General features: G+C 42.6%; 2 protein-coding genes and 1 long non-coding RNA gene across 9 annotated transcripts; 1 reads left to right on the forward strand and 2 right to left on the reverse strand.

Annotated features, from left to right (window-relative positions):
• Positions 1 to 20,142: 20,142 nt before the first annotated feature.
• TEX29 (testis expressed 29) lies at positions 20,143 to 65,801 on the reverse strand (the record flags this gene model as incomplete). The annotated part of the gene is made up of 6 exons (XM_081127718.1): positions 20,143 to 20,232; positions 21,226 to 21,353; positions 59,397 to 59,554; positions 60,372 to 60,441; positions 63,097 to 63,207; positions 65,744 to 65,801. The coding sequence occupies 6 exons, from the start codon at positions 65,799 to 65,801 to the stop codon at positions 20,143 to 20,145; spliced, it is 615 nt and encodes a 204-aa protein (XP_080983844.1).
• Positions 65,802 to 72,321: 6,520 nt separating this feature from the next.
• ARHGEF7 (Rho guanine nucleotide exchange factor 7) lies at positions 72,322 to 196,238 on the reverse strand. 7 transcript variants are annotated; one of them, XM_081129389.1, is made up of 22 exons: positions 195,804 to 196,196; positions 166,535 to 166,621; positions 142,515 to 142,599; positions 140,479 to 140,609; positions 134,917 to 135,118; positions 128,710 to 128,798; positions 119,601 to 119,695; positions 119,273 to 119,368; positions 110,845 to 110,967; positions 104,977 to 105,115; positions 104,189 to 104,248; positions 103,343 to 103,489; positions 100,762 to 100,848; positions 97,664 to 97,742; positions 97,328 to 97,467; positions 96,293 to 96,517; positions 93,176 to 93,269; positions 88,554 to 88,643; positions 85,354 to 85,530; positions 76,967 to 77,066; positions 76,558 to 76,612; positions 72,343 to 75,050 (listed from the first exon to the last, which is right to left on the reverse strand). In XM_081129389.1, exons 1-22 carry the CDS (start codon positions 195,966 to 195,968, stop codon positions 74,928 to 74,930), a joined length of 2,589 nt encoding a protein of 862 aa, XP_080985515.1. In that variant the 5' UTR covers positions 195,969 to 196,196; the 3' UTR covers positions 72,343 to 74,927. The 7 variants fall into 7 exon arrangements, with proteins under 7 accessions (XP_080985512.1, XP_080985514.1, XP_080985513.1 ...); XM_081129386.1 differs by lacking the exon at positions 85,354 to 85,530 and having other exon boundaries at positions 72,322 to 75,050; positions 195,804 to 196,238; XM_081129388.1 differs by lacking the exons at positions 85,354 to 85,530; positions 195,804 to 196,196 and adding an exon at positions 166,800 to 166,864 and having other exon boundaries at positions 72,322 to 75,050.
• On the forward strand, positions 166,910 to 172,749 carry LOC308553434. The gene is made up of 3 exons (XR_013998247.1): positions 166,910 to 167,171; positions 167,359 to 167,511; positions 170,299 to 172,749. It is a non-coding gene; the product is annotated as an uncharacterized lncRNA (long non-coding RNA).
• Positions 196,239 to 263,432: the final 67,194 nt, after the last annotated feature.

Consider the following 263,432-nt stretch of genomic DNA (forward strand, 5'->3'; position numbering starts at 1 on the left):
AATCCACTCTTCTATCCAATGCAATGATACTTAAAACAGAAATAAGAATTATCCATGTTAAAAAGTGAAAATCATATTATGATTAATATAATTATATGCTTTAAAAATTCAAGAAAATCAACACTAACAGCAACCACCACAACAAAGCCACCTTAACTAATGAGGAATTAATAAAGTACCCAGACTCAAAATAAACCAAAATTATAAGCATCCTAAAGCCACTTTGTGTCACACTTTTAATTGTCCAATGTTTCTGTGTTCTCTTGTTACCTCTTTTGAATTTCCTAATCAGCTCTATGGTGTAATGATTATGATAAATAACAGTGATAACTATCATTTATCAAGTGCTTACTATGTTCTAGGAACTGAGCCACATGACTTATTCATCACATAAACATTAATAACTTTCAATATGGCATTATCTTCAGTTTGTAGATGGGAATACTAACGTTCAGCAAAGCTGAGTGTTTCCCACCCCATTGCATTTGTCGTGAGTGGAAAACCTGGATTTTCAGCCCATCTTTCTCTGGGTACAAAGTCCGTTCCCCTTACTGCACACACCTCTCCTAGGTATGTGTACATGTGAATGTCGCATTGATGGCGACCTGGGGCTTCTGCCCAGCCTTCTCACCTTATATCAGTAATTATTAGCAGAAAGTATATTTGTGGGAAAGGGGACTTTACAAAAAGGATGCCACCTACACAAAAGATTAAATACTTGCCACCTATACAGGACCCTGGGCATCTGCGGCTGCAGATGCAGGAAGCTCAGCTCCAAGTAGGGATGATGTCTTCCTCTCCCAGAATAAATTTCTCCCGCACCTGTTCCATACTTTCAAAAGCCTGCAATGCATGCTGCTGCTTCAGAGAGCTCTAATTCAATGTCTTTCTGACGATGATCAGCAGTATTTACTCAGAATGTTTTTTCCAGGCCTTTTATTTTTGTCCTAACCCAGCTGACATCCTATTTTTCACTCATTTTATTTAGTTTCTTTCACATTTTGTATTGTTCTTCTCTGAGTTCTTATTTTTATTCTAATTTTTATACTCATTTTAGCAGGGTGGAGATGTTCTTCCCTTTGCTCCTTTTAGACACAGCTCCCTGTCCTCACGGGGTTTGGTTTAAGATTAGGTTTAATATCTACCATCACTACTGACTGTGGGAATGTCAGCAGGGAGCTGTCAGTTTCCAGGCCCGAGTCCCTCATGGCTCATGACATAAGCTCACGTAGAGGGCAGAGCTCACAGGCACAGCAGAAGATATAGGGGTGGGAAGCTCAGTAAGCAGTGCTTGGGGACCAGGGCCTTCATTTTCTCTAAATTTAAAAAAGAGAGTAGATAATCAGGGGGGAAAGTGAAGAGAAAAATCTCTAAATTTCCTCCAGGAGGTCACCTATACAGACAGCTGCACATTTTCAAGTTACTTTTAAAATAGTGATTGTGTACACCTAGAAAGTTCTGTCTACTCCCATTCATCAAAAAAGGTAAATTTATATTCTTTAAAAAGGAGGTGTGCACATAAAAAATCTCAACACCACTAATCATTAAGGAAATGCAAATTAAAATTGCATTCACACTCATTAGGATGGCCATGTCAAAAAAAAAAAAAACAGAAAATTTCAAGTGTTGGTGATGACGTCGAGAAGCGTGAACACACACATTGCAAATGCAGCCGCTGTGAAAAACTGTATGGTGGTTCCTCAAACACTTAAACGGGATTCCCACAGGATCCAGCAAGCCCAGTTCTGAGTATATATACAAAGGAATTGAAAGCAAGGTTTCAAATAGGTATCTGCACACCCATATTCACAGCTGCATGTGCACATTAATCAAAGGTGGAAATCACCCACTTCCACTGGCAAATGAATGGGCACATTCCTACAACTGGACCTGGGACTTGCAGCCTCCACAACTGTGAGAAGTAAATGTCTGTTGTTTGTAAGCCATCCAGCCTTTGGTACTTTGTTTAAGGAGCCTGCGCTGGCTGAGACAGTGACCATTTTAAGGGTGTGGTTTCTGCTCTAAATGCAAACAGGAGGGGGGGGCTCTGGTGAATTTTAGGTATAGGGGAGCCGTGATCTGAGCGACATTTAAACAGATCTCTCTAGCTTTGTTGGTAATAAAAACTGCAGGAGGAAGAGGCAAGGAAGAAAGCAGAAAGAACAGTGGCTTAGGGCAGGGTGGCGGCGCTGGTGTGGAGGTGAAAAGTGGGGAGGTTCTAAATATTTCTGCAGGTGTAGATGACAAGAATTCTTGATGGATTAGCAGGGGGTCTGAGAAGAATTTTGTCTGAGCGACAGGGAGAATGGAGTTGCCTTCAGCATAGTCAGGGAGATCTGCAGGGGGCAGGTTGGGGGAGGAATTCGTGTGTTTTGTTTGTTCAAATGGAGCTGAGATGTTAATAAACATCCAAGCAAAGCTGACATCCAGGCAACTGGTTGTACTTGCCTTGGTTCAGGAAAGGGCAGGGCTGGAGATCCAGGTTTGTGAGCCATAGCAGGGAGGTGGTCGGTCTCTAACACTGCAGAGAGGATCCCCAAGGGAGCAAGGGCAGGTGGAGAAGCCCCAGGGCACCCAGCTGTAGGAACACTCAGTGAAGGGCAGTGCACAGGTCAGGGCGGGCAGGCTGCCATAACGAACAGTGCCCAATGTTCACGGCTTAACACAGTGGCTTACGTCCCACTTACATGACCTGAGTTGTGAGATTTCTCAGCCCTCCTGGCCAGGGGGCTCCCTGGCTACAGGAATTGCTCCCTGCGACACGCCTTGACATCCTTTGGCTCAGCTCTCCCACCCTGACTGTGTGCCTCAAGGTAGTCTGCAGACACCAACCTCAGGTACAGGCTGGGGCTTTGAAGACCATTCCCTGTTCCTCAACTCTCTTGTCACCTTAATGCCGCCCCCTTCCCTTCAGCCCTACTCAAGAGAGCCACAGGATCCCACCAGCCTCAAATGTGTGCTACTGTCCACGGTAGGGTTTTGAAGGAAGAGAGAAGGAAGGAAACTGCCATCAATCCCCTCTGGAACCCCCAAACAAAAGGTGCCTGTCTGACTTGGGGATCTGCCTTTGTGTATGTGACTGGCGCCTCCTACAGAAGCTGGGGGAAAGAGGTTGCCCAGTAGATTAACTAAATTCACATATATTCTCTCCTTCAACGCACTCACTGTACTGGACCCAAAAGCCAAGTCAGAATGAAGGGAGGCAGCCGGGCCTCTCACCCCTGGGGCAGATGGTAGGAGAGGAAAAGTGCCTCAGAAAACCCATTCCTCACAAAACCCAGCACCACACATAGTGGGCCCCAGAAAATGCCTTTTTCATAACATAAGCCAGAGCTAAGTCATGCATCTCCCCCAGGGTCCTCTTGTGAAATGTCAAATCTTCAGAAACACAGAATCGCATAATCTCTAAGCACAGGGGAAAAGAGTCAGAAATCCAGCAAAGTGCCCTCCCCCAGGTGGGAAGTAGATTGAATATCAGAGGAAAGAGGAAAACAGAAATATGTGTAAAGAGAACAGTTTTCCTGAGAATAACCTCTCATGGACAGGGGAAGTACAATTTAGAGAAATATGAACAAATGGAGGATTTGTTTATAATTGGCAATTAACACAGGCTCATTATGCTAATCCAAGAGTTAGGAGAAGGCCAGGATTGCCTTTAATGACTTTTAATTTGAGGCTGCTAGCTCATTTCCCACAGAGCGCACTGCTGTTGGGGGCATATATTGCACGAATCCCTGTGGGGTGGGAAAGCACTGTCCCTGTGACTTCAGCCAATACCCCAGGCCCTCCAGAGCCTATGCTCGCCCAGGGCAGAGGGGTCCATGACTCTGCTTATGGCCACAGCCCCACGGACCCCAACACAACAACACTGCATGATGGAGGCAAGGAATCAAGGAGTCGGTACAGCCCGGCCGGGCGTGGCTCAGCAGTTAAGCGTCAACCTAGGATCCAGGCGATCAGGGTTCGATTCCCGGTCAGGGCACATGCCCGAGTTGTGGGCTGCAGCCGATCAATGACTCTCTCATCATTGATGTTTCTAGCTCTCTCTCTCCCTCTCCTTTCCTCTCTCTGAAATCAATAAAGATATATTTAAAAAAAAAAAAAAAAAGGAGTCGGTACAAACAAGACCCTGCCCAGGCTTCCCCCCACGGGGTCATGAAGCAAAAGGCACTTGAGTTTGCATGTGAACTTTGTCATTCTCTGGGAACTGCCTCTCACAGTGTCAGGTTTATTAAAATCACTTATTCAATTGACTAAAATTTGCAGGTCTCCCTAGCATGCCATTTTATCAGTATCTGCACAGGCCCATCCGCACTGAGTGGAGCGTTGCTGAAGTCAGACTCTGGGCCACCGTCTCCGCTGCCACCTTACATATCCATTTTACCATCCCCACCACAGCCACATGCCGATTACCATTTGAAAGATGAGAGAAATGCGGTTCAGCCAGTTTCAAAGCTGGTCAGTGTCTGAGCCAGGATGATCGGCCCCCTTGGCCACTAAGCCTAGAGAGTGACCACCTTACTCCTAAGCCCTGAGAGGTTCCTGTCACCTTGTTTCCTTGACCCAGGCACTTCCTGCTTGGCCCTAATCTGTCCCCTAAATCAAGGAACTGGGAGTATGGAATGAGGCTCCAACTGCACCCCAGAGCCATCCTGTTCCCAGAGACAGACTGGTTGCAGCAATGATAACAGGTTTTCCTTCCATGGGAAACAGGAGTGCACGGGCTTGGTGACTGGAGATACTGGGAGGAGAGAGAAGGCTGAGAGGGATCGAGGAGGGTGCATCCCAGCACCTTCTATTCATGTTTTGAGAACCGGCTTGGGAGGAACTGGAGCATCAAAGAAATGAAGGCCAGTTTGGACATGCTTAGTTTGGACTGCCCAAGTTTCAGAACCTTCAGCTAAATGCATCCAGTAGACAGCAGAAATATAGAGCTGAAGCTTAGCGAAGAGGTGAGTCTAATACTAAAGATTCAGGGTGAACTTAGGTGCAAATCATAGTTGAAGGCATGGGAATGTAAAGCAAAAAATAAAGAAGGCCAAGGATGGAAACTGGGGAAGGAGCCATTCAAATGTTTGCCAAACACCTGCCTTGGAAGCCAACTAGTCCCTAAATAACCTAAATAACCTAACGTTGGCCTTTGCTCTTCATTGCTAATATAGATTCTTACAGTAATAATAAGTAACCTTTTTCCTACTCAAATCCCAGATTTTGAAAAGAATATTCATAGGAGCAAGGAAAATTGTCATCTTTAAAATGAGAACATTTAAAATCTGGGATTTCATTAAATAAGAAGACAATGGTATGTAATGATCATACTATCCTCTCTCAAATCCTTAGAAAAGATAAAATAAAGACTTCCAAGCAAACAGAAAGAAGGCACCAACGCCACCACTACTCTTACCTCCCATTGGAGCAGAAGCGACACCAACCTACATGCCATCTCCACATGGTAATCAGCAGTTAACATGTGCTGGGAGTTAGGGAAACAGTCTGAGTTTGAAAATGAAGTAACAGCTCCTCAGTAATAAATTAAAAAAAAGAGGAAGAACTCTAGCTTGTTAATTCCCATGCCACAAATACTAGACATTTCATAAAAGTCATGGCTAGGGTCACCAATAGTCACTTTGCTTCTACATCCAGTGTCCTCTTTGCATACCCTGACCTGATTCCCAACATTTCACACAACAGACAGTCCCTCCTGCTCTCTGGGTGTCTCTTCTTTGTGACTTTGGTCAGTTTCTTCCTACCACCTACTGCCTTCATGTTGGTGTCCTCAGAGCTTTTCCCAGGTCTGCTTTTGTTTTCATACTTCCTGCTCTCCCTGGCTAAGGAAGTAATTCTTGACTCTCCCTCAATCACTCAGTCTCTCCCTACACTCAATCAATCACCAGGCCCTGTCAATTATAGTTCCTAAACATTCCTCAAATCTGATCACTTCTCGCCATCAAAGCTGTTGCCTTACATTAGATCACAAACACCTCATCTGTTTCTGTGGCAGACGTTTCATTCATCTTTGTCTCCAGCCTGACAGCTCCATTTCACAGCTCCTTTTCCATCCATTCATGTATGCATGTATGCATCTCTCCATTCATTCTTCTACCTAACCACCCACCTATGTACTCATTCATCCATCTACCCATTTATTCACCACCCATCTACCCATCCATTCACCCACCCATCTACCCATCCACCCATTCACTCACCCATCCACCCACTCATCACCCATCCACTCACTCATCACCCGTCCACCCACCCAACCATCCATCCACCCACCTGTCCCCACCCACCCATCCACCCACACATTCACCAATCCATTCCCCCGTCTATTCACCCATCCATCATACATACATATACCCATCTATCCACCCATCCATCTACCCCCCACCCATCTGCAAGCCAAGGGAAAACCACTGGATTAATAATATAACTGGTTCACCTTGGGCAGTGTGGCTCAGTAGGTTGGAGCGTCATACTGTAGAAGAAAAGGTCACGGGTTTAAGGTCAAGGATTTGAACCCTGATTAGACTGGGCGCATGCAGAAGGCAACTGGTTGATGTTTTTCTCTCAAATCAATAAACATATAAAAATAATAGTAATATAACTGGGTCAATGTTAAATCTCCCAATCTTGATAACTAAACTGTACATATGTGAAAGAATGTCTTGCTTTTAGTAAACATATACTGGGGTAGAAGGACTTGACTTAATCTCAAATTAATTTTGCATGGTTTGAAACACTGTGTGCTTGTGTGTGTGTGTGTGTATGTGTGTGTGAAGAGAAAAAACGATAAACAGATGGTGCAAAATGTAAATAATTGATAACTACATGGAATTTAATTAAACTATTCTCGCAGCTTTTCTTTTTTTTAATCCTCACCAGAGGATATTTTTTCCATTGCTTTTTAGAAAGAGTGGAAGGGAGGGGGAGGGAGAGAGAAAATCAGTGTGAGAGAGACACACTGATTGGTTGCCTCCCGCCCAGGGGCAGAGCCTGTAACGGAGATACGTGCCCTAGGCCAGAATTGAACCCGGGGCGCTTCAGTCTGCGGGTCAACACTCTAACCACTGAGCCAAACTGGCTAGGGTGCAGCTTTTCTTTAAGATTGAAATAACATCAAAATTAAAATTTGCCAAAAATATTTTTAAATAAAACATCATCCCTTCTGCAGTTCTTAGCAGTGCTGAAGCTGATTGCCATCCCACTCCACTAACATGGAATCAGATGCCTGCAAGGGAGGTAACAATTTTTTGTCTATCCCAGCACTGCAGATAAAGTGCTCCGTGAAACGTGAGAACTTCAGCAAGTCTATAAACCCTTCCATTTGTAAGCAAAATTGGGTGTGTAAATACGTTTTCCTGGAGAGAGGGACATTAGCTTTTGAATTAAGAATACACACTACAGTATATTTTTTAAAATAATAATAATTACTGAGCTACAGAAAATATATAAAGTCTTAACAAAAATAAAGCCTTCTTGCCCCCTTAACTCAGGAAGACCTGGCTGGAAGGGCTCACAATGATCTGAGAAGCTGGGGGTCCCATGCTCGTTGCGGTCACCCTTTCTGGCTAGTGGGTGCCCAGGCCCTACTGGTTGCTAAATATTTAGAATACCACCCTGGCATGTAGGGTGCCAATTGTCCACCCAAGGGAAAAAGCAAAGGACTTCCTTTCCATACATAAAAGTCCAAATAGGCAAGCAAAGCTTTAGTTAATGACAAGTGTGCAAGACACGGTGAGTCTGCGGCCCGAAGTGGAGTCAGATAGCTCACAGGATCTGAACGCAACAATGTTTGCCAAAGTCCTCTGCAGCTATCTCGGTCATTCCTTAAAAGGTACAGGAAGGGATAAACCTGTCATTAGTGCCTCTGCATTCATGTATCTTTAGGTTGATGCACAGGCCAGACTGCTCTGTAATTACTTGGGAAAGAAAGGGAATTCGACTGCCTAAAAGATTCCATTTCTCCAACAACTCCTCTAACACTCCCAGTGCAGAACATTACAAAGGTGCTTGCAAAACACAAAGCATTTCTATAACCATTTAATAAAGCATATTACATATCACAATAGCCGCCTTTCCTGACGTGGTACCTGCGGGTGCCAGGCAGGCAGAGCCAGCTTGGAGAGCTCCGCTTCCATAATCAGAGGCTGCTTTGTGCCTTGAGAGCCTGGCTGTTTTAAAACAGTTGGAGGGGACACTTGGGAGTACAACTTCTTAGTCTAGAGTCAATTTCTATTTCACCTCCCTCCCCCCCAAATAATTATGTAACACCATTAATTACCCGCCCTGTTATTTTGCTGGCAATAAGTGAAAAGCAAAATCCTGCTATTTTTATATGAACAAACTACCTGGTCCCCATTCCCTGCGGTGGCGTAAATTCCACCACCTTCTCTCCACTACTGATATTACAGAGGGGCTGAGCGGCTGAGATGGCTTTTTTATTAAACGGTGGCATATTAAAAAGTTGATGTTAGCATTGGGTGGATTAAAAGATGTCGGAGAGAGTCCATGGCTGCAAGCCTGGGCCCAGATATTCAAATGCTTATCTTGTAGGGTCACTTAGCTTCCCAGGAGAGGCTTGTGTAGGGTTCCAGACATCATATCTTACTTGGCCTTCTCCATCACGAGCAACTTTGCCCTTCAACAATTTAAAGACATCGTTCAACATGTTATTTAAGCCCCATTTTTTATAACCATCCCTCACACAGCTTATATCAACTTTCAAGGTTTGGGATGAGTTAATGGAATCCACGACACACACTAATCACAGAACACTCGCTAAGGACCAGACCTGAGAGGTCTGCACTGTTCAATATGGTAGCTGCCAGCCACATTGGGCCGATTAAATTTGAATTAATTAAAATTAAGGACTCAGTTCCTCAGACACACCAGCCACATTTTAAAGTGCTCCAGAGCCACATGTCGCTGGTGGCTGTTGCAGTGGACAGCAATGTGAGAGCATTTCCATTATCACAGAGAGTTCTATTATTGCACAGCACTGATACTGATCCACAAAATTACACAAAATAACATTTGAAACATTGCCCAGCTGGAGTGATGGGGGCCGGTAACGGATGAAGCACAGAGCTATGACAAGCAGAATAAGGGTTTATTTAGACTTTTTCTTTCTTCTTCTCCCAGTTCTTCCCTCAGTATTTAATTAGACTTTGTGCACAATTTATTTCTCAGAAAAATAAAGGACTATAAAGGAATCTTTTGAGGGTCTACTACAGATCAGGTGCTTTTGTTTACAGGTGATTCTTGTTACTTGTGGTAGTTGTGTTGTATGAAGCTGCCTTGAAAACCGAATTAGTGAAGACCATTAATCCCTGACCCTTGGGGTCCCGGTGTTTGAACTGTGCGGCCGAAGGCCCTCACGCTCCTCAAACCTTCAGCAGTGTCCACAGCCTGAGTGCAGTGTAAGCACTTTGTTTCACAGCCTTTATGGAAGTGAGCTGGTTCTCCTGCTGGGCCCACGAGCACCGGGTCTGGGACAAGGCATGAGAGGCCCTGAGAGTAACTAGACAGACCTCTGCAGGCTGGGAACCCACAGTGGAGACCTGGCAGTGGGTGGGATGGGATAACTTTGTAGTTCTGAAGGGGCAGAGACCATGCTGGCTTCTGAGTCTTAACAAAAATAAAGCCTTCTTGCCCTCTTAACTCAGGAGGACCTGGATGGAAAGGCTCACAATGATCTGAGAAGCTGCTGGTCCCGTGCTCATTGCAGTCACCCTTTCTGGGCAGTGGGTGCCCAGGCCCTACTGGTTGCTAAATGTTTAGAATATCACCCTGGCATGTAGGGTGCCAATTGTATACCCAAGGGAAAAAGCAAAGGACTTCCTTTCCATACGTAAAAGTCCAAATAGGCATTTGAATGTGTTCAGCAGAGTTCCTGGAACAAATTAGGTAGACAACCTGTTTTATTTGGATTGACTTGAGCAAAGCAAACTCCTAGAAGATCCTCACTGCCTCCAGCTACACATGTGCCACCACAATCCAGGTCTATACTGATCCCCATTGAACTAGCTCCCTCACCAAGTAGTGCAGACCCCATCTCCAGCCCTATGCCCCCAGTCCTATTCAGGCTGTGGATACATGAAATACTGGGAGAGCACCTTTGCCAAAAGGATATGTGACAAAGTTTAATTAGTTATAAGAAAGGCCTTTGACGCACGAACCCAACAATGAGGAGTCACAGGCATCCCTGAGAAGCAGCGCTATCTCTGGCAGTCCATACCTGCTCCCCTCCACATCCCAGGGTTTCTTTCTCTCCTTTGCCTGGGCACCTGACAACTCAGCGTGTCCAGCCTCCTGAACTTCCAAGCACTCCAGCCTTGCCAGGCATCGTGGAATGCTGCCAGTGGGGCCCCCAGCTCTGCCTCAGTCTCCCCTCCTCACTGCCCGAGCAGCCACACTTGGGCACAAGGACCACAGTCCCCCCTTCCCTTGCAATTTTCCTCTTGTCTTTGTTCTTTGCCCTTGGCTTTCAGAGTCCTTTCCCCAGCACATCCCCTCCTTAATCCCTCCCTGCATCACAGAAGTATTACTCAAGGCTAAGGCCAAGTCCGGAGTCCCGAAGTGAAGGGAAGAAGGGCTAGAACTTGTCCGAAGTTCTAGAGCACCTCCCTGCGGGTGCTGCTGCCACCCGACCCCATGCCTCACCCTCACCCTGCTTTCTCCCAGTCAGGCTGGGTCTCATGAGAAAGACTGAGGAATTCTTTACTCCACTGGCCATTGCAGAGCTCCCATTATGAAAGCTGAGTCAGAAATACAAACTACATTATACGCACCTCGAGTGAATCTCATGATGAGCCTTTGCCAAGTGGAGCTCATGGAGGTATTTGGGCCAGGGCTGGTGGTAACTGCTGTGTGTTGTTCCCTTCGGCGCAGAGGCACACAGGAGAGTGACCACACTCACCCAGGGTCAGGCCATCACCTGGCACCGCTCAGGTGCAAGGACACAGAACCCCGGGCAAGGAGTCCCTGCCCCTCCTTCCTAGTGACACTTCAGAGCAAAGGGACCGGCCCTCGGAGAAACTCACCCCCATGGAGTGCAGGGAGATGATACAACTGATCCCAGCTATTGTTTTGCAAGTACTAACGTGTAACTACACAAAAGTAACAGTACAATGGAGACAGGAAATGAAGAATCTCAGTCCCATTCGCATTCCTCAGAGGACCTGAATAGGAACAGAAGCAAATTGTGACACAGACCACGCCGCTGTTCGGACTGGCTTCCGAGCACAGCACAGCTGTGCCGGGCTCCAGGGGCACCGCCTAGAACACAAGCCAGCCCGTGGTGACGTCCAGGCTCACAGAGGCCCATGCTCTCCTGTGCCTCCCTCCTCCGTCGGCGCTGGATGGCAAACCGGCCCCCATGCAAGGAGGGCAACAGGAGCCAGAAGAGGCAGGTCACTCCAGATGGGTAGGTGGCAGGTTTAATAAGCAGGGGACTCTACCTACGAGGCCTGTCAAGGGCAGCCACGAAACAAGGAGATTTCCACATCAGAATCTTAAAAGATGACAGAGAGACCTTAACTGGCTTCAGCCGTGGTGCCTTCCCGGTGGTCTCAGCAACACAATTACTCTCTCAAGGCTGAATCCTTGAACTGGCGTCCCCTGCAGGCACGGTGGGCAGAACGCACATTCCTAGGACAGAAGGGGGTGAGGAAACTGAGTGCCCAGGTCCAGCTCACGGGATGGTGGCGTCCTCTTGATGATTTCCAAAAGTCATTCACAACATCTCTTACTTTTTCCATCCATTCGCTGTGACTTCACTCTCCCCTTAGGCAGAAGCAGCTCTTCTTGCAAAGGTGTGGCATACTCGTGGCACACATGTGCAAGGGGCTGGCAAGGCTGATGCCAAGTGGCAGTGTGCCAGAGCAGTAAAGCTCAAAGGGTGGAATTTCAGTTCTCACAGAAAGGTGAGAGGGATGCTCTCCTCCTGGCTGGGGTGAGGAGGGCTTGTCCCATTCTTAAACCTGGCCACACAGGGAAGCAGTCTCTGACCCAAAAGCACACATCGGGGACAGTCAGCAGGCACGGGGCAGCTCTTTGCACTCACACACCAGGAGTTCAAAAATTCCTGGCAAAAGGTGAGCCAGGATCTGCTTATTGATATTCTGATAGATTTGGGGATTTTTCTTATTTTTCTCATGTGAAAGCAAGAAGATTTCAAGTCAAAAATTCCTTCTAGACCTGATAGGCTATATGCAGAAAGAAAAAAGACTAGAAGAGTCACTCCAGAGATTAAGAACAGTTGCCTTTGGGTAATTTTTATTATTTTGCTATTATTTTTTCATTTGCTCGAGTTTATCTTACTTTAAAAAAATAAACTTCTGAAATTTAATGATTACAGGGTGGATTTCATATGGGCTTCAAAAGAATTGTAATGGCAATTTCAAAGCATATAGAAACTGTAAGGAAATGTCTTGACTTAAAATAAAAAAGACAATAAAAGTGTGCAGATTTTATTTTTGTCTCTCAGGTTCCAACCTACATTGTTTCTTGTGCTATGTTACTAATCCCACTTGAGCAAATAAACAAATACCCTATGCTGTAGGGATAAATTAATTATATATTTGAAAAGATATGACAGGGCCTTTTCAAAATGCCATCAGCTCCAGGTAACGGACTATGTCTACATTTGATTTTGGATAGAGTAACCAGGTTTGGGGAGGGGTCTCAGAACCTTCCAAGCCCCCCCACATGTACCCCATTCTCTCTATATATCCCCCGAGTGCCCCGAGGTACAGAGAGAGAATCAGGGGCCTGGCCCTTTCTCTGCTTCCTAGGCTGACATCAGGCGTGGGTTTATAAAGCCCTGAGCCTACTCTATTTGAATTCATTTCATTTCATCTTTCTTTAACTATCAGGTTTGAAGGCTTTTTCCTAACGAATCTGTGCTGGGTATTCTCAGCCTGTGCCTCCCCCTGCACTCCCATCCTCTCCATCTGCCTGGGACTCGGAGACATCACCCAGTTCTCTTGCTTCTGATTGATTCTTGCCAATGGGAGACATTTGTAGAAAATAAGAGTATTACAAGAAAGAGAGAGCCTGGGCTGTATTTATTAAGCTGGGCTGAGGTTTAGCAGTGTCTGCCCTCCTCCCTCTAAGATCACAGGGTCAAGAGGGCAGCACAGCTGCAGGCCTGGGGAGCAGAAGAGGCGGGGGCTTCCCCATTGCTCCAGACCCCTCATCTCTGCCTACTTCTTTTCAGAAAATTCTTTTCCTCAATCTCTCTCATTTGCGCCCCCCTTTTTTCAATCTTCTCCAGAAGACATTTTCATTGATTTTTAGAGAGTGGGGAAAGAAGAGAGAGAAACATCTATGTGAGAGAGAAACATTGATTGGTTGCCTCCCGCATTCGCTCCGACCTGGAATCAAACCTGCAGCCTGGGTATGTGCCCTGATGGGGAATTAAACCCGTGACCTTTCATTGTACAAGGACAATGCTCCTACCAACTGAGCCACACTGGCCAGGGTTCTCATTTACCCCTTTTGAAGGTGCCATGAGTTTCCTGGTGCAAACCTGTCCTGTAAATGGGCATAATCTGTTAGAACAGCAATACCGAAGCTATTTATAAGAATAAATAGACATATGTTGGGAGAGTATACAAAGCTTTTTGCATACAGAGACCACAGCTCTAGATTGCCCCTTCTCAATCGGTACTAATGTAAGTGCTCCTCTAAGGACTCCTTTCCTATCCAGGTGACCATGAAAGTGTCTAAATATTTACAGGTGAGAGTTTAGAAAGGGAGCCAGATGGAGAACCTGGCACACAGGAAAGAGTTGGAGGAGATCTGGCTTCCCCGTGCCCTCCAGGTGACCTTCCCAGCATCTGAGAGACTCTGGGCCTCTTCAACCTCCACCCTTCGCATCCAGCACCACCCCAGTGAGGACAAGCCCCTGCAGTCTGTCCAGCATCTCAGGCCACCCACAGAGTCTTGCTCAAAATTAATAAAGCGGAGCCATCCTCTCCTCGGGTACTGGTCACAGAGCCCCTGTTCTCGTTTTCTGCAGAAAGCATTTTTTGGAGCCCCCGCAGTCACAGAGCCTGGGGCTTCGGGGAGATGGAACCAGGTTCTCTGACGGTGCCAGGGCAGCAGGAGCAGGACCCAGGCAAGCTTTGCAAAGTGTGACCGCCCGGTGGGAAGAGCGCGCAGGTCCTGAGGGCCTGCTTTGAAGGGGTTTAGCACGTGGGTGAGTGCAGTCAGTAACACTCCAGAGCACTGCACCCTAAAATAAGACGAGGTGGACACGAGGAGCCACCCTGAGGTCTGGCTTGAGCTGTCTGTGTTTTTGGAAGTGACACAGGCCCTTTACAAAACTAAGGGGAAAGATGGTGGTTGGGAGAGAACTTTTGTTTTGTGTGAAAGCTACACCCTGAAAATCGTTGATCTCCAAGGGAAGGGCGAGAGATTTCAAGTCAGTTGCTTTCGGTTTATAAAGTCTATTCGTGCCCAGGATAAAAGACAAAATGTTCTGTCCCTTTCAAAACAGAGCAGTGTGTGTCTTCTTAAACATGAAGTGCTTCGGTGTGATTGTGCGGCTCACTGCTTCAAGATGCTATTTGTTCTCTTCTCAGTTTTAATGATTTGACCATCGTAAAGCTAAGCAGTCGCTCTATGGTTTCTCTTTTACCTTAGATTACAGGGAAATGGGTTTTGGAAGACAAATTTTCAACAATAATCAATTCAGATACCTTTCCCTTCTCAGAAATCTAACAAATTCTCAGATTAAGGAATCCATTCATTGTTGAAGAGTTAATCTGATTGATTACCGTATTTCAGCAAATCCAAGCTATTACAATAGAAACAGTCTGATTTCAAAAATATTAAAATATTAAAAAGTTCATGTTAGAATCGACGAGATACAGCAATAACAATAGTCAACATTAATTGAGAGCTTATCATGTGCTAACTGTAATTCTAAGCACTTTGGCTGTATTAGCTCATTTAAACCTCAGTACAAGCCTATGAGTTAGATCTTATGACCTTCCCCATTTCATAGATGTGTAAAGCCAGGCTCAGAGAGGGAAGATGGCAGAGCCAGGACGTACCCAGACAGTTGGACTCCAGGGTCTCGGGCCTACTGTTCCCCTGTCAATTATTCCTGGTACCAACTGAAGGGATGTCCACTCTCTATGAGCAGTGTTATGCTTAAATTCCAGCATCTAGTTAATGTTCAACAAAGTTCGATTGTTTGCTAAATGAAACAAATACCATTTCAAAGATGAATAGCCTTTAATGAGAACAGTTACTTACCAAGAGTTGCGTAAATAACCGTAATATTAAGACTTCATAGACCAAGAGAGACACAGCCAATAATTCTATAATCTGACCCATTTTCCACAGAATTGCACAGCCAGGGAGCTCACTGACTACTCTCTCCTTAGACCAAGAACAGCGGGCAGTTCCTGCTCTGGCCATCCCCTGTCAACCTGACTGCCCACCGGACAGTGGGTGACCAAGGGAACATGCTCACTCAGATTGCACCCTCATACCACACTAGGGCTGCCAGATCCTCAGCATTCCCTGTGCAAATGCACACAAGCCCCCTTCCTAGGCCTGCATGGGCCATTTCCTCGACTCATTTTACGAAAGAGAGATTAAGACAAAGCTGCTTGTGGGGTAGACAGGGCTGAGATTTGCAGGGCAGGAATGAGGCGGTTGGCTATGGCACTGCAGCCAATTTGCCTGACTGAACCTACTAGGTTTCTGTGTCAAGTCCACAAAGGTGTGAATTCTGCTTTCAAATGAGACCTTAGGGTTATCACAAAGGCTATTTTGCCAAGGTAGGAGGCAGAACCTACATTTGTTAGCTTTATTTGTAATTGAAACATCAAGACATGTAATATGTGGGCCTCCATTTGTACTCTAGCCCACAAGTATTAGGGCTGAGAATGCAACTCTGCATGCTTTGAAGTGTGGCTGCTTGAGTGCTGGGTATGTGTTTCCAGAAAACTGGAATTGTGAGAATTTAAATGACCCCAGGGACCAGTACAAGTAACTCCTTTATTTTCAGCTAAAGGACTTAAGGCCCAGAAAAGTAGCTAATGTCAGGAATGGAAAAGATGGGTGGTTTCAAATAATAAACAAATCCAAAAGAAGGAAAATTATATATTTATATGCAAAGGTAATGAACTATTTTTATCTGTTTTTTAATTGATTTTAGAAAGAGAGAGAAGAAAGGAGAGAGAGCGAAACAGAGAAACATCCATTGCTGCCTCCTACAGGACCCCTGTGGGGATAAAGCCTGAAGCCTGGGCATATGCCCCCACCAGGAATTGAACCATCGACCTCTCAGTGCATGGGACAACACTCACCCAACTGAGCCATCCCAGCCAGGGCAAATAAACTATTTATAAAGAATAAAAATGGCCCAGGCTGAAGGGACAATCATACTGCCAGGTTTCATACTAAATACTTAGTGTTGTTCATTGAGGGCACTGTTAGAGTTTCCTTAACTAATTATTTTTCTTTTAAAGTTATGTTTTCAAATCTTTACTTAAAATGTAGATTCCTAGCAAAAATGTTTTGTAGCAGAACTCAACTACAATTATTTAAATAAAACCAATAAATCCAATTGTATAGATGATTGATGCATGTTAAAAAATGTACTCTTATACACGTTTTTTAAAATCAAAGATGCCTGCAAGATAATACTGAGAAAAGAATAAAAATTAACTCTAATAATAACAAACATTGTCTCCATAAATAAGCACACTTGTAAGTGCTTAAACATCAATTGTAAAGACACCAAAACCATGATGTAGGAAATAAATGTTCATGTTGGAAATATACACTAGATATTTTTAGAGTGATTTTTTAAGAAAAATTCTCTAACTAAATGTTTCACACCCAGCACCAGAAATTTTGATATAACAATCACATCCTAAAACATTATTTTAGCTTTTAAAAAAAAAGAATATAATATTTGGAGAATTTAATCCAGTACCTACCAAAGAATCACTTATCCAATGCCTACCAAAGAGTCAATTTTTTTCACTTTTGAGATAAAACATCGCAGATATCTGTTGGATGCCACTTCTAGTGGCATCCATCAATAGATGATTACATATTTTTAGGTTTGTCTCAGTAACCTGTAATTTTTCAGAAATAGCTGGACAAAGATTCAGCCATTAGGTTCATGAAATGTGTGCTGGGGGTGAGAACACAACCTAAAGTGAGATTTGTAAATCTTATGTGTTTGCTGTGCACAGGAAGCAATCATCTGTAAATAAGCTCTTATTTTTCAATAGCACAAGGAAATCTTCCAAGTCGTGACAGGCTTTGTACCAGATCTTTGACCTTTGAAGACATGATTTGCATAAAGCAGTAGAAAAGCATTTAACCTAAGACCTCAAAGTTTCAGGAGGGGGAAGTCAAGTAGTGCAGATGAAAACATTAAAAAAAAATAGAAACACCGCAATGCAACTTTGACAGATAATTATCTGCAAAATGTCCTTTGAAATTGTTGACATTGACTGTTAACGTTTTGAAAGCTGCCTATTTTGTAACCAGTTTTTATATCTAACCTTTTCCTAATGATCAAAAGTCATCATTAATTTTAATCTACATTTGGATTCCTTAAAAAAAAATTTTTTAATGCATTCAAACATCCCTCTTACATACTTACTACACTTCTTTGCCTTGTAGAAAAGCTAGTCCGGCCAAGGTAACCAAAAATCAGTGATAATCAAGGATTAAAAGATTTAAATGATGTTAATGGGAGAATAAAGGCCCATAATAATAAATAATGAAACGCTTTTAGAATTCATTGACATTCACCTTAATGCAAATTCACATCATTTGCCTTCACATTTACAGGCTCAGTCCACCTTATATTAGGCAACATCACTGAGATAAGTCACAGTGGAACATTTCAGTGTTTTCCTCTGTGGATTTTTACCCCTTTTTCTTTATTCCTCGCTCCTGCACCTTGATTGTCAATTCTATGTTTAAAAAAAGATCATTAGAGAAAACTAAGTCAGTCAATCTCACATCTGTCAGAAACTGTCATGATCTGATCCACTAAGTATGGTTTCACATGCCAGGGGAAGCACTTACTCAGATCCCTGGGTGCTGATCTAGGTCATCTGTGTGAGAGGTGAGTGACTGCCTGTGTTCCGTGGAGTAAGCTCACTATGGGGGGGGGGGGGGTCAGCCTCCCTCTCTTCATGGAAACCAAAGAAGCTGCTGCCACCCATACTGGTCTCAACAGCAGGTGGCCCCAGAGTGTGAGACAGGAGCCTTGAGGTGGCGGTGGACACTCAGCCCTGATGGGCCTCCAGGTTGGAGACCAAAGACCTGGTGTCACCACACACGGCGAGATGAACGTGCTGTTGCTGTGATGCATGAGCTGGGGCAGTTCTAGAGGAGTTGGCAGAATCTAGAGCAGGGACCCCAACCAGCACTTGGAGGGTTTATCAAGACAGGTTCCTGTGCCTCCCTGAGAAATCTCTAGATTAGAACCCTGCCTTGTTGGTGTGTCTGTCCTCCCAAGTCCTTGAGTCACTCATTTTCCTTACCCCATCCACCCTGGGAGACCCAAATCCTCAGGGGGGAAAAAGAAGAGCTCCTCTTCCAACAGTGATGGACACTCATCTCTTGGGCGTGGGACAGCATGGGGGCCTGAGTAGGAAGGACAAGAGGTTCCTTGTCACCAGGCTGAGGCTGAAACCAGAGCAAGGATAGGACTGTGAGTGCGGCACACAGCTGGGGAGCGAAGAACTGCCCTCGGCGGTCTGTGGAGAGGGGAGAGGACGCCTTTACATTCTGCCCTCTGCTGTTACAAATTTCATAGAGAACACTATGCACCCAACTTGTCCAGTAGAAGACTCGCCCTCCATGGCGACCCCTAGTCTTTGATTCCAGTCTGAAGGCTGTGGGTGGAATGGTCACCATGCTCCTCAATGCAGCCTGTCCCTCGCGCCTGGGGCAGATGTAAGGGGCTGTGTTAGGACCAGTAGCGCATGTGGACACTATTGCCTGTAACAGCTTATGTCATGACATCATTCACTACTGAGAGGGGAAGGCAGGAAAAAATGCACTTGGCCATCCAAAATAGGGGTCAATAAGTATAACCCCCTTTTCTCTTTTTTAAATAACTGGAGAGAAAATTCAGGCACAAGACCAGAGTCTCAAGCACCAACGTTCTCCTTTCCAAACACCTGCCCACTGACTGGGCTCCCCTCCTGGGATCACTGGATCTCCATAACCACCCAACAGAAGCCCTTTACCCTTCCCCTCTCTTTACCACACGTGTTGGGTGTGAAAGAGCAAAGCCACTGCATGTTACAGCAGGAATTCATTGTTAAAAGGAGAACTTTCCATCAAGACCACCAAATAGTTAAAATGAAGAAAATTATAATTTTCAGGTTGAAAACGGGCTATGATACTTGATCAGTCATTTCCATAATGAATAAACTCTATTTCTTTATCATTTCTCCCACAGTGAAAATACTCTGTGAACTTTTCTTTGTCGTTTCCTTTACTTGAAGTTGAAAGCTAATTCTTTGACAATTAGCAATCTTTTCTTTCACACCGATTCAACTTTAGCGTAACAATAAAGCCGCCAAGCAAAGCAGCTCCGTCAGTGGGAGAAAGTAAGGAACTTGTCAGGGCATTTCTGATGTATAATGAAAGCTAAAAGAATCCTGGCTTTTTTCCCCCAAAAAGAATGAGAAATAGATCTAAAAATCAAAATTTATTAAGGTGCTCAAGATACTGAAAAGCACAGAAGACTAACTGCCGCTGAGTATAATATATACAATTAGAATCCTCATCTTGAAAGGCTTCAATGAAAGTCATATTTGTTAGAGTTGAAAACACACTGAGGTATGTTAAGTAAAGCATAAAAACATAGTCATGTAAACTAATTGGATAATGGCATATATTACCACAACTGTCAGCTTCCACTGTGCCTTTAAAAGTTCCTTTTGTTAAGCACACGATTTCATTGTTAAAACCAAAACAACACAAAAAATACCTGTTAGCCAGCATTCAACCTAGCACGCATTCTGGACACATCTGAGAGCAAATAAACACTCTGCTGTTCTCTCATTTTCTGTTTTCTGATTGTTTCCGTGGGGTAGGCTCACGGTTTATTGATTCAGCTCCTCTGAAACTGTCAAAGTTTCATAGTTTAAAACTGCACACTGTGGTATTCCTTTCAATTTCTCCATTCTCCAGGTCTGAGCCAAGAATGGACTTTGCAGAGCCCTGAGGCTAAACCAGAAAAACACCCATAATTTCGTAGGATTATCACCCAAAAAAAGATAACCCAGAGTGAAACTATCCGTGGACATAAAAGGACCATTGTCTGACAAACAATCAAAATTCAGCGAAAATGACATTATTCTGACCTGTGTTAACCTTCCCACACCACCCAGTATAATTCTCAGCATTCAAAAGGCTTTTTCCTCTCTTTCCTTTTCTGTTAGTCCATTGAACTATTTGCAGATCCAAGAAATTGGAATTTAAAAGGTGACCAAAAATGATTCCCAAACGAATAGCTAAAGCTATACCAGAAGGAACCTCAATGGTCCAGTTAACGCTTCATTATTCTTACAGCTCTGTGCTAAATAAATAGTAACAGCAGATGACCTCCAAGGAACATCCCCTTTATCTGGCTGGCCCAGTCCTCTGGACCTGGGTCCAGGAACACCATGGCTATTTTCATAGTCTAACATACACATGGGGCTGGCACTCATTTTTGCAATCCTCAGAACATAACTTTTCACCAACTTGAGAGAGAGAACAAAAGTCACTGTTGCCCAAGTAGCAACAGTCAGCGATGAATCTGTATGTGGCAGTTCCAGCCCCACCTAAATCCCAATAGCAGGTTCCTCCCGCACAGGGGGCTTCCAAACTGAGTTCAGCAAACACACATCTCACCAGGAGAAACAGTGGTTCTGCCCGCGGGCCACACGGTGCCCTGCACCCAGGTTCCACCAGGTCCTCAGGGACTCCGATCCCGATGACCGTCCCAGTGGCCAGCACACATGCCCCCAGGCTCCCTCAGAATGTCCTGCACCATCTCAGAAACAGAGCCTCCCTGGCTCCACCTGTGACCCAGTTGGAAGTCACCACGGTTCAGACAACCAGACACCCTCTCCCTCCACACCCCCCAACACTCAGGGAAAAGGCACAGCAAATTGTCCCCCCAACATTCACCCCTCTTCCCATGGAGCCCGAGGATGCCCTCCTCCGGCAGCCTACCTCCCGTGCCCACGTCCAGCCGCCTGCCCGGTCCCGGGCTGGGGACTCCAGTCGTCCTGCGAGCTGCGAGCGTCCGGTGGCAGCAGCCTGGGGCTCCAGCCGCCGCAGCGTGGCCGCGATGAGCACAGCTGGGGACCAATTAACCAGACATTGTATGGCAGCAACAAATCAACAACGAAAAACCTGCACGCGAATCAAGCAAAGGGCCATTTCAGAGGGATGCTGAAAGCTGAAGTCACCAAGCGCTACATCTCTTCTTCAAGATCATTCCAGCCAGCTCCTTCTGCTATTTTTACTGTACCATAATGCACTAGGTCTGGCTTTTACCCTATTGAAAGAACATGAATATATTATTATCCACACAAAAGAGCAGGTTATTGTTTATGAATTACCAGCCTTCCCAGCAACAAAGGCTATTTTCATAAGAAAACTCAATTTCATTTTAGCTCCAATTTGATTACCAGCTGAAGAAAAGAAGCTCTGCTCCTAACCCTCAAAGGATTTTTATTCATACCATTGAATGGGCTTTATTGCTTCCTTTTCAAAACTGACGTAGAAAGCTTTTAGAGTAAAACATTGACAAAAAATTATTGCGCTGCTATTTTGTGCAATAACAGAGCTGAAGAGGGCAATGATTTCTCAGCCATCCTTCACTGTACTTCAGAATAGCAAAGGCTGGAATTAATGACAGACCAGAGAGAGGAGGCAAGCTCAGGTCTCACAATGCACGTCAAATCTAAATGATCACTATACATTGAAAAGCCCCCAAAAAAGCCCACAGCTGATTGATTCATGGCTTTCACAAGAAAGACAGGCTTGAAGAGTTTATTGCACCACAATTTACTCGGAATTATCATAAAAATAAATGTAGAGGCTGAATGTCACCCTGGCACACTACAAAAACACACACCCAGGGACAAAGTTCACGCAGGCATTATCTCGTGCACACTCTCGCAGCCAGAGCTAAGGCTGTCAGGGTGTCTGTGATCGGGGCTTAACTCGCTGTTCACATGTTGGGCCAGGCTTGACTTGGGCTCCATGGAGGAGAATTCCCCCCACACTGGAATATTTTTCCATCTTCACAATTTAAATAGAAAAAATCTGCAGCTGAGAATAATAGCCTAGTGTCCCAGAGGCCAGATCTTGCTTCACACCTGGACTGTCCTGGGGCTGCCCTGGAGGGTGTCTGTCGGCTTGTTTGTTTTCATTCCCCAAGGAAACTGTAAGTTTGCAAGGACTCAACTGCCCACAAGAACAGTTTGGGGTAAATGTTTAAATGATATAGGTAGTTGTTGATAAAATGGCTCTCTCCATATGCTCGGCACTTCCATTTTCATTAATATTTGACCAATAATGGCTAAGCTAGTGGGGGTGCCAAAGAAACCTGCACTTGAGATTATGCAAATAGAGTCTACTGTGTATTAAGTTGTGTTCCAGGTGCCCCAGCCAATCACATAGATGCTTCAGGGAAGAAAGAACCAACCAAAACTGAAAGGATGTTCTTAAAATCTATTTATTGGCCAGGAAGGCAATCCTCCTACTTGATTATATATACGGCACAATGGGATGTAGAACTGAAGAACGTGCAGTTCGATGCTATGTTGGCAAAGCAACATTTATATTTAAAAACAAACCAACCAATGAAGGCAAACTACCCCAGTTGGCCATGACTTTCTTTTAAAGGGTATTGAATTCAAAAGTCACATGCTGGTGTTTTGCCCTTCCCTGTCAGTCGGGTGATCTGAGCTTCACGGTTTAGTAGGAAACAGGAAGATTTCCAGTTGTCATAAGTCGTTTTCAGTGACTCCCACCACCCCACCCTTTTCATTGCTCCCTGTGGCCACTAGGTTGTAACCACTAGCACTGTATGTCCACAATGTCAAAGATGATATTTTAAAAGCCAAACTTCCATCAAGAGTTCATGTGCTTACAGATAGTTAAATGCTCAGCATTGGGTTAACAACAAATAACTAATGCACATTGCACCTTTCTTTGGGTTCCTAGGCATTCTGCATACAGAGCCTGTTCAATTAATAAAATATAATCAATTCTACAGTCAAATATTCACGGCAGTTATGTTCTTTAAAGCCAGTGTAATCACTGAATTAGCAAATACTGACCATGGCCCCTGGGGAAACAGGGTTAGGTTCCTGTGAACCTCTGGTCACAACTTATTCGTCAACCAATCACATTCTAACCTTGTTTTACATGTTTCTATTTAAAGACATTTTAATATACTGTGTTGATTCATTAACATCGAACTCACAGCCAACAGCGCTAGAACTCATGCCTGAAGGAAGCTCATCTAACACAACACATTTTCTCCAGGAGACACACCACAGCTTCTTGACTTGGGAACACCGGACAGCACTTTAGCGCTGCGCTTGGGGGCCAGTTTAAACAGCAAAATCACCCATTAAAAAGCACAAACATTTGAACATGGCACTAAGACTGTGAAAATGACACATGTTTATAGTACTAGAACTGAAACAAAAAGGGAAGGTATCATCTTGCTCCACCTCAGCCGGGGACTTTCAAGGTGGTTGACTCAGCCCAGCCAGCATGGCCCAGTGGTTGAGCATCAACCTATGAACCAGGAGGCCAAGGTTTGATTCCCGGCCAAGGCACATGCCCAGGTTGCTGGATCCATCCCCTAGTTAGGGGACACACAGGAGGCAGCTAATCAATGACTCTCATCGTTGATGTTTCTATCTCTCTCTCCCTCTCCCTTCCTCTCTCTGAAATCAATAAAAACTTTTTTTTTTAAAAAAAAAGATGGTCAACTCAGGTTTTTTGCCGCACACACTGTACACGTCCATGAGTGACCTCGAGGGCTCAGCAACTCTCGACACGGGTTGCAAATCAACTTTAGTAAGTAGGTGAACTTGCAGACACAGAAACCATGGATAATGAGGGTAAACTTTATTCTTTTCTTTTTCTTAAGGCCATTTGCTATTGTGTCCAGAAAGCTGCTATAAATTGAACTGTGTCCCCCAAAATGCATACGTTGAAGCCCTAACCCGAAATGTGGCTGCACTTGAAGATGGGTCCTTCAGGAGCTATTTAAGGTAAAATGAGGTCATAAGGGAAAGGCCCTGATTGGATAGAATTGGTGTTTCTATAAGAGGACGAAAAGAAAGCTCTCGTTCTCTTTGTGTGAATGTGCTGAGAAAAGGCAGTGTGAGGACACAGCAAGACAGCTACAAGCAAGGAGAGAGCCCTCACTAGACACCAACCCTGCCAGCACCTTGATCTTGGAAGTCCAGCCTCCAGAATTATGATAAATAAATGTCTGTTGTTTAAGCCTCCCAGTCCATGGTATTTTGTTATGGCAGCCCTAGCTGACTAGGACAAAAGCAAAAAGTGGAGAGAGATGTGGCACTATCAATCAATCAATAATCACTAGTTGAACTACTGGTTATTGTCCACAATGAGCAGGACAGGAGCTGGCTGATTGAAGGGATATAGAGACATGTAAAGTGTACCTTAGGGAACCCCGAGCCTGCATTTGGAGGAAAGGTGACACTTGAGGCTGGCATGAAGGAGTGACAGCTCTGAGAAAAGAGCATCAGTTCCCCAGGTCAGGGGGTAGGTCTGGCTAGAGCAGGGAGCTAGGAAACAAAGCTGCAGATAAGGAGCCACTGGGAGCTAGCCAGTGGCTCCTGGGTACCCACCCAACAGAGGGGCAATTTTTCCAAATATGGGCCTTTGACCCCTGACATCACAATCACCTGGGAGTTTAAGAGAAATAGAAGTTTCTGGATCTCCCTTGTTGTAGGGCCCTGGGAATCTGCTCTTCTAACTCACCATCCAGGTGACCCCTAATCCTCCTTAAATTAGAAAAGTGCCACTACCAGCTGAACAGATAAGAAGAGTCAACCTACCTGGAGAAGGTGAGTGCTATTGAACGAACCCGCACAACCTCTAAATTACAGGGTCTTGAAGTGAGCCCCATCTCAGCGTCAGCAGCTCATCCCTCACCTGACCCAGCCCCACTAACAATCTGCAAACCCTCAGCCAGGTACCCATCCTCACCTCAGGAAAGTGTCCTCACATGTGCTTACTGAGGCTGAACCGAGAAGCCAGGATGTTCTTAGTCTTTCACAGGGTTAACTTCTGAGAGGCAAAGGAATGCACTAAACAGATGGGCAAAACACTCCCCAATCAGTGACTTAATGCTTAAAAGAAACACTAAGGAAACACTGAAAATGGAAGGAAACTGTTTTCCAAGTTGTGGTTTCCAGAGAGCCAAAAAAGATCCGATTTTATCATCAGACAGACCTGCTTTTGCTTGTGGGCCAATTTGCTCAGCCTCTTCTTCTTAAACTATGAATTCTTCAAACATCAGGAGCCCCTCTCATTTGTCTTTGATTTGCAGAACCTGGCTCACAATTGGTGTCCAATGAAAGTATTAAAATGAAATGCCTTTAGGCAATGTGGCTCAGCTGGAGATATAATAAAGACAAAACCCTGAGCATCCCATCTTACGTTGACTAAGGCCAAATGCCAAAAATTAATATAATTAGAGATGACCGTGAGTAAAAATATTTTTAGTTTACCTTAAAAAAGAGAGATTTAAAATTATGAGGTCCCACTTACATTTTCACACAACTTAGAACTCCTTTCAGTCCCTTTGAGTTGGTTTCTTTCCTCCCTTCTCGTCATCTATACATATGTAAGTCCCATTCAACTGGAAACTTTCGTCTGACTTCTAGAATTTGGAAGCAAAGAGATAGAACCACTGATCAACAAGAAAAAGCCCTATCCTGTAAGCAGTTCAACTATTTGAAATCAATAACCACATAATTTGGCTTCCAGAAGGGAGAGGTTCAGAATGTCCTGCTGCTCTCTATCCTAACATTTCACCCCTTTAAGCAGTTGACTCCCCTAAGAAGCCAACCTCTGCCACAGGTTATAAGTAAGGAAGTTAAAGCAATGAAAACCATATTATCGCAAGCGATAAAGTCCCTGTGAACCGATCCCCTGAGGGGCCCCCTTCATCCTAGCTGACAGTGACATGCATTAATGGCATTATTGGGACACAGCAAATCTCACCATTTCCTCCAACCTCCAAGCTTCCTTGGGAAGACATTTTCTATCAGTCTGATGACATCATAGGAGACATTCAATAGTCAAGACGTTGAAGAAGGTGACACTGTTGTAAAACTTGTTACTTACTCACTGCTTAAAAAAATATCTAAAAATTACACCAGGATAAAATCACTTTCAATTCCTTTATTGATTGTCCAGGTTTTATGTTATTACACTTTATGTTTCAAAATTACGTTCTAGATGTGAAGCCTGTGATGTGATTGTATACTTACCCCTATCTGCTCCTCTCTTTCTCTCTCCTCCTACTATCCAAAGATAGAGAACATGGCCTCGTGTAGTTGGCTCACGAGCTCTTACCATAAACACACACCTGCAAATTAGAATCCAGATGGATATGAGCCACTTTGGCCTCTGTGTACATATATAAAACAGTAAGAAAATAAGCCAGACTCAACCCCGAATATAAATTTAGAAAATATCAATTCAAAATCCTTCTGAGTTTGGACAAGAATCTTTTGAACATAGTCCAGTGCTGTTGTTCCATTGATGGGCTAAGTAATAGGCTCCAAGGCTCCTCAGTTGGTCCTTGGGAACAGGTAAGGCCATCTTGAGATGCTCTTCCGATAAAGTACACCTACTGGCTGTACATAGCTGCAACCTGAGGGGAGCACCATGCCCACAGTGTGCACTGGCTCTTTCTCAGGGGAGAGGTCTACTCAAGGTGCTCCGTGGGCCCTGCTGGGGTGGCCACCCAGGTCAGGGGGTGAGCTCGCCAACCTAGGAGGAAAAGGGTGCTTGGTCAGGAGAGAGGAAAGGAGGCTGTGATGGCTGAGAGGCAAGAGAGCAGCCTGGGTCAGGTCAAGGTGTTCAGAGATGCCCATGGGCTTTGGGGGGATGAGACACAGGCCAGTAGCTCTGATTGTGGCATCTGGTTTGTGCTTCAATCCAGGGTCATCTGCTTCACCTGTGTAAACAGGCCCAGGGCTGGCCAGTCGGGGGCACTCTTCCCAGAGTGTGGTGGGTGGGGGCAGAGGCATTGGGCACGGACACAAGTGGCCTTGAATCTGGCTCAGTGGCCTTTGCATATCCGCAAGCCAGGTGTCCTCAACAATGAAATGATCTGCTGGGTCCCCTCGTGGCTCACCAGGTTTCCCTGTCCCAGGGATGGAGTCCCATGAATATTACTCAGCATGTTATCTATTTTCCTCACCTATTTCAAGAAGAGTGATTTGAGTGCAGAATCTACTCATCCTCAAGCCTTCCACATGGAAGAAGCAGTGTGTGGTCCATATTATCAGCAGAACACCCCCATCCTCCAGAAATTCAGAACGCAATAGAGGTACAAATGTGACCTCATCTTGGATACCCTGGTCACATCTGAGTTCAGATTCTCCTTATATCTGAACACAAGTTCAGTGTGAAAATAATCAGCCAGTACATCAAGAACAGCTATGGATCATTTTATTTTACTAAGAAAAATAGATAAATAAAGATTGAAAAATCTAGAGAAGGTATAAAAACCAGGGAAACAGAAGACTAAGGATTTGGAAAGAAGAGACAAAGGGTCAGATAGAATAAAACACTGGTGTGGGACAAGAACACAGGGGAAATATGTGAGGGGTGAAGGACCAGAGAAAGATTAGGGAGCTCGTGAAGACAGAGCCAAGGAGAAGGTCAGACAGAAGAGAACGCGGTATGGTGATCACTTAACGGAGATAGTATATGTATATTCCACTAAGCATAGGAGAAGGCAGCCCTTGAAAATAAAACCATCTATTTTCTTAGAGAAATAAAAATATTACTGCAGCCCTGGCCGGTGTTGCTCACTGGTAGAGTGTCGGCCCACACACCAAAGGGTTGCAGGTTTGATTCACGGTCAAGGGCACGTACCTGGGTTGCAGGTTCAATCTTTGGCCCGGTCAGGGAGCTTTCAGGAGGTAACCAATTGATGTGTCTCTCTCATATCAATGTCTCTCTCTCTCTCCCCCCCTTCCCTCCTTTCCACTCTCTAAAAATCAATGGAAAAAATATCCTCAGGTGTAGATTAAAAAACAAAAAGCAAAATAGTAATACAAAAGTCAAAACCACCCTTGTAAGCCTGGCTTACAATAAGAAAAAAACATGACTTGGTGGTTAGCTAGTATAGAAATAACTAAACAATATGTCGATGCCAAGTTCATTTACATCACACACACACACAGCTTAGAAAGAAAGTACTGGAATTGCTCCTGTGTATCCAAATCAAAGAAAGGAAATAAATATTGCTGAGGGTTTTTAAATGGGGAGGCAAAGCTGTTCGTGAGAGAAATGGCAGAAGCACAAAGCCTCCTCACAATGTAGAAAAAGAGTAGCTGTCAATGGGAGGAATATTCTAGAGAAAGAAAGGGGGGGGAGGCAAAGGGGCGGTTGGTTCAAAAGAGGGCCGTAGTAAGTGATGGTCTGAAACAGATGTGCATTGTGGAAAGTGTCTTCAAGAATAACAGAAAAGATCTGGCTTCTACAGAGGCCTGAAGCAGAGTTAGAGAGACACATAGCTGAGCCCCACCTGCAGAGCTGTTCCAAGATAATTTGGACAAAATTGGTCATAGTGACTGGGAACCCAGTGAAAGCTGAATGAACGACAATCGAGCAACTTAAATTTCACCTGATAATCCATCGCCAAATGAACCAGCCACCTTGCCTCATTGCCTACCCATCAACTGAGACATTAAAGCCTGACCCCACATTCAAGGTCAGGCTTCCCTCTGTACCATTTGTTCAGTCAGCAGCAATCGAGCAGCTACTACGGGAGACCGTCACCCAATCTACAAGGCACTGAAGCGTCGGCCCTGCTTACAGGTGAGGAATCCAAGGGCTCCTACCCCAATCCAATAGCGTGATTCCAACTTGGATCTCCAAAGTGCAGGCCCTCCACATGAAACCTCCCAAAGGAGTCCTGCCCCCCACCTTCTTCTGGCCTCACTGGATTTGAGGGGCTTTCTCTAGAGCTATGGTGACCATGTCCTTTGTCTCCCAAGTGGGACAACTTTAGAGAATATACAGGGGATACTAACGATCACACCAGGCGATAGGCTAGCGCTAGGACTGGCCTGGGAGACAGAAGGTGCAGTGACGTCACCCACAGGCCAGCTGCCTCAGCCTAAACAGAAATGAGCATTTCCCTTGCTGGCCTCTGCAAGTTCTCAGCACATGTGCCATTTTGCTTGTGGGTCAGAGTGACCAGAAACGGAAGAGATGGAGGCTTGGGAAAGAGCAGAGCTGAGGGCCAGCCCAAGCCTGGACACAGCCAGCTGCCTTGCTGACACCATCTCAGCCCAACAGTTGCTAATGGCAGGGGTGACAATCAAAATACTTAACAACCGTTGGTATGGGCACTGACCAATCAAATAAAGGAGACATTGTACAAAGACAGAGGCCTGAGAGCCCTGATTTGCTAGCTATCACTCCTGCCCGGGGAGGTCCCAAGTGGTGCGGTGGCTGAGGAGTGGGTGGGGGTGGGGGAGGCTCAGGAGGCCTGAGGGAGTATCTGTCACCACCATTGTAGGGGCATTTCAATTTCTAACAACCAGTATAGCTGTACCTCAGTCACTGAACTGAAATAAACCAGAAAAACACAGAGAACAACTTGTAATGGTCAGTTTTTGCTGCATAAGAAACCACCCCAAACTTAGTGGCTAACACAACACCTGTTGATTTAGATTAGATTATGGTTCAGGGTGTCAGCAACTTGGGCAAGGCTAAGCCAGGTGGCACACCTTGTCCACCTGGACTCTGTCACACAGCTGTGGTCAGCAGTCAGCAGCTAGTACTCCTGCAGGTTGGCCAGCTAGTGGCTGGGTGAGGGGTGGCTGAGCTCCACGTCCTCAGTCTCCATCAGGAGAGCCTGGAGGTGTTCACAGGGTGGGAGCTGCCTTCCTGGAGGGGAGGGAGACTCAAGACTCTGGAGGACTGGGCTCAGGACAGGGGACAGGATAATCCGAACACATTCTGTTAGCCACAGTAAACCACAGGGTCAGCTCAGATGCAAGGGATGAAGAAACAGACCCTGCTTCTGTAGGAGCAGCGTTGGCGAGGGAGGACAAGAACCATCTTTTCAATCTACCACAAAGTTCTAGAAACAAATGATGTCCCTAGACTTAGCGAGGCCACAGAGAGGGTAGCAGGCAGGGTCCGATCTAGAGAGCAATTCAATTTTCAATGTAAAACGTTAGATGGAGCTGGGAAGAGGTGGTTCTTCTGGATATTTTTGCCTGGAGACTAAGGATAAAACCTTAAGCCAGTGAAGTCAATTTTTGTTTAATGTATTTTCTTTTACTTATTTATGAAATCAACTGAGTCCAGGAGTAATTTTCCTCTGTGATTTCAAATAAGGCTTAAAAGGTTGTGTCCCAGGCTTTGCATTTCCTTGGCAGAGACGCTGAACACAGCTTTGCAGACAATTGAGGGAGGACATATTTATATTTAATGCAGTCGCATTTGATGAGTATTTGGGCGAGGGTTTTTGAAATAGGAAAAAGGACTGGGTGTACAAAAGATCAGAAAGGACACGCGTAGCAAAGGCTGAGAGAGGCCCAGAGGCGGCCTGGGACTCCGAGCTTGTTCTTCAAGTGCATTAAGCCCATTATGACAAAAGCCAGTTTTATTGCTCTCTGTCCGACCTAATGAAACCAGAAACTCTCGACAGTGGACAAAGCTATTTTTTCATAGATAAAACAAAATTCTTCTATCGATTTGTTTTGCATTTAATCTGAATAAATCAGATTTTTAAAAATGGATTTAGTATGATGAAAGATTCACCATTTCGTGTAGAAAATAGTTGCAAGCAGCTGGGATCTGGTTGGCATACCTGGGAAGCAGTTTTGTATTAGTGTTTTAATGACACTCTCCCCGCCACCACCACCCCCATCCAGTTAAAAGACCACGGCACCTCCAGATTGCAGACCAGGATGCCAAAGACCAGAGATGTCCCAAAGTCCCAGAAAATGCACCTGCTGCTGGTGGGTGCAGGCAGGGTGTGTGTGTGTGTGTGTGTGTGTGTGTGTGTGTGTGTGTGTGCTTTCTTCCCATCACTGCTCTGCCTGCTTCCCTAAAATGACCTCAGACTTAGGATCCATGACCACCAGCCCATGACAGTTCAGCAAAATGTCCCCAACCAGCATTTGTTTTTTCTTTCAGTTTGGTTCCGTGAAGTGATCATCAAACAACTTTTCTCCATGATGTCATCCGTTTATTCTTCAGGGCTCATCACACCCTATTCAGTTTCTGCTGCACCCAGGGGACTGTGGATGACACATTGTCCACCCAGATTCTGGACACCCCGTTTCCAATTTCAATTCTGCCACAGGGATAGGCAGAATTCATCCTCACTTCTTTATGTCCCAGATTTTCCATCTGTGAAAGAAACGTCATTCCTGCCAAATACCTGTCCTCCCAGAGATGAGGCCAGAATGAAACGTGTCTGCTCAACAGCTTGACATTTGGGAACAAAAGGAGCCACAGAAGCAGAAAGTATTGTTTGTATGTGCGATGGGTTTGGGCTTTTTGTTTTTAGCAGGATGGATGTACCCTGCAGAAGCAATGAGGACGGCAGTCTTTTTACTACCATCTCACCCCCACGGGAGCGCCCTGGTCCAATCCTAGCCTCTCTCCTCACGAACCCTCCGTGACTTGGGCTGAGGCAGGCCTTCTGTGCCACCGGCTGGACGCCGACCCTGCCAGCTACTCTCATCAGTCTTGGCCACGAGACGACACTGATGATACAAAGAATGCGGGTGAAAGTGCCTGTGCTACTGTCAGCAGTAGTTGGTGTCACCTTCACCCGTCCTTCTACACTATGGCGACATTTCAAGACCTTACATTGTGACATCTCACACAGCATGGGTTCCACCTGGACATTCCGAAGCTCTAACACTACTAATCTTTTCTGTTACAAGTTCAGTGCTAAGCATATTGCGTATTTCTATTCCTGACCTGGGAAAATTCAGGGTGGGTAAGTAACCTTGGCTCTGCAGAGGAGAGGAGCGGGGGCCTGACCTCACGAGCCCTGGGTCACATTCTCCACGGTCTAAAATCTACCGGCCAATCTCTCCTCTGATTGGCTGGAGGTCAGAGAAGAAACATTCAAAACCTACCTGGTTTTTTAAGCAGTCGGCCAAAGTCATTGACTGTCACCCTGACCTCTGCCCCTGAAGAGCTCTCACACACCTATGCCTCTTCCTGTCACTTCACACTGTGAATCTAACTTTAAAAAAACAACACAGGACCCCGAAATCTTTATTTTTCAAAAACACATTTCTGTACCTTGGAGGGGCAGGTCTAGTTCACATAAGCAATCCCCGCTTCTGTCCGGAAAGCGTCGCGTTCTTTCAGGCCCCTGCGGGGCTCCCCGCCACGTGGCTGAGTAACGGTGGGTGCCAGCCCGGGTTAATCCCGCGCCGGAAAGGGCACAGCCGCCTTCGCCCAGCGGGTGTCTGGGCTGCCGCACTTCTGCTTCTAGGAGGTGAGGTTCGGCCGACTTCAGGAGCAGAGTGAGCGGGAGGTTTGCAGTTGACGATTGTTCTAGAAATCACTTAAGAAGATAAAGCAGCACTTACGGAAAAAGCAGAGGTTTGCTCCAGCCACACCGCTCACATCGCGCAGGCATCCTCCAGTGTGTATCCGGAGTTTACACGGCTGATCTGGTTTCCCACAGACGCGTGCCCACTGGTGACCACAGAGCTGGACTGAACGGACGAGAGAAAATAATAAATGAAATGAGGAACAAAGGGGGACAAAGGAAAGGAGATACCCAGTGGGCGAAGAGTAGGAAATGGGAAGGAATGAGACGTGTATCCTCCTTTTGCTATAGCCTATAAAATGTATTCCGTCTAAGAACTTAAATCTGGGGCCCGCACTGAAATCTGAGGAGGGCCCCCGGCTCTGTGCTCGCAGCAGACAGCAGCTCTCCTGGAAGCGGCTGGGGTTCCTCGCCCCACAGTGCTTCCATGCCTACCTTTCCAGTTTCCTGTCACCCTTTTTATGCCTCTTAGTCACAAAAGCAGGCAGTTGGGTAATGGTGGAAAATAAATCTATCAATGGACTAGGAATTGAGAGGGTATTTAGTTCCAACCCTCTAAAAATCAATACAGGGAATTTAGCAATATTTATTAATGTAATTCATGGTGTATTAAGAGTAGCCAATTTTCTTTCTTTTTTTTCCCTTTTTTGGGAGGTCAGAAGCCCTGTGTTTTATGAGACCTCATTTGGGTTCCCTTACCTGCAAATTAGAGATTTATTAATTTTTTATTTTCACCTAATACAGCATTCTACACGATGCTAGGGGCTGGGGGTGAGAACAAACCGCAGTTCCTGATCCCAACCAGCTTGGAGATTAGGTGCTTGGAAGTTTAGGTCCAGGGCATATTTTTCACACATAATATTGCCCGAGAATATAGATAAACAAGAAAGAGTATGAAAGTGGAGCTGCTCTGCTGAAGCAGGGAACCCTCGACCTACGACTCTGGCAGTGAGAGTCTCCCTCCCCTGATCTAAGAACCCTTAGGCTTCCTAGGAGCACAATTTGCAAAACCTCCAGTCAGCTCACTACAGCGCTTTGTTAGGAACCTCAGCCCTGCCCTCACCAGGCCTGTGCTGTCAGGAACGCATTCATCCTCACTGCCCTGGTGTGTAGAATAGCGTTGGATTAAGCATTCTCCAAGATCACGTATCTTTCATTTGCAAGTGACTGAAACTCCCTGAACCCCAATACTTACACCAAGAGACCCTCACTCACCACCTTGGCCCCAATCTCAATATTAACCCTCCAGGGCAGGTCCCCAGAGGCCATCTGGGGTGAGCATATTCATGTCCAGGCACTCAGCACAGGAGTTTTTGCATAGACAACTGCCAGGCAGTACAGGACAGAAGGAAAAGCCTCACTCTGGCTGCCCACAGCCTGGCCATTGTCACCCACCCATGAGGTCAGACCCTGCTCCAGCGTTGGGGACACAGAAACAGGGAGGTCGGACCTGAGTGGCAAACCCACCCTCCTGCTAATGTGCTGTGCTCTCGGGAATTCAATCCTTTGTTAATGTGAGTCATGAATTCTTCCTTAGACAGTTGTCCTAAGGATACGGAAGAGTGTGTGTAGTGTGTTTGGCACACATCACACTCAACACTTGATGGTACATGGGGTAAAGGAGCCCTTTCCTGCTACTTCCAGGAACATGTCTGCTGTTTTGAAACCTACCTCTACAGTGGATCTCGGCTCAGCCCAAAGTACTTCCCTAATCCAGTGGGTGCCTGGATCAGCAGCATCAGGACTACCTGGGATCCTGTTAGAAATGCAGATTCTGGGGGCCCTCCCCTGACCTGCTGAGTGGGTGGGGCCCAGCCATCAGGTTTTAACAAGGTCAAGGCAATCTCAAGTTTGAGAACCTCTTCCCTAACCCAAGCACCCTCTTATAATTCATACAAATTTTACAATCAAAGACACCTTTCCAAAGACACCTGCTCTGCTTGTCTTTGGGCACCTGTCGTTTCTTTCTCCATCTTCCTGCAGAAACCACAGGAGGCAGCTGTTGTCACCAGGACACAAACAGGATGTACAAGGCTCCAAAAGCAAGGTTTCTTCACTTTTCATCAGCATGGACCACCCTGGGCAGGGCCTTGTATCCAAGGAAAGTTTAAACCATTCATTTACATTTATAAAGCATTCATCCCAGCAACACAATCATACTTGAACGAAAATCTATTTGTCAATGTTTTAAGCCTCCCTAGGAGCTGGGTTGGCATTATTTTATAAATACAAGATTAAAATGCTTTCCAGACACCCTCCCAAGAATAGTCACAGAGCTGAAATAAGTATACCTAGGTTTCTGGATCCACAGCGTCAGCCCTTCTGGGTGGTGCCCCAGCAGATAGTATGAGGTCAGAAGTCTGCCAGGAACCTTGTCCTTCCATTAGCTTGTGCAGTGCTGTCTACCAGCAAGGAACCAGTCATCTGCACTCCTGTAGGGAATGTTAAACTGCATCCCTGAACGTAATATGACAAGGGAGGGAGCAGACAGGAGAAGGCTTCTCCCTGTACCTGCAGCCGGAGGTTCTTAATCTGAGCACTGACATGTTCCCATCTCACTGCAAAGCAGCTGCTCTGTCCCCAGGAAGCTACCTGGGCTCCAACACCACCACTGAGCATTTCTGCCTGGCAGTCACTGTCCCTCAGAAGAGAGGGGCCCTCCCTGCCTTGCGAGGCCCCAGCCTGACCCCCTGGTGTGGCCACCCCAGGGAGCTCACCGCAGGGGGGCCATGATAACTGTTTCCATAGCTGTTCTGTCTGCTCATCTCCACGGGGCTGACGCCCACCCCCTTTACTGTACTAGAATTGCACCCTAACAAGGTGGCAGCATTGAGCACAGCGGCGCTGGAGCAGCCCCCCAGAATCCCAAAGTGGCCATCTATCCTTTTTGCAGGTGCTGAGCCCCCCACCTCCTATAGACTGCTCCCACAGAGAGAACACTGCTGCTCAGGGCCCGAGGACCCCCACTCCGGGCCCCGTGACGGCCTGTCAGCCTCAGCCCGCACACCCCCTGCTCTTCAAGGAACACGTCACAGAAGATGACCCTTGCTCCCCTCCAGACAGGATGTCCCAACAGTGCCAGGACCGAGGCAGAAGACGAGAGACCAACGCCCCGTGGGTTCTGGAGGCCTCGGTGTGCTGCAGGCCTATGACAATGCCGCCTGAATGGCCCCTTGAGCACTGGGTCCCTGGTTCTCCTCATCGCTCTCCCCACGCCTCCCCTGGAAATGAGGACCGAGCACCATCGTCACCACAGATCCTTCCTCTGCTCTCCTCCAGGTTGGGAACCCGGTGCCCGGTGAGGCTGCCCGGGGTCTGGGCTGAGGCTCCCCCCAGGGCCTGGCATTAGGGTCAGCAGCACAGCAGCAGCAGACACCAGGCCTGGTCCCGCTTGCTTCGCTTCCTGAAAGTAAGTCCAGTTTTTTCATCTGGGAAAATCTTTTGAAAACAGAATAGCTCCTCTTAGCTACAGCACGCAGTGAACCGTGCCAGGGTCACTAGGTCATCCAGCTAACAGCAGGTCTCCCAACCATGCTCCCCACAACTGAACTGTAGAATCATAATGTTTGAGACATGGAACACCATCCAGCAGTGGTTTTCCACCCAACTGACCAAATGCCCCGTTTTTCATGACAATATTTGGTAACAGCCTCTTTATTGTCTTGAAATGAAAGTTAAAAATATAGTATCTTCCTACAGCTATAGTTTCAGAAATACATAATACTGTAACTATAATATAAATAAGAAATAAAAGTAATTCACAGTAATATAACATGTGTACCAGACCCGGTGTGTCACTGTGCACGCACTGACATGGCCTGGAAGCAGCTCTGCTCGAGGGGACATTCTGCGGTGCTGAGTGACTCCCAGTCAATCCCGAACAAAGTATATCTCCATTTCACTGTAGCAGCATTCTTAGGAAAGAAAATAGTGTACGCTAAAAGTGTACAAAAATGCTTTGTGTGCATGTGTAAGATGGGGCTAAGTTTTAAGTTCAGCAAACGAGCACCTGTTTCTTACCTACATGAATGCCTGGCATGATATTCAAAAGTCACGTGGGACACAGGACAAATATGTTCTTCCACACTGCTTCACGGGTTACCGGACGTCTGGCACCGCTGAACTCAACCCACTATATGCCATTACAGCTCACCCCACATCATTAGAACCCCCAAAGGGCTCCCTCCAGTAAGAACTACTAGTGTAGCCCAAGCCTGTCACTGACATGTGAGGACGTGAATGCCCAGAGAGTGATTTGTCCAGTGTCATGCAGCTGTTCAGTGGCAGCGCTGAGACTACAACACAGATCTGCCCTCCCTCCCAGCACCTCCCGTGGACCTTCCAGTTCCTCCGTGCTGAGGTCTCCAGCGGACACATTGGGCAGCGGAGGAGCACCAATGGTGGAGAGACAAATGTCAAGCACTCAAATGTATCACTGTTGAACACGATCCTGCAAATACCAAGAGTCAAATAGATTTCACCCAGGAGAATTCGGACTCAAGATTTCTTAAAAATATGTGTTTTATTGAAGTGTTTCTCATTACAAAATAAAATGTGTTCATTGCAAAAACAATTAGAAAATGCAAATGGACCAAAAAAAATCACACGAGGTAAGCACTCTGATGTATTTTCATATGCATATTATTGTGATGGTTAATTTTATGTGTCGACTTGGCTAGGCCATGCTGCCCATGTGTTAGGTCAAAACAGTCAGATTTAGACATTTCTATGAAGGTATTTCTTAACTGTGATTAAAATTTAAATCAGTAGACTTTGAGTAAAGCAGATCACCTTCCATAATGCCAATGGCCCTCATGCAATCCGCTGAAGGTCTTCAGAGAAAAAGACTGAGGTTGGCAAGGAAAGGGGAATTCTGCCCCCAGACAGACAGGGGGACTGCAATCATGTGAGCCACTTCTGTAAAAGAAATCTGTCCCTCTGTCTAATATATGTAATATATATAATATAAAAACTGAATCTTATTGTTCCTATTGAAGTAAGACTTGTTTTATTCATTTGAGAGTAATGCAGATACATTTGTTCATCACGAAATCTTATCCTCACCTCGCTCATTTCCAACAGTTGCATAGAATTCAGTTGCCCGGAGAGGCCAGAGTTCCTTAACCAAGGTTCTACTGATTTTCCCAGTGACTCCGCTTGCCTGCTTTTCTCCAGTGCTCCTTACAAACTCCCTTACAAAGGTGACAAAGGGAAAGCCATCCAGGGCCCAGTGGGAATCAGCCTCCATCCAGGCTCCTCCCTGCCTAGTGTGGAGAGTTTGTGGCTCTCCTGCCCTTCATTGGCTTTGGGGGTCCAGGACAGGGAGGAGTCTGAGGAGACCAGTCTCTTCCATTGGGACCCAACCTACCCTTCATGAAGCACCTGGACCTGCTGCTTGACAGGCCTTCCCAGGTAAGTGGTGAGCACCCCGACGACAGCCTACACCCAGGCTGCACCCTCATTGATAATGTAATTATCAGGAGAGTCATATTGCTGCACACACAGCATTTTCAACCATTTATCACAATGTTGATCTTTATTTTAAATATAAATCAGGCAATCATTTATGTCTTTTATGTTCTTTGTATTTATTCAAGAATATTTAACTCTAGACAAAAGGTGACTTATTCATTATTCATCCTGAACAAGGCAAGTATGGCAATTTGAAAAGGCTGACATTTGAGCTTTTTGCCAACACTAGCAAAATTATATCCTTCCCATTGTAAATCAATGAAGTAGAATCATTGTGCACAAAGGAATTAAATTGCCTTGTCACTTTAATAAGGCCACCTTGCATACAGCCTTCAACCAATGCCACTGTGCAGAGAAAGGGTGCGCCCTTGTCCTCGGCTGCCTCCCATCTCAGCTGGCTTTCCAGTTGCACAGGCCCCCTCTGAGGCCTTCTCTTTCCTAAGAGACCATGTCAGGATGTCACAGGCACAACTTGCTATCAGTGACATGCACACACGGGAGCAAATTAGCATCCCAGCCATAGCCTTGCTTGGCATTTTGTAAACTTGTTCGTTAGGCCTCCCGCGACTTGGACCCCTGTTCTATCATTCTGTCTCTCGCTTCTCCCACCCGTGAGCGCATCTCTCTCTCCCTCTCTCTCTCTTTCTCTCTCTTTCTTTCTCTCTCTCTCTCTCACACACATACACCTTGAAAAATAATTCTATTAACTCATTTTTGCTTTCATTGAGAAAGGTCCAAATTTTCCAGGCAGGAAGCATTTTGGTAACAAAATGGCAACCCCCCCAAATTTAAACATCTTAGGTAGACAGTCCAAAAACGGGGGGTTGGTTTGAGGAGCAAGGCAAAACTATAGAAAAGAAAATTTGACAGCAGCCCAGAAAGCAGCTTCCCCTTTAAGACAGCAGCTGAACATCCTTCCTCTCCTCCACCTTAAATTCATCACAACAGAAGGGAAAGGTGGGCACAGCAAGGACAGACGGCACAGAAAAGGCCCTGATAGCAGATACACAGGGTCTATGCGTTTTTGGAAAATGGAAATCAGGTAGACAGTGGCAGCTGACACTGAAAAATAGATAACGGTGAAATCTGAGAGCCTACGGGGTGCAAAACAAAAGCTAGCTGAGTCACCCCACAGGACCCCAAAAGGCTCAGGAAATTACAAACAACTGTAACATTTAATAATATAATAGAGTTGAGATAAAAAACCCAGCCCTATATATATATGAGACATGTCTACACAAATAGAGGAAAAGAAAGGTAAAAAGTCCAATAGAAAAATGGACAAAACACATAAACAGTTCAGAGGAAACAACATACGAAAGGTTGTTAGCAGTATGAAAAGATGCTTGACTTCATCCAGAAATACAGATTAAAACTACACTGGGATACTATGTCTCGCTTATCATGTTGGCAAGAATTCAGGAGTGTGACCATGCACCCTGTTGGCAAGACTGTGGGAGAAGCAGGTACTTGGACACATTGCTGGTGAGAATGCAAAATGGTACCTCACCCATGGAGGGGAATTTGGCAACAACTGAGAAAACTATGCATTGACCCTTTGAAATCTCACTTGTTAGAACTAGTCCTGAAAAACACATCTTCACAAATGCATGCCCAGTGTTATTCACTACGGCATTATTTGTAATGGCAATATTGAACAGGCTAAGTGCCTATCTATAAGCAACAAGTTACATAAACTAAAGTATAGCCACATAATGTATAATGCAGCTCTAAACTGAAAAATATTATAAACTAATGCAGAGTGATTTCCAGGGTATATTTTAAGTTAAAAAATACAAGAGCGTATATAGTATACTGCCTTTCGTGTACAAAAGAAAGTTAAATAAGAAATCTACAGGCTGGAGCAAATGTAGGCTTACAGTAGTGAGTACACAAAACATAGTGTTTATTCTTGTATTATTATTTATTAATTAGGGTATTATTTTCTATATCAACAACTGTAAACCTACTTTTGCCCCACCCTGTATATAATACATACATATAATATGCACATATGTACATATACATACATATACACATATTTACACAGAAGGATTAACCAGAAACTAATAAAAACTATTACCCTAGAGGCTGGTGGATGGGAAATAAATGGAAGGGATCTAGATGGGAATTAGAGTTCTCTGACTACACTCTTTTATATAGTTTTGTATTTTGAGCATGTAAGAGCTTAACATGTTCAAAAAGTCAGTCAAATATGATGATAAGTGGCATACTTTAAAACTGTAAACCCATAGAAACAAATGATCTTAATGGCATATCAAACTGACAACACAAACCACACCAAAAGAAGAATTAATGCAAGTAGGTTTTCAACACAGTTCACACCTTGTGTTATATACTCCAAGGACAAAAATTATTTCAAAGAAATGTGGAATTTTTCTTTACAAGTTTGTTGTTAGTATGGTGTTGGTGTAGTAATTCTGAAATGAATTTGTGCATGCTAGAGCAAATAGGTGAAATATATTAAGCTTTCAGAAACCCAGGGTCTTAAGAGAAGGGAAATATAGATATGGAACAAGAGGCAGCCTGTGGTATTGGTCTTGAATTGGGGTGTCAGTGTAGATATAGAACTTCTAGCTCTGTCCATCTAAAGGGCCAAAAGCAATGGCATCCCAGTCCCAATTAGCATACCTAGTACTGAGGCCTTTATTTATAAAGCCACTCCCCACACAAAATAACCAAGGGTCCTTAGAAAATTAACTCATTCCAGGTCTTATGCAGAGAAAGCAAAGTGAGTTTGAATCATCTTTTATGTCAGAAAGCAAAAAAGCATTTAAAGATGAATGGGGCATGTCAAAAAGATACAAGAACCTGATTGAAGAGGCTCCTGCTGGCCAAACTTGGAACAATTTGATAAAAGAGAATAATGACTGTAATCGATTATAATACAGTGAATTTAAACAGAATAATTGAGTCTATCGTGAATTATTTTTTAAAAAAGACTAGAGAGATAAAGTTATTCTTTACAGAAGAAAGCCAGTTAATAAATGTGGGAGGAATGATAGAATTAGAATATCACCATTCTGCAACCATAATTGATATAAGCAAAAATCATTGAGTAAAAGGTTATTGGGGAACAGAATATTCATACAGCTTCAATTTATCATCCCACAAATTTCTTACCAATTACAAATAGAAATAGGTTTTTACACTAGAGCAATCTAGTAGTCATCTGAAATAAATGATTAAATTTAACAAATTGTTAGCCCCTAATGCAATGAAACAGGAAGCACACAGTATCACCTATGTAGCAGTCTTGCCACAATATTTGAACTCAATCAAATTATGAGGATACAGCCTGGCAGGCGTGGCTCAGCGGTTGAGCATCGACCTAGGACCCAGGAGATCGAAGTTCTATTCCAGGTCAGGGCACATGCCTGGGTTGCAGGCTCGATACCCAGTCAGGGGTGTACAGGAGGCAGCCGATCAATGACTTGCTTATTATTGATGTTTCTATCTCTCTCTCTCTCCCTTCCTCTCTCTGAAATCAATAAAAACATATTTTTTAAAAAACTATAAGGATACAGCCCGGCCGGGCATGGCTCAGCGGTTGAGTGTCGACCTAGTTTTCAGGCGATCAGGGTTCGATTCCCAGTCAGGGCACATGCCCGGGTTGTGGGCTGCAGCCGATCAATGACTCATCATTGATGTTTCTATCTCTCTCTCTCCCTCTCCTTTCCTCTCTCTGAAATCAATAAAGATATAGTAAAAAAAAACTATAAGGATACAACCAAATAATCCATTTTGTGAATATTAATCAAGACAACTCACCTGGACTCCATGGCCTTGATGTCTTGAAAGGGAAGGGGCGTGGGTATTATTCTAGATTAAAGGAATTATAGAGACATTCATTATAAACAACTGTTATGTGTGATCTTAAATTTTACCTAGATTGAAAAAAATATGTAGAAGACATTTGGGGACCAACTGGGTAAACTGGAATATGGACTGTCTATGATTTGTTGGGGATGACAATAGCACTGTCAGGTTGGAAAATATCATCGTTCCTAGGAGACATGTGCTGAAGGACTTTCAAATGATTCAAGAATTGTGTGTGTGCACCCGTGCACAAGTGTGAGACACAGAGACAGAGAGAGATAGAAATACCGAGAAGGTACACGAAAATGCACCCATTGGTGTTCTAGATAGGATGGAGTGAAGGAAAAATTATGAGCATGGAGGATATGAGAGTGATCTAGACCTCCCATGATAGTAAGTCTATTAGGATACACAACACTGATAAATCAAAAACCCTGGCACCAGAATGTCAGAGTTCAAAGCCCCACCTTCCCCTCTTACTGTGTGTTTGTGCCACCTACTTAACCTCTCTGTGCCTCAGTTTTATCATGAAGCCAATGATAGTACCTGCCTAATTGGGCTATTGAGAAAATTAATAGTTAGAACATGGAAAGCACTTTAGAGAGCACCTGGCACAAAGTAAGCACTGGTGAAACAGCTACTTAAGTAGATCTAAGCAGCTCTTCAAGGAGATGGCTTGGACATATGGAGACAAATACTAGAAGTCACCATTGAAACAAGGAGCAGTGGCTGCCCCTGGGGAGCAGGCCCTGGGGGGAAGGAAAGAGTCAGGGGACTGCCATTTCTCATTATGAACCACATAGGAGTATTTGCCTGTTAAATTGTGCTCATGTATCAATCTGATGGAGAATAATTCTTAAGAAAGTAGCAACACAAGAGTAGAGGTGCAGCTTTCAATACCATCTGGGTAGAAATTAGGTCTGAGGCTGAGGAACCTCTGTACTTCCATTTCTTCCCCTGGGAAATAAAAGGGTGAAAGATCTGAGCACCCAGAACACAGCCTAAATGATTTTTATTCTGAGAAATAAAACCCCACAGCCAATGAAATATTATATAAAATCTTGAGGTTAAAGGGAAAAACGACAACAAAAATATATTCTATTGTCTGACCCGCTGTGGGCTCTATTATAACGCTGAAAGTTCACTGGTCTGCCTCAGCCTCACCTATGGGTGCAGCTCTGTGGAAGTCGGCGCCTCTGGAAGCCACTCTGCCTGCAGGGTCATCTTTCCCATTAATTGGCTCCAGGCACCTTTCAGGTCTGACAAGAGCAGGGAGCCTCTCTCAATCTCAACCCACACTGGGATCAAGGAAACTGCAAATGTCATTATCAAGAGCCAATAAAGCTTCCCTGCCACCACAAGACACAAAATAAGTATAGTTTTCCAAATTTAGAAACACACATACACATATGTTGTAGCATTAGAGCTCTTTCTACTCTCAATATTTAGTCCTGTTTTGAGAGTTTCCTGAAATTACATGACTCAAAACATAGTCCCACAGAAGAACAGCGTGTGGTGACAATGTTCTTAGCACTACTTACACTGCCAGTTTCAGCTGGAAAATGTTAATACCAAATGACCTTTTTCTGAAGGGTATTTTCAGGAGACAAAGCAATTTTTTGTAATACGGTTACCATAGTGATTGGCCCTTTAAAAAGGCTGGGAGAGAAATGACGTACGTCTGTAATCAACAGCCACTGAAACAACAAATGGTTTGATAAAGCAACATTTGGGGATTAATTTGAAGCAGAATAGATAAGTGGGGTTTTTAAAAGTCAACAACAACAACAAACAACAACAACAAAAGGACTCTGCCGTGCTGCACAAGCGGGGCTTTTGGTAGCCCGCAGTGACCTCTGCTCCCGCAGAAAGGGTAACCAACTGCTCAGGGGCCCAGGAAGGGCTCACTGATGCACAGAGGCCCGTGGGTTCCCAGCGGTGACAAGTCAGCAGCTCCTCCCTGGGGAGTGAGGAAAGACCCTCCTGCCCCTCTCATAGTTGAGTTTGGCTAGAGCTGGCATAGAATAAAGGAGGCACCACTGAAAGGAACCAGGGCTTCTTGGAGAAATAGCTGACCCCAGGGCTGGGGAAGGGAAGGTATAAGAGGAGCCTGAAATATTGTGTTGTGTCAGGAAGCAGGAAAATTCTCAAGGAATGATGCCAAAGAGGCACAGGAGCCAGTTCATAGGGGCTTCCTTTGGCCAAACTTGAGAGGATTTAAGCATCAAAATAAGTAATGATAGTAACAGATTATAGTCCATTAAACCATTGCACCATGAGTCAATACAGATATGGGTGAGTGGATGAATGAATGAATGAATGAATATGCAAATAGGAAATTAAATGAGGATACTTACACAATTTCAAGGTACCTGCACGCAAAATACTAATTAAGAAGGAGATATGAGTAACATGTAATGGATAAGCCTTGCAGATGCCATCTTGATCTAGTGATTTAAATGACAAATACCATATGATTTCACTTATATGTGGAATCTAAAGAATGATATAAATGAACAAACTAAACAGAAACTGACTCATAGATACAGAGAACAGTGATGGTTGCCAGAGGGGAGGGCTTTTGGGGGGCTGGGTGAAAAAGGTAAAGGGATTGAGAAATATAGATTTGTAGATACCAAATAGTCACAGGGATATAAAGTACATCATAGGGAATATAGTAAATAATATTGTAATAATTATACATGGTGCCAGGTAGGTACTGAAAATAGCAGGGGGAAATATTGTAAAGTATATGATTGTCTAACCACTATGCTGTATACCTGAAACTAATACAAAATAATATTGAATGTAAACTGTTATTAAAAATAAAATAAAATAAAATGGCCATTACCAGCAATGGAGCTATTTAAAAGTGGTACTTTATAGATGCAATGATTAGACACAGCATCTCTCCTGTGATATTCACTATGAAGATGCATCGCCTAAATGTATTCATGAGGGAAAGATCAGACAAGTCCAAAGCAAGGAGTCCTAAGTAATTCATCTATAATTTTCAAAAGTGACTTTTCCACAATAGTTCACAAGCCTGAGGAATGCTCCAGACTGAAGAAGACTAAAGGGTAAATGTAAGCTGTACTGAACCCAACCCTTTTGATGTAAAGGGCATTTTGATTGGGAGAATCAACAATATTTGAATGGGGTCCAAGAACTAAATGGTAGTAAATATCAGTGTTAATTTCCTGATATTGATAGCTGAATTATTGTTATATAAAAGAATTTCTTTGTTTATTAGAAATACATATTAGAATATTTGGGAGAAGGATATTATTCCAGCAATTCTGAAATGGTTCAGTGGAGAAAAAAGTTTTGTACTGTAACTTGCAACTTTTCTGTAAGTTTGAGAGTGTTTCAAAAAATAGATTTAAGAAAGAAGGCAAAATGCTAATATCAAAAATGAAAGGACATCATTACAGACCTCATGGACTTTGAAAGGATAATAAAGGAATAGTATTAAAAACTTCATGCCCACAAATTTAATAACTCAGATGAAATACACCAATTCCCTGAAAGAAAATCTAAAAGAATTTTCACAACCACTCTTGGAACTAATAAGCAATTATTCCAAGATTGCAGGGTACAAAGTCAATATACAAAATCCATATCTTATATACCAACAATGAACAAATGGAATTTGAAATTAAAAACATAATACCATTTCATTAGTACCTCCCAAATGAAATACTTAGGTATAAATCTAACAAAATATGTACAAAACTATATGAGGAAAACTATAAAACTCTGATGAACAAAATCAAACTAAATAAATGGAAAGCTATTCCATGTTCATGGATGAGAAGTCTCAATATTGTCAAGATGTCAGTTCTTCCCAAATTGACTTACAGATTCAGTGTAATCACAGTCCAAATCCCATTGAGTTATTTTGTGAAGATGGACAAAATGATTGTAAAGTTTATATAGAGGCAAAAGACCCAGCCTAGCCAACACAATGTTGAAGGAGAAGAGCAAAGCTGGAGGACTGACACTACCTGACTTCAAGACTTAACTATAAAACTACAGTAATCGAGACAGTGTTTTATAATGAGGGTGATCACTTTATAAGTTACATAAATGTCTAATCACTATGTTGTATACCTGAAACCAATATAATACTTATTGTATATCAACTGTAATATTTTTTAAAATTTAAAAATAGTAATTAAAAAATTTAAAAGACAGTATGGTATTGCCAAATAACTAGATAAATAGATCGATGGAACAGAATAGAAAGCCCAGAAATAGACCCACATAATGATTTGACACAGATTTTACACCCCTCACAATTAACTCAAAATGGATTACAGACCTAAATGTAAAATGCAAAACTATAAAATTATTATTTTCCAAGGTCATTTATTAGAATTTCCTCTATGCATCCTTAACCCTCCACCCCTTCCCTCCTATCACCATACTTGATTGGCTACACTACAACCCTACTTAATCTGGTTGTCCATCACATCCACACTCACACCTACAAGGCTGATTTGATACAACCTGCAACTGTTCTAATGGGTCTCACCTTAAATTCACAACCACTTGGGTGCTCAGAGGTGCTTGCAGGTCCTACCTGTCTCTATCTACCCAGTCCCTACTTCCCTGGCCCAAACAGGCAGTTGCTGGGAACACTTTTAAATGCATGTTCTGACCTCATTTGTCTGGTATGGGCATGGAGGCCTGCATTTCTAACAAGCTCCCAGATGATGTTGATGCAGCTGGGCCCAGGAGCACGCTTGGTACCCAAGGTTCTAGGTGGAGACTTTGTAGTGGCCCCTCTCTCCTCAAACCTCCAACATCACTGTCTTAGTTTTCTATTGTTGCCATAACCAATTACCAAAGATTTAGTGGAACAATACAAACGTGTTATCTTACAGTTCTGCAGGTCAGGAGTCCAGTGCAGTCTCACTGAACCAAAGTCAAGGTGTGGGCATAGCTACTTTCCTTCCAAAGACTCTGGGGAGCATGCTTCTTGCCTTTCTCCAGCTCCTAGAGGTACCTGCATCCTTGGCTCCTGGCTCTTCCTCCATACTCAAAGTCTGCAAGAAGGCATCCCTCTGCCACCCTTCCTTGGTCACTTCTCCCTCTGATCCCTGCCAGGAGAACCCTCCACTTTTCAGAACACTTGTCATTAGTTGGGTTCTACTTGGATGATCCCAGATTATCTCCCCACCTCAAGGTCACTAACCACCCTCATATCTGTGAAGTGATTCACATATTCACTGGTTCCAGGGATTAGGACGGTGTCATCTGGGGGGCGGGGGGCAGTTGTTCTGCCTCTTTCCTGTCCTCTCTCCCAGCTGAGGACAATGTTTTATCCTCGGGATGTAGGCAGCTTCACTCTCACCCTTGCGTACCTGGGCATGCTCTGTGTTTTCCATGGATCTCCCCCAGAACCTGGCTCATGCAGACACTTCATCAAAGCTGGTCCCCTCTTTCATTCGAAAGTGTTGATGGCAGGCTGCTCTCAGTCAAGACGGAACCCTCTACTCTCAGTGACTCGGCCAGAGAAAAGGCTCCACTCCACCTTGCCCCACATCCCCCATGGCCTTGTTCACTCCCTCCTATGATGCCACAAACACCGTCCCAGACCAGGAGGTTCCACACTGAGCATCCTGACGACCCACCCTTGTCCTACAACCTCAGCCATAGGGTCTCTGTTTCTATTTAAAGATATATCCACAGACATGACACAAAATGTGCTCATCCCACATTCCAGCCACTCTCCAGAAAGAAAAAAGCGTCCAGGAGGAGGGAAGACAAAACCTGCGGAGCAGAGGGACTTCTGGTGACCTTTATTCTAAGCATCCGCGTTTAATTTGTAAACTCTATGAAGGCAAGAGACTGAGATTCATATTTTTCAATCCAAAAATTTTGCTTGTTTTGCAAGCCAAAAACAAGCAAAAAGAAAGGCTCTGGAAATCGTCATGGGAGGGAAAAGAGGGTTTGGAGCCAAAGAAAATGCTCCGACTTTATTTTTCTTCTTTGTGAAGAATCAATAGTAGCCTGTGTGTGGATTAGACCCGGAAAGGGCCCTGTCCCCACAGGGTGACATGTCAATACACATGTACACACAGAGAATGGGGGAACTCGCTGAACCGCCTCAGGCAGTTAAATGCACTGGGTCCAAATTAAGACTTATCAGCAAGTTCATTATCTAAAAATAAATCAGCTTTTCTTTGCTTCATCAAAAGATCAGATTATAGTGTATGCAGCCTTACTTTCAGAATAAAATGTTTTTATTCTTAGACAAGTGAGGACAATGAAAATTATTACATAATGTGTCAGGTACTGTACAGGCCGATCCTGAAAGGGTATTGTTCCTCTGAGATGAAGGTTAGCTGGTGGTTTCTCCCATTGTAAAAGCACAACAGATTTCAACAGTTAAGAACAAAAACAATCCTCAAATTCAGCATGTAAAGCAGAAAACGTCCATTGCAACCATTTCATATGGGATGCTCTCAGCTAGGATCTCAGGTTTCCTCCAGGCACAGAGGGCCCTGGCACCCAAAGGTCAGAGTTTGGTTCTCTCCCATGTTCTGCATGATCTTGGCTAAATCTCTTTTTGTGTACATTTACAAACCTGAGATGAGTACCAAACCTGCCCCTTATAGTGTGATGAGAGTAAAGAAGAAGGTGGGTCTAATGTCCCCCACTCTGAGCACCAGAGCCCATCTTTGCAAAAACCTGTAAGTCCACCTCTCACCCCAACCAGTGGGTGGGGCCAGGCAGCAAAATTTCTGCAGTGACAGGGGGTACAAGGGACTTTTGTCCAACTGCACAATCTGAGGTACTAATTTCCACAAGACTGCTCTTACTTCAGGTGCCAGTCACAAAGTCAGGGGGTCCTCAGACCACCTGCACACTTCAGACCAGCTGGTTGCAAATTCGGGGGCTTCATCATCACACTCATGTTCCATACTTTGCTAGAACAACTCACAAAACTCAGGAAAGTGCTATAATTATTTCAGTTTTATCATAGCAAAAGGATGCAAATTGCAACCAGCAAAAGGAAGAATGAGGTGGGAGGATCCCACAGGTAAAGCTTTCATGCTCAGGACACATCTCCTGGCACATCGATGTAGGTCAGCAACCAGGGATGCTCAGTCTCAGTGTCCAGAGTGTTTACTGGGGCTTCATTCTGAGACGTGATTGAGTGGATTGATGCCCATGTGGTTGAACTCAATCACCAGCCCTCTTCCTTCCCAGAGATGGGATTGATATCACCTAGTTGGTCTTTCTGGTGTGACCAGTCCCCATCCTGTGTCATCTCATTAGCATAAACTATCTAGGGACCCGCTATGAGTCACAAAGATACTCCTCTCACATGGGAAAATCCAAGGGCTTACCGCCCAGACATGGGGGACAAAAGCCAAACCTCTTTTTGTGCTGAGGCCAACTTTTTTATTACACAGGGAGTGTATTGGCCAGGGTTCTCCAGATCAAGAGAACCAACAGGAGACTTACTTATCTATTTACTTATTTAGTATAACAAATGGGCTCACACAACTATGGAGGCTGCCAAGTCCCAAGGCCTGTAGTCAGCACCCTGGAGACCTAAGTAGCTGATGGTATAAGGTTCCAATCTGTAGGTTGGCAGGCTCAAGACCTAAAAAAGCCCATGTTTCAGTTCAAATCCAAAGGCAAGAAAATATTGATCACCCAGTTCAAAGGCCATCAGGCAGGAGAATTGCCCTCTTATTTGTAAGAGGGTCAGCTTTTTTGTTCTATTCAGTCCTTCAGCAGATTGACTAAGGCCCACCCACATTGAGTAGGACAATCTGCTTTACTCAGTTTACCAATTTAAATGTTAAGCTCAACCCAAAATGTCTTCATAGAAATGCCCAGAATTATGTTCAGCTAAGTTTCTGGGCACCCCCTGGACCAGTCAAGTTGACAGGTAAAACTATCACAGGGGACAAAGACAAGTGCCTATTATTGTCCCAGAGGGCAGGATGGACTCAAAATACTGTGCAGTTAGGAAAAGAATGAGAAAGAAATACCTATAATCAAATATCAATTATTACAATTTGGGATCATGGGAAAAATTTATTTTTTATCTTCTTTTCTGGATTTTTCATATTACTTTTCTTCTTGAGGGCATCGTGCTAAGTGAAATAAGTCAGACAGAAAAAGATAAATACCATATGGTCTCATTTATTTCTGGAATCTAAAACCAAAAAAAACAACAAGAGCTCATGAATATAGAGAACAGATTGGTGGTTGCCTGAGGCAAAAAGGGGGGGGGTGCAGAGGAGGTCAAAAGGTACAAATTTCCAGTTACAAAATGAATAAGTCATTGAAATGTAAAAAATATTCTTTTGTTCTCTTCCCTAGGTTATAAGTTCAAAAGGGAAAGACCTTTGTCTTCATTTTATCCTGTCCATAACGGCATTTTCCATTCACTCCATCCCACCTCCTACTGCCAATTTGAATATAAGCTTATTCAATTTTATGTAGCCTTACTAATAATTTAAACTTAATTTAAAAATTAAATTTGACTTTCAAATCATGGAAAATATTCCAAATCAAAAGACATTGCCATTTTTCTATATCAGAAACATCTTTTCCACTGAGAATATACTGGCCACACGATATTGTATAAAGTGTGAAATTGCTTTACAGACTTTGAGTTTTTTAAGGCCAACAATGTAATCCAATCCTGACACCGCTCAGATCTCTGGTGTTCATGCTATGGAAAGCGTATATTAAGTTCCTGGAGGTGGCCTGTGAGAGCTCACATCACATTCTAGAATTAAACCAACCTTTTTTCCATCCCTTGCATCAAAGGAAGACAAGAGGGCTAGGCTACTGTTTTCCAAAAGACTCACCCTCTTCAACAAGCCACTCCATTCTTCAGGCAGCTGTCATCTGTCGAGTTTATTTGAGTGCATTCCAAGCAAAGCAATCTCAGAATAAAACATTGCAAGATATTTTCCACCTTTGAGAGGAATCACTGTGGTTCCTAATCCTAGAGGAAATCGGAAACAACCCTTGGGGCTCCTGCCAACATTCAATGCTCCAGAATCCAATGTGATTAAGGCCCTGGTCAATCTGGAGACCTATGAGTTCAGCTTCATAGCCACGTCGCCATCAAGAAAACATTATCTTGCCAACTTCCCTCTTCTGTTCTGAATATTTGCAAAATTTTCAGAGTCTCGCTCCCCAAACACCCAGAAACTCTGTCATGCACAGTATTTCTCTGTGGTAACTTCCTCCAATCATGGATATCTCTTAAGCATGATGAAGTTCCAATTATTTGTGACTCCTTGGGAAGTGTCTTCCACTTTCTCAGGTTTTGGGGGGTATTAAGTGTGCAGGCTGCTTGCACATTTCCTTGTTAATGATTTTTTTTTATCCTTACTGCATAAGTTTCCACATTGCCAGCATCTATATCAGTGTGTCCACCTGATCAAATGTAATTGCAAAATCTCTGACCTCCACATTTATCAACATTTTCTTCCCTTAAGATGACATTTTACAGACTACTTTTTTGGATAAGCAAATATGTTTTGTTTTTTTACCATCACTTAGTTTACAAAGTTAAAATATCTAAAGCAATTTCTTCACAAAGCATTTACCATAAAGGTCTATTTATTCTGAGGAGTTTGAGAATAATTTTGGAAACTGGGAAATGTAAACCACCTGTGTGGGGTTAGAGTGAATATTGCTCTAGATGTATTAAAGAGAGAGGATCAGTCCAGAGAGTAACCCGTTGTGATGAACTCACAGTTCACAGTCTAAGAAAAAAGAAAGAAGCAGTGTTCAATGCACAAGGCCAAATTTCATATTTTAATCAGAAACTGAGTAACAAAACAGAGTCAAGGCAAGGACACAGAGGTACATTATCACAGAGGTGACAGAGAATGAAATAGAGAAAGCATAGGCAAGATTTTTCTGTATTTGAGAGAAAATGTATGTACAGTCTGGGTTAATGGGCACATAAAAAAGAAAGACCCTGGGACAAAAGAATTTTTTACACAGGAAGTCTGAAATCTTTTATAAAATAATATTTTAAAACTTTCTCTTCTTAATCAGTCTTGTCAATATGAAAAGATGCTCTAGTATAACGTACAACAGCAGTCTAAATAGGAAAGACTTTTTACTATTTTTTCCCTTTTTTTGTGAAAAATTATATCATACTGAAAAGAAAACACAGAAGAAAAGATGCAAGATAATTAAGGAACCGTGAACTATTATTGCAGGGAGCTCAGTGTCAAAGATTCATTGTTGACTTAAAAAAAATAGTAAAGGATTGCCCTAGCTGAGAAGCTCAGTTAGTGAGAGCATCATCCCAATACACCTAGATTGCAGGTTTAATCCCTGATAAGAGCACAATCAAGAAACAACCAATGAATGCATAAATAAGTGTTACAACAAATTGATCTCTCTCTCTCTCAAATTAATAAAAAAACTTTTAAAAAATAAAAAATAAATCTTTAAAAAACTAAATAAAAATAAATTAAGGAATTTGCGAATAGGTAAAAATCAGAACTTGGCTCCAGGGAACACAAAAGACATATGGCAACTATCACATGTGTGTTGTGTGACTTATTAGAATTATAGTGCAGGCCTGTGTTTCATAATAGTTTAATTCTCCTCTGATTTGGATCTCTCAAACTACACAGTAATCAAAACTCTCTTTTGCTATTAAGATGAACATCACACCCATGTTTGCAATCTCTACAGACTAGGTTCATGCTGATTGACTTTTTAGAGCACCATGGCAATTTCACTGGCCTGTTTTCTATGTCAGAAAGACTTCTTTGAACATTTTATAACTTTTTATTTTGAAATAATCATAGCTCACAGGAAGTTTCATAAGTAGTACAGAAGGGTTCTGTGCATCCTTCACTCATATTCTCCTAATGCTTACATCTTATATGGCTACGGTACAAAGTCAGGAAAGTAATTCTGGTCCAGTGTGTGTGTGTGGAATGGAATACCATGTTATCACATGTGCAGATTCATGGGACCACCACTAAAATCAAGACACAGGTCATTTGAGCACACAAAGACCTCCTTTGTACAGCCTCTGTACAGCACACGCACACCTTTCCACCACCAACCCACAACATTCCTAACCATCTCTACAGTTTTGTCATTTCAATAATGTTATCATCTGAATGAAATCATACAGTATGTGACTTTTTGAGATTGGTTTCTCAACATAATGTCTTTGAGATCCATCCAAATTATTGCATGTATCATTAATTTTTCCTTTTTATTGCTGCATAGTATTCCCTGATATCAATATACTAGTTTTTTTAACTGTTCACTTGCTATAGAGCCATGTTTCTAAATTTGGGGCAGTTACAAATAAAGTTGCCAGGAACATTCATGTAAAGATTTTTGTATAAACATTATATGAAGTTTTTATTTCTCTGCAATAAATGCCCAGGAGCACACTTGCTAATTGTATGATATATGCATGTTTGAATTTTTAAGAAACTGACAAACTATTTTCCAGAGTAACTATACTAGTTTGAGTGAGGAATAGAAACTGTATTCCCTTTTCATCACTTTGCTTTCACCCATTTATAATATGCTGGTCTTAGATCACCTACATTGAAAACCACATTATAACAGTTATAATTATTACTTCAAATATCAAACATAATTGAGAAAATTCAAGAGAAGAAAAATCTCTCTCATTTCCCTTTGTTTTATTTACATTGTTCTTTCTTTCTCCCTGTTGTTTTAAGATTCCTTCTTTTACAACTTTCTTTCTGTTTCCAGAACTTCCTTCATCCATTCTTTTAGGGTAGGTCTGCTACAAACAAATTCTCTTTGTTTTTCTTCCTCTGAGAATGTCTTACCCTTTCATTCCTGAAGGATATTCTCACTGGGTATAAAACTCTGGGATGGTTCCTTTTCTTTCGGCACTTGGAAAATGCTGTGTCCCTTCCTTATGACCACCATGGTCAGATGAATAATCTGCTGTAATTAGAATCATCTTTCCTCTATAGGTAAGGTGGCATTTCTCTCTCACTGCTTTCAAAATGTGTTGGGTTTTTTAATCTTTCGTTTTCAGAAATATGAGGTTCACTAGGCTTCTTAAATCTCAAGGTTTATATCTTCTGCTGAACTTAGGAAAATTTAAAGCATTATTTTTTCAATTGCTTTTCAATCTCACTCTCTTTCTCCTCTTTGTGGGACATCAATGGCATGGGTGTTAGATCTTTTGTTATGTCTTACAGATTGCTGATATTCATTTTTTTTACTCTATTTTCTTACTCTTGTTCATGTTGGATCATTTTTATCTTCAAGTTCACTGATTCTTTTCTCTGTCCTTTCCATTCAGATGCTGAGCGCATCCATTAAATGTTTCATTTTGGTTATTATATTTTTCAGTTCTAAACTCTTTACTGAGATTTTCTATCTTTCATGTGTTTTGACACATAATTTCTTATTAAAGGGTTTTGCACGATGGATGCTTTTAATCCTTGACCGACAGTCCCAGTATCTGTATCATGTCCACAATGGTATCCATTGATTGTCTTTTCTCATTCAAGGGGAGATTTTCCTGGTTCTTGGTATGATGAGTGATTTTCAATTGAACCTTGAATGTCTTGGCTATTATGTTATGAGACTCTGGATTTTATTTAAGTCATATGTTTTAGCACCTTCCTCTGACACTGTGCTGGTGGGAGTTGGGGGGCATCACCTTGTCATTGCCAGATGGGGGTAGAAATCCAGTTTCCTGTCTCAATTTCCATGACACCGTGAAATGGGAGATCTTGGGGGCTTGTTATTATTGGCCTAGAGTAGAAATCCAGTTTCCCTTCTTAATCTCTGTTGATACTACACTGGCTGGGAGGGACAGAGGTGCCTTGTCACTGCTCCTCATGTGGCCTCCACTGACTCTGTGTGTGTGGGGTGTGTGTATGTGTGTGTGTGTGTGTGTGTGTGGTGGGAAGCACTGGGTGGCAGTGAAAGTCCAGCCAAATGGGGTAGAAATGGGGCTTTCCATGTGATCTCCATTGACACCACAGTGGTAGGAGAGGAGCTCATGACCTCCCAAGGGGCTGAAAGTCCTGATTCCCCACTTGGCCTTCTCCAAACCATCCTCCAGCCCCCAGCCCCCAGCAAGGGCACCTTGTTAAGGCCTGGTGGGGTGGAAGTCAACTTTGTTCATCCTTATTGCTCATGGTGAAATAGTAGATAAAAGAGAAATAGTTGAAATAAAAAGCTAAAATGTTCTGTGGAAATCTCTGAGAGTATTAATTATATATACTAATGGTTTTCAGAAGTTAGAGTGGGGAGTGACTTTGATATGTACCTAGTGGGCGGTTTGGTATACTCCTCAACTGTTGTACAAATACAGACAGAAGCTACATCCAGCCTATGTTACCATGGCAAAATAATAATATGCAGTATTAATTAGCTTTTGGTACTTAAGAGAATTTTTGTACCTGTATAGTAAAAATAAGTAATATTTAAAGTACTACTTCTGAATTCTGATAGTTTTTCCTCAAGAATCTTAAATCATTCTCTAAGCATTATCACTGCACTTTAGCTCACAATGACATGAAATGTGACGTAAGGATCAAATATTTGGTTGAAAATAGGAAACATAAGTGAAGAAAGTAAAAGACTTGGACAATACAGCAGTGGGTTGTACTAAGCCGTGTGCCTGGGAACTGGAAGTGGTCATCATTCTCTTCTTCCCTGATGGTCCCAAACAACACCAGACCCATGACTAACCATCCTCCGAGATGAGCCCCATCCCAGGAATCAGCTCAGCTCCTCTCCAGTGAAAACTGAGTTCACTTAAGGCATTTTGTTTACAGTTCCTCCATTGAAGAGGAGAGCTGAAACCACAGGCTGGATCAGAATGGTGTGAGAAATGATGCTTGAGGTTACCATTCATCTGAAATCCTACTCCTATCCCTTTCTCAACTATGGGCAGTCCAGAATATTTCCCCCCTCTTCTTCTCTGTATGTACCCTAGGTGACGTGCCTGGCTAGAAATAATAACTGATTCAAACATTAAAAACATGTGTTTAGATATTTTGACTTTTTTAAAGTATAACTACTCTTTATAAAAATATTGCTTTTGTTACCTGAATACCTGTCAGATCACTATACAACATTAAAACAGCTGGATAATTCTCTGTTGTGGGCTGTCCTGTGCACTGTAGGATGTTTAGCACCTACTAGATGCCAGCAGTACCTTCCCCCAGTTTTGACAACCAAAAATGACCCCAGACATTGCCAAATATCCACTTGGAGCAAAATTGCTCAGGGTCGAGATCCACTGGTATAGAGGAAGGTGAACAAAAATGGGGATGCTGATGGATCTTTTATGAGCCACTGGTTCAACCATACCTCTGGAGGAGAGCCAAGGGCACACTCCATTCACACCAGCATGAAAAATGCATCCTTGTAAAGCCATCTGAAGGCTGCCCTGTGCAGGATGTAGATGAATTAATGACACCTGATCTTAGAATAATGGGATTCGAGCGTGGGAAAGCAGGTATTGGCTGTTAACAGAGTCAGTTTGGGCACAATTACAATAAGCTATAGGAATAAATTGAGCATCAGAGGCTCTTGATCTATAGGGGTCACAGAAATGGCCAATTGTGGAATCCCTAGAAAAAGATGGGCAAAAAAATAGGGGTTGACTAACCACAGCTTGCAGGCCAAATCCAGCCCATCACTTGATTTTATACAGTGGTACCTCGGTTTTCTAAGGTAATGTGTTCCGGAAGACCGTTCAAATTCTGAAACGTTCCAAAACTGAGGGATCAACAGCCAACAGCTAGGCCTCAGGATCTTGCCCTCAGTGGAAGCCATGTGGCATGTTCAACTTCCGAGGCATGTTCGAAAACCAAAGCATTTACTTCCATGTTTATGGCGTTTGTAAACCAAAATATTCGTCAACAGAGACGTTCGAAAACAGAGGTACCACTGTATAAAGTTTTATTGGAACCTGCCACATCCATGCATTTCCATTGTCTGTGGCCACCTTAGTGCTACACCAGCAGAGTTGAAGAACTGTCAGAGCTTATGGTCCATGGAGCCTAAAATAGTTGTTGCCTGGTCCCTTAAAAAAGTGTGCTGGTGCCTGATCCAGACCAACATAAGGGCCAATGACCAAGGTCAGCAGGACTATGAGAAGAAAAGGGCTGGCCTCTATCCTTCTTCCTCCATCTTCCCTTCTCCAAGAAGCCTGGGCAGTGAGACCTTGACCAAACCTCTGTTGCTCACATGCATAGAATTTACCAGCTAGAAAGTAAATGAGGGCTTCTGGGGCTCCTACATATATATATACACACACACGTACACATATACACATATACACATTACACATGTACACATACACATACACATACACATATACATAATGCCTGCAATGTATGGATACATAAATCACAGCTGCTCTGGAGAATGCACGTTTCCAAGGTGAAAGCCAGACTCTCCCTGGGCTGGCTTGCGTCACCCACGGTCAGCACTGTCAGTCTCTCTGGAACATACGTGCATCCTGCCCTGGATGAGGCTTTGAGGAAGCTGCACTGAATGGCTCTGGGCCTCTCAGAAACTGATGCTGCTCTTCTCGTTAGCACAGCTTACTGCTGGGCAAGTCCAGAATGTCGTGCAAGTCCGAGTGACAATTCCACCCTGCGGAAGTGTAGCCTGTCTTCTGAAAAGGGGGCCTCAGTGGCATCGCCTTGTATCAATGCGATAAGCTGCCTTGATTTTGGTATCAGTAACAAATAGTGTCACTTAAAAAATCAAAGCTTCTGGTAATGTTCTCAGCTTCCAAAGGCTTTCTCTCTCCTAAGAGAAAACTACAGCACTGACTAAGATAACATGGAGCAAAAGCATTTAAAATACCTTTATTTTCTTTCCAAAATGGGTGGTCATTCCATCACGTGTTTTAACAGTGGTTCACCAGCAGTACCATTTCATTTGTACATTTCTGCCAATCTTCACATAAGCTTCATCATGATTTCAATCCTCAGTTTCTTCATTATTCATTATTGTCACTGTTGCTGAATTTAAAACAAAAATAAGTGGTTTTTGTTTTTTTAAGAATGATTTTTAAATTGATTTGAAAGAGAGAGAGGGGAAGGGAGAGGGAGAGAGTGAAACATCTGTGTGAAAGTAAAACATGGATCTGCTGACTCCTGCATGCACCCTACTGGGGATTGAGCCAGCAACCTGGGCATGTGCCCTGACCGGGAATTGAACCTGCAGCGTCTTAGTGTATGCAACTATGCTCAACCACCCAAGCCACACCAGCCAGGGCTAAGTGTTTTTTTAAAAATGGGGTAGTCAGCAATGCCAAGGAAATTTCATCAAGGTCTGTGAACACATCTATATGGCCCACAATTGGCCATGGTGTACTCAGTTATGTTTGGTTGGTGGGTTTCTGTTGCCCTGTCTCTCCACTCATTCCTGGTCTCCAGATTATAGCCTCCACCTCTCGCGGCCTCACTCTGCAGAAAGCACCGAGGAGGCGACGTCACACCCTGTGCACAGACACAGCCGTGGTTAGGGGCAAGCATCGGGATCCTCGGAGACGTTTGGGCAGGCTACTTCTTCCTTTTCCCATTTGCTCCAGTAAAAACAAGACTTTGTGACTAATGGATAAAGAGACCCAGACAGTGTTCCCATACAAACATCACCTAAGATTGAGCTGATCATTTGTGATGTTTCTTTATCTACCTGGAAAGTTGCTGACTGTGAAAAGCATCCAGCAACTGCCAAGGCCTCCTAAGAGCTAATAACATACAAGCAACTTTGCTTCCTGAAAGACTTAGCTGTTGGTAGACTTAGCTGTTGCTCACATCTCTTCAGCCAGGACCACCAAGCTGCTGGGAGCCACAGAAGAAGCAGTGCTGTCAGGCACTACTGCCAGGAAGCACCCTGATTAAATCTGCCAGGGTCACAGGTACACCCCAACACCACCCCCGCCCCTGACCCACTGCCCACCCAAGCAGCTGGCCCAGCTAAAGGGGGTAGGGTGGCAGAGGCAGAGAGAGAGAGGAAAGAAAAGGTCGGAGACAATATTGAGGGAAGGAGACGCGCCTTTACAGCAGGAAACCCATGCTCAGGGCAGACTCCACCTTACAAACTAGACCCTCCTCATTGGAAAAGGTAGATTACAATTAGTCCAAACTAAAAAACAAGCACAACTTTTGTTGAAGGGCCAATATAGCTACTGTCTTTCACAGATAAGATCCCTTGAGGGAATAAAGCTATGCCCTGTGCCCGACACCTTACCACCTACCATCCTTCGCTGTACATCCGTCACACTGCGATGCTTTGCCAGCCTGAGCCTTCAGCGCTGCCCACTTAACGGAGGGGGCTGCCTCCGCTTTATCTCGGAACTCCAGTGACAAAGGTAATTCTATAGAGACTTCCTTTTCTCTCTTCTCTTGAATAACTCTGAGGGGAAGAGAGTTTTTACACAATCAGAGAAATTAAAGACGGAAAACTATGGGCTGCCATCCAGTCCTCCACCAGGATATCCCCCTAAAAATATAGGGTTCATGATCATGCATGTAGAACATGTGTCAAGGTAAATGCTTTGCTTTAATAGTTCTGGTTTTAGTTTCTTATACCTGCCTCAAACAGATGGTCTGTAAATGGCATCCAGACTCCCAAAGACAAAAGCAGGAGTGGGGAAGGTGTGTGTTGTGTGCAATTTACAGCCAGGTCAGTTACTCAAGACACCACCTAGCACCACTCAGGGTAGGAAAACAGTTCTTGTTACTGGACAAAGTGACTCAACTAATCTCCAGGGCTTTTGCTCAGTCACAGGGAGAGACTTGTGGTGGAAGTCCCCGGAGTGAGAAAGTCCTGCCTGGGGCAGCATCCAGCTTGACCACCCTCACCATTGAAACGAGAGGGGGAGAGTCGTGTTTGAGAGCATGGCCACGACATGTCTCTGTCACAGGATGAAGGGGCATGGTCAGCCTGGGCTGGGAACAGCAGCCAGCCAGGGCTCTGCAGACACAGCCGGGGCAGGAGCCCCCACCTGCTGGTTGTAGGAGGCTGTGGGATGACATGTGAGGTGCTCCTTAAATGCTGGCTGGTATTATTATCAAGTTCTGGAAAGAAAGGTGGATCTTTAGGCTTCACATCCATGGCAGGCTGTTCACGTGGCTCCAACAGCACTGAGCCAAGAAGGGGAGTCCCCCCTTTACCAGCCCCTCTCCCACCAAAGTTCTACGTGTGAGTCTGAAAGAACAAAGTGACTGACCTGTAAACAGTGGTGATGATAAAGGCCCCGGCAATGATCAAGATCAAGGCAAAAAACACTTGCACATAAACTGAAAAACAATTTCCGTCGATCATCATTTGGGTTAATTGCAAAAAGGCATCTTCCTCCCCCGAGATGGGCCGCGGCCTCCACCCTGCTGCCCTTCTCGGCCCAGCTCAGCCCTGACCACTGGCCTCTCCACTATCACTCCCCTCCTGAAACACCGCCAAAGGGTCAAGGTCACCCACTGACATATGAAGGCTCCACATGAAAGGTACTCAGGGTGGCGGCCGGTGGCTCCCCCGACGACAACGGAGGGCAGTCCACCGAGGGAGCAATGCCTAGATGGCTCCCTTGTCTGTTCCCTAGGAAACAGTGGCATTGGGCCCCCTGCGATCTAGCACCTCTACCCTGCCCCCAACTCCCTAAAAAAGATTCCTCTGTACTCAGGTAGTTATCCTCAAAGTGAATGTAAGGAAAATAAACACTTTTTGGATGATAAATTCCACTGGTCTGATTTCAAATTTTATTAACTGAGTTTTTCTGTATTAACAAGGGGCAATTGCTCACAGCTTCTCTAAAGCCACCCTCAAGAGAAGAACCAGAGCCTTCAAAGTGACTCTTAGGGGGTGGCCTCTATTCCCATGTTCCCCTGCGTAGGAGCATTATTTGGTCTAAATTATCTGCCTCTCTCCACTCCCAGGGAAGGAGAACTGGGCATGGCCCATCCACCTGAGCTTTCTCTAGGGGTGTAGCATAGGGCACAGAGAAAGTGCACTTTAAACAATGTTGAATGAAATAAACTGAAATGAACTAATAAAGTTCATTTTATTTGAAAGAATGAAATGAGAGGCTTTTACAGGACAACAAGGTAAACCTCAAATTCTTGAATTCCAGGGAATGTGTATGCCTTAGTGTGATCTCATGTCTTGGTTCATGAAATAAATTCAGAATTAATATGTGAGTGAAGTCCTGTTAGAAGAGACACATATTAAGACGATGTTTCAGCATTCAATCGTCGGCATATCTTCTATATCTTTATATGCGCAAGTATTTGTGGTCCTTGAGGTCAAGCTCCTGGAGGCAGAGGCTGAGCCTCTGTGATTGCATCTGAACAGTGTCTGGCCAGCACACTATTTGTTATAGACAATATGTATAGTTTTTAATAAACTATATACAATAATTGATCATTCAGAAATAGCAGCAATTGAAGAAAGCATTATTTTCTTTAAGAAATATCTTGGGAAGTTCTGCCCCATATACAGTTAGTTAAACAAAAGTTTTTAAATCATCTCAGCAAGTGTCATGAAGAAACTGAAGTCAGACACTTCGGAGAAACGACACGTTACATAATGTGCCCTAAGTCGAGACTGAAGCGTGAAGGCAAGTCACTCTCTTTGAATCCCTGATTCTTTCTCAAAGATCTAATGCTAATTCCCCAAGTTCATATTCTTAATAATACAGATTATGCCATAACACAATGTGCACTTCAAACCAGCCAATTTAAGAAGTGGGTGAAGCTTTTCATAACATGGAATTATGTGCACAAAGAACTCCTAATAGCGTCACCAAATACTACAACTTACACAGCACAAAGGTTCACCGCCGTCCCGAAGGAGGAGACGTCAAAGAAATGAAAAGGAATTTGGGGGCACAGTGAGAACCCACATGTAGGGCTCACTGCCCGGACCCTTCTCACAGATGGCCCAACCCCTCAAACTTGAAAGAAGTCAGAAGGTAAGAAAGAGCCTAGCCCACACAACTCAGTTATTAAAATTGAAAGGATGCAAAAGGTTTAATACAGGGCTCTGTGCAAAAACGACAGGCCCACTTGCAAAACAGTGGGCTCTCTTCAAGTAGAAAAAAGTTATTGAGAGTTTGTGGGAGTCAGGAGGGGGAGGCAGTCCTTAGAGACACTGATAATTAAGGTGCTGTAAGGAATAAGTCTCGTATGTCAAATGAATGACAGGCCCAAGGTGGTTATACTGATTTAAACAATGTTTGCAATACATACTAACATTTAGGAAAGGGCCAACTCCCACAGGAAATTCGGATGGGAAGATGCTCAGGGGGTGGGCAGCTGGGGAACGAATGCAGCAGCAGCTTGGATTTTGCTCCCGGCTAGCTGCAGCCCTCCTTGAATGACCGCTTACACCACTTCAAGCTGTTGAGGCTCTGTTTCACTGGGATATGAGAAAACTGGGATAATTAATGGCCAAAGACGATGACCAGTTCTGTGGCTTGACTGGGACTTGAATGTCTTCTACATCTTTATAAGTTAAAGAGTGAAAGAACAAACTCAAATACCCTTTGGCTGGGAATGCTTCCTGCTTTTAGGAGCCCAATGGTAAAAGTCTCTGAAAAACTAAGTTGCATAAGTGCCTAGGACATGGGAGTCCTCTACGAAGCAAAACCCTGTGATGGAAATTAAGTGAGCTGTGTCCTCAACTCCAGCCTTTTATATCCCCCAGCTCTTCCAAGGAGGCGGGATCTCAATCATTCTTCTTCCATAGCAAGTCTACCCATCTGGGAGTGGACTTTCTCTGGTGGCCTAAGTCCCAGTCGCAGACCCTCAAAGCCCTCTGCTCTCACTACTGCAGAGAGATGCGACCGGGGAACAAGACAAGAGGCTTGTCCAGCACTGGAGACCTGGGGAAGGAAAGCAGCCCCCTCCTGGGCCTCCGGGGCTTTGTCCATGTGGAGTGGGCCTGGCCCGGATACTTACTGGAAACTGATTTTTCATAGCAGACGCCTTTATGAAAGCAGCACCCGAGGCCCTTACACCAATCTCTGCTGACATTGTAGTCATTTATGTGGTCCAGAGGAATGTCACACACTGCAGAGCACAGACACACAGACTGGTTATCGCCCAGAACATGGCCACCACTCGCAATTCTAAACACCACGGGGCTTGGAGGGGAAACTTAGGGGTTTGTACAGTGGGTTTTGTTATGTTTTTAATTATGCATCATACAAATCTCACTTTGAAACTAAGATCTGGAATAAATTGGATTGCTGAACAAAATAATGTCAAAGTTAATTACACAGAATAATGCAGGGTCCTCTAATGATGGAGATAATACATCTCCGCGGAGCACTCGCCAGGCTCTGCGCGCCACAAAGAAAACGGGAAACAAAGATCTAATACAAAGGATATTTCGGAGCTCGGGTTATAATGTGTAATTACTTCGCTTGTAAGCAGACGGTGAATTAAAATTATTACTATGGGCTGAGGATTATTTCAGAATTTAAAAGTTGAATCAAAAGGACAGAAAGTTTAATGCCAGTTTTGACAAAAAAGAAAAAAAAGATAATGACTGTGGCCAGTTTCAGCCCAGCTCAGCTCCCCAACACCTAACACACTTCCAGCTTTGAGGACACGTGGTTCCTCTAACTGGCAGCAAGTAATGTCTGTCCCAACCCTGCCGGGGGTGTGTGTCACAAGGGGAAGGGGAGGCGGGGAGCCCAGCTACCTCTTGACTTTCTGGTGACCTAGAAGCATTTTCCTAGGGTTCATTTAGACTTTCAGGCTAAGGGATTCCAGAGAAACCGCCGTCCCTCCGGCCCTTCCCTCCCTTTCCCATGACACCCCCCACTCCAGGTTTACTAAAGACTGTCACCATGGCCGCCCACGCCTGGCAGAGATGGGATGGGATGGTGATGGCCCTCTGAATGCCACTGCAGCCACAGGGGCACACAGCTGGACGCTCTGGCATGGTCGGAGGATGCGAGAAATCCAGCTGCTAACCTCCCGCAGCGCCCTCTCCTAAAGCTGGGTCCTGGTGGCCAGTGCACAGCTTGCTGACCAGGATGGGTAGAGGGAGCCCGGGCAGTCAGAAGGGCCTGTCCTTGGTACAGCTGGACTAGAGCGGCTAAGAGGCTGTCCCAGGAGGGCCATGGTCTGCTGGCCTCCCCTGGTGCCCTGTGGTCACTGAGCTCTCAGTCGCTCTGCAGAGTGGCCATCAGTTTAAGGGAATGAGAGCTGTGCTGGGTTTCGCTTCCAGGGTGGTCCAGGCTGCAGGGAGCCCCACCTAAGGCCCTCGGGGCAGTGATGACTCGGGGACACAGCACAAGGAGCACCACCATGCCTGCCTGAGGCTCCCACAGGGTTTCGCTGGAGCTGTTGACAGTCTGGTGGCAGCAATCACTGGCTCCTGTGTGCTTAGGGTCCTCGACCTCATCCAGAAATATCCTGGAGACCCAAGACCACACAGCTGGTGGGAAAGCTGGGTTCCCTGTCACCTCCACTCCCCCCGCATGGGGTGGAAACACCTCATACAGTCCCTCCACTCATAGCCAAAGGGACAAGGGTTCCAGGCTTGCTCCAGGTGACAGCGGATGTTTATTTCAGTGAACACCACCGGCAGGAGAAAATCACTGACTGAAGCATAATTTGTGTTCATACTGATTGTTCTCCTGTCATCACCACACAGGTGAGAGTGGCCTGGTACCTATTCCCCATTTTGGTGCCTTAATGGACTATTTTGGAATAGCAGCTGTTCCCTAGCCCCCAGCTTGATGAAAGCTCAGTCTCCCCATCACATCTGAGACCCCTGGGGCCTCCCTTGCCTTCCCCCTTCCCCTCCTCCTCCCGGCAGTGTTTTATCTGCCTGGACCCCCCATGATGTCTCAATGCATTTCTTTAAAGTCCCCACGCAGGAGACTCTCGCATCGCCATCCCTGGCCATCCCAGAACCTCCCTAGTCAATCCCTTTTCCAAGCCAAACAAGCCAAAAAGGAAAACCAAACTTCTTCTCCTTCTGTTTCTTTCTCTCTTATTACTATAGACATGCATGAAGAAAAGCTCAGCTGAGAAAAAAATTCAAAAAACACATGCACAGTGGAGGTGACACTTCCCTCTTCTCACCCATGCCCCAGTGGTCTCACTTCCAGAATTTTCCTCCGGTAATTTTAAGTGACCCGATCACACTGTATATACACACCAACCATGTGCCTTGGAGAAAGTCACATTTACATAAAGTTTCCTTCAACACCCAGGCACAAGTGTCCAACTTCACATCCTAGGCACCCAGGATGGGGGTGGGGAAGGTGAACTGTACTGTTAAGAAACATTGATTCTTTAAAAAATCACTCTTGCCATAAAAATTATGAAGTAGCTTTAGTACGTTTGGCACAGCATACAAAAACATCTTTAACCCTTTAGACCCCAGGGGAATAGTTAAATATATTTCTTATGCTGAAAACCTCAGGTTCAGGGGTTTTTGCAATGAAATTTTAAGAAAATGAAAACTTGACAGTATTTTCCTACATTACTTTAAAAAGCAAGTTTCTTTGCCTTCCCTTCTCAACCTGGTGACTAACCATCAACACCTTGGGTTGAAACAGGCCCCAGAGTGGTCTTTTCTCATTACCTGCAAAATTCTTCAGGAGATGCGAGGGGGGCTTGTTGAATTCTGACACGTATCTCATTGTAACAGCTGAAGGATGGGTGAGGGTTCAAGGGGACCTGGGGGAGAGAGAAGTCAGCACAGGCCAGACAGCAACGCAGCCAGGCTGGCGTGGGTCCGGGTCTCACCTGCCCATCATGTCCCAGTTGAGCCCCCAAGCCACGCGTCTCCCAGTTACACTCCAAGGGGACTTGTGAATCCAACAGGAAACTGGCCACCTCCTCCCTCCCGCTGCTACTGCTGAGTCAAGTGTGGAGTGAGTGGCTGGTCTGCCGCTTGCTGTGATGTCACACAGCCCCGTGACATCACAGAGAGGGCAGGACTATGACGCTGGCCGCTATAGGGCAGACAGGACACTGAGGAGGGCGGGCGAGCCTTAAGGGCAGGCATGGCATCAGAAACCCTGCCCTCCTCCAGACCCTGCACCTGGCTCTTTTCTGTGGGACACCCGCCCCCACTGCCCAACTAGACCTGGCTTTGGAACCAGTGTTTGAGTCCTGCCACGTCCACCCTCACTTCACTGTTCTCCTTCCCTGCTGGGACACAACAGTGAGCAAAACAGGCAAAAGTCCCCACCCTTAGGGACGTGTATTCCCGTGGAAGGAGACAGACAGACATGTCAGGTCAGACACATGCTGTGGAGAACAGGAAAGCAGAGCACACAGATTAGGCAGCTCCCGGAGCGGGGAGTGGCTGTTTTACAGGGGTGAGCAGGCAGCTCTGAACTAAATGGCACCTGAGCAGGTTTGGAAGGCAGTGAGGAAAGGCACTATGTGGGCAGCCTAGCACGTGCAAGGCTGAAAGGAGCAAGTGCAAAGGCCCTGGGGTGAGGCAGGCCTGGTGAACCTGAGAAGCAGGGAGGCCAGTCCGGCTTGAAGTCAGAGACGGCAGAGGGACTGAATCATAAGCAAGGTGGGGGTTACTATTCAAACTTCGGCCTTCACACTAAGTGAAATAGGGCGCTAAGACAGGATTTTGTGCAGACGAGAAAGTGGGTTGTATTTTAACTGCATCACTCTGGCTGTGCTGAAAATAGTAAGGAGGCCAGAGTGGGGAATGACAGAATCATCCGGGAGAAAAATAAGGGTGGGACCGGGGTAGCAACTGCTTGAATGTTTTTGTGTGTTGTTTTAGAGTCAATGAGATTGGCTGACAGATTTGTGAGAGGGAACAGATCCTGATGAACCCAAGGATTTTGCCTGAGAGGCTGGAGCGGCAGGCCTGCCACGTGTAAGATGGACATGAGAATCCAAGAGGGGGGCCAAGCAGATACTGTGCCCGCGTCTGGTCAGGGCTGCGGTCCCGGGGGGCCTGCGCGGTGGGCAGCTGGCATGGAGAGCCATCTGCACCGGGAGAGCACCCTGGGCTGGTGGGGCAGAGAACCTGCAAACTGGAAGTGGCAGGGAGCCTAGGTGGTGGGAGGCACAGCGTGGCATGGTGTTGAGACGAGAGAAGAAAGTGTTAATCTGCAGAAGAGGAGGGAAGAGCACCCCCGGACCAGATGAGAGCGAGGCAGCTAGGCGAAGAGGCGCCATCCCCACCCAGGGGAGCAGCCTGGCCGCTGGGCCGTGTGTCCCCCTCGCCAGGTGGCACGGTGAGGAGCGGGGGACACTGCACTCCGCCAGGGTTGAGGTTTCTGCAGGATGGGGTGGCTGTACTGGCAGGAATGACGCAGGGAAGGAGACGTGAGGGCGAAACCAGAGGGGAAGGTGTCTGGGAAGGGCCGCAGGGGGAGGAGAAACTACCCAGCCCCCCTCACCATCCAACCATCCGAAGGGGCTGCACCCTCTCTGGTTCCCAAACTGAGGCAGGCAGGCTCTCCCTCCTGGGACAAACCCTGGCACGTTGGTTCAGGTTCATTTCTTGACAAGCTTCCAGGGAATTCATGGAGACACTGAGTGTGGTCATTTAAGGCTGAGGTTCACACTGGGAGCTGAGGAAGCTCTTGGCTGCAAGGAGGATGCTCACAGGATTCCAGAAAGAGGCGAAAGAGGGCCTGAATCCCAGAGGATTGACTCAACTGCAGACAGACAAGACGTGGCAGCTCGTGGACAGGGTGCAGCCTGCACTGGGCACGGGCAGGCAGCCTCCCAGCGCAGGCACAGCTCCAGCGGTGTGGGTAGGACCGAGAGAAGAAACAGAATCCACTTGGGGGCACAGGACAAGGAGATGCCACTTCATCCCCACCTGGGCGGCCAGGATCTGCAGAGTGCCACTGTTCGGGGAGACCCACCCCCTACCCCAGGCATGTCAGAGGGATGGCCAGCACCGCCAGAAGCCGCTGTCCACTTTGCTGACCGGCCAGGCCAGGCCTACGGAGGACAGGAAGGGGAGCCAGAGCGGCCAAGGTTCGTCTCCGCCTTTATTAGCCCTGAGTCCTGTTCCCGTCATAACCAGCGACTGCACTTGACTTAATTTCAGCTGAGAGCAGACCATTGCTGTCCCTGGCTGTGCCATCTTCCCAGGGCCGAGTGCAGGCACTGTTGTGGGTTTCCTGAAATAGGAAAAGTACCCTTGGGATCCTTTACAACCTCTGCAGACTCCCAACTACTAACCCTTTATTAACACTGTAATAGGGTTTAAATAACAACTGTAGCAACACTTGGCCTAACTTCTGGAAGGGCAGGTACTGGGTTCAAGTCAGGGGTTCAGGCCAATGCCTAGATATGAGTCCACTTTCCCTACTGTTACGGGTTGAATTATGTGTGCCCCCCCCCCCCATAAAGGCATGTTGAAGTCCCAATCCCCAATACCTGTGCACATGACCTTAACTGGAAATAGGGCCTTTGCAGATACAATCAAGTCAAGATGAGATCATACTCAGGGTGGACCCTAATCCAATGACTGGTGTCCTACTGGGAAGAAAAAATGGACACATACAGGAGATGGCCTTGTGAAGACACACACAGACGGAAGATGACCATTTGTGACAGAGGCAGAAACTGGAGCCATGAGGCCACAGGTAGGGACCACCAGGGACCACTGTAACCACCAGAAGTCCTCCCCTGGAGCCTTCAGAGGGAGCGCGGCCCTGCCAAGGCCTTGGTCTCAGACTTCAGGCCTCGGAACTGTGAAAGAATGAAGGTGGGCTGTTAGAGCCCACCCAGTTCGTGGTACTCCTCACAGCAGCCTTGGGACACTCATACACCCACGCTAATGGCAATAACCAGAGAAGAAAGTCTCTTGAAAATCGTAAGAAGCACCTGTGTAATATGGCTCTTAGAAAAGACAAGCAGCCCAACCCATGTGGATTCAAGGTGGGCCTGGGCCCAGGTCAGGCCTGGGTCTTTCATTCCTGGGCCCCCTTGGCACTATGGGCATCTCAGACCAGCTCCCACAGGCCAGGGTGGTCTTAGGCCCAGTTACCCCCACTCTCTGCCCCCCACCCCAGTGCCTCTGTCAACTACACAGTCCAATCCATCAGCTGTACAGTGACAGCTGGTCACCACGCACCATCACAGAGCAGACTCCCTGAATAATTAATTCCCTCATGTTATGCAGCCGCCAGCTTTTAGTTTTGCAGTTGCAATATTCAGAAGAGCTGCCACTTGCCTACCTCCTTTCAGTTATTAAATATCAACCCCTCTTGTTTACAAATAAAATCTTTAATTAAATATTGCATCTAAGGAAGAAATTAAAACAGCATCCATTTCATCCAGGCAGAACCCAGATGATCAGCATCTGGCACTGTTACGGAAAAGGCGTCCCTACGTAATCATGTAGAAGGTAACATTTTAGAGGGGCAACATGTTTTGTTCCGTGCCACCATCAGAGCAGTGTTCAGAGACGGTGTAGTGGGGCAGCATTTGGCTCCTCAGACAGCTGTAAGGCTGACAAGCTGGGCCTGGCTTAGGAGCTGCCATCCCACAGATTTGCTAACCCCCCTCCCTGGTGTGGACAGAGCCACGTGGGCTTCCTGGCCAGCCTGCCATCTGCCAGTTGGAGCCCCTGCCCTCACGGGAAGGACAACATTCCTGCTCATTCTATGTGTGCACATTCCAGCATCACAGAGATGACAATTGTAAAGACAAAAAAAGCTCAAACGAGAAGAATGAACCCTATGGCAACAGAGAATGTGCGCGTTTGCAGGTACGTAGACTCTCCCGGGGACCTGCCTTTAGCTCACTCAGTCATCAGGCAGCTGCAAAGCAACCACCGAGGCATGGCAAGCAGGGGATGGGACTACAATGGGGAGAGAAGCAGATGCCACCCGCACTTCAGGGGTAAGGGGAATCCTTGGAGTCACAGGCAGGTGTATGTAACCACATGGAAGGAGGGAGAGGAGGACTGAGCTGGGATATAAAGGAACTCGAGTCCACCAGGCATCGGGGACTTCCAGACTGTCCCAAGGGCAGGGAGGAGCCAGGCAGGCTCAGGGACCGCACTAGGAGCAGTTGGGCGGCAGAGCCAACCAGGAAGAGGGAGGAGTGGCTGCGTACACAAATCTGTGCCTTTCCTAAGCACAAGCAAGGCCACCTGGTGAGCACCAGACATCAGCATGTCTTCTCAGGCAGGTGGGGGGGCAGGAGCTGAAAACTGTACACAACTCTTCTGAGAGGTCTAGCTATAGAGGGGAAAGAAGTAATTTGGTGGCCAAGGGAAAAATGTGAAATTTAAGCAGCTTTGTAAAAACATGTTTAAAAGCCAGTAGATGCAACTTGTTTACAAAAAGACCACCAGCCTGCAGTAACAGGGCCAGGACTGCAACGTAAACCACTTCTTCTAGGACAGACCTGGAGGCGGCCTGGATGTTGACTCTTGCAGAGTAATGACCATTATTACATTTTTATATATGCTTGGTATTAATCATACAGCTACACTCGATGGCTGCACAGTCATAGACTAGCATATGCAGTGGAGTATTTCTGCAATAGGAATGGCCCTTCTGCCAAATACCTAAGTGACCAAAATAAACTGTCATCCATTCAATCAACAAGTATCTATGTAGCTATCAAAACAATGGGTCAACCTACATGTGCTTATATGGAAAGAGAGCTAAGACATAGTAAAAACAAAAAGCAATCTTAGCAAAAGGTCATAAAAATTCTGTATCTTCTAAGATTTTCAAGTTTTGTTTTTCATATGTAGGTCTTTGATACACCTGGAATTTTTGTTTTTTGATGTAGTATAGGGATCTACTATTTTTCCCACATGGGTTTTTTAAAAAGGCAAGTTTGAGAAGTAGACCTCATTTGTGGGGAATGATATTGTAGACACGAATACATATGTTTGCATTTGCCCAAATGAACAAAGAATAGATAAGACACATCACACTGGTTACTTTTGTGGAAGGAGAGGATATTGGGAGGGAAATACCGCTTTTCACTTCATATCCTTGTGTAACTTGTATCTTCCCTATGAGCAGGTTATCTTATAACTAAAGGCTAGCAAAAAAAAATAAATGCCTAAACTGCTCCCCATAAGACAAACAATTCAAATTAGAAGTGTCCAATGTACCATGAATTCTATTCACAATGCAATTCAACACAAGTGATTTTTTTAATGCCTACTCATTTTAGCTGGAAATGGGAATCCTCTAAACTCTGGATACCAGCTGCATTTGGGTTCTCGGCAGCCAGGCACGCCCCTCGGCCTACAGTCACTCTACCCTGTATGGCTGAGAGCAGAGCCAGGTGCATGGACATACTGGGCAGAGGCTGCTTCATCTTGAACTCAGAAAGCCCTTCCAGAGACACCCCATCACCCCACACCCAGCGGGGACCCAGGCTTCCAGCCTCAGGCTCCCTTGTCCCAGGCAGAGCTCTCAACTGGGAAGCACTGTCCTTCACAGCTGCAGGGTGGCCTGGCTATCCGTCCTCACCACCTTGGCAGGCCTGCCTTCTGGAGGGTTAGAGGGAATATTAGAGGGCTGTGAAAAATGTGAACCACCACACAGATGCAAGTTATACCAGCATGAGGACAGACCGGCTTTTCTGCAAGATACACAAACCATTTACCTCCTGAAAACCTGGTACAAAGAGGACAGACAGTGGTTACTAAGTTATCTGATGGAAACCACAGTGACTGAGATGGCAGTGCTACAGCTCCACTCCCGAGGCTGAAGGGCAGAAACTCTGAGAGGGAAGGAGAACTTTCTATGCACTCCCAGCTTGGCAGTTTAACTCGTGGCTGTTTCCTTCCCTGACCACTGTTTTCCAGTCCTCCTAGCTGGCCAGGGAGGCCCTGCCTGGAGGGAGTCGGAAAAGGCTGGTAACAGACACGCAACTTTCTGTTGTCACGACATTCCTGTAAGGGCCTCCGAAATCTTGAAAAATGCTGTCACTCGTTCAACCCCACAACATGGTTTACTGAGCATCTCCCCAGACGAAAGTCATTATTCTACTACAAAGTGGAGGCCACACCTAACAGTGTCAGTTCAATTTCCTAATCTTGTATCTTCAAATACTCCCAAACTCTAGATTTTAAAGGCAAACGTCATATTTTCCAATGTCAAAAATTCACCCCAGAATTTAAAAATATAAAAAACTGTCAAAAAAGTGTAAAGGCCACGCGCGCGCGCACACACACACAAAACACCTCATAGAAAATAAAGTGACATATTTGTAACATAAGAAAAATAATCAGTTTAATAATTACAACAATGTAGCGTGAGTAGTCAGCGCCAGGACAGTCTGCGGCATTTGTGTGAAGTGTCCCCACTGCTGTAAACGGGGACCCCATGTGTCCTGGAGAAATGAAGTGAGGGACAGCAGGAAGTCCACACAAAGCCGGGAGGTTTTCGACGCTCGGATGCCCTGGCACACTTCGACAGGCACACTCCACAAGCACAGTGGACAGAGCTTCCGATGCCACATCTCAGTATCGTGGGGAAATAAAAGTGCTTCACATGTTAGGACAGGAATGGCTTCGTCTCCTTGACCATGAAAGGTGAGAGTGGAGAAGTAACCCTTCGGGTAAACAGTGCCACTTTCTACCGTTCCCATCAACTCCCAGCCCCTCAGAAGGTCACATGGAGAAACGTATCAGTCTGTTTATAAAATAGGGCAGGTTTGTAGAAAGAATTGCTCTCAGATGCATTTTCTCTGCTCCCTAAAATGTTTAGTAAAATATTGGATCCTAGGGAAGAAAGGTAACGCATCACATGGGCATTTCAACCATCACCCCATCAGGGGAAAAGACAGGGAAAACACAAGTGGTCGCAACACAAGTGGTCGCACTTGTCGCTTTAATCAACAGTTAAGGCAGGTTCTGTAAGAGACCCATCCGGGATGCTGACAGCAATGTTGCTCATCGCGAAGTGGTGGAGAGATCAGGTGATGAATGTTGTTCCTGAGTTAAAATTTGCTTAAAGACAGCAAACTCCGGTACACTCAAATTTAATTATTTTTCACTGCAATGTCTTATGCATCACCAAAAAAATACTACTGTAAAAATAGGGCTTGCAAAAAAAAAAAAAAGACAATCTTTTCTAGTCCTAGCACTAATGAACAAATGCTAAGTACAGAAAATTGGCAATTCTAGTTGAAAGGTCAAGTGTGGGCAGGTCAATGCTGGGCCCAGGACACACCTGCTGAGCTTGCAGCCCGGAGGGGGCCGGCTCAAGTAACTGCCCTCCAGGGGAAGATGGGCGGGCATAGGGACTGATTAGCAAGGGCATGGAACAAGAACCATGGACAACCAGAAAACCAACTAGTTCCAAAGTTGCCCGGTTCACAGGCATCAAAGATTCTGATGCAATTACAGGGTCACTTGACCAATAAATAGATAGAAAATCACAAAAGGTCACAGCTGATGCCCAATGGGTATTTCTGAGAAGTCTCAATGCACAGTGCTGTGATTTTGCTTTTTAAAGATTAACACTTGTTCCATGAAGAAGTCATCTCACTTTAAAACAACCTCTTTAGAAGAAGGAAACGGAAAGCACGGTCCCTGTGACACTGTGATCCTATCTCCAAGGCTGGGGCTTCCTGCCCAGGGGCTGCTGAGGCTCCGAGAGGCCCTGGCCCAGATGTCAGTGGAGCCAGGCGAGGACCGGCTTCCCCCTCCATCTGCTCTGCAGTCTGGAGACGGAAGGAATGGGCCCACACCAAAACTGTCCTTCCTCAGGTGGAATTTAAGGTGGATATTGCTTATTCCTCTCCCAGTGAGCACTGCCGTAATGCTTGCTGCACCCTGATGGTAGCACAGAGCTCAGGGCGCACGCTGGCCTGACACAGAAATCCTGCCCATCCACGGCAGCCCCCAGCACCACCTTGACTCGCCCTCACGGCTGCAGATACATAACAAGACATTTTATTTACAGGTTCTAGGGAAGCTGTCTCTTGAGGGAGAACGAAACAGTGCACTTTGTCAAGTTATTAAACTAGCCCACATATAAGTCTGAATGATGTCGCCAGGTCAGTGAAGACTGATGATCACAGGATTCACACGAAGCAGAAAAGAGGGTGCGCCTGCAGCTGGACGTGGTGGTGCGTGTGGGATTTCCTTGGAGTCCTGGCTGAGGCCAGACCCTCAATCAGCCAGAGTGTGGCATCAGAGCCACCCACGTTGGTGACATCAATACTGCTTTAACAGAAGACTTTCAAATGGCATTCAAGTGTCTTTGCAGCTATAAATAAGGTTAAATTATTAGGCAACCAAAGTGGGAAGTACTTTCAGAGCACTGTGGAGACTACGGTGGTGGAGAAACAGGCATCTACCAAAAGCCGCCCTGGCCCCTCTGGGTCTCTGTTTTCCTGCGAGCCGAAACACGACTTCTAGGTCAGGGGACCAGAAAGGTTAGTGGGAAGAAGTCCTAGCACAGGTATCAGCCCAGAAACAACAATCATGGGTATGCATTCAAAATGGGGTATTTACAAGGAACACGTATATATACTTATATAGATTCAACAAGGGCCTAAAAGACCAGGATTTGTAGTGAGTCACTGCACTTATTGCAAAATGAGGTAATTGAGATGTTACCAGAGTAAGATTAATGCAGTATGCCCTCAGTGTCTATACCTCATGTTTGGATTCTTCAGAAACAATGTGACTGTTGCTATTCTCGTAAACTCCAGCTTTTGTATGCACAGGAAGCAAGAGGATCTCCATCAGCCCTCCCCCTGGTCCTGAATGTCACACCGGCTGGGTCATGGGGTTCCTAGCTTGGTCTCGTAACTGGTCTTCAAGATAGAGCCAAGGACATTCCTTAGAGGTTGGTCTCGTCCCAGGCAGGGTCGTTCATGTTCTTTAGAACTCTTCTCACCAGCTTTTCCAGGTCTTTGCGGGCTCTCTGCTCTTCCTCCAGAGATTTCTTCATCTTCTTGTTATCCTGTAAATGAAGCAGACAGGATACTAACTGTGCAGAGCTCTGGAGAGGACTTTATTCTACCCAGGAGACTTGGGGGCCTCGCCAACTGAAATCCTGGGCTAGCCCTGGCAGGCGTGGCTCAATTAGTTGAGTGTAGTCCCATGAACCAAAAGGCTGCCAGTTGAATTCCCGGTCAGGGCACATATCCGGGTTGTGGGCACAATCCCCAGCAGGAGGCGTGCAGGAGGCAGCTGATCGATGTTCTGCTCTTACATTGATGTTTCTCTTTCTCTCTCCCTATCCCTTTCTCTCTCTCTAAAAATCAATCAAAATATTTTTTTTTAAAAGAAAAATCCCAGGCCGAAATCTGCCCTGTGCTGTGGTCATGGTAGTATTCAAGAGGACTGCCCAAATGTGCAAATAGACACTTGGGGCTCCTTACCACACAGGTGCTCCTGGGGGCCAAGACAAATCACAAATGAAGATAACAGTCCCATTGTCTCCTACAATTTAAGTTCCTACTATTGGAGAGAATCTCTATGATATAACTCTAAGAAAAAGGCTGCAAATAGCAAAAGCAACAACTCGCATCCCCCCTACTTTTCACATCTTGTAAAGATCTTAGAGAGTTATGTAGGGATGGAAGTAACAGCAACCAAATGAATATAAGCACCTACTTCCATCCAGTTTGCACCCAGTCACACCTCTGCACAGGGAAGGTGCACACACAAAGATACATCCCACTGCCAAGGGTGAGGCACAAATCCAAAGCCCTCAGAGGAAGAAAAGGACTTGGAAGCTGCCTGAGACACTGCTGATGGTGGCTGAGAGGCAGCTCTGAGCACGTGCCCAACCCCAGACCACACTGCGCTCCCACTTCTCCTCGGCCTCCCCTCTAACCTCCTGGCTTGTGAGGCAGCACTTACTACTCCCTCCTTGGAGACCGAAGCCATTTGTATAAATAATATACATACACAAAATACACTTCGTCTAACTGACTTGTTTTGGTTTCTCAAGAACAAGATCCATGTGTTACACTAAAAAGAGAATAGTCACAGTCGATAGTTAATAAAACTTTTAATTAGATGGTACTTTAGATATTTGAAACGATGAGGATACCCTTACGGAGAGGAATGGCGGGGGGGGGGAGCACATCGATGTGAGAGAGAAATATTGATCAGTTGCCTTCTGTATGTGCCCCAAACAGGGGATTGAACCAACAACCTTTAGGTGCATGGGATGACACTCAACCATTCAGGCCAGGATCTTTTCTGTATTATTTTGCTTAAGGACATCTGGCTTCATTTTCAATATAGTGTTTTCCTCTTTTCCCCCATTAAAAAAAAAAAAGATTAAAAAACTGATTATGCCTGGGTTGGCTCGATCCCCAGCGGGGGGTGCACAGGAGGCAGCTGGTGGACGATTCTCTCATCATTGATGTTTCTCTCTCTCTCTCCCCCTCTCAAGTTCCTTTATCTGAAATCAATAAAAACATATTTAAAAGAAACAGAAACTGATGATGACTCACCTGTCTTAATTCTTGGACTTCGTCCTTCAATGCATAGACCGTATCAACAAGACTCCTAGGAGAGAAAATGGAATGAAGCGCTCCGCCCGGAGACACGCGGCGGCAGGCGAAATAAACGGCTGCTCTGCCGCCCTCCCTGAGCACCTAAACTCACGGACCTCAGAGCATGCAACTCCTTCCGACGGGAAGTTAGAGCCTAGTCAATGTTAACTCCGGTCCATGAGGACACAAAGCAGTAGCTTCTGAAGTCATACCCAGCCCTCCTGGCATTTCCTGAGGCCAGTACTCCACTCTTCCCCTCCCCACCGACCCTCACCCTCTGCTCCACACAACCATCCACGCCCCTCCACACACCCCCCCTCCTGCGCACACCCGCATGCCTGCTTTAAGATACTGGAATACGTCTTACTTTTCTTCTATCACTGTCTGACCATTGCTTTTAGTTTCTTCAACTATAATTTTTTCTTCTTCTGGAAGCAAAACTTGTGGTGCAGATTCTTTACGTGAACCTATCATCATTAAAAAAACACAAAAAAATCCCACAGGTTAATACCACAGCAAAACTAAAAAGAATCTCACTATACAACACTATTTAAATATTAACATTAAATTCCAGAGATTATACATTAAAAAAATTAGTTTCTGGATAAAAGAGGGAAAGGCAACTTTTGCCAGTTTTCTTTACCTCAGTCTACTGAACCCAGTCTTCTTCATACCTAAAGCATCATAGACGAAAGGAAACAGCCTTTTTCTAATTTATTCAGCTTCAGTTTCTAAATCTGCATTATGGATCAATTAAACCCGGTAGTAAGTTAAAGGTTTTGCCCATAGTGTCCTGGGTATTTTGGAATAAATATCCCAATCAACAAAACCTTAAGACATATTCCAGGAATCTCAGAAAGATGTGTCAGTCTATATAGTACATAATGCTGAGTGTTTATGAATGTTTAAAAAACTGGCAATTAAAACACTTAACTCTACAGTGGCAGTTAAAGATAAAAGATATTATGGCACATAACTTAGAAAAAGTGAAATTTATCACTTGGTTCTTTTATGAAAACTTTATTCTACATTCCCTGGAATATACACATTTTTTTCCAAATGGAGTTAAACGGTTCATAATGTCAGAGAAGTTTATGCCATTTAACCAACTCCCAAGCACAACAGGGTGCCTAGGACAGTATCTCAATGAATGTTTGCCACAAAATAGGTACTTTAAAAATTAAATGAGAAACCCAAATATTTATTTTAAAAGATGAGAAAGGAAAATCAAATCTTACTTAAGGATACAAGGGAAAAAAATCTTAAAGAAAATACTAAAGGCTATCTAACACTATAACACATATCATTTATATTTTTGAAAAATTACATGAGATGCAAATTTGAGGAAGGATATAGTCTACAAGAGAACAAATACCTGCAAGTGGTACTGTGATAAAGTAAACATTTCTCCATTAAAAAATACATTTGATGTCGATATATGCTAATTACACAGATGGTGGCTTAACTTGCTTGATTTTGTTTTTTCTGGTTTATCTTTAACTTGCCTTCCTAAAAGTTCAACAAATTATAAGATGGCACTTATTGTACATCCTTGTATCCTGGGAACGTTCAGAACAAGACCAATGCTTTAACAGCTTGATTTTAAAGAACAGTTTCACCAGCATTGTGCTGTAAGCTTTTACTCCTCTGAATGGAACATGATTAACAATCGCTATCAAGGCTGGATGAGAGGGGGGCTCATAAAATGTTACTGACATCCAGAGAGTGCCTCTATCATTCCCACGGCGGCACACCACGGGTAAAAGGACTCAGGGCTTTGGCCAAGTCTCTCCCTGCTGCCATCTGTACATCTGCAAAGCTTTCCCTGTCCCAGTCTCACAGATTGGGAGGGGTATCAAATACAAGCACGCTGGGAAACTGTAACGTTCAGAACAGAACAAAATCGAGATGCTGGCCTCCTCCTTTGTTATCTCAAGTATAAGAAAACTAAGCTCTGGGTAAGCAAATACAATTTTATGTTACACAGCACAAGCTTCTATACATGCATTTTTTTACACCAATAAAGGGAAGGGTCTTTATGTGTACTAAGAATATCTTTACTATTACAATCAAATGCAGTACTTAGAATTTTGTCACAAGCCTTAAAAAGCTGGTATATGGGAGTATGTCTGTACATAGGTTGTCAAATACTATTTCAAAGGCATTCCCACCACGCTGCAAATCCTGGACCAGCAGATCTTGTCGCTGTCAGGCAGTGGGAGGCGTGGCTTCGCTCATACCCCTCAAGGCCACACTCTACCCTTCACACAGTGACCTGCACAGCCAGGAAATTACTTTTTAGACAGAGTGTAATGTCCTTCAAGACATGGTCTCAGAAAGGAACACATCTCTAAAGACATTATGATGCTGGCAATAACCCGCCTCCCGGGGTACTGCCTGCTGCAGGTGCCATGGCGCCATGAAAGGCTGTGGCCTCTCTTCTCCTTCGCCTTCTGGATTAATGGGGAATGCTGTTGGGACATCTGGGCTACTTGGGGAAATACTGCTTAAGAAGGAAACCGGTATGTGAGACAAATTACTGAGAAAATACAGGAATACCAGCCAGCTTAAAAATTCTGAAGGCTGAGGAAAATCCTGCGCTTCTGATACAAATGTAAATGTTACCCGCGTTTTTATAAGGAAGTTAATTCATGTGCTATTTTCCTAGAAAAAGAGAAAAGGATTCATAGATTCAGATATGTAGAAAATAAATTTAATTTGCACTGTGGAGAGAAGCAAACTGATGACATCAGACAATTTAAATGGCTCATAAATTTTTCAACTGGTACCTGCTTTGAGTCCAAACAGTTGTTGACTGTGTTACAGTCAAATCAAAAAAGTTATCAATTATGTATCTGTCACATTCAGTTTGTAATACAACATTTCTTCAAATGGATTAAGGAGACAAGAGGTTGAAAATGTTCTGTATAACAGCACTTGAGGGAATATTAAATTCTACACATTTCAATTATTTTTGCATCTTCTAGCTTCCTAGGCAACCTATTTACACTATATTTGCAGTATTAAAATGTTCAAATAACATAAAATAGAATCATAAGGGGTATCCACTTTGTAAAGAGGGTCAGACAGCAGTCAGCTGTCCTGCAGAGGGGTTGGGATTACCTGAACTCACACTCACACCCCATCTGTGGGAGTCGTCAATAAACTCAGGCCCCTCACTTAACCACTGAGCTGCAATTCCATTATTGGTAAAATACAAGAACAAAACTAACCACCTCTATACAGCTGTTCTGAGGATTAATTTAAAAATTACATTTTATAAATATTTTGCCAGATGAATCTATAAAGATAAAAGCCTTAAATTCTGTTATGTAACATAACTAAATCAGAGAAACTAAAATCTGTAAGAACTGGTATAACAGTTGTATACATGCGTGACATGGTTCTTATTTTAAATACACTTAAAAGCACACAAGAAGAATTCAACTATATATTACAAAAATGTTAAGTCTGAGCCCTGACCAGCGTACTTCAGTTGGTTGGCATCATCCTGTGCATCAAAAGGTTGCCAGTTCGATTCCCCGCTGGGGCACATGCCTGGTTTATGGGCTTGATTCCCGGTGTGGGGTGTGCAGGAGGCAGCCAATCAATGTTCCCCTCTCACTCACATCAATGTTTTTCTCTCTCCCTCTCCTTTCCTCTCTCTCTAAAAGGCAATAAAAAATATCTAAGAAAGACAAAAGAAAGTTAAGTTGAAAATACTATAGACAGATGTACTAAACTGCTTGATTCCTGAGATGTGCCAATATAAAAAAATGTCATTTATGGATTTGATGGTGAGCTAGAAGGCTTGTTAATGAAGATTATTTATTTCCGGCATAGAAACCCATAGGAGCCTAATAACCTGCCTAGTTACAATATAACATATTTTTTAAAAATGACTGAAAAAATGTTAGGTCTTTCAACAAAACCACTAAGCGATAGATATTCTCCAGCCAGGTTTATAAGGTGACTATTTCTTTAAGAACAAAGTTTTAGAAAGTAAACAGATTTAACACGTTACCTCAAAGATTACTGAAGTATTTTCAGAGGTATCATCGCAGCATGTTTTGCCTGAATTACTTAGGTTGGAAAAACAATTTAACAGCAAAACTACCAAAAATGTTCTATCGCTTTATTTAAAAATCCTCTAAAAGGTCTGAGACACAGATGAACAAGTTCATGATGGTTCTAGTACACTCAAGATCTGTGTTTCCCAAAATCTGTGTTTTACAGGAGATAATGGGTTTCTGCAACACATCATTTTGGAAAATGCTGAATGCTATACAGCCACTTCTTAGAGATTCACAGGGCACATGTAACATTGTTAAGGTTTTCAGGAGGTTTGCAGTAGAAATACCTGTTGAAGTTTAATTCAGCAATTCCTAAATCTGTCTGAGTGCTGAACTCTTTTTCTTCAGCATTAACATTTTGCAGTTTTCCGGGTAACAATCTGACGAGTCCTCGACTAACCTCAAATCCTGTCTATAAACACACACACACACAAATGCTGGTTGGTTTTGTTGTTCAATATGGGAGTAAATATAAAGAAACAATAATTTATACTTAGCACCAATCCAGCTTTTCCCAAACTTGAGGGCTCCAAGAACAGGTCTGTACATGCTTGGGATCCAGCCGCCAATGGCTGCAGACAAACAGGTAATGACAGTTCCCCACAGTCACCAGCAGGGGTCACTCTGCACCACACAGCTGGAGAGACAGTAGGCACTGGGGCCCCTGGGGGGAACTCAGAGGTGTGATCCAGAAGCTGGAGACACACTTAGAACCCTGCTCTCTAAAGTTGTCACAGAACCCCAGAGCTTAAAAACCTGCCCCCTAAAACATTCAGAGAACCCCAGAGAACTATGGGCTTTTATTTGAGAAACACAGATTGATTGAATACTTCCATTTTATAGACAGATGACTTGCCCCAGGCACGCTTGTCTTGGTTGTCAGAACACTACTTTGGTGCCTGATCTGACTTAGTTGTTAGAACACAATTTCTGTGTCTAATCTAACAACACACGACTGTGAAATCCAAGGCATGAGCACGGTGTGTGTGTGTGTACAAATGAGAGTTGGCCTCCACCAAAAGCCTAGAAATAGTTTATCAGAAAAGACCATCTGCCTATCTGGCCAGCAATCTAGTATATTTGTAGCAAAACTCACTTCTTAAACTCTTAGTATTTCTAATATCTGCATCTATTTACACTCAATTGAAATTGAGATAAATTTCAGAATGAAGCAAAATATTACACTTTAAAAAATCTACTTAATAAAATCTCTCCAAAAGGCTGCTTTGCTATTTATGGCTATAAGTCTAATTTATTTTTCTTAGGAAACGGAAATACGAGGATTCTCTTTAGAGAATGATTTGCGTTTGTTCATAGTTTGCGCCTTGTCCTAGCGCCACGCTGGCACAGGTATTTCTTTTCCTTTCCTCTTATTCTGCTTTTCCTAGTAAACTGGGCATGCACTTTAAAAAACAAAAATAAAAACTGACCTTAGTCTAAATAAGAAAACATTAAAGTTGGGGTTTTTATCTATTTATGTGCGCGCGCACACACACCCCCCAAAAAACAAAAACGAGATGCTTCATTCTGAAGACATACCTTCTAGTGATTGAAAGCTTGTTAAAAAAAATTAAAGGAAAATAGATGAAATAAAAATGTACAAGGAGTAACCTTGTATTGTTTAGAACATATTTAACCTAAGAAAGTGCAAGCTTCTCTATCAAGGCAGATAGAAAGTGTTCTATTGCCTGGCCTGCCTTCATGAGAACAGCCAAATCATATTAAACTGCAAACTATGCTACTCCCCCTCCCCCCGTAACAAATATTAAAAGCCACAGGCTAGCAAATGCAAAATTTATTTCAACTGTACATAACAGATGTCTTTTTTTATAAAACAAACACTTCATTGCCATATGCAACCACAAACAATAATATGATACTGTACAATACAATGCAACATTCAGGTATACATCCAACTGAGTCTTCAAAGGGCAGTCACCCACTAAAAATGGCTTTCCCATTCACAGATAAAAAGCACAATATATAAATTTTTCCAGTTCTTATACCACTATATACACATTACTGTGTTTTGGCAATTTTATGCAAAACACAATTAATATAGCTTATATATTTGTGGCAAGTGTTAATTCAATGGGAACACCATTTAGGCCATTTGCAAAGGGCCTGATAATGGCTTAAACCTACCTTCTAGTTCAGATTCTTCATCCTTTCATTATAATACTAACTGTACACATAGATATTACAGAATTGTATAAACATAAAATACTATTTCAGCATGACTAAAGTTCCACAGAAGTAGAAACACGGCCCTTTGGACGCCTTATCACCACTGCCACACAAGAACTGTTTTCAGGTCTGTGGCACTAATACTTCCAACCAGATCACAAGAGCTAATGGTGCCAGACATTCCAAACAAATCCAAACAAACAAAAAGCCAGGTTGTTATTGTGCAATGATCTTAGCATCAACAAAAATCATCGTCAAAATGGCTTTAAACTAGTACAAAAGGAATGATGGGAAAGTGTCAAAACTTCGGTGTATAGAAAATGAAAATGTCTCATTAAGACAACCCAAATGATACTTAGTGTTGCAGAAAAATCCAAGTGCAGCAACTGTACTTCAATGCTGTGGTATATTCAGCACATGACATAGGCAACCCAAGTTTACTAAGGCATGGCAAAGGCATTGAGGCCAATGCACCAATTATTATAGTCTCAAAGCAAACAAAGAGATGTTCTATTAATATCAGAAAAGGTGACTACTCTATGTAATATAAAACAAAATTGCTTCTAAACTCCTTGCATGATATTGAGTGAGCGTATGAACTTTGTAGTATAGCTTTCCAAAAATTCCATTTGCTATTTGGCCTAACATATATAAACCCCATCTCTATTGTGAGTTAATACTGGGCTTTAATTTTAAAAGATTGCTCCTCAAATTTCTTATTTATATTAATTGATATAAAAATATGAAATCTCCAGATGTCATAAGCTTGAAAACAGACAGATATGTGGAATTATCAGTTTTCCCAATGACCCCATTGCATGCAGTACTGAAGCTGTCCGACTTTCTAAGCAATATGCTACTGCCGGGAGTTCACTAGCACCTCTGGGCTTGTGAGCAACAGGACCCAGCTCCCAGGAAACAATGACATAGTGCATCAGAGTTGTCTCTGTGCAAACAAGATCAGAACACTGAATACATGGGTTGGGGAAGGAGGTATGGTGAGGGAAGAGAGAATTCACAGCCACCTGGAATTACAGCCACCCTGAAGAAAGGAAAACATGTTATTCCCAGTTTGTTATGGCATCTTGTTTTCTGAAGCTGGTTTCAATGAGTACTTAAAACACAACCTTAAGGTTCCATTTTAACATCAGATATAGCGTGCATGCATAGGAAAGAACACAGTTCTTCCCCTCTAGCCATGACCAGATGTGGATTTGGATGCTACAACTGAATGCAACATGTCACATTCAGTTCTTTTTGAAGCAGAAATTAGTCTTGAGTGAGGCCAGTGAAATCTCCTTACAACAAATCCCAGGAAAGTGGGGGAGTCCTCCCCAAACTGAGATTTCCTAGTAAGTGAGTTACATGGCAACTCGTAAGTCTTCAACAGACTCAGATACCCCATTACAATCAAGGATGAGGGTTACATAGGACAGAGTTGCTGTAAATGGAGTTTCACTGAAGCTAAGTGCTGAAAACAAACAATGTGTCCATCACAGGCAGTATAAGTATGGATGTCAGGGTGAAGCCAGGCTGTGACTGAAGCCAAAGCACTAGCCTTTTTAAGTATACAAAATGCCTCTCTGAAAGCAGTCTAATCTACACTTTCAGAGGCTCAATGCTTCAGAGTTTGGACTTTAAACCTTCGGTAGAGTGGTACAGGCTTGCTAAGTGCCATTTAAGAGAAATTACTCCAATTAAGGAAAGTTTGGTGTGATAATGACAGTGTCTGAACTCTGGCAATAATTTGGCCTTTGGAGAGGAAAACTCCCACCCACGGGCAAATGGGGAGCACAGAGAAGAGCATATGTGGCACACTGACAAGCACAGAGCTGGGTGTGCGGACAAGCTCTTCTGTGCTTCCAAGGCCCAAAGACCACACCAACACATGGCTCTTCATGGTTACCAAGTGCCCTGAGGAGTCCTCAGAACACACTGTCTGAGCTGCACTCAGAGTAATTGTGTTGCATGCTTTTTTCTTCTTCCCTCTCCACAATGACTTGATCAGTGTGTCTATTGTACATAAAAAATTTAGATCACTATATATAAGGCCAGAGTCTCCTCCATGTTACTGGCACTTAGATCACAAACCTGTATGGTTTCAGTATAAAATATAAAAGTGTTCATATAGCTGTATCCAAAAAGAAATGAGACAGTTGCTACACTGAGAATTAAAAAAAACAAACCGTTTAGGGCTATAAAACCACCACTACCCACTGAGAAAGGAACCTTAGGTATATTGGCTGTGTGAATTCACCATCTCCTTCAACAGTGAGTAACTTCAAATGGATACTCGAATTGGCAATTAAGCCTCCACAAAGTACAATGGGAAATATCAGAAATGCTCTCAAAAGTTGTTAAAATATCACATAAAAGAGACAAGGAACAGCAAGAAAACATCTAAGAAAAGCAGGCTGCGATACAACAAGCATTTGTTAAGAAAGCTCAGAAGTGCATTAGTTCTGGTGAGAGATATATGAGCAACAGCTCTTACGAGATGTAGAACCCATTCTGTAACTATGGGCTGTCCATATACTGTCATAGTCAGAGTCTTCCGAGAGGTCTGAAGGCTCCAAACGAGAAAGGCTACTGCGACGACCCAAGGAGTCTAGACTTGATTGGTCATCATCAGCCAAGACGTGATTATGCATCAGGTCAGTGCCTTGCCATGCTAAGACGGGGGTGGGATGGAGTGACAGGTGTGACAGGCAAAGGTGGGATGAGGAGGACGGACAGGAAGAGCCACAACCAAAAACATGAGAACAAAAGCAAAAGGTGATGGGAAAGAAGGAAGAGAGAAAATATTGTTAAAAAATGGCAACAATGTTCATTTCTCCTTATTTATGGCTGGATTTTAATAACAAAGTTAGCACAGCCTTTAGAATAAAACAGATCAATTATTATTTAAATAAACCTAAAGCACGATATTGTTTCCAAATTGTTCCTTTATAAAAATACTGCTATTAAGTCCTCAGTTAAATCTTTTTCAAATTAAGCCCAGGTCCACAAATGCTTCCATAGGCATTTAACAAGTAACCAATTCTATTCCACATTCTTTTAACAAATAATCTCATTTAGGACATTATTTGTAAAAGGAACCATTTATGTAGTTAAAAACTATTTCCTGTTCATTAAGTGGATATTGATGCAAAATAGTTTCAAAGGATTTTTGACTTACTTCTTCAGCTATCTCTTTCCCAGACTATAAATCACCAGAAGTCATCTTAATGATGGGGGTCTAAAACTTACCTTATCAACTATAACCTCTGTAAAAATTTCAGAATGGAGAAAGGAATTAAATAGGGTCCAGTTCCCACTCAAGGCCCCTTCCCATCGCCCCACATCTCTACCCGAGAGCACACAGCCAGTGGATATGGGAAGCCATGTTGGCTCAAATGTTATCAACCCCAATGCAGACCCTTTTGCTGGCAGGAAGAGCAATGTGAACTGGTAGTGCCACTATATTAAAAGGAGAACAACAGAAGGAAGAGGGAACAAAATGGGAAGATAGAAATAAGCCCATGAGTGGTTGGCATCCATGAGTGATGACACTGGGCAGGCGGCTGTGCGTGAGACATGCAGGCTGGAATGGGCCAGGGACCAAGGGTGCTGGAAGGACACACTCAGTGGGAACTAGAGCCCCCTCCGTTACAGGAAATGTCACAGACAGCCACTACTGGCCCCATCCAGTTCCTGCTTCTGATCAAAGTAATTCCATTACCAAATCCATAACAAACAAGCAGTGGCCTAGTTTGGATTTCTTCAACTAAATCCCTACAGGCTATGAAGGTCATTAACTCCTTGAGACAGAAAATCAATACCAAAGATGTTTGGTTTGTAAAGTCTTATTGGCATCTAAATGTATACTGAACTGAGCTGAATTTTAGGTAAGATATATTATCCTGTCTTCACTAAACATTTTATGAGAAGAGCTGCTTTCACTCTGATCCCATTTCCAAATGTATTAAGGATATCATCTTTCCAGCATAAAGGATCAATTTCCCTTATCCGACCTGTTCTTAAGAATGTTCAGGTTAAGGACATATATGATTGTATATATGAGACCACAGAGTGATTAGCTCATAATATTAAAAATAAAAATCAATGTATTGTCCAATGCTTTTCTTGCAAAGGAGAAATAGAAACACATAATAACGGCAATGAGATAAGAAAAGATCTGCACAAACTACGGGCCATTCCTTTCAGGCAGCCAGAAGCAGCAAGGCCATAGGCACATCACAGGGCACTGTCTCTTGGATGAAGAAATGCAGCTCACACAAAAACATACATGAAGCTCTTTTATTTCAAATAACTGAAGTTGAGATGAGTAATTCTTTAGCATCTCAAATTCAAAACCCAAAAAACTATGGCCACATTTTATAGCCTATTAACTTAAAACACAATCTCATCAAGTGTATGAAACTGTATGTAATATCTTAAATGACAGTAATCTGTAATTACAAATGATTGCTTGATTTTATGCACACGCAGTCCATTCAGGCCTTTCCATTTCTCTCCTTCTCTGGTGACTGGTCACTATGAAAGGCATGTTCACCAGTGAGAATATGGGTAAAAAGTCTTAATGTCATAGGTGGGATATGTAATGTCCTGGGCACAAGGAAGTTTCTAGATTATCTGTAGATGCCACTTGAGGTTTAGACCTATTAGCCCTATCTTCACCTTCAACAAACCTAAAGCAGTTGAAATTTCTTTTCCCACTTTTTCTTTTTCTCATCATTAGTTTAAAAACAGGACAGGACACTGATTCCAATCACCATACTGCGGGTAGTGAAAATGAAGGTGAGATAAGTGATTTGCCAAATGTCAGGGGGGAAAGGTAACCAAAAATACAAATAATAGAGATCAATTTTATGCCAGAGTAATATATAAACCACCCAGTTCTAAAAAAAAAGAAAAAAGTCCACCTAAGAAACAACAGTTCAAAAGGATACCCTGTGATGCCTGTGGCCCCAGCATCAGCAAAGTGTAAACTTGGCCCCTTTCTTCTGAACAAACCACATGTACTATCCCATCTGCCCCACTGTGCTGCACTCCACTCTCAAGTACTAGGGAAGTTTAAAAAAAAAAAAAAAAGGAGTCCCCTTTTAATCGTTCTCACAGTAGATTCATTTTTTTCACTTTAGACATCAAGCATAAAATGCAGGTAACTTCAGTGGCACTGAAATCCAATAAACTGATTGGTGTCTACTTCCAAAAATTTTTAAGTACAATCATTTTCAAAAGGGCATAGACTAAAAGAAGCCTTGCTCTTTTATAAACAAGAAGCCTTGCTTATATTTTTAACAACAATTTTAAGAAGCTAATAAATAAATAAAATCCCACTACCACACCAACAGTTTAAATAGCTTAAATAACTGAACTGAATGAATCTTCTGCTGATGTCTGAATACATCTTTTCTAAGCAAAAGAAGGCTTTATAAATTCTGGCAGTACCTTATACTTAAAGGTTTTCCAGTAGAATCTTCTCTAGAAATCAGTTATCTTACTGACAGTTCAGACCCTTTCAATGATCTGGGGATGTCAGGCTAGACCACAGAAGCATCGCTCACTAAGGACCGTTCAGGCAGCACACTGAGGGGCCGTGCACAGGCCCCCAGAGCTCAGTTTCCTTCTAATTGTGATTTTAAACAAAATGAACCACCACAATTCCTAGTACATTGCTGTAAAACTTACTTGAGTTGAGGGTTTGCCGTGTTTTGGCGCTTGTGCAGTAAGCTTCGATGACTTTCAGAATCTGCGCGTCTTCTTCCAAAGCAGCTGTGCCTGTCAAGAGATACACAACATATCACAATCGAACTAAAAAAGACAAGTACAACATGCCACAATCTAAAAATAACTAGTACAATTAAGTGGAGGAATTCGAAATCAACTCAACCCAAATGATGACAATCAAGACAATCTCTCCTTTTATTTTCTTGTCAAACTGTTTTCCAATATTTACAAAATAATTACATCAAAAAAAAATTTTTAGTTTTCTGAAGTATTTTTTGTCTGCAACATATCTGACAAAGGGTTAATATACCCAAAATACATAAAAGTTATCTTAGTAATCCATAAGAAAAACAGTACCGCATATCCTGAAATTTAAAAAAGGGCAAGAACTAGAAACAAGCAGTTCACAAAAATAGTCGGTAACAAAAAATATTCAACTCACTAAGAAAAGAAGTGAAAATTAAAACAAAGCATCAGTTTTCCACATGCCAGGCAAAAAATGAAAAAACCTGACAATTCTCAATGTTGATGTGGATAGCGGAAAGAAAAAGTCTTCCCTCCACCCACAGCTAGTAGGAATGGAGACAAGCAAAACTCTCCAGAGAGGCGTTCTGACCACATTTATCAGAGGCTTTAAAAAGAACATTTCCTCTCATTGACGAATTCCTACTAGAGATTTGATCTAAGAAATTTATAAGCACAATCTAAAGCTTGAAGGTGTCATCCCAGAGCTCTTCCTTAAACTTTGGATTATTCCAGACACTGGCTTCACATTCAGAAATCAGACACAGAGAATAAAATCTTCCACACTTAACAGCATCTAATAGTATTAGTACTGCGCACAGAGCCTCACACCCAGCATACTTCATATGATACTATGGTTAAATTGTTTCTCTAGTTTGTTTTCCTAGATTTTCTAAAATATTACTTGGATGTATTTTTTAAAAGGTTCACCTACTGTAATAAAAATGTGTAAAGAACAGAATGCTGAAATATTTATAAGTTGCACAATAAAGCCTCGACATCGCTTTATGATAGTAAGATAGATATACAGGGGTACCTCGGTTTTTTAATGTCTCCATTGAAGAACATTTCGGTTTACAAATGCCATAATCCCGGAAGTAAATGCTTTGGTTTTCGAACATGCCTCATAAGTTGAACACGCCACACGGCTTCCGCTGAGGGCAAGATCTGGAGGCCTAGCTGTCAGCTGTTGATCCCTCGGTTTTCGAACATTTCAGAACTCGAACAGTCTTCCGGAACTCCGGATTATATTTGAAAACCGAGGTACCACTGTATACAGAGCAAGTCAAACATTCCCTACTAAAAGATAAACCCCAGTACCAAGAGTTTAAGACCAACTGAGAAACTGACTTAAATTCACTAATTGGGACCAATCATTTAATAGGTTTCCCATAATAAGCTCCTCTCTTAGGAGTAAGAAAGATAATGTTTAACTAGTTTAATTTCAGGAGATGTTGCAAGGTAACTTCCAGGGGCAAGCCGTTCCCTCTGTGCAGCTGGTGTAACTGGATTATTGTCTTCAGACACAGAGAAGGACAGACAGTAGCCACCTCCTCAGTGCCAAGAAAGCATTATGAAGTCAGAGAGGGCACCGGCTTCCCGGGAAGGTTAAAGGAGGAAAACGAATGAGAGGACAGCACATTTTCTATGTGGCACAGACTATTCTACAAACTAGAAAAATTTCTACGATTCTGAATGTAACAAATTATTAAAATAAGTTACAAAACTAAGATTTGACTTTAAAGGAGCCAGGTTAGTTACAAAATTAAGATTTGACTTTAAAGGAGCCAGGTTTACTAAGCACAGGCACTAGTTAACACAGTGTTCCACACAGATGAAGTTTTCTCCACACAAAAACCCTTGGTTTTCTTATGACCTCCTGGTCCTTCTTCTGCTAGCTCCTTACCTCCCCCACCTCCTAAGATTCAGGTCCTTTCTCTTTTCTGATGATTCAATTTCACAGCTTGAGAAACAATCTAAGCACAGGGAACAACTCTGAAATTCTCACCACCAGCTCAGACCTTCCCCCGGACCTCAGAGTCCTGTTAACTCTCTGCTGTATCACAGTGCCTACAGACGAAAGCCTCACTTTCACACTCCCTGAGTCCAATCCAACAGCATCCCATGGGCCTGTTTCTCAACTATAGATGGCACTACTGATGTTTGGGGTCAGATACTGTAAGTCTTCTCATCAATAGGTTCTGCAACTTTAAGCGAAATGACATATAATGAAACCAACTTCACCACACGCTAGTTGATATAAACAAGAGTTAAGTTCCTATGACATCTCATCAATGCTATAACAAAACATTATTCAAGGCCCTGCTGTAATTCTTTGCTGTGGAGCTGTCTTGTGTACTATAGGGTGTTTAGTAGCATCCCTGACTTTCACCTGCCAGATGCCAACAGCACCCTCACCCACTAGTGACACCAAAAATGTCTCCAGGCATTACTAAATGTCCCTTGGGGGGCAAAGTCATCCCCAGTAGAGAACCACTGCTGGAGGTTCCATCTTCAAAAAAATCTGAACTCTGCCCACAACTCACTTGTACGTTGTAATCACCTTGCCCAGGCTGTTATGTCATCCTCCCTGGACTACTGCACAGTCTCCTACCTGGTCTCCCTGTTCCCAACTCTGCCCGTGTGTTCTCAACACAGAGGTCAGTAGTCCTATTAAAACCCAAGTTCCATCAAGACCTCTGTTCATAACTGGACTGTTGCTGCAAGTTTGCCCTTTAGCATCTTTGGGAACCATCTCTCACTATCTCCCTGTCACTGCCCACCACCCGAATCCCAGGCCAGGGGCTCCTTACTGTCCCCTGAATACACCACAGAGGTTCCTGGCTTAGGGATGTGGAGCCAGTGTCTAGAAAGCTCTTCCCCAGAGAGCTGCTTGGCTGGTTTCCTCAACCCCTTCACGCTGCTTATTCAGAAATTCCCCCTCACCCAGGCCTCCCAACAACCATTTAAAATGGCCCAACCACATCACCCTCCCCTGCACTTCACATCAACACCCTATCATTCATTTGCCTATTTGGTCTCCCATCTGTACCCTTCTACTAAAACAGAGCTCCATGGGGACAGGGGCTTTCATTTCTTTACTGCTGTGCACCTAGCACACAGAGGCACTGAATTAATCTGCCAAGGGAATGGCATCTCATCTGCAGCCTGTCCCAATGCCTAGCACAGAGCCTTCACACTACAGGGGTCCAGCAAATGCCTGTTAACAAAGGGATCCACCAAACACTCCCCAGTCACCGCTGGTAAGTGCAGAGCAGGTGTTCAGTTCCAGGTCTGGCCCTCCTCACTCCATTTCATTAGCTGCCCTGGAGTGCCCACTGATCTACACTGTCAAAATCTGAGGAAAACGACCATCACGATGGCAGGCAAACATGTGGTGCCCACTGCAGTGTCCATCACCTGTCAGGGGCAGTGAGAGAGCTCATGTTCACGGAGCAGCCTCTAGGCTGTTACTGCATTTACTTCTCCCAACTTATTATCACCCCCGTTCTAAGAACAAGGAGGTCTCACAGTGACTAGTGGCAGAGCAGGCTCAAACTCAGGCTACCAAGCCTCCGGGACCACCCATAGCTACTGCACCCTTCCTCCAGGTGATGTTGGCCAAACGTTCTGACCAGAAACACCTCTCCCAGGAGCCTTCTTTTGGAAATGAATCCCTGAAGGGTCCCAAATGGTTATGGCGAAAATGAGGAGCAATGCTCCAGAAAGTCAGGAAGACCTGTGACAAACCATGATGCAGGCAGGCTGAGCAGGGACAGAGGAGCAGGGAGACAGAGTCCTTTCAGATAGATCCCACAAGTTCCCTGAGGTTCCCACCAGGCAGGGCTACCTCCCACCAAGCTTCTCCTGCAGTGCCAGATAGCTCCACCACCATCTATTCACATGGAACCCTTCCTGCCTGTCACACTGGGAAATGGGCTCAATATGGGGAGGAAGTGGGCAGTGTATGCTGGAACTCTCCAATTGCTTGCTTCTAAACAGCTCTACTTATTCACACGCTGTCCACTGAGCATCTCCTGTGTGTGAAATACTCCCTGTGAAAGGCTGAGAAATCCAGAGCTGAATTCGATACTATACCGGGCATGTCGTAAGTTTACACTTGAGCAGTGAAGGGTGTACAAGCACATAGGTCTGGGGAAAATGAGCCCTACAGTGATAGACCAGTGTGGGGTTGCAACCCTGACACGTAGAAACCACAGGACAAAGGGGGACAGAAAGAGCAGGTGGTCCCAGGTCACCCTGCACCCCTGGCCTGGGTTCCCAGACAAAGGGATCAACACAGGTTAAGAGACAGCCAACAGTTCCAGCAAGGGGACAACCACATGCATGCTTCATCACTAGTGTCTCTCTCCTGCTTGCAAGTGTCTACACTGCAGTGGTTTGCTGCCATCACTGCTCCAACAATTTCCTTTAGAAGTGACAATAAAGCTCAGACCCTGACTTATGTCTGAAGTCCTTGAAAAGTCACCGCTATATCCCATGAACACTGTGCTGTGCCTGTGTGAGGCAGACCCATGTCTTCATGCACACATACTCACTTTTCCTCAGCGCAAACTCTTCGTCAGAAGGCTTCCGCTCAGGTTTACGCTTAGGTAGCAGCTTTTTCATGGTCTTAGGACTCTTACTAAGATCCTAGGGAAAGAAAAAAAGAAAAAAATGCTGACAATTTCCAAAGGCAGTAATTTTTACTGGTGTATCACTAAGGGTCACTGTGAAGGTGTAAAATATTAAATCACTACAGCCATTCACTCTTAAGAGTTTCCTACTTTTCTCATATTTTGATTTTTTGCCAGCTGCTGAGAATTTAAAATCAACAATACGGCGATGACTCTGATAAAAAGCCTCATGTTACTTGGATCCATCAGCCCTGTCACAACACACAGCAGAGGTGTTGCAGGCTTGCAGGGAGGCTGGCAGCTTCTGGAGAGGAAAGAGAGGACAGCTGGCTGGCGCGGGCACAGAGATCCACGCATGCTGCTAATTCTGGAGCAGACCCATCTGCTGATGATGACTAGAAAGAAATGAGGAAACTAAAGCTATTTTTAAAAAATTTTTATTTATTGATTTGGGGGGGGGGGGGACATCAATTTGTTGTTCCACCTATTTATGCATTCATTGGCTGATTCCTGTATGTGCCCTGGCCAGGGATAGAGCCTGAAACCCTAGCGTATGGGGACAATGCTCTAATCGACTGAGCTACCCCAGCCAGGGCCCAAGGCTATTTTTAAAGGAAAAGTAAGTAAAGAACTAGTCCCTTAGGAAAATATTTGAGGCCTTGAGGGAGAAGAAAAGGGAGTATAGATCAGCCTATTGGCTCTGAGTGCAGACGCACAGAGAAGACGAGGCGCTGTCTCTACGATGCACTCACGCCAATTCAGAGCTGCTGACAGCGTAACGGTCTGCCTCTTATCCTATAACACAGATGCTAAAAACTGTGCAGGAGATGAAGGTAAGAAACTGAGCGCAAGACAAAGTCCAATAGAGTGGGTGATGTTTCAACTGTCAAGCATGTATTAAATATCAATATCAAAAGGGATTAATTTCTGCATCACTTCAATTACATAAACCATTTCTGAATCTTACAATGAGAAACCAAGACTCAGAAGGTGACATGTGCTATGGGATGAATCAGACTGAAGGCACAGAAGGAACAAAGCTTGATGTTTAAAGGTATCCCTTCAAAATATTTTCCGTAAAAATAAATATTTAAAAAGCTCTTAAGAGATGCAGCAGAAATCAGTTCACAAAGAAATAAACACAGTGTGTGTTCTGTGGCTTCCCTAATTCAAAGCACACAGGGAGAGGCTCCTGCCAAAGCACCAGACAAGGCTCACACATGCAGAAGGCACAAATCCACGCACATCCCGACTGACTCCTTGACCCAGGCAAGGCTGGCCACTTCATTTTTTGCCATACTCTGTAAGGTTACTTTTCACTAAGTGTTTTGCGGTGCTCAGTAATACTGTACAATAACTATGGCATGAAGCTTTTTCTCTAGCGTGGGGTCCAGCAAAGCAACTGGAGCCAGACTTACCAAAACGAGATGCTCATGTTCACTGCCACACATCTTCCCTTGCCTTTCTGTTCCTCTGCTTAACACTTTTACCCCAATTTTCCTCCCTAGTAATGACATCTCCACTAGTGCTTGCCTGCGCTATCTGTAAACACTAAACTAGGTAAGAAAAAATATCTACATTCTTTAAGGAACTTCCCACAATAAAGAAATTCTGACTTGGGCATATAACCATCAGCAACACATATATCAAAAAATTAAAATTCATTAAGAACAAAAAAATGTAAAGAATTGATAATAATGTATGTAGTACTTTTTTAGGTGTTTTAAGACTCTTAGAGCTGCTAGCAAGGATTAAGGGAGAGTCTGCTCCAGATTCTTTGACAAATTTGGCCCTTGACTGGATGTGGAGACTCACTCCAGGCAATAGTGCTTCACCACGGTCACACTCACACTCAGAATAATCACAATCATAACCACATTCACGCACAATAAGCAGTTACATGCTCACACAACAAACATACACTCACGAGAACCACATGCATTCTCACACTCATAACTACATTCATACTCATGCTAATATAGTGACCACACTCACACAATAAACATACTCACTCCCCTGCTCACCATCCTCACCCATACTCACTCATTATAACCACAGTAACCACACTCTCACCTACACTCATGCTCAATCACATCCACAGTAACAATATTCATTTCATAATGACCACACTCCCAACTTATACTCAGGCTCATACTCATGATTTCAATTATCAAGCTTCCTCAAGTGCTAAGTTTGACTCTTGCAGAAGTGTTCATTTTCATCAAATGACTGCACATGTCAACTTTCCCCTCTCAAATGGGCATTTTTAAAAATACAAGATCAAAATAGATTTTAAAAAATATATCATTTCTGATGCCTGTGTTAGTAACTATATTTTGACTCACTAATTATAACCATATAACGTAGTTCCCAAGACACTTCCTTTCTAAATCAAAGCAGGTTTGGTATATAAAACCTGGTATGAGAGTGTAGGAAACTGTTAACACTTATTTATGGATGAGAATTATATTTTACCTACACATAATACACATAAAAACTCTGGATTAGAATGGAAAAGAGCAAAGTGCACAAAGAGAAGAGCTGTCATAATTTTCTTTCATTTTTTATTTGTAAATGTAGAGTTCCTGGGCAAGATCTCAAACTTGAAAAAGGGTAATAAGGCACAGCAGAATAGCATGCAAAAGTAAAGTGAGACCCATCATGACTGGAAGCTGAAAATAATTTCAGACTCAGCAAGAGGCCCAGATGAAGCCCATGTGAAGCTTCTGATTCCTCAAGGCAGGGCCATGGTGAACACAAAAAAGACCCTTCCATAAAAGGCACAGAGAAGGTCCAATGCTGCACTAGCTGCCCCCATGAGGGTCTCCATAGCCCTCTCAGGCCCCCAAACAGCAGAAGGAAATGACACACAAAAAAAGGCAGGAAGACCTTTCACAGTTCAAAGAAGCTGATCTGTATTTTTTATGCCATGGATAGAAATTCGTGATTTTCCATTACTTCTGAATTTACTGGAATGAAGCACAGAACGACCAACCTAATAAGTCCAGATGTCAAGTCGCACTTTTGCTCAAATCTCACCTCCTTGTAGCAGAGAGCAGCTGACGGCCGAAGGGGAGGTGCGGGTCGCAGACAGCTCAGACTCCATGGCTTCGGGGTCTTTGGAGGCTCCAGGGGCCCCCAGTTGATGGTCGTATGTGGGGTGCCATGGTGGGAGGGGTGGGGCAGTGTGTGGTAGGCAGGCGTCAGTGGCACCGGCTTGCTGTCTGCATGCTTGCTAGATGGGGTGATCGAATGGGAGGGGAGCTGCCCATGGAAAAGAACAAGGAAGAACAGAAAGAGAACATTCACCATCAAAAATACCTCAATCAAGTACATTTAGTGCCACTAAGTTTTAAAAAAGCACCCAGTGAAAAGCACCCGGTTATCATTTCTCTTGCATCTCTGACTCCAAGCAGTCGGATTCTCGGATGCCCCTAAGGTTCTGCTCAGGCCACGGCCAAGCCTAGGTTAGGAGGCAGCAGGATGCAATATCTTAAGCAAAAAACACCAATAAAGAGAAGTTTTAAATGACACTTTGGTACTGATCTTTTTTGAAATGTTTAAGTATCTAAAAAGCCAATGAGCTGAGCTGTTGAGCTTTTCTAATAGAAATGGATTTCTTAAAATCAAAATAATGAGTTGAAAATTAAATTGTAATGCCTTTAACACGAATCTGGTCCTTTTCATCATCATAAGTACTTGTTTTTGTTTTGTTTTTTGATGAAACATAATACAGTTAAACTTCTCAGAAGAAGCATGCTCTTGAAGTTTCTGTTGAAAACCCCCAGTACGTTAGTCTCTGAGGCCCTCTGAGCACAGAAGCAAACTCCTGCCCAAGTGCCACTGAACTGCATGTGACAAAGCACAACTTAGTGCTGTTTCACAAGAGTGCTCACTGTGAAGCTATCCACTATTCAATGGAGATAAATAAATATTTGCAGAGAAATACAAGGCAAGTATTGTGCGTTATTGATCCAGATATCGATAATGCTTTAAATTACTTGGTCACTTGCTGACAACTCAAGCAAAAGCTGACCCTGGAGTTTGGAGGCAAGAGAAGTACAGGGTCCTTACGGTATGAGACGGCACAGAATGAGGCTTAATGGGGGGGTTGCTGACAGATGTGACTTTCGTTTGCTTCTGTAGATGGTCCACCCATTCATGGAGATCCTGCTGGTTGTTGCATGACACTAATATCCGCTCAATCATGCTCCCTAGAAGAGATGAGAAAAACAGGCTGAAATGGAAAAATAGGTAGAAAGCACACACATGCACATACACACACCCAGAGTATAATTCAACAACGTTAAACATCAGCCCTCTGATATAGTCAAGCAAGATCTACACACAAATGGTAAGCTGCCTCTCATCATCACGACAGATAGCATCCACAAAGTTTTTGCCTATCACCTGATATTTCAAATGCATTTCTATGATTTTCACTGTCCTCAAGCTTTGTGATTGTCATTCCTGTCGTTGGTAGCTTTCCCTAAAAAAGACCCCCCCCACAAAAAAAAAACAATTAGTGCTTTTCTAGTAAAGAAGGTACCGTTATTAAAGTAAATACTAAATAGTTTTAGAAATGGCAGAGGAACTGCATTTGTAAACCACGAAAGCTGTTGTTTGTACCAGGATGCACGTACAGTACAAAAAAACCTCTATCTCAAATAATCATACTACTATAATCAACAAATTGAGCCATCAAAAAGATACAGAGCAGCAAACTAGAATACAAATAAATCCCAACTGGTGAGTTACTCTAAATATAAACATGAGAACACAAAAACATTACACATTATAAATAAATAAATAAACTAGAGTCTATGGTAGCTATTTTAAATGACATGTTTATGAAAAGCACAGATTCGCTTCATAAAGAAATGCAGAGAAAGTTCCATGTCTGAAGGCAAAATAAGGAGGAAACTGGAGCAAGAGGAATTGTACAAGTTATACTTGGTTGCCTACCAGACAGGAAGTCAGTAGTTGTGCTGGGCACTGCACAAAATGCAGAACATAGCAGCCAACCTGTCCATTCTGAAAACAGAAGACTTGGGAACTGAAACAGGAAATGTCACTGGAGAGATACCAGAAAATGATTGCCAACAGCCTTGCAGGACATTTGGTCCTATCCAAAACACCCACCGAGACATTTGGTTGACACCAAAAGGTCCGTGAAATTTTGTCCTGTCAAAAACGTCCACCCTTACAAAGACATCCCTGAGTTCAAACAGCCCATAACATTTATTTTTCCTTTTGGTTTACAGGATTAATACATAAAAAGTTATAATGTTTTATTGGTCCAGTGATTGTGTTGTGGCTATATGGCGGATAACCTTTCCTGCCTCGGTAGCCTAGCTGGTCATGGCACAAGGGAGTTAGGTAGATGGGTCGGTGTGGACCAACTGTCTCCATGGTACCTGGTGACCACCCAAGTATTTAGGAAAAGTCTATCAGTGTTTAGGGCCAAGCTGCCTGCGAAGAAGGACTCTCTCAACGCCTCTGAAAACAGCAGTTCTCAGCAAGGTAAGGGGGAAGGGCTGTCTTGCAGAGGACACTGGCAAAGTCACAGAGATGTGGGTGCTCCTGATACCTATAGGGAAGAAGGCCAGAGGTGCTGCTGAACATCCATCCTACAGTGCATGGGACTAGAATGATCCAGTTCACCACATCAACAGTGTCCAGGCTGAGAAAGCCTGTCCTGACGTTCGGTAGGTGAAACAGCCAGTGCTTGGAACTTCTGTGGTCAGATGCACTTGAAAAAATGCTGTATAATGCACACTCCTTTCCAAGATTTATAACACACAGAAGTGTATTAGTAGCTTTGAGAAGTTCTACGGAAATAAAGCTGTGTGGCTGCATTTAACCTAATAAATCAACATCAAGGGATAGAACATTCTGGCTATTGCTAGATTCAATGCTTTTTAATGTCCCTCAAAGCCAGAAATAAATATTCACAATACATAGGTCACAGCACTCAGAGATTGACACATCCCAGGAAATTGTGCAGAGCAGGAAAACAGGTCCTACTGATGGGATGAGGTCTCCCAGGTGCATCAATGCCAACATCCAGCAAACGCACCAGCCTGGCCACTAGGGGCCTGACCTGACCCAAAGAGCAGCCTCTGCTTCCTCAGCCAGAGCAGGGTACCATCGCAGCCTCTTCAGGTATAAAACATGAAGCCAGAGAGAGCGGACGAAAAAAGACTCAGCTTTATGTTTATCAGGGTGATTTAGCAAAGCAGGAGCTGCCAGTTTAGGGGAACCTAAGTAGCTGCTATATCAGCCACAGACATCTGCTCAGAAGCAGCGTTACAAATCAAGAGGCATTATTTTTCTGGGTTTGTTCATATATATTTGCTTTATCTATTTTGAAGTGCCCCTTTTGGAATAACTGTGTGATGCCAACTCCTCTTTGGCAGACAAAGCTTTCTGGAGATACAAACAAGCTGTAGACACTTTTGACTCAGGATTCACTAGTGTTCTTGTTGAGTACAATACAAAACAACACACTCTTCTGAAGAAATGCAACTCAGAGGAAACAAAATGGTGACTTCTATTGAAGCAGTATCTGGTGATTGGCTAGGTCTTTGCATACTGATGGGAAAGGCATTAGCTTCTATAACTACATAGAAAAAAGGCAATAAAACTTTACCAGAAGCACCTACTAGACATACAGGGAAAATATAATCTACCCAATAGCAGCACTGTAAATTACAGCCGGACCTCTGCATCCATGTTTCATGTCCACAGATTCAACCAACTGCAGATCAAAAACAGTATTTTCTACCCATGACTGAGAATCCGAGGATGGAGAAGGCCAACTGTATGCATTGTTCTATGGCACTTTATGAGAGACTTGAGCAGCATCTGTGGATTTTGGTATCTGAGAGGGAGTCCCTTGCAGATACCAAGGAATGACTGTGTTAAAAAAAAAAAAAAAATGATATTCCCTTACATTTTCTTCTTAAATCAGCTCTCACATCTTCTCAAAGAAAATCAGTGAAATTATGAAATATAAAGAGGTTAAATGATCATTCACTACTACTTATATCGCCTGACATCTGCCAACATCTCTTACAGTGTTACACCACTTATGAAACATCTCAGCCTGAAACACTGTCTCACACCCAGCCCACAGCGGCATCCATGATGGCACAATGACCACGAAAAAAGTGGCAACTGCAAGACATGACTTCAGGGGGTGATACAGCTGGCCTTGCACCTCAGTATTTGTGCCCTTAGGAGAAAGCTCTAATAAATTTATGAATAAATGAATAAATTTCATTCGTTTCCTTCTTTTTTTGCTTAGGATTAATACAAGGATGTCTGTACGGTGACATCAAAATAGACAGGAGATGTGTGTACATATTTGAATGTATAATACTATAAACGTAACACTACATACAACACATAAATAGGTACAGGGAGCATTTAATGCAAAAATTCAAAATATGCCTGGAAATGATTCTTAGATCCACAATAAAATATAAATTTAAAATGTGTTTTACCTGATATATAAAACCACTCATCCTGGGACTGGCAGACAACATTAGCAAAATATTTGGGAAGAGCAGAAGGTATCTTTCATTCTTTTCCTAATGTAAAGAACAAACAAACCCAAGTAATTTTTTAAAAAAAACATATTTACAGATGTGAGAACAAATATTTAAATTAAGTCTTATGAAACATTATACTATATTTCCTGCTAAGGTATTTCTCTCTATCAAATTATATTAGCTAAATTAAATGGAAACAAAATTAGAACGAATTCCTAGACTCACAAGTAGCCCATGTAATGTCTTTTTTAAAAACCTGGTTAAGGGGTTCAATTCCTCCATTAATTCTTTTCAATTAATCTAAAATTTTCTTTTTGTGATTGGAAGAAAACAGAACAAAAGAACTTGTAAAACTTTAGTGGGGGCAGGGGTAAACAGGTGGACCCTTCATGCTAAAAAATGGGTAGAATAAAATGTTAAAATCAATTCTGGTCTATTAATAATTCCTGGCACTTCCATAAAACTCCCGATTTGTCAATTTAATGTTGTTTGCATCCATCCCGTAAACTTAATCTAGTTCACATGAAAGACTTAAAAGCATATTTATGTATTAAAAATCATTCACTTCCATAAGATAAGTAAAGCCCAAAGACCACAACTAAGGGACAGAAATTCCCAGGACCTAAAAGGAGACACAGAAAGTGAAACGCAGACAGCCCTTGTCACAAGTTGCCATTTAACATCTGCCCACAGAAGTGAAATATTAGGAATGAGTGTCCCCAAGCAGACTCCAGAACACCAGCCATGTGCAAAGTGCCTTGAAAAAGACATTCTATACTCTAAGTTGTTGAAAACTACTTATATTCCCCTCTTAAAGATGTACAATATGCATTGTTAGGCTCTGAGAAGCCCTGTCAAAAAGAAATCTTTACAACTAATTATAATATTTTCACTCGTGATCATAACAATTTTGAGTAATTTTTGGGTGACTGTTTTGTAGATCTAATATTACAAAGAAAACACTTTGGGAAATGTTTCTATAGATTTTTAAATAAAATTTTAAAGTGCATAACTAAAAAACAATCTGGAAAGATTTGGGTTTTTTTTTTTTAACCAATGTAGCCTATTAGAAAGTTGTGATTTCTTATGATATCCAAATTAGTACCTAAAGGGCTGATAATCATTTTTTAATTTCATAGGCAGGAAGAAATATGCATTGTGAGGATAAGTTTCAGTTTTCTTACTGTCCTGAAAGTTTCATGTTTGAAATGGTTCATTCGTATATTTTGATCATGTTCATTATTTTTTATAAAAATAGAATAAAATTCAAAAAGAGGTAATCGCACAGCAGTATGTCACTTCTGGCACACCCAATGGACATATAACTCGTGAATACTGAAACACAAATTGCTAATTTTCACTGTGTGGGGATATCACAAGAATCTCATTTCATCTCTCACTTAAACAGAACCTGTAAGACAACTATGATTCCCATAAGCCAGGGGTGGGGAACGTCTGGCCTGCAGGCCAAAATCATTTGGTCTGGCTCTGCTATGCCAACTGCTGGCAGGACTAGAAATTCAATAAATCTAGGAGCTTTTCTCATAGTTAATTTATTTTATATAATATATCTTGATTGATTTCAGGGAGGGAGGGGGAGAGAGAGAGAGAGAGAGAGAAACATCAATGATGAGAGAGTCATCAGTGATTGGCTGCCTCCTGCACACCCCCGACTGGGGATCGAGCCCGCAACCCTGGCATGTGCCCTGACCGGGAACTGAACCGAGATCTCCTGGATCCTAGGTTGATGCTCAACCACTGGGCCACTCCCAGCTGGGCTCATAGTTAATTTTTAAGTTGATAATTTTGAATGGCTCAAGAATGATGTTATAAATATCCAAATGGCCCTTGGCAGAAAAAAGGTTCCCCACCCCTGCCATAAGCAAATACCAATTAGTATACATAATAGAAAAGTATAATGATCTAACTATCGAAAACAGTAGATTTCCTAGAATGGTAGTGTTGGTAAGAAGCCCATGGCCAGAGGCACATACTACTGTGGCAGACATTTGTAAAACTGAACTCCTAATGAGGGATCTAAAATCAAAATCCCATCTGGATACCATCTCTTAGTTGATATTGATACAGACTTTGACAATAACTGTTCTTGGCTGCATCTCTAAGCTGATCAAGTAGTACACAGTCAGCTAAGCCTCTAACATACCAGAAACCAAAAGGTAGACAACAAATTTTAAGATAGGAGTCCTATTAAAATGTTCTCATCATTTGATAGTCCTTTAAAATCTTGTATTACACAATCATAAAAACATAACATTCTAAAGTATTTATAATTTTGACTGTCAAAAAGCATTGATAAAACATAAATAACATTTAATGCAAATTATGTTCAGCTCTTAATTTTTATTCAAGGCCTTTTAATGGTTTCGGGGAAACCAATGAGAGACTGGAATAATAAATTCCAACAGCACATGGCTGGTGTCATTTCCATGTGTTTCTTCCACTGCTGTTCCCACCTACTCTTCTCTGCACAGTGGGGCAGAAACCTTCACAGCACACACTCACACGGCAGTACCTCACTTCCGGCACACTGAATCATGACCTGGGACATGTAAATGACGTTGCCCAGGGTCTTAATGTCATCTCCTTCCCAGCTCCGGATGGCTTCCGTCAGGATCTGCAACTCTAGCTCTTTCCTTTTCCGTACATCTTGACACTGGGCCTGAAAGACACAGAAGAATACTATTAAAAGAGAAAAACATCCAGGATTGTAAGTTTTGGCCACATTGCTTTTTATCTTACTTCTTCTTAAGACAAGTAATTTACTGAATGATGTGTCTAATTGACAAGTATGGAATCAATGCAAGAAGCAAACCTGCTCCAGAATAAGAAAACTGTTTTAGAAAAATATAGCAGGTTTTGCCACTTTTAGAAGAAAGAATGTAGACTGGACAAGAAAAATATTTTGACTTTATTAATATCTGCCAACATAGAAGACTGAGAAGAGAGGGGAAAAAAGTATCATTTGTGCTATAAGGTGCGTATCTCAGAAACATACAAAAAATAAAAAGGAACCACTAGTATTCCATTTCACATTCTATCACTATAGACACTGGATGGAGGTTAAAAACAAGTTAAATCATTTTCAGGTAGCTATAGCATCAATTATGTGGTGCCTTTTAAAAATTTAAGCAATTATTATTTCATTGTTCTAGTGTCCAAAGCCTAGCAAAGCATGAGAATCTATCAGCCATGGAATAACTACATACTATATGTATGCTTATTTTTATTTCATCAGAGTAAATTATACATCACAGGTAATTTTTTTTATCATCTAACTTTTTTAGCTGAAAAACAATTTTTCTACATTCATTTGCCATGATACTGAGAAAAACACTCCATAATACACTTAATCACTTACTGAAAGGTTTTTGAAGGCAGTCATGGATTTTTGAATATCTTGTCTATCTGGATGATAATCCTTTGAATAAAAGAAACACCCCATTAGCTTTCATAATGAAAAGCTTTTTCTTAAAAAGGAACTCTCTACAGACTATATTGAATCGTCCAATGCTTTTTAACCAGTAATGCATCCTCTTTTTCTCAGCATTAAAGTACCACCTCTTATTCTTTAAGGGAATCATGGAGCCAGCGGCCTTAGGGGAAACAATAATTTGGAAGAGAGAAGCCAAGAGCTGGAGTAAGGAAAACAACATCTGCTGTGGTGAATGCAGATATCACACACCACACCCACTCCTTACACATGGCCTCTGCTGCCCTTTACAGAAAAAGTTTACGAAATCCTAACCAATAACTTGAACCCAAATTTCTGCAAGGCCCACAGCCTGTTATTGGGAAATAAGATAAATACATATCTCTAATCAAATGATGCTTTTTACATTATATTACTTTACAACGTATACATTTAATATTTGTAGCTAAATGCTCCTGAGAGGACTCCTCAATGTTATTAACATTTTCTACCTTTTAGAACTTTTTCTATCAGCAGCAATGGGTGAAAGAAGAGATAAAGGAGCTGGGATAGGAGAAAAAACTTAATATTTAACAAAATCATTGGAAAATCCACTGAATTAAAAAACCTTGGTAAACTCTTTGTTGGTTCTGGCATCTAAAATTAATCAATAATAATAATAATTTCTTTCACAGTGGATAACAGATTCCAAGTGACAGACACGTGATAAGCAGTACCTCCATGTGTCTCTCGAGTTCCTTGAGCAGAGTGGGGTACTTATCCAGGCGCATGAATGGTTTGCTGAGGCCAGTTGTCAACACGAGAATCCCCGGACTGTTGGCACCTTTCATCTCCATGAACTCTCCCAACTCCTCACTGAGCAACAAGCAGCCAGCAATGAAAGAATAAGACACCGCTGTTAGAGTTCAGCTTGATGACACTCCCTTATCCCCACTAGCAATCACCAAAAATATAACAGGGTATCATTAATATTGTTAAAACCACACTAGCCGAACATGTGTTGGTTATTTCAAAACACCAAAGGGGAACCTCAGAAAGTTCATGTTATTTCTCTCATTATGAGCAAAAACAATTGTGCATAATATAGAATACATATGGTTTCTATGCAATTGCACTCATGCAAGGTCATTTCGGCAAATCAATTTCATAGAAGTCTTCAAATATAAGTGTGTATTCTTAGAGCTAGAATAGACTTCAGTTATCTGGGAACTTCAAGATGGTAAAAAATGAAAGAGGGAAAAGATGCTTTAAAACAACAATAACCTGAATCAAAGCATTAACACTCCAGATGCTTATCAGTCCACCAAACAGCCTTTGAACATCAACTGTACCCTAGAGCATTTGTGAGGGAAACAAGCATTTCCCAACCTTCAGAGTGCACAACATGGCACAACAAAATAATTAATACTTACTTAGGCTTCAGAATTTCAAAAGTATTTTCACATCACCATTTCATTTAATTCTTACAATATGCAAAGAAGAAAATTATCCCCATTTAGTGTTGAGGAAACTGATTATATATTCAGAAATTTAAAAAGCTTGAAAAAGAAGTTTTTAATATTTTTACTACTCCTCTTTCACCATCAACTTCACTATTATTCATGTTCCTTTCACAACCAACAATGCCGTCCTGATGCCTGTACTATCGTGTACACTATTTGCCTCGATAGTTACAATTCAGCAGCCACGGCATTGAGAATGACCCCAGGATGGCCAGAAGTGCAGTGGGAGTCAACCTCTGTCACTGCCCATTTATGACTCATATCAGTGACTGGAACTCTTCGTTTCTGTCTCTCCACCGAAGGACAGGTGATGTTTAGGGTCCATGTGAGGACCTGGGTCTGTGTTCCTCACTGTTGCTGCATGTGTCATTCCAGACATGGGACACTAACGGACAGACAGGCTGGGAGAAAAGGAAGCACCAGCTCAGGCCACCCACTAGGAAGAGAACACAGTGAACTCTGAGTCTCCGTGTCACCTACTGGGAAGAGCATTTAAGTGATGTCATAAAATAAATAACCTGGAGTATAACTGAACACATCGGACCTCAGTGTAGGTTACCTGACTCTGAGCACAGGGACCAGCTGCTGCCTCGCTTCCTCCATCCCTCCTCCACACAGCTATACTTGGCCCTCTGCCCAAGCTTCTTGGGAACACCAGCCACACTAAGGGCTCCTTACCATATTTAGGCTAAACCATTTGAAACTGCCAGCTCAAAAGTGGTTAACATAACAGCTTCCTATGGTTCAACCCAAAATGACTTCATGTGGGGAGGTGTGAGAACAAGAGTTGGTGCTGGCACTCCCCACCTCTTACTCCATCCTCAGCTGATCATACTGATTCTGCTAATGTACCTAAAGGAGAAATCATCTTACTTAACTAAACCAACTTAGAAATATAAGATTTCAAATATCAGGTTGAAAACAAATTAATGAATCACTAGGAATTAGCTTTACATTGCTTAAGCATGTAAGACCTCTTTAGAAGACTACTTCTATCTAAACTCAGGTTTGTGAAAACTCAGGTGGTGTAGTTAAACAAGCAAGGTGCATTGCATTTAAAATCAGAATGCATTCCTGGGCTACATATAAAATACAGTAATAATGTTAATAGTACCTGCTATCTAACTACCTACCAATCTATCTGTACATACAGATTTTTAATATCACTTTTTTAATAAATATACACACATTTAGGAGATATTATCAAAATCAAAGTAAAGTCTAAAAAAAAAGTGCAAACATAATCCTAGTTATAAAAAAAAAATACCACATATAATAAACAGTTTCTCATTTCTGTAAGAAATAAGGCTTCATGTAAGATAGGCATCATGGTGATGCAATTTAAAATGTCACCACAGAAGCTGTCAAACTACTTCTACGGTTGTGTGTGTGCCTGCTTTCATAACCAACACACAATTCAGTATCTCTGAGTATATAACTTTGTGCTTTCTAAGAATGGTTTTCTCAGGAAAACCACAGCAGGGCTGGGATTACGGAAAGCAGGAATAGTGATACTTCAGAACCTTGTTGTGGATTAGTTTAGCGTTTATCCCAGAGGTCACGGTCATTTAAAAGCCATGAGCAGTCTCCTAGAGTACCTGTTTGCATAGTTTTATCATCATTTCGCCTTTTCCTTTCTTTAGCATTGACTTCTTCCCATAAGAGATGGGTAAGTGAAGAGTGCTCCAAGACTGACTCTCACCTGCACCTCCTCTCCCACTTCTCCCCAGCCCTCTGCTGAGCTCAGGCAGAAGTGAGAGCTGCAGACAGGACGGTCAGAGAGAAGGGAGTGACACTAGGGGACAAGCACTCTGTGCTGGGCATCAGAGCAAATGCATCTGTACATGATTCCTGTAAACATCACTCTGGGCCTGTGCCACAAGTGTTGTTACGCATGTTTACAGATGAGGATGCCCAGTGAAGGCCGCTGCCTCTGTTCTCACTACTAGCAGGACAGCTGAACTCGAGTGGGGCCCCGAGCCTGAGTAGACACACTGTGTCTATCTGGCCTGGCCCCTCTGACTACACCATACTGCTTTGTCTTTCACATTCACAATGCCCTCCCCATGCTCCTCATAAATCCTTACTCAGAAATGCTCCTTTTCAAATTACAAACTCTGTCAATCCCTAAAGCATGAGTAGAGTAAAATGATGGATTTAAGAAGGAGCAATTTATATCTTATATGCATTTCTCTAAGTATTGAACAACTGACCAAGCACAGTCTCATAAAAATGAAAGTTTATGGTACTACAACTATATTTCAGCTCCCTTAAATATAATCCACGCAGGGCTTTTCTATCACAAGAAAATCACAGAGGAGTCTATTCATGTCATTTTTGATATTTCAGGGTTATATTTTAAACTCTAGAACTACAGTTATAGCAGAGAAAAATTAACAAAACTAGGCAAGTTATCCTTATCACCCCTCTCCACAAAAAAACCCTACAACTAAAAATGTAAGTGAACTTATACAAGCAAAAGTAGCTTCTTTTAATATATATGACATTTGTGTAAAGCCAGAACATGTACAGTTAAGAAACAGAACTTTATAAATCTTTATAAATCAATTTCATTTTTTTAATTTTAAAAAAAAATTTAGTACAATAAAACAAAACAGTTGGTTACAGCTATTTTGACAAAACAATGGCTCTTTCAGCTTAATTTCTACTGATGTGAGCAATCCTTATACAACATTATCTCCTCTGTATTTACTGAAATGACACTGTGGGCTGCAAGAAGGCAACAAAAGGAACACAAATAAGGAGAACTACCATGTAGCCAAGCAAAAAGTAACAATTAAAGTGCTGGGGGGGAAAAAACTCATTTCACAGACTAAATTATGAAACCCATAATTCATTCAAAATAGGCAGGCATGAACACATGATGTCTATTATTATATGATAATGCAAAAGGTACATATCAGTTATAATGCTAGAACTGGTGGTTCTGTAAATGCATTTACAAGATTCACATTCAGAATTTAAACTAATCCAGTAACACTGCAAATAAGTCTTTAAAACTTCAAAACACTACACTTAAATCAATCCTTAAAAAACATATTCAAGCATAAACATAGATGAATCTACCCGTAAGTGTGACAGCTTTAAGACTTCAACAAACGTAGGGAAGAAGGAAAGTGGTTACAGGTTAAGATCCCAGAATGAAAAGTGGTGAACGCTAACAGAAGCTACTAGCCAAATGCGATCCTAGTCTCCATTCATGGACTTACGCTTCAGAAGTGGGGTTTGACCTGTGAACAGAGTGGGGACTCTCGCTGCTCAGGGACCTCAGGAGGGCACACAGGCAGCGCATCCTGCCTCACCCAAGTCTTCTCTCGAGGCTCACACTCTCGGGGCATGAACTTTCCACCCACCTCCTGACTTTGGGACAAGCCACATGGAGGAGGCAGTTTCCTCACTCTGAAACTTATCTGTATTCTTTCTCTGTTATTCTGAGAAAATGCTACACTTACATTTCAGCTATGACACAGTCGTTAAAGTAACAGTACAGAAGAGAGGACAAACAGCACATACTGGCAAGCATTTCCCTTTCAAGTGTTATTTTAGGAAACTTTAACAGTCTGAATTTGCTTTAAATGTCATCTTCAGGGCAGATCCTCACTTCAATGGGAAAAATACTTAGAATCTTTCCCTAAAATTGTTCAGCCCCCTCCATACTTCTAACCCAATCCCACAGAATCAATCCCCCCAAAAAGAGGGAGAGCAAAGATAAAAAAGATTATAATTTTGCCCTAACATTCTGTTTACTTTCTGTTTATCTCCCTCATCACTTCATCAACAATTCCTTTACAATTTTTCAGAAACATAAACGTAATCCTTGCATTCCACTTCTGGAGAAATTTCATTTAATTTCTAATTCCCAGGAGTAGACAGAAGAGAGCATAACTGAATGCATGTTTCATGGTTTCAGAAAGATGCACGCTAACATAGCCCACCCTCCTGGAAAGGTGGGGGGATGATGAGGGAGGGGAAGTCCTTTGGGTTTTTTGTTTCAGTTGGACCCAGTATAACCTAATCTCCCCTCTCTTTATCACCATGTCAAAGACTGCTGCTTCACTTCAGGACATTTATCATGTTCACTCACTTCTGACCAGTTTATACATGTTTTGCTTAATGCTTACAATAACCCTATGAAATAGGCATTCTTAGAGATGTGAGGTGACCCAGGCCCACCAGCTTAAAAAGGGTAGTAAGGGCTCAAACCAAGTCTAACTGATCCAGAAGCCCTGCCACCACTTACATACTCACAGGGACACGACACTTGAAACCCCAACTCAATCTCTAAGCAGCTCAGCAACGCTTGCTTACCAAAAGAGTTCCTAAGTTTTAAGGTGAAATATTTAGAGTAAGATGAAGTTAAATATTAGAACTAGAAGCATAGTGGCATTTATCTTGATGCTAAGTATTTTTCCATTTATGGTTTAAAAAATTTTTGAAATGTTTTCGAAAGAAACCAGAAACATTTTTCTAAAACACTTTTTAATAAATGTGTGTCTCTTGTACTCTAACATCTGCTAATGACTGCAGCGGTTTCTAAGTCTTACAATTCTCAGGAAACAGACTTGTCTTAACAAACTAGCAGAAAATCTGTATATTCTGTTTCACGTGTTTTAATTTTGTTTCAGGTTAAAACATTAAAACTAATGGTCGCCAATTTAAGGTTGAATATATCTATAAAACCCAGCCCTAATTTTAAATGGGACATTTTCTTTTACAGCAAATCTAACTCAGACTCATGTACTTCCAGTTTTATGATCTGAGAGAAATGTGATTCTGGTACCCTGATTTAGCTTGCAGCTACATTCCAGAATACTTACCAGCTCCTTCAACTCACTGTCCAAAGGGCTCTAGAATGAAGGGGAGACATCAAAAAACATCCTTTTCTATTACAAAAATGCTAATATGCATTTCAAAGACTTCTTACCAGTACTTTTCAGGCACTACTTGTAAGGGGTAATTAAAATTTTCATTGTTCAATAATCAAGTGAATATTATCATTGTTTTTTGGAGGGTACCCCAAGAAGTCCTTTCCTTTCAGGTAAGATGTCTAAGTGAACGCACCTGTGCTCCGTGAGAACATTCACTGCAGATGGGTGATTGGCACAATATGAAAGGTACAAGGTTTTCATTTGTGGCATCAGATTTAAAAAGCAGCCTCCAACTCTCTGCTGAGCTTCAGGCAACCTGGAGATATGCAATAAAAAGGAAATAATCCTAAATTTTACAGACAGAAGGAAAATTGCTAAGTAACAAACATAGATTATTTTGAGCAAGAAAGACCTCCTTGTGTACCACCTCTATGAAAACAAAATATACAAATCATAGCACGCATAGAGCAGGGAGAAGTACCTACCTTCAAAGATGCTCTCTACAAAACAGTGAACTAATCCTCAACCTTTTCTCCAGCATCCAGATGCCAGGACCTGTACAGAGCAGAGCTACAAACCCCAGTCCAAGCTTTTTTGGGTGGTGAGGAAAATAGATATCACAAAGCCTTACATTTTGCATAAAATGAGAATTATAAAATGTGGCTATATGGTAAGGTTTTCTACCAAAGTAGCATCAAGGTAGGCACAAGCAAAAATACAAAAGCCACCTTTCCCTTCAGGTGAAGATTGGGCATTGAGCACATCAAGCCCTCTCCTTCCCAAATCCACACTATAATGACGGTTACCTTGATTCTTTAGGAGCCATAAACTCACAAGAACAGAAAGAACAGAAAAAGAGATGATTAGAGCCAACTATGGAAGCTGAAAAGCAGATGATGAACGGTCAAAACTGGGCAGGGAAATCCAACTCCAAGACCACACCTGTGCCCCTAGCTATCAGGCCGCCCTAAGGCGGTGGGGCCACAAACATAGCTGGGTAAACGTCTGTGAGGCAGCAAGACACTCACCTCTGAGAACCAGGTCACTGGTTGAGCACACCAGCAGTGACTCAGAGCAGGGTTCCTTAAAAAACAGGAAGCGTAAAAGGACACTGACCCACCCTCCCTCACCCCAAGTCTCCCTTGCCCACCAGAAGCCCAAAGCACAGACAGGAAGGATTATAACCTTCAAAGCAGGAAAGCCAAGAGAGACTTCTCTTCTTCTGAGAGAATCTGACCCAGAGAAACAGTGACCAAAACACAGTAACACCAGGGGTTCCCCAACAAAACAGTGAACGAGGTACAACCCATGGTCAACACTTTCACTCAAGTGTTTTAGTGCACCAATCTTAATTTTAAGAAGACACAGAAATATGACCAAACACTTTTTGGGGGGAAAAATCTAACAAGAACAACAAAGGACAGAAGGTAGGCGAATATGAAGGGGGCAAAACATTATAGTTACTCTTCAGGGAGCAGAAAAATAGTCCAAAGAATTGTAATTAATCCTAAAAGAAATTACACAAGATCTACAAAAAAGAAAAGGATGCTTTTGTGGGAGGGAAAAAGGGGTTCTACAGAAAGTAACCTCACAGGGTGATCTGATCATAAATTCCTAACTGGGCAGGTCATGGTGGGCAGTCATGGCCCATACACATTTTTTAGTAAAAGGTTTTTCTTCTCTTAACTATCCTGTAATCCAATCCCCACCTTGCTTTCTCCCATCTCTATGTAATCTTCCTTAGTTCCCTCCTTAATTTCAAATGCACAGAAAGAAACTGTTATTCCCAAACGCATTTATCTCAGTCTGTTGACAGGATATTGCTTCCAAGTATATCCTCAGTTTGGCTCAAATAAAATATTACAGAAATTCTCTACAGGTTTGGACATTCTTACATTGACACCTTGAAAATAAAAACATTCAGGACAAAAATAAAGCTTTTGAAAATTAAAATGAAATAGCAATTAAAAAGTCAATAGGAAACCTGGAAAATGAAATTCTGAAATCTCCCAGATTAATGGGAAAAAGATTAGAAAACCAGGGTCAAGATAAAAATTCCAGATACAGGAAACAACCAAAAGAAACAAGTAAATTGAAGAAATGATCATAAAACTTAGCAGACTAAAAGACATGAATCTCCGGGAGGAAAGAACCCAAAGTGCGAGCAGGAGGGATGCAAAATGACCCAAACCAAATGCATCAGCATCGAAGTTCAAGGTCCTAGAAACAAAGACACTAAAGGATTTGAGGGAGAAACACAAGTTTCAAACAAAGAATCAGGAATTAGAACGGCCTGGGACTTCTCAACAACACTGAACCTTAAAACAGTGGACGGAAATAACTTCTGACAACTCTTCTCCATGCATCAGAATCAGTCTATGAACATGGACTAAGAGTGTACGCCTTCCATACACTCTCTCCTCAGAATGTTCTAGAAAATGAGAAACTGCAGCAAAAACAGAGGAAGCCACCAGCATCCAACACAGAGGTGAAAGGCAGCAGGAAGGCAGTCAAGGGAAGCTCTGAGACCATGCAGCAGGGCTAGAGATGAAAACCAGAAGGCTCCAGAGTGACTTCTAGAATATATCATTAATAAGTAGCTAATATATATGAATATGTTGTAAGAAATGAACATAAGCCAGGAATAAATTAGTGGTAGGTATAGAAAAAAACCCACAAGCAAACAAAACATGAAGGCAATTATCATCATTACTATTATGAGAGAAAGAGCAGGAAAGGCAGTTATTCTGGCCTAGAACATGGCTCAGCTGTCAATAGCATTTACATAATGCAGTAACCGGCTTATCTGGGGTTTTACTGTTTAGTTCATTTATCCCTATCTTAAGTCAAAGGAAACTAGCATCTGCACTGCTAGCAGACTCTTTTCCAAGTGTGAACTCCTAAATGAGGTTTTTAATAGTCTTCAGGAATTAGCCACAGTTCTATCTCCAAGATAAATAGTCACTGACCTAACAACTAAACTTCAACTATTTATTCAGACACTAGGAACAGATTAAAAAAGATTAAGAAGTCTTCTCTACCTTAAAAGTGACTGCAGTCTTTTTGGGTAATATGAAACAAGTAGAAAAGTAGAGGCACTATAAGACAGCCGATGATGCCTCAATTTTATGTTACAAACTGCTGCCAGACCACAGAGGAGGAAAGCACACGCCCTCCAGGAGAAGGCGCAAAGGCCAGCATCCTTTCTAAGTCACCAAAGACCAGTTATCACACACTGCAATGATGCTGCACCAGCTTTCTACCAGGATCTAGACACCTAAGACACATCCATTTTCAGACTACTATACAGACATTTGAGCAGGTGATGTTCAGGGACACAGTGCAATAGAACCTGGCTTCTAGAATGTGAGAGCTCTAGCAGGGAACCCCAACTGCCGAGCTGAGGGGATTGAAGGTAACTGCAATGAAGGGATGATAAAGTTTTATGAATAAGAAAAGAGCATGGTCAGAGATGTGCACATGAAAATGGTTAAGTTATAATGATTGCATAATACTGCTCAGTGCTGTGCCATATACTATGTTATGATTTCACTTCCCACCAGGTCCAATACCAAAGCCCCTGATATATTCAAAGGAGAATGTACCTAAAATCTAGATCAATGGATTTTCATTTTTTATATTTCATCAATTAATTAAAATTAAACTGTATTTTAGTATGGCTTATATATGAACAATTACTTCATTATATAAGGTTTTGTTTCTTTCTTTGGCCCCACTGAGCCTGGCCCTAGAGTTTCATTGCCTCTCTCAAGCCAATTCTGTAAGAATTCACTATACTTGCCACCACCATATAAATACAGCTTTACAGTTTATAAGCCATAGTAATCCATACTCCCTAGATGGCACCAGCAGACAGAACTCAGAAAGATTACATGAGTCATCCTAAGACTGGAGCCTAGGTCATGTGCTAACATGTCTCACACATAACACCATCTAAAATCACTAAATTAACAGAACAAGCAAGCAAAACTTACAAAGATGATCAATGCAGAATATGACAAGTATTAAAATTGAGGATTTTTATTTTGTTTCTCTCTTGTGCTTCGAGAGGTTGTTTTGCAGAGTATGATAATACGTAGGCAGGGCGTGCAACATGGTGTTGACGCCAGGTGCGAAGGAGCAAAGGGTGCATTGGGCTGTTAATGTCAGCCACTTCCACCTGAGGCCTTCAGGTAGTGCTAACACTAAAATCTGATAATGGAAGTGGTGTTATCAATGATCTGAGAACAATAACAATTATTATTTTAAAAATATACCTTTATTGATTTCAGAGAGAGGAAGGGAGAGGGAGAGATAGAAACATCAATGATGAGTCACTAATCCACTGCCTTCTGCACACCCCCTACTAGGGATCAAGCCCGCTACCTGGGCATGTGCCCTGACCGGTAATCAAACCGTGACCTCCTGGTTCATAGGGCGACACTCAACCACTGAGTCACACTGGCCAGGCATGAAGAACTTCTAAGATTTCATTTTCTACAGATTTTAATCTACTTTCCATCATAAAATACAAGTAAACCCAGAAAATACAAATGAATTTATCTGAAAGCTTGTTTTGAAGTCATTGTTAGATTCTCAAGTCTCATTAAATAAAAATGTAATAGGATTTATAGTAAATCATTACATTATAGGGATCATTCTATCATTTAAAATAGTTATTTCAAAGGAAAACTGCATTTCAAAAACTATTTTGTAGAGCACTAGCCATCTCATCTCCCAGAGTCCTGAAGGCAAGGCAGGGGACTGTTGCACCAGAGCAGGAGCTGCTCCACGTAAATAGAGGGCAGGGGTGAGAAGAATTGGCCCTGGGAAGAACCCACTGGCTGCTGACAAAGAAGCAAAACTATAAATCAGAGACTCTCACCAGGGAAAAGAGTCCTGGGAATCAATCTGTCTTTCAGACTATAGTGACTGGAGCTAGGATGGGGTGATGGGGCCTGGGGGCTCTGGATTTAGTGACCTTGGGAAAGTCACTCAACCTCTTTGTGCCCTGTCTTTCTCATCTTTTTAAAATGTTAATACAGCAAATTGCATGAGGATGTTAAAAGGAAGCCTATAGTTTGTTTTGAATTGTGAGCATGATTACTACAGAAAACATGCTTCCAAGGAGCCTACAACACAGAGAATCATGATTTGAGAAACAGGAAAAAGACTGGGTTTTATATACATCTAGGAGGTTCCATTTCTGGTTATAACTAAGTTACTCGTATCAAACTTACTACCTGAAGGCACCAGAGAGCAATCAGTGGTACAAAGATTCTGAAGGAGGTCTGGCTTTGGAGAAGAAAAGGGCAGTGGACATGTCTGTTTTCTCTGCTTTTAGGCCAATGGTGGTTAACTCTGTGTTATGTGGGACAGTTAAACCCCTGAGCTGCTGGGAACTCGGGGGGAAAACCCAGGAATGAGAGTTAGAGAATGCAACCCTGAATTTTGTCTCTGAATTCTGCCCAGATCTCTGAAAATTTTCAGAATATTCATGATTAACAAGAGAGAGACAGAGAGAGAGAGAAGGGAAATGGTTGATAAGGAAAGCTAGTCTCAAACATCTATTTCATCATGGAAAATCTAATACTTCATATCTATGTACCATAACCTCGAGGAACTTGACCAAAATAATACCTAAGTCAGGCCAAATTCAGAGACCATATAAGGACTGAAGCCTGATTAGATATATTGATATAGTAGGCACTTCGACAGACATGAGCAGACTAGGAATGATAGGCCAGGTATACAAGGTCACCAGGGTGGAAAGCCCCGGGTGCCTAGTGTGGACGAAAAGGGGCCATATGCTAACCTAACTCAGGGAAGGCCCGCATGGCGGCCTTGCAAACTCAGAGACCTAAAGTAACCACGAAGAACGGTCTGAAATTAAAACTTTTTTAACTAAAAGCTGTTTATGGTGGGTAGTCATGTGCTAGGCCAGTACCTTCCCTGACAAAGGTCAATCTTTACCTTAACTGAGCCTGTCTATTGTCTTTTGCATCTATGATAACATTCCTTTGGAATGTCAGGGTAACACCCCTTTTTCCAGACCCCACAGGTCACAACCAGTGCACTAGGGCAGAGACCATAAATCCTCATTGTTTCATCATGTTAACTGTTGACTGTTAACTATCCTGTACCCACCTATGTAAAAGATGTATGTGTCTACCATTTTACTTTTCATTCAATCCCAGAGGTCCCCCGACCCCCACTTTGCTTTCTCCCACCTCTCTACTCTATCACCAATGGATTTCACGTAACCCACTTGTGTCATCTCTTTTGACTGCAATGTATAAAATAAGGTGCAAAACTGCCTTTCTCTGGAGCATTAACTCAATCCGTTGAGATTTTGCTTCCCGGAGAATGTCGACAGGCTCAAATAAACTCACAAAATTTCTTTGCAGGTTTGAATGTTTCTTATGTTGACACTAGCAAAGGGCAAAACTGGGAAAACAAGTATTATAGGGTGGGATCTCACCCCCGGGGTGACCTTTCTTCTCCTAGCACGCCGCTACAAGATGTGGTAGACCGCTTTAGAGGAGGAACAAGGGGGCAAGAGAACTGCCTCGTTCAACTCCCATACAAGCCCCTGCATGACCACTCCCTTAAGCATTAAGCCCTAAGGACAGGGAGGTTCTGATCCACATCAAATATTCTTAGGAACAAAGCTTTAGGCCTGCTGACCACAGTGACAGTTTTGGTCAACTAAAGATAACATTTAAGCCTCAGTTCTGTTTCAGCTTCAGGCCCAGGAAAGCAGAGGAAGTGACACAGTGGCTGACATCAGGACCAGCTGCATAATTAATGACCCCCTATCCTAGGGCCGATCAACCAGTAGAGATCAGGACCAGGAAAGGAAACACCTGGGAAGCTGATGAATATTCTATTGAGATCCTCCCAAGACCTCCCCTAAAATCCGTCTTTGCAAAACAGATAAAACCCCTTAAGAGGAAGGACCCAGTGTGCACTCTCCCACTCTTGAGCACACTGATGCCTTTCCCACTTCCCTTTACTTCCCCCAGGCACATATCTTTGCTTTCTTTCTCCTAAGCTCCAAAGGCCATTCTTTTGCCTCTGTAACTTGTTTCCTGAGTCCATGCAGCCCAGCTGGCTCACTTCTACCTCTGTGACTTTTTAAATAAACTTTCCCTTATATCTGAGTTCTTGGCTCTGAACTCTTTCTTATCTAAACTAAAGGACTGAGGTCTGACATCTGGTGTCGTTCACCATTAACATTCCTTTACTACCCTGAATTTGTTTTTAAATCTATACTGTGAGGATAATAGTATCTGCCCTATTTCATAGGGCTGACATGAGGCTCACAAGAGATACTGTAAAATGTACTACGTAAGTATTAATTTATTTAGTCTACATTACCTATGCTAGCAGGAAAGGGGAAACAAAAATTTACTTCCATTTTGCACACAATAGGCCTAGCCTCTTGCAAAGACCCCAAATGCTGCCAAACGATCTTCATTCACCAAAAGGAAAGCAAAGCGATTCTCAAACTACTCTTTTTATGATTATGTAAGTAATCTCATTTTATGCAAACCAAAATACTGCAAACAAACAAAAATGTGAATTTCTGTTTGAGAACAGAATTTGGTGACATTGAGCTTTCCTTGCCCCACTTTCCAATATGAAGCTCCTCTATGAAACCTTGAAGCCAAAGCTGAGAGAGCAAACCTACTTTCAGCACGGCAAACTGTTACCAATTTAAAGAGCTGCTGGCACAGAGAGCAAGCCACCCTTCACCATTTCCAAGATTGAGAAAGACACATGCAAAAAGCTGAAAGGAAAACCAGAGACCAACTAGAGAGAAAAAAGTTTTCTGGTCCTTCTGGTGGCTACAAAAATAAAGATAATGCAAAAATAAAAGGTGTTACCTTCCTTTATCAAGCCCACAAATAAACAAACATCAAATATCACCTGGTAGACTAAAATCTCAAAATTTTTCACGTGCATTACGACTTCAAGTCATCCAACACCCAGTGGATATTAATATCCTGTAACTTCTGATGTTAACAAAGAATATAAAATAGTTGTCACACAGAAAAAAATCTCATGTCCAATCATCCAAAACATACCTGTCCCCTACCCCTGAAAAAAATCTTGGACAAGTGACAAAACCAAGTCCTTAATACATCCAAACAGCACATTATGTATGTAGTACTTTACAATTCCTCAGCTTCCTGATGGCTAGGAACAACACATTCTGGAAGATGGCGCTGGGAAGACTTGGCCTGCAAGGGTATGTACACACATACCTCCTCATGTAGCACATGGGTGGCAACTGGTGCCTCCACCCCCTTTCACATGCCATCCTCTCCTCTTCAGGGGTTATTCATCCCCTACTTTCCCCTGAACATCTTAAAAATCATCACTAACGTGAAATCCTCCTCCTTTCTCTGACCAGTCAGTAGATCCCTCCTTCAGAGATCACTACTGTAAAATTTAGATAATCTAATAAACAGCTTTTGCTATAGAATATACCTAAAAAATTCAAAACAACCTAGTTTCCATCTTTGAAAATATAAATTCTAAAATTATGTTAAACTTGATCCTTGAAATACCAGTTATACCAATTTGAATTTTATAAATTTTAGCATCTTACTTACTTGGTGCATTCTTCTAAAGACTGTACAAGCATTTGCTGGAAAGAACATATTTCTTCTAGATTTCCCATTAAATATGAAGTGTTTGCTGAACTTAACCTAGAGCCAAGAAAAATAACAGTAAAAAATATGTAAACAGTTTTACTCATATTCCTCTCCCATCCCAATGCCCTATTAAAGTCTTAACCTAATGAACAAACTACTTAGGTCTAAGGCAAACTGGCACACTAAATTCTGTCCTAGTACTTCACCCTCTATTCTCTGAAAATACAAGAGAACAACCTAAGGTAACAACTATTCTACAGTTAACACAATTTATCATCTAACTTACTTTTCACTGGTCTGCAGTGGCCGTAGATAGGTTGAAAGCACAGTCTGAAGTTCTTTAGAATATTCATTTTCTGTTTCCAAAATATTCTGTAGCACCTACAATAAATGATGAGTATTATTAGACATTAAGATATTTATAAGTTTTTAAAAGTTCATCACCATTGTTCACATTGTTGCTTCTGTACAGTACTAATGTGTTTAATATCATAGACCCCTATGATTACTAAATCCATGTAATTACTATTACCACGGCTACACCAATGATTTCATCTTACTATCAAGCACATCTGACACAGGTATACCTAGAATGAGACTAGAATGAATTCCTTCATCATATAAGAATGCCAAATCTATAGATAAAAAGGAAAAACCACTGATAATCACAAAAGCACAGATGCATGAATGAATCTCTAAACACTGTTGTGCAAAAGAAGCCATTCACAAACCACGCATCCTGCATATTCCATTTATAGTAAGTTCAAGAACAGGCAAAACTAATCTGCAATGGCAGAAATCAAAAGGGGGAGGGAAGTATAACAAGGGGGAAAGGGACATGACATAAATTACTAGGGTAATGGACATGTTCTATATCATGATTTGGGTAGTTGTTACACAGACATAAACACTTGTCAAAGCTCACAGAATTGTATCCTTAAAATCTATGCATTTTAATATATATAAAGTATATTTCAACTAAAAAAAACATGATGTTTACTCTTTAGATTGCATCTAGGAAATCTAAATCAATTTCTGGGAACCAAAGACCTTCATTAGATAATATGATAGTCTCAGATCATCCTATACACATTTATTAAAAATTAAAGATCTAGCAGTATAAAACCACCTTTAAAAAGCCACTACAGGCATACCTCATTTTACTGCACTTCTCTTTATTGCACTTCACAAATGCGTTTATTTAACAAAATGAAGGCAAGACCCTCCTCCACTAGTAAAAACATTACAACTCACTCACAACTGCAATACTCACTTTATTGCAGTGGTCTGGAACTGAACCCACAATACCTCTGAGGTATGCCTATACTTTATTTAAAGATACCAGATTAATTGTAAATCAATTAATGTAAATCAGTTAAAATGTTTCCTGGTATCCTAATATTAGTGTAGCAAATTTAGCCAAAAACCACTTAACTCCTAAAAATATAATATAAAAATTAAAATATAAAAAATAAATATAAATTGCAAAACAGCTGAACTGAAGCATGAGCCTCTTTCCATCAGTAATCGCCAAGAGCAAAGGCTCCTCACAGGATAAGGCAAGAAAACGCCAAGGTCTGCAAGTGGAGCCAGGATGGGCAAGCAAGCCTAAGACTAATTACCGATGCTTACTACATTCCCCCCACAAAGCAGGGGGCTTGCAGTCTGAAGTTCTTTAGAATATCTCAAAACCTTTTCCTTTTACAGAGGAAAAGACCGAAGTGTAGAGAGATTAAGTTACTCATCCAAAGTCAAACAGCTAGTGAACAGCAGGGCCAGAACGTGAGCCTAGATATCCCTGACACTACACTGCCCACCACTGCCTTCCCCAGATACCAGACTTTAGGGTATGAGTCAGGGCTCCTATGGGACCTGACATGAGTAAAGAAAGTGAAATCCCTTCTTCAACTATCTTTTTCATCCCCAGCATCATCTTTAATGAGGAAATCACATTACATGTACTTTCTGAGAATCTACTACATGCACTAACATGTGCTATATCTTCCAAGACTAACAAATCATCCTAAATTAATGCTACAAAAGAAATTGCAGAGAATAAAGCTATTAAATATACTCAGTTTTCTCCCCCTGGTTTCTGATAATCAAAATGTATCTTTAAACATTTAAGAAAAAAAGTAAATCATTAAGCTAAAAACTTAGATTACAGCATTAATAAGTGCACCATGGATTATTATTCTGTTCACAACTGTTTTCTGTGTACTCTGAGGAGAGACTACAGTCACTCATAAGTAAATGCAAACCTGATTAAATAACTTACATACTACACTATTTAATTTGAAGAGAATCAGAGGTTCTTTCACTGTGACACTGAACACTAGTTTTGCCCCTGAATGGGCCTATTCATGGAAGACTGGTGGAGTGAGCCAGAGGGAGGAGGGGCCACTCCAGAGTTCATTCCTTTGTGGAGGAATCTGGGTGCTGATCCTATGATTATAATGTCATCCTTCGAAGAAATACTCATTAGACACAAATGTCAAAGAACCAGTGGACAGAGAACACAGTGTGACACCAGCCACTGCATCATCAGAAAATTACACTCAAACCTGATTTTCTCCTTCAAAAATAACATGAAGTAAGCCAAGTATAATGGGTCATGGAAGTAAAAATAAAAATGTCACAGATATGTACAATGAAAAGTCCTTTTTCAATGTTAAAACGAAGGTTAAATTATATGATTTCATGTCTTAATTACAAATATTAGGAATTATTAGCAACACTGGTTAGAGTATGCTTGAAAACCTAAATATCTATTTTATAAATAGAAAACAGTTCCTAGGAGACAGAAAAGGAAAACTGCGAGAAAACATTACTAGTGTGAGTGAAAGAATAAAATGACGTTTCCTCAATGGTCGCATTAAGCACAGCAGGCAGCTGTAAAAGCTTTCATAAAAAATGTAGTACCAAAAACAATCCTCTGCCAAAAAAGCTACATTTATTAAGGCAGTTTAGTTCGTTCATTTCTACTACTAGTCATAAACATTATCTTCAAATCGGTGCTAAAAACAAGTTCCATAATACTGCCATTCAAACAATCCAAGTTACACTTAGCTTTTCCAGAAAAGGAGGACCAAGACTTGGCTAACTGAGTCATGCTGACGCTGACTGTCCACTCTGCCAGGCGGCCACGAGTCCCTCCTTCCTAAGCTCATCAGCAAATCTGTATTCCAGTCATCACCTTTCTTCCCTTTCTTGACTTCTGCACACTTTGGCTGCTGCAGGACCCCATGAGACCTAACAGCCAGGTTGCCAAAGTTCCATCGCACGAAGACAGGATGCCAGTGAACGTGTGCAGTTTTCACAGAAAGCAGTCTTTACTCCACAGCCGTGAAGAACGACCCAGCCTGAGCTCAGCCTGCGTGAGCTCTCCCTGAGGCAGAAGGCGTGGAGAACCAAGTCCAGCCAAACAATGGTGCCACACAGAAGGAGGACATCAGGGAAACCACACAGACAATCCCTGGACTATCAGCCATTACAGTAAAGCAAAACAAAGGACAACTGATGTCAGTAACTTGCAGACACATCGAAACTCACTTTATTATTACTATCATTAAAGTAGTGCGTAGTATTGCTGCTTTTACAAATCAGTTACAACTTTCATTGTAAATCTTGGTGTCAGATGTTTTATTTTATATGGCAGTGATAGTCCTTTAAAAATGAATAAATGATATACATATAAGAAATGAAACAAGTAACATTAGATAATTTTTTAAGATTTGATCCAAATAAAAAATTATCATAAACTAAAAACAAATTTCAAAAACATAATCCCGTTTCATAAGCACAATGGGAAAAACTAAAGAATGGCACAATTGTTCTAACCCCTCTCCCACCCACCTAAACAGACCCTCCCCACACAAGGAAAAATAATCACTGCGCATTCTCTTTCGATCCAGTCTATTTAAACTGTATTTAGTACTTAAATTTTCAAACAGTAAATTATAAGATAGGACCTGAGCCGCAAATAAACTATCAGTCTCTAGGGAAATGAGAGGAAGGAAGGGAAGGGCAGTGCTGCTGGAGGAAGCAATTCCTACAGCTCCTCCCAGCTCCACAAATCCAGAGGCCAAAAGGACACAGAGAAGCAACCCCACTCCCACACCCACTGGCAATTACTGATTTAATGTAGTCTATTGATCTCTGCATGTTAATACTTAACAACATTAACTCTCAAAAAGACTTTGGAGGTGCCACATAAAATATTTTATGTTACTGTACCTATTGAAAGAAGTTATGTTATTATAGTATTTCTAAATCTGGGGAGTCACAAGGTCTTGGGATGTATTTCTTCCAAACACTAATACAATAAATAGCTACAGCAAAGGCTGCAGGTTCACAATGATGTATGTCACCAGAGAAAGCTGGCCTTTGCAAACAAGCTGATGGGCACGACTGCACCACGATGTGTGAGGAGCTGGTCTTGGGAGCCTGGCAGACATGGTGCTGCTGCATCCTACCTGGTACTGTAGTTGTCTATAGGTCTATCTCCTTTTTTTACAAAAAGGGGTATCTTTCTCAAGAGCGTCAGCTCCTTAGTTAAGGTAGAAAGGAATCTTACAAACCACCTAATACAGCCTTCCAACCCAAACGTGCAACCCTATTTGGAGCTACTTCTTACGTAACTCTATTAGTCAGGAGGTAATTATTTTACAAGACGGCCTTTTCCATGTTTAAATAACTCAGTTCTTTATTCGTTTAGCAAATGCTTAGCTCTACCCTGTGCCAGATTACTGCTATAACCTGAAAACCTTCATGTAGATCCTGATCTATATAAAACAAGGAAAGTATATAAAAACAATGGGAGCAAAATTTGTCAAAGACATCAGCAGGCCCTCACTGTAGATATGAAATGTGAGTGGGATATAAGAAAGGGGGGCAACAGTTCTCTAGGAAAGCCACAGGGGACAAAGCTGCATATCCTCCTATAATACCCACGGCATGTGAGATAATGGACTTTATCCATACACAGGCCCAAGCAGACACATCAGACCTTAAAGAACTGAAAGCAATCTTGATAAAGTTGGAGAGAAGCCAAGGGATAAGTAAAAGATATAGCAGCAAAATCAGGGCTGAGGTCAGGCTGCTCAATGTACACATATGATGTCAGGTCAGGGACTCAGGCGCTCTCCCCAGCCCAGCATGTAGAGGTTCCAAGCAACTGAAGGAACAAAGGGGAAAAGGCAGGGGTACTATTTCTCTGGAGCACAGAAAAGGTCCATGGAAATTTGCTACAGTATTTTATGAAAGATGCATGTCTATTTTTTACATTTATTAAAACTAGTGATTGCTACCTATTATATCATATTTACATGTTTCAAAGGCAAAAGCTGCCCCACCTTTTCATATTTGGCATGATGGAAAGAGAGTCTGCTCTTCTCATACACAAAGGATACTGACATAACACTTTTAAGACTCAGTGTTTCTTCAATAAAACCTGGAAAATAAAACCACAATGTACCACTGAACATGTAAGGTCCTAAGAACCTGTAACTCCCCAGACGGACATATTTAAGAAAGATGATTCTCTAATGATGACTGAGGAGACTCCTGACCCCTTAAAAGAGGTGACTCAAGACCTTTCACTCTCTAGGGATGGGTACAACAGAAAAGCTTTCTCTCATCTCTATCAGGAAAGATGTCTATTACCATCCTGCAGGTGCAGTCAATGTTCCTTCATTGTCAAAATCCATCAAGCTCAGCCCTGGCCAGTGTGGCTCAGTTGGTTGAGCATCATCTCATGCACTGAAAGGTTGCCAGTTCAATTCCCAGTCAGGGCACATGCCCAGGTTGCAGGCTAGATCCCCAGTCGGGGTGCATTTGGGAGGCAGCCAATCGATGTTTCTCTCCCCCCGCTTCTTCTCGCGAGGAAAAAAATACAAAAACACATATCCTCAAGTGAGAATTAAAAATTATTAATTTAAAAAAAAATTTTTTTTAAAATGGCCCGGCCAGGCGTGGCTCAACGGTTGAGTGTCGACCTGGGATCCAGGCAATCAGGGTTCAATTCCTGGTCAGAGCACATGCCCAGGTTGTGGGCTCGATCAATGACTTTCTCATCATTGATGTTTCTACCTCTCTCTCCCCCTCTCCTTTCCTCTGTTTGAAATCAATAAAGATATATTAAAAAAAAAAAAAAAAAAATGAACAACACCTCAGAGACCTGTGGGATGCCACTATGCTTACCAACATGTGTATAATGGGAGTTCCAAATGTAGAGGAGAGAGAAGCAGATAATGAATCCTGCCATAATAATAGTCATAAATCACTAAGAATCACTTTTTACTTCCCAGTGTTTTTTGGTTTGTCTTGAACATTATACACCAGCAAAAAGATACATATCCACCAGCAGAGAGATACATTCATGCTTATCTCCTCTGTGTCTTACTTTCAAAATGTTTGTACCTCCACCTAGAACACTCTCCTTACCACTTTCCATTGATTCCCAACTTGAGACTTTAGTCTTTCATGTAACTGTATTTAGTAACATCAGCCCACAACGGTCATATCTCTTAGAGAGCTTTCTTATCTTTCAGTGGAGTTAAAAATGCCTATACCTCAGTAGTTTTCTCTGAAAACAAAACTGCAAAAGGAAGTATAAAAATAACATATTATCTACTATATTTTATTCTGTGTGTTATATATTCTGTCCTATATGCATTTTACCTTTTTATGCATTCAAGAAAGCTACAACTGATTCCTGAATTAGTCGCTAATCACTGTGTCACCTTGGGCGAGTCCTTTCACCTCTAGAGCTTACTGTTTTCTCAACTGTAAAATGAGAGTGCTATACCAAAAGATGATTTCCCATGAATTCCATGAGTTTATGTCCCTAACTGCAATTTTAACATTTGCTATTTACTAATGTAGCCTATCTGAATTGCCAGCATCACTACTTTTGCACTTTGGGGCCATTATTAAGTAAAATAAGGGCTACCTGCACACAAGCACTTTGATATCACAACAGTCAAAATGAAAACTGAGAAGATTACTAAGTGACTGACTAACGGGTAGCATATACAGCATGCATACGCTGGACAAAGGGATGATTACTGTCCTGAGCAGCACAGAGAGGGACCACAGGAGATTTCATCATGATACTCAGAACAGGGCACCATTTAAAACTTATAAAGTGTTTATTTCTGAAACTTTCCATGTAGTATTTTCACACCACGGTTGAACTCAGTTAACTAGAACTGCAGAAAATGAGATCACAGAAAAGAAGGGACTATTTTAAACTCCAGCAGAAAATAACTAGTTCCCTCTTTGGACATCACTGTGGATTACGACTGCATCATTTACCACAGGAAGCTCTCCCCAGGAAAGAAAGCATATGTCTCACTTAAGAAAGCAAGAGGAAAAAGGAAGTTCCACCAGTTAAAGTTAAGTTTTTCTACTAAGAAATCCTGAAAAACCATAAAAAGACTATCTTTTTTTGGCTATGTGTACAAAACCACACATATACCATATTACATACTAAGAAGCAAAGTTGTTAGTGGAATCACATTCCAGGAACAAACACCCCACAGGCACAGGACTGAAGAGGAAGTGGAGGGCTGAGCATAACCAGGAAAGGAAGGTGCCCCTTGGAGTCGGGATACAGGATGTGCTTAGGAATCCAATGTGCTGATAGTTGACAAAGTTGAGATGGAAGTCAGAGTTCAGATGAAACAGATGAGATTGGTAAAAAGAAAAAGAAACCAGGAAAGGAGAAGGTGAGACTCCAGTGAAGGACTTCTCAGGAACAGAAGATCTGGAGTTGACCAATACAAGGAAAAGAAGTCAAAGACTGCTAATGGCATGTGTCCAGGACATCCCACGCAGAGACTAGTGAATGAGAAGTGGTAAGGTGAATTTATGAAATGGACACAGGAGGTGAGAAAAAACAATTAACTGTATCGATGCACTAGAACATATGCTGACAAGGGAGAAATTTCTGCCATTTCTATTCACTGCTAAAATGCCCAGTGCCTTTAACAGGGCCTGGCACAGACTGGGCACCTATTAACGATTTGTTAAGTGAATGAATTTTCTCTAAGACCAAACTGTTCTGTAAGCTTTGGGGGCAAATGGGAGGTAAGTGCTTAGAAAGCTGAATATGCATCCACAGTAAAGACTGTGGCAATAGGTCAGTGTGCCAGAATTGACTCGTGTTCAAATCTATCACAACTGTCCAGGCCAGTGTGGCTCAGTTGGTTGGAGCATCATCCAGCACACCAAAAGGTCACGGGTTCAACTCCTGGTCAGGACACATACCTAAGTTGCAGGCTCTATCCCCAGTCCCAGTTGGGGTGCATGTGGAAGGAAACCAATCGATGTCTCTCTCTCCCTCTCTGAAGTGCAATGGAAAAAATATCCCCTGGTGAGAATTAAAAAAATTATTATAAAAAAAATCTGTCACACCTTTTCACCATTTCTTAATAAAAGTACAGAAAATGATACACTCATGGTAAAAGCGTTGCTGCAAAGAACACTAATCAGTTGTTATTTCACTTCAAAAATTCTCATGGTCTTATATTTATATATCTCCTGGTCAAGAAAATAAAAGATTGGAAGTAGGGGTAAAAATAAGTAAGTGCACACTTTGCACAGAATTCAAAACATAACCATATTTTAAAAGTTTACTTTGCTTGTTTATCATACCAAGTAGATACATAATAGCAATGTAAAATTTCATCCAAATAAAGATTATCATTTTCTATTTTCTGTACAATATGCAATTGTGTAGGGACAAAGAAGGTTTGGGTTAGACAACAGATTTTAATACCACAGATATTTTTAAGCTCACAAATTGCTCATGCTAAGTTTCAAAATGCAGTCAAGTTTTAAGATTCTGAAACACTTGTCTTTACTAGATATGTTTAGGCACTCTCCTCTAACTTCATGCTATTTGATATTTGTACATACATATATATGTATACACACACACACACCCCAATCCCAGGAAAGACCATGTTAAGATACACTCAACTATATTGATCTAAAATACAATCTACTCCAAATGTAACCGTAATAGCATTCAATGCAAAATAGAGTCAATGCACATAAAATCTTTAAAACACATTATACATCTTTTTAAACTCTCACTTTTGAAGACTTGGAATGGTATGGGGATATAATCACAATACCAAGTTACGTGACAAGAACAAGGTACAACTGCATATATAATACTTAAAAGTATATATAAGATTATAAAATAGAGAGATTAGAAGGAAATATACCAAAACATTAATGGTGATTACATGTGTGGTTACATGATGATGATTTTTATTTTTATATACACATCATACTCTCGGTAGTTTACCTATATTCTATATTACTGAGTTTCTGAGACATTCAAAAAACAAGGTATTCTTAAAAAACATTTGGCAATTACTCACCACATTATAATAGCTTTTGTTAATGGCAGTCGTATCGAATCCTTTGGGAGGGCTTTTCAATGTTCCAGATTTGGGAGACACAGGCTTTTCTGAAATAGAAATGTAATGTAGTTTTACTGATCAAAACTAGGCACAACCAAATGCACCAGCCTCCCACACAGCTGAACATGACTGGTCGAGCAACCTTAACTGGAATAAACCATAAAGGGGAAGCTGAACAGAAGGCTGCACACATCTGGGAGGTACCACAGTGCCTTCACCCTCTTCTCATGCTCAGCAACCTTAGGTCAGGGAGCTGAGAAAGAGGTAAAATATTACCCAAACAGAATTAGAGAAAATGTTGGCGGATATGTGACAAAATTAAAATACCAAGACCCATGGTCTGTGCTATATTTCAGGGATTCTGATCACTCAGAATGCAAAAGTCTCTCAAAATAATATGGTCCGCCTCAAGGCAATAGACAAAGGAGAAGGAAGGCCATCCAAATGGGCAAAAATCAGAAAAAAAAACCTCTACCATAAGAACTTCCACACAAGTGACAACAACGAAAGCAGTCATAAATACTGCAAGGATTCAAATATTTGTAAATTGCACGGCTTTCATTTCAACATCTATTCAAGAGATATTAAGCATAATCAGTACTGACGAAGTGCTTGCTGATAAATGGCTGTGTGTGTGTGTCACTGGTTCCATGGGGCTGGGTCTATCACTGGTTCTGTAGGGAGAAGTACGTCCCTCTACCATGAATCCTAGGTGTGGGTTTGTCTATCACTGGTTCTATGCAATGGGTGTATCTATCTATCTCTGGTTCTGTGGGGTGGGTGTCTGATAGCTAAAAAGTGGTAACTATTCACTATTACTAAGGAGTGGGGAAATGGTGAGAACATAATTTAGTGCTACCTTTCTGGAGGCCAAATGAAGAAACAGGTCTTCCCTTTCTTGCAATAAACTCCAAGAATGCTGAAAACAACAGAATTTAAACTCAGATGTTCTTATAAAAAAAAAAAAAGTGCGAGGGTCTCCTAGGTGCAAAAAGTAAAGGGGATGAAAACACTGGCAATGACAGGAAGGGGCCTGTGGGGGGTGAGCGATGGAGGCCCCAGGGACTGCAGTGCAAACCAATGCAGGAATAAGACACAGCCCTGGTGCAATCTGGGCAGAGTAAAATGGGATCATCTCTTGGTGACCTGTATGACTGATGAAAAGAAGCCTAGAAACTTCTGTCCAAGCCTCTTATCTGCTGGTCCAGAGGAAAAGCAAAAAAGTGTGCTGGCTACTCAGAGATTGGGTTCACAACCATTCAAAAATGAAAACTCAGAGTCAGACCCTGCCAAGGTACATCCCAAATCTACACACCATGCTCCTGCAGGACCACCAGGATTTGCCTAGTGCAAGAAAACCTCTAGGGAAGCAAATGTTACTCCTCTCTGCAGGAATACTTCTGCAACCAAGGCTACAAGGGTATCCCACTGAACCACCAGAACCACCACCCATTCCACACCAAAGAAGAGTGAGGGCTAGACAACATGCTTATTTCTAGCAATACCAAAAAACAAACAAGACAAAAACAAAACACCAAGATTCTGTTACCTTTATCCCTTTCCCTGCAGAGAAAACATTTATATCAAACACTGTTCTCACTGTTCTTTCACAGCTAAATTAATAACTGTCACTTTTAGCATTTTATGTCACTTTTTGATGTCAAAAATAAACAGAAAATATTAAGTGACAAACTTAGGAAGTGGCAGTGTGACTGCTCATTAAAGATCTGTGTTAGCAAATGACAGTCATATTTAAGTTCTCAAATCACTGCCAAGCATAGCTTATTACTCATCTCAAGTTAACTAGCACCTAAAGTAAGGGTTTTTTTTAAAAAAAAAAAAAGAAAGCCTTTACTGTACAGATAATGAGCTACTTAGAAATGGGAGAGATTAACTCAATGCATCAGAAAAAATCCTCAGAAAAAACCTGGTGGATGCGTATGCACGTATGAAACTGTACGTGTGAGGATACAGAACATGACTTGTTCACCCAGCCAGCTTAGCCTCCAATGGGATTCATTTCCCAAATGCATTCACCTCACCACACTGCCCACTAATGACTGAGAGCGTCCATGTTTATAATGACAGCAGCAACCAATGTCACTCACTCCCAGAACCAGCCCTGTTGTTTTCTGTCCTTCCATCTCCCTTGAATTTAAGAAATTCTCTATTTTGTGTGTAAAACACATGTCTGTGTGTATAAAACGCAGTAGCTATCCATGGGTTTTACATAGCAAAAAAATGTGTACAGAAACCAAATGCTAAGTAACAACGATGTATCCCCCATGAAATAGTACAGATTCAGAGAAAATAATAGCAGGTTTGCAGCAAGCATTAGAAATATCCTTATGCTGACTCTGAATATATTTGTCTTTAAAGAGGAACAATTTCAAAAAATTACATACAGGTCAAAGGTACAAATACATGAAACTTGACCAGAACACTGCCCTCTCTCACCACAAGAGGGCAAACAATCAGGGCTCCAAATGCTTCCCCAAGAAGTGGGAGAAATTGGATAGGCTTGAGAACTTTTCTGGAGTATGCAGCCCTAAAGACATCCTTTAAAGGTAGATCTCAGTTTTGTTTATTCACCAAAATATTTGTAAATCAAATCAAAGGAAAACCTCACAATTTAAAGGAAGTCAGTGTTTCTGCTTCACAGGGAAAGAATCCTGACAAGATCACCAGTTAGAGGAGCCTATATGTTTAAGACCTGGCATATTTTACTTACAAAAAAATGAAGCATTAAGTACACTGTAAATTACAATGCTTACATTATACACACTTTCCAAAAAACATCCTATTCTAAAATCAGAAAACCACATAAATTACTGAAAAGATGCAATACTGAAATGTCACTGTGATACTAGCATTTTATTCTCAGTTATAAAGTAATATAATAAAATATGTGCTTTTGCATATTTCTCTCTCAAATGCTGACATTTAAAATCAGACAGGGATAACTTTCCTTAGAATATACTCAGGTAATTTGAAAACACTAGGGATGAGAAGTTATTCCTAAAAGAAATTATCCCTTTGGTTCAACTGTGACATAAAGAATAATTAGCAATCCAGCCAGAGTGGCTCAGCAATTGAGCATCGACCTATGACCCAGGAGATCTCAGTTCAATTCCCCACCAGGGCACATGCCCAGGTTGCAGGCGCTATCCCCAGTAGGGGGGGTGCAGGAGGCAGCTGATCAATGACCCTCTCATCATTGATGTTTCTCTCTCCCTCTCCCTCTCCCTTCCTCTCTCTGAAATCAATACTTTTTTTTTTTAATTAGCATAATAGATCACTAATATGAGCCAATGCTACTCCTTATACCTTAAAAAATAAAGAGAAAAAAAAGTCTCCAGAGTTACCTGAATATGCAAACTAGGGAGTCCATGTGACACCCACCAAGAGCTCTTGAACAACAAATGGATTCATGTACCCTTATTTAAAGGGTCTGGGTGTCACTGTCTCTTTGTCTCTGTGTCTCTCTGCCACACACACACGGAAACTCAGGGTAAGATGAGAATTGCAGGCAGAACAAAGTGATGCAGTCATTCCTGCCATGAGTAAACACTTATAAATATGTAACGGCTGGTTCTTCTTAGAGCTGCATCTGTCCCTATGCCTCACATCCTACTCCAAAAATGGGACCTGAGAGCAAGATATGCACGCTACATTGCTGAACTTTAAAAGGGTAACAGTGTGCTATGAAACCAACTACAGTTGATTCTTACACAACAGGGGTTTGAAATGCACGAATCCACTTTTGTTTGGGTTTTTTCCCAAAAAAATACTGGAAATATATATTTTCTTAATAACATTTTATTTTCTCTAGCTTACTTTATTGTAAGAATACAGTATATAATACATATAACATACAAAATGTGTGTTAATCGACTGCTTATGTTATTGGTAAGGCTTCCTCACTTGGATTTTTGGCTGGGCAGAAGGTGGCACCCCTAAGCCCTATGTTGTTCAAGGGTGAATTGTATTACCAGAAGGTGATGTTGATGACATTCAAATCCATTTGAAAATAACTCCCAGAAGTCACCTGAAGAGAACTTTGAGACCCACAAACTCTTATCTTTCCAGTCTAATTTCCAATGGTTAACTTTGAAAACTCCAAGAAGAGAAATACATGAAAAGTACAAATTCATTCATTTGTGTTCTTACTATCAGACCAGAATTCCCATTTAAATGAGTCATTCACAGCAGAATTCAAGAAAGCTCAGATTCAACAGACATCTGCCCAGTGGGCTCCACTCCTGATGATGTACCCATTACCAGCTCTGTGACCTCCTGATGGTGTGCCAATTACGTTCTGTTACCTCCTGATGGTATGCCCATTACCAGCTCTGTGACCTCCTGATGGTGTGCCCATTACTAGCTCTGACCTCCTGATGGTGTGCCCCATTATCATTATTGTGCCCTCCCAATGGTGTGCCCATTACCAGTTCTGTACCCACTTCATCCTCACTGGTAAAGGGAAAGACCACCTCATCCCTCCCCTCCCTCCTTGACTCCAGCATCCTCCTGGAAAAGGCCCAAGTGCTCTTCTCTTGTCCCCAAGAGAAAAATGAATCACTGAAATGTGAGACTAGCCAAAGAGCTGCTGTTCTCAGAGCCTGTACTCAGCCTGCCCCAGCGCTCAAGCTCGAGGGTCAGCGCTGGGGCAGTCCAGCTGTCCCATGGACTGACCAGGTCCAACCAAGTTACAGACTAAGCCACATTTCCCAAAAGCTGTGTCTATCAAGTCAAAATGACATTTCCATCCCAATCAACCTGATAATTACTGTGCTCTCAGCTGGTACTACACTTGGGTAGATTCAAAGAATATTATTTATTTGTACTATATGCCCTGGATATCCCAGCAATACTTGCCTTCTGGGGTTGTGGTGAGGACTGAATGAGGTCACAAATAAAAAACACTTTATACAATAACCAGAACACAATAAGCCATTACAAAATCTTCACTATTGTTAATTTTATTATAATAATGATGAAAAAATAGTTTTTATTATAAACCACCACAGAAAAACAGAAACAATGAGAAATTACTTCACACCCATTAGGATGGCTATTATAAAAAGAAAAAAGAAAAAAAGAAACAAAACAAGTGTTGGCAAGGATGTGGAGAAATTAGAACCCTTTTGTATTGCTGGTGGGACTATAAAATGGTGCAGCTGCTGTGGAAATAGCATGGCTGCTCCTCAAAATTTAACATAGAATTACCATATAAGCTGCAATTCCACTCCTAGGTATGTACCCAAGAGAACTAAAAGCAAGGACTCAAACAGATAACTGCATACCCATGTTCACAGCAACACTATTCATAATAGCCAATAGGTGGAAACCCAAATGTCCAGCAATAGATGAATAAACAAAATGTGGTTGTGAAACAGAAAATATACGTATTTGTCTCTGCCTCTGGTTCATAGCACAGAGCTAAAACCCTTATAATTTCCTAAGTGGTAAGAGCACTAGGAGCATCGTTTGTTCTACTGAGGTGACTCTCTGGATTAGCTCCCAGATGAGGGCTGGTCACCAGAAATGCCCAGCCATGATTAGAAGCTTGGGATTCCTAGCCGAATTCCCTGCCCTCAGGAAGGGGAGAGGGGCTGGAGATTTCAGTTAATGATCAATGATGCCTATGTGATGAAGTCTCCATAAAAACCCCAACAGTATGAGGATCAGGAAGCTTCCACGATGGTGAACACATGTTCTTGCCAGGAGGATGGCACACCCTAACTCCACAGGGACAGAAGGTTCTGTGCACAGGAACCTTCAGGACCTCACCCTTTGTGCCTCTTCATCTATATCCTTTATTATATAATAAACCAGTAAATGTAACTAACATTTCCCTGAGCTCTGTAAGCCACTCTGTAGCATACTATCAAACCCAAGGAGGGGGTCATGGGGACCCTGATTTACTGCCAGTTGGTCAGAAGTCATTATACCCTCAATGTGGGAGTAAAGTAAAAAATTACTTCCATTGAACAAAAAAGAATAGGGAAGAATTTCAATACTCAGCCCAAGGTCATTTACTCATTTACACAAGTTCAACTGAATAAAAGCACTTAGTATATACGGGGTGAACACATTCCTTTCTTTCTGTTTCTTCTCCCCTAAAGGAAAAGCATCAGTCCATTCTGCCAACACTCCACTTACCACTGGGCTTGATCTCTCGCACGTAGTTGCTGGGGAACCAGCCAGTCCTGCCGTTGTGTGTGCCCTCCCACCAGCCCCCTTCCTCCACTCGAGTGACATGGATGACATCTCCTTTCGTAAAGGAAAGCTCATCTTCATTTGTCTGCTGGAAGTTAAACTTTGCTCTTACTACCAGCTGACTGTTGCTATTATCGGTCATGTCCTAAAAAAGGGAGAGAAGAACAAAAATTTCATGAAATACAGTCTAAGTCATAAAATATTTAGATATTTTACTATTATAAATGTAGTATGATTGCCCTAAACAGCAGAGGAAGGTTTAAATTTGAAAAATTTAGGTTTCCTATCTCCCACAGTGCACCTTGACCATCCCACCACCCCCATTTCCAGTCCAGGAGGAAACTCTATTAATGGCTTGAAAGGTCTTTCTTATTCCTGTCATTGTTATGCCTATATATACACATTTTCACATACATTTTTATGGAATTATATTATAATACTTCTCTACAATTTATAAAAATTTAATACACTATAGTCATTTTTTCAGCAGTACCTATAATTACTTTAGTCTTAACTAATTTTATGGCTATGTCATTAATTACATAATTACTATGCCACCAATTCTCCATTACTGGATTTAAGGCTATTTCTAGTATTTTTCTACTGCAAAGCAAGGCGGCATTAAAACTATACGCACATCTATCTTTGAACATATCTGTAAATAAGCCTATTATATTAAACTCAGGTCAGAAAATATGTTTGACATATTTCAGATTTTAATACCCACTTATTAATTGCCCTCCAAAAACATTCTACAAACTTACACCAAGCTACATTCCAACCAACAGTATCTAACCAATACTGAATATTGTCAAGTATTTTTGTTTTTGCCAATTGTTGGGAAGAAATGGTACCTCATTTTAGTTTGCATTTTTCTCAGAGATTAAGCATATTTGCAGATCTCTGAAGTGTGGGAAGAGGAAGGCAGACTGGCTAGGGTTTCTTTTTATCTCCATCTATATCCCAAAGTGGGTTTTAGGGAGTCTTGCAGCCCAAAACGCCGTAAGAGTAAACAAAGCAAAAAATCCCCAAGAAAATTGACTCCTCCCTGGCCAAAGGAGCAGCAGGCACTGACAGTGGGTGCTGGCACTCAGCTTGCACCTGGGTGTCCATGTGGACTGAGTAGCAAATCCCACACCCCACAGAACACCAGCACTCCACCTTCTGAAGTGAATTAGCAAAAACCAGACAGAGATTCCCAGCCTCCACCCCCACCAGGTGGTAGCAGGCTATCACATCTGCCAACAAGGCAACCTCCCCTGTCCCCCTGCATTCCACCTAGCCTCAGGGGACAATCCAGGCCCAGAATCTCCCCACATTCCATTCAGCCTCAGGAGAGGACCAAGGCAAACTAAGCTGTCACTGGAATCATAGCCTATCAGCTTAGGCCAGGACCACACACTAAACCCACTCAGGACCAGGGGCTACTAAGGTACAAGATTTAAGTAGGATCCTGCATCTCCTACCTAACACCCTCTCCAAAGTCTCCAGGATACAATCGAAAACACTCCTTATTCCAAAAAGCTGGAAAGTCACAGCTTGAATGAGAAAAGACACTGATATCAACAGTGAGATGAAGCAGATGCTGGGATCACCAGAAAGGGTTTTCATCATCAAAAGGCCTCAAAAAGCAATTACAAATTTTCTCAATATAGAATAAAATAGAAAATCTCAGAAAAGAAACAGAAATAAAATTTACTCAAACTGACAGAGTGGGGGGAAAAAATGAGAGCTCTAGGGGCTTGTGGGAAATAACAAAGATCTGAGCCTGGTCCTATCAGAGTCTTAGAGGAGAAATAGAACAATGCTGAAAAGTGGTATAAGGAATATGGTTGGAAATGTAAAAAATTTGGGAAAAGACACAAACATATGTATTCAAAAAGAGTGAAACCCAAACAGCATTAGCCTAAAGAAATCTAGACCAAACTACAACATAATTAAACTTTAGAAAACTAAAGACAAAAAAAAATCTTAGTATCAGGATAAAAACATCTGCAGGTATGCGAGATCTCAAAAACTTTACCTCCCATGTACCCTTTCTCAAGAAATTAGTAAAAGATGTGCTCCTTCAAAACAGGGGAAATATCCAAGAAAAAAATGATAATAGAGAGAAAGAAAAGAGGCAGAGAAGTTTAGGTCACAAGAAGTCTACAGGATGAAGAAAACCTCAGGGGGGCTGCTGGCAACAACCTGGCTGACAACCAAGAGACTCAAGTGGGCCAGAAGACTTCAAGTTCCTTAAGAAGAGGAAAGTGAAAAATCCTAACATGTCTGAATGTACAAGAAGAGATTAAAAAAAGGCAATAGAATAGGACTGCAATCTGCAAAAAGTACAGAGAGAACTAAACAAACAGGCAACAATTATTAAATCCAGAAAACAAAATGTTGCCATGAAAGGAAGAACAGTCACAGCACAGATCATGGCTCCATTATGAGTCTAAGTCTAATAATGTTATGCTAAACACTGACCCAACAGAAGCCACAGTTCCACAATGGAACTGTGGCTTCTGTTGGAAGAAGAGCCAGGAAGCATTTATGCAGGTAAGGAGCTCAAGAGCAGTGGAAGAGCCCTAATCCCCTTCTTACACTGTGGGAAGTCCACACTGATAACACCTCAAGTTAAAAAAAAAAAAAAATCAAGCTTAATATAGACATTTTATTCAGAGACACACAGGCAAATACCTAAAGAATCAAGAGGGGGCGGAAAGGAAAGTTGTTGTCTTTACTGATTTTTCCGTAATAGCAAGTCTTGCAGAATTAATTTGTGTGTGTAAGCACCCAGATCAAGAGACAGAAATTGACTGGCACCGCCTGCCTTTGTTCTGTCTGCCTTTCCCAAGGGCATCTGCTGTCCTGATTTCCAATAGTAAAGATGAGTTTTACCTGTTTTGTATTTACATAAATGGAATTCCACAACATATACTCATTTTATAACCGGCCTCTTCTGCTCAGCTCATTATGTTTTAGATTGTTGTGGAGTGTCATACTGAGCCCAGACAGATGACAAGGTATAGTTTCAGAACTTTTAAAAAAGAGAAGGAAAAAAATTCCAAAGTAATAAAATAGTGATTAAATACATCCTTTCCAGATTCCTGTGACACTAGTGACAGTGACGGGAGCACTCCTGACTCAGCCGTTGTGATGTTAGTCTGAAATTGGTAGAGAGATACTGTAGTACAGCTCTTTGTAGTGCACCCTCCTTTCAACCTGTCTTTGGCATCTTGCCCTCTAATCAGCACTCTTTAGAGCAACACTGCAAAAATCTATATATCCTTTGGTGTAGTAAGTGCTGAGTGGATGGAAATTTGTGGAATCAGAAATTTTAAATGGATCTAGACTGGCTGCCTATACTCTATGCCTTTTTTCCACCTCCTCTCTCAGACATCTCCCTGTTTTTTCCTTAGTGGAGTGTCCGTTTCTGAAGTAGAGAAGGTGCCAGTGGTGTTTGCCTAACTCATGCCTTGAGTGTAGAGAATTCATAAGTGTAGGGACAATGTAATTTACCTCGTTTATAAGGTCTTGACAAGATACCCCCATGCTCGACTTACACTCAGGCCAAAGCTGTATGCAGAGAGGGCCTCAGTGCCAGTTGCTGAGCTGAGGTGGATGGGCAGTAGGGTCATCCAGGGGCAGTTTGACCTCCTTAGGGGCCTGCTCTGAGAGTTTATTCGTTGTGTTGTATTCTGTTGTGGGGATTTATCACCAGAATCGACTGGTGTGCTTTTACACAAAGTCAGGATAAGCCACAAGAAAGGAGAATAATGCAGATCACAGTAGACAACTGATGAGTGAGGACAATGATTTGCAGAAAAAGAGAACCTGATACAGCATAGTAAGCCGATAATGTTTCACTGAACTAGAACAAGGAAAAATGTGCCATTTTTCCAAGTGTAAGCTTCACATGGACAAGTGAGCTTTATCCTACCCATAACCATTCAAGTGCGCCAGCAAGTATTATGTTTGAGGTGACAGTTGTCAGCCAGAGCTTTCATTGCCGAATGTCAAAGACATATTTCTTAAGTATTAAATATTAAGTATGCATTAAGTGTTAAATTACAGAAATATTTAATGTGTAAACTTGAATTATTAAATATTTATCTATAACAGTTACTATTATGTATTTATAATGTATAACAGATATATAAAATAATATATACATATTTATAATAATATCTACAGTATAAAATAGTTGAATAGTTAATATTTAAATAGATAAACAAGCATTAAATAAGTATTTTAGGAATTCTTTCAGCTCCTCTTGAAGATCTGCCTTAACACTGTGTTTGTGCTTCATCTTTATCTTTTTGCCCTCCCATCATTAACTTTCATTGACATGTAACATACATATGGAAGTGTGTATCCTAAGCAGAAAAACAGTCAAAGATAAACAGCAATCAGAGTTAGCTTGAATTCCAAAGTTCAGGAACATGTAACAACTATATTCCTTCTAACATTTCACTTTTTAACACGGCTTCGTGAACTAAACTCAAATTTCTTTCACTCTACAAAATACACCTCTAACTACACTACATTTTATTTCTTTAGGATCACCATTAGCTTACTTATTTCCTTCTGTGTTAAAGTAGATAGAAAGCTATGGTCCCCCAAAAACTCTACAAGAATCAGCCTCTCTTCAGATTCAGGTTATAATATCATTTATGTCTCTAACACAAAATAATTTACTAAAACACTGCATGAAAGCAAAGTCACATCACTTGCTAATCAAACTAAATGCCAATCACCCATTAGCTCAAAAGAGGGCTCAGTGTGTTTTCACAATGACAAGCGAGAGAAGCCTCATCCTGGTCAGCTGATGTGATGGCCTCTTTCCACACTTTCTCCATTCAGCACTATATTTAATTTTTCCCCAGTTTCTCAGTAACAATTTCACTGTTAACCCTGTGTTCTTTGCTCAGAGCCTGTATCCTGACAATTTATAAATGGATTTTTCTTCACTTTCCAAGATGACTGTTAGTCTAAGTTCTGTACCCATCTCACTACCAGCCATTAAAAGGGAATCCCTCCTTCATATATAATGTACCCTGACTCAGTAAATCACTCTAAGTCAAGCCTTTATTAAGAGAAAAACCACCCTTAGATCTTTTTAGCTTTCAGCCATTTCTTCTTTATAGCTAAGTATTTTACCAATATAAATTTCTTATTCCTACAGTTCTGTACATTTGTGCATAGCAGGTGAGAAAATACTATGCAAGTGATCAGGGAAATATCTTAAAGCTCACATCTCTCTAGATAAACTGATCATGCATCTTAAGATATAACACCCAAAATACAGAAGTTTCTCAAAAGCAGTAACTTAGTATTATATTTGGATAATTTGGTGATGAGCAAACACCAAAGCCAAGTAAAGGAACAATGGGGACAAAGTCAAACCACCCCTTACTCTGCCACTCTGTTAATGGAGGCATGTGCATCATTCCAGATACACCTACACGCACTCGCTTCCCCACATATTCCAATTTCAATAACCACCTCTCTCAAACTTACCAAACTTCGATACTGGCCCTGGAACAATTTTGAAGTCCGACTGTGTGAAGGCTGGGATCCCACGGAGTCAAAAGACTTTATCCGATGAGATGAGGGCCGGGCACACACAGAGTCACTTCCCAGTCCAATGTCTGAAAAGGTCGTGAACGGAGAAAAGAGTGAGCTGAGACGCCTGACACCATGCACCCTCACTGCACACCAGATTCTAAACTGGGGCAGCCCCCAAGGGACTCACCGCAGACCTCAACAAAGCAGGCCATTTATGCATTAAACAAAGCACAGATTCTGTCTGCCACAGAAATGACTTGCACTCATTCTCCAATCACCTTTCCAGAAATTAATTGGAGATAACTATTTATCAGTTTTTTCACTAGTACAATTTTCAAATTTGTGAAATGTTCTATAACCTGTTTTTAATACTTTCCCTTCATCTGGAAAAAGAACCAACCTCTCAAATTCAATTACTTAGCAGAGCACCACCCAGTACTCATTCCCAACACATCGCCACCACAGGCCCACTTCTCCAGGATCACGGTTGAGATAATAAGCAGCAACAATTATTTGGCAACAAAAGAAAAAGACTTACCTAAAACCATCAGAAAACCCCCTTGCATTTTTCAGCCAAAGACCCTTCTGAGGGTTATTTCCTTAAAATGAAGGCAGCCCAAATTTTATCTCACAATGTTGGTGAAAGAATCAAAGTGAACAGCTATTAAAGGGCTTAGTTTTCTCTCTGGAGTCTCTTCATGATTAGACACTCCACTTAGGCCAACCAATAAGTAAATGTTAGCAACACACTTCTTCAAAGTTATTTGGTTTTTTTAAAAAGGAGGCCATGAGTCGTTTTCTAAGGAAATCACTGTTCTGAGATGCACATGCCTAGCAATTTCTTAAAGCTGCATGGGGAGCCTTCTGTAAAAATATCCTTAAACTGATGGTCTCCAGGTATATTTTCCTGGCAGATGTTTGGATTGGCTTCCAGTGTCTTGTAAAATTTTCAGTTAGTTCTCAACAACTAAAAGTCTGAAGATATCACAGGAAAATCCAAATTTCCAGTTGCTCTTGAAGCACAGGCAGCCCCTGGACAGTCACCTCAGCAAACAAGTGCTGTGAGGGGGCACCAGGGATGGTTCCTGAGTGCAGAGGACCTCCAAGCCAGGACTGTAGCCCCAAGTGTTCTCAGTTCCTCCCAGACACAAAGAGGTGAGTATACCCCATATGAAGTGCCAGGACAAAAAATGGGAAGAAACTGTGACAAAATAAACTTAAGGGGTCTCTGATCAAAAGAGACATATCAAAGTCTAACTTCCCCTCAGAAATCTGAAACTAAAATCTGTAAATAGAAAAATAAAAATGGCCTTAAAACAAAAGAGCCACTAAGTCCTTCTTTTAGATCCACAAAAACTTGGAGCTCATGTGACGGGCGTAGCCTCCCTCAGAGGAATTTGCACAGAACTTCTCCTTGTCCTCACTTCGATCTGGGAGGCCAGAGAGGTATACTGTGTCCAACCTCTACTCACCCCTCTCCATGAGATATGACTGGGGCTCAGAACACTGTAAACCAAGTACCCTGAGTATGTATCCTCATAGCCCTCAGGAAACCTGGCCCAGGTAGGTGTTTACTTCAGAGGCCAATTCACTGGCTACTCCATTGTCATGATAACACTTCAAAAACAGTCACTAGATCTGCTAATAAATGTGAGTTTTAATCAGCCTAATAAAAATCTAGAGAAAGTGCTTCTAGCTCCAAGACAGCCCATGAGTGTAGCCACATGAACAAGACATTTCTCCTCTGCTATATTTTCAAGCAGTAACAGCTCTGCCCACAGAAAGGAAAACACCTGATATCCACCTGAGGACCTAAAAAGGATGATTCTGTTCTAATAAGAAAAAAATATTACAGCAAAAGTGACAACCAAAAATTTAATGCAACAGAAGCTAATTTTTTGAATTTGATAATGCTCATTTGTACTACGAAAAGGTTTTTGCCCTTTTGTCTTCACACCCCCTCAAGTTCAATTAAGAAAAGGTCTTACCTGCTGTTACTTTATTTAGAGTCACTAAGGAACTGAGAACCTTGTTAAAATTCTGCCCTTGGTACAAATCATTTGCATCAAATGTCTGAAAGGAAAAATTAAACAAAATTAATAGTCTTGTTTTAGGTGCAGGATAAATGAAGTTTTCCCAATAAAGAGAGAACCACATGTAGGATTTCCAGATGAAATCATAAAGATGCAGCACAACCTGAAAAAGCAGGGCCAGTGAGCTCAGCTTCCAGTCTTGGGGTGGGAGGTCTAGCAGAATTCCCTTAAGTGTACCTTAATCCTGGGCCTGAGAAGAACTCCCCACCCTCCTTTATAACCTGGAGTGGGAGCCCTTCTCAGGTTAGGGAGCCGCTCTGCCAGCACTCAGTGAATGCTGGGATGGCTTCCCAAGCCTTTTTTCAGATTAAGGCAGAGGCCGCAGGGCAGTCATACTACATCCTCTCCTAGCCACAGTCAATTCCAAAGCTAACAGCAGCAGAAGAGAAACACAGGCAACAGAATGGATGAGAATAAGAGGGGAAGACAAAGGCTGCAGATTCCAAAATGGGGGGGGGGGGGGGGCAAGGAGGTCCTTGACCCTCAGGGCAGAGGGCTGAGGTAGGGCTGAGGTCAGGCCAGAGCTGTCTAATCTGAATTTCTTTCACTCTGAGCAGCCTAAAGACAAGGGGAAGGATGAGTCAGCCCCAACGCATAGACATGTTAAAACAAATACAGAGCTCATTACCAAATACTATCTGAAGACTACATATAGCTTTTCATCACCCAATAAACCCCCCACAAAAAAATTTTAATAGTCAAATCATCCACAATTCTGCCAGAAAAATTACAAAAAAATTTCTTTCAAAGATGCAAATAACAGAAAGACATAATAGTATTTAGATTCCAAAATATAAATTGTGTTTACATACTTCAAAGCTTCTCTCAGTGGAACAAAAACGAACAAACATGACTAGACATACAAAATGAGTATCAGCACAGGAGGGCACTGACTTCCTCTCCAGTTGACTGCCACCTCTCCCCTCGTTTGGTCAGTTCCTCTATCTCACAGGTCCTGCCAGGAACCCCCCCACACACCCCCACACACACATACACTTCCTGCTTCCCCACTCCCGCCCCCTTTCCTGGCTAACTCTTACTCATCCGACTTCTCCCAGACTCACTTCCTTCACCAGACTTAGTCAGGTCCCCTAACCAGGCTCTACCAGCACATTCATCACAAAGACAACTTTACATTCAATGTTTATATACCGACCTAGACTGTAAAGTCTACAAAAGCGGATTTTATAACACTTAACAGCTAGCAAAATAGCAGGCACACAGTAAAAACTCAAATTATTTGCTGAACGAATAAATGCACCAATCCATCCACCCCTCCACCATATAGCCAACTGCACTAAATGTCACTGTGAGTGACATTCACATAAAGAGCAGCTAAGAAGAGCTATTCCAAATCTAAATATTTATCGCTCTTTCTCAAAAATCATCTTCAGTTAATGATCTTCTGCCTTTAGTTTCTGGAATAATGAGTAAAAATCGTCATGAGGTATGTTTAAAAATGAACAAACAACAACAACAAAAGAAAATCCAGAACTTGAAAAACTTCAAGAAAGGAGGCCATCAAATCACTGACTCAAGAGAGAAGCTGAAACACAGCTCACTTTCTAAAAGCTGAAGAGGAAACTAATGGAGCCACAAGACTTAAAAGATGTGAATACATCTAAGCATTCTGTATACAATTATTGATGCCATATTTCATATAGTTGAAATACAAAATAAGGCTAATTTCATGATGCCAGATCCTTCCTGTAAAAAGAGGTAACCCTTAGGAAAGTCTTAAAAATCATCTTATATAATTTAACTCATTTATTCTGATACCTATTTTTTTAAGAAATTCCAATTAGAATCAAAGCATTATCTAGGCTGACATATCCATCTGCTTTTTTTAATGGGTTACTTCTTTTTTTCAAGAATTAAAAGCATTAATCTCAGTAGAATTCAGTTTCCTTATAAGAACAACATGAAAATTCCCCTACTTGTAAAATGCTGGAGTAGGTGATCTGCATGTCTTTCGGCTCTGAAGTTCTAATTCTAGAGCCTGGAAAATTAAAACTGTGGTATTCTACAAAAAGAAATATAAATAAAATGTCTACTAACCTTCATTGTGGTGAGGCAGCGAGTCAGTCACAAAATCCAGAAAAACAGGATGTTGAAAAGTGAAGTTTCCTGTTATTCCAGAACTATATAGCTTTCTTACTTGGATACCAGGAAGCATCTGGTTGGCTAAAACTGCCCACCAGTGAGGTTCAATGTGACGTCAGAATGTAAGTGAATTCACATATATCCCACATTTCTTAACAGGAAACTACACAATGAAATGAGAAAAATGGTTGCCACTAAGAGGGAAGAAATGCATATTCTGAGTCAATAAAATGTTTTGACCAGAGTGCTTCTCCAGAGAAAGGTAACAGACTATTTCCTCAAACAGAAATCTATTCAACAAAAAGCAAGCCAGAAAAATCTTAGGGCACTGAGAAAGCTGGTACTATGAGAACAAGAGGAAAGTCTCATTAGAACTTTTACAGAAATATTTCTGCAAAGATAAATCAGCCTGTACCTGAGAATGACCAGGACATTTAGCACACTAAACTGTCCCCTGGGTCACTCGGTACTTACAAGGAGATAAAAGCCCTGGGGGCCTGCCCCATCTCGTGGGCTAACCACTGATGCTGTAAGAGCAGCACACTCTCACTGCTAGCTGGAATATGAAGCAGGAAGGAGGGAGGCAAACACAGTGGTCCCTTTTCTTCAACTGGTATTAGGAGACTGATTATCAGGAGGAGCTGTACATTAGGATCTTCCAGAACTTTATAAAACCAAGATTACTTTACAAAATCAAGCCACATCTCAGAACAAGTTATTACAATGTCTATGGAAGGGACCCAGAATCAACATGTTAATGCTCTCCAGTTGATTCTGAGTGACCAAGGGTGAGAAGCACCTCCCTGGAGAAATATAGAAAGTGACCTGAGTCCTCTCCCTATGCAGGCTCACCCCTCACACCCATCCCTTATAAGCACAGTAAGGAGGGAATACTCAATACCCCACAGATCTTAGAATCTATCCAGTTGAAAAAGTATATTACCCAAAACTCACCCTTTTACATTTAAGTGAACTAAATGTGCAGTAGAATAATCCAATATTCTCAACAAAAAAAATTATCCTACTAGTATTCCACCAAAAACTCACAATATTAAATACATTAGAGTTTATTTTTAGTATTTTACTTTTAATAGAAACAATACTACATAATGAAATACAACAAATACAAACCATATAGAAAACAGGATAGAAGAGGCCCAGAGTATTAAAAGTGGAACATAAAAATACCTTCTAAGAACACTCTCTAGTCTGTCATGGGGGAAAGAGAAGTAGGCTGAACTAATGCGATGAGTTATGTAGTGGGAAGGAGGCAATACTGTTCTGTGTGGACAGTTAACCTTTCTGAACTTGAAGGCTGCCCCCTGCTGGTTATAGCCTTACACAACTTACTGAAGCCCTCTGTCCATCCCTAAAATGGGAATGAAGTACTGAGATGATGATGATAGGAAGGAGCAATGTGCAAATGCCTCACATGTGTAAAAAGGGTCAAGATTTAAAACTACTCTGAATCTTGCACACCAAGCCTTAAGGTCCTTGTAAAAATGAACCCATCAATAATTATGTTCTAACAAGAAAAATTTTCTAAAATACAAACTACCAAGGGGAAAAAATCTTCCTTGATTGCTGTAGGTGCTCAAGAACACCTTAAAGACCATCTAGAGAAGGGATCACAAGTCTCCACACCACATGTTGCACACAACACAAACACACACTGCTTCTGTAACACACACCATACACTGCACACGCTGCACATGCACAATGCTTCTGCAGTACAGCCCGTACACTGCACACACTGCCCATGCATGCTGCTTCTGCAGCACACACACCACACACTCTACACACTGCACATGCACACTGGTTCTGCAGCACACACACTGCACACGTAGCACATACACCACACATTGTACACACTGCACATGCAGCACATGCACACTGCTTTTGCATCACACACCATTTAGCACAGCACACATACTCTCTGGCACCCGCCTCTACTAATGGACATCAACATCAGCAAGATCCCAGCTTATACTCTAACAGGATATTGCCTTACTCCATTATCAAAATGCTAAGATTCCCATCCAGAATTCTCACCCACGCTGCTGCTTCTGACACAAACCCCTGCCCCCACACTCACCTTTCAGTCTCAAAAGTGTTGGACTCTTTTGCCACCCCAAGGCTCATGAGGGGAAATACAGACACCAGCACTAAAAAGGAAGGATATCCCTGCCTGCATTCCAGGTCTGCTCAACACTGTGGATGTGATGAGCTGTGCCTGCTGCCCATCACCAAAACAGCTGTCCCCATTTGGGAACACTGCTGTAGAACTATTACTCCCCTCACTGTCTCACTGTCTGCCCAACACTGAATTATCCAATGCCTTTTCCCACTATTAACTCTCAGAATGGGAATCATGGCTGACCTCACCTGAGCCCATTTTTATAAGAGCCCATTTTAAATACAATGTGAATAATGCACAATCATGAAATCCAAGCAACACTATCAGCAAAGGTGCGGGTGTCAGGAGAAGGTTGTGGCTTTCTCTACCAACCAAAAGAAAGCAGGAAATGAACTATTTTAAAGGGAAAAGTTCTAAAATCCAGGTTAATGAAAGTGTTTTTCCACAAGAACAATTACAGAGATATTTTCAAAAAAACATGAAGTGCAGACATGGCAGAATCACCCCAAAATTAACTTCCTTTAACAGGGAAAAGTTCCAAATACCAAAAAGATTCTAGCCAAGAAAGTATCATTCTCGTTGAATCAATCAAAGCAGGGCACTGTTATAATCTTCCTAAAAGTATCAGCATAAATACTATTTGTTTCTGCAGAGGCTTATCTAACTTCCCCACAGCACGCAGGGAGCACAGGGAGTCACTAACAGTCCCTGCTTACAAAACTCAACTTAATGGCCAAAAAATGTCCTCAGAGCAAAAAGAAAGGAGAAGCTCTTAGGCATGGCTTCTACTTTTTTATCCAGTTTTTCTCACAAGCATATATATCCCGTTCCTCTACTGGAGGAAAACCCAGAATCACATAACCCCAACAGAGGGTTACAATTATCTACATAAACAAAAAAGAGCACATCACTAACCCAGCTGATACCAAACCTAATAATGAAGACTCCAAGCTGGTTTTTCCAACACAAGCTAGTCCTAGATATCATCTTACACAAGGTACAATTTGAAAAGAAACTTGCAAGAAAATTAAAAGGACAAACTGATGCAAGAGAACTCAGAACACAGGAGCAGTACAAAGACGACAAGTTGAGACTAGATGGGAAATGAGCCAACTGGACATGGTAGTCACTGCAGGACACACTGGACTCACCAGCCACACCGAGTCACTTTGAAAGAAAGAGAGCTCTATCAGAAAATAGTCCAGGACAGCAGGCATAAACCAGGGCCATGCCAGACAAACCAGGCTCTATAGCCTCCAGAAGTCTCTGATTTCCCAATTCAAACCCAGAAGGGTGGGAAGGGATGACAAGTAAGTACAGGCCTTCCAAAGGCGAGCCTGCCTCTGAGCACTGGCCCCTGTGGACAGGTCACTGCATGGCCTGGGCACCATTGTTCTCACCTGGGAAGGAAGAGACATTCAACTGGCTGACCTATCCAAGGCACCTCTGACACAGTGCACTTTTTAAAGAACCACCACCGACTTGGAGCAAGGAAGAACCAGGGTCAAGAGACCTGGCCAAAGGGAAAATGTAAAGGGTGGGAAATTCAGGAGCTGGCTTTTCTGACATGCCTTTGTAAAGGCTGAGGCAGGAAAAAAAAATGTAGATATATGGGGAAAATGACTTGCAACTCCACAAAAGGTAAGGCATGCCTCTGTACTAGAGCTGCATCCCCTATGACTAGGTTCCAGAGAAGAGAGGCTCCAGGCTCCAGAGGACTGGAAGAGGGACAAAAGAAACTGCTGCTGGGCCTGGAGAGGCGAGGAGGTCACCAGGCTCATGTCGGTCAGCATTCTCCCAGAGAGGACACTTGTGAAGGCCTGACAGGACCCCCTTCCCACCTAGCAGGCAAGACAGGTGCTCACTGAAGCTGTGGCCTGCCTCAGAAAAGACAGGGCTGCTGAGAGCCCCAGTTCACTGGCACTGTGCCAGACACTACAACTGCAGGAAGGTTCAGCCTTGGCCTCGAGGAAGAAAGTACCTGCTGTAAGACTTCAGAAAGGGCTTCCAAAAGAAGCTGGCAACTGTGTGTGATCTTAGCAGATGTGCAGACACTCAGCTACAGACAAAAAGGAGAAAAAAGTTGCACCATCTCTATCAGAAGGACACTGGCCTGAGAGGCTCTCAACCCTACCCAGTGTTCCTCCCCGATCTGTCCAGAGCACGCCCACCCTGACCACTAATCCCCCATAAAACACTGTCAGTGAGACACCACTGAAAGGGCTAAAACTGACCATCGGAGACTTGGCGATGTGGCCTGGCCTTAACTTTTGCTACTCCTCTAAAAATATCCTATTTGACATACTCCTTTTTTATATGGTCACATTTAATATCAAGTTTGGTTCCTAAACTAATACCTGAAATAAGAAGGGCTCACCTATACATAAATAAGATGGGGCTGTGTAACACACATCGACCAACTGTCACCAGTGCCCATCTGGCAGGATGACTCACTATGTGCACTTGTGAGAACTCTCACATGCATAAGCCTATAGCTAGGTAGAAGATGACCTCGATTTAGAAGAAACAGCTACCACGGTTTTCAGGAAAGCCTTGTAACCAATAGAATATTGTTGAAATATAGAGGTTTCAAAGGCACAAGTTATAAGAGCTGATGCTGATCCAATGTAGAATTTTTACATTCATCTCACTATTTTCAGCTTCCTTTGTTTCTAATTCAAGGCCCTGCAGCTCACTATGTCACTGCTTTCTTCCATTCACACCCCTCTCTGGAAGAGAGTTGTGCATCCCCAACTGCCACACCTTCCCATGGGCTCCAGCCAAGATGTGAATGCACATGATACGCATCAGCTCTGAGCAGGACGATGCAAGAGCTTTAGGAGGCTCTGAGTGTTTCTGCCAACCTCTCTGTTCTTTTCCTTTAAATGACTACCATACCATATTGTTAGTGAGAAAGGAGCCATCAGTGCAGCCCAAGGAAGGGGGCCACAGCCCTGCCTTTAGGAGGGAGGAGTATCCAAAAATGTGAGGGCAGTGTTTGAAAACCACCAGCTTGCCCACCCACTGTGGGAGACATACCTTCATCCGCCATGCTTTTCTCTTTAAATTGAGTTACCACACCTTTTAATTGGATAAATCAGATATCAAATCCATTCTGCAGAGTGCTGACACACCTAACAAAGAAGTACAACAGGGTTCTCAAGGGTAACTAGAAGATGCCTGAATCTAAACGAGACTTGAAAGGCTCCTCATTATCACCGAGTTTGCCTCACCTTGGTTTCCAAATTCATCAATGATATTAGGTATCAGGGGTATCTTCAACATAATAAAATAGAAAAGCAAACTTTATATCACTAAATAGACTGTGTTATGCATCATATAATGAAGATCTTGTTAGCCAGGAATGTTTCAACTGCAAGCAAGTGAAACTCAACTCAAACTGGCTTAAACAAACAAAGAAGTATCAGTTCACATAACTAACAAGTCAAGAATGGCAAAAGTCACACACAGCACAGACATGGAAAGCATAAGGCCATCTCTTTCCTTTGCTCTCCTCAGTGTGGACTGCAGCTTCAGGAATATTCCTCTTTGTAAGGTACCGTCACTGCCAGCAGCCCCAGACAGCCAACAAGTCCACTACTTCAGCAGCACCTGGCTGTACCTGCCTGACTCCAGCTGCACAGCTGCTATGGCAGAGCACCAAGGAGAGTTGTGCAAGTCAATCACGTGCACAGCCTTCTGGCAAACCTGCACATGTGTGTGACTCACAGTGTGCCCATATGGTACCAGGACTAACCAGAGGCAGATCGATGGGATGGATACAGGATGACACAACAGTAATGAGCTCTATTACAACTGCTTTCTCACACATCCCTCTCAGAGTCTCATCAACAATCACAGCAACCTGGCCTGATCACAGAAACCCAGACATCAGCAACCAAAACAGATTCTGACCCACCTGGCCATACTGATATGAAAGCAAAAATAGATGACTCCCATCTAAATGATGTCACTGGCTGATAACACCCATAGGTATGCCCAAAGAGAAAATATCAAGGAATGTGGAGAGAAAAAGTCCTTTCCACTATCTCTGTACTAATGGAAAGACCCCTACAACGTAAGGCCAACTAACCATTTTCTCAATCACACAGTTTGAACATTCCAAACGCAACGAGCCAGGTTAGCTCTTCCAATGAGTTTATGAGGAAGCTATTTTTGACACAAGAAATTGTTACTTTTGGCATAGTTCTAGAGTGTGGTTCCCGAAGTTTAAAAATATAATTTTGTTCTATCACATTGTCAAACGGAATTTGGGATTTTAGAACAAGATGAGTAAAAATGAATCTTAAGTAAGTTGTGCTATTTGAGTTTAATGCAAATGGTCCCTATTGTTGGGATATGTGAAAACCAGAGAGCCAGCAGTGAATTTTCGCCTTCTCGGCTTCCAAAGACTTTGTACTTAATTCCACCTACTCCAACACCCCAGGGGTAAAATTAAAGTTTGATGATGAATTCTACATATAGCACTTGCACCCAACATGCTCCCCAAACAATTTCTTCCAGTGTAAAATGAGAATTAAATCATATTCAGTTTTGTGGATTCTACTGTATCAACACCCAAACCACGAGAACAGGGACAAATACCAGGCAAATATTTTAGGTACATTTTCCAAAAAGGGCTGAGGGCAGGGGAGATTAAAGTCCTGAGAAGAGAGGCAAGACAAATGAGCAATGAAAGCATTGGGAAGTCTTGGTCACAAACAGAAATCACCAGGGAGGCTAAAGCACAGGCAGCAGAAAAGAGGAGGGATGTAGCATCCACCGAGAACAAGGCCCTGGGTGCCCTGCTGGAGACTTCATGCCAATCTTATTTTACAAACAGGAGTGGAGAGAAGAGGCAGACTGGTTAAAGGCTTCGGGACCCAGGAGACAACATGGCAGTAGGTTCTCTGGATTTTCTTTTTGCTTCAAATGCCCCAGACTAGGTGCTAGAGAAAACTGCACCCAAGACACACCAAAGGGTGCAGAAAAAATACAGCCTGGAGAAAAGCCCGCCTTATCTGGCCAGATCATCAGGAAAAAGGCAGCCCAACAGACAAAAACCTTCTAGATAGTAACACCAGGGGAAACGTGCCCCACCCTCCACCCTGCCCACCACCACCATGTCTTGTGGAGTTTCTCATTTTTCATAAAGGAGTAAACTTAAAGATGATAAATCAAGAAATGCAGGTTTCTGCCCGGCCAGGCGTGGCTCAGCGGTTGAGCGTCGACCTGGGATCCAGGCGATCAGGGTTCGATTCCCGGTCAGGGCACATGCCCAGTTGTGGGCTTGATCAATGATTCTCTCATCATTGATGTTTCTGTCTCTCTCTCTCCCTCTCCTTTCCTCTCTCTGAAATCAATAAAGATATATTAAAAAAAAGAAAAAAAAAAGAAATGCAGGTTTCTGGTACATTATTTAAATTTATTAAACTACTGGAAAATTAAGAACCACCGAACAGTGCAATTAAAAAACTGGGATACAGAGGGGTTGTGAGGGAGGCACGAGGCAGGGCAAGTATACTAAATCCTTCTCTTTCATGCTGATCCAAATGACAGAAGCACAGTGGGAAACAGAGGAAGTAGATTAGAAGAGGATTTCACAGGTAAAAATGTAAAGGGCTTTGTAACGATTAGTTGTTACAATGATAACATAAGAAAGTAGAAGTACTTTATAAACTATTCCATGCTATACAAATACAACTTTCACCATGCAACATGAAAAGTTCAAAGAAAGTTTTTTGAGTGATCAGAAGACAACAGTAGATGGTGCTTGACATGAGACTTGAGGGTAGATGCCACCAAAACATCCAGAAACTCAGACACTCTCAGAGAGAAAGAAAAACATAAACTAAGATCAAGTATTTTCTCTTTAAGAACAACCTTGTATTTTAAAAAATTAGGGCCAAATACTTCTAAATGCTATAAAATGCTATCTCTTTGCCTTTCTCAACGTAATTTCTGTTTCCAGTGCATGTACATTGTGTTATTTCAAAATAAGCACCATTTAATAAAGCTTGCTAGCATGAGCACAATGACACAATGTGACTGCTGGCATGCTGCATCCCCAGACCTCTTCACCATTTACTGGTCTTAGTTCTACCTTGTAGGGCTCTATTTGAGTCCCTAGTGCTGAGCCCAATCTTTATTAACTTTAAAAAAAAGGCTTTCTAAAATGTTTGGCACCTGTCTAGGCTAGGTATTCCCCTTCCATGACTATTATAATCTCCAAGATCACTAAAATTTCCCCCAAGTTACGAGGTTATCACATACCCCAGGCAGTTAAGGCCCCAGAATACCACAATTCAGGTTCCCCTTTAATTCCTATTTAGGACAGTTCATCAAATCCAGGATGTTTTGTTGGTTCAACCCAACAAATCAACTTGAGAAGCATGAAGGCCAACCAGAAAGGAGTGGCAGGCTTTGCCCCCACCCAGGTGTTTTATCCATCCATTCTTTCAAGCCTGGCCATCTGAAAGGTCTCTAAATCCCAACCCCGTGTCACTGTCCCTCTTGCAGGCCCTACGGGAGCTGCCTGTATCCCAGTTATGTGTATTCATTTTGTTTGCTACAAAGACTCTTCAATGCTTCCAGAAGAGACATCTTGTGCATCTGTGTGTTCCTTCAGGGCAGGGCACAGGTGCAAGGAATGTCCTCATAAGTTGTATGCAGACTGACTAACATCACCAGAAGAAGCACTTCCCTGTTCTCCACTAGCAATGAAACACAAACTTGCTCTTCGCTGTCACATTTTTCAGAACACATTCTATCCAATAAACGTTCTGGTCAAAAAAATCTCATTGTGAATGATGTAGCAATCTTCCTAAGAACATTTCTAGTCACATATGAAATTACCTTCTCTTCCATGGGCCAGTTCTAAACTAAGACTCCAACAAGTTGCTGAAAATCAGGAAGAAGGTAAGTTCCCAGGCCTTGTTTTGGCAAAGAGATTTTAAATTTAAAGTTGGGACAACATGAAACTTACTACACAAATTTCCAGTCCCCTAAGCTACCTTGTCCTGTTTCTTCAAACATCTCCATTTGATTGATGTTCTTCAAACTCCTGACCATGATCCATAATAAAAAGTGCATTTTACATTATAACCAATACACACACACAAAATCCAAAGTTGTTGTGCAATCTGAATTTTTAATAAATTCACCCCTAAGAGATCACAATTAGCAAATGCAACAAGGATAAAATTTACTCAAGCTTTTAATAAAGTTGCTAATGATCCATTAACTCTAATTTCTTTATTCTCCAGGTTATAAATCCTTCACTATACTGAGTGGCTTTAACTGAGTTATCCACCACACCCAAAATGATGGGGGATATGTAGAAAACTAACAGTTTACAATTAAACATCCTAAATGTTAAGTAAATTCTTTGTCAGTAGCATGGTGCAAATTAGTTAACACATTAAGAATTCAAAAGCATGACTGTTACGGACACTGGCCTGCCTAGTTTTCTGAAAAGATCAAATGTCCGAGGGTCCATGATTTTCCCTCTGTCCTCTCCCCTTTCACAGAGCTCCCACCAACTGCCACCATCCCCTTGTTTCAGTTGATCTTCAATTCTAAATTTAGAAGTCCTAGAATCTCCATAATCCTGATTCAAATACAAACTCTGCCACTTAGTAAATGTCACATATCAGGCATATTTCTTACCTCTCTAGATCTCAGTTTTCCCCCAGTGTACACCAAGGCTAACTGCATCTAACTTACAGCATTACAGGACTTAGGAGTCACTCAGTAAGCAGTTGCTATTACTATTAAGCTGCTGGTATGAAGTTTTTAAAGTTAGTATTACATTTCTATCTCTTCTGCATTTTTATCAGTTCTTCTGATTAGTACAATGGAAATGCCCTGCTTGTTCCTTCCTCTTCAATTAACTTTTTTACTATTCACATCTAAAGTCCACATAGATAAAACTGAGTTCATGGCTTCAGCATGAGTCAGAGACTGATTGGTTGCTCGCTGATGGAAAGCTTGTACAAAGGCAATACAGAGCTCAAAAGTAAATAACTGGGTTTACAAAACACAATCTTCAGATTCTTGAAAGCAGAAGTAGTAACATCTTCTCTTTCACATGCCAAAATGCATACAACTTTCTGGCTTAGATGCCCACCACCACCCTCAACAGAGCCTGAGGTCACAAAAGCAGCCTCATACCATCTGGCTAACACCATGAGTAACTAATTCAGGAAGGATGATCAGGTGAAAGGTTTCTGGGGGGACCACCCACAGATTACATACTAAGTACAAAGGGAAAGGGCATCTTTACAACGGAGAGGTCTGGTGAATGTCACCTTAGCTAAGTGAGGGAACTTAGCACTGGCAATATGGAGTGTGTTGACAGTAAGCTCGTTCTGATATGACCCATGGGAATACAGAACATCACTTGTGTAGAATTCTTACCTAAAACATTTAACCTAGATCAGATCCTGTCCAGACTGTGGGATATTTACATAACAACCCTGTATGCCTCAAAACCATCAGTCATAAATGATAAAGGTGGAGGAACTCTTCTGGAAATGAGAGAGACTAACAAGACATGACAAACCAAACGCAATGCATGATCCTTGTTTGGAGACTACATTAAAGAAAAAAAGCTACAATGGTCACTTGGAGACCACTGGGCAAGTGTGAATCTGGACTATATCTGACATAGTATTACTAAGACAACAAAAAAGTTCTTAGATGTGCCAACAGTACCTTGGTTTATGTAGGAGAATGTTCTCATTTTAAAAATATACATGCTAAGTATTCAAAGGCAAGCATCATGAGGTCTACCACGTGGTTTAAATGGTTAACAAAATACAAATGTGTCACAACACTCAGAGAACAAAGGGGCAAAAGTGTCTATACGGTGATCTAAGTGAAGGAACAGGGGGTTTACACTAGTTTTCCAAACTTTGTTAACTATAAATTTTTCAAAATACGATAAAGGGCGGGGGGCATATTATGAGGCTCTCTCTAGCATCCCCTCACCACCCCAGCCCCTCTTTTAAGTAGAAAATAAAAGCATTTCACTCATCATCCATAGACCTTTCCTATAAAAGAGGATTCAGATGAACAATTCTAATAGGCCCAACATCACTTCTTCAAGATCTCAATCACTGCCACGTGGATTTCCCTCAAATTCCCACCACAGATGGGCTGGCCTAGTTTTGCCATGAATAGGCTAGAGGAAAGTGTGCTTTCCTCTCTGCCTTGCCTAAGCTGGATTCTTGGCTCTTCAAGCATGGGAAAGTCATGCTGTTCCCTCTCCCAGCCAGATCTCTCCTGACCTCACCACACCCTAATTTTAATGACCCAGCTGGGTCAGCTTAAACACCAAACTAATTAAATAAGAAACTCTCCAAGGGGACCCTGGAATCAGTATATTAGAAGCTCCATGCTCTGCAATCCAAGAGGATACTATCCATTCTAACCTATAAATCTTCCCTGAAGAGCAAGTGTACACACTCCATTAGCGTCAAAGTGGGAAATACTAATGGTCACAGGAAGTAACATCATATCATTTCTCAACTCAAGGACCAGTTAATTACTCTAAGCTAACAGAGAAAACACCCAATATAGACTAATAAAATTAGATCAAAATATTCTGGTTAGAAATATTTTTTAAAACATACTCAATGCAGACTTCACATCTAAATAAGACCTGAAAAGCCTTGGATTTTGTTTTGTAGTTATCCACGGGAACCTGTCCTTCCTGGTTCCTAGGACTTAAAGGAATTCTTAAGGGATACAAACTGCTTCAGGACAACTACCTTTCAGGAAAAAGAGGGGTGAGGGAGAATTTATCCTTCGCACAAGACCAACTGGGATTTTCTTGATTTGTTTTTAAGTGAAAATAAAAAAGGGATGACTTAAAGATATTCAAAGAAGCCTGTTTTACTAGACTTTAAAAAAGTGATAAATAGGAAGTAGAGGGAAAATGAGGTCAAAAGGCAAAACACCAAGTGACTAGAATTTTCTGTAGACAGAGGAACAGGCAGTCATGACCGCACATGCGCACGAGTTCCAGATTCATACTGTTCTCTCTCATCAGTCATGACTGACATTATTTCATTTTTCACAAGTCCTTATTGGAATATAAGAACATGGACCCTTAATAAAGAATTTTCCCCACCAACTGGCCAACACTAGACATCCTTGTCTAATTGCAAAATGAAAAATGCACGTGATATAATAATCCTCAAAATAATGCATGTTTCATACACAAACACACACTTCTTTCCCTCACTCTGATGATGCATCTGAGGTCAGTGAGAGACCTTCCCATGCACACCCAGACATCCCCATGTGGTCAGCTGAGCCAGCCCAGACAAGCCAGCACAGAGCAGCGGCAGTGCCTAAAGTGACAATTGCAAGCACACCACTGGCTGTAGAGTCTAGCACAGGCAGGCCCTCCCTTCTCCTCAGTGAACGTGACCCTCCTTGCACTCCACACCCATGCAGAATTAATCATATCCAACACCTGACATAGCTCACCTGGATCAAATATCTCTACCTGAGCTGTTTCCAAAACCACCAACAGGCTGTGACCCATTTGTAACAGAAGAAAGATTCTGGGCCCCTTCCCGCATAGAGAGACAACAGGTTGATAACAGTCACACATGGATTTCTTCAGTGTACAAATGATGCCCTCCTTCCCCCAGATTCTCCTACGGTCTCCCACATTGGAGACTCCAGAAATTTCCTGTCCCTGTGTAAGGAATCCAAGGAAGCTCTGGACATTTTGCAGCACATCACCCCCAAGGAGGCCTGAGGGAAAGAGGCTGCACAGAGCTTCTGTTCCACTGCTGCTCTCTATAGGACATCCTCAGTTTCTCTTGTACCAGAACTAGAGAAATTTGCCAAAATCAGTTTTCTAACCAGGCTCAAGGTCCTTCCTCATTCTAAAACTGGAACTGCCAGGCCCTGAGGCTGTCTCCCACTGTGCTCTGCCAAAGGTAGGCCATCACCAAGAAGAGTCAGGACCCATAACAACTTCTCAACTACAGTCAGGCTACACAGCACAACTAGCTGCCCTGCCTCTCAAGCTAACCCTTGTTTATTAGGATCAGCAGACACCTACTTCATAAAATGAGAAAAGGCTACTTTTTCAGTTATATTTTAGCTAGAAGTAGTTCATGAAGGAAGGCCATGAAAGAATAAGACAAAAGTTTAAGGAGTGATGAGAAAGAAGAGTAAAAATGTGAATGGAGGTGGGAGGTGGGGAGAAAAGGCTGAATTGTTAAGAGAACGGATGGGACTCTACAGACATGCTGAGCACCTTTACCAATGGTCTAGATGGGGCACCCCACAGAGTTGTTACCAATTCAACAAATATCTATTTAGTGCCTGTTAACTGAGACACTAAAAACTCAAATATTAAACAAAAACACAGAATCTGCCCTCAAGGAGCAGACCAGGGAGACACAGGTACAAGTAATGATGCTGTGTTGAAGGTGCCACAGGCAGAGGCAAACAGCAAAATCCGTCTGAAAGACCTTGGAAGTGGCAGCAGAGATGAGGTTAGCCAGCTTGAAAGAGAAAAACCATGCATCTGGCCACCTCAAGAAGGGGCTCCTGGCACAGAGACAGGATGGGAATCAGGAATGGCCCCCATGGTAGATGCAGGCACAGCCCGACTCCCTGTTTGAACCTGGCCTCACCACTCAGTAGCTGAGTAACTAACCGTCGCTCTGTTCCTAAGCCTCTCTAGCTCAGTTTCTCTTCTAAAGTGAAAGTCATTACAAGGTTTAAACAAGTTAATACACGTGAAGCCACCAGAACAGCAGCTGGCATAGACCACAAGCCACTATTTATAAAATTAAACAATTAACAAATACTACTGGGCACCTCAAATAGCCTGACATACATGGAATAGAAAGTCCAAGAAAGAGCACAGGGGAGGGCCAGAAGAAGTGGACAGGGTTCAAGTCATGAGAAGTCCCACCCACTATGGCAAGGCTCCTGGGCACAACCCCTGAATGATGGGGATCAGGGACAGGCAGGATGGCAAGACAATGGGCTGGAGGCTACATGGGCTACCCCACAGGTGGCAGCACTACATGAGGAGATACACAGCAGGTGGAATTATTACCAAAGTAAAGACCAAGAGAAAGAGCCAAATGTTAAGTTTGCTTCTAGTAGTGTAGGACAGGTAGAAGCTGTTTCCTTCTAAGCCTTGGAGTATGCTACATACACAACTTACTTGAATAAAAGAAGTTTTCAAATGCAACCTGATGACATGTCCTTGATGTCCTCCTCTAAGTCCTATGCCTCTAGCCCAAAGGTCGTCTTCTCATGGTGACAAAATAGCCTCACTATTTTACTGGGTGTGTTAAATAATGCCAGAACTTGCTGAATAACTAATTGAGATTCGAGTTATACAGCTCTTAGGTGAGCCTGACCAGCTGCATTGAAACGACTTACAATGGTTACCCAAGGAGGCCTGACCTGAAGTATCTGAGTCCCACATCAAGGGCCTTAATAAGGAAAATTAGAATCATGGGCTAGGTCCTGTTACTAAACCAGTAGCTAGTGGAGGAGGTAGGTAGGAGTTTCATTCAATACTACAATCCTGGTTTTGCAGAAACCATACAAATATCTGGCCTGATGCTCAGCTCTAGCTGAGTCCCCTTTGTGGAGGCACTGGAGAGTTAGACACAGAGGAGAAGATGCTCTCCAATTCTTCCAAGAGCCCCTTTCTCCCCTGAAACCTGAAGTTCTCCCACTGGGAAATGCACACTGGCTCCTACTTCCCACCCTCTTTTCATCCCAACACCAGAGGATGGCTTTCTCAAAAGGGTCCTTTATAAAAACAAAACCCTGAGTCTGTATTATCTCCTGTCATTACTACTGACAGGCAGATGGAATGGTAGCAGCCTGGGGAGCTTTCACAATTTTTAGTGCACAAAAGATACTATCTTGGTTCCTAGCAGAGGAAGCGCTCTCACAGGGGCATGGGTGTGGACTGAGACACTGTATCATGTGTTATTCTTGTTCCTCCACCTCCTCTTGCCTGGGATCAGGAACACAGTTTATTAGGCTTACCCAGCCTGCCTGGGCTTTAGCCTTATTAACACAACAGATGATAGGAGCTTAAAATATGTGAGCCATCTTCACTTTTCCCTTTTTTACACTTAATTCCAAATTACTCTATTCCTGTGCCTCTTCGGGAAGTTTCTCAGGGTCTTCACTGTTCAGGAGTCCTCTGGTGAGGTGGGACAGTGGGATGTTCTCGATCTTGGGCAGGTGCCCTACTTCCTAGTGCCTTAGTTTTCTAATCACAGCTTGGGGATAATAATGATACAACCTAATAGAGCTGCTTAAAACTGCATTTAATACACATTTAAAACAGGATCCAGGACATAATGAGCACTCAGAAAATGCTGTTTATTCTTGTTATCTATTATACACCTCTAAGTAAAATGCCACCAGGCTGAACCAACTACACAATTTGCATGGTCCAGCACAAATGGAAAATGCAGAGCTCCTTGTTCAGTAAGTCTTAAGAATTTCAGACGGGGACAGCAGAGCATTAAACCAAGTGCAGGGCCCTGTGAGACTGACTACAAGGGTCACACACTCCCAAGGCCAGCCCTGCCACCAGCTGAATTCTCCTGAGAACTTACCTATGGTTCTTGTTAGGAGTCAGGCTAACAGTACTGCCTTACAATCATTAAATAGTTCAACTACCTCAACTCCAGGTGGCAGCATGCTTGGAAGAGCCCAGTCTGTGGAGCCACGGGATCCAAGTTCAAATCCTGACTCTTAGTATCTCGGCTAAGAGCTGGGACCTCTTAACCAGCTAAAGTTTCAATCACAACTGCAAAATGGGAAAAGCGACATCTTCTTTACAGGGTATTTGGGAGAATTAAACAAAATAGTACATATGAAATGCCTAGGAACATAATTTGTACTCAACAAATATTACTCCCATTTAATTTTAAAGATGACTGTATTTCTCCAGCCTCTTCAATGATCTACACTTTCACTGTCCAATGTTGGGCAACTTGCCACATGAGCTGTTGAGCACTTGAAATGTTGCTAATCCACAGTTGAGATACGCTGTGAGTGTGACAAATACATACCAGATTTTAGAAACTTAATATGAAAAAACAAAGTAATAAGCTCATTAAAACTTTTATATTAACTACACATTGAAAGAACATCATTATGGATAGATACAGTAGGTTAAAGAGAATGCATTATTAAAATTAACTTGTTTCTTTTTACTTTTTAAGTTATTGGAAATTTTTAAATTACAAATGTGGCTTGCATTATATTTCTATTGAATAGTGTTGATCTAGACAATGAGGCACCCAAAGATCTGAAATGGAGGGGAAGGTCTAGTTATCTACACTGGAAAAGCAGACTAGAGACAGAAGTGACCAAATGCTCACCCTACAAGACAGTTTGATAAAGAAATAAAGAAGATATAAGACAGAATCAACTTAGACACTTTTTGCCAGGAAAAATTAAAATACAATTACAGTATCTGAGCAGAGTTTGGCTTTCTTTGCTTTTAAGTACCTACAAAATGTTCAGAGAATACCCTTTTCACCTCTCAAATGACCCTTTCTAAATTATATAACTTATCTCAACTTCTTTAAAAGGCAAGTTCTGGTAAAGGCATAAATAAACTGACTTCAAAAGTTTATTCAATAAGTCAATCGATAAATACTATGCCATTACCTAGCATTTCCAGCTTACCACTGAATCAATACAGAAGATGACTAGCTAAGAAGCAAGACTGCTGTGTGGCCTCAAACACCCTCGATACAAAGCTGCAGTATACAGTTTATCTATCTAAATCTAAAATGAAGGTAACACTTGGGTGGGGCATCCCATCCCTAGGGAAAAGACCATAGATACACTTTTGTCTTTATTAAAATTCTTTGCCCTAGCCAGTGTGGCTCAGTTGGTTGAGCATTGTCCATGCACCAAGAGGTCTCTGGTTCAATTCCAGATCATGGCACATGCCCAGGATGTAGACTCCATCCCCAGTAAGAGGCATGCAGGAGGCAGCCTCTCTCACTGATGTTTCTCTCTCTCCCTCTCCCTTCCTCACTCTAAAATTAATAAAAACATATTTTTAACAATTAATTCTTAAGCCTGTGTCAACAAGTTTTAATTTTCTACACAAGCATGTGTTAATTACTATATTTTTTATTTTTTTGTTATCCTCACCCAAGGATATTTTTTCCATTGATTTTTAGAGAGTGGGGGTGGGAGGGAGAAAGAGGGAGGGAGAGAGAAAGGGAAGGGGAGGGGAAAAGGAGGAGGGGGAGAGGGGGAGGGGGAGGGGGAGAGGGGGCGAGGAGGAGAGAAGGAGGGGGACATCAATGTGAAAGAGACACATCAATTGGTTGCCTTATAGAACCTATAACCCAGGTACTTGCCCTTGACAGAATCAGTGTGCAGGCTGACGCTCTAACCACTGAGCAACACCACCCAGGGCTAAGCTTTATCAATAGTATTTTAAAATATTCTTTTGGCCCAGCCAGGCGTGGCTCAGCAGTTGAGCATCAACCTAGGATCCAGGAGATTGGGGTTCAATTCCTGGTCAGGGCACATGCCCAGGTTGCGGGCTGCAGCCGATCAATGACTCTATCATCATTGATTGTTTCAATCTCTCTCTCTCCCTCTCCCTTCCTCTCTCTGAAATCAATAAAGACATATTTTAAAAATAATAATAATATTCTTTTGGATGAAATCTCAGTCATCACCTTGGCTAAAAATCTAGAAGAGAATTGAACATTAGCACAAATAAGTATCATAAATAAAAGAGTTTGTCCTTCAGAAATACACAGCGAAGAAGTGTTTTAGGAACACATAAGGGAATTTCTTTCCCAAAACCTCACCCTAAATCACTAAATCAGCCCAGCTGATTACAATACTGGAGAGCCCACCTGAACACCTTTCCGTACTCTCTCAATTTAAAGTGAAAATATTATCACTCTCACACAAAGAGAAATCATCACCTTTGCAGTCTCAAGAAGCACTTCTAGCCAGAGTTCCCACTTGTACAGAACAGCCGCAGAACACCTCCGGCCAGCACCAAACTAGAGGTTACTTGTGAGAAAACTGGACGATAATTGCAAATGTCTGAGGTTTTCAACTTTTATTTTCTATTCTAGCAGCTTTTCTTTCACATCCTCTTTCAAAAGTCCAATGCAGGAAATCTTGAGTGCCTCACATTTGCCTTAGTTTACCATGTACCTAGGAATACAGGCACTGTCAATACAAGGAAAAAAAAACAAAATGTTTATCCAAAGAGGCTTCCACCTTCCTGGATGAACGAGAAAACATACCAGGTACAGCCAGTCACAGGACTGGAAAGGAGTGCTCTCATATACTGGTACTGAGCAAAGGCACATTGATAAAAATGTCTCTGGAAACAATTTGGCAGGAGGTGTTCAAAACCTTTAAAAGCTCCTACTTTTGACCTAGCAGTGCCCTATCAGGGAATTTCTTCTTAAAAGGTAATCAATGATGAAGGATTTTTTACAGAAATGTTCCATCGCACAGTTCAATGTTTATACTAGTGAAAAATCAGAAATAACTTCTATATCCAAAAATGAGAATTACCACTAGGAACTATGAAACACCCTTTTAAAAATAAGTAGACAAATATCTAACATTCACACGACATTAAGCTAAAGCATTTACAAAAACATTATGTGTGCTATGTTGTCATGGTTAATTTAAAATATATTTACATATATGTAAAGGGAGAAAAAAAGACTGAAACCATAATTTTAACACCGGTTATCTCTAGATGTAGCATTATAAAACTTTTTTTTTTTAAATATATCTGTATTGATTTCAGAGAGAGGAAAGGAGAGAGGGGGAGGGGGAGAGAGAGGGAGGGAGGGAGGGAGAGGGAGAGGGAGAGGGAGAGAGGGAGAGAGAGAGAGAGAGAGGGAGGGAGAGAGAGAGAGAGAGAGGGAGAGAGAGAGAGAGAGAGAGAAACATCAATGATGAGAGAGTCATTGATCGGCTGCCTTCTGCACACCCCCGACTGGGGATCAAGCCCGCAACCCGGGCATGTGCCCTGACGGGGAATCAAATCCCGATTACCTGGATCCTAGGTCAAAGCTGAACGGCTGAGCCACGCCTGGCCGGGCAAAAACTTTGTTTTTTTCTTACATTTCTCTCTTTCCTGCACTGTCCTAACAATAAACACAAACTGTACAATATTCCTTTAAAATTAAAACTCCTTTGATAATAAGAACAACTCATTGGGGGATAATACCTGATTTTCTACAGCTAATTAAGATACGTGTATGCAATGAATTAACTAATAAAGTAATCATGATGCTCAGCTCCTCTTTTCCTTTAAAAAAATCTTAGGATAGTTTAAAATGGTGGTAAACAAGCAAATGCACATACCAAAAACAGACAGTCTGTTACAAAGAAATCAGTCTAAACAAACCCCTGGAAAAAAGCACCTTGACACTCATAACTATACAAAAACTAATCTACAATTCATGTGGTCAGTTTTAAGTTTTGTGTAATTTCAAAAGGTTTCTTGTCTTCCAGAATTGTGTGAAAATATGTGTAAAACCTAGAATGCATTTCAAAAGTGTCAAGGTCCTTCCCTCCTCACTCCCTTTCAACATATTTTTCTTTAAAATCACTAGGGGGTAGGGGGTGGAGGTGGAAGAGGGTATGGAGGGGTAAACGGTGATAGAAAAAAATTAAATAAATGACCAAAAAAGACGTGAAGGAAAATAAAATCACTGGGAAACTGCTGCACTGTGGTCCAAGTGCAAGGCCATCTTCTAGGAACAGGCCTGTCCCTTCAAACCACAGATGAGAACAAGCCTAGATACCTGTTTGATCCATACAAACTCCTCTTTCAGGGTAAGTTCATAAAAATCTGAGTGACAAACAATTTATGAGGTTTTTTATTGCTTTTTTATTTTTATTATCTCTAATGTAATTAGGACTTTTAAAAGTGTGACTTACAAATGACCCTTGATAGAATGCTAACAAAATATGCTTCTATTTTAAGTTTAATGAAAGTAGTATTTACTCTTTAAAAACAGCATGAAATAATTCATCATTTCCCTTTACCTTAAAAAATAAAAATTTGCTATCAACTAAACTTCAAGCTACTCAATCAATTACAAATATTCATTGAAGGTCTACTATGTGCCAAGCACTGCTGTAGATGCTTAGGATATGTTAGTAAACAAACTCTTTTCTAAAATATCTTTAAATAAACTCTCAGTTATAAAAAAGAGTCACTACATGACATTTCAACAGCAACCTTGGGAAAACTAAGGATAAGGGGTTTTAACACTTACCTTTTTTTAAAACTCATTTCTTAAAACATCTTTCACTAAAGTTATCAGATTATAACCTTAATGTGCAAACTGAGTTTCAAATTTACTATAAACAAAACTCATTAGTTTGAAGAGGATAATAAAATTCCACAACAAAGGTTAAGAAAAAGCAAAAATTGCTACAAGCAAAACAGATCATGACAGCCCAATAAGGAAATTCAATGATAAAACAATAAAGCCCATCCAGCGGAGGAAAAGGCCCTTCTGAAACAACAGCCCATGTCTTTAGAATCTCCACTAAGCATCCTCACTTATCTGTACATGATTTCCTCGCAGTCATCAAACACTCCCAACAATAAAATATCTCCATTTACAATCATTCATAAAAACAATATTTTGATCTCTATGAATCCCTACGTGTGTGATTTCAAATAACAGATAAGCTTTCCTTATAACCTCCCCTCATAGTGAATGACTTCTAGCTTTTTTCCCCAAGAAACCTACACTAAGAGTTTGTCCTTCACTAAGAAAATCTTTATGGGTGCATCTTACATAACAGGTTCTGTCAGAGATGCTTTCACAGTTATCTAAGAGTTCAGTATCACACTCACTTTTCAGATAAGGAAACAAAGGCTAAGCGTGTGGTAGAGAAGGCAAAAAATACAAGATTTAAGCACAGAACTAACTACAGTCACATCAGTCTTTAATTCTGAAGTAAAAAGCTAGATTTCTGGATCTAAAGCACTACCTCAAGATTAAGACAAATCACATGTTAAAATAAGATGAAAAAGAGAAGTTTGCAGCTTCCCCTGAAAAGCTGTATTTAGTGAAAAAACCTTAAGCAACATGAAAAAGACACACCGTCCAGTGTGCTAACCAAGACATAAGTTAGTATGTCTCCAAACTAAACACCAAATGTGAGAGTACAAACCACCTAATTTCTGGAAAGAAAACACACAAGAACTTGGGGCCCATTTTATTTCTGCCTGGCTTTGCCTCATTACCTCCTGGGGATTCTGGCGCGCTGACCCAGGCCTGGATGCGGTCGTCGGAGAAGCCCTAAAAGCAGCGAAGCTGAGGCAAGCGCCAAGGCATCAGATCGCACCGTGACACGCAGTTGTCGAAAATGTGTATCACCTGCACCACAAGCTACTGGAACCACTTTTCCTCATTGCAGACAGAGAGCAAAGTTTCGGGCTCCGCACAGTGGCTCCTCCCCGCCCTGGGACCGCGTTCACACCCCCGAGCAGCCCGCGCGCCGGGTCTCCGGGTGCCCTGGCTCCGGGCCGTGACCCCGGCAGCCTCTCGCCGACCCAGGGGTCCCCCGAGCTCCTGCCAACGCCCGCGACACCTGCTCCGCCAGCCGCGCGTCCCCACCCGCTCACCTCCAGGCGCAGGGAGGCCCCGCAGCCTCGCAGAAACTCGCGGATGTTGCTCAGGCACTCGCTCTCGCTCCGGGGCTCCGGGTAAACCTGCAATACAGAGCACAGACGCTGAGCAAAGCGGGCAGGCCGCGGGCGCGCCCCGAGGCGAACCCGCGGCGGCCCCGGCGGGAGGCTCCGGAGGGCGATTCCGGGCGGGCGAACCCGGCGGCCCGCAGCGCCCCCGGCCGCCCCCGGCGCTCACCGCTCAGCCACTGCCGCTCCTCACCCTCTTTCCTTCCTCCGGGCTGCACCAATCTCAGGCCCCTGCCCTCACCAGGAACTGCACGGGAGCCGGAAGTGACGTCTTCAGACCGAGCCCCGGACGGGCCCCCGCGCGCCCTCTTCCGGTCCTGCACCTGGACCTCGCACACGCGGCCCACCTGGCCCCACGCGCGGCCTCCTCTTCTCGGTACCTGGTCCGCATCCTCCGACTGGGCCCACCTGGCCCAGCCCCCGCGCAGCCACCTCCTCCCGGCGCCCGGTGCCCATCCACAGACTCGGCCCACCTGGCCCGGCCCACGCGCGCCCTCCAGACACCTGGTGCTGCACTTCAGACGCAGCCCCTGGGACGCAGCCCGCCAGGCCCGGAGCAGCCCGGGTGAGCTCGGCCTCGGTGGCTTGAGCAGCCCCAACGGGCTGGGAAGAACCTTGTGTTTCTTCAGTTCTTCCCCGCCCGGGACTCGGGGGAGAGTGGAGTTTGCATTCTAATGCATGGTTTAAAATAATTTGCAACATAAATTATGCAGGTTGGAATTACAGCGCAATGTTTCTTTTCCCAAATACAGACCATGTGCTTCATGAACGATTAACCAAAATAGCCTGGGGAGAAATAGTGGCGAATGCAGCCTCCACCACAGGTGAAGAGCAGCGAGGCGGGCTCCTGCGGACTGCCTGATCCTTGGTCCTAGGTAGAACTGTGAGGGCCACCAGGCACACATGTAAGTAATTACTGACAGTCTCCCAAGGCAAGAAACATGAAGGAAACCAGGAACAGCACCAGTTACACAAAACAGTCAAGGGAGAAGCCAGAGACATCAGAAGAGCTTTTTGTTGTGGTGTTCTGAACTGTATATGAAGACTTTAAGTTTTGGTAGTTACACTAAATCATCATCCAAATTTCTAGCATTTTTTGAGGACACTCAAGGCCTTTTTGTACTGTCTTCTAGGGGGAAATCAGGACATCCCATTAGGTATCTCTGTGGTTTCAACTCAAAGTGCTCAGGTCTTTTACAATTACAAATCAAAACAAAACCAGCACACTGCGAGGTGTGAAATGAAAGGAAATGAGATTTTTCTTCCCCTACAATTTAAAAATTCTTTGAAGAAAGTGCCAATATATTTCCCTCCAAAATGAACATTTGTTTTTGTAGACTGTAGAATAGAACAGCAAAATCAAAGCTCCCTCTTAATTCATTTTGCTCCTCTCCCTAAAAGAATTTTGAAAATCTATGTACCAAATGTGTAGTTAACATCCAAAGTCTTCTTAATGTTAAATAGTTGCAAAGTATTAATTTCTGACACCCTGATGACATTTTAAAACTAAACAAACATTTTTAAAAAACATCCAATAGAAAATACAATAGCTATAATACCCATTCTCCATCTAGAAAAAAACTTACGCACATGTTTTTCTTTAAAAGTCAAAAATTTCACATTAATTTCTTTCTCCTTTAATTCATTTCCTTTCCACTTCCCCCACAAAAATTGTATTCTAAAGTGATATATATTGCCCTAGCCGGTTTGGCTCAGTGGTTACAGCATCCACCTGCGGACTGAAGGGTCTTGGGTTTGATTCTAGCCAAGGGCACATACCTTGGTTGCAGGCTTGATTCCCGGCCCTGGTTGGGGCAAGTGCAGGAGGCATGTGTCTCTCTCACATTGATGTTTCTCTTTCTCTCTCTCTCCCTTCCACTCTCTCTGAAAAGCAATGGAAAAAATATCCTCAGATGAAGATTTAAAAATCAAACAAAAATAAAGTGATACATATTTATGCTTGAAAATGTTACTGATCACAGTTTTTGCAAGAGACCCATACAAATACAGTTAATCCTCATTCACTAATTCTTTATTTGCAACTTGGCCTACTAGATAAAATGTATGTGTAACCCCAAAATCAGTACCTATGATACTTTCTCAGTCATTTATGGACGTGTGCATAACAGCAAAAAATTTGAATTACTTTATGCACACATTCCCAGCTGAACAAGGCCATGCTCTGCACCATCTTGTTTTAACTCATAATATAAGCAGATGTCCTTTCCACAGTCTACTAGTGTCACATTTTTCACATTTTTGTGCTTTATGTTGATTTTACTGTTTTAAATGGCCCCCAAACATAGTAGTACTAAAGCACTGCCTACTGTTCCTACTCGCATGAAGTCTGTAATGTGCCGTACAGAGAAAATACTTGTTAGATAAGCTTCATTCAGGCCTGAGTTATAGTACTGTTGGCTGTGAATTCAATGTTAATGAATCAACAGTAGGTTATATCCATGAAAAGGAAGAGGAGATTCACTAACCTGTATATGAGGCTGCTCTGGAAAGTGCTAAATTAACATCCATAGTGCATGATGCAGCTATGGAAAAGATGGAAAAGCAGCTAAATTTGTGGATTCATGAGATGACAACCAATAAAAAGAGTGTAGTGGATAGTGTTGTTGTGAGGCTAAAGGACAAAGAAATATACAATCATGTTACCCAGGATCAAGAAAATGTTAAACCTTTCTCAGCTAGTGCAGGCTGGCTCACAAAAGGTGATACCACATGAAAAATATTAAATTTGCAAGCAAAGCAGGTCCTTCAGATCAGAAGGCTGCAGAAGAATTTTCAAAATATCTGCTGAGCATTATACATGAAAAGGGAGGTTTTCAATGCTGATGAGACAGGCTTGTTTTATAAAAATGTTGGGAAACGAACCTATGTAATACAAATGGCTTCCAAAGCCCCTGGCTTTAAATCATGCAAACACCCGGCAATCTTGCTATTATGTGCCAATGCCAGGGGCGACTTTAAGTGCAAACCCCTAATGGTACACAGCACAAAACCCACAAGCACTGGCAAAGAAAAAACTTGAACCATATGCCAGTCAGTTCATTGGAGGTGAAACAAAAAAGCATGGATGGAGTCTGAAATATTTTGGGATTGGTTCCACAACTGCTTCATCCCAGAAGCTGAATGCTATCTCCATGGCAAAAACTTTGCCTTCAGGGTTTTGTTAATTTTGGATAATGCTCCAGTTTATTGTCATGAAGAATTCTAAAATGCCCACCCCGACACAGAATTTCTCTTCATGCCCTCAAATACTGCATCTCTCATCCATTCCCTTACTTAGGGCACAATAAAAGCTCTCAAGGCTCACAATACCAGGGAGCTTTATAGCAGTGTTTTTGAGGTTCTTGATGCCAATGAGGAGACCACCATAATGGACTACTGGAAGTCCATCACTACTCACAATGTTATTGATTATATTAGGACAGCATCAAGCAAGCTACTATCAATAACTGTTGGGAAGCCCAGCCGGGCATGGCTCAGCAGTTGAGCATCGACCTAGGATCCAGGAGATCGCAGTTCGATTCCCAGTAAAGGCACATGCCCAGGTTGCAGGTTCAATCCCCATTCAAGGGCTTGCAGGAGGCAGCCAATCAATCATGACCCTCTCATCATTGATGTATCTCTCTCTCTCTTTTTCTCTCTCTTTCCCCCTCATCTCTCTGAAATCAACAAAGACGTATTTAAAAATTAAAATTAAAAAAAAATAACTGTTGGGGAAATGTTAGGCCAGACTGCATGAAAACTTTTGAAGGCTTTGAAGGTGTTACAGAAAATGTAAAGTGCAGTGTCAAAAGCATAATGCATATTGCACAGCAAATAAGTGGAGAAGGTTTCAATGACTTGAATGAAAAAGATGTGGAGGAAATCTTGAAAAAAAAATAGAACCCACCAACAGAGACCTGGAAGAAATAGTAAAACATGGCACTGGATTCAGCAATGATGAGGATGGTGATAAAAGTCAGCCTAAAACTCCAAGAATCATCCCTCTCACAGCAGCCAAAATAGCAGAATGAAATTCTGCTCTGGAAAAAATTTTCAATGACATGGAAGAATGTGACCCTATGCTTGAACACGGCCTCACATTTAAGCCCCTAAAGTCCACTGCATTTGTCCCTTCTGCCAAGACACTTAAAGATTTGAGGTGAAAAGCCAAGCAGACAGGGCTGAAGCAAATTTTCAATCCAGTTTGGGAGGGACTGTTGCTGATACCATCAAGTTGTGGAAACCAAACTGAGGTAGAACTGCCAGATCTCACATCCTACCCTCATGGATGCCTTTCCTGTCTGCCAAGTAAGTTCCCCCACTCTCCCTCCGTTTTCATTGGGCAAGTCAAGGTCAAGAGGTTTAACCCACTGTGTACTGCCCCATCACACATCCCACATCTCCATCAACAGCAAGGTTTTAGTTAATGTGTTCATAAAATTTTAAATGTTTAAACTTTGCTTAATGCTTTTTTCAGGGCTTTCTTGCATTACTATACTATACAGCACACATATTTACTGTGTGTGTGTATGTGAGCACTGTATATGTGTACTGTGTATTACTGAGCAAGAAAGTTAAACTAGGACCATTACAGTAGACTATGTTATATAATGCTGTGACTGAAATAGTGTTTTATTGTAAAGAAATACTGCATGTCATTATTTGTAAGAAATATCTGTCATTAAATAGAAATATAACTAAAACAAGATTATTTATTGATTGGTTGATGAAATGTTGGGACCAGAGTCTCAAAGAAACTAACCCTGTATTTTCCCAGGAACAATGGCTCAGTAGTTACTAATTTAGTATTTGCAGTGACTCTGCAGAAATAACTACCACAAGTAATAAGAATTGACTCTAAGATTATTTAGCCATAAAGATCTAATTGTTACTTTTCTTCTAAATTGAGTTAACACAACTATGATGATTACACAAACAATGGAAACATTATAGTTTTTAATGAAAATTATTAAATATAAAATACAAATTTTTATTTGGGCATGTATATCTTAATGAGATGTATAAGGGTTTTTTAATTAGTTCATTTATCCATGAATGACTATTACATATTGCTAGAAAGCGATATGGTCCAGCATCAGTTCTATTCCTATCTTGGGGTTTTTTTAATTCCAATACTGAGTAACCTTTTTTGTAAAAGTAAGTACAGGTTTCCCCCACTTTTCAAAAATTTGCTTTACACTACTTTGCTTTACGAAACACCTACCTTAGTACCTGTTTTTACTAACTGAAAGAAATCCCAAGAGGGTTTTCGCTTTTACAAAAAGAAGCAAAAATATCATCAGCATTTGTTCTGTAGCAAGCTCTTGTACAAGCAGCTCGCACCCAGAGCAGCAAGAGTGGAAATGCCAAGCTCCTTCCCTGGAACTACACTCAACATCTCAGCAGCATGCCACCATAGCTTTGAACTGTGTCTGTGAGCATCTGTGCTTTATCTTGATTTATTTTGTGCATCCATTAGCAAGATGTGTCCTAGGGTAATCATTTCTTCACTTGATGCATTTCAGCTGACCAAAGGTTTCACAGGAATGCTCTACTTTTGGACAGCAGAGGAAACTTGTATGTTGAAATGGAAGGAGTTTTATGATGTAACTTGATTCTTTGAAATCTGAGTTACACAGCCAAAGTCCAGATATAATCCATCATAAATTTTAAAAATTTTAAATCATCAGTTAACCATTTGATTAGGGTCCCCTGCAATTTTGTGAAAGCTAAGAAGTAGAAATCCCTAAATTTATTCATTTCTCAACACCATGGATATTTCTAATTGTTCCTTTGTTACAAGGCCTGGAGGTTTTCTGTGTTACAGCAGTGTACCTCAGGAAAGACAACAAATGGGTGAATGGTCTGCCCTTTTATGTGCAGTGGGAGAAAGGCCATTGTGAAAGGGGAGGTGGGACAGCTGAACCAGCATGATGCCCTCCTTGATCATAGGCTAGTCAATTTTAGGTAAGTGATTATGCAAGTTGATCTAGAAATGGATTGCCTTAAACTGTCCTATGCCTTCAAAAGTCATCATGTACATAGGTACATGCAGCTAGCTAGTTCAATGAACACTGTACCTCAAAACAACATACCTGTTTGGAAAACTGTAATGTAAAATAAAAAACTCAAAACTTCACAGTAAATCGTCCTTGACTTTGTAACATACATGCTGACCTTCGACAAGTAACTGACCCCTCTGGGTCCATGCCCTGATCCCCAGTTTAAGGCTGGCATGTTAGCCTTTCTCACAGAGCTGCTGGGAGGACCAAATGAATAATAAATTAAGTCACAATGTTGGGCAGAGACTCCATGCCAGCTCATGTCATAAGCACAGTGAATGAGAAAAAGAGGGAGGCAAGGTCCCTGCCCTCAGTGAGGCAGGGAAGAACTGCACACAACATGGCAAATACAACCACAAAGATGTGCACTTAGCACCGTGGAAGCACAAAGAAAAGAAATTCTAGAGACATAGGGCAAGGGCAGAGGCTTACCCAACCCAAAAGGTGACATCGAAGTTGGGGCTAAAATGGTGAAGAGGCAGATGGCAACTGCATTTTCAAAGGTGTGACATTCAAGAAGTCCATGGTGTTTTAAAGGGTGGTGAGCAATTAAGGGCAACTGAGATCATGGGTGAAACTACAGGAGGAAAAAAATACATGTGGGATACGACAGTACAAAAGAAGATATTTAAAACTCCCCCTTATTTCGCTAAAGAAGCTATATGAACAGTAAGTGAGCACATGAAAAAGGTGTTCAACATCATTAGTCATCAGGGAAATGCAAATTAAAACCACAGATAACACTACACACCCACCAGAATGAATAAGATGGAAAAGGCTGACAATATCAAGTGTTGGCAAGGAAGGAGAGCAACTGGAATCCCCATACATGACTGGTGGGAATATAAAATGGTACATTTGGAAAACTGCAAATTTCCTGCAAAGTGAAACATACCTACTAAGCCCCAGCAATTCCTCTCCTAGGTATTTACCCAAGAGAGATGAAAACGTGTCCACAAGAAAGCATATACAAGAACATTCATAGCTTTATTTGTAATCACCAAAAGTGGTCTCTCCTCAGTGCACTCTCCATGGTATTTAGAGAAGAACTCGCCTCAAATGATCAACAACTGCCCCGTTCACTTTCCAGAAATCCTGTCCCAAGTTCTCCACTAATAAACTCTAGGCTTTTCCATCAAGAACTCTAATCAGGCAGAGGAATAGGCAGTCCCAAAATCATTGTAATTGTCCTTTCAAATATGGCTTTTGTACTTAATATTTGATAAAGGGTGTGTCTAATGTTGAAAATTTGCTACAAACTAAATCATGAAGCAATATAAGGTCGGACTTCAGAGACCTCCACAGCTGTCCAATTTCCTTCCACCCTCAGTCCACACAAAGTGCCAACTAAGGCAACTGCCTTCTCTCTGACTCTGAAAGTGTTTAGAGAGCCTGAGGGTAGAGAGAGAAAGTGCATGAGAAAGAGAACTGGCAGTTCTCTGAGGTTACAAGTTCGGTGTTACCACAACAACTAAGATCAAGAGTATAGAAAACTTATAACACAGCTTATACTATCTGGGAAACACTTAACTCCCCAGGACCCTAGTTCTCAGAGATTCTGATTCAGAAGGTCTCACAGCCCAGAAGTCTCGTGTGTGTGTGTGTGTGTGTGTGTGTGTGTGTGTGTGTGTGTGTGTGTGTGTGTGTGTAACCACCGATACGGTATAACTCACTGTTTCTCAAATGGACACACACATCAGATCACCAGGAGTAATATTACTAGGACTTGCCACAGAGTTTGAACATTAGGTTTGGGGTGGAACCCAACAATTTGGATTTCTGACAATGTCCCAAAGATGCTGATGGTACTTAGGAAACCAGTGGTATAAGTAGACTGTGCTATTCAAGAAATGTTCCGTTTTGCCCTAGGCAGGTTTTGCTCAGTGGTTAGAGCACTGACCTGTGGACGGAAGGGTCCCAGGTTCGATTCTGGCCAAGGGCATGTACCTCCGTTGCAGGCTTGATCCCCGGGTACGTGTGGGAGGCAACCAATCGATGTCTCTCTCTCACACCGATGTTTCTCTCTCCCTCCCACTCTCCGGAAAGCAATGGAAACAATATCCTCAGGTGAGGATTAAAAAAAAAAAAAAATTGTTCCATTTTTCCCCCCATTGGAAAAACAAATCCCCAAATACAGAACAAAAGTCTCCCCACGTCTCTGCCATTAACAACAGTCTCATCATCCCAACTACAAAGAGTCACTTCCTCTGAGCACCTAGTTCTGTCAGCAGCCCCCACCACATAGCGGGCCCTTCTGGGCATGCCTTATCTTACCCTGTTAGACATAAACTCCCTAAGTGCAGGCGCCCATAGCATCTCCTTCTGCTAAACAGTCAGCAAGTATAACTAAATGACCTACCCACTTAGGTCACTGAATTCACTAATCACAGAGACTTGAGAGAGCCTTAGTGCAGAAAGGGTCTATATTCAAGGCAGATCTGTTCTTCTGCAGATGAAGACACAGGGACTTAGGATAGATGACCTCCCCAAAATTATGCAGCTTGGCACTTCATCAACCTGCTCTGTGCTCCAGGATGCTGACCTATGAGGACTGTAGCAACTGGCTCCCTCACCAGCACACTGGCTTCTGGTGGGATTCAGCCAATTGGTGGCCCTCGTAGGAACCAGGCCAGCGGCCGCTCTGCTGAGCAACTGCCTGACACAGCCACAGTGATGTGCTGGAGCTGCTCACAGAGCTGGCTATATGCTTCCCACCCCAACTCTGCATTCAGTAACGTCACCTTGGGAACTTGGAATCAGGCACAGTAGAAGTGTTTACACCGCAGAAACTGGCAAACATGACAAATCAGGGATCCTCACCACAGGGAGCCTGTTGGTAAGCCTTTACCAACAAACTACTGGCTGTATTCCTCAACTGAAGACCACAGCTCCTGTCAGGAGCCTTCTGTGGCTAGAACTCTCACTGGCTCCAGGGACCCACTCCTCACACTTTCCCCTTCAGGCCCAGGCAAAGCAGTGGCTTCCCAGGACAATTCCACATCATCACAGGGTGTCCTTATTCCCGCCCCCGCTTTGTGAATAGCCTCGTCATTAAACTCTCCCAACCACCTCTGTTTAGCATGCTGTTTTCTGCTGGGGCCCAAACCTAGTGAGCTTCCTGGTGGTACAGTTAAAAATAGAACACAGGGTCACAGCAGAAGATGGTACATAATTTAGAGAAAGGATTAAGTAAATTATAGTACTTCCACAAAACAGAGCATTACCCACCACACGGCCTTTTAAGAAGAGGCAGTTTTACATACTGATATGTTACAATATCCTAGTTACAGTAAGTAGGGGAAAGGAACAGGGAAGAGTATATATAATATGCTACCTTTTGTGTTTAAAAAAAAAAAAAGGAAAAGACAAGAAGATGTGTGTGGGTGTTCAGAAATGCATGGAATAGCTCTGGAAGCACATGTCAGATACTTTTAACAAGGGTTTCTTGCCTCCGGGGAAAGAAAATGGGGTCTAGAGGACAGGGGAAGAAGTAAACTTGCTCTTTATTTTTTTGTACCCCTTCAATTTTGTACCACATGCAAGTATTATTAAGTAAATATGTTTTAAAAAGAAGAACACTCCAATCTAATGTTCTCCTCAAGCCAAGTGCCTTCTCAGTCCTTAGCAAGCTGGCTGTCAGTGTTGGGGTGCTTGTAGGGACAATCTCCACCACTCCAGGCCACGTTGCAATGCCTTTTAAAAACCTTGAGCTTATCTTCTAAAAGTCTAATTAGCACTTACTGATTCATCTAATTTTTAATTACCTGGGAACCACTGCTTTATTCTAATTAGACTGAGGCTCTCTCCTGGTCAGGAATTGAGCTCTTCCATAGCACTCTGTGTTCATTCAACAGTTAGTGCTGTTCAATGGGGTGAAAATGTAGGTCAATAGCGCTCACTTGGCAGTCTATTGGGCAGCCCTTCCTCCAAATCTATTGGGAAACAAATGAAGCACCCAGCAGAAATTTCAAGAATTCTGTTGCTAAATATCTCCCCAAAATGCACAGGCTAGGATTACAAGTAGTTTACCGAAAGAAACTTAAGCTTTTAATAAAGTATATTTTTCCTTTGCTCCCTTTCTCCAACTTATCCCAAAGCCCAATGCTGCAATCATCTGGGGAAAAATAAACCGTGTCCCATCAGTGTGGAACTAGCCAAATTACAAAGGGGAATAAGAAATACGAATGTACAAAATCTTCAGTTCTCAAACTAAATTCAGATAACCAAGCAAGACTACACAGCTTAAATTAACTCATGTGTCCCCTGAGGTTTGGTTCCCACAAACTCCAAAAGCACATTTTAAGTCCTTCAGAAATGGTCACAACCATCCAAATTCATACCATTGCCAAAAATGGACTTTTTAAATGTAAGCATAAAATATGCATCAGACAACCTAGAATAAACTTCTCCACTAAAGTTATATTTGCTCCCCCAATAATGTTATATGGAAACAGGCGGGTGTGTATTAATCAAGCGAGTGCGCTCTGGCAAACAGCACAGACCCTGTCTGGCTGTGATCCGGACACCAGGGAAGCAGAAGTGCAGGGGATGGGCCGTTGTTAATGTCTCGTTACGTTCCTTAAGCAGATGCCATTTCTTATGCCTTTGAAGGATCTTGATACAAGAAAATAGAAGAGTACAAATTCATAAGACAACTCAAATTGGGCCTGTGGTCAGAGATTTTTCTTACCTGAAGTTGTCACCTGTTCATATGGACTAAATATCTTTTTTCCTCTCATTCTCATGCTTGTGCCTAATGAAAATAGCCCACATATTATGGCAGAGCATTCTGTAAATCTGAGCCACTGCTTACTTTCTTCTTAAGCTCCACTCCTATGCTGTTTCTGACCCTTTGACATCCATTTCCTCTCCTGCTGAACACATTTCAGGATGGTTGGTGGTATCTTCTTGTAGTCCACTGGTGGAAAAGCCTGTGGAGAAGGCTTGTGGTCTGGTGGGAAGGTGCTAAACTATCTAAAGCAGGAGCTGCTGTGTATTCTTATAGCATCAACATGGCAAGTAGGGCTGAGAGCCCTCTGCGAGGGAACAAATGCCTATACTCTGCTCTCTGAATGGGACGCCGGTGGTGACTTGGTCTCATGGGTCCCTCAACCTGATGATCTTACCTTTGATCAAGACACCTCAGGTTAAAATGTGAACTCCTGCCCTAAAGCCACTGAGTATATTCCACTGTTTAAATGTGTGTTTTCTGATATCTCAGAGGGTTTTGTGCCTGCCCTGCCAATCCCAATTTGTTTTACCCTAGCTATCCATGCTTGCTTTTCACGCCCCCACCCAATGCCCTTCCCACACACAATGAAACTGCAGGGCCACAGTGGGACACAGAGCAGCACATTGCCTTGTGCATGACCCTCCTACCTGGGAAGCTGCATTTAAGGAAAGTTAGAGCCTCAGAGCCGGAAGATTGGACATTGACCCCTAGGAAAAAATTCCATTTTAATCCACATGATAGCGCGTGGGAGGTTTGAAGGCATGCAAAGAGGGCTGGCTGACTTTGGAGAGAGACTGGGGAGCAAAAGGGAGCCTTCGTTTGAGGAAGAAACCTGAATGAGGAGAGAGAAAACAGCTGAGGACAGTCACTGGCGAGCCTGCCTCTATAAATAGCAGCCGAGACCCTCCCTAGAGGGAAAGGCAAGGGAAAGGAGCCGCCACAGCCTGGAATACTCATGCTGTAAAAGCCTCTTCATGAAAGAACTCAGCAGCCAATTGAGACTTTCATCATAACTGTAATGAAAAGGTGATAAAAAGGGCATTATCTCTCAAAACTCTTTAAGTATCAGCAGAGTATGGGATAAAACAAATAGGGCTGTAGCTGTGAAGATGTGTAGCTGTCCGTATTTGGGAAATATGTTTTCAAAAATCACTTAGAAAAACCGACCTTCATTACTTAAAGAGAAGGCTGCCAGTGTATACTCAGGAATTATATTTCTTCCATATTACTATAACTGGAATATCTCACTTCATATTTATAATTTGCCTGTCATATCACTCCTGCGCTCAAAACCCTCAAAAGGGCCCCATTTCACTCAGCAAAAGTCAAAGTCCTTTAAGAGAATGAAAAGACAAGCCACAGACTGGGAGAAGGTATTTGCAAAACACACATCCAATCAAGGACTTGTATCCGAAACATACAAAGAACTCCTAAAACTCAACAATAAGAAAACAAACAACCCCATTCAAAAGTGAGCAAAAGACCTGAACAGACACCTCACCAAAGAAGATATACAGATGGCAACTAAGCACATGAAAAGGTGCTCCACATTTTATGTCATCAGGGAAATGCAAATTAAAACAATGGGATACCACTACGCACCATTAGAATGACACCAGTCCAACACTGACAACACCAATGCTGGTGAGGATGTGGGCCAGCTGGAACTCTCATTCGTTGTTGATGGGAATGCAAAATGGTGCAGCCACTTTGGAAGACAGTTTAGCTGTTTCTCACACAACTAAACATCCTCTCACCATATGATCCAGCAATCACACTCCTTGGATAAATTTGCTTTACCAAAATGAGTTGAAAACTTATGTCCATGCAAAAACCTGCACACAGATGTTTACAGCAGCTTTATTCATAAGTGCCAAAACCTGGAAGTAATCAAGATGTGTTCCATAGGTTAATGGATAAACTGTGGTGCATCCAGACAACAGAAGACCATTCAGTGCTAAAAAGAAATGAGCTATTAAGCCACAAAAAGACATGGATGAACTTCAACTACATATTACTAAATGAAAAAGCCAACCTGAAAATGCTATATGCTACATGATTCCAATTCTATGACATTCTGGATAAGACAAAAACTATGGAGGCAATAAAAAGATCAGGGGTTGGCAGAGCTCAGGAGGAGTGTGGGATGATCAGGCAGAGCACAGAGGATTTGGGGGGCAGTGAGCCTATCCTGTATGATGCTGTAAGGGTTAACCCATGTCGTTATGCATTTGTCCAAACCCACAGAACATACAACACAAGGTACACTATGGACTTTAGTTAATAACATATCAATATGGGTTCATCAGTTATAACAAGAGTACCACACTAATGCAAAATAGTAACAGGGTAAAGTTTGGGGGTGGAGAAGGGGTATATGGGAATTCTCTGTATGTTCTTCTCAGTTTTCTGGAAACCTAAAACTTCTCTAAACAATAATGTCTTAATTTTTTTTTTTAAGTCAAAGTCCTTATGATGGCTGAGCAGGGCTGCCCCCTTGTTCCCTCTGTGACCTCATCAATCAGCTACTATCAGTTCCCCCACTCACGCTGGCCTCTGCTGTCCCAGACTTTCCCGGCTGGCTCCTACCTCATGACCTTTGCACAGGCACCCCCTCTGCCTGAAATCCTCCTCTCCCAGTCAAGTCACGCCTTTCCTCCCATTCAGAAAGTCTTTGTTCTAATGTCACTTCTGTTGTAAAACTGCAACATCGCCCTGATTGCTGGTCTTCCCCAACCTCCTCACTGTCCCCTGTTTCTCTCCATAACACTTATCACTGTCTAACATACAATGTAACCTACTTATATACTATGTATGTTTACAGGACATCTCCCTGCGCTATGAAATATACGCTCCATATGCAAGTATTTGGTTTATATCTGGTGCTATATCTCACACCTGGCATATACTAGCACTTATTATTTGTTCAGTGAATTAATGAATTCATTAAGGACCTACACCTACAACACTAATTAATGACCATAAATTACTTGATTATAGTTACCGAAAGTGAAGTTGAGTGATAACGACATAGCACCTAGAACCAAAAGGAATATAATTGGTTTAATATGAGAATTGAATATTAGAAACAGGAACTATCCTGCACAAAAACTTGGACATATAATCACCACAGGCAAAATGATACAGAGAAAAGATGCTCTTGGGTTTTACCGTGAACCCTCAGTCCCTTTCTGTCGTGACTGACAGATGCATCTTATTACCACGGGCTCTGCCTGAGGCCGGCTGGCTGCCCGGCTGCTGCCCAGCTCTCTCAGCGCTGCCCACACGCGGTGTCCAGGGCTCCGTTTTCTCTCTGTGTGTATCAGGGCATCGGTTCGCCCTGTGCTGTCAAGAGCCAGCACTCTGGTTTCAGCTCTCATCTCTCTATCACTAAGGAAAATCGCTGGCTCTAAGCTGGTTTCCCCCTAACCAGCTGCTCTGCTCCCTCAGGCCTCCTGGAGCTCCTGCTGGCCAACACTGTATGCAGCCGTCCCCGGGCCTGCATGTTTAATAAGGTGGCCTTCTGTTTCCTAAGTTTCACAAAGGGGCTGAAACAAACGGATGAAGACCTCAGGTGATTCTGACATTTCAGAGGTGAGAGCCAGACGGAGACCCGGAACACCAAGGAGAGGGAAGGGAAAAAGTTAAGGGCAACGACCAAACTGCAGTTACGCTATTTTTGTTACTGTGTTGTCATCTGTTTTGTCTCACGATGGCCTCAGGGAGAGTGTGCACCTCTCCTCGTTTTCCTTCAGGCTGATTTCTCCCTGTTCAGACTGAGCAAATTCCAGCAATGGGTCCTCAGGTTCACTGGCTCTAACTTCTGTCACCTCTACTTTTGAGCTCATCCAGAGTTTTTTGTTTTGTTTTTTTGGAAATGTTTTTATTGATTTGAGAGAAAGAGGAAGGGGGGTGGAGAGAGAAACATCAATCGGCTGCTTCCCATACGCACCCCAACCAGGGATTGAACCCACAACTTAGGTATGTGTCCTGATGGGAATCGAACCTGCAACCTTTTGGTGCACAGGATGACACTCCAACTAACTGAGCCACCTGGCCAGGGCCCATCCACTGAGTTTTATTTCAGTTATTCTATTTTTCAGTTCTATCATTTCTATTTGTTTCTTTTTTATAAGACCTGTTTCTTTGCTGAGATGTTTCACGTTTTGAGAAAATTTGTATTGCTTTTTGAAGCCTCCTTAAAAACCCTTGTCAGGTCATTCCAACATCATTCTCTGGAAGAAGAAGCAGTCACTAAAGATCATCTCAGCGATGACATTTAGAAAAGCAATCATCTAGAAAAAGCAATCATCTAGAAAAGGAGTTTACTGTGACCAGGCTTGGGGTGGCGGAGGTTGTAAAAAATTGTCACCATTTTCTCCATATTTGGTAACAAAATGAATTCTTAATTGGCTACTGAATTGAAAAGCATAAACTGGAATGAAATCAAGGTGCTTGTCCTCAGTGTTGGTGGAAAGCTGGTGTGAGCCTCACAGATTCCTCCAGACTTTCAGAGAACAAGGAGTCCCCAGTTTAAGGGTCACAGACCCACCACCCCTTCGAAGCAGCATTAGAATGTATCCTACAGCTCAGCGAAACTCCGCCAACTAAAGAGCAGCAGAGCAGCTGCCAAGTTATGTTTTGACACAGCATTCCAGACTCCTCCTCCCAGAGGCAACTCCCTCACTCCACAACCCAGGATGGGTGATTTACTTTTCCCTTAAAAGCACTGTGTTAAAGGAGAACCCTTACCTAAAAGTGTCTCCATATCTCTGGGTAGCTTTTAGTGACTCACTGTCCTATTTAGCCACAGTTCTCCCAATTTTTTCAATATTTCAAGGATCTGTCCTTAAGTAACTCAATTTAATACATTCATCAAATCTCATACAAACCTCCTGAGCTGATCTCGTAATGGAGATTGGGTTTCTCTTCTGTTTTATACAAGAATTTTCTGGATGCACAGAGACAGGTGAGGAATCCCATTTTTCAGGTGTATTCTGAGTGTCCCTTCCAACCCAAGGCAGGACTTCTTTCCAACCTACCTCCACATGTAATGCTCCAGAAGTCCACGGGGCGGCAGCATGGGGTCTGCTCCGTCTTGAACTGAAAGGCTCTAGTTAGGAAACCTCTCAAGCCTGAGGGGGTAACCCAGGTAGGCAAGCAGCCAGTGCTCCCCCGTGGGAAAGCCCCCAGCCGGTCACAGCTCATTCTCCTGTCTTCCTAAAGGGCCACGCATGCATTCGGGCTGGTTAGGGCACTGCTGGGCTGATGAGTTCAGTGGGTGGTCCGTGGTTCTCAGATGCGGTCCCCTGGACCAGCAGCAGCAGCATGACCTGAGAACTTGCTAGAAATGCAAATCCTCCACCCTCACCCAAACCTACTGAATCAGGAACTCTGGGGTGCGGTCCAGCAGTCTGTATTTTCACAAGCCACCAGGTAAATGTACACACATAAATCTAAGACCCACACAACCAACCTAAAATCAAAGGTATAAAATGATGGAAAGCCCATCATTACTCGAAAACAACATGAAATGCATATACTACTAATTCTGATGTCAGTAATAGGGCTGACATTTTATATATAATGGACAAAAATTAATGTTGGGAAGCTATGCCACATCCAACTACAAGAGAAGGAAAACCAAACCAACCTAGAAATTTTCAGTCTGTAAGCTCTTCAATGAGTGTGTTTCTCACATTTCCTTCCCTCAACACCCTTACCCCTACTCCCAGTAACACTGGCCCCACCATCCCCTCAAAGGGAAAGGAATGGAAAAAGAACTGGTGGGCTCACATCTCCTACACATGGAGATAGAACTGAACAGTCCAATTTTATTGCTCTGAATTGGAAAAGTAACACCCGAAGTTAAACAGTGCTTTATTGTGGTTATTTAGGAACAATATTTCTAATAACCACCACTTGATTTACTTTTACTTCCCTTCATTTGTTATGATATAACAAATCATTAGCAAATTCCAGGCACATGTATATTCATAAAATTATAATACAAATAGTCGATTCAAACCTGCACTTTCTAAAAATTATATTTGCATCCTGATAATGCCTTATCATATGTCAGATCTGGGCTTTCAAATGTCAAGTGCAAAATAGAGATACAGCAAAGAGCAGTTAGTTTTCAGCAGTGTCACCAAGTTTACCTCAAAAGCCGTTTATTGTAAAATGAATCAAAGGAGGAAGATTAAACATCTGACATGAATACATTTAAGATAAGATGGAAATCTCAGAAGTGCTCAGAGTGGCAACTGTTTAGCCTCAACACAACATTCATTGGACTTAGACAAACATGTTAAAACATATAGGAAATGAAAGAAAAAAAATGTGATAGCTATACTTATCTCCCTGAAGCTACTGAAAGGAATACAGTTTAGTTCTAGAGTCTCCCTTATCAAGGAAAAAACAGCTGAAGATCAATTTCCTCTTAAAATTTTCAAGAAAGTTGATAAGCATCATAATGTCCTGCTCAGTCCCCTGCAGAATCACTAGGACTTCATACCCCTACATTCGACAGGCTCTCCATGGGCTCCCAGCCATCCAGCCACTCTCACCGAATCAACCTGCTCACACTCCATACTCTATTGCCAACATTTTCTACTCCCCTCAAACCTGAGCTCAAAACTCCCCCCACCATTTTAACAAACCTCCCTCACCCCCCCCTCTGTCCTGAACCCACCCTCGCCCTAACCGGGCGCCCACCCTCAGTACTTCACACAGGCGCCCTTGCTAAGGTCCCTAGTGACTGGGGAGACCACCCAGCCAGGCTTGCCCAGGACAGTCCAGTGTGTTCCTGTTGGCCTAGAACAATCAATAATAGTGGCCTCTTTCCCTCCAAGCTGGTTGCCAAAGCTTTTCTGGGTTTGGAAGCACTGTCTTGGCCACCCTCTTGCATTGGTCACCACCCTCTCCTCTGACTTAACCACCCTTCAACCAACGTCCTTGGCCTCTTCAGGCTCGTCAGCACTGCCTGCCATCAATTTCCAAGTTCCTCGAGGCTTTCTCCAGTTCCCACACTATAGTTTCCCCATGAGAAATCTCACCACTCCTACACTTCAGTCCACATCGCATATTCATGTTCCAGGTGGGTGTCCTCTCTGAGCTCCAATTCAACACACTCTGCAGTGAATCCACCCATGACCTTCTTGTAGCAAACCTAGGCCCCGCCCTGCCTGGCCCATATGTGTCCCTGCAGACTAATTACAGCCTACTCACATTAGAGCTCGGCTGAAGCACCACTTCTAGAGGAGAGCCTTCCCTAAAGCATCACCTGTCCCCATCGGCCAAGTGTAAGTCAGGTTCCTCTGCTACACACTTTTAGAAATCTGGTCCTTGCCTTCAGAGCACGTATCTCAATTTGTAAAACAGTTAAGTTCATAGAATTATTTTAATGTTATTCTCCACCACTAAGAGAGTGTGCGAGTTTATTTTTGATAATCATTACATCTCCAGTGTCTAGCACAATTCTTAAAATATAGTAGATACCCAATAAAAATGTGATGAGAAAATAAACTAATAAATGAGCTCTCTGGCAATCAACCTAAGTATTCTATTTACTTTTATGCGTTAAAACTCTACACACATGCTCAATCCCCAGTCGGGGACCTGCAGGTGGCAGCCTATCAGTGACTCTCTCATCATTGATGTTTCTATCTTTCTCTCTCTCTCCCTTTGTTTTCTCTCTCTGAAATCAATAAAGATATATTTAAAAACAAAAACAAAAACTCTATACACGTTTTCTGCATTCACAATTAGGTTCAAAAGTAGGGTACTGGCAGTAAAATGAATTAGAGCTCCATTACACACAACAAAAATTTAATTATACCCACAGCGAATACTGTCATACAGCACATATTGAGATATAATTGACATACAATAAAGTGCTCATATTTAAAGTATACAATTTGATAAGTTTTGACATGTGTGCACTTTTGAAACCATCACCAGAATCATGATAATAAAGATACCCATTACTCCCCAAGGTCTCCTTGTGCCCCTGAAGTGTCCCTAATCAAACACAGATCTACTTTCTGTCACTATAGATTACACTGCATTTTCTAGAATTTTTTGTAAGTGGAATCATACAGTATGTATGTTTTTGTCTGGCTTCTTTTACTCTACATAATTTTCCTCCATTCCCTTTTATTGCTGAGTAGTATTCCATGGATATATCATACTTCATTTATCCATTTACCAGTTGAAAATCATCTAGATTGTGTCCAGTTTGTGGCTATTAAAACAAAGTTGCTACGAACATTTGTGCACAAGACTTGGTACGGGCATGTCATTTCCATTTTCTTGGGTAAATACATAGAAATGGAATGACTAAATCGTTTGGCAAATGTATGTTTAATATTTAAGAAACTGAAAAACTGATTTCTAAAGCAGTTGTATAATGTTACATTGCCATAAGCAGTTCCTCCATATCCTTACCAATACTTGATATGATCAGTCCTTACACTTTAATCATTCTAATAGGTGTGTAGTGGCATCTCATTGTGGTTTTCATTTCTATTTCCCTAATGACCAATAATGTTGAACATCCTTTCATGTGAATGTATATCTTCTTTGGTGAAGTGTCTGCTCAAACCATTTGTCCATTTTTTGAACTGGGTTGTTTGTTTCCTTACTTCTGAGTCTTGAGAGTTCCTTACGTATTCCTTAATAGTTTGGTAGAATTCACCAGTGAGGCCATCTGACCTGGAGTTTTCTTTATGAGAAGCCTTTGTAACTGCAAGTTTAAATTCTGTAATAGATCTAGGGCAATTAAGGTTATCTATTTCTTCTTGAATGAGCTTTGATAGTCTGTGTCCTCCATGGAAATTGTAGGACATTTCATCTAAATTGTAGAATTTATTGGCATATAAATATTCATAATATCCAATTATTATCCTTTCAATATGTGGTGTCTTCTCTCCTTTTTTCCTGATCAGTCTAAGAGGTTTGTCAATTTCACTGATTTTTCTCAAAGAACCAGCTTTTGGTTTTGTTGATTTTCTTTAGTAATTCTCTGTGTTCTGTTTCACTGATGCCTATTCTGTTATATATTATTCTCTCTTGTCTATTACTTGCGTTGGGTTTAATTTGCCCTTATTTTCCTAGCTTAAGGTAGGAGCTCCAAAACAACAAAAGACTTAATTGTGTGCCCGGTGAGTACTCTCTCACTCCCAGAATATTGTTTTAACAATTCATGAACAGTATGCATAAGACTAACACCAAAAAAACATGACTGCAGTTATTTATTTGAAGAGCCAACCCTGGATTGCTGACATAACAGTTACTCGGATTCAACCTCAGTAAATGTGCTTTGTCCGAGGTAAAATGAATGAATTCTTATTTGTCTCCATTTATCATCAGTTGATCAAGTCTGCAAGATACTCAATTCCAGTCTCTTGTCACTTAAAAATCTGGCTTCTGTGGTACTTTCTAGAAGTTTAACCTTTGCCACAAGTCTGTCAAGATTTTGACCACACTCTATTTATAGAGCTTGTTTTCAAAAGAAACAAAAATGCACAAATAGGAGAACTATGACCAGAAAATGTCATTGTTTACATGAGAAGAAATCTGTTACCAGCACCCATGTTTTACGAGTCATTATACAAACACAGGTCTTGAACAAGGCAATTCTTCAGCACCACAGAAAGATCACAAAAGGTTATTCAAGAAATAAAGACCCAGAATAACATGCCATATGTTCTGATGGTCTCTTCCTCCTCCTGGCAAGCCAACAACAGAGATGAACAGCGGCAGGACGATCCCTCTAAAACTGAATTTTCTATCAAAAGCACTATAACATTCTTCCTTAAAGCCAATGACAAAGTCATAATCTTTGTGCATATGTTCAGAAAGCAACAGGCTTTTTCAGAAAATCTGTACTCCTCACAAAAGACTTCTGAATAAATTTGCTAGCTGCAGTTGGATACTTAAAAGTCTCTTATGAATTTAACTCTCTTTTAAGGACAGGAAATAGGTGGGAAAGTGTCTTCTTGGCATAGGAACTTAGTAGTGAGGCACTCGTAATTGAGGAAGAGAGGTCATTCCAGGTCAGGGTATTTATAAATAATCCCAAACTTGACCATTTTAAAGAAGGCGTTACTAACAAAAATCATACTGCCAAAGCAAGACGTCACTGCAAGAAACTGCAAATTCAAAGCAAACTTGAAACTGTGGATTCCCATTCTAGACTAAAGCAATTTAATATAAACTGGAAGAAGCTTAAATTGCTTTTGTGTACCCTTTTGGAGTTCTGAATTACATACAGCTTCTTTGGAGAAAAGACAGGAACATTATGAGCCCCTTTTGAAAAAGCTTCTCCAAACGTAATTATAACAAAGCTATGCACAAAATTCCACTTCCACTCTCCATCACTGTACTCATTACCTATTGCCACAGTAAGGCTGAGTAACAAGCAGCCACAAAACCTCAGTGGCAGGCTGAAATAAGCGTGTTTTTGTTCGTGAGGCTACAGGTCACCTGGGCAGTCCTGCTCTCTACTGGGCTTGCTTGTGTGGCACTGGTCAACTCTGGTTCAGGTGGTGGCTTTGCTGATCTTGGCTGGGCTCTCTCCAGTATTTAGGGTTGGTGGGCTGTAGGTGCGTACAAGAGGCCTCAGCAGGGACAACTGAGCTCTCTGCCATGTGGTCTCGAATCCTTCAGTATCTAGGCCCTGGGCTTGTCCTCGGGGTGGAGGCAGAGTCTGAGAGAGTTGGAAAAGATGCAAGGCCTCCTGAGCCCTAGGCTAGGAATGAGCACCTGTCGCTTCTGCCACATTTCACTGGACAGCTCAGATTCAAGAAGTGAGAAAGTGGGCTCTACCTCTGGATGAGAGGAGCTGCAGAGTCACTCTACAAGGAGCATGGCTGCAGGGAGGGGTGGCCGATTCAGGCCACTTCTGTAATCTACCACAACCTTCTAATTTTCTTTGTGCCCTAGGAGGCTGGCCTCTATGGAGGCTCACCTCTCTGTATCACTCACTGCCCAGGGCCCTGCCCCAGCACAGTCCTGAAGACACCATTCATTTAGACTGCAGTGTGATGATGCTCCCAGACTGTATACAACTTACACAACCATATACAACTGCCCTCAGTTAACCCATCTGTAAAATTATGAGTTTGGACTAGATGACCTCTTGAGAATTTTTTCACACTGAGAATTCACAAATGCTTTACACTTAAGACTCTATGGCTTCTCTTATGACCTGCCTGAAAAGGTGGAACAGAAAACACACATGTGATGTGCTTCTGTGTGTATGATATAATACACTAGCAGCATGCACATAATATGAACCCAAAAAATATGTGTGTGTTCCTGTGCTTATGATGTGTACACTAGCATACTCACGTAGGAATCCAATAAATACATTAATTAGATTTAAATAATTTAAATGTGTTGGAAATGTATCTTCACACATCCCATGTAAACATCCTTACTCTCTCCCCCTGGCCTTTAGACTACAGCACACACAGCATTAGCCTACGAAACAGTGCTAAGAACTACCAGTGTGGTCCATGAAACTAAAAATTCAGCCTGGCCGGGCACGGCACAACGGCTGAACATTGATCTAGGATCCAGGAGATAGCAGTTCGATTCCCGGTCCGGGCTCATGTCTTGGGTTGCGGCTCAATCTCCAGTCGGGGGCGTGCAGGAGGCAGCCGATCAAGGACTCTCTCCCATCATTGATGTTTCTCTCTCCCTCCCTCTCCCTTTCTCTCTCTGAAATCAACATATATTTTGAAGAAGAAGAAAAAAACAAAACCTAAAAATTCAGAGCTAAAGTTAGAAATACAAAAAACATTAGGAAATAAATTCTCCTAACCTAACTTGGTAGAACTGATGGAGGGAAATGTCAGAAGTTGGACAGGGGACACAGGGCCAAGGGACAGCCCCAACACCCTCCTCCCGCTGCAGACACAGGGCGGGCTGTCCCGGCCTCACTGTCCATCTGTGACTCCTGGCCCTTCTCAAGCATGAAACTCTATATATGTGAAACCTGAGCCCCCAGCCTGCCCTCTGGCCGCTCCGAGCCAGCAGCTGTGTACACTCAGCAGCTGCGCAGGGACCCGGTGCTAACCAGAGGGCCCTGGAAACCAAATTCAGTGGTGCCACCAACCCACACAATGGTGGTCTGTCAGGGTTGGAAGGGAGGGTCACCATTTCCCTAAAGCTGCAAGAATCTGCCCTGCTGTCAGAATAAAGAAGTATTCGTGGGTTTTGATGGCCTTGAAGTTCAAATCCTGGCTTAAGAGTTTTCCTAGACATAGCAGAGAAAGTTTCAGTGTCGGTCCATAAAATAATAATAACTACTGTGTACTGAGGACCTACTTCACCCAGCACTACACAAAACCCCTCACAACTACTCATTTATCATTCCCTCCAGGCATATATCATTAATCTCATTTTTAGGAGGAAGAAATCGAGACTCAGAGAAGTTAGACAGGTTGCCCAAGGTCACACAGCAAATGGATGACTCTAGAGTACATACTGAGACCACCCATCTTACAGTGGCTCCAAGAGGGACCTGGAGGTCTTGGGAACCACTGAATCTTCCAGCCCCAGCTGTTGTCCATAGCAGAGTTGAGTCCCAAAGGGATGGTGTGCCTTTGCTGCCTTTCGCCAACAAGTGACCGAGGCAAGGGCAACTCCAGCTCCCATGTGACTCCAATCCAAAAGGCCAGAGATGCCCCCACCAAATAAGAACTAACAGCTCTTCCCACCACCCCTCCTGTGGCCCCCCAGGCCCCTCTAATTGTTATTTTTTTACAGTGAGCAGCTTCCTCTAAAGGGAGAAGAAATTCATTACATATGTGCATATACAGTGCTTTCATTTTAAAAGTTTATTATATACATATGCATGTCATAGGTGTGCAAATTTATATTATACTGTATTATATTAGTATATCTTGGTATAGGTGGCTACCCAGTAAACTCAGAGTCAGACAGCCCAGGAACCACTGTGAGGGTTATTAGATGCCAGAGCTAGAGCTTAACTGAAGTCCTGGGGGTGTCCTCCCACGGAATCAATGAGAAGGCTCAAAGTGAGCTTTCCCGAGGCCATACCCCAAGGACAGCACTCTTTCCAGTTGCCTCTGAGTTCCTGTCCAGCCAGGAAGGAGCACTGGTCTTACCAACAGCTGCCTACCCGAACCTCCTGAGAGTCCCCACTGTGCCCCCTTCCTCCTTGGGAGCCCTGCTGACTGGCAGCCTATGCTGCATGACCTAGCCCTGGACTTTGTCCGCTGTAGTCCCTCAGGCTTTCTGACCAGCCTTGTGATTCCTGAAGGCATAACTACCTATCTTCCCCTAATTTAGCACAGGTTGGGCAGCCAGCAGGTGCTCAACTAGCAGCAGTATTGTCATCGCTATGGGGCTCTGGCAGCAGGCTGACCTGGGTTGGAATGTTCTGCTTCCATATGCCAGCTGGGTGCCCTGGGCACAGCAAACTGCTGGGCCTCAGTGTTCTCATCTGTGAAATGGATGTGCCAAGAGATGACATTGGATCAGCCCTTTAGCACGGTGCCTGCAACTCAGGGCGCACAGTTTTTCTTTAAAAGAGACCTATATAAAGACAAGGAGGGCAGTGCTTAAAGAAAAGAGAAGGCCACTATAGGTGTTATTTCTATTAATAGAATGAAGTCCTGGGATAGCACAAACTGAATTCCTCCAGAGAGTTCACGGAGGCTGCCCCTGATGAAGGCCATCTCGTGATCCTTTCCCCTGGTATCCTCCAAACCCAAGTCAGATGTGCGTGTGTGTGTATGAGAACACAAACGTGTGAGTGTGCACGTGTGTGATGCCAACAGAAACACTATAGCGTGTCTGGTGTGGCTCTCAGGAAATCACTTTAGGCATTTCCAATTTAAATTGAATTCAGGTTTGTTTGCTTTATGTTGAATGAGCCAGCAAATGCAGTTACAGCTGCCCTCTTCGCTGGGCCTAACACCCAAAACAGGAATCACTCTGGCTCAGGTACTTTAAAGTCACGTGTTTCAAAAGCAGATGTTGATTATTGCAAAGTTAACTATTCTGAAACTTTAAGTAGTTTCATTAGAAGCAACTTGATATAACCAATAACTCAATCTGCAAGGTTTAAAGAAGTCTCCATAAAAACGCAATAGGAGATAACATGTTTTTTAACTAGAACTTTCTTTGTGAATGCTTTACCAGCCAATCAACAAGTATTATGAACAGCTATAGGCACAGGCCTTCCAAATCAAAGCGAGACTCTCACCACCACAGCACGCTGCCATCACTGACCACCACATCCTGAGGGCAAAGGGGCCTAGGAAAAGGTAAATGTCTCACAGTGGGCACTTAGAACTGCTGCCCAGCAGCTACTGAGACTTCATTTCTCTCCCTACCCCATCCCCAACCAACCCCAGAACCCTAGGACTGATCAGAAAGCCAGTCAAGTATCAGTTAAGAAACAGCATTGTCTTTTTCCTCTGTTGTATCAGAATTCACTGATTTTCTGTGCTGTGGAAGATCATCTAGGGCTGCCAGGTCACAGTTTGGGGAAATACAAACCATATACTAATCCATGGGTCAAAAAAATCATCAGAGGCTGGACAGCTCAAATGCAATCTCCTTGGATTTCTTAATTCTTCTGTTTTTTTCATCTACACCTAACTTTATGACTTTTGATTTCCTTCTGTCTCATATGGTTCTTGTACGTATAGCTGTTTTCTCCTGTAACAAAACCCCCAAGAACCCGTTGTTTAGTTTTTTAGCTCCCGTAGCTCCTGGCACCTGCAGGTAGACAAATACTCAATAAATGGAATTGGTTCAAGTTTATTATGCAACCTGTTACAGAGTGAATTGTGTCCCCCAAAAAGATGTGTTCTAGTCCTAACTATGCAATACTTCAGAACATGATCTTATTTGAAAACGAGCTCATTGTAGATGTGATTAGTTAAGATGAGGTCATACTGGGGTAGGGTGGTCCTATTCCGATGACTGGTGTCCTTATGAAAAGGGGAGGTGTGGACACAGAGAAGAGACCACAGGGGGAGCACCTTGGGAAGACTGAAGTTGTGCTGCCACAAGCCAAGAACCACCAGAAACTTTGACAAGGCCTGGACAGATCCTCCCCTAGCGCTTGCAGGGGGGGTGCGGCCCTGCCCACGCCTGGATCTGGGACTTCTGCCTCCAGGACTGTGAGAGAATAAGTTCTGTTGTTTAAGCTGCAGGGTGTGTTACGGTACTTTGTTACAGCAGCCCCAGGACACTCATACACAGCCCAACAGTTTAGACACATGCACACCTGCACACCCAGGACATCTAGCAAGACCAGAAAGGTAGCATCCGACTTTCAATTATATTCTGCAAATATTAATAGGGTGTCAATAAATATTCATAGGGTGTCTCCTGGGCAGCACTGTATGGATTACTGTGTGTTCTGAGCACGGAGAGAAAGAACCGGGTTCCTTGAGTGTTTCTTGGTGAATCAAGCAAATGCATCTGCCAATTTACAGGTAAAATTAAAGCAGCGTTTCTTGATTTTCACTGTTTTAGTGTGTTTTACTGATCTTATATTAATGTTCCATCTCCTAAAACTTCCGTATCCTAATTTCACCCCCTGTGACTAAGTAGTCTAGGGATGTTTAAAGTGTTAACTCGTGAGCTCAATGCTAACAGGGCTTGCTGGATTCTGTGGTCTTTGTGTGTTTCTCATCACAAGAGGAATGAGGGAAGCAAATAGTGTGGGTAGGTCAGCAAAGCACCCTGGCCATTACTAGAAAATCAAAATGCAAGGTCCTCATACACAAAGACGTGGGGAACCATGTAATCCCCACTTTTTGCTCCCCTACAACAGAGAACCAATCGTCAGCCATCATGAAACGTGTCTCTTTTCTGAACTGCTCTTGCAAAGTTTATAATCCCCTCTTTTCCCTGTCGAACCTCCCACCTTAAAGAACTGCATAAAGAACCTGAACAAAAAACTTTTTTAAAGTGAGCAGAGCAATCTGAACCAAATGAATGTCCTCTGGGTTCTCCACCCTTTTACTGGCTCTAAAATAGAAAGAACCAATGAGCATAATGCAAGAAACATATTAGGGTGTGTTTTCTTAATAAAAGGCACATGGGAAATCTGAGCCGCCCCAAAACTTTTAATTATGCACTATCCACAGTCTAATGGTTTAAAGTTTTAAATGATGAATTTCCAAATGCTAAGCTGTGGGCTGCTGACATCCCATTAACCAGTTGTCAGTATGTTCATGTGGAAAAAAGGGGTAAAGTTAAGATCCTTTCAATTCCATGTGAATATTCAGTTCAGTTTCCAAATGTTCCTTTTTAAGGGGGAAAAAAAAAGTCCTCAGTCTAACATTCCCACATTCCAGGGAAAGCTGTTCAGCATGTGTGCTTTGTGGCATATATTATTTGGTGTGCACACAAACAACCGAAAGTTCAAATAAATAACTCTTCTCAGAAAATGGAAAAGGCTCATGAAACTTCTAAAACCCAAGGTTTTCAGGGCCAGAGAATAGCTAATATTTTACTCCAAAAACCTACCTTTGAACCACAGAAAATCAGAAGCTCTGTCTATAATTGGCTACTTTGCTGTTAAACTTTCATTGTAATAGTGTCAGTCTAAAATAAACCAATTGGGGCCTGGGGTAATAAAAGGATAGTTTTAATATAAGAACCTTCCAAATGACCATAGTTTTAGAATATGTTGGGTTGTTTCAATTTGGCTTCAGCAAGCTAAACATTTTATTCATTCCTCTCTTTCTTGTGTTAGAGATGAAAGGCATGCTACAGTGTTCTAAGAAAACCTCTCCAGAATGTAAAAGAAAATGATTACTGAACTTTGCCAATCAATATTAATGCAGTTAAGATGTATTGATAGTGATATGTTTTTATCTAGATAGCATATGAAGTTTCTTAAAGCTTCACTCTTTGAGATGGAACAGTATTTCATATAAGCCTATTTTGGTAAACTTAGCATGCATGCATTTCCAATTCTTTTCAACATCTGTCTTTTATTACCAGAGGTTCTGATATCCAGATGACAACAAAGTATTTTGAGTGCCTTGAAAGTTAGATCCTGCTCCTTAGTCCTGTCTTAAATCATAATTTTATCGTGACATCAGATTCATTTACAAGCAACATTTTTCTTTCCTGGACAGGAAGGTAGTTATTCACTCTAAAATGTAGATTCTGTTTTCATAAATACCTCCCAAGTAAGAAAAACACCTAAAACCAATATGCATTCAAAATTCAAATGAAATAAAATCTTTCCTGACCTTTAAAATGTAGCATCAGGACATGCACAAACTTCTAAGACTAAAACATCTTACTTTTCAAAAGTCACCGAAAACTTTTATTAGCAAATTGTTATTGTGCGTTGGGGCCAATAAACCCATTTTAAAAATTAAATAGTTTTTCCTATTCATGGCGTACTTCAATTTCTACATTTAACACCTTTTAAGTAATTGTTGGTTTTAAGATTGGGTATTGGCCAAAAAAAAATGGAGTAAGATGGCAATGTTTTTGAAATACAGGGAACGCATCGGTTTTAAAAGCGCTTCCCTCCCCTCACCCCTGCTTTGTCAGCTGTGGGAGAGGAAAGCAAACTTTAATCACTCACAGGGATGCGGGTCAAGGTTCACACTCCAGCCCCGGGGAAACCACCAGTCACGAAAAAGAGAAGTAGGACCTGTAGGGCTAGGGATTCTGCCCAAAATCAGGTAGGAACCTGAAAACGAAATCTAGAATATTAAGCCAGCCTTGAAATGGCTTTTCCAACCCCGTGCTTGCTATCCTCTGGGCTTGGAGACAGGAGGAATTCTTCCACGGGAAGGGCAATAAATCATTTCACAGCCCGGCCCTCAGCTATTGATGAATGCATCTTTTAAAAATGCACAGCAATCTGTGAATTAAAAGGGGGATGAAACTCTCATACAATACCACCAACAAAAGCTGTTCAAACAAAGCCTGTGAGGCAGCAGTGCGCGCCGCTGGAGCACGGTTTTCTGGTGGGGTCACGGCGAGGGGCGACCCTACCTTAGGGCGGAGCACGGCGCGCCCCGGGGCTCCCGGCCTCCCCCGGGTCGATCCCCCGGAGCGCGCCCCGGCCCCCTCCCCGGCCCACGCCGCACACAATGGCGCCCCGAGCTCCCGCCACTGGGTCCTCGCGCCGCCAGCGCGCCCCCCGCGCGGGCCGCGCTCCCGGGTCCGCGCACAAAGGAGACGCGTGGGCTCCACCGAGCCCGGCCCTCTCCCAGCCCCGCGCGGTCCCCAGGTGCGGACGCGAGCGACCCTACGCCCGCGCGTCTCCGCGCATCCCCGGCGGCCGCGCGGGTAGGGCGGGGCGCGGGGCCTCCCACCGCCCCGGGCTCCCACCGCCGGGGCCTGTCCGCCGCGGGGGAGCGGGCCCGCGGACACTCACTTTCTCGATGGTCCCGGGCAGCAGGCGCTCCAACAGCCTGCAGAGGACCACTCCATCCTTCAGAGACGCCTGCAGGAAGCCCTCCGGGTCCGAGATGGTTTTCTTGGGCGACTCGAGCACCCCCAAGGTAATGAGCCACGTAACGGTCTGCTCGGCGGAATTCATAGCGGCGGCGCGCCCGGCCTCCCCGCGCCGCGAGCCGGTCTCCGCGCCGTTCACCTCGGAGCGGCGGCGGCCCGGCGGCTTGCGCTCACCGCCCCCTCCTCCTGCTCGCCCATGGAGAGGCCGACGACGGCGATTGGCTCGGGCGGCGCCGCGGTCCGGCCGGCTCGCGCTCCCTCGCGTGCGTCCTGGCCGACTGTCAAGTGCCTTTTCATTACACGCACATGAACCTGCGGCGGCCGCCCGGCGCCGCCCCCGCCGCCGCCTCCCGGCTCCCAGCCGCTGCTGTCGATGACATCACTGCGAGGAGAAGAAAAGACGCCGCGCCGGAGCGGCCCGGTGCCCGGCCCCCCGGCCGCACACGCACTCCGCGCTCGGGCCGCGCCGCCCTGCCCCTGCCACCCCCGGGCCGGGCCGTGCGCGCGCGGCCGCACCTGCGCGCCGGGCGGTGGGCCCCCGCCCCAAGGGCCCGGTGACCTCCAGGATGCCACAGCCTGCCAGCCGGAGAGGGCTCGCCGGGACTCCCAGTCCGCGGGCGGCGCGCGCCCTTAACCGTTTGCACCCCGCGGGGCTCATGCGCAGCACCCTCCGGACCCGAGAGCCCAGCCAGGGCCCTCTCATTGCCCTGTCCCTTCCGCCGCCCTCCCCCCTCCATGAAGGACTGGGAACCATTTGTTTATAGTCTTAATTTATGAATGTTTAAATTATTAAATGCCTCCCAGAATGCTCTTTCTATTTTTGCCAGCTTTATTTCAAGAGGTTGGGGGGGGGGGGTGCTCAAAACGAGACGTTTGCTCCCCCCCCCAACCTTGCAAGCCAATAATTAGAGAACACAAATGATAATTGAATCTTAACCAGATGGGTCTAATTTGGGGAGGAATTGATTTTCAGGACGCTGCTGCGATCGTTGGGGAAGGAGAGGCGTGGACACCCCCCTCCCCAGCTGCGCCGCTGGTGTCGGGGGTGTCACGCATGCCCCCTGCTGGGGGGCCCACTCCTGCGCTCCTGTGACCTCACTGGCCAGGATGCGGCTGGCTGACTCTCCGGGACCGGAAAGAAACCTTGGAGCTACTCCACTTTAAATTGATGGCAACGTTTCAAACACTGTGGGAGAAAGGTCAAGAAAACAGCAGAGCCTAAACTGTGTCTGCAGATAATCTGGAAGGAAGGACTGTGGCAACAGCTCAGCGCAAACAGGCCAATTGGCTACGCTCTTGGACGAGATGCTGTGAACCTGTTCAGGCTGGACCTGAAGAACTCGAAGTCAAGTGCCGCTCAATGAACGAGTTTCTTCAAACAGCCGAAGACACTGACACATGTATATGCTAACCAAGGAAGAGAGCCTCTTGCCAAAAGGAGCAGTGTGAAGGTGTTGGTGCATGTCCATTTTCTCCATCCAGTCCCTGAGTGCTTTCCTTATTTGCATGCTGTGAATGCCCATGGCGATTTAAAACAGCATTAGCACTCACCTACAGAGAGCTTGCTATGTGCCAGGCACATATATTAATAGAGTTAGTGACAAAAACTCAGAAACCATATACAGATTTTAAAAAACACCAGAGGCTTAAGTCTCATCTTCCTCTGCCTTCTTCCAGAGTACTTCTATTGTAATCATGAGTTGCATTTATTTCCAGCTTCAAGTTAAGTGGAAAATTTTCTTTCCAAATGCAAACAAAGTAATTAAGAGAGCAGTATGAATTCTGAAGCGTGAGGGCTGAATATTGGGTGGTAACATCTACCACTCCCTAACCACCCTGTGTCTCTGCCCAGTGCTCTCTCCCTGCATTGTCACCATCATTACTACAGCCCAAGGAAGTTTCTCTCACCATCCTCATTTCAAGGTCACACATCCAACAAGTGGTAGAGATGCATTCAAACCTGGGCTCTGACTCTAGGACACACAACTCACCTGTTTTCTAGACCACTTCTCTATACACTTTCTAGGAAGCAAAGCAAGTAACACCTTCATCAAGTTTTGTGACCAAAGACTCTATCAACAGAAGGGTGTTGACCCAAGAATAGTTGTCCACTTAGGCTCCTGTTTGCTCTCATTGCTGCTGAATTGGAGACATAGTTTAGAATACAGTCATTACAATTTCAAATTTCATTAAATTAGATCAGGTGCTTATAATCTGGTAAACAAGAGTAAGATTCAACTTGGCTCAATTAAATGGCCCTACAGAAAGACAGCTCTAGGCAGTAGCCTTCAGTGACCAATGAACCTGGCAGCCAATTATTGTTAGAACGGAGACCACAAGCCACCTCCTATAACTGGTCGTAGAAGTCCCTTGGCGTTTAAATACTTTATAGCTACTAGTGTCACTCTTTTACCTTGGGTATACATTCATTTCAAAAAAGTTTATTTGGAAGGGATTCTGGAAAGTAACATTATTCAAAACTAGGTATTTTAGGTGTTTAGTTGAGCTGTTTTAGTATCTATGGTGGGCATTTGGTTAAACTTAACTTTTTTCCAAGTTCCTGTTACAGAGGACATGCGCTGTGAAGAACTCAGTGTTGTATTGGGTTGGAGCCAGTTGAGATTGTTGTCAACGTCAATGCAAGCATGCATTCTTCAGTTTTCTCGTCTCTCAAGAGAGAACTTCAGCCTCATGTCCCAGTTCAGCTGCCCATTAATGCCTGATCCCAGGCATTGTTAGGGGTACACCCACAAACAGCAGCAAACCAATAGCCAGCCACCCAAAGTTCAGCTGAACTGTGCTAAATTGATTTGTTAGCTTGTTGGTGTTTTGATGATAGTATTACAAAAATGTTAAAATCTACCCCAACCTGAAGCCAGAAGGGCAAATGGCTGTTTACCTGGCAATGTGTAGCAGTCACTCCCTGTAGAATTCATTTTATTGACTTGGACCATTATCTAGATTGAAAAAATGCAGTGAGAAGCGGTTCTATGCAGCTCATTCTATCTATTGTAAATATGTTATCAGAGGCACTCACTTTGTCAAACAGTGTCCTATTTATTTGGCATAAATATGGTCAAATGCTAAAAATTAAAGATGCAAGGAAGGAAAAATAGCTTACAAACATATATGGCTGAAAAATTATTCAGAATTGGAAGACCTTTTACAAATATAGTATATTATGAAACATGTTATTGAGGCATTTATTCTAGTTTGGGTTCCCCCAGAAGCAGTTCCTGGGCCAAAAATGGGTGCAAGTAGTTTTTTTGGGAAGTGACCCTAGGAAGGACAAATGAAGAAAGGAAGAAAGTGAAACAGGAGGGAGAAGAGTGGATGAAAGGTGTGTAAATGAGTAACTGGGGCTCAGTTCCCCTAGGGACCCTTGAGAAGCACTGGAGCAGGTCACAGAATCTTCTGACCAGAGGACGAGCAGGCTAAGATTTATCCCTCAGCTCCCATCTCCCGTGATTGAGGATCTCCCCCCAGGTCAATGACCTCTAATTCAGCAGAGCCTAAAGTTGCAGAGCAGAAGGCACAAATCCCCTAAATGGACCGCTGAAGTGACTGTGGCACTTCAAGCCGGTGTGGCACAGCAGTTGAGCATCGACCTATGATCCAGAAGATCGCGGTTCAGTTCCTGGTCACAGTGTGCACAAGGCAGCCGATCAATGACTCTCTCATCACTAATGTTTCTGTATCTCTCTCTCCCTCTCCCTTCCTCTCTCTGAAACCAATAAATACATATTTAAAAACAAACAAACATTGGTTCAATGTATATGCCACATCTTAAAGAATCGGTCCCTTAACCCTGCAGGAAGTCATCCTCAAACTGGCTCCCTGCAATTATCCACCCAGTGAGATAATCGCTTCTCCCTCCAGGACTGCAGGTTAGAATCAGCCCTGCTGTAGGTGGCCGGGTTGGTCTTGGTGAGAGGGAATTCACAGTGTGGGTCTCCTGCACACCTCCATCCCGCCACCATGACTGGGCTGTCCATGGCCCCTTGTACAGGGACGGGGCTGGGACACAAAACCGGGGCTGGCTGCACTTGGCTACTGACACATTATGTGCCTGGTTGCTGGGTGCCCCTTCCTCAGTGATGCTCTCTGGACATTGATGTGGGACTCAAGATCTACAGGTCTCTCCACACACCTCCCTGCAGCCATTCATTCCATCTTGCCCCCTCCAGGCACCCAGACAGGAGCCCAGCTGCATCTGTGCACAAAGGAGATGACCTGTGAACCTCTCAAAGCTTCGCCTGTCAGAGTGCTTCTCCTCACATTGTCCTTTAGCGCCACCCTGGAGTTGGGCTGTGGCATGGCAGTCACTGTATTTGGTTCACACCAAATTTATCAACCAAGCCTATTTCTAAATCAGGCCAGCTTTCTATCGGCCAGTCATAGTCAACATTCAACGTCACAAATATGAGCTAAAGAGTACTGGGAGTCCATCTGATGGAGGCAAGTGACATGGACGTCTGGACCATTTGTGTCAATAGCTTACTACACCCTCAGAACATGCCCATGCCCGGTCCCAAATGTACACGGTCCCCAATGGGATGACTGGCTGCTGTGCCAGCTCCTCCTGATCACCTGGTGCTCCTCCCTGGCTGCTGACTTTCAACTTTTCTTCACCACTTTGTTGTAAGTTGAGTTGTGTAAAGAGCATGAGCTGTGGTTTATTTTTATGCCTATTTGACAGTGGCTTTTTTAAAATAAGAAAATAAGTTCATTCAGATGTCATGTATGGCATGATATACTTTATTTTTTCCTATTACTTCAAATAAAGTATTATTTATTTTACATAGTTGTAAACCTACTTTTAAAAAAGCAACAGACATTTGAAGATTAAACTATTCCAATAATTTTGGGGGTGTATAAATTCTAATGATGCTGTAACAGACAAGGTTTGTTGGAAAGCAAAATGTTTTACGAGTCTATGTTCTCCTCCATGTGAATTTACCTCGGGGATACCAGTGACTGTCATTCTCAGTGCCCTTGACTGGATACTATATAAAATAGTGGAGATAGGAATAGATAACTCTTGATCTCTCGTAAAGTCTGAAATAAACATTGGTCTTAAAAGTGGGTGGTGCTTTGAGTTTTCTTTTAAAATACCCACTGATATTTTTATATATATTCCATGTAAAACGTAAAAAAAAATTCTGTTGGGAAGTACTTTTTGAAAAGGAAAGAAGCAGATACCAACAAATATTTGATGATATAATTAGTTGCCTGCCATATTTTATAGTAGGGCAGCAAAAGCAATCTTACATGAAAATTTTTGCTTTCTAAATGGCTTCACCCATTTGAATGTGATGTCAATTTCCAAAGGGAAACATTTTTAATTGCCCATTTTCTGTTCTTTTGATTTATTGCAGAAAAAGATACATCTAACAAATTATGGGTTCGATTCATTGAAACCCAATTTTTAGAAGCCACTAATTATTGAAAATAGAGAGATCCCCTAGGGAACAGGGCCTTGTGTGCTTGTCCCAGTACCAAGTTGCATTAAGATCCAGCCTGGACAGTGAGCAAATTAGCCTGGGGCAAAGAAGCCTCACTTGCCACAGAACAATTTCTGATGGAGATGGTTCTCTTAGCTCAAGGAAACCGAGTAGCGTTGAAGGTGTCCAAGTGAAATATGAAGTTTTTAAAGAGTTAAGAAAATAAGGGCTGCAATGACAAGCCCAGTAGAAAAGTAATTAAGCAAAGGGGTTAAGAGAGAAGGTGGAAAGAATGGAAAGTTGGAGAAGCTGGGCTGAGCAGAGATGGTTCTAATAAGATGTGGAATACCAAATAATTTCAGAGTAAGGTAGAATGACACAGAAGGAAAATGTGAGGATAAGGAATACATCCAATAAAAATTTAATATATACACGTTTTCATAACAGCATTATCTATTAATGTGGGAAACTGAAAAATATTCATGTCATTGGGAAAGAGCTTGGTAAATTAGTAACTTTATGGCTCATCTTGAAATCAGTGAGATGGTAAGTATGATGAGTGTGAATTAAGTAGATATAAAATAAAGCCAGAATTATTTATGCGATGACTATCACTGAACACCAGCAAAAGTGCAGAAGGGACCATGACTGAGGTGCTGAGAATAGTGAGGAATTTTGATTCTTAACACTGTGCAGGTGCATCTTAATTATTTCCGAGGTTGGAAGAAAATGCAGTGTTTCCTGCAGTGGGATGGTAACTACCTAGAATATGAGAATACAGAGCTGAATTGCATCCCTACCTGAAAAGGAATCCGACCTGTATGTCTCTGGTCTCCCTCATCGGCTGCCCCTGGGTAAGTCTCCCAGGGGTGGGCACACACAGAAGGACTGAAAGGTGGCAGGCAGGAAGGCGAGATGCCTTCCTGTTTGCTTGTTGCTCCTGCCACCCCTCCACCTGGCATGGGCTGTTTGTGGTGGTCTCCAGCCTAACCCCACACTCCTAGAAGCAAGCCCTCTGCAGATGTCTGGAGGCTCCAGCACCACGGGAAGACCCCTCTCCAGAGGGCTGCGCCCCAACCTCTTGGCAGCATCCTCTGAGCCTCCGAGCTCAGAATTTATCTTAACGTGATATACTTTTATATTTAAATGACTTTTATTAATCACTCTAGCAATACTTCCTGCAGGAAAAAATACATATATAAATAGCAATATATATTTTTTAATGTGATCATTAAAACTCTAGCTGTCAAAAATATGTATTCTAGATTGTATTACCATTATAACTTTTATCAGTTCACAATTGATCAAAAATTTATCAGTTCACAATACAGCATATCAATTTTTATAATGGATTATTAAATATTAAAAAAATGACTGTTTTAATGAGATGGATGGGCTAGTTTACTTTTTAATTAGTTCACAGATGTGTTCTTTGTAAAAAATTTTCCAGCTGCATTTTTTTTTTAAATACATTTTTATTGATTTCAGAGAGAGAAAGGGAGAGGCAGAGAGAGAGAGAAACATCAATGATGAGAGAGTCATTGATCGGCTGCCTCCTGCATGTCCCCCACCAGGGACTGAGGCCACAACCTGGGCATGTGCCCTGACGGGGAATAGAACCGTGATCTCCTGCATCCTAGGTCGATGCTCAACCGCTGAGCCATGCCGGCCGGGCTCCAGCTGCATATTTATGATTTGTAAACTTTTCCAAACATATGCTGTTTCGGTTTAAATGTTAACTTAAAAATATATCTATATCCTTTAAAGTTTATTTGTAGACATTTTGGAACATTAGTTTTGAGATTGAAGAATACATAAGTGAAATTAGTGAGTGGTAAAAATTCTATCAAATTCAAGGAGTTAAATAAATATTTATTTTTAAAAAATGAGTCAAAATTTGTGATCTTACAATTTAAGATATGAGCAGAATAGTAATAAAGCTGTTGATCAACGCCCCCTATTGGCCATCAAAGTAAGTGCAGGGTAGAATCGGCAAATGAAATTAGATCAAGGATTGCTAGCTCTAACACGCATCTTTGCTCAGAGGAGTTACAAACCGGCATTAAAGTTTAGTAGACAAAGTGAAAAAGAGGTTGGGATTGTAATAATTGTATTGGTAATTAGACAGAGCTGTAACAATTGCAGCTTTATTTCAGAACATTTAGGTATCTCATTAGACATTTAACCATCTGGGTGCTCACAGGATCAAACCCCTCTGCCCCCCATGCTGGAGCACAGTGCAGAATCATCTGAGAGGGAAGCAGCGTGAACAAGAGCCAGTGGCTTTACTCCACTTTATTCCACAATCTGCTGCTTCATGGTGCTCAAAGCAATAATGCAATGTTCAATGCAAAAACAGATGCTCCCGAGAAAGTGCAGCCATCTGACTGCAACCAGTTGTCAGAGGGAATTAAGGATATCTCCAGAACAAATATGGATTCTCCTACATCACATCTTTCTGTTTTGATTGGTTTTGTTTGTTTGTTTGTTTATTTATTTATATCCTCACCCAAGGATACTTTTTCCATTACTTTTCAGAAAGAGTGGAAGGGGGGAGGGGAGAGAGAGAGAGAGAGAGAGAGAGGGAGAGAGAGAGAGAGAAACATCAATGTGAGAGAGACACTTGGATTGGTTGCCTCCTGCATGTGCCCCGATAGGACCTGGAATCAAGCCTGCAACCGAGGTAAGTGTCCTTGGCTGGACTCGAACCCAGGACCTTTCAGTTCATGGGCCAATGCTCTAACCACTGAGCCAAACTGGCCAGGGTATTTTTTTAGAGAGAAAGAGGGAGGGAGAGAGAGAAACATCGATGTGAGAGGGGAACATCAATCAACTGCCTCCTGCACACTGGGGACAAAGCTCTGTTGGGCATGTGCTCAGATCAGGAATCCAATTGGCAACCTTTCAGTGCACAGAAGATGTTCAATCAACTGAGCCACACTGGCCAGGGTCCATATCACATTTTGTTAAAAGGCCCAGATGCAGGCTTGATGTTGTTTTTCCAACATCTGGATTCTGGTAAACACCCGGGAGGGGGGGTGCTAATTACCTCTAGCACCTCCTAACCATTGGGACAGTATATAGATCTTTAACATAGTTCCACACGAGGGCTTGATACTAGGGACAGCTTTCGCCCGATGAAATGAATGATGGATTCTTTCGTATCGACAAGTTGGCACTCTGGCTTAAAGCAGCTATTTGCTTTTTTTCTCTGTGGCACACACTGCCCAATGCCCATGAAGGAGTGTGAAGGTGCCATCCCAGGAGCCTTTCCTGGAGCTTCTAGTGGAATCTGTCTGTCCCAGTGTGCACTCTGCACCTAGCCCATGGTTCCCCCAGTATAATTTCTAATATGTGACACAGAAAACAAAGCATTGAATAAGAATGAATACTAGAAAGATAAAGAGATGAAAGGCAAATAAGTGGTTTACATGTTAAAGTGAAGAACATGGTATCCATTTATTTTTTAATTTTTGCAACTGTCATAAAATATACAAAAATTCACTATCTTAACCATTTTTAGTGTGCAGTTTTATAGAGTTAAATGTATTCACAGTCTTGTGCAAACAACAACTTTTTCATCTTGCAAAACTGAAACTCCGCCCCATTAAAGAACTCTCCGCTCCCCTCCCCCAGCCCCCCACCCCACCCCTGCACCCACATTTGAGGGGAGATGAATGGGACTCCTTTCTGGCTCTGAACCTGGCCACTCTAGGACCTCCTATAAGTGGGATCACACAGGATTTGTCTTTTTTGACTGGCTTATTGTTATATATTTATTTTAAACAAGAAAGACTTAATAGACTTTTTAATAAACCCTGGCTATTTCTGTGTCACCTGTTCCATAAGCTCCTCTTTCTGTGACAGGTTTTCCCTTCCTCTCTGTTTCGATCCTTTATTCTCCTGCTTCTACCTGCCTCTTGCCTTTGGTGCATGTCATGCTCCCTTTCCAGTTTGTTCCTCTTCGGTCCCGTTTTCCATAGCACAGCTGGAAGGAAATGGTGAGGAATGGATGTGTAGCAGGATGATTTGTTGAGGTCCCCGAGGCAGGGTGTCCTGGTGAGAAGCATCCGAGCTGTCACTCAGCCGCACACCCGGAATCACCGAGAAGCGCTTCCCTTACCCCAAGGGGGCAGTCATCGCTCGCCTGTCGCCGGCAGAGGCCTGCAAGCTGAGCTGCCGAGAGAAAAAACGAAAAAGGCTCCCCACGGCCTCTACATATTTTCTTTTCCGAGAAGGCAAGACAAACGTGACTAGGTTTCAGGGGCCATCTGGGGACTGGGAAGGAGGAGAGGGTCCTGGGTCAACACTTGGCCAAGTGAGAAAGAGAAAGCTTCCAGAGGGGGGACGACAAGTGGGCCCTCTCAGAAGAGGGGCCAGAGGCCAACCTGACCCCGAGGGAAGGCGGGGGCTGCCCGAGGGGAGGCCTCTGCTTGCGAGGTCGGCTCCGTGACAGGGCTGGGCCACCTAGTCACCTGACGGAGGGCAGAGAGCCAGAGGCCGGTGGTGTTACTGACTTTTCTGGTCAGCTGGATTCATGTCTCGTGGAGTGGAAGGATGAAATCACAGACGATTCGAGAGGTAAGCAAAAGCAGAAGTTTTTTGAAAGAGAGACAGAAGCTCCCGCAGCAGCGAGAGGGGGCCCCGAACGAGGAGCCTCAGGAGCTTCTTTGTCTAGGGGCTGTATCTACCTGAGTGTCCTTCTATTGGCTATTTTGAAAGAGCCTGCCCTGGCCACATCCAATTCATTTAAACCTTTGCTCCCGCCTTTGCTCCCAGCCCGAGCTGCACCAGCCCCAAGCTGCCTGCCAGATGTCACACAGCCTACTTCCCGGTCATGCCTTTCTTTGTTCTTCCCCGACCCCATGTCCCTTACGTGCCTGTTCATACGCTTAACTCCTCAGTGGAGTCTGCGGTCTAGAGATACCGTGAAACCCCAGGGCCCGCATCCAAAGGAGGGACAAGGAGCCTCCCATGATATATGTTGAGGCTGAATTGTGTCCCCCAAAAAGATAGTTCACGTTCTAACCCCCAATACCTGTGAATGTGACCTTATTTGAAGAGCGTCTTTGCAGATATAATTCGCTAAGATGAGGTCATATTGGAATAGAGACTTTAATCCATATGACTGGTATAGAAATGAGTTCGGTTTCCCCCATCTTGGATGTATTTTGAGATTTAAATTCTTTTCCCAACAAAGAGATAAAGCTAACTACTTTTTAGAAACATATTTTAAATAGCAAAGTAGAGAAGATACACACAAAGAGCTTCAGGTTTGTCTTGCCATACTTTACATTTCCTCACCTCATAATTCAATTCTATATAATCGAGTTATAACAATGAATTGGCATTTTCTTGTGGAAAACAACCATGATTTTCTATTTTATGGAGTCAACTCTTATATGAGCAAAAGCAGCTGACGTGGTGATGGAGCTATTTCTCTTGTCTGTTTTTAAGTAACAATTTAACAAATCTTCTGTGAGCACCTACTGTTTGTCAGGCAGTGTACCAGGAGCTGGGAACCTAATGATCAGTGAGATGGATGTGATCTGTGCCCTCCCAGAGCTCAAGTTGTACTCATATCATAGCCTATACTTCCCCTTTCCAAGGCTCTTTTGTCTTCGCTTATTCTCTATGCAGACTGAGTGCTTTAAAAATCAATGAGATTAAATCATATCCTGTAATCATGGACAAGTTACTACTTCTCTGATTTTCCATTTATTTTAATACAAAAGTTGGCCACATGCTTCCCGGTTTTGACTGCAGAATTGAGAGCATCGTGGACATGTTATTACCTCTAAACATGTGTTTCATATTTATTTATAGGTGATTGGAAAAGTATGCCTATACTATGTAAACAGCTAAAATGTGATGGTTTCCATTTCATGGAACAAGAAAGATTGAATAAACTGTAACACTTGCCATCTTTTGGTTTAAAATTTCTATTTATAATTTGAAAGGCAATAGGATGAAACAAGAGAACGTGAACTCGGTCTAGCCCCACACTGCAAGAGTTCAACACAGGGTGAGTCATTGTCATGTAGACTACATCCTAAAAATATGGAGTGACAGACCCACATCAAGACAGAGAGAGCCAGGAAATAAGGAAAATGGAATCCCAGGTGAAGTCAAATCCTCAGAATCTTTTCTTAACAAGTAGTTGAGAAAGAGCACCAATGTTCTAAGATGACTAATTTAACCAGGGGTGGTTTGGGGACTTGCTAAAGAATCCTAAAACATGAATGAGAAGGTAGTGAGCCAAAGGCTTGGGAGGATGAGCAGCAGCTGCAACAACTGCAGCTTGTGAAAAGAAAGCTGGCCTCACCGGGGACCTGGGCCATGGGCCCTGGCAGACGCTTCCATTGCATGTGGCTTCATTGAGCATCGACACCAAGACTAGACAGAATGAGGCAGAACCAAAGCCAGGACAAATGGTCAGAGCCAAACTACCAGCAGCAAGAAAAACAGCCACAGCAGATTCCCGTGCTCTTAACATTATCAAAAGTATAACTCTTTGGATTATCTTATATTTTACAATACACGTGTGGCATTGTGCTGGGTACACCCAGTTGGGGACTCTGTCAGTTGCCGAGGATGTTTATAGCCAATGATGCACCCCAGAGCTGGGGAGATAACTAGGATGGATTTGGGAATCCAGCCAAATTAATCTTCCCTAAAAATCTCTAAAGTACAGGATTCAGAGAGTTTCCAGGTGAAGGTGCTAGGAGGGTGTGGCACCAGAGAGGGCATGGAAGCTCTGTGCCCCTTCCCTTATAAATATAAAGCTCAGCCTCCAAAACTGTGAGGCAGTAAAATTATGTTGTTTTAAGCTACCCAGTGTGTGGTACTTTGCTAGTGCGCTTCAGAAAATGAATACTCTATTTATTATGGCCATTATTTATTGAGTGCTTCTTTGCTGGTTATCCTATCAACTGCATTATCCTCTCTACTGAAATACCCTCTCTCCTGGATTATCCTTCTCCTGGATTACCCTCTCAGGCGGATTACCTTTTCTCCTGGATTACACTCTCTCCAGGAGGGAGGTTAATCCAGGAGAGAGGGTAATCTAGGAGAGAAGGTAATCCACCTGAGAGGGTAATCCAGCAAAGAGGCTAACCCAGCAGAGGATAACCCAGGAGAGAGCGTAATCCAGGAGACCATGCAATCCAGGAGAGAGGAAATTCCATGAAAGAGTGTAATGCAGGAAGAGTGTGTTCCAGGAGAGAGTGTATTCCAGGAGACAGGGTAATCTAGCAGAGATGAGAATCCAGGAGAAGGTGTAATTGAGGAGAGAGGGTAATCCAAAAGAGAAGATAATCCAGCAGAAAGGAGAGTCCAGAAGAGAGGATAATCCTCAAATGAGAGAAATCCACCAGAGAGGATAATCCAGGAGAGAGTAAACCAGGAGAGAGTGTAATCCAGCAGCTAGGCTAATTCTGTTAGAGTGTAATCCAGGAGCGTGGGTGATCCAGGAGGTAGGGTTATACAGCAGAGAGTCTAATGTAGGAGAGAGGGTATCCCAGAAGAGAATATAATTGAGGAGAAATGTTAATTCAGCAGAGAGGATAATCCTAGAGAGAGTGAAATCCAGGAGAGAGTTTAATCCAGAACAGAGGATATTCCAGGAGAGAGTGTAATCCAAGAGAGAGGGTAAACCAGAGAGGGGGTAATCCATCAACTAGAATAATTCTGTTAGAGTGTAATCCAGGAGAGAGGATTGTCCAGCAGAGAGACTAATGCTGGAGAGAGGGTATCCCAGGACAGAATATAATTGAGGAGAAATGGTAACTCAGCAGAGAGGATAATCCTAGAGAGAGTGAAATCTAGGAGAGAGTTTAATTCAGAACAGAGGATATTCCAGGGGAGAGTGTGATCCAGGAGAAAGAGAAATCCAGCAGGGATATAATCCAGGAGAGAATGCATTTCAGAGAGAGGGTAATACAGGGAACAGAATAATCCATCAGAGAGTGTTATCCATGAGAGAATGTAATCCAGGAGAGTATGTAATCCAGGAGAGAATAATCCAGAAGGGTGTTATCCAGGAGAGTGGGTAATACAGCAGATAATATTCCAGGAGAGAGTGTAATCCAGTAGAAAGGGTAATACAGCAGAGATATAATCCAGGAGAGAATGTATTCCAAAGAGAGGGTAATCCAGACAAAAGGGTAATCCGGCAGAGAGTGTCTCCTGGAGAGAGGGTATTCCAGGAGTGTGTGTAATCCAGAGGAATGGGTAATCCAGCAGAGAGGCTAATCTAGCAGAGTGTATCATCCAGGAGAGAGTGTAATCCAGGAGAGTGTGTAAACCAGGAAAAATGGTATTCCAGCTGAGAATGTCGTCCATGAGAGAATGTAACCCTGGAGAGTGTGGAATCCAGGAGAGAGTCATCCAGGAGAGTGTGATTCAGAAGAGTAATCCAGCAGAGATATAATCCCAGAGAGAATGTATTCCAGAGAGAGGGTACTCCAGGCAAAAGGTTAACCTAGCAAGAGTATCATCCAAGAGAAAGGTTATTCCAGGAGAGAGTGTAATCCAGGAGAGAAGATAATCCAGCAGTGGTTGTAATCTCAGAGAGATGGTATTTCAGGATAGTATGTAATCCAGGGGAATGGGTAATCTAGCAGAGAGGTTAATACAGCAGAGAGTGTCATTCATGAAAGAGTGTAATTCTGGAGAGGTGTGATCCAGCAGAAAATATTCCAGGAGAGAGTGTAATCCCAGAGAAAGAGTAATCCAGTAGAGATATTATCTAGGAGAGAATGTATTCTGTACAGAGGGTAATCCAGTCAACAGGGTAATCCAGCAAAGAGTGTCATCCAGGAGAGGGGGTATTCCAGGAGAGAATGTAGTCCAGGAGAGAAGATAATCCATCAGAGTGTGTACTCCTGGAGAGAGGGTATTCCAGGAGGGTATGTAATCCAGGGTAATGAATTATCCAGCTAAGAGGTAAATCCAGTAGTGTGTCAAACTTGAGTGTAATCCAGGAGAATGTGTAATCCAGGAGAGAGGGTATTCCAGGAGAGAGTGTAATCCAGGGGAATGGGTAATCCAGCAGAGATTGATCCAGCAATATGCGTCATCCATAAGAGAGTGTAATCCAGGGGTGTGTGTAAACCAGGAGAGATGGTATTCCAGCAGAGAGTGTAATACATGAGAGAGTATTCCAGGAGTGTGTGGTCCAGGAAGGAGGATAATCCAGCAGATAATATTCCAGTAGATATTGTAATCCAGGAGAAAGAGTACTCCAGCAGAGTGTGTCATCCATGAGAGAGTATAACCCAGGAGAGTGTGTAAACCAGGAGGGCATTCCAGCAGAGAGTATCATACATGAGAGAGTGTAATTCTGGAGAAGGAATAATCCACCAAATAATATTCCAGGAGAGAATGTATTCCTGGAGAAAGTGTAATCCAGCAGAGACATAATCCAGGAGAGAATGTATTCCGCAGAGATGGTAATACAGAAGACAGGGTAATCCAGCAGAGAGTGTCATCCAGGAGAGAGAGGATTCCAGGAGAGAGTGTAATCTAGAGCAGAGGTACTTCCAGGAGAAAGTGTAATCCACAAGAGAGTGTGATACAGGAGAGTGGGTAATCTAGGGGAAAGGGTAATCCAGCAGAAACTGTAATCCAGGAGAGATATAATCCAGAGGAGAGTATGTATTCCAGAGAGAGAGTAATCCATGTGCAGAATAATCCAGGGGAGAATTATCTATGATAGAGTGTAATCCAGGAGGGAGTAGTCCAGAATAGTGTGATCCAGAGAGAGTGTAATCCCGAAGATAATATTCCAAGAGAGTGTGTAATCCAGTAGAAAGGGTAATCCCACAGAAATATAATCCAGGAGAGAATGTATTCCAGAGAAAGTGTAATCCAGTCAGCAGGGTAATTCAGCAGAGGGTGTCATCCAGGAGAGAGGGGATTCCAGGAGAGAGTGTAATCGAGAAGAGAGATTATCCCAGGAGAAAGTGTAACTGATGAGAGCATGTAATCCAGCAGAGTGGGTAATCCAGGGGAAACAGTAATCCAGCAGAGAGAGGGTATCAGGAGAGAGGGTATTTCAGGAAAGAGTATTATCCAGGAGAAAGAGTAATCCAGCAGAGATAATCCAGAAGAGTAAGTATTCCAGAGAGAGGGTAATCCATGTGCAAAATAATCGAGAGTGTCCTCCATGAGAGACTGTAATCCAGGAGAGTGTGTAATCCACCGGATAATATTGCAGGAGAGAGTGTAATTTAGGAGAAAGAGTAATCAAGCAGAGATATAATCCAGGAGAGAATGTATTCCATAGAGAGGGTAATCCAAGCAACAGGGTAATCCTGCAGTGAGAGTCATCCGGGAGAGAAGGTATTCCAGGAGAGAGTGTAATCCAGGAGAGCAAGTAATCCAGCAGAGAGGATAGTGCAGCAGAGAGGATAATCCAGGACAGTTTTTAACCTATTAGAGATGGTAATCCAGCAGAGAGACTAATTCAGCAGTGATGTTATCATCATAATCTAGGAAAGTGGCTAATTTAGCAGAGAGGATAATCCAGGAGAGAGTGTAATTCAGTAGAGAGGATAATCTAGAAAGAGGTTAATATTGGAGAGAGGGTAATCCAGGTTTTTGTTGAGAGGAAGTGGGAGAGATACAAAGTAAAAAATACAAGTTTATTAATGAAATTAAGAAGAAAAATGATATGAGCCATATACCCACACAGGTGATTTTATGATTCAATGTAAACATTTATGGAATTTTTCATTTATATAAAATGCTCACAGCTTTAAATTATTTTAAAATTTCATGTTTCCCATTTCTGGATGCTGGAATGTCCCTTCATCAGTTGGGTCCTCTCTCATTCCTGGGCCCTTCTTTTAGGGCAATATGTCCATAGTGCTTCCTACACTAGCACTTCAGCTGGCATCTTTCTTCCTACCGGTTCAGCGTAAGGGAAAGATTTGATAGAAATCAGGAAACGCTTCCAAAAATTGTTGTTCTGCCCAGGTTTTTTCTTTTCTTTACCAAAATGAATTACCTTCAGGATGCCAATAACATAGTATTGGAGCTAGACTCTTAAGTTGGACAACACCCTAAATCAACTCTAAGAGTGGATTTATAAACAAAATAAACAAATATTTTGGATTCAGCTATCATAACTTTAATAAAAATTGTGAATCAATATAATGACTCACTATTCTCAGGGAAACAGTTTCATGGAACAGATTGTTGGAAGTGATTCTGAAACCACAGCACCCCCTGCATATTGGTTAATGAGGGCCCTCACATGGGGTTGCTGAGTGTGGGGTGCACCCTCCCTTTTCCCCCTCCACTGAGAAGAGAGTGGAATCCAGGCTGCAGGCTGAGCAGTGAGCTGCCTCGGGCCGCCGCAAGGCAAGACTTTGCAGAGGGGCAGTGTGAGCACTAGACCCAACCTCCCACCAAGGTCACATGATGTGTGTTCATAGGTCCTTGAGGTTTTACAGGGAGAACAATTTCTCCCCTCCCCTCCGCTCTCCTCCCCTCCCTCTGTTCCCCTCTCTTCTCCTCTCCTTCCTCCTCATATCTGCTTATAGCTGCCTTAGCTTGTATATTAGTTTTCCAAGGTTACCATAACAAAGTACCACAAACTGAATGGCTTAAATCAAAAGAAATTCATTCTCTCACAGTTTGGAGGTCAGAAGTCTAAAATCAAGGTGTCGGCAGGGCCACACTCCCTAGAGGCTCTGGGGAAGGACCTTTCCTCGCCTCTCAAGCTCCTCAGAGCCCCAGGCATTCCTTGATTTCTGGCAGCATCAACCCTGGTCTCTGCCTTCCCCTCCATGTGGTCATCTTCTCTCTGTGTCTCTCCGTGTCCTCTCCTCTTCTTATAAGGACACCAGGCATTGGATTTTGAGTCCAGTTTGAATCCAGATGCTTTTATCTGAAGATCTTTTGCAAAAACTCAACTTCCAAATAAGGGTACATTCTGAGGTTGTGCGTGCATGTGAATTGAGGAGGTACTATAGCTTCAATGCACTATAGCTTATAAAATAGAAACTATTGCCTTTGTACGATGTTAGGGGGAAAATTCTGCTCTCTCCCCACTGTATTCCTTCTGGTAAGAGGAGGAATAAGGTTGAATATCCCCAGATCATGGATGTTCTAGACTCTCTTAGTCTGAGAAACCTCCTTTCTTCAGACACATGCGCTCACATCTCCCTCATCCAAAAACCGATCAGGCTGACTCTGTGGTTGTCCTGCCTGTGACTCAATGGGCAATTTCAATCTGGGGCAGGGGGATATTGTAGAAAGTCTAGATTGGGGCTCAGGTCCAAGCTCTGGTCTCAAGTCCATCTTGACCAGCAATACAATTCTCATCTGTCAGACTTCTGAGCACACTCCTCAAGTAGTTTGGAACCCAGAGGGGGAAGGGTGTGACTGAGAAGCACAGGGGTCCCTGTCAGCAGCCCCTATCAGCTATTCACAACTGTCCCAGAAGACAGGAGGCTGTAGCACCAAAGAGAGAATTCCTGAAGCCCAGCAGGCCTGCGCTTGCATTTCAGATGATTTCCCTGGGAGCAAGGCCCTTAAGGATCAGACTGGGCTCCAGATTAAAATGTCAGTGCCCAGGCCTGGGGACCACGCTCTTTATAGGAGGACAGGAGGGTGGGGGTGAAAGCAGATTATGGAAAGGAGAGTTTGGGAGGGGAGCCAGGACAGAAGCCCAGTCCTGTCACCATTTTTCTGATGGTTCCCAGGTTGTTCTCTCCCAAGTCCCATTGAGGAGGTGGGGGTGGGGCAAGGTTGAGTAGGGATCAGTTAGGCCCAGTTGGGGCACAGCTTGTGGATGGAGGTGCGGGGCAAAGGGCAGCTACCAGTTATCCCTTTACACTCTCTAGGCCTCCCCTCTGCCCCTCAGGCTGAGGCCTGTGATGTAGAACCAATCCCTCTTCAGGCCTACTGGGAGCTAATCCTCCTGAGAGAAGCATTTAGTCATTCACTGTTTTTTGTTGTTGTTTTGTTTTGTTATTGATATTTCTCCATTGACATAGAGAGAGTGGAAGAGAGGGAGGGAAGAGAGAGAGAGTGACATGGATGTGAAAGAGACATCGACTAGTTGCCTCCCACACATGCCCCGACCAGGGCCAAGGATCGAACCTGCAACCCAGGTACAGCCCTTGACCAGGAATCAAACCTGTGACCCTTTGGTGTGTGGGCCGACGCTCTAACCACTGAGCAACACTGGCCAGGGCAATCATCATCCACTGGTTTTGATAAAAAGTAAAAGTCACAGGAAAATCTAGGTCCTTAAGCAATCGGGGCTTTTCCGCCCATCTGACCATGGCATGAGTGCTGAGAGCACAGGACTCTGCAAGCTGAGCCAGAGTTTTAAAATAAAAATAACATGTGACAGGACATTTCAGCTGGTTGGGAGAAAAACTCTGGGTTCGAGGTCACTGCTTCAGATCAGGACCGGGAACAGCTGGGCCTGTGATGCACGGCCATCTGAGACCTGAGTTCACACATCAGTTAGCTAGAATTTCTGTCTGCTTCCTGTTGGACAGGTGTCTCCATCACAACTCACTGGTCACAACAGAAAGGCCAAAACTGGAATGGGCCTCGAGAAAGAGCCATCTCACCCTTTCAAACAGGGCCAGCGCCTGGCATTATCCAGCATGAAGTGGCATTACTGTGGGATTTGTCATTCAGCAAACAGACTTTCATCAGAGAAACAACTGTTAATGGCGAACAAATCTATTTTAAGAGTGCCAGAATGAATGGGGGATGACAACAGCATTTATAGTAAAAGTAGCTCCCTAAACCATCATCCTATTAAAGTAGCCAGTATTTGAGAGGTATGACTTCATTACAAGACAATTAAGACTTAGTCACGCGCTGGCCGGATAGCTCAGCTGGTCAGAGCATCTTCCCTATACACCAAGGTTTCCCCAGTCAAGGCACATACAAGAATCAACCAGCCTACCTTCCTCTCTCTCTAAAATAAACTTTTTAGAAGAGAGTCACAACATAGCCAATTCTGAGAAAGCCATGCAAGGTGCAGAGACCTGGCAAGGACACATAAGCTCTTGATAAATGTTTAGCTGTGACATTGGTGAAGGGTGAGCACTGGCCCGGGAAGCGTAACAGCAGCTGGTGTGTCTCTGGCGAGCCTTTGATGATTTCATAGCAGCGACTGTGCATGTTCACCTGCATTCCCGAAGCACACACTGATAGTCTAGGGAAGGTGGCCTGGAGCATTCTGTGTTCATTCTGGATTAAAATTTTGATGCACAGAACTGAAAGACTGAGCAATCAGAAGATGACTAGAGACATAAAAGTAAACGCTGTTTAAAAATTAAGAAAGGTGATTGATTTAAATTCATGTGGTCTATTCAATGATTCATCCTATACTTCTAATTTCTGTTAGTTTTCAGATGCCAGAAGCAGTGCTCTCCTAACGGGCAGGACTTTGTCTTCCCACCACAGTTGCTATCCGTGTACAGGGAGAGGGAGACAAGGTGCGAAGGATTTAGGAGCAGCATCTGCAAACAGGTCTCGATTTTACAGCAGCAACATTAGAGGTCACTTTAGAAATCCCTTTGAGGCTGGGGGTTGAGATCTCAAAGTAGTCCAGATGGGTGTTAGATCATTTCATTTTTCTACCCTGCAACAAACAGGAGAAAAGAAAGGGTAAGGATGGCCTTAACGACCATACCTAGCAATACTGTCTGACCCAAACACCACTGCCTTAACTGTCCTGGCTGCTCGGGGTCCCTGGCATGTGTCGAGAGGGCACAGTGCCCACAGAAATCTTGACCAACCCTGTGGTCCAAGAGCCAGGCAAGGAAGAAGGCCTCCACGGGCAACTGAGAACCATTTCAGTGGCATCTGTTCAGCTGGATATGGCTTCTCTGCACACTGAGCAGTGGAGGCCATTCTTTCCCAATCATACCCATTGCAATTTGATTTCCCAAAGCAGGTGGGTCCACAGAGACCTTGACCAAGAACACATGGAGATTTCTCCTGGAAAAGGTAGTGGCAGATCTGGGGGCAGCCTAGAATGACTGTCTCAACAGCAGAACACAGCTGACCCTCAAGCAGCAGTTGCACTGGACTTACATGCCAAGGGGACACGCTGAGAAGATGGCAGCAGGAATCCAAAGTTGCCATCATGGAAATATGGGCCAGAGGCACAGAGACTGAATGTAGGTGTGCACCTCCAAACCTCAGAGCACAGGAGGAGTCGGAAACACACTGGGGCTCAGCCAGAATCTCACGTAGAAAAATACATGCTAAGCTGGTGTGATGGGCATGGAATGGAAAGCAATTATTTTCTAGGCCAGGGCAGGGTAGGAGCCAGCAGAGCGGGGTTGAAAGCATTTTGTCAAAGAAAATGAAGAGCCGGGATGAGAAGCAGTAGGACAAACAGAAGCACTGGAGGGAGGGAGAATGCATACAGGACCAATGAAAAGAGGGAAACAAGAATCGGTGGGTGCTAACAGAATACAAATCTCACAGAAAATACATAGTGGGATTAAACTATGTACTGCCATTTTATGTGGGGGGTTTTTAAACACATAAACTTAATGGTATTACAGAAATGTTCTGCAATGTCCCTTATTTATTTTTAACTGCACACTCTAACCCCCTACCATCCACAGGACTTTCACTGCTTTCAGAGCACTTCCTCCTATTTAGAGGGTTAGGGTTTTAAATGTCTTCATATTTTATGTGATGGAGTTTGCATTTGTCTTGTTCTTCTTTCAGCTCTGGGGCCATTTTTGTGTGGTTAGGAGGAAATACTTAACTTTATGATATTTCCACGAAACTGAACATCTTTTGTATATTTTCTGTTGGGTGTGTTAGGGTTATATCCCTCATATAGTATAGTTTTTGCTATAACATGAAGAATATTTTTTTCACATGTTATAGCTGGTCATTACAAACATAGAAAAACTATTTACTTGATTCTATTAATCTTATATCCATCATCTTGCTAAACTTGGGGTTAAGGGTTAATGCTAAAAGGGATTTGAGGATTAGTTAGTAATTAGTTAGGAGGTAATCTATGGAATGTATTATTATATAATGTGTAATGCATCAATGTTATTTTCCTGATTTCGAAAAGTATTTTGTAGTTGTTTGGGGTGATGGAGTATCATGATCATAATTTATTCTCAAATGGTTTAGGGGAAAAAAGTGTCATTGTACTGTTACTTGCAATTTTATTGTAGGTTTGAGATTTTTTTTTTTTTTTTTTTAATTTGTTGGAAAAAATACTTGGAGATGCCTGCTGCTAAGGAAGTGAAAACTTAAACAGAAGAAAGGAATGAAAGTGTTTAGCCAGGAGGTTTTTGAATACATGTAGCTGTGATATCTTCCAATTCAGAAAAGTGGAAACATCTGGCGAGGAGGCCATTAGCTGATTTAACTCAGTCTACGCAACGCCCGTCGAAGTCAGGTAGTATGGTACCAGAACAGCCGTGTACCAGATGTGTGCTCATCCCCCTGAAACGACTCAGAAGAAGTTGTCAGCCCCAACAGGCACGGCTTCTCATCTCATTCTTTCGTGACTGCCTTTTCCACTTGACTTTTCTGGAAGTTTTAATCCCATAATCAGCTGCCAGGTATGACCTTCGTGTCTTGGTCTCAGTTGAACTTGTAAAAAAAAAAATACAAATGCTTTTCCAGGGCAGGGGCTGGACAAGTCACATTTAAACCCCTTCCATTTCTGTGATTCTGGATATAAAAAATCGGTAATGAGCAGAGAGCAGCTTGGGGATATTAATTCTCTTCAGCTACTTCCCCTCCCCCCTCCACCTGCTCTGAGCCAGATCTGCAAAGGGAACTTCACACTTAAACCAACTCAGCTTTCCGGGCAGTAGATTTAAAGGAAATCTTTAAATAGTAGCAGCTGTTGCTTTCTCAGGGAAGTTTCTGGGAATATGTCTACTTAGTTCAAGTAATATTTTGGGATTTTCTTTAAGAATATTCTATTAATAAAAATGAATATTAGTCTCAAAAATCAGTTTAGTCGTATATTCAGAATTTTATGTTATACACATTGAGAAACTGAATATACCAATGGACAACAGCCAGAACATATATAAAGTTAGAACTTTGACCCACAACCTGCCTCAGCCTGCCCAGGAAACCAACCCATAATCTGCAATAAACACCCAGGAAGCAGCCTGCTGTAAGCCAGGTTCCAAGGAGCCAGGTGGCTATCTCTAGAGATGATCTAGGAAGCTAAAGCATAACTTCTGGAACAATCAGCCCCAAATGGCCAGGACTTGATCAATAGCTCACAGCTACCCTAACTTTTGTCCCTGCTTACAGTTTAGGACCGACCAGAGAAAGCCAAATGTGCGCCCCTACCCAGTCACATGAGATATCTGCTTCTGGTTAGTGTCTCCAATTTCTGCCCAGAAGCATCTGTTAACGTAAGAAACATTCAAACCTGTGAAAAATTTTTATGGGTTTAGTTGAGCCAAACTGTCAGCACATGCAGGGGAGCAAAATCTCAACAGATTGAAATAATGCTCTGGAGAATGGCAATTTTGCACCTTGTTTCATAGGTTACAATCAAAGGAGGAGCCGTAAGTGGGCTACCTGAAATCCATTGGATATTTGATTAGGGAGGCGGGAGAAAGCAAAGCAGGAGAAACCTCTGGGATTGGAGAAAAAGTAAAATGATAGACAGATGCTTCTTTTACACAGGCAGGTACAGGATAGTTAGCAGTCCACAGTTAACAAGATAACACTAACAACCAGAGGATTCCTGGTCTCTGCCTTGGTGCTTGGGGCGGGGGGATTGGAATTTGTTTTGCAAAGGCGTGTGTTATCTCAGATGCAAAAGACAACAGACTGGCTTAGTTAAGGTGAAAATTAACCTTTGTTAGGGAAAAGTACTGCCTCAGGACATGGCTACCAACCATAAACTGCTTTTGTTTAAAAAGCTTTAATTTCAGACCATCCCTTGTGGTCATTTTAGGTCTCTGAGTTTGCAAGGCCACTACACAGGCCTTCCCTGAGCTTTTCAGGTTTAGTATGTGGCCCCTTTTCATCCACACATCCATCGGGGCACACCTGAGAGTCACTCTTGTCCAAGATAAGTTTTCCCCTTCTCTGCCGGCTTTGTGTCTGTCAGACCTCTCGTTGTTGTTTTCTTGTTAACTGTTGACTGTTAACTATCCTGTACCTGCCTATGTAAAAGAAGCATATTTATTGTGACTTCCTACTCTAGTGAGCTCTGATTAAATAGACTTTGCTTTTCGAACTTGGGTAGTGTTCATTCCTTTCCCAATATTTTGAAATATTTTAATACATATTATCCCACTTGACCCTCACACAACCAAGCAAGAAGGGTGGAGCAGGCATCCCACTGTGTCATTAAAGACACAAAACTTCAAAGGACCCACCTGAAGTTGCTCAAGGGCAGGGTCAACACCAGAATTAGGTCATCTGATTTTTCATCCTGGGCTCTTTCCGAGGCACTCCTTAAAGAACGTTATCACTTACTATTGTAACCTTGCATCTGAGGCTACACTGAGTCAAGATTCTTAAAGATAATTTAACAGGTTTTTTGGGTGTTTTCTTTTTAAGTTTTTTATTGAATTTTGTACAGGGTATCCAACTCCAAAATTCTTTCCAACCAAAAATTTGGTTTGGTCTCCAACCAAAAATTCCACCCAGACACTGTGCCAGTAGAATAACCCAGTTTCCTCCATCTCTCTGAGCAAATGGGAAACATGAGTCTACCCAGAAACGCAGAGAAGGACATTCCTAATAAGACTCCCTTTAGTGAGTCTTGCCCCAGTGTGGCCCCACCTTTCACTGAGCTCTGAGGTTCACCAAGACACTTTCACAGTGCAGCCTGCTCTGCTCTCCAACCTAGGCACTGATCTCCACCATCCAAGCATGAGCTGAAGGTCTTCCTCTCTCCAAAGAAAGCTCTCCTGTGAATTCAGTAGAGTGAACTTGCTGAATGCATACTCTGCCCTAACTGAATGTATAGACTGTCCTTCCAGCGTTAAACTCAGTCTCATGGGTGAAAAACATAAATAATAATTAGATCAAGCATCTCGACCTGCCTTTGGGGAATTCTTAGGGTTTCGCTGATGCACTTTAAGGGCTGTAGATGCCTAAATTGTAGGTGATATTTGATGTGAATGTACATTTTCTTGGAAGAGGTTCCATTGTTTTTGTTAAAAGACAATTTTTTTATAAAAGCAAAATCATGGCTCTCATATAAAACATAAAATGAACACGTCAAAGATTCTGACCAATAGGATGTTGAAGAAGACTTTAAAGAAAATTTCAAAATACCACACATTTATAACCATAAAGGAATACTAAAAAGCATTTACAAATAGATGCAAAACCAGCAAAACTGGCCAATATCTACAGGGCAATAGTAAATTGCATCCCGCCTAACAGAATGTGCATTTCTGTAGATAGGAATTATCTGCTATCAGTTTTTTATGTTATTAGTTTTCTACAAATTATGGAGTTGTAAAATAGCTCAAAGCCAGTAAAAAGTGGAGATAACCTGGATGGGTAAGCTAGATATAACACCCACAAGTTCTGTTTTAATTTTTTCTCCATTTCAAAGCCTTTCAAAATCTTTTCTTAGAATCTCCCTTGTGACCATAATAATTTCAAGGATTATTTCTAATCACAGTATAAGGCCTGACTATGTAGGGGAAGCAGGAGTATTATTTTACCTTGTCACTACAATAGGCCTTGGTAAGATTAATAACCTTCCACAAAAGAAAGCACCAGAGCCAAATGATTTCACTGGTGAAATGTATCAAACTCTTTAGGAGGAAATGATGTCATTTCTGCACAATGTCTTCCAGAAAATAGAAGCAGAGGGAATACTTCCTAACCTATTCTGTGAAGCCAGCATCACCCTAATACCAAAACCAGGCAAAGACATTACACAAGATGGAAACCATAGATCAGTGTTTTTCATGAACATAGATGCAAAAATCCCCAACATAATTCTATATTGGCAAATAGAATCCAACAATACATCGATAGAGTTATATGCCATGGTCAAGTAGGATTTATTCCAGGTATGCAAGCTTGGATCAACATTTAAAAATCAATTAATATAATGTCACATCAACAGGCTAATTAAAAGTAATCATATAACCATATCTATTAATGCAGTAAAAACTCTATTGGTAAGTCTGATGTGCATCCCCCACTGAAAGCCATTGGTTTAGAAAATGTTAGATTCAAATTAAACACTGTGACCAATCAATATTCTAAATAATGACTGAAATGTGACCGATAACAGTAGGCTGTTTTGCCTGATACCCTAGGCCTCTAACAAAGGTGGGCAGCACTATGTCATGAGTTTTAATCAGTGTCCCCTGAGATTAAACACACCATGGGTAGCAAGGGCATTGACAAATCTTCAGGGACTTCCCAAGCCTACAATTTCTGAACATCTCTTCAGATCTGACAGTTTTCTCCATGAAACTTTACAGTGAAGCATGTCAAACTGAATGATGACTCTGAGCCCTTCTCTGAAGAATCAGAGAATTTTTTTTTCACTTATCCTCTGTGATGTTTAGGTATAAAAGGTATCCTGAAAGTTTTATCTTATTTTTTCCACATTTTATGATCTGACTTGGGGAAGGCAAATATCAAATTGTTAGACTTGCACACTCGGTTAAGATAGCATCACGGGTGCCTGAGGTCACTTGGTTACCTATTTAATCAAAGTGACAATAAAACATTTAAAATAAACATAGAATATATGTCACTGTTTTAAAGCCTCATTTGTTCATAAGTAAGGAAACCCTTCTATTCCTCCTTAAATAATTAAAAACATAAAGTCAACACATAGTACTGAAAATGATTTCGGTAAGACACAGACTCTCTGCTGTCTAGGGATATTACATAGGAAGAGAAGAACAACGCTATTGTAGCAAAGTCATTAATCAGAAAACCAAGGAGACAAGCCCAATGACATTTTGTGAACCCTGCCAAGATTTCACACATTTCATAGTTGTTGTTTTTTTGGTTTTTTGTTTTCAGATTCAGGTATTCTAAACCCAGGCAAACACAGTTTGCTTTCCAGTTTTTTGTTTTTGTTTGTTTTTGTTTTCCCCCCTCCATTATGTTCCTAATATTCTGAAACAGATGTCGGGGCCCAAGAGGTGAAAGTTGATTTTATAATAATTCTGAGATTTTATTTATGTTATGAGGAGGAAAAGTAAACTCTTTCCTCTTCCCACTTTAGGCTCTCCAGCTGGGGCCCTGTAAATTAGGCCGACAAGAGGCAGATTCCCAAAGGAAAAACAAACAGAGGTTTTGCTCACTGGTGCATCCTGCATACAGGTGGGAGTACTCAGCAATGAGCAGCTCGGAGGGGTGGTTAGAACGTGGGCTTTTATAGTATCTTAATTAAAGAACAACACATGTTTAGAGAAGTGACAAGACAAAGGAAATGGACTTTCAGCTTCTAAGGAAGACAAATTGTGGTGAGGCAAATACATGGGAAAACTAATGGTAGACAACGGCTAATTTGGGCAAGATTTGTTATGTGGCTTCCTCCGGTGCCATCTCTGGGCTGGTAAGGATCAAGAGTTGTCTCTGTCCTTCCCAGGAGAGAGAGGAGACACCTTTACAAATGTATGACTATTTTTAGGCAAATGAGGGAGGGCAGAGCTTTTCTTATAACAGCTTCTCAATTGCTTTCAGCTCAAAATCATCCTTATACCAAAATGGCATCTTTGGGGATGGCATGTCCTGCCACCCTTTAACATGCAATGTGTTTATCGTTGCCATCTCAAATGAAACAATAAATGTGTATTTTTAAATGTCCCAATATCCGTTTTTAACATAGTAAATGGGAATACCTACAACCGGCATAAACAAAAATCAAGGTCCTCATTAAGTCCCAAGGGTGTTAAAGGGCCCAGTGACCAAAAAAGTCTGGAACCACTACTTGAGGGCAAAACTATCTTTTCCCTGCAAGAAAAATCAAAGGAACACACAAATGCACTTCTCCATCACTGTTGCTGCTAGTGTGGCTTAATTACTCATATTTTATAAAGAAAATTAAGGAGTGAGATTGGTTAAAAACTATCTGTCATGCATGAGCACTTTAGCAGACTAGCAAAGCTTATCATACAACTTCCTAAAGCCACACACATTCCTATTTAATGTGGCAAAATAGAATGCATTCATTAACTTGAGCCAAAGATATAGCCTTTCTAGCACATAAAAATAAACAGAAGCATGAAAAATTATGCTTAATGATTGAAGAATAGAGTGAAGAAATAAAATGGAGTCACTATAGTCAAGCTGCTAAATTACTAAAATCATAGTAGGTTGAGGCATGAGGAAACGATTCTGGTTTTGTTTTAAGTAGCCTGGGAACTTGAACTTTTGAACTTTCCAGTCTTGTGTCAATGTCTGGATATACATCAAATCTCCAGATAACCTTCTGATTATTATCTGAAGGACTAAGGAAAGAATGTTCACATATCCAGACCCCTCGACGTCTATTACATACGCTATGGTTATCTGGAGGATTACTATCTAGGACCAATTCTAGGCTAAGAATGCAGGACTAATTCTTCTCAAGAATGTACTATTCACTATAAGAACTCAACTTTTCTTTCATTTAGGAACATTTCTGGGTTTTTGTCTATCTGTAGTTTCAGTTTACAAACTCTAAGACCCTTGAATAATACTTATCATTTATTTCTAGCCAAAGCTCCAGATTCTTTTAGAGATCATTTGACATGATCAATGTCTCAATATATCTTACTTAAAAAGTATCTAGGTCTCCAGAAATTATCCATTAATTAATGGAATTTGAAATTATTACATAATCTTATTACCTAACAATCTTGGAAATTATCATCAAGCTGACAATATGAAACATAATTACTGTTGAAATAAAAATATCATCACCATACTGCCTCAATTTACTTAAATACAAACTTATATTTTTCATAATCTGAAAAGTTCCAGAAGGGTACCATTAGCATGCTTGATCAGTAAACGTGTTTTAGTTTAAGTATTTCAAGATGGAGGCAGGTTGAGGGGAACTGACACTCTCCCAGAACCAAACTGGAACTACAACTAAAATATAGAAAAACCATCCTGAATAATCAACTGAACACTAGCTGGGGAGCACCCTCATAACCAAGGACCTAAAGCAGAGATCACGTAGAGACTGGTAGGAAGTACAGAGGCACAAGAGGGCTGCCTGGGCTCCCACAGGCAGCAGCTGAAGATCCTGAGGGAGATCTCAGCTGTGGGGGTTCCCACTGAGAACTCTGGGGTCTAAATCCCAAGCTGGGCTACACAGCCCAGAGCACCAGAACTCCGAGGGGTGCCCACATAACATCTGGCTGTGAAAAGCAGCAGGGTTTCTGCTGGAAATGCAGGCACCCTCTTAAAGGGCCAATGCACAAAGTTTCATGTGCAGCCACTCACCTTGGGCTTCAGCAGAGGGAGAGCAGAGTGGGCTAGAGCTGTGTGAGAAAAATCCAGGGGTGCTGGCAGGGGGCTAGAGCTCAGAGGGCAGCCATCTGGATTGTGCTGAATCAGTCCTCCATACTGTAGAGGACACCTTTCAAAGGCAGATATTTACCTTCCAAGCAGTTTTTACCTAGAGGGGAAGCAATTGCCTCACCCATTGAAAACCTCTCATCCTTCCCTCTGGAGTTTCTATAGCCTGAGGCTCATTAAGAGACTGAATAACAGTCAGCCTCTGGGTGCTTTGAGTCTTTGCCTGATTTGCTTCTGGACCCAGGGCTTGGAAAAGCAGACCTTGGTCGGCATCTTGGACCTTTCCAAACACACCCAGCCCCAACAGAGGGAACTGTGAGGACCCACCAAGACAGAGGCAGGCCCCTAGGCCCCGCGGCAGGACAAAAGGCATACATGAGTGACTCAGTAAACTGCAGAGGGTGGAGGCAGTTCCAGGAATTAAATCAGTGGGTTTGACAAATCAGGTGCACTCAAGCTTCAGGCACCTGTGGTTGAGAAACATCCTGAGCCCACCCTTCCTAAAGAATTTATAACCCTTGTAAGGACAATGATTGCTTGCTCACTGTAACCCTATATAAGCTTGTTGTAAATTTAGATCAGGGTTCGAGTCAGAATTCCACTGCGTTGGATACGACCAAACCCCAGCTAGCTGGAATAAAAGTCCCTTTTGCTGTTACATTATCAGCTCTGGAGTGATTGTCTTTCCGCCGCATAGGGGATCTGATTCTCGGACATAACAGAACCACAAGCTTCAAACAGGGTACTCAAGGCCACTCACAAACAGAGTCTGACATTGGCCTGCACCAGGACCATCCAAAAGACTGGGAGTCCTAGCAGATCTACCTAATGCATGGAAACAAATCCAAACAGGCAGCCAAAATGGGGAGACAAAAAAAAAGCCCCAACTGAAAGAACAGGAGAATTCCCCAGAAGAAGAGCTAAATGAAATGGAGATAAACAATCTATCAGATATAGAGTTTCGAGTACTGATTACAAGGGTGCTCAACAGCATGAGAAAAGATGGAAACTATGAAGGAAATTAACAATGACATAGTAGAAATAAAAAAAACAAAAACACTGGAAGGAATAAACAGCAGATTAGGGGAAGCAGAGCATTGGATCAGCGAATTAGAAGACAGGGTAGAAAAAATCAATCAATCAGAGAACCAAAAATAAAAAATTAAAAAACAGGAGGATGGTATAAGGGAGCTGTGGGACAACATGAAATGTAACAACATTTGCATCATAGGAGTGCCTGAAAATATAGAAAGTAGGCAAGGGGTAGAGAACCTGTTTGAAGAAATAATGGCAGAAAACTTCCCTAACCTGGTGAAGGAAAAAGTCACACAAGTTCAGGAGGCACAGACAGTCCCTAGCAAGAAGAACCCAAAGAGGCCCATGCCCAGACATATCATAATTAAAATGCCAAAAATTCAAGACAAAGAGAGAATCTTAAATGCAGCAAGAGACAAGCAATCTGTCACCTAAAAAGGAGCTCCCATAAGGCTGTCAGCTGATTTCTCATCAGAAACTCTACAGGCCAGAAGGGAATGGCATGAAGTATTCAAGGTAATGAAAAGCAAGGATCTGAAACCAAAGCTATATCCAGCAAGGCTATCATTCAAAATAGATGGTGTAATAAAGAGCTTCCTAGACAAAAAAGGCTAAAGGAGTTTAAACACCAAACCAGCATTGCAAGAAAAGTCAAAGGGACCGCTCTAATAAGAAGTTGAAATAGAACTAGCATCATAGGCATAAAGAATTAAAATGGCAATAGATAACCCAGCCGGCATGGCTCAGTGGTTGAGCCTCAACCTAAGATCCAGGAGATTGAGGTTCAATTCCAGGTCAGGGCACATACCTGGGTTGCAGGCTTGATCCCCATTAGGGGGCATGCAGGTGACAGCTAGTCAATGACTCTCTCATCATTGATGTTTCTCTCTCTCTTTCCCTCTCTTTTCCTTTCTCTGAAATCAAAACAGACATATTAAAAAAAAAAACAATGGCAATAGGTAAGTACCTATCAATAATAACCTTATATATAAATGCATTAAATGCTTTAATCAAAACATAGTGTAGCTGAATGGATAAGAAAACGAGACCCAAATATATGCTGTCTACAAGAGACCCACATCAGAACAAAAGACTCACACAGGCTGAGGAAAAGAAAACAAAAAAAAATTCTGGAGGACTTTAAAGGAGAGATCAACAGCAATACACTCATAGCAGGGGATTTTAACACCCCACTGACTTTACTGGATAGGTCTTCCAGACAAAAATAAAAAAAAAAACAGTGATTCTAAATGACACACTAGATCAGATGGATTTAATTGACATTTACAGAACATTTCACCCCAAAGCTGCAGAATATACAACTCCTCAAGTGCATATGGGACATTCTCAAAGATAGGCCACATGTTAGGACACAAAACAAGTCTCTATAAGTTCAAGAAAATTGAAATCATATCAAGCATCTTCTCAGACATTTACACAATGGAATACTATGCAGCTGTTAAAAAGAAGGACCCCTTACCCTTTGAGATGGCGTGGTGGGACCTGGAGAGTGTTATGCTAAGCAAAATAAGCCAGTCAGAGAAAGATAAATATCACATAATCTTACTCATATGTGGGATCTAATGAACAAAATAAACCTTTGAACAAAATAGATTCAGAGACATAGAAGCATGGAACAGACTGAGGGAAGGCAGGGGGTCGGTGGGGGTGAGAATAACCTAAGAAATTATATGCATATATGCATAACTCATGGACACAGACAGTAGTGTGGTGAAGGCTTGGAGGAGGGATTGCAGGGTGGAGGGAATCAATGGGGGAAAAAGGAGGACATTTGTAATACTTTCAACAACACAGATAACTTTTAAAAAATAAAAATAATAAATAAAAATTTAAAAAAGGAAAATAAGCTTAAGTAGTTAAGCATTTTACTTAACATCAATAAATCAGGGACAGCTATTTTTTAAAATGAATTTTTAGGTTAAATTAGTCTCAGTTGCTAAGGATTTGCCTAATCTGTCTACTTGGACTCTTAAAGTATTTGAGTTAGATTTTATTTATTATTATTATTATTATTATTATTATTATTATGGTTAATACCAGTACAGATATCTCCCTCTTCCCCCACCTTTACCCACTTCCACCCAACCCCTGCCCCCCTCTCCCTATGGCCATCACCACACTGTCTGTATCCATGAGGTTATATGAATAATATTTTTTAAAATAGGACATTTAAGAATATTTTAAATTTAAATTTGATTTTCTCAAAATTTTAGAAATATTCAACTTATATAAGTGCTTTTTTATCTCTGAAAACCAATCAGACAGTGCTTCTTTAAGAGACTTTGTAATCTGATTTATTAATACTCTCCAGAGATAGGCAAACACACACTCCCTCAGAAATGAAGTCCTTTGTGAATTATGGACAAATCATCCCAGAGATTCATAAAGAACTGAGCACACGGGTTCAGACATGAGGAGCTGTGAAGAATTTAAAATTCTATAGTCATTTAAGAAATGACTCCAGTCACATTTTAAAGTCATTTGTGACAATAAATTGCTATCACATTTATAGCCATAAAATGCTGAAATGAATTTATAAATAGATGCAAAACTGGCAGCACTGGCCACTGTCCCCAGGGTGATAATCGACTGTATTATGCTGGATACAGTCTACATGTCTATGGCTAAGAAATATTTGCATTTTTATTAGTTTTTGACAATTTACAGAGTTGTAAAGTTTTTCGTTTGGGTTTTTTTTTCCCATTTCAAAATCCTTTACAATTTTCCCCTACAGTCTTATCAGAATCTGAAATGTGCCAAGTGGTCTAATCCGTCCTCTAGGTCTCAGTTTAAGCGCCGCATCCTGGAGCACAGCTTCCCAGAGCAAACAGTCTCAAATACGTTTGGCCTCAGGTTCTCACTCACAGTTGTATTTTTTCTCTTTGCAGCACTTATCATAATTTGCAATCATATTTTTATTGGAGTCTTATTTAAAGACTGTGCATCTCATAGGGTAGAGATAATTTCTATTTCACTCACCACTCTACCCCCAGTATCTAGCATAATGTCTGGTTACTCACGAATATTTGTTGAATTAATACATAAAAGAGAGAACCAGAGAAGCTGTGGACAGCTTTCTGAAAGCTGGCTCACTCCAGGTTCTTTATGAAACAGTCGTGAGGGCCAGAACAGGTGCTACAGGAGGCTTCCTTTGTATCTCCCACCTTAAATTAGATCCCAGAGTCCTCACAGTGCCCTCCAGAGCGAGGAGGCTGACCACCTGTCCTAAAACTCCTTTCGGGTGGCGTTCAGGGCCACTGAGGGTGTTGGTGGGAGAGCAGGTCTAATGATCCACCTTAGCGTCCTAAGGCAGGTGCAAGGGCAGGCCCCCCCGGGGCTCTGCGTGTGTGCTCAGCATGGCAGTCTTCACAGAGCCTCCTCTTGAGCCTCACAGCTACCTTAAAGATGAGAAAAGTGAGGGTTCAGAGACTCAGAAACCAGGCCTTTTTGTTACAACAGGAGTTACTCTGGAAGGTTTAACCCCAGCCAGGCATTTGACACTCATCATCTCACTTAAGTCTCCCAAAGGCTCTACAAGGCAGGAAATGTCATTTTACAGACAAGAAAATTTAGGCAAAGGGAAGTTCCCAATCAGCGGGGAGAAGAGGTAGGATATGGAACCACGGTGGGAAATAAATTCCACGGCCTGTGCCTTTGGCCGCTGTATTTTGAGTTTCTTCCTATTGCACTTGCACTTCCAACTTTTGTTGCTCCACACTACCAGGTCTCCGTCCAGGAGCCAGAGATGCACTAGAAATCAGGACCCTGGTAGAAAGGACAGTTATGTTTGCTGGACGGTGGCTACTTCAGAAGCTTAGCTTCTAACACCCTCTGCTTACACAGCCAGGAAACCAACAGGGAGAATTCGGTGATATGCAGAGCTATGCAGGCCTGTGACTTCACAGCCAATCATGCACCTGTCCTCAGAGGTGAGAAGAGGGGTGAAAGAGTGACAAATAGAGAAGCTCTCCACCTTCCTCCCAAGCTCTTGATAGGACACAGCCTCAGGAGAACACACCTCTATGGAGAGGATGAACCCTGGGACCCTGGGCACTCAGGACAGCCTGGCCGTTCTTACAGACAAGCGGCTATAAGTGGATTAGACCAGAAGGAAAGTACAGTATTTTTTTCCTCCCAAATATTACTAGACATTTGGAATTAATAATAGGTATAGAATGGATTGGATAGAAAGAATATAAAAGCAGGAATTCTAAGTTTAATTTTTTAAAAGGTGTGTAAAACTGTATATCTTTTTAAATGTATTCATTCTTCATCCTTCAAATCACAGCTTTAAAAAAATGATGGTAATAGCTTTATAGGATTTTTTAAAGCCTAGGAGTAGAGTTTTCAAGAAGCAATTTTGTTCAAATGTTTTATAATCTACTTAATAGCTCTCTTTAAATTTTCTATTCTGTTTATTATTTCTAGTTAATGGCCTAAGCGTTAAATTTAGTTATGAATTTTTTATTTTAAAAAATCTCAATTCATCAGAGGCAAGAAAAAAAGACTATAATCCTTCTCATGAATCTATTTAAAAGACTAGCTTGTCATGCTAGCTAATTACCCATATATTCCTACTCATGAATTGTCATCCTGGCTAATTCATTCAACCAGGAAATATTATGGAGTTACCTGCTGCATTGGTATCATCTTCTGGATAAGAAAGTGACGCTCCCAGGGCCACACTAGGGGTATCTGCCTCCAGAGCCAGTTCAACCCCTGCGGTGGGGTCTCTGATCTCAACCACCCCAGTGTGGGCACCCCGGCCCCTCCCCCACTCATTAAAGACTGCTGATCTTGGTTGATGGAACCCTGCTCTGTGACAGGCTTGCCTGTCCGTTAGTGACTTCTCCAGTGGGTCTGAAATGAGTTCTCCCATGGCCTCATCTAACCATCACCCCTGGACTGTCCTGATCCTATGTGGTCCACACCTCCATCTGCCAGACCCACAGTTGTGTCCTGAGTGAGATCTGCATCCTGGCCCTGCCAGGATTGTTGTGGTTCCATGCAGGGGGCTCCCATCTCAGAAGTTCCTCCATAACCCACAAATCTGTTCTAATCACTTGATGGGTCCTAAGTTCAGATGGAGTTTTATTCCCCAAAGTAGAATTTTCTGGAGTGGTTTCTACTAAGGATAAATCTATGGAGAAAGTCTCAAATAAAAAACAGGCTCCAAGGTCAAAATACTTTGGGAAATTTCCCTTGGAGATCACAATACACCATCATTTCTGGAAAGCTTTGCGTAGAGAAACCTGCTTCAAATTTCTGATTTTATGAATTTTTAAACTAAAATTTATATCCTAAGAAGTTATGACCTTTATCATGGATTCATTCTGCATTGCCAGGACTCCTAATATCCCCTTTTATTTTAAAGGGGCTCTACACCCAAAGGAATCAAGTGTAGTTATCAGATAGCTAAAAGGCTATATTGTGCAAGCATTGAGTAGTGGTACTCCCTTCAGCTCTATGTTGAAAGTTGCAGATGGTCTGATTTCTTGGTTTCACTGATAAGGTAATTCATATACTGAAGCACATTAAATCCAACTCTGTCAACCCTTGTCCCCCAAGTCTGGCAAGTGGGCTGTGTCCCCATAGACTACTCAAGAAAGAACCAATATGTGTGAAAGATAATTGCTTTTAATTTTCTAAGTTTTTATTTATGCAACATAACAAACGCAGATTTATGTGACTTGATATGACAGTTTTACAAAAACATTTTCCTCCAACATCTGTTCATTAGCATGTAAATATTTACAATGAAAAAATAGTCAAGGAAAAAGGAAATCTTCATTCTTCGAGTCAATTTCTTTCCAGAATATTAACAATAATATTGTTCTGTACCCACTGCGAGATACAGCATTGAGCAATTCAGAAACTGTCTCTATCCGGTGAAGCTTCTATCAAGTAGGGCAAGAGATAGCACATAAACAAAGAGGTGAAAGGATGCACTCAGCACTACCCGTGATAAACTGAGCAGGGCGCAGATAACACTGAGGCGGGGGGAGTCCTTTCAGACTGAGGAATTCATCTAGTCAATATCCTTATAAGGAGGCAGAAATAAATGTCAAAACATTATGATTACAGGGAAGAGATTTCTACATTTATTTTCTATTTACATATTTAATCTTTGAAGAGGAATTTAAATTATTAAATTATTAATTGACTTTCTTTTAAAAAATTTTTTATTTGATTTACATTTATTTGTTTATTTTTACTCCTCATTCAAGGATACGTTATGATATGTTTGTTATTGATTTTAGAGAGAGAGGAAGGGAGAGGGTGAGAGAGAGAGAGAAACATCGATGTGAGAAAGAAACATTGATTGATTGGTTGCCTCCCCTACGTGCCCCGACCGTGGATTGAACCCAAAATCTGGGTATGTACCCTGACCAGGAGCCAAACCCACAGCCTTTCGGTGCATGGGACGACACTCCAACTGGCTGCGCCACACCAGCCAGGGTTGGCTTGGTTTACATCTATTTATTTAACATATAATTAACAACAGCTTTGAGGAATAAAAAAACGTACTGCAATGAGGCTATCATCACTTTAGCGTATAATTTAATGATTTCTGATAGAAAACAAAACACTTTATAAATACAGCATGAGTAATCTAAAAGGCTATTCAACACCATGCTAAACCTCATTGTTCGAAAATTTGCCAATGAACAGGTTAAATTAATTTCCCGTACAGTTTTTATCCGCTCGTCACTTAGGCCGAAGAGCTAGTTTCTACAGACAACACACTAATTTATTCTGAGAGTTGGAGTGCAGCCATATTGTTATCAATATGAACAATAAGAAAATTTAATGTTTAAAAGCTAAAAAAAAACCTCAGACAATTCTGCCTTCTTTAGAAGTTATGAAAGCATCACTTCATCTGAGGGCAAAGTAGCATGCAATTGCTCTACTAGCAAACGTCTAGGAGCAAACACTGAGAGGAATAGGTACATCTTAGAATTTAATTAATCCTGTGAAAAATATACCGTTATAGAGGAAAAATCAAGGTCAGAATATAATTGCAATATGCTCTTATTTTATTGATGCATTTTCCACTCGAGATTCTTTAATTTTCAGCTTTATGTCAAACACAGAAAGAACTGAGGGGAAAAATAAAACATAATTGTACCACGATTTCTCATTAACTGTTGGACAAATGCCAAGGCCTCCCTACTAAACACAGAAGTGAAGAGGGTAATTTTCTTAGCAAGCAACTTAGTTTCTAAGAACCAGATCCATTAATACAGACCACAAAAGACCCAACTTCAACATGTCAATCCTGCAGGCAAATACCAAGAGATCCACACCTAGAGAAGCTAAAATGGCTCTGAACCAGAGGAAGGGGTGAAAAGGGAACTGACAAGGTAAACTGATAAATTACGCTAGTTCCGTGGTGGGGCGTAAAAGAACCAAAACAATAAAAATCTTATATGGGAAACTTTTAAATTTCAGTAATTCCCAGCAAAAGTATAAAAGGAACAAAATAATGAGTACTGAATATATCCACAAAGATAGATAACCCCAAAAGCAGTCACTGCATTATCTACAATTCAATGGCCTTCCAACTTAAGAATAGAGATTTTTAGGACATTATTAGAGCATTTAAGTAAACATTTGAAGCAAGTCTGAAATTTTTCTAATTTTGAAAGCAACAGTGCCTCATTCTTACTTTCCCCCTTTTCTGCCCCAGTTTGAAGCCCTGGTCCTTTACAGCTCTGACAAGTTCACCCTGAAGCCTCTTCTTCCCGCCCATCTACTAAACACTGAGCTGACTCCTCGCCCACAGCAGGCTTGGTTTGTTTACCGCAGTCAGTTTACGGGGTGAGAAGCATTTAGCTACAAAAGGTATAAGGATATGGTTTCTCCAGATATTTTAGTAACAAGTGAAATTTCCTTGTATAATATTGCTTTTCCTTACAAAAATTATTAGAAGCTTTCTCCCAACAATTGAAAATGCTTTCTACACTAATAATTCAGAATATCTGTAAATTATTATAGTACTTTATTTTCTCCTGTCTTCCCATTTCATTATAATAAAAGATAAACAAAAGTTGGACACCAGTCCCTGCACCACTGGGCTAGGGGATCATGTCTTTTTTTTTTTTTTAACCCTCACCCAAGGATATTTTTTCCATTGCTTTTCAGAGAGAGAGAGAGAAACATCAACGTGAGAGAGACACATTGATTGGTTGCCTCCCACATGAGCCTAGACCAGGGCCAGGATCGAGCCTGCAACTGAGGGACGTGCTCTTGGCTGGAACCGAACCTGGGACCCTTCCGTCCATAGGCCGATGCTTTAACCACTGAGCAAAGCAGCTAGGGCTCTTATCGTTTTTATAGCTAAAAGTAAAATGCCAACCAGTGGACAGCCAGAGGCCCATTTTAATGACGCCACACCAAAAATAGCAAAGCTCAGATGCCACCTAGAAGTTTTTATTTCAGATGAAAAGTAAAAACTCAGTCTTGGGTTGCAAATCAGCCAAACCCAGAGGCAGTTAAGGCAGGACACTGAGCATCATCCAGCAGCAGGAAGGGAAGAGAAAGCCTTTCCTGGAAACAGGTAGCCTTGGGCATTTGAAAGAGCGTCCCAGAGGGACAACAGCAGCAAAGCTACTGCACCTGAAGTGAGCTCTGAAAAGCCATCACAGAGAGCCTACTGCAGGAAAGTTACTGAGGAGGCGCACACAGCTGGGCCATGGAGAGGAAGGTCCAAGAAGCCCAACAAAAACAGACAAGGACAGAGATGGTTCCCAGTCCCACGTGACTGGAATTCCAGCAGTTCCAAGGCAGAAAACCTAGGCATGGATGTTCACATTCACACCTCTGATAACTCTGCAGAAAACTAGCTCCAAATTCACAACTTTTCCTATAAGTTTTGTTCTAAATGAGGGTTTCTTGACTTGGAGTCCACAAGCACAGAATGGAAAGGGGTCTGTGAACTGAGAAGGAAGGAAATTACACCTTTATTTGCACTATTCTCTATCTGAAATTTAGCCTTTTCTTTTATTATAAATGCAAATAACAAACCAGTTTCTGTGACTCTGTCAAATAAAATCCTGTATTTTCACATCGCATGTTAAGTTGTTGTACATACCTTGAAATAGCTGCTAATTCTTATTATTTCATATATTAATAAAAATACACATATATTACTATAACACCAATTTGATGTTAAGTTTTGAAAACACTGAATAGAGTAAGGTTAGACAGACTTCTGGACTACAGAATTTCTCAGAGTCTGATATTGCAAAGAGGAATGTGAATATTTGAAGGGGAGATTTGGTATGCAAAGCTGGTGTGGAATAAGGAGGCACTCTGAATTCATCTCCCTTTCATCACTCTCAACCTTTAGGACAAACTCTGCAGATGTCCCACACAAGTCTGGTTGGTGCTGCAGGGGATCAGAGGGTGAGCATACCAGCTGCTGCACATCAGAAACAATGCAGAGCTTTGGAAACCCTCAAGTCAATGTCACAGTCATGTTAAAATACCCTGCAAGGTTCCCAAGTGCAGTCAAAGGGACATGCAGACTGAGAACCACCACACTTTACTTGGACATGGTGACTATGTGGATAAAGAAGATGTGGTATGTATAATGGAATATCACTTAGCAATAAAAACATGGATAGACCCAGGGGGTATTATGCTAAGTGTAGTAAGTCAGACAGAGAAAGATAAATACTGTATGGTTTTATTTACATGTGGAACCTAAAAAAAAAACAAAAATAAATGAATAAACTGACACATAGATATAGAGAGCAAGTTGATGGTTGCAGAAAGGGAGGGGGGTGGAGGCATGAGTAAAATTTGAAAAATAAAAAACAAAGAAGATGTGGCACTTGCCCTAAAAAAAAAAAAAAAAAAAGTAGTTGGTGTCCCCAAGGGTGGGTGGAAACAGCCACTAGCTACCATCTCATGATGACTTCCATACTAGACCTAGAACCCTTCCCATCTTTTAAAACATCAGCAAAACAAGATCCTGTAATTAATCTATAAAGCACCAGAACTTTGTAATATGACACAGTTAGTCATTCCTAGTTCCTCTACTTAAGGTTTTCTGAAGACAAAGGTAAGAAGACAATAATACAGACTGCAGAGACCAGAGAAAGAGGAGTAAGAGAAAGAGAAGCTCAGATACCTAACAACAATATAACATAAACAGCTCTGCAGATAATAGTATAAAGTCCCAGCTAATAGACCAGTTTAACATCTGAATGGATTCACAGGCTTGATTAAACACTGACAGCATATGCCATAAAAGAAGATCATAAGTTGTAATATGTCTTTGTAAGAAGCAGCTTATTAATCAGTTTGTATACTTCTCCAATTACATTCCTTTAATTCTTTCATTTACAAAACAATTTGCAAGATTCCAAGATGACAGCAGATTGAGAGGAAGCTACACTGACACTCCCAGAACCAAACTGGAATTCCAACTAAAATATAGAAAAACCATCCTGAATAATCAACTGAACACTAGTTGGAGACCACTATCATAACCAGGGACCTAAAGCGAAGAACATATAGAGACTGGTAGGAAGTACAGAGGCGCAAGAGGGCTGCCTGGGCTTCCACAGGCAGCAGCTGAAGGTCCGGACAGATATCTCAGCTGTGGAGGGTTCCCACTGAGAACTCTAGGGCCTAACCCCCAAGCCAGGCTTCCCAGTCAAGAGCAACAGAACTGAGAAAGGTGCCCACATAATGCCTGGCTATGAAAAGCAGTGGGGTTTCTGTCTGCCAGGGAGAGATAGATAGAAATTCAGGCACCCTATTAAAGAGCCAACACACAAAGTCTTGTGTGTAGCCACTCACCTTGGGCTTCAGCAGAGGGAGGGAAGAGTAGATCAGAGATGTATGGGGAGAATCTAGGGATGCTGGCTTGGGGGATGGAGCTCAGAGGGCAGCCATCTGGATTCCTGTGCTGAGTCAGTCCCCCATATGGCAGAGGACATCTTTCTCAGGCAGACATCTACCATCCAAGCAGCTTTTGCCTAGAAGGGAAACAATTGCCTCACCCACTGAAAACCTCTCATGCTACCCTCTGGAGTTTCTATAGCCGGAGGCTCATTAAGAGACTGAATAACAATCAGCCTCTGGGTGCTTTGAGTCTTTGCCTGATTTGCTTCTGGACCCAGGGCTTGGAAAAGCAGACCTTGGTGGGAATCTTGGACCTTTCCAAACACACCCAGCCCCAACAGAGGGAACCACAAGCTGTGAAGTACAGAAAGCTTCAAACAGGGTACTCAAGGCCAGTCACAAACAGAGTCTGACACTGGCCTGCACCAGAGACCATCCAAAAGACTGGGAGTCCTAGCAGATCTACCTAATGCATAGAAACAAATCCAAACAGAAACAAATCAAAATGGGGAGACAAAAAAAAAAAAAAGCCTCAAGTGAAAGAACAAAAGAATTCCTCAGAAGAAGAGCTAAATGAAATGGAGATAAGCAACCTATCAGATATAGAGTTTCGAGTACTGATTACAAGGGTGCTCAACAGCATGAGAAAAGATATGGAAACTATGAAGGAAATTAACAATGACATAGTAGAAATAAAAAAACCAAAAACACCAGAAGGAATAAACAGCAGATTAGGGGAAGCTGAGCATTGGATCAGCGAATTAGAAGACAGGGTAGAAAAAATCAGAGAACCAAAAGTAAAAAACAATTAAAAAACAGGAGGACAGTCTAAGGAAGCTGTGGAACAACATGAAATGCAACAATATTTGCATCATAGGACTTCCGGAAGGTATAGAAAATAAGCAAGGGGTAGAGAATCTGTTTGAAGAAATAATGGCAGAAAACTTCCCTAACCTGGTGAAGGAAAAAGTCACACAAGTTCAGGAGACACAGAGAGTCCCTAGCAAGAAGAACCCAAAGAGGCCCATGCCCAGACACATTATAATAAAAATGCTAAAAATTCAAGACAAAGAGAGAATCTTAAAGGCAATAAGAGACAAGCAATCTGTCACCTAAAAAGGAGCTCCCATAAGGCTGTGAGTTGATTTCTCATCAGAAACTCTACAGGCCTGAAGGGAGTGGCATGAAGTATTCAAGGTAATGCAAAACAAGGATCTGAAACCAATAGTGCTCTCTCTATCCAGCAAAGCTATCATTCAAAATAGATAGTGAATAAAGAGATTCCTAGACAAAAAAGGCTAAATGAGTTTATCACCAAACCAGCATTATCACCATACCAGACAAAAAATGTCAAAGGGACTATGGAAATAAGAAGTTGAAATAGAGAGAAAGAGAAACATAGGTATAAAGAACTAAAATGCCAATAGATAATTACCTATCAATAATAACCTTAAATATAAATGGATTAAATGCTCCAGTAAAAACATAGAGTAGCTGAATGAATAAGAAAACATGACCCAAGTATTTGATGTCTACAAGAATCCCACCTCAGAACAAAAGACTTACACAGGTTGCAAACAAAGAAACAAACTTCTGGAGGACTTTAAAGGAGAGATCAACAGCAACACACTCATAGCAGGGGGCTTTAACACCCCACTGACTTTACTGGATAGATCTTCCAGTCAAAATAAGCAACAAGGAAACAGTGACTCTAAATGACACACTAGATCAGATGGATTTAATTGACATTTACAGAACAGTTCATCCCAAAGCTGCAGAATATACAACCTCCTCAAGTGCACATGGGACATTCTCAAAGATAGGCCACATGTTAGGACACAAAACAAATCTCTATAAGTTCAAGAAGATTGAAATCATATCAAGCATCTTCTCAAATATTTACACCATGGAATACTATGCAGCTCTAAAAAAGGATCTCTTACCCTCTAAGACAGCATGGTAGGACCTGGGGAGTATTATGCTAAGAAAAATAAACCAGGCAGAGAAAGCCAAGTGTTGCATGATCTTACTCATATGTGGAATCTAAAAACAAAATAAACGAAATAGGTTCAGAGACATAGAAGCTTGGAACAGATAGGAATCTCAGAGGGAAGGCAGAGGTGGGTAGGTGGGGAGAGGTCAACATAAAAACGTATATGCATATATGCGTAACCCACGGACATAGACACAGTGTAGTGAAGGCCTGGAGAAGGAATACAGGGTGGAGGGGATCAATGGCGGGGAAAGGGGGACATTTGTAATACTTTTGACAATAAAGATTAATTTTTAAAAATAAAAAAAGAAAGAAAACAGTTTGCATTAAAATAGCCAGCATCACTTCCATTTTTGAAACAATTGATTATATGTATATTGCCAAATTAGGGGTCCACAGCACATTTTCATAAGAGAAAATGTTAGTGTAGGTAGCTAGGTATTAATAAAGGAAGGAATCAAAAGGAATCAGACATTAAGCATAATAAACCAGGGAGCTGGATCAAATATTGGACCTGCTTCACTAGGAAGCTATAGTGTTCACGGTCTCATTCACACACTCCTGGAGACCACCGCATCCTTGGGAATTAATCCTTGGGCAATCTCCAAGCAATCCCCTAAAGGGCACGAAGAGTCTCCCCCTCAAACTTTCTGCTGGTACTGGTACCGGATTATGGGTTTGGGGGGGATTCCTCTGCTGGGCACTTTCGCAGTAGAGGCCAAGATGGTGCAGGGGTGAGGTAAGCACATGTGCAATAGGAGCCAACATGGTGACCATATAGGCCTGTCTGTCTTGCCTGGGAAAAGGTATGGATTGGATAAGGGCCACAAGCCTGGGAATGATTGGAAAGTTGATTGGTTATTTTGAAAAAGCGCCTGGCACTTCCCAAGCCCCAGATAATACAATCCAAGTTAACAAAGTGCCCTCTCTCGCTCTCCATAGCGGCCATGCAGGCCTAGCAGCTGCCTGAGGTCTAGCAGCCACGCAGACTGTGCTTTGAAAACGACCTTTAATTGGGAAATTTAGTGATATAAGGACAAACTGGGTTTTTTGTGTTTTTTGTGTTTATTTTTGTTTAAAATATTACAGATGTCCCTTTTTCTCCCCAATGACCCATTCTACCCCTTCCCTACCCCCTCCCCAGTCCCTCTCCACACCATTGTCTGTGTCCTTGGGTTGTGCATATATATGTATGAATTCTTTGGTTACTCTCTCCTCCTTCACCCACCCGCCCTCCTCCATCCCTGACATTCGTCAGTCTCATCTATGCTTCCATTGAATCTATTCTGTTCATGAGTTTATTAAGTTCTTTAGATTCCACATATAAGCGAGATCATGTGATGTTTGTCTTTCTCTGCCTGGCTTATTTCGCTTAGCATAATATTCTCCATGTCCACCCATACTGTCCCAAAGGGTACAAGGTCCTTCCTCTTTACAGCTGCACAGTAAAAAATATGGAATACTTCACGAATTTGAGTGTCATCCTTGCACAGGGGCCATGCTAATCTCTGTATCGTTCCAGTTTTAGTATATGTGCTGCCGAAGCGAGCACAGGACAAACTGTTTAATGGCTGAAGGGTAGCAGAATATGTCACCCCAAAATATGCCACTTAGGATTATTTTGAGCTGAAGGCAATCAAGAATCACAGATACAGGGCAAGCTGTGTGCCCTCTCCTTAAAAGCCTAAGAGCAAGAGCATACATCTTCCTTCGTGAAGGTGGAGCCCTCCCCATACCAGGAAAAGGGAGCACTCTTGGCAGCTGAGATGAAGAGTCCATGCTGAGCATTTACAGACACAGACCTTACTAAATTGCCCCCACTCTTCCATTAGTTCCCCCATGTATTTCTAATCACTTCCCCATCATTCTTCATCCCCTGAGGTCCAAACCCCCTTTTTTCTTTGTTAAAATTGTACCTAAGCCTCCAAATCTAAGTACTCTTTGAGTTTCACTTCTTTTCTGTGAACTCCCATGCGTGTAAATATTGATAAAAATTGCATACCTCTCCTCCTGTTAATCTCCCTTTGACACTTCAGTTTGCAGGCCTCACAACCTAAGGGGGTAGAGGAAAAGTTTTTCCTCCTTGACAGTTTTGGCAGCAAAGATGGTCTGGGGTCGGAGGGGACCTGCCACTCACTCCGGAGGCTGTAGCTGGGGTCTTGGCGCCCCTGAAAAAGCTGTGAAGGTAAGAGTATGAATCCAAGTCAACCTTCTGGATTTCTGCTCAGAGTCTGCTCAAGTGAGGGTGCTAAGAGCCTCTCCTGTCTTTTCCTTTCCAAATCTGGATTAAGAGAAGAACACATTGTAATAATTAGTTCTTTGAATATTACGACTCTTAGGAATTTGAGTTTGAGTGCCCTTGTTACTGATCTTTTCCCTTCCAGGCGTAGCCATTGTTTTCCTTTGTCTCTGTCCTTGATGTCATTTGTCATAAAAAGGAGAATCAAAGAGAAGAACATAGGCATCGGTCCTATAAAGCTGTTCAAGGCAGCCTTATAGACTGATGTGTTTACAGTTCTCACAGGATCGCCATCCATTTGGATAAACTTTTCTGTGAGTCACCAATAAAAATGATGGATGAGAGTCTCCTTCCATCTTGTTTTGTGTCCTGAGAGCTTGGCTTGGGTCTCCCAAGACAAAGAGACGCCAAGGAGAATCCTAACAAACAAGCTTTGCTGAGTTTCCCTGAATTTACTATACTTACTTCCTACCCTTTGACTTTTCAGAGTCCTCCTAGAACAGCTGGTCCAACTGTTTCTTCAGATCTCCATCTCCTTATGAAGGCTTCTGTTTCACTGCCCAGTCGGGCTCCACTCTCCTTCCCAGTCCCGGACCCTGACTGTCTCCCACCCCACACACGGCGCAGGGCCCAGCTCACTTCCTGCCGTGATGTCACAGGTCCCTGGACATTCCACAGTATCCCGGAGACTAAGGCGAGGGGAGCTGAGGGGCCTTCAGGAGGAGGTCTTCCTCCTTCAGCTGGAGGGAACATGGCAGTGAATAGAGGAGTGACCTTCTTTGTCCTGCTGCTGTATTGCTGTCACAAGGCTGAGCTCAAGCCAATTAACACGACTTCAGGTACTGTCACAGTGGACAGTTGTGGCAGGTAGAAAACATGCTCCTCCCTGGGCCTGAATCAGGCGGGTGGTGGCCTTCTGCCACAGGCCCCTCTTCTTCCCCATCTCCCTGGGGGAATGGAGCAAGTTGAAGCCTTTTTTAAAATCTGGAACTCCATGGGAGAGTAACATATGTCATGTATTTTAACTATTTATTAACTGAAATTTTCTAACTTACCCAAAAGTAGAGGAATAGTATAAAGAACCTCCATCACCTGGTTTCAATTATATACATTTTTCCACCTTGTTTTTTCTACACACACACACACACACACACACACACACACACACACACACACTTGTTGTTACTGGGAGTATTTTAGCACTGTCCAAAATGTTTTATCATTTTATGAAAACGTTTTCTTGCTAAGATAAGGTCCTTTTATATATATATATATATATATATATATATATATATATATATATATGACATTATATATATATATAATGTCATTAAACACTGACAAGAGTAACAAAAATCCTGTAAACAATTGAATATGGGCTCATACCCATGGTCTCAGAATGACCTTTTGGAGGTGGTTGGTTCCATTCACACACAAGCAGCACCCATGTGCCTTTGGCCCTGGTTCTTTTGTCCTGAGCACTTACGCATTGAGAAGTGGGACAGTGGAAGGGGTCACCACCTTGCCCACCACTTTCCAGATGAGAACCCAGATCCAGGAACTCCGTGCAGGGCTCTGCAAAACCAAATCTATTTAGAGACAACTCAGTGCAAATTCAATGAGTATTGTTCAACTATTATGGTTTTTATTATCCCATTAGGTCCAGTTACTGAAAAGTTATTCAAATCAAAAATTCAGAAGGATATGCCTGAAGTATTTGGTAAGGGGCTCCTCTTATCAGACATGTGGTCTGTATTTGGATGGGCTTGGGTGATTGTCAGTGGGTGTTTTCCGAATAACCAGATGCAAAGTGCACAAGGTGGAGGTGATTTGGTTTGAGGCTAAAATCATGTTCCCATGGCCCCACAGCTTATAGCTTTTAGTGGCTCCAGGAGACCGCCCCCTGCTTCGTGCATGGAGCAGACTGATTCCAGGAGCACCCACTGCTTTGCTCTAGTCAGTCAAGCTCCTGTCCCCTGCCCGTCCCTACTTGCCCCCAGCCCCTGTGGGTTCTCTGTTATAGCTGAAGCACTGTGTGTGGTCACATCTGTAGAGTCTTGCCCTTCACACACAGTTGGCTTGCTCAGGACATAGACCAGGGACCAGGGCTGGGTCATCCTTGACCCTTCAGTTTCTGGTCCACAGTAGGTGCTCAATAAAGGCTTGTGGTTCCCATCAATACCTATTCTTCTTCATGACCTAGAATCTAACTAGACATCATGATTTTTGAGGGTCTTAAAATTGGTTTTTCTGTATATTAGCTGGCCCAGAAAGTGGCCAAGGTTTTCTCAAGGTGGAAGCAGGTATTGCCAGAGCAGCTGCACAAGGTAAGAATGCGACTGGCTACATGAACAGAACCTGAGTGGCAGTGGCTCAACTACGCAGGGGTTGTGATCCTGTGTCATCAGCAGCTCAATGACATGAGGCCATATTCCTGTGGTCACTTGGTCATTCCTCGAGCTTGTGCCCCATGGTCAAGCATGGATTCCACAGCCGCAGACATCATGGCCACTTCCAGGGCAGGAAAACTCAGGGGTGTACAGATCCAAACACTATTTCCCTTTTATCAAGAAAAGCTAAATTCTTCTCAGAGTCCATAGACTCCTGCTTACCTTTGCATATCCCATAGTCCCCCCCCCCCCTTGCAGGGCTCTCAAAGTTCCCCACTGGGTGCATACACTGCCCTGGCCAAGTTCAGGTTCTGTGGTGGAGGAAGGAGGAGAGCGTGGCTGTTGAATGGGAATGCAACAGAACTGTGGAAGAGTGTTTGCCCAACTATGTTTGTGACACCTTTGTTTTCAGTGATATGTAATTCTTCACCCCCTTTACTCATGTATTTCACATGAGTGGGACCTAGGGTGACAGGTGTCTGCTTTGCCTGGGACTGTGGAGTTCCCAAGATGTGGGACGTTCATGCGAAACCAGGAAAATCAGGGCAAACCAGGGCAGGTTGGTCTTCCCCACCCCACCCCAGCATGTGGACTGGCTGGCCAGGGTGTCTATTGTGTTGCAGATATGGGGGTGCTGGTCAGCATAACCATTGTATTGCACAGATAAAGGGTGCTGGTCAGCATGATCTCTGTGTTGCAGAAATGGAGGGCTGTTTAGGGTGCCCATTGTGTAGCAGAGATGAGGGGCTGGTCAGGGTGACCACTGTGTTACTGATATAGAGGGACTCACAGCTGCCATCATCCCAGGCTAGATTAATGCTTATATACACTGCTTTATTTTAACCTCATAAAAGCCCAGTGTAATACAGACCCCATTTTACAGAAGACAAACCCAAAAGTCAGAGAGGAACTTGTCAGGATCATGTTCCCATGAGAGCAGAACCAGAATGTGTGTCAAGTCTGTCCAACACAAAGCCCTGCCTAGACTGTTAAGTTATAATCTTCCTAAGAGAGGTCAGAAGGATGTAAAAGGAAGAACATGTCACATTATGTAGCAATTAGGAAAGACTTTTGTGCATACACAAGGATAGCTTGGGGAAAGTCTCAGGAAGGGGACAAGAATGACAGCAGGGGCAGGAAGGAAAATTACAAGTATGTCTGAGGCCACACTTCTAGCCTCATATCTTTGGGGAGCCAATGTTCTTTATCTAGAGAATCCGGATAGGCTCAGGTTTTCAGGAATTAGTTAGGGAGGTCCTCTCACTCCAGACAAGTTTCTTTAGAAAGCCAACTCCCTCCCTGGCTTGTTAGCTCAGTTGGTTGGAGCATTGTTCTGTGCACCAAAAGCTTGCAGGTTCGATTCCCAGTCAGGACACATACCTAGGTTGCGGTTTGACCCCTGATCTGGGTGAATATAGGAGGCGGCCAACCAATGTTTCTCTCTCACATTGATGTTTCTCTCTCTCTCTCTAAAAAAAAATCAATAAACGTATCCTCAGGTGAGGATGAAAAAGAAAACAAACTACTATAGAAAGCCAACTCCCCTATGAGTTCCTGTTTCCAGTCACGGAATTCACAGTCTGCCTTAGGTCCGTGTAGAGCAAAAAGGTGTGGGTTCTGCATCATTGGCTTTAACATGTCCTTGTGTGCTTTTCCCAAGATGAAATTCTAGTCCAAGAGTTTTTAGATCCAAATAAATCAACATTGTTTGAAACACAAAGACCACAAGAAGAATCAATGAAGAGTACCACGGATAAAAGCAAGTATACATTTTTTAACCCCATAATTGCATGTATTCCCGGGGGTCTATGGCATTAAAGGCACAATTCCATCATTTTAGCATTCTTAAGGCCAGCTACTTCTGGGAAGAAAGCAAATGGAGATTTGAAAGAAGCAGTTGTCCCAAACTGTTTCTATAACCTGCCTGAGATTGAGGAGGTCAAACCCAGACTGGCAGAGACAAGTTCCCTTCATTCTGGGGTGGTCATTTTGGGATCCATGTGCAAGCAAGGTCTTGGGCTTGGAATGCAAATGGGGTTCAGCCACTACAGGAACATGGGGCACAGGAATTTTGTATCCAGATGTAAATTCCAAGACCTTAAATTAACTCACCCACATCTGCCGAGACCCAAACTGCTGGGTTCAAGGCAGTCAGATGATGCCTGACTCCCTGTTTACATATTAACTTTCCAACGCACATTTCCAATGGAACTTGAAAACTCTTATTAGCATTCCACCCTAATGTTTTAAAATAAAGTATGGACCAAAATGAGAGTATGTACATTTATGTTTTTTTCCATTTTCCCCCCATGCTCTTCATCAAAAAAGCTTGTAATAAAATGAATGATCAGACTGATATAGAAGAGAGTGATGAAAAGAAACCTTCTTTCGAGGATGAAGACAGTATTTTCTCAAATGGTAAATGCAACCTGGTAATTCCCCTGAGTTCAGAGTGTAGTGGGGAGCACAGAGAGGCCAGACAGGTACAGGTGGAGACAGCTCTTTGGTAGAGTATGTAAAGCGTGGTTGGAGAGTATGGCCATTTCACCAGGTTAGGCTGATTTCTCATCATTTTCACGGCTGAGGGGCAGCCAGCCCCCTACCCCTGCCCATGGGTCCAACCCTGGAAAACTAGAGCCAAGAGTAGTGGGCAGGTGGATGCCAGAAGGGCAAGGAAGGCACTGTCACACTGCCCATCCCCTCCCACACTTTCAGTTAAGTCACTGCTCCTTCCCTATGGTGGGCGGGATGGTGAGATCCCATAGTGTCCCCCAGGATACCCACAGGAGTGAGGGAAAACATCCTTCCAACAGACAAGTTTGCTGAAATGAAAGTCAGTGTGCCAAAGCTCCAAGGCTGAGGAGCCAGCATCCCATGGGTGACAGGTCTTTTCTTTACCCTGAAGACTAAACAAAAGAAGGGACACCTGGGCAGCTCCTGGGACACCCCTATGAGACCCCGTGGTGGACCTAGAGGCGGGACCAGGTCACAGCTCCCAAGCCTGATGGTACAGGAGGCACAGGGAGGGGAGCTGACTCAAATACATATCCGTGGGCCCCACCCAGTGGCTCTGCAGGTGGGCCCAAGGACCTGCATTTCAGTCCATTCCTCCAAATAGCCTTCTCCAGTGAGCCAGCCTCTCAGGGTCATAGGGATTGAACAAGAATAGGATTCGAGTTAAATTTAATATTTCTAACATCTCTGAATGTGTCTCACTCATTGATGTCTGCAAATTGCCTGATGGTTATCAATTTTAAAAGGCTGGACATCTTTTTGGCAGTGGGCCCATAATAGGAGAGGTGACAAGGTGGGTCTCTACTGAATGGACTGCCCAGGAGCTGGAGTGGTCTCAAGAACACAATCCCTATGCATTGTATCCACTGCATTCCCTGAAGGAGCAGGAGAAAATGAGAATGGACTAGAAATTCTGAGGCAGGCTGAGAATGAGTCCAGGAGGAAGAGTCTGAATCAGGGGTAGGAGGTGAGGGGAAAGAAACTGAAGAAGGCAAACCACTGCCAGAGGAGCCACCAATCCATGAGAGTCTTCACAGGGACCATGAAATGCCCCAACCTGCCATGTGTGCATGAATTAAAAGCACACAGGCAGTGCTGGTCACTCTCTGGCTCCCAGGCAGGCCTGTCTCTTAAGCAGTGTTCTGCCATTCCCCCTCACACTGCAGGACACAAAGAATGGCATGAACTGAAGCTGCCTTGGGGTGGGAGGACCAGAGAAGCACCGAGGTTGACCGCAACTATAAAACATTGTGTTATGGCTGTGTGATTTTTCCTTTTAATCATTTAGACTATTTGAGTATAACTCAGCTAGCAAAGGACTCCTAGGCTGGCAACAGCTTTAGTGTGACAAAACTGGACTGTGCTCCACCTAGCTAGAGAAGAAAATTCTTCTAGTCCTACTCCTGTGTTTTTTCAGATGGAAAAACTGAGGCACTCCGAGGTTAAGGGATTGCCCTGTATTCCATAGCAGGCTATAGGTACATTGGGTACTGGCATCCAGGCAGGCCCGATCACCATGGTATGAAGAGGTAGTTGGACTTTTGCTAGAGACAAAAGCCTTAGCGTTTTTGTTCGGTCACAATAGAAGCCTGAATGGAGAGCTCCAAGAAGGGTGGGGTGGCCCATGGGCAGGAAGTCTAATTCGCCAGTGAGCCAGGGAATGAATTAGCCAGGGATGGTGCCACTTGGATGCAGATAAAGTCACCCAGATCCATGGAAGAGCACCTTCACTTGCTGGGAAGGGAAACCAAGGCTGGCCTGTCCCTTTCTCACTCTCTGATGTAATGCCTCCAAGCTGCAAAGGGGACAGGAAAGGAATTGCTGAGCAGGATGGAGAATTACCATTCTCAGCAGAGGTTATGATGATTCATCTTCATAAAGATATCTATTTGCAAAATGTTGTTGTAGAGAGGCAGATTGTCTCTGGCTACTTATTAATGGAAGTGCGTTGCTGCTGTGTGTGCCCGCTCATAATCCCAAGTGTATAGGTATGAGTGTTGGCATGTCTGGGAAACAGGTAACAGGAAAAAGGATGGGTAAAACAAAGACAATGCTAGCATTTAAAACAGTTTCTACCCTAAAATAATTTTAGACTTACAAAACATCTGTGAAAGCAGTACAAAGCACTTCCTGTGTTCCCTTTACCTAGTAGTCCCTGGTGTTAATATCTTACATGACTGAGTACCATTCCTAAAACCAGGACATTGACAGTGGTGCAATACTGTCAAATGGCCTACAGACCTGATTCTAATTTTGCCAATTACCTTTTTATTTTTTTCCCTGTGGCTCTAGGATTCATCCAGGATTCCACTTTGCATTTAACTGTCATGTCATTTTAGTCTCCTCCAACCGGGGAGGTTCTCTGGTGTGTCTTTGTCTCTCATGACCTTGAAGAGTACTGGCTAGTTACTTTGTAGAATCTCTTTCAATATGAGTTTGTCCGTGAATGATTAGACTCCAGTTATATATTTTCAACAAGAATGTTAAAGAAGTGATATTGTGCTTTTCTTTATACAGCACATGAGGATGTGTTTGACATAGACATATCTCATTACCTTGGTCAGTTATTCAAGGTGGTGTCTACTAGGTTTCTCCATAATTAATTTCATATATTTTTCATTTTTAAATAATTAGTACCTTGCGGGGAGATACTTTCAGACTATGAAAATATTCTATTTCTCATCATATTTTCACCTATTAATTTAGCTTTCATTGCTTTTTACTTTCAAAAATTAGGACTGTAGTAGTTGCCAAAAAGTGATTTTCTATTTTTATTATTCCTTCTATATTGACTAGTTAGAATTCTACTGTATGGAAGAGCTGTAACTTCTTCTCAATTGTTTATTCTGGGAAAGGGAAAAAGGAAACCTTCTACCTCAGAGAGAGGAGTAGCAGATGCTCATACTCTCTGGACTCAGTCAGATCTGCTGCTCTTGGAGGAGTTAGAGATGTGAACCCTCTATCTTAAAAAAATGAAGTAGGTATTGTATTTGGCCCAGTACTCTTCACTGATACTATAGAACTTGTTTTATAGGTTCCCTAAGATTTTCCTATGTAAACAATCACATTTACAAATAAGAATATCTGTCTCTCTGATATTTATGCCTTTTGTTTCTTTTTCTTGCCTTATTGCACTGGCCAGAACCTCTAGTAAAGTTTAAATAGCAGCGGTGAAAGTGAGCATCGTTGGTTCCTTCTAGACCTGAATGGGAAATAGTTCAGTCTTTTGTCAGTAAGTGTGATGTTGGCTGTAGGTTTCTCATAGATTTAACTTATCAGTTTTGAAAAAGTTCTTTACTGTTCTTATTTTTCTGAGCAGGGGAACCTCTTGGAAACTCACTCTATTTCCTGGGCTAAAATTATTCTCTTACACTAGTAAGAGGCATGATGGCACTTACAGTGGAATTTCTCCTTTTCCCAATATTTGATTTTTTGGCATATTCTTTTATATTTGGCTTCTTAATGATGCCTGTCATACTCTAATGGATGTCTCATGACATGGGGGTGGAAGATAAAGGAAAAAGAGGCAAACACATAGCCTGTTATATACTTGTCAATGAATAGGTAGAGTATGTGTTGACAAAGGAAATCCAGCTGATGCTTCTAGCACCTTTCTGAACTGATGGGGTGGAGAATGAAAGGCTTATAGTGGGACATAGGAGCTTGGGAGACAGTGCAGGGGAGAAGCTAAGAACTTGGGGCTGAGAGCCAGATGGCCTGGTTGAAAGGAAAAACTTGAGTTTGGAACTAAACCATAATAGTCAAATTTTGACCATTGTGCTTAATTTTTCCCACAGGAGAGGAGAAAGAAATAACTTATCAGATTAAAAGCCTAACAAGCCTGGAAGATATCATTGACAGTCTTCGAAGAGCTTTAGGTAAATGAAACTTGGGGCCATCTTAGTGATAGGTAAACGTGGAGGATGACCCCTCATTCTGGGCCTTTGCTTTTTTTGGGTATGAAATGAAGTAAAATGTCTACTCACAGGACATGTATGCTTGTGAACAGCACTCTGAAAAAGCAGGTGACTCAGTCCCTGGGTAGACCAGCTGTGAGCCCCACAGGAGTTTCCTGGTAGCTGTCAATGTAGGGACACATGGCCCATTCAAGTCAAAATTTGAGGAGTCATGGGCTTTGTATGGGTGTCCTCTCTCCCTTCTCAGCCAAACTTATTGAGGAGCCATTTCACTCTCTCAGGAATAACTGTGATGCATGAGGCCACTGTTACACACCCACATTGTGATGGTTGCCTGCTCCTTTGACCAGGCCCAGGAAGGTCCCCAAACCACCTGTCACACCCACCTCTCAATAAATGTGGCCTCCCACTTGGGATTGAGTCTCACATCAGTGGGGACCCCTTACCTCCCACTCTTTCCCACTGCCTTTTCTGATACGACTTCCTAACTGCTGAAGTCAGTCCACTCATTTCCCCCACGGCATCTGTCCCTGGCTCGATGCTTCTCCCCAGAACTTTTCAGAAAACCTCTGAGCCTCTTCTCCAGGCCAGTCCTCCTCCTGTTCTCCCAACCTCTCTGAGTTAGACTTTGTAGTCACATTGATGGTTCAATACCTTCAGCATTCTACATCCCACACATCTGTCCACATACCCTAAGACTGCATTGGTTCTGGGGACACATCACACCATTAATTTCAAGCTAATGCTAATGAAAACTTCTAAGGATTTGGTAAATGTGCTATTGCTAAGTCACATGCAGTTGGCTTTTTGTAGATCCAAGTGCAGGACCAAACATTTAAACTTGGTCACCTTAATCCAACCTTTAATGCTTATTGAGCATCTACCATGCACCAGGCACTGTTCTAAGTTCTCAGGATTCATCACCATAGATACAGAGACCTCTCGCCTTGTGGAGCTCACAGTCTAAGAGAAGGTCAGCTGTGTCTCATCATTCCAGCCTGTTTGAAAATTCCTGGGTTCTGACTCTTCCTATCAGCTTCTCCTCCATGACCCTAACCATCCTGCACGTGACAAGCCTGCCATCTTGTCCTTTAAATGTCAACAAGGATGGAGTCTCGGGCATAATACTAGACACCTCTCAGTTGTACAAGTTGTCATCAGGCACAGGCCAGGAGCTGCTCTGAAGTGGGACTCTCCCCATCTCAGACTTTACAGAGCCAGAGCCAGTCTTGGGGCCACAAAATCTCAGGCCCCATGGTCTGTACCCCCACCCTTAGCAGGACCAGTCCCATACAATCAGAGGTAGAAAGGGAGGGTAGTAGTGGCTCGACCTGCTGCAGATTTACCAACTGTACTGTCATCCAGCAAATTTCTACTGCTTTGATGCAGATTTCAGAAGAGACTGACAAATTCCCAGTTCCCTGGGATTTGAGTGTTCTGACATGAGAATAATAAACTCTCCTGTAACCCAAGAAACTAAAGACAGGGGCAGGGGCCTCTCTACTTAAACCCTTCTGTAAGTCACCCCAGCACCTGTACATTTCGGGGACAGGCAATAGAAGCTCCTTGAATGACAGTGGGGTGTACAGAGCTTGGGGCTTCAGCAATGCTGGGACAGGAAAGACCAAAAGTCCTTGACCTCCCTAATATAACATCACAGGAATGGTTCCCCAGCAAGCTGCCCCTGAAGGAAGAAGCCAGCAAAGCTTAGAGAAGGCCCCCACTGGGTTTTGAGGCTGAATGCAATGGAAATGAGATATTAAACCAAACAGACTGGCTAGAGCAAGCAGATTGCAGCCTGGCCTGCCGGATTCTCCTCTCCCCACTGTCCTCCTCTCCCTCCTCTTACACCTCTGCTGATTCCTCCTCCATCTGGGCTTCTTAACTCCCCCAAGAACCTGCCAGTTCTCTCTCCTCCACCTCACTCACTGCCAACCTCACCTAGGCCCACACTGCCACTTTCCCTCCATGCAAATAATGCCATGTGAGCCTTGACTGCTCTGGAGTTTCTGTCTTGCCCTTTAACATCCTCTCAGCATATCCAGGGTGAGGTTTGCACCTTAAACTTGGAATGTCCTGTATCAGTCTCATTCTCCCACCCAGGACTTCTCTTCTTACATCTCTTTCCAGTCACCCAGCTCCTCTGGGGAAACTGAAAAGGAGACTGCCACTCACTGAACTGCCTGTCTACGTGTAGAACCAGAGGATCTGACTCAGTGCTGGTAGGAGCTAGGTAGTGGCTCAGACTGCAGGATTTGTACTGACCTGGTTTCAAATCTCTACCCAGACCCAAAAGAGTTGTGTGACATTGGGGTGACCTTGGGCAAGTGACAGCAAGCACCTCTTAAGCTTCATCTTCTTTATCTTCAAAGCCGGATACTCAGAGCACCTGCCTCATAGGGGCACAGGGGGTTGAATAACGTTTGATGAGAGCTTAGCAAGGTGCCTGCACATACACACCCACCTGGACCTGTGGGAGGGCCACACCTGTAGTGACCAGAGGAAAGTGTTTGCTATGGGTCAGGGACAACAAAGGAGGGAATCTAAAGAGGCTCCCAGCCCCATACTCCTCAGTCTCACAGCCCCATTAGTGTTCAATAATATGAGTGAACCACAGGAGGGTCTGAAATGCAGGCTCATAGGAACAGTTAAAATTTATTAAGAAAATCTCTTCTTTTCAAACAGTAAACACTCTCAAGCAAAGAAGGAAGAAAAATAAGAGCTTGTTCAAAGGAGCCAAACACCAGAGTGTGAAAGAAAGCTTAAACCAAGAAACCAAGACTGCCTAAGGGACTGACCACTCACTCCCACCCTGTGGAATAAAAATAAAACAGAATTATTGATTATACAGAATAAAGAAGAATCATTTTATTCAAGGAGTGCCAAATAAAATGAACATATTTAAATATTAAGTTAAAGGGCCCTGGCCGATGTGACTCAGTTGGTTGCGTGTCATCCCGAGCACCAAAAGGTTGCCGGTTCACACATGCCTGGGTTGTGGGCTCAGTCCCCAGTGGGGGTCATGCAAGAGGCAGCCTATCAATGTTGCATTCTCACATCGATGTTTTTCTCTCTCTCCTTCTCTCTTCCTTTCTATCTAAAAATAAATTAAAAATATTTTTTAAAAAATATTAAGTTAAAGGTAATGTGTGTTTTTTCTTAAAAAAAGAAAATCTAATTGAACCTAAAAAAATTAGAGTGCTCAAAGCTTGCTATTCTCCAACAGAATGAGTTTTAAAAAAATATAACCTCAGAGCCTGTACAGTATAGTCATTAAGGTCTTTCAAAGAAACAGAACTAACAGGATGTATACAAAAATATAGAAATTTATTGTGAAAAATTGGCTTAAGCAATTATGGAGGCTGACAAGTCCCAAGATCTGCAGTCAGCAAGCTGGAGACTCAGGAGAGCCATTGGTGTCTTTTCAGGAAGAGTTGTTTCAGTTCGTTTGGATGCAGGAAATGGCTGATGTCCCCAGCTGGAAGGCCATTTGGGAGGAGAAATTCCTTCTTATTCTGGGGAAGGTAGGCCTTTTGTTCTAGTGAGGGCTTCAACTGATCAGATGAGGCCCACTCACATCAGGGAGAGCAATCTACTTTACTCAGTCTACTCATTACAATGTTAATCTCATCCAGAAACAACCTCATAGAAATATCTAGAATAATGTTTGGCCAAGTATCTGGGCACTCAGTGGTCAAGTTGACACACAAAATTAACCATTACATCCTGTGAATAATTCTATCCAGGAAGAGCCAGAGTTTATGAAGGCCTGATAGTCAGCCCTCCCATGTCTCCCTCCTGCTGTGACACCAGCAAAGTGCACACACACATATAAAGTATACATGCACACACAGAGTAAATTTCATTGCCCTATGAAGCTCAGAACGTGCACATTGGGTTTCTGGGATGTGGAGATAAAGTAGCATTCCAGGGAGCACATGCTGCTAACTTGAATGGAAAGCCAGGGCTGACATTGCCCCTCAGTGTGACTAGGCTATTTACAGCCAGTGTTCAACCTTGAGGGTGGTTAAATATTTTGAATGTTATCCCTGACTGAAACCAAGATCTCTACAGAGAAAAAAATATATGTTTTCCAATTCCTAGGAAATGACCAAATTTCAAGTAATTTTCAAGGCATTGAAATTCTGGTTTAACAAAATTAAATAGGCTATGGCTCAGAGACAATGGGGAGTGCTTTGAGAGCCAACCCAGCCCTGTACTAGTGAATCTTGTTACCATCAGTATTTTAGGTGCAAAGGATTTAGCCTACCAACATTTTTAGGGGGTGACAATAACATTTCTTTGACTAAAGTTTCTTCCAAGTTTTCATACCCAAGGTAGTTCTGGCTGTGGACACACCCTACCTCTTGAGGTGACCAGTCTGAAAAATGTTATTCAGGTTAAAATGTGAAATTGTCCCATTTCTCCAGAAAGGCAGGTTTGGGGAAGTTTATGAATCTTGTCTTAGGAACAATCCTGGATAGAGAACTTCTATTTCCTTTGTGTGATTTTAGCAATGGATTGGTATTCTTTCTAAAATATTATTTTAAAAGGCAAGTGGAGATTGTATTAAACTACACCATTTTATTTTAATTACTGGCTTTATGCTTTTCTCAAAGACAAAAAAGTCCTATACTCTCTTTCCTTGATGTCAGCAAATCACCTGTAAAATACAGGACTGGAGCCTGGGAGTCAGAGGGTGTTTGTACTGGAATGGCCTTTTGAGGCCTTTCATCCAACCCTGCGATCCCAAGAAACTGAGGCAGAGAGAGGACTCACAGCTCAGTAATCACCAAGTAAGTCAGTGGAGGAGTGAGATGCAAAAATCTCTGATTCCCAGTCCCTCCCCATTCCTATGAAGCCATTCTGCAGTCTATCAATAAATGGATATTTTAGTGTTGTTATTTTCTATTTTTGTTTCCTACTTCTCTCTGTATTAGTTTGCTCAAATTGCCTTAACAATGTACCACTTATTGGATGGCTTAACCAACAGAAATTTATTGTCTCACGGTTCTGGAGTCTAAGATCATGGGCAGGGTTGGTTTCTTCTGAGGCCTTTCTTCCTGGCCTGCAGATGGCCATCTCCTCCCTGCCTCACATGGTCTTTCCTCTGTACATGCATCCCCGGTATTTCTGTGTGTGTCCAAATCTCCTCTTCTTATGAGGACATTGGTTAGAATGGATTAGGGCCCACCATAATGGACTCATTTTAACTTAATCACCTATTTAAGACCATATCTCCAAATACAGTCACATGCTGAATTACAGGGGAGGTTAGGTTTCAACATATGAATTTTGAGGAGACACAATTCAGCCCAGAATGCCTCTCAAGTACTTTGTGACTTGTAAATTGTTTTCATGCACATAATGCCATTGAACTCTCACCATAGTGCTGGGAGGGAGGTATCACTTCCACTTTGTCTTTGCTCAGAGATATTAAGTAACTTTCTCATTGTCACACCATAGCATGGTCTGTGGTGAACCCAATACTCCAGCAGGCCTTCTATTTCAGAGGTCAGGGTCTTCTCACTAAATGTTTTTTGTTTTGTTTTTTTAATATGTCTTTTATTGATTTCAGAGAAAGGAAGGGAGAGGGAGAGAAAGAGATAGAAACATCAATGATGAGAGAGTCACTGATCAGCTGCCTCCTGCAAGCCCTGCACTGGGGATTCAGCCCGCAACCCTGGCATGTGCCCTGACTGGGAATCGAACTGCGGTCTCCAATCCCAGATCGATGCTCAAGCACTGAGCCATGCCAGCCAGGCTCACTAAATGTTTTAAAATCATGACCATCACTGTTGGTGAATCAAGATATACTGATGTAATCAATTTACATAGCAGTACTGCCCTTAGATAAGACAAAATATTTAAAAATTTATTTCATTACCTTGCTGTAGGTTGAACAGATATGTTTGAACTTTTCCTTCCCTTGTTTGGCCTTTGAACCTTATAGCATCTCTCATCACAGCAATTTTCAAAACCTGAAATTGTAATGATCTAATATTTTGACCACATCAAAATGTTTCCAATCTGACAGCATCCAAAACAGCCGAATGTATGTATTGGGTCCCTGGAAGATAGTTGAACTTCCACTCTCTGTTGTACAACAATGTAAATACACTACCGAAATGTGCATTTAAAAATGGTTAAGATGAGCCAAGCTGGTGTGGTTCAGTGGTTGAGTGTAAATCTCTGAACCAGGAGGTCACAGTTCAATTCCTGGTCAAGCTAGATCCCTAGCAGGGGGCGTATGGGGGGCAGCCAATCAATGACTCATCATTGATGTTTCTATCTCTCCCTCTCCCTTCCTCTTTCTGAAATCAATAAAAACATATTTTTAAAAAGTGGTTAAAATGATAAATTCAGTATTATCAGAAGAAATTTTTTGCAATAATATATCTGATAAGGCACTTGTATCTAGAATATTAAAAGTTCTGTTACAACTCAATAACAAATAACTTAATAAAAACGGGCAAAGGATCTGAATAGATGGTTTTCCAAAGAAGATATACCAATGGCCAATTAGCACATGAGAAGATGCTCAACATTATTAGCTATGAGAGAAATTCAAATCAAAATAAGATACTACTTCACACCCACTAGGATGACTATAATAAAAAAGACAGGTGATAGGTAATAACAAATGTTGGGGAGAATGTGGGGGCATTGGAGGCCTTGTACACTGCAAGTGGGATGTGAAATGAGGCAGCTGCTTTGAAAAGCAGCCTGATGGTTCCTCAGACGGTTTAACATAGTTACCATATGACTCAGCGTTTCTACCCGTAGGTTTATAACCAAGAGAAATGAAAGCATATCTCCACACAGAAATTTGTACACTTATGTTAATAGGGGCATTATTCATAGTAGCTGAAAAGTGAAAGCAATCTAAATGCCCATCAGCTGATGACTGCACAGACAGGTGTGCTATGACCAGGCAATGGAATGTTATTCAGCCATAAAAACGAATGAAGCACTGGCCCACACTACAACATGGATGAACCTTGAAGATACTATGTAAGTGAAATAAGCCAGACTCGAAAGACCGCGTATTATATGACTCCATTTACATAATATGTCTACAATAGGGAAATCTAAAGAGACAGTAGATTAATGGTACCTAAGCAGGAAGTATTGGGGCACTGAGGGACAGCAGGTAAGCCACATGGCATTTCTTTTGGGGTAAGTAAAATGTTCTAAAATTGATTGTGGTGATGGTTGCACAACTCTGAATATACTAAAAGCCATTGAATTGTACACATTAAATATGTGAATTGTATGGTATGTGGATAACCTCAAGACAGTTTGGTATTGGCGGACAGACACATGCAGAAATGGAACAGAATAGAGAACCCAGATATAGACTCACAGAAATATTTTTTGACAGATACAGTATGCAAAAGCAATTCAGGGAAGGAAAGAGAACTTTTTCAACAAACGGTGCTGGAACAATTGGACATCCACACACAAAAACTGAAGCTTGACCTAAATCTCATGGAGTATAAAACATTACTTCAAAGTGAATCATGAATTTAATTACAAAAAAAGAGAAAACCCTAAATCTTTCGAAAGAAAACACAGAAGAAAAATTTCAAAACCTAAAAGTGGGTGAGGAGTTATTAAACATGACATCAAAAGCAAAAGGAAAGATAAATTGTACTTCCTCAAATTTTTTTTGTACTGAATCAAAAGCTTTGGGGCTGTGATGTACCCTGTTAGAGTAATGAAAAGAAAGCCTACAGACTAGGAGAAAATAGTTTCAAACTATATATTTGAGAAAAGTCTTAAATCTAGTAGTTACACATTCTTTTAATATTCTTTTAATGCTTAATTTCGCTATGCCTCTCTTCCTAGAATCTAAGACACATCAGTATTTTACCACTGTATCGACAAGGCAAAGGCAATAGGATAGTCGACTCTTATTTCTGCATTCTCCATCTTTTTTCATCTTTGGGCTCTAATCCGAAAGTGGCAAATTGGTAAAAGGAACCCCTGCTCCTGGTGGCTGCCCCTCACCTGGTACATGACATGACAAACAGGCCGAGCTGGGTTTCAGCCCCCGGCTGCGCCCTTGGGCAGGTGCTCCTTGGGTATGAGCCCCAGATCGAGAGTCCAGTGAGGACTGGTTGGTCCTGGTAAGGAGAAGAAGACATTTCATCTTCTGAGTAATTAGTAAAGGGGAGAGAATGAAGATACAAGGCTCTTGAGGTGAAGGAGGGTTTAGGGTCTTATGTGGAATTCCAGGGACATGGCTTCTGCTACTCTGTCCCTGAGCCTGTTCCCTGCACAACAGAGGGAGAGGCTCCTCTAATTCCAAATCAGACTTAGCGGATATCATGGTTTGAAGCTGCATTTTGCATCTTAATCCTGCAAATTAAAATATGTAACCATGACATTATTGTGTGTTGGCTTCTGGTTATAAGAGGCATAGTTTGGGAAGATGTGCAACACCTCATAGGTTTTTACACAGCATGTTCTTGGCGATAATCCTAACTACTAGGTAATTTCAGTTATTTCCTTTTTGCTTCTAAAACAAGTTAGAATTTTTAATTTTCCAAGAGGTTACTTTTGTTTATTGTTATTTTTAATTTTTATTATGGACATAGATCACCTAATATTTGGGGGAAAGGGAGTTACTGGTGATTGTTGAGATTCCCTTTTGGCAAACTGTATTTTAAAGTGTGTTATAAAGCTACAGGGTATAAAACTGTGTGGCACAGGAATAGACAGAATATCAGTGGAATGGAGTAAAGTGTCCAGAAATTTTGATAGCATGATGTTTAATATATGACAAAGAATCATTTCAGATCTATATGGGAGGTTTGGGGACAATGGGTAAGCTTTTGGGAAAACACTAAGTTCAAGCTTTAATGCATCCACACAGGAAAACAAACTGAGATGAGTCAAATATTTAAATACCTGACAGCAAGGGCAAGAAAGAGAACAAGCACAGCACTCCCGGACCAGGACGGAAAAGTGCCACCCTCCTGCCATGTTCCTCCAGCATCTCCTACTATTGAAGTTCCACACGGTGCTTAGAGTCTCTGATCCATTCTGGTAAGGCGGATACCAAAGCTGAAACTAAGAGCCAATAAATTGATAACAAGCACAGAAATATTTTTATCATTTCAGTGTACTTTTCTCTTTAAAAAAAAAAAAATCTTTATTGATTTCAGAGAGAGGAAAGGAGAGGGAGAGAGAGACAGAAACATCAATGATGAGAGTCATTGATCGAGCCCACAACCCAGGCACGTGCCCTGACCGGGAATCAAACCCCGATCGCCTGGATCCTAGGTTGACGCTCAACCGCTGAGCCACGCCCGGCCGGGCTCAGTGTACTTTTCTTAGCATGACTCCAAGGACAGAAACTATAAAGAAAAATACGATGTCACACTTGACTACATAAAATAGACAACCTTGGCAAAGTAAAAGGATCCACTAAAATAGTTAAGACAACTCTTTGTGAAATAACAGAGTTGATATTCTTAAATATGAATGGCTCTTATAAATTAACATTTACAAATAATCAAAGCCTACCAGTTGGCAACTCAGTAGTAATACACAACATATGGAAACATAAACACATAGAAAGATGCTCAATATCAATCTCATTATTTTACAAGGGCACGTTAAAAAGGGCATGTGGCAGGTGCTTGACAAATACTTGTTGAATGAATCATTTTTGCATAACAAACTTCCTAAGTTTAAAAATATGACTAATGCCCAGTACTGACTAGGGTGTGTGGAAATAGACACTCTCAAACATTGTTGATGGGAGTCTAAATTAGCCCAGATTTTCTGAATGGTAAGTTGGAAATGTATGAAAAGCCATTAAAATGTGCATAAAATTAACCTAGAGATTCTACCTTAGAAAATTGGGCAAGTGCACCAAGGACTACATGTAAGTGTATTCATTGCACCATTGCTTATAATTGCAAAATGCACTCACCAATAAAGAATAGGTAAATAAATGCTGCCACAGACACACATTGGGGTGCACAGCTATTAAAAAGAACAGTAGCGGTTTCCATTACCAGCGTGGAAAGCTGCCTAAGCTTTAGTGAGTAACGACTCTGCTGCAGACAGTATGTAATATGATTCCGTTTTACCTGAAAAATCGCGGGTAGGTTAATGTATAACTATGCTTATATTTGTGTGTGTGGGCATGAAAATATATACAACAAATGTGACAGTCTCTGGTGTGGATTACCAGGGGTCGCCCTATATTTGGGATGAAAAAGTCAAGGGAGGGCAGTGCCTCCTGGGCACAGGTCAGCATGCTGTCACCAGCAGCCCTGTGGACACCAGTGCCCCGGAGGGGCCATTGGTCCCAGGAACAGGGCAGGGTCCAGGGGACGCTCACAGCAGCTGGCATGCACTGAGTGGTGCCGCTCTCTGACAACAAGGCCCCTGGAGGCCTCAGCTGCTGAAATTTAGCCTTCAAGAGAAAGAAAACACCTAACAGCAATATTTCATTCCAGGAAAAACTGGTAACTGAAATTATTATAAATTGCTTGGTCAAAACAAAAGGTACTTTGCACGACATTTAATAACCTGTATCTTCACAATCTAAAATCCCTTACACATCCACAGTCTCTTCTGACCATGACAACGATCATTGGGCTGGAAGTGGCTGATTTTTGTCTTCTTGTAGTGAGTGAGGAGACTGAGTTAGAGAGGCTGAGATGCTCCCTCCAGCAAGGGAGGTCCAGGAATCTTCTTTCCTAATAATTCATCCAGCCCCCAGAAATGGAGAAAGGGGGAGAAGCTGTCATAACGAGAGGTGAAAGTACCCAGCCACAGTGCCCCAGGGCCACGGCTGCAGGATGTTGCTGTGTTTCCATCCCTCACTCTGACTGCTCCACCTCATGTTCCACAGTCACCTACAAAGATCACGCCCAAGTTTGAAAGAACCAGGGGTGCAGGATTCTAGTGGAGTGGGGTAAAAAGACAAATGCTCATTGGTTTGTATTCCAAGTAGAGACCATCTTGGGACCCAGGTGCCTGGGTCTGGTCCAGGGAGCATGGTTAGCTGCCTCTGCCCGAGGACTGTGGCTCTGTCTGGAGGGAAGTCATCCTCAGAGTGGCAATGTGGGATTTTCTGGCCAGCTCTGTGGAGGGAGGTCGCCAATTCCGCCCACTGGGACCACTGAAGCATATTTTAATAATAGCGATGATGACACACTAGGGAATTTTTCTCCAGTAATAACATTGGGAAATTAAGGAATAGGCTGAACCATTTGAAAGGATTCCGTGGTTGCCAAGTTAAAGGTCAAGGGGTCATGAGACCACATGTGGTCATCCTCAGTGGTCGGCAGGACCCTCCTCAGGAGCAGCCCCAACCCTGGCTACCTCTGTCTATACAATGGCAAGTACCAGACCAGCCAGCTGTTTCCTTTTTGTTCTTCAGACCTTTCACCCCTCCATCCCCAAGTATTCTGCTATTGCAAGTCTGCTTCTGAGTGGAGCATAGGTCCTTTTGGTTTTAAGGACATTTGTGCTTGCGAAATTATAAGAAATATATATTGGCCTCTGTCCCCAGTTCCTGGCAGAGCTCCTAAAACCCTTGTAATTTCCTAAGTGATAAGACACTAGGAGCATCTCTTATTCTAAATCTCTACACATTTGGTGACCAGAAGTGTCTAAAGTGAGTGTTCTGTATGAAGGTAAAGGAGACAGATGTGGAAGAAACACACAGTAGGAAAGAACTGGGGGTTTTCCCTATGTGAAAGGAAAAAAAATTGAGTTTTTTTCCTTTATAGTGCTAATCACTTTTTAAACAAGTAAGATATAGGACAATAAGTAAGATTCCAGAATCTTCATGTTCTTTATAACCAAGATCCCTGGTCCGTAGTAGTTCTCCCCTTTCTGAAAAGGAGCTACCAGCTGATCTGAGTTTCAGCCTGCAATTTCATGTCAGCCAACAAACTTGCACTGAGGACTTAATATAGATGGGGTACTGTCCTGGTGCAAGGGATACGGTGATAATGGAGAGAGATAGAGGCAGAGACCAAGAGATGGAGAGGGGACAGAGACAGAGAGGAAAAAATAGACAGAGACAGAGAGGGAGAGATGGAGAGAGAGGAAGAGAGAAAGATAGAGATAAACAAAGACAGAGAGGCAGAGATGGAGAGAGAGACAGAGAGAGAAAAACAGAGATGAAAACAGAGATTGAGGAAGAAACAGAGATAGTAACAGAGAGAGATGGAGAGTCAGAGACAGATGGAGAGGGAGAAACAGAGAGATGGAGACAGGGAGAGACTGAGATGGAGAGAGACAGACTGAAATGGAGAGACGGAGGTAGGGACACCTATCTATTATTTTATTCAACAGAATACCTGATATGAAGTGGAAAGCACGGTATTTCAGAGCAAGCTCTCTGAACTGCCTGGGGGCCTCCCTTGCAGAGCAGAGAGGCAACGTCTGAAGACAAACATCTGTTTTGACACTTAGAGCCGCCAGAAGCAAACTTCTGGCATGCTTCCAATCATCAAGAGATACAGGAATGTGGAAAGGCAGTCTCAGGGCACACCTACCTCTTCACTATGAAGATTTCATTTACTTCATTTTTTTTTTTTTTTTAGATTTTAAAAAGTTATTTCATAATTAAAATGAGTAATATTTATTTGTTGAGTTTTTCAATTTTTTCATTGGGGGTGACAGGAAACTAAAATTCCAGACATCTGGAAACTCTCCTCCTAGAAGTCTGGAGGGAACAAAGCTGCTGTTGTTACCAGGGTCATGGCTTTTGAAAGCAGTTCAAGGAGCCAGGTGCATTCAAAGGTGTCTGGGCAGGGCAGTGAGGGAGCCTCCCCAGCCTTTAGTGTCTCTGGACTGAACCAGGACAGGAGGGTGTGTTCGTGTCCTGGTGCTGCCAAAACAAAGTACCACAAACAGGCAGCTTGAACAATAGGAATGTACCTCTCACAGTCTGGAGACCAGAAGTCCAATATGAAGATGTCCACAGGTTGGTTCCTCCTGAGCTGGGAGATTCCACCCCAGGCCTTCCCCAGCTTCTGGTGGTTGCTGGCGTTCCTCGGCTTCTGCTGCATCACCCTGATCTCTGACTTCATCATCCCGTGGTGTTCTCCCTGTGTGAATCTGTGCCTAATTTTCCTTTTTCATGAAGACACCAGACACATCATTACTATAGTTAGCTAGTTATTGACGGGAAAGGAAGCAAAGGGAGAGTCAGACAGTGCTGAGCATACTCCCCTGGAAAGCAGAGGCTTATTCGCTTCACCAGGAAGCTTCAGCCTCACACCCCAAGAAACTGCAGTGTTGTCCCTCCAAGGGGATTAACACCCCTCCCTTCCCTCTGTTGGTACTGGATTGTGTTTGTGTTTGGGGGGAGCAGGGGCAGATAGGGACATACGCAATAAAGTAAAAATGGCACAGGGGGAGGTACTTAACCATAGAGGCTTTTCAGTCTAACCTGCAAAAGGGACCATTAGTCATGGTGTGGACCCCAATGCAAGCCCGAGAAAACTTGGGAATATGATTTGTTATTTTTAAAAAGCTCCTGGTTATTATCTCAGGAGACAAAGACCGCCCCCTCCTCTTCCCCTTCCCCCATGGTGACTCTCTCCCTCCCCCTCCATGACCAGCACTCACCCCTTTCCTTGGTGTTCAAGTTGCCATCT

This window comes from Miniopterus schreibersii (assembly GCF_964146895.1).
Source record: "Miniopterus schreibersii genome assembly, chromosome: 2".
Lineage (NCBI taxonomy): Eukaryota > Metazoa > Chordata > Mammalia > Chiroptera > Miniopteridae > Miniopterus > Miniopterus schreibersii.

Coding starts and splice junctions, on each gene's coding strand:
- ARHGEF7 (XM_081129389.1), bottom strand. CDS start 195,968: ATGAATTCCGCCGAGCAGACCGTTACGTGGCTCATTACCTTGGGGGTG. Junction 135,119..140,478: donor AGGGCCAGTATCGAAGTTTG/GTAAGTTTGAGA, acceptor TCCCTTTTTTAG/GACATGACCGATAATAGCAA. Junction 77,067..85,353: donor CAGAATGGGTTCTACATCTC/GTAAGAGCTGTT, acceptor TAATGATGATAG/GTTCACGTAAAGAATCTGCA.